Consider the following 207875-nt stretch of genomic DNA (forward strand, 5'->3'; position numbering starts at 1 on the left):
CTGGGAATTTTAATTTCAAGGTATCTGGTTACGTAATCTTACATCTGGTACTCTAGTTCCCAGAGCCCTTATTTCTATGAACGCTCGGTGTGTAATCCAATCCAGAGGCAGCGGATGTTGAATTGTTTTGGGATACAGTGCGCAAGAAACGAGTAATCCAAGAACCCCTCAGTGGATCATTAGAATCATAATTTTTTTCAATCAAGTCAATCATAAAAGCTAAACAAAATTTTGGCCTTTAACATTCAAACTTGCTAAGCATTTTGTCTTATATAAAAATAACTAAAGCGATACCGTATCGACTACAAAAATTACATTTTGCTCTGAAAAAATAGTGGATGTTGCGATGCATCATGGGAAGGGTAAGTCGAAGCCAGGGAACGATGCTAGAGGGGCGAAGGATGCAGGGGCCAAGAAGGGGCGGAGGACGCAGGGGCCTAGAGGGGCGAAGGACGCAGGGGCCTAGAGGGGCGGAGGACGCAGGGGCCTAGAGGGGCGGAGGACGCAGGGGCCTAGAAGGGGCGAAGGATGCAGGGGCCAAGAAGGGGCGGAGGATGCAGGGGCCAAGAAGGGGCGGAGGACGCAGGGGCCTAGAGGGGCGGAGGACGCAGGGGCCTAGAGGGGCGAAGGACGCAGGGGCCTAGAGGGGCGGAGGACGCAGGGGCCTAGAAGGGGCGAAGGACGCAGGGGCCTAGAGGGGCGAAGGACGCAGGGGCCTAGAGGGGCGAAGGATGCAGGGGCCTAGAAGGGGCGAAGGACGCAGGGGCCTAGAGGGGCGGAGGACGCAGGGGCCTAGAGGGGCGGAGGACGCAGGGGCCTAGAGGGGCGAAGGACGCAGGGGCCTAGAGGGGCGAAGGATGCAGGGGCCAAGAAGGGGCGGAGGACGCAGGGGCCTAGAGGGGCGGAGGACGCAGGGGCCTAGAGGGGCGAAGGACGCAGGGGCCTAGAGGGGCGGAGGACGCAGGGGCCTAGAGGGGCGAAGGACGCAGGGGCCTAGAGGGGCGGAGGACGCAGGGGCCTAGAGGGGCGGAGGACGCAGGGGCCTAGAAGGGGCGAAGGACGCAGGGGCCTAGAGGGGCGAAGGACGCAGGGGCCTAGAGGGGCGGAGGACGCAGGGGCCTAGAGGGGCGGAGGACGCAGGGGCGGAGGACGCAGGGGCGGAGGATGCAGGGGCCTAGAAGGGGCGGAGGACGCAGGGGCCTAGAGGGGCGGAGGACGCAGGGGCGGAGGATGCAGGGGCCAAGAAGGGGCGGAGGATGCAGGGGCCTAGAAGGGGCGGAGGACGCAGGGGCCTAGAGGGGCAGAGGACGCAGGGGCCTAGAGGGGCGGAGGACGCAGGGGCCTAGAGGGGCGGAGGACGCAGGGGCCTAGAGGGGCGAAGGACGCAGGGGCCTAGAGGGGCGAAGGACGCAGGGGCCTAGAAGGGGCGAAGGATGCAGGGGCCTAGAAGGGGCGGAGGATGCAGGAGCCTGGAGGGGTAGAGGGCGCAGGGGCCTAGAAGGGGCCAAGGACGCAGGGGCCTAGAAGGGGCGGAGGACGCAGGGGCCTAGAAGGGGCGAAGGATGCAGGGGCCTAGGAGGGGCGGAGGATGCAGGGGCCTAGAAGGGTAGAGGGCGCAGGGGCCTAGAAGGGGCGGAGGACGCAGGGGCCTAGAGGGGCGAAGGACGCAGGGGCCTAGAGGGCGCAGGGGCCTGGAAGGGCAGAGAAGGGGCGGAGGATGCAGGGGCCTAGAAGGGGCGGAGGATGCAGGAGCCTGGAGGGGTAGAGGGCGCAGGGGCCTAGAAGGGGCGAAGGACGCAGGGGCCTAGAGGGCGCAGGGGCCTGGAAGGGCAGAGAAGGGGCGAAGGATGCAGGGGCCTAGAAGGGGCGAAGGATGCAGGGGCCAAGAAGGGGCGGAGGATGCAGGGGCCAAGAAGGGGCGGAGGACGCAGGGGCCTAGAGGGGCGGAGGACGCAGGGGCCTAGAGGGGCGAAGGACGCAGGGGCCTAGAGGGGCGGAGGACGCAGGGGCCTAGAAGGGGCGAAGGACGCAGGGGCCTAGGGGGCGAAGGACGCAGGGGCCTAGAGGGCGCAGGGGCCTGGAAGGGCAGAGAAGGGGCGGAGGATGCAGGGGCCTAGAAGGGGCGGAGGATGCAGGAGCCTGGAGGGGTAGAGGGCGCAGGGGCCTAGAAGGGGCGAAGGACGCAGGGGCCTAGAGGGCGCAGGGGCCTGGAAGGGCAGAGAAGGGGCGAAGGATGCAGGGGCCTAGAAGGGGCGAAGGATGCAGGGGCCAAGAAGGGGCGGAGGATGCAGGGGCCAAGAAGGGGCGGAGGACGCAGGGGCCTAGAGGGGCGGAGGACGCAGGGGCCTAGAGGGGCGAAGGACGCAGGGGCCTAGAGGGGCGGAGGACGCAGGGGCCTAGAAGGGGCGAAGGACGAAGGGGCCTAGAGGGGCGAAGGACGCAGGGGCCTAGAGGGGCGAAGGATGCAGGGGCCTAGAAGGGGCGAAGGACGCAGGGGCCTAGAGGGGCGGAGGACGCAGGGGCCTAGAGGGGCGGAGGACGCAGGGGCCTAGAGGGGCGAAGGACGCAGGGGCCTAGAGGGGCGAAGGATGCAGGGGCCAAGAAGGGGCGGAGGACGCAGGGGCCTAGAGGGGCGGAGGACGCAGGGGCCTAGAGGGGCGAAGGACGCAGGGGCCTAGAGGGGCGGAGGACGCAGGGGCCTAGAGGGGCGAAGGACGCAGGGGCCTAGAGGGGCGGAGGACGCAGGGGCCTAGAGGGGCGGAGGACGCAGGGGCCTAGAAGGGGCGAAGGACGCAGGGGCCTAGAGGGGCGAAGGACGCAGGGGCCTAGAGGGGCGGAGGACGCAGGGGCCTAGAGGGGCGGAGGACGCAGGGGCGGAGGACGCAGGGGCGGAGGATGCAGGGGCCTAGAAGGGGCGGAGGACGCAGGGGCCTAGAGGGGCGGAGGACGCAGGGGCGGAGGATGCAGGGGCCAAGAAGGGGCGGAGGATGCAGGGGCCTAGAAGGGGCGGAGGATGCAGGGGCCTAGAGGGGCAGAGGACGCAGGGGCCTAGAGGGGCGGAGGACGCAGGGGCCTAGAGGGGCGGAGGACGCAGGGGCCTAGAGGGGCGAAGGACGCAGGGGCCTAGAGGGGCGAAGGACGCAGGGGCCTAGAAGGGGCGAAGGATGCAGGGGCCTAGAAGGGGCGGAGGATGCAGGAGCCTGGAGGGGTAGAGGGCGCAGGGGCCTAGAAGGGGCCAAGGACGCAGGGGCCTAGAAGGGGCGGAGGACGCAGGGGCCTAGAAGGGGCGAAGGATGCAGGGGCCTAGGAGGGGCGGAGGATGCAGGGGCCTAGAAGGGTAGAGGGCGCAGGGGCCTAGAAGGGGCGGAGGACGCAGGGGCCTAGAGGGGCGAAGGACGCAGGGGCCTAGAGGGCGCAGGGGCCTGGAAGGGCAGAGAAGGGGCGGAGGATGCAGGGGCCTAGAAGGGGCGGAGGATGCAGGAGCCTGGAGGGGTAGAGGGCGCAGGGGCCTAGAAGGGGCGAAGGACGCAGGGGCCTAGAGGGCGCAGGGGCCTAGAGGGCGCAGGGGCCTGGAAGGGCAGAGAAGGGGCGAAGGATGCAGGGGCCTAGAAGGGGCGGAGGATGCAGGAGCCTGGAGGGGTAGAGGGCGCAGGGGCCTAGAGGGGCGAAGGATGCAGGGGCCTAGAAGGGGCGGAGGATGCAGGGGCCTAGAAGGGGCGAAGGATGCAGGGGCCTAGAAGGGGCGGAGGATGCAGGGGCCTAGAAGGGTAGAGGGCGCAGGGGCCTAGAGGGACGGAGGACGCAGGGGCCTAGAGGGGCGAAGGATGCAGGGGCCTAGAAGGGTAGAGGGCACAGGGGCCTAGAAGGGGCGGAGGACGCAGGGGCCAAGAAGGGGCGGAGGACGCAGGGGCCTAGAGGGGCGAAGGACGCAGGGGCCTAGAGGGCGCAGGGGCCTGGAAGGGCAGAGAAGGGGCGGAGGATGCAGGGGCCTAGAAGGGTAGAGGGTGCAGGAGCCTGGAGGGGTAGAGGGCGCAGGGGCCTAGAAGGGGCGGAGGACGCAGGGGCCTAGAAGGGACGCAGGGGGACTAGGAGGACGCTGGGGCCTAAGAGGGGCGGAGGATGCAGGGGCCTAGAAGGGGCAGAGGACGCCGGGACCAAGAAGGGGAGGAGATCACAGGGGCTGGGGACGCCGGGGCCAAGAAGGGGCGAAGCATGCAAGGGCCTAGAAGGGGCAGAGGATTCCAGTGCCTGGAGGGGTGGAGGACTCAGGGGCCCAGAAGGGGCGGAGGTCGCCGGGGCCAAGAAGGGGCGGAGGTCGCCGGGGCCTGGAGTCGATGAGGACACAGGGGCCTAGAAGGGCGGAGGACGCCAGGACCAAGAAGGGGCGGGAGGTCGCAGTGGCCTGGAGGGGCAGAGGACGCGGGGGCCTATAAGGGGCGGAGGATGCAGGGGCCAAGAGGGGGCGGAGGACGCAGGGGCCTAGAAGGGCAGGGAAGGTGGTGGTTATAAGAAAGAATCAGGTAATGGTGTAAAGTACCCTGGGTACTTCACTAAAATCGTTGTCGCCGCGAAGCTCGGAGCCTCTGGTACCCAGGTTAGGTGTGAAGAAGTAAGGCTTTTATCACAGACGTTATTGCCGGCAATGCTGGAGAAGTTGGTGCACCATTTTGTCAGGTGTAAAATATTTTGCCAACAATTTTCTTTGTCTTGTGGTTAACTGAGCGTAGAGTGTAGCTGTTTCAGCAATGCTGGCTGGTGTGTGGGGGCGGGGGAGGATGTTTCACGGGGCTTTAAGTTTTATCGAGAAGCAAACAAAAGGCAACTATTTGTTTTTAATTAAACGTCAAATGACCGCTTGACAAAAGACAACTGATATTTCTAGCATTCTAGTCCAATTTTCGACTGGTGCAGATGTCCTTTGTCATTGAAGTTCTACGCAGCAGTGCATTATGTCATCATTGAATTCAATTAGCCGAACCCTGGGGCACGGATCTAATATTTTTCTCCATTGTCTGTCGGTAAAACGTCGAGTGGCACCCGCGGGTGCAATGTCATTCGCATTTTTTTCGCTCACGCATGCGCACATCAAGTGGGTTGCAGGGTAGCCAAGCCATGCGTTTCGGCGGGCTACTCTTGGGCCGAGTACCTCACCCACACAGCGTTCCCACAAGCTCACTCGCTCGCTCTCTCATCTCGCTCTCTCAACAGTCAAGTCTGAAAAGAGAAAAGAGGCCTATTGAGTACAAACAAGATAAATACGATATGGAATCGTGAAAGGAAAGTTTCTTCAAAGCGAAGACCCATTTAACACATTTAATACAAATCAAATCAGGTAGCGAGGGTGTATGTGTGTAGATAGCGAGGGTGTATGTGTGTAGATAGCGAGGGCGTATGTGTGTAGATAGAGAGGGTGTATGTGTGTAGATAGAGAGGGTGTATGTGTGTACATAGCGAGGGTGTATGTGTGTACATAGCGAGGGTGTATGTGTGTACATAGCGAGGGTGTATGTGTGTACATAGCGAGGGTGTATGTGTGTACATAGCGAGGGTGTATGTGTGTACATAGCGAGGGTGTATACACCTATTTCAAAGGTTGTCAGTGCAAATGGCGATTGGCAGTTCTACAACCGAAAGCAACCATGCGTCTCGAAGAATATGGATTAATCAAAACAACTATCCATTGAAGGTTACCAATGCTTGGCTCTGACAATGCTGGACTTTATTTAACACCTTTAATTTTACGAATAATTTAGTACCCATAAGCCATTTACCATTTGCCATTTACCATTTGCACTGACAACCTTTTGTGAAATAGGCATATGTGTAGATAGCGAAGGAGTATGTGTGTAGATAGCGAGGGCGTATGTGTGTAGATAGCGAGGGCGTATGTGTGTAGATAGTAAGGGTGTAAGTGTGTAGATAGCGAGGGCGTATGTGCGTAGATAGCGAGGTTGTAAGTGTGTAGATAGCGAGGTTGTAAGTGTGTAGATAGCGAGGGTGTAAGTGTGTAGATAGCGAGGGTGTAAGTGTGTAGAAAGCGAGGGTGTAAGTGTGTAGATAGCAAGGGTGTATGTGTGTAGATAGCAAGGGTGTATGTGTGTAGATAGCGAGGGTGTATGTGTTTACATAGCGAGGGCGTATGTGTGTACATAGCGAGGGCGTATGTGTGTACATAGCGAGGATGTATGTGTGTAGATAGAGAGGGTGTATGTGTGTAGATAGCAAGGGTGTATGTGTGTAGATAGCGAGGGTGCATGTATGTAGATAGCGAGGGTGTATGTGTGTAGATTACGAAGGTGTATGTGTAGATAGCGAGGGCGTATGTGTGTAGATAGCGAGGGTGTGTATAAGGGTAGATAGGGAGAGCAACATGTCTTACCGATTAAAGCTGCTTGAGGGTGCGCAATTTCCTGGAGGCCCAGTTTGCGACTTGCTTTGTCTTGTGGTTCTTGGATCGTCTACCCTCTTGTAGCAGGTCTTGTATGCTTGGTTTGTCAAGCATCGGGTGAACCTCTGTCCCAAAAGCCTCGCAAATATCCCTGCAAAAGTGCAAGTAAGCGTCAGAAATACAAGTGAAACACAAAGCATTTTTGACGTTTCACTTCCAGCATTAACAAAGAATAAATCCCAAGTCACTGTATGCACTGTATGAACCAAGGGTATAGCCAGGGAGAAATTCTAAGTTTAGCATTGCCTGGCATTTACCTAACTACGTTAACGCGTATAAGCCCTCTACTATAGGTAATAAGTCAGGGGAGAATGCCATACCAAGTAGTGTACCTACCCTATCAATCCGCTAGCGCAGGTAACATTCCCATCATTGGTGTCCCATGAGGGGAGAAAGGCATAAGTGTACCTACCCTATCAATCCGCTAGCGCAGGTAACATTCCCATCATTGGTGCCCCATGAGTGGAGAAAGGCATAAGTGTACCTACCCTATAAATCCGCTAGCGCAGGTAACATTCCCATCATTGGTGTCCCATGAGGGGAGAAAGGCATAAGTGTACCTACCCTATCAATCCGCTAGCGCAGGTAACATTCCCATCATTGGTGTCCCATGAGGGGAGAAAGGCATAAGTGTACCTACCCTATCAATCCGCTAGCGCAGGTAACATTCCCATCATTGGTGTCCCATGAGGGGAGAAAGGCATAAGTGTACCTACCCTATCAATCCGCTAGCGCAGGTAACATTCCCCTCGGAGTGGTCTTGATCTTCTGCTATCAGTTCTAAGAACCCAATAATGTGTTGGATATGTGGCTTGATCACCTCCACCTCGGCTAAAATCAAATTGAAAAAGCTCATTAATTTCAAAAGGCGAGTAAAAGACCTGTCTTTAGAGAGGTTCCCAGTACCCTGAAGAAAAAAAAAACACATAGGAATAAAAAAATCCTTATTTACTAGCAGTCGGCAAGGCAACACCTTAGCTTCAATGCTGAATAGTTTGTACATGGTGGACAGTAAAGGGATGTTCTACCCAGGTGCCCAACATTGTTGCTCCCAGACTTTTTAGAGCCTTTTTTTATAATCAAATCTCTGATCATTCTGAAAAATAAAACTTTCCCTTTTACACTGCAAATCTATTGTAGATTGTAGGATGCAGTGAATTTCACCATAATTCAAGCAGATTTAGTTTTATAATGAAATAAACATTTTCATATTAATTATTGTTCTAATCTTGTGTTGTTGACATGTACTGCAATTCAGGCTAAGTTTATATAACTGTTGATTGATTGGTTGGTTGGTTGGCTGATTGATTTGAATAGGGTTCCATAGCCTAAGAAACAGTGTTTCATGCATGTCGAATTAATAGACTCTTAAAAAGTTCCAACATTAAACTGCCTCTGTCCACCATCCAATAGACATATGTTTGTTACGTTTTCTCTGGTATGAGGACCTCTGGAACCCTAGATATTTCTCACATACCTGGGTTAGGTTTCTCAGCATCACCCTTTAATCCTTGGATGATTCCAGTGTATGCCTCTAGACAAGATTCTCTCAGCTCATTCAGATAGTCGATCATGTCATAATCAGTCTGCAAGGCAAGAGCACATTTACAAGGTCATGCATAGGAGGGAAGAGATATTAGTTATGAGGGCATACAAGAGCACATTCACGAGGTCATGCATAGGAGGGAAGAGATATTAGTTATGAGAGCATACAAGAGCACATTCACAAGGTTATAAGAGATCAGAGATTTATAAAAGCTGCTTACAAAAAAAAAAAAAAAAACAAGCCCCATTCACTCATTTCTCCAAAAAGGCCCAAACAAATTGTTTATTTTGTTAAGATAGATTGATAGTTTATTTAAAATTATTACATTGCAGCAAAAAGGTTAAATTCTGCAATTTACATAGAACATAGCCATCTTTATGATAAGTTAGTGTCAAACATTCTTAAAAAATTAAAAGCAAAATATCCTCACCTTGACAACCTGGACTTGTGTGGCTTGTGTCAAAGTTGCAATGACCACATCCAAGTACTTTTTAAAGTGAGGACCAGTGGCAAGTGCTATATCTCCAAATACAGACAGGATGTGGGGCTTAACTGAGCGGTGGACAGTTTCATCCTGAAGTGTACAAGAAAGCTTTAGAGTGAAATATCTACAGTGGTACACATCCATGGCAACAGCCCTTAGACCCAGATTTGAATCAAATTTACCCCAAAACACTAGATACACGTGAGAGGAGGCAAAAATTGAACGGATATGTGGGGACAGTGTCTTAGACCATACATGTTATTATTATGTGCAGTCAGTGTCTTAGACCATACATGTTATTGTTATGTGCAGTCGGTGTCTTAGACCATACATGTTATTATTATGTGCAGTCAGTGTCTTAGACCATACATGTTATTGTTATGTGCAGTCGGTGTCTTAGACCATACATGTTATTGTTATGTGCAGTCGGTGTCTTAGACCATACATGTTATTGTTATGTGCAGTCGGTGTCTTAGACCATACATGTTATTGTTATGTGCAGTCAGTGTCTTAGACCATACATGTTATTGTTATGTGCAGTCAGTGTCTTAGACCATACATGTTATTGTTATGTGCAGTCGGTGTCTTAGACCATACATGTTATTGTTATGTGCAGTCAGTGTCTTAGACCATACATGTTATTGTTATGTGCAGTCAGTGTCTTAGACCATACATGTTATTGTTATGTGCAGTCAGTGTCTTAGACCATACATGTTATTGTTATGTGCAGTCAGTGTCTTAGACCATACATGCTATTGTTATGTGCAGTGTACAGACAGGGAGGCTGCCCTAAAGAAGTCTTATCAAAGACGAAAATTTGGCAGAGTCGAATTCCAGTCTTTGGTGTATTGACGTACATACCAATACAGTACATTGTGTTAAATATGACGTAACAAACATACAGAAAAAAGTCACATACATGGCAGTTCTCCATTAAAATTTGCATGATCCGATCAGAGTACTGAGTGATGCTGACTCCTAGTCCACGTGCAATATCACCAACCAATCCAACAGCAGCAGTGCAAACCTTAGGAGACACAAACAAGAGACTGCTTTACTGGTAGAGTAAAAAAATTTGTACACCATAAAAATATCTGCAGAAGTAGTATGTAGCTGGCAGTGGGGGAAACGGAGACACATGGACTTCCCTTCCCTCCCCTCCCCCCCTCTATCCAAAGCAGACATTATCAAGAATGGACAAATCTCCGAGCTTTTGTATGTTATCCTATCTGTGCATGTCACACCCCCTTAGAAAGTCATTACATACCTGGTATTCTGACTTGTTTTTGAGACCCACTTCTAGGAAGGGCATAAATGATTCCATGTACTGCATAAAGTTGATTCCAATAACTGTGGGTTTTCAATAAGAATAGTTTTATCATGAAAAACTCTTGGAGTTTTTAAAACAATGGACGAGACTCCTCAACAAAGCAATGCTCTGTAGGTGCACTACAAATAAGGCTGCACTTGGAGAGTCTATGTGTCATAGCAGCCAGTGCTTCATGGGTATCAAATAAACAAGCAAATAGACATTACATACAATTATTTTGCTAAAACATGTTCTCATTAAAAAGAAACCATAGCCACATCTTTGGTACATAAAAAAAATTTCCTGAGTAATCAAAAACACAACAGTTGAGTAGAAAGTGTTTTAGCATTGTGATGCAAGAAAGTATGTTTTTTTTTCAGAATCCAAGAAAAGCATTGATAACATTTGACATTCCCTACTCATCCATGCAAGAGCTAGGCAAAGTCTTTGTCCTGTGATATAAAGCTTCATAATAACTTTCCCACAATTTATCTACCAAACATACAAATATGGGTAGAGATAGCACTGTCACACTAAGTAGATGGTGTATCAAATGAACACAAGAAGATATGAAACTTTTTAAAGGATCTATATGGTTGACCCACCTTCCACTAAAGTCCCTACGGCCATCAAAGCATCCTCTTGGACACCACTTGTACCACCCTGCGCAGAGGCACCAAACATTTGAAGTAGTGCTGTCATGACACTTTCCGCAATCTGAACAGCATCTGGGGGATTGATTTTCCTCAAGACGCTCTGAAATGAAGACAGGTAATCAGTAAAAGCTAATATAACCCAAAATGAGCTTGGCAAATTTGATTTACATTACCCCCCCCCCCCCCCCTTCCCCACAAGTTCTCAGTTATGCAAGCACAAGATTTTCGTTTAGCAAGTACAAGCTTTCAGTTATGAGAGCACAAACTTTCCATTTGGGGTTTGTGGGGCTTCTGTTGTACAAGTGTGAGCTTTCTGTTTTTATTTTGCAAAATGGCAAACTCATTAGTTTGGTTTTTGGATGAACCATCACATTGTTACATTAATGTTCTAGTGTAATATACTTCTCTAATTGGGTTAAAAATACCTGCAGAGTGGCACATAGGAGGGACTGTAGGTCATTGTACTGTGCTCGTTCATTCGATGGGACTTGTCTCTGAGAATGATGAAAAAAGAAAGTAAGGACAACTGTTGACGAGTTTCTGTGCTCACAGTACAATTCCTCTCTGATGTACTTTAGAGTGACAAGCTTGTATGATGAAGTAGCTACCAGCTTAAAGGTGATGGAAACTTTTTTGAATTTAAGAGCATCATTCACATCTTATAGATAAAAAAGTGCTAAGAGCAAGCTAGAAATGTGTCAAGCAGCCCTTCTAGTGTGGTGCGATGTGTAATCCCATGCGATTTTCATACTAAAATTGATTTTTTTTTGCTGTTTTGGGTCCATTATGGAGTGAGTAATCAGATTCTGGTGGGGGCCAAATTTTCAGACCATGTTTTGAGATATTTTTTGACGTAATTTCGCACAATTTATGTTTATTTATTTCTATTTATGCATTTATTTCTATTTCTTTAATTACCCAGCCATTTTAGTAGTTTAGTTAACCAAACTTCGCTTTGTCGATGTCCTTCATGTTCATTATCAATAACATTAAAGAAGTTACCATTGCAACAATGCTTCCCAATATAATTTGTTGCACGAAAATGAAGTGTCATGAAAATTAGGATGCGTGAAAATTAAGTGAGTACACAAGAAGCCTTTGAGGAAATATTGGCCGTTGAATAAGCTTTATGGACACACCTTGTCTATTTAGTCACCTAACGTACATAGTTTGAGTTAGATTTCTATGAAACTAAATTTAGCCAGGCATCTTTCTGTTACAAATTGTTTCAGTTTTGATGATTACAGCACATTTTAATTCCACTTGTTTTGCTTTATCCAAAAATCGCGAGATCATGAAAAATTAAGTGATCTGGTTCTTATGAAAATAGTAAAATCGTGAAAATAAAGTGTTGCAAAATATCGGCATCTCAAAATCGCAAAAATTTTGAGGAAGCGAAAATTAAGTGTAATAAGGTATCTACTTTTTTTCTCGCTAGTGCATGCCGGCACATAGCAGAATTCCTAATTGGAAATTCATAATAACACCCTGTATATAAGGCAGAACCTGTGAAAATGTTGCCCCTGAAAAGAGGAAACTGAAAGACCTGACTATTTCAAAACAGGCCTGTAGTTTTACACTCAGATGTAGTTCTTGTTCTTTCTCCATCCCCTCCTGGTATACTAAGCTCCATGAGTTGAACACTCGTTGGTGGGAAGGAATAAACCTCCTGCATTTACTATTCTTTTTTTCTAGATTCAAACAGTATTTGCAACCAATACGGGTCAGAATGTGATCTGTTTAGAGAGCTACTTCAAAATAATTGCCATTGCATCACTTTTTGGGTTGAATCTGGTATTCCCACTCCCAGTTGGTGTCATAGTGTTGAAGGGTGATGGTGATTAAGAAATGAAAGTAGGGGGGTGATGTAGTGGCCAAAAATAGTGGGGATGGAAATAAAATGTGATAGAAAGGTTCAGCAAAGTGTGTGGGTGGTTAAGGGTGGTGAAAAGATAAAGCAGGGGTGTGGAGGATGTTTTTTATTTATTTATTTATTTATTTATGATTTATTTATAAGGCTTCTACCACTATTACACATATGAAATAGCGGTAAGGTTTACACAACAGAGCACAGCTCCAACTCAAGTGTAACCTCGGTTAGTAAGCACTGTCACTGGGGGTGGTCACTGCCAGAGGGTTTATTGCGTCCCCAGTGGTTCTTTTACGTCCCTTCGGTTCAGGTTTAGTGTAGTACAGCTTGAAGAGACGGGACCTCCGGTTTAGTGTCCTTATCCGAGAAGACTGGAAACACGGGAGAATAACTTCAACTCACTTGTGACAAATTCGATTCAAGGCAGGAACCCGGAAAAATCCCCAGTTTGAGCCAGGATTCGAACCTGGGCCACAGCGGTGAGAGGCCGACGCGCTAACACACTAGGCCACCCGTGCTTCCATGTTATAGTGTGTTATATTGCTTTTTCACAATTTTTAATAGAAAACTCCCCCCCCCCCCCCTCCCGCCAAAAAATAAGGTGCAGGTTTTCAGATTTTGCAACCAAAAATCCTGGGTACAGGTAGTAATTATAATGAAAACGATGAATGGTGGTGTGGTGAGATATACAGTTGATTGACAATAGGTTGTCTTCAACTGGTTTTGTGACTACATGACAAGCCTGAATGTAAGCATGGGTAAAAACCACTGAAGCGCCTCGCTGCATATATTAGCCATGGTGGCAAAGCTGGTTGACAAGAACGTTTTGTCAATCAACTGTAAATAGGCGGTGAGTGGTGAATAGCAGCAAGTGTTTGTATGGGGACATGTGGAGAAGTGATGAATTGTATGTTGCGCTAAGGGGGGAAAGGAGCTAGAAACAGGTGCAGGATAGAGTTAGCAGGGGAATGTAGTAACTAAAGTGGTGATAGGGAAAGTGATGCGCCACTTGCAAAAAAAAACTGTTAATCTTATTCAAACTCACCTCTAACTGTTAATCTTAATCAAACTCACCTCTAACTGTTAATCTTAATCAAACTCACCTCTAACTGTTAATCTTAATCAAACTCACCTCTAACTGTTAATCAAACTCACCTCTAACTGTTAATCTTAACTCACCTCTAACTGCTAATCTTAACCCACCTCTAACTGTTAATCAAACTCACCTCTAACTGTTAATCTTAACTCACCTCTAACTGTTAATCTTAACCCACCTCTAACTATTAATCTTAATCAAACTCACCTCTAACTGTTAATCTTAACTCACCTCTAACTGTTAATCTTAACCCACCTCTAACTATTAATCTTAATCAAACTCACCTCTAACTGTTAATCTTAACTCACCTCTAACTGTTAATCTTAACTCACCTCTAACTGTTAATCTTAACTCACCTCTAACTGTTAATCTTAACTCACCTCTAACTGTTAATCTTAACTCACCTCTAACTGTTAATCTTAACTCACCTCTAACTGTTAATCTTAACTCACCTCTAACTGTTAATCTTAACTCACCTCTAACTGTTAATCTTAACTCACCTCTAACTGTTAATCTTAATCAAACTCACCTCTACCTGTTAATCTTAATCAAACTCACCTCTAACTGTTAATCAAACTCACCTCTTACTGTTAATCAAACTCACCTCTAACTGTTAATCTAAACTCACCTCTAACTGTTAATCTTAACTCACCTCTAACTGTTAATCTTAACTCACCTCTAACTGTTAATCTAAACTCACCTCTAACTGTTAATCTTAACTCACCTCTAACTGTTAATCTTAACTCACCTCTAACTGTTAATCTTAACTCACCTCTAACTGTTAATCTTAACTCACCTCTAACTGTTAATCTTAACTCACCTCTAACTGTTAATCTTAACTCACCTCTAACTGCTAATCTTAACTCACCTCTAACTGCTAATCTTAACTCACCTCTAACTGTTAATCTTAACTCACCTCTAACTGTTAATCTTAACTCACCTCTAACTGCTAATCTTAACTCACCTCTAACTGCTAATCTTAACTCACCTCTAACTGCTAATCTTAACTCACCTCTAACTGTTAATCTTAACTCACCTCTAACTGGAGCACATGTTGCAGCCTCTGCATAACGTCTAGAGTTGTCTTTTGCACAACACCATAACAATCCTATAAAAGAAATGTGTGAGTCAGTAATTATCTTATTTGTTTATTGGAAACTTTAATGGCTTAAAGCCTGGATGCTGAAACACAACATAGATTTGATGAATCAACAGGCTTATATTAAATGAAAATGATAGAAAAACCTTTGGACTGTTTTTAATCATCTCCATGACTGCTTCATAGGCCGCACTTCTAAGGTTACATTGACCAGCATCAGGTCTGAAAAACAATATTAACTAATATTGGTAGAAGAATCATACAAACTCATATTTTTCACTATGTCTGTGGCAAAAGACACATGGTACACAAATGGCGGTGAAGAACTGACAGTCTTACATTTTAGTGGTTGTTGATAGCACAAAATACTGTATTGCATTAGAGGCACTGAACTACAAAAATGGCTTTTACACCATCTTGGATAGCAAAATTACATAAATCTAGGGTGCCATACCATCACCACTGTTAATACTTGATTCAGGTTTTACATATACTGTATTTTTTACTGATTGGTTATTACGGCATGCTATAATGCTACCTAACCATTACCATTACCTAACAGTGACCTCCAGAAGCTTCTCTATAATGGTATTGAAGAACTGAGAAAGGCAGTAGGTCTGGGGCTCCTCTTCAGAGTTTTGGTCAGTCGCGGCTTCATACGCAGCTTCACTGAGTGAACTGAACGCCTGAAAACACCAACAAGAGACATCCACATCAAACTTGTCCAGCCAAATGTCCTTTGTGTGATTGGAGTTTCCATTAGTCACAGCTGAAGCAACAAAATCATTACAGTACAACAGAGAGTGTTCAAGGTCAATTGACTACAAGGACCAAGCTTTATAGCTTTGAATTCAAAGTCTAGTCATTTCTTGAAGTAAGTACGCAGCTGCTTTGTCTCCTATTATCTTTGTTCTACAAAGGAGTTCTTTTGTCTCTATTCTTCTCGTTCTTTGTGTCGAGGTGCGGATATTGATCATTTGCCCAATCAAATTGCAGCTTGTAAGAGATGCCTACTGTTCAATATGGACCCCTTTGTGTGCAAGCTTACAGTAGGTTACTCACCCAACACACATTAGATGCAACTCTGGGTTCAGCAATCAAACTCTCCAAAAGTGTGGTCACGACCAAGACAAGGTATTTCTCATTGATTGCTATATGTGGCATTATCTCACATACTCGACCTAAAACCCAGGCTGCTGAATCACGGACTACCACGCTTTCATCTTTCATTTGTTGTGCAATGACTGGAAGAGCCTGGGAGCCACAACAGAATAATAATGTTAATCAATCGTGTACTTTAATAACATTAATTTAGATATGACTAAAATGACAATTTTGCCATGAAGTTTGGTGATGTACTTATTTATAGTGAAAGTTTCGTCCATTCATACGCAAATGCGGCCTCACAAATGTAATGTGAAACACTTACATTCTCTACAAATGGCTGAAGAGTCTTGGGATCAGGGCCTTCCAAAATTGCACCTTAAACACAAGGATGGATATGAAACATTCGTCTTGTCTACACGGAATTTAATTTAATTTTATCTGAATGTATTCAAGACTATAAACAACACAATTATATCATCATATTGTCCCTCACATTATCGGAATTAACGCGGAACAACACTAGTCAAACAAAGTAATCCTCAGTTAGAGAGCTAGAGTTTTTCAACTCCCTAAAAACCTAATGGTCCTCTAACTTGAGAACAACCAATCATCAAACTACAAGTTACTGTAGAGACTATTAGGAACTAGAGATGAATACCATAGTAAAACAATATTTATATTTTGATGTTGAAATACAGTACATTATGCTGTGAAGCAAAGAAAAAAAACACATGGTGGTATTATTAGATTTAGGCTTCTAGAAAAGTCTTGAGATCCCCACCAAAGGCCATGATGGCTGCATCTTTATTTTTCCAGCTTGGGCTTGCAAAATTCACATTGACAAACTCTAGGACTGGCTGGACAATGGCATCCTCGCAGCACTGGGCAAGTAGCATCAGGCAAACGCCTGCCGCCTTGCATGGATTCCAATCATCATCATCATCATACTCTTCCTGAAAGGAAAGGATGAGTCAGTCTAATAAAACACTTGGCCAGGTCGTGATTTGCAGGTTGTGATTCGTAGGTAATGATTTACAGGTCATTATTTGCACGGCTTAAACCATTATAAGTCAAGCAAGGCCTTGCCTCAGTTGTGGAAGCATGGTTTACGTAGGGTGTTATTGTGTTGGCCTCTCACCGCTGTGGCCCAGCCTAGAACCCTGGCTCTAACTGTTTTTTTTTTTTTCAATTCCTGCCTTGATTCAATTTTTGTCACAATTGAGTTTAAGTTATTTATTCTGTGTTTCTAGTCTTCTTGGATAAGAACACTAAACTGGAGGTCCCATCACTTCAAGCTGTACTACACTAACCTGACCCAAAGGGACGTAAAAGAACCACGAGGGACACAATAAACCGATGGTGACCACCCTCTGGGACAGTGCTTACTAACAACACACACAAGGGGCTCTTGATTCGGAGCCTAGCTCTTTGTGCCTTCCGCACCAGGTATAACTGGTGGAAGTCAGTACATTACAATAATTTCAGGGCTAAAGCCATCATAAAGCGAATCAAGGCACTTGCCTCATATATAATCTCAGGGCCATAGCTATCTATAATCAGTTAAACCCTTGCACTTGCCTCATAAAGTTATCAGAAAAAAGTATTTGTAAAAGGGCATTATTGTGTTGGGTTTTCCGTCTGGGCCAAAATTACCATTACACCCTCCGGCTAAAATACAATACTATATGTAACCTGCAAAACAACGGGATTTACCTGATTGATAAGGCAGTTTGTGATGGGTGGTATGAGAAATGCGAGTGCTCCCTTGGCATAGAAACGGCTGGTGTTCTCGGGAGGTCGCCCAGCCTCTTGTGCCTGTTGAATCCAGGACATTAGCTCAATGAGGACATTATTCAGCTTTTTATTTACAATGAAATACTTCACCTCAGCCATTTCAATAGCTAAGTCCATCTCCTCATCACAAACTGTTGACCAGAACTCGATTCCTTGTAAGGCAACTTCATCTGTGTCAGACTTTATCGCTTCCACAGTAATCTAGAATAGTGTAGACATCATTGTCACTGCTACATTCTACTGACGTAGTACACAGGGTAACAGGAGAGATAAGTAAGGCAGGGGGGGCCGCTGGGGGTGAGGGAATCAAAGAATAAAAATCACAGACGCATGCCCTGAGGGGGCGTCTACGGGCACCCCGCCCTGTTCATGTGCCAAGATGAGAAATCATGTGGGTTACCACTGAAAAGCTATGGTGATTGAATTTTCTGTGTGTTTTTAAATTTTCTGTGTATAAGATGTAGTGACATTCACTAAGGAATAGCTTATGTGTGAATATTTATGTCCATTTCAAGACTATTTGGATGTCAGTGAATTACTACTTGGCAATGCCCTGCATTTTTGTTTTTACATGCCCCTTCATCAGGGGTGTTCTTTTAAATTTTGATCATCATAAAAATTACCCCGAAGAGAGCAAGTCTCATGTACTCCTCCATATGTTGATAGTAGAGAGACATTATTTTCACAAGACATTGCAAGGCTGCAACTTTGATCTGTAAAAGAAAGAAACAAATACTGTAAGCTTCAACGTACCAATGGATGAATAAGAGTTAAGTAGTGTCAATAAGTAGGAAAATACCCCAGTACACTACCGTGGTTTGGGAGGATTGAGTGGACTCGCAAACAACTTGCATTATAAAATCACGCTCGGCCTGGAACAGAAAATGGATTTATAAAAAATAAGCATTAAAAAATGAATTGTCACAATATTTATCAACTCACCGCTTTTTCAAAATTTTGCTTTGTAAATTCTAGAGAGTTTAAAAGAGCAGTTGTTGCAGCAAGCCGAATGTGATTACTGAAAATAAAATTAAAAAAAAAACAAACATTATGCAACTCAATTTACAGTATTTTCATAAATCTCTATGTCCTGACTACATTTTATTGTTTTTCACTGAGTAAATCTTTGAATTTTTTATTTGCATATCTTTAACAAAGAGAACACAGGATAAAGGCCCTCTTTTTTTCTGTGCCAGACAAACTCTGATGTACAAACCAGGAACACAAATTATTTAAAGGCAAACAGCACTAATGGATTCTCGAAACACCCTCCTACACCATTAAGGTGGCAAGGGTACACTCCCACTGCCCTACCTTGGTTCTTCTTTGCGCATCCCTTGAATAATGACAGTTAGGATTTTGTTAGCATGGGAAACCAGGTGCTCTGGCTCCTACAAAAAAATTATTAAATAAACAGTAATATTTAATAAACTGATCCTGCAAATCACTTGCTCTATGACATTAATAAGAGTTCCATCACTGGTATTATGTTTGATTATGACAACCTTTTGTATCTTATTATTTCAGGAGCCAACCTTCAAGTTTTAAGATTGAAATGAGAAAAATATATGAAAGATTGCTTTTAACTAATAGCTTAGGCTCATTTTTTTTACATAAAATGGGTGAAAGAGAGTCCTATTATTATGTGGAAGAAAATGAGATTTTTCTTCATACTAGGGGTTTCACTTTCTTTTAAAGGTAAAATCATCAAAGCTGAGTTTAGCTTAGTTAACTAAAAAGACCTAGAACCAGACCTAAATAATTGCTTTCATCAAGCTTTTGATAGTGTATGATCTAGTTCAATCTCGATCGGATTGAGCCAAACCTCTTTGAACATCCTGAATTTGATCTCAAAATGTCAGATCAGATGCACCATGCCTTTGAACTCAAAAAGGCAAGTGTACTGAGGGCATTTTGGTGTCAGTTTCAATGACTTTACTCTCCAACGTAAGTACCTGTTCTTGGCAGAGAAATCAATAAGGACAAATACTTGTTGGCTTACAATGTCCTGGCAAATATAACCAATGGCTTCAAGGGTTTGTTCACGTAGAAGTTCAGGGCTACCAGTGTCTTCATTGGCTACCAACTTGTCAATGATCTCAAGGTCTTGAGTTGTAGGAATCTCAGCACAGGCAATAGCAGCGATGCACTACAATCAAACACAAGTAGGGTGTGTTAGGTTTAAAGGACACTACAATCAAACACAAATAGGGTGTGTTAGGTTTAAAGGACACTACAATCAAACACAAGTAGGGTGTGTTAGGTTTAAAGGACACTACAATCAAGCACAAATAGGGTGCATTAGGTTTAAAGGACACTACAATCAAGCACAAATAGGGTGCGTTAGGTTTAAAGGACACTACAATCAAACACAAATAGGGTGTGTTAGGTTTAAAGGACACTACAATCAAGCACAAATAGGGTGCATTAGGTTTAAAGGACACTACAATCAAGCACAAATAGGGTGCGTTAGGTTTAAAGGACAATACAATCAAACACAAGTAGGGTGCATTAGGTTTAAAGGACACTACAATCAAGCACAAATAGTGTGTGTTAAGTTTAAAAGACACTACAATCAAACACAAATAGGGTGTGTTAGATTTAAAGGACAATACAATCAAACACAAGTAGGGTGCATTAGGTTTAAAGGACACTACAATCAAGCACAAATAGTGTGTGTTAGGTTTAAAGGACACTACAATCAAACACAAGTAGGGTGTGTTAGGTTTAAAGGACACTACAATCTAGCACAAGTAGGGTGCATTAAGTTTAAAAGACACTACAATCAAGCACAAATAGGGTGTGTTAGGTTTAAAGGACAATACAATCAAACACAAATAGGGTGTGTTAGATTTAAAGGACAATACAATCAAACACAAATAGGGTGCATTAGGTTTAAAGGACACTACAATCAAGCACAAATAGGGTGCGTTAGGTTTAAAGGACAATACAATCAAACACAAATAGGGTGTGTTAGGTTTAAAGGACACTACAATCAAACACAAGTAGGGTGTGTTAGGTTTAAAGGACACTACAATCAAGCACAAATAGGGTGCGTTAGGTTTAAAGGACACTACAATCAAGCACAAATAGGGTGCGTTAGGTTTAAAGGACACTACAATCAAACACAAATAGGGTGCATTAGGTTTAAAGGACAATACAATCAAACACAAATAGGGTGTGTTAGGTTTAAAGGACAATACAATCAAGCACAAATAGGGTGTGTTAAGTTTAAAAGACACTACAATCAAACACAAATAGGGTGTGTTAGATTTAAAGGACAATACAATCAAACACAAGTAGGGTGCATTAGGTTTAAAGGACACTACAATCAAGCACAAATAGTGTGTGTTAAGTTTAAAAGACACTACAATCAAACACAAATAGGGTGTGTTAGATTTAAAGGACAATACAATCAAACACAAGTAGGGTGCATTAGGTTTAAAGGACACTACAATCAAGCACAAATAGTGTGTGTTAGGTTTAAAGGACACTACAATCAAACACAAGTAGGGTGTGTTAGGTTTAAAGGACACTACAATCTAGCACAAGTAGGGAGCATTAAGTTTAAAAGACACTACAATCAAGCACAAATAGGGTGTGTTAGGTTTAAAGGACAATACAATCAAACACAAATAGGGTGTGTTAGGTTTAAAGGACAATACAATCAAACACAAATAGGGTGCGTTAGGTTTAAAGGACACTACAATCAAACACAAATAGGGTGCATTAAGTTTAAAAGACACTACAATCAAACACAAATAGGGTGCATTAGGTTTAAAGGACACTACAATCAAGCACAAATAGGGTGCATTAGGTTTAAAGGACACTACAATCAAGCACAAATAGGGTGCGTTAGGTTTAAAAGACACTACAATCAAACACAAATAGGGTGCATTAAGTTTAAAAGACACTACAATCAAACACAAATAGGGTGCATTAGGTTTAAAGGACACTACAATCAAGCACAAATAGGGTGTGTTAGGTTTAAGAGACACTACAATCAAGCACAAATAGGGTGTGTTAGGTTTAAAAGACACTACAATCTAGCACAAATAGGGTGTGTTAGGTTTAAAGGACACTACAATCAAACACAAATAGGGTGCGTTAGGTTTAAAAGACACTACAATCTAGCACAAATAGGGTGTGTTAGGTTTAAAGGACAATACAATCAAACACAAGTAGGGTGTGTTAGGTTTACAGGAAACTACAATCAAGCACAAATAGGGTGCGTTAGGTTTAAAGGAAACTACAATCAAGCACAAATAGGGTGCGTTAGGTTTAAAAGACACTACAATCAAACACAAATAGGGTGCGTTAGGTTTAAAAGACAATACAATCAAACACAAATAGGGTGCGTTAGGTTTAAAGGACACTACAATCAAGCACAAATAGGGTGCGTTAGGTTTAAAGGACACTACAATCAAGCACAAATAGGGTGCGTTAGATTTAAAGGACAATACAATCAAACACAAATAGGGTGTGTTAGATTTAAAGGACAATACAATCAAACACAAATAGGGTGCATTAGGTTTAAAGGACACTACAATCAAGCACAAATAGGGTGCGTTAGGTTTAAAGGACACTACAATCAAGCACAAATAGGGTGCGTTAGGTTTAAAGGACACTACAATCTAGCACAAGTAGGGTGCGTTAGGTTTAAAGGACACTACAATCAAGCACAAATAGGGTGTGTTAGGTTTAAAGGACACTACAATCAAGCACAAATAGTGTGCGTTAGATTTAAAGGACAATACAATCAAACACAAATAGGGTGTGTTAGATTTAAAGGACAATACAATCAAACACAAATAGGGTGCATTAGGTTTAAAGGAAACTACAATCAAGCACAAATAGTGTGCGTTAGATTTAAAGGACAATACAATCAAACACAAATAGGGTGTGTTAGATTTAAAGGACAATACAATCAAACACAAATAGGGTGCATTAGGTTTAAAGGAAACTACAATCAAGCACAAATAGTGTGCGTTAGATTTAAAGGACAATACAATCAAACACAAATAGGGTGTGTTAGATTTAAAGGACAATACAATCAAACACAAATAGGGTGCATTAGGTTTAAAGGAAACTACAATCAAGCACAAATAGGGTGCGTTAGGTTTAAAGGACACTACAATCAAGCACTAATAGGGTGTGTTAGGTTTAAAGGACACTACAATCTAGCACAAGTAGGGTGCATTAGGGTTAAAGGACACTACAATCAAGCACAAATAGTGTGCGTTAGATTTAAAGGACAATACAATCAAACACAAATAGGGTGTGTTAGATTTAAAGGACAATACAATCAAACACAAATAGGGTGTGTTAGATTTAAAGGACAATACAATCAACTAGTTCATCTTTTCAAGGTGCATGTGTCCAACTTGTTCATCTTTTCAAGGTGCATGTGTCCAACTAGTTCATCTTTTCAAGGTGCATGTGTCCAACTAGTTCATCTTTTCAAGGTGCATGTGTCCAACGTGTTCATTTTTTCAAGGTGCATGTGTCCAACTAGTTCGTCTTTGCCCCTAGATAAACAAGCTTGGCTATAGCTACAGAATAATGATACTTATATTGTAAAGTCCAAATGGAAGAAGGTTCTATTCATTTGCGTACACACTTCAGTTTAGTCGGCCCTCATAGTGTCCAAAGATTTCCACTATTATAATAGTGGAAATTTAAATAATACAAATCAGGCCTTCTTCCTATAATTGAGTAGCAATTGAAAAAGGAAAGGGATAGATTCCTTAACTGCACTTGACCTTATTGATTCTATATACAAGAGTATTACGAGTAATTACTGTAGTTACAAGTAGTACCAGAAAACTACCTAACCACAATAAACTACACAAAGAGTGGATAAGTGTTTTTGAGAGAGAAAAACATTTCTAACAGCAACAAGGGTTGACAATAGGAAGTTACCTCCGTGTTATACGCAAGCTAGGGAAAAATAACGTATATTTAGATCAGCTTACCTGAGGGGCAATCGCCGGCCGGGCCGTCTCGTTACCGAGTGTGGCCAGAGACTGCAAGAGAAAAGACCTACTTAAAGTATTATAAGGTACAAGTAAAAGTACAAAAATGTGAGTACAAAAATGTGTACATTCATACGTCCAAGATCTGAACAAATGAATTCTGTACATCATACATAAAGTAAAATCTAAATATACCATCTTTTTAACGTGGTCTCGCACTTCCTTGTCCAAACCCAGCCATCTCTGCTGGTATTGAGCGCGAACGATGTCATCTTTTGAGGTCAGTTGATTTTTCAACTGCAGGCCGGCAGCCATGCGAGCGACTTGCGATTTACTTCCATCGGCAAGCTCATTTACCAGAACTAATAGGAACTGTGGCTGTTGGAATAGCAAATCAAAGTTGGAGTTACTGCTGCAGTGAATAAGAAAGGGGGACGAAGAAAATCATGCTTTAGAAAATTACGAGTCTACATTCCTTCGGCGATCCAGACATCAACAAGAAAGCGAAATATCCATCTTTTACTTACCAAGTTCACCTGAGCAGCCTCTTCTAGATACTTCTGGGCGGCTTGAAGCTCAGCTAAATCTAAGGATCACAATAATTGAAGAACAACGTTCAGTTGAGCTTCATACACTAAAACGTAATAATCTTGAACGGCCATGTGCTTTCCCGCTCAAACTAATCACCGGTGCAATTGGTCAGTATCAAAACTACCAAGATATATAGTTCCCTACCTGGAGAGACAGTAGCTTCGAGAACCTTAGTCAGATCCATGTTTCTGGGTGTAAAGGCCCAGATAAAGTCGACCACAAACTTGCTCGTCAGCCGGTAGCACACGGAGGTCTAGTTGAAATTTTGAAATGGAAGAGACCCGAGGTGTTTCGCGCCGTCGTCATTTGGGTGTCATTGACTTTGACCAATCAGGAAGCAACATCAGAAACGAAAGTTCTCGGGACGATTTCGGCTTCGATCGTTAGCTTCTCGTAACATAAAATTTGGATAGTGTAGAAGAAAAATAATCGGAACAAGAAATGAGATTTATAAGAGAAATACATAAAAAAGAACCAGCCTTACATTTAACTTATAAAGAACCTTCTTATCAAATAGCCTTCAATGGATAAAAACTAGTGGAAAAATCCGAACATGTTTCGACTAGACACGTCGATTCGCCGAAAAATCCCTCGCACTTTCAGAATGTTAGTTGATATTCATCTACAGCCAAAATTAATGATTAACTAAAATATGACGAGATTTACTGGAAAAGAAGAAAACAGTATTAACGCTGCATCAGTCAAGGAGGAACATGTATATGACACGAGCTTAGCTGAGGATCTTGGTTTCAAGAAAGCATTCGCGCCCGGTATATTAGCGGCACTGTTTTATGGCCTCACATCTGGCTCGATGTCATTTCTCAACAAGGTTTGTTCTGCAATGATTGGATTTCTCTTGACTTGAGTGAACTTTTAATAGACTGTTATCCGTCTGAGTCAGGGATTTTATAATATATTTTTTCGGTTATGTTGTTTTTGTCTTTGTGTTTTAACAATATCCAGAAAGAGCTTTTTTACGAAACATTAATAAAGTAAGATCGACGTTTTTTCAAGTCTTAATTTTCTTTTCCGATATTAATAATTTTGGTGATATTAACATTTTTACTGATTTGGAAACGTGTAATGCCTTTTGGGAAGAAAAGTAGTAGATTATCAAAATTATTCTGTTTTAAATGAACTTTGCATTACAGTTGTCATGACAACTGTCATTTCATCATGAACTCTGCCAACTCTCTCTCCTGGAGTACGGGAATTGCTTGAATAAGCGCACTCCTTGAATGAGTGCCATGTCTAAGCATTTTACACTTCATAGACTCAAATGACTAAGGGACTGTCATATCGAGTGGAGTTTACTGTACATGTATGATAACTGTACCTGACACAACATTTTTTTATTGAAAGTTAGTCTTGTTTAGGTCCTAGGGTAGGGGGAATTCTTGCACATTGTAAAAAGGAAAAACCTTTTTCATCTTAAAGCAAAAGAGCACTTCCCCTGAATAAGCATGTCTCTTTGGACATCAAAAATGTAACACCCTGGTGCATATAAGAGTAATTATGCAGGCGCATAGTCAGGATTTTTCCTTGTAGGGGGGAACCCAATGTGATTTCCAAAGAACATTCGTTTCCAACTGAGATGTAATGACTAAGACCTAATTTAGCATTATTGGACCAGAAGGGGGAGGGGGGAGTAATACTGAACTGCTTTAATACAACCAGTGAATCCAGTAGCAATCAATGGTAAAAATGAAAACGTTTTATCAATCCATAGCCAGAAATTGATAACTTTATACATAGTGACCATTAGTTCCATACTTCTCCTTTCAGATACACAGGGACCCCAATTCTAAAAGTGGCTGAATAAAACAGGAAATAGTGATGTATTAGTCATTTCCAGGGACCATTCATCCATCAATTTTGGGCTTTTGTTACTGTGTCAGTTAACAACTCTTAATGAATTTACCATGAATAATCTAAAATATGTTTTATTTCCATTGCGTTACAGATTCTTCTCACATCATATTCCTTTCATTTTCCAAACATTCTCATGTTAATGCAAGTAACTGTCACAGCAGCTGGCCTTGAGATATTAAGGGCTAAAGAAATCACAGATATTCCTAAATACACATTGGAAAGGTATATGTATTATCTTTTGTTTTATAATTTAAGACTTTAATGACATTTGGGAGTGTTTCAGATTCATACTCTTCAAAACCATCCATAATTGGATTTTTTATGTCTATTTATATGTAATATTAAAAAAAGAAGAAATTAAACAAAGAGAAAATTGTTTCTAAGGTACCACAGTATAAGAGTTTAATTAAGCTTCTAAAAGATCCTCTGCCATAGCCACCATTTTATAATTCTAGCAAGTACAGTACCAAGTGTGAGAAAGCATCTGTTTCCATCAGCTATTGCAATATTTTTTAATGAATTTGGTAAATAAGGTATTAGGTATTTTCAGGTGGTTATTTTGAGATTTCTTATTATCTTGACATAATGTATTGGTTTAAAACAATAACAAATGTGTGTCTGACAGGGCCCTTAGTCAAGATAAGAAATGTTTAAACTCCAAAGTGATTATCTATTTCAACTAATACTCTCTGCTTACATCACAGGGCCATGACATTTCTTATCCCGTCAGTGTGTTTTGCTCTCCAGACAAGTTTAGCATTGAGAGCGCTTTCCATATTATCAATTCCCATGTGAGTACAATCTCAACCCATGATACACAATTAGCAATGACTTATTCTCTCATGTAATGTGATATATTTCTATATATTTATTAATCACAGTTTGTCTGGATCTATATCAATTTGTTTTTTTCCTGATAAAGAAACACACATGTGAGACTCAGCCTTGTGTTGACTTATGGATGTCAGGGCTGCTCTGATTGGTTCCTTTCGATATGCCACTGAGTCAAGCTTAAAAATACAAATGAACTGCAAACTGTAAATAAATAACACACTAAAAACAACTTGTTTCAAAGCTCAGTCTTTGATAAGGATAGTTTCTCAACTAAATTTTTGATTAGATTTTGCATCCACTATGCAATAGTTCAAGTAAGTTCATAAATTGTATACATAATTGTTTTTGGCACTGAAGCATTTGAGTCCAGGTTATTAGTTTACTAGTTCAGCAAAACAATGCAACAATGAATTGTCCATGCTATATAATAATGAAGCTTTGTTAAAATTTGTATAGATTATAATCTAGAAATAGTTACCTTGGTGATCTTGAACAGGAATAAGCTTACAAACACCAAACACCCTTAACCTATCAAGCCAAGTGCTTGGTGCTTTCATAATCATAATCTGTTTTTGAGCAATTCATGGTTTCAAATTGTAGGTATAATACGCTACGACGTCTTCTTCCTCTTGTTACACTGTTATTCACAAGACTGGTTTTAAAAGCGTCTCCCTCCAAAGTCATCATAGCATCAGTGATATTAGTAGTGATGGGCTGCATAATAGCTGGTGAGCAAAAGATTCCTTGCAGTATTTTACAGCCTTACTGTTGATGTCACAATAAACTGGTTTAAATTAAAGTGTTGAAATATTTGGGTGTTTAAAGAAAGACCCCCTGTATTAGGCGCGGACCTGGTCCATGTCGTCATTCCCACTAGGCCACGTCAAGAGCAGAGCTCTGTAAATATGAAAAAGCAGAGCCGTAGATTAACTTTGATCTTTTCAAAATTGAAAATAATGTTCTGTATACACAAGGCAATAATGGCCAGCTTCTTGGAACTGGTTCTCTAATGCAACAGCAACAAAAATGAAGATTGAAAATAAAATTCAAAAACAGTGGGCACTCGTTTGAAAGGCACTATTCTTTAGCACATGCGCGAAAATAACAAAACCTGAAAACTGTTTTGCTTAAAAATCTTTCTTGTCTCTTTTTCTTATCCATCCAGTCACCAGAGAAGATTAGTAAATTTAGTTTATTTTGCACAATTGATGTTTTAAGACATTATTTCGAATTTCTTGATCCTATCTTTTTTCTTCTTTTTATGGAGCTCCTCAAATTATCAACTCTTGTCGCCAGTGTTAAATGATAATATCATGCTCTTTTGCACCAAGGAGTAAGGGGTGTGCTTTTTGGAAGGGTTGTTGGGTAAAAGGGGGGGGGGGGGGGGGGTAAATAGTTATGTGTTTTAACTATGGGTAGTTCTTGTGGATTCAATGCAATCTTTTTTCTTAATTTCAATACTAAATGGATAATTACATATTAAATGTTCAAAATTTCTCTTTCCCTTTGTAGGATTAGGTGATTTGCATTTCTCATCTGATGCCTATATCTGTGCCTTGGGCAGTGTCCTTAGCCAGTCATTCTACCTTACATATATCCAGAAAACAGGAGCTGAGAAAGGACTATCTGCTTTAGCTGTTCTTCATTTGAATAGTATTAACTGCATTCCTATATTGATGGCTTACGTTGTTCTTAGCCATGAGATCATGGATGTTTATCATTACACCCAATACAAAAATAATGGATTTGAGGTATGAAGGTTTTTTTCCGTTGAGATTTTATTTTCACATTTTTGTTTTGTATGATCCTTTTCCCTTTTTTCACCCAGGTGATGATTGTGATAGATGTTCTCATGGGCTGTGTGCTGAATTACTCCTTGTTTCTCTGTGCAACTGCGAACTCTGCACTCACTACTAGGTATGTAGGGACAAATAGGTTCTTATTGAAAATGGCTATCAAACAAAGTTAAAAGATCAAAAGCAAACACTACATTGTATAAAATAACACATTTGTCGTAAAAAAAATCGACTTGCTTTGTTTAAATCAAATCAATATTTGTTTGATTGCATTGCATTTGACCATGTCTTGGCTGCAGCTCAACCTTCTGTTTCCATCGCCCCCTTGTGGGGGGTAGTGGAAGGTGTCATCTGTTTCCATCCCCCCCTTGTGGGGGGTAGTAAAAACTTTCATCTCTTTCCATTGCAGCCTCGTGGGGGTAGTGAAAGGTGTCATCTGTTTCCATCCCCCCCTTGTGGGGGGTAGTGAAAGGTGTCATCTGTTTCCATCGCCCCCTTGTGGGGGGTAGTGAAAGGTGTCATCTGTTTCCATCCCCCCCTTGTGGGGGGTAGTGAAAGGTGTCATCTGTTTCCATCGCCCCCTTGTGGGGGGTAGTGAAAGGTGTCATCTGTTTCCATCGCCCCCTTGTGGGGGGTAGTGAAAGGTGTCATCTGTTTCTATTGCCCCCTTGTGGGGGGTAGTAAAGGGTCTCATCTGTTTCAATCGCCCCCTTGTGGGGGGTAGTGAAAGGTGTCATCTGTTTCAATCGCCCCCTTGTGGGGGGTAGTGAAAAGTTTCATTCTGTTTCTATTGCCCCCTTGTGGGGGGTAGTAAAAAGTTTCATCTGTTTCTATTGCTCCCTTGTGGGGGGTAGTGAAAAGTTTCATCTGTTTCTGTCGCCCCCTTGTGGGGGTAGTGAAAGGTTTCATCTGTTTCAATCGCCCCCTTGTGGGGGGTAGTGAAAGGTGTCATCTCTTTCCATTGCCCCCTTGTGGGGGGTAGTAAAAACTTTCATCTCTTTCCATTGCAGCCTCGTGGGGGTAGTGAAAGGCGTCTTGACCACGTTCATTGGCTTCTTTACATTCGGCGGTGTGCCGGCCACGTTTCTGACCGTATCAGGTGTTGTCCTTAACACTTTAGGCGGGGTTCTGTACAGCTATGGGAAGTACATGGAAAAAGTGAAAAAAGAAGTCGAAAAGCACTTCCACGAACATACGGAAATAATTGAGGTCGTAAGCTCAGAAACAGGCGATCAATTGCCAGACAAAAAGACTTTAAAAGCCGTTGACACAGAAAAATAGTATAACAAATCAGGGCAGCTGTGGGGATATTGGTAGTTAGTTGGTTGATATTATTTGTTACAAAAAATTAACCCTTCTTGACACCCTCGAGGGCTAGCATTTTAAGGCCGAAAATCTTCTTAATGCAAAAAAATAACACCCAATGAGTTATTAGGAAGAGAATTACACAAATGATCAATAGCAATAATAAACAGGCATTTGCAATTAGAAATTAGTTTGAAATTATTAAATTGGAATTCAAATGAAGTTACAGTAGGGAGGTATTTCCAGTAGAATTGTCGGCAGTTTTCTCCGCCCACAAGGGTGCTCCAAACCTTGACGGAAGCAAGAAGGCGATTCATTAGTTCGTCGGCGAGAGTTCGCAGAATATTAAAAACTACTGTAAGCATAGAATAGTATATGGACCCTGTTGGTTGCGAGCCTTTTTATGGTGAGCAATTATACGTAGTCTTCGAAGTCCCCAAGGGCTTATTTCAAGGTTTATAATTTGCCCAACTTTCATTGACCATAAGGTCAATTTATTATTATTATTATTTATTAATTTATATTTGTATAAATACTTCAATAGTGCCGTCGTATATTTATTTAAGTTCAATAACGAAGCCATGGCTTATTTTTCATACATATTTAATTATGACATTCAGATGAAGACATTTTATTCGTTAACAATTTCGGTATACACCTATTTCAACAAAGGTTGCGACCGAGAATCAAAGTATTGTAACCCGCAGTGGTACATGGACAACGTATAAACGGCTGAATCCTAGTCTCTGACCGCCGTGTGAACGTTTAGGTAAACAAAAATGCTTAAGCCTTCTAAACCTGTGTTTTTTATGCTTATTTTTTAGTTATTTGATACCAATGAAGCACTGGTGGTGTGGGTCGATTCTCCGGGTGCAACCTTATTTCAAATAGGTGTACATATATTTTCTCCAATCTCTTATTTCATTCAGTCATCTTCGCAATTCCTATACTACTTTGTAAACGCATAACAGTTAATAGTCGTTTCTTATTTTAGGCTCCTAAAACATACTTTCTATATTCAGTGCTTTCCATTCGTGTGTTATTATTTAATTTTTAATCTCTATATTTTAAAGAAATGGCATATGAATAAACAAATGCAATGATATAATTGTAGTGTTCTGTTACTATTGATGCTCCACGCCCGCCTTGGGGAGGAGGCTAACATGCATATCAATGGTCTTTGTGTCAATCATCGTTCACATGATGTTTGGTTGCTTGGATACGGTATACCTGTGGGAGGTGAGCATTGTACGTAAACCATGCCCAGGATCCATTTCATCCAAACTTTGGCCGATACCAAAGCGCCAAGATACAAGCAATACCATTCGGTGCACTTTACAATAGATGGAATTGGAGAGTTTTGTAAAGCTTCCGGCAACTGGAGGGAGAGTTGAGTTGACAAGAGTCGATGACCATGCGCTCTCTTCGTCACTTCCATGTGATCGAGGCTAAAATCATGGCTCTCAATAATTTATTGCCCCAAAATGATTGAGCGCAGATAAGAGCAAGTCAGTGGTTTGAATTATTCCAATGTTATCCTGTTTTTATTGTATCTTAAGGAACTGTCTTTAGCTGTTGTTATCTCTGGTATTTTTAGTCCAACCTGTGCACTACCCGCCGCCACCTGTCACGTGACGTTTCCAAAAGCAGCCATTTTAAAACGACCCTTTCTGATTGGCTCGGTTTGACCTCGAGCAAAAGCAGCCATTTTAGAACGACCTTTCTGATTGGCTCGGTTTGATCTCGAGCAATATAACCCATCTTTTTTGGCCATGTGAATTGATAATCTTATAAGGAATTGCCTACCCGCCTTTTTTTTATCCGTTGAACAAACGAATGATATGGTAATTCAAGTTATGGATTTTTAGCACGCTGAATTGACGAGAAAAATTGTTAGTAATTACCGGTGTTCTTTTTGTCACTAAACTGGTAAAGATGTTGAGCAAGAACAAGATTGAAATTATCGCTATGGTAAGAATTTGAACATCTTTTCATGTCAGAATCCTTGTACTTTATCTCAAATAAAAAGATTCGCGATTTATCGCACGCAGGTATTTACCCACGTAGCAGCTTTCAAATAAAGCGTCAGTTTTATTTGAAAGGATACCCTAACTCTTTTTTACTATTGAACCACTCGTAAAGATACATCAATTTATTGGCTTAATTAAAGTATTAATATACATATATTGGTTTTATATGTTTATATGTATATGTATATGGCGTTGTAACGGTTAGAATCTTTTTTTCTTACAGGTTCTTGTTGTCTCCTGTCTGCGGATTTGTGCAGGTAGTTGTTATTTTCGACACCATGTTTTCAACTGTGACTTGCTCGCGCCCTGTGACGCTTATTGATGTTTTTTTACGGAAACATTATGTTAACGTCTCATTGGCCTGTTGATTAGAAAGCAGTTAAGCCAGTAGCGGACCGCATTTAGGTACTCTGCAGGATTTCAAAGGCGAAGCAAAGTATCAAACAAGGTGTCGCAAGGTGTCATTAAATGTGATTTTAGAATTACATTCTCGTGTAGAAGCAGCCTTTAATTACATAACTTATCATCAGGGGGGAGTCGGCATCACGCCGCCCAATTACACTCTCGTGAAGAAGCAGCCTTTAATTACATAACTCATCATCAGGGGGGAGTCGGCATCACGCCGCCCTAAAGGTCGGTTGATTACTACGGTACCACTTGTTTTTCCTAGGGAAGGATAATTGTATCAGGGGCCGTGATGGGGGAAAGAACCCACCGACTTAGGGCAGGTTGGCGCTGTAATTCGGCAAAGATTTATAGTTTTCAAATAACCCTCTCCACACCCTCTTTCAGGGTTCTCCGCGGTTTGGAGGTACGATAATCTAAGACACCACGTGTTTGTATGTTGCCAGGTGGACCCCGTTCTCAATTGGATATTTACGAGGATATCGATGGCGATGATGATCCTTACAGAGAAGATATTCCTAGAGAGACCATACCAAATGTTGGGATGTCAGAAGACCATGGCTATCTAACGCGGATCAAAGTAATTCCAACAGGTATACGCCTATCTTGCTATTTTGTACCGAAGGAAATAGATTCGTTATAAGATAATCCTGATACATACAACAGGAGTCTTCGAAAAGGGATTGCAATTTTTCCGTGGCCGACTGCCAGGCTCTCCCGCACCCTGGAATGCTACCACATGATAGTCCTCCTAGGTTGCAATGCGTCAACACTCTAAGCTGTTTTTGTTAATCGCTGCGAGGGTTGCCGCATCATTTAAAAATCTGGCTTAGTGCCTCTACTTAGGAGTGTACAAACCCACACCTAGAGCAGCTAAAGTTAATTTGATGTCTGGATGAACTGTAATAATAACCCCATTAATCTCTCTGAACTGGCCTTTTTGTTGATCTATTTGTTTGTGTAAGCAGCGCAGCCCATAGCTACTGCAACTGACATCGCCATGTCATCAGGATCTGGTGAAGAAGACGGACAGGGCAAATCTGAGAAGGTTGCTTTGGAAGAGAGTAGTTCTGATGGACCGGAAGTGCTAGGGGAGTCTAGGAATGAGCCTACGAGCCCGTGGTCTCCTGTCTCTACGCCGAACACGGCAGGGGGTATAACTGGTCAAGATAGAGCGCCAATACCACCATCATCATCACCATCAGCACAACCACCGACAACAACATCAACAACAACAACAACAACAACAACAACAACAACAACAACAACAACAGCTGCCATAGAAGGAGCAGCAACAACACCAACAGGAACAGAAGCAGTTAATGTATTTGAAGAAAGTGGATCTCCTGCTGATCCACTCTTGTTGCCAAGTAATAAAACAAGATCAGAGAAGGCTATTAAAGTAGAAGGGAAAAGCGACAATAAAACCCAACCAACTACCAACGGTATTGATCTGTTGCAAAACCAGCAAACAAATGATGTGAAGCCCAAAGAAGGCAGCGCAAAGGCAGAAGAGATCGGTAGTGTTATTCCCAATGCCGGGATGACTAGCGGAAGTGAGCCACAGTCTGCGGTGTCTATTGTCACTGCGAACAAAGATGTCGAGAATCTCAGGGTAGGGTCAGGAGAGACAGAAGAGCAGCTGAACAGCGAGGAGGAGCACGAGGGAGCGGATGAGGAGGAAGAGGAAGAAGAGAAGGATCTAGATGCTTCTGGAGCAAGTGGTCATACAGTACCAACCTTTAGCCCCAGTATCTCTCCCCAGGGAACACCGCTACAAGCCAATACTGGCAACAGCGATGAAGAGGTCGAAGATGATGATGACGACAATACTGATGGTAATTTTCACGATGTTCATGATGGTAGTGATGAAAATGGGATCGTATTCAATACCAAAAAAGGTATGTCTACTGAGCGTATTACGTGAACTCCTTTTGATTCTGTAAATTCTGTTTTAATGGGTTCATACTCTCTCCTTTGTGGACGCCTTGTAGGATTGCAGTGTGATCAGAAGAGATTCAAGTGTCTTCCAATCATTGATCGATGAAAGTGCCATCTCAAAAAAATTCTTGAGAAATCAGTAATGGCATTGTAAGATAGAATTAATCGTATTTTATATCTTAATTGTTCAGAGGACAAGATCGAAGGACAAGACATCATTGATGAAGACAAGACTATTCCCGAATCCCACACCATACACCTTCACAAGCCCCCTAGAGATGACAAACAAGACCTTCACGGAAATATAAAAGAGAACGGCGAGCAAGGGAAGGACCATGAAAGGGCCCATGATGCGACGGAGCTAAGTCATTACCCGGCATCCTCCGCTCGCCCACCACCCTCTGCCCAGGCCTTAAATAAGACGAGTGAACAAGAGAAGGAACATGAAAAGGCCCATGTTGCAACTGGGTCGGATCATTACCCGGCATCCCCCGCTCCCCTACCAGCTTCTCCCACGGCCTTCAATAATAAGACACGTACGGAGATGCAGGAAGAAGGCCACGAGTTGACTGATACATCGACGGCTCCTCGTGGGAAAGCTCAGCACAAGACAATACCAATAAAACGCAAACCAAAGCGCGCCGGGAAGCATAGGGCGAAACACCGCTCTACAGTACACGAAAATGCAGCTTTCAAACAGTACCATCAGACCCCAAAGAAACCAAAGCATTTACTGAAATACATTCACAGATTTGCAAAGGTCTCGTCTAAAACCCCACATAACGGTGAGTCTTGAGGTCTTTTATGCCACCATATTAATTATGCAGTGAAACATTTATATTGTGGTCACTGCTAAATCCCGTATTTCAGCGGACGATATATTTTATCGAAGTGTGACCATGTGTGACAACTATTACTTTAAATGCAGTTGACAGAAAGCCTCCATCTTGTGATCACAATGACGAGGATGTGAAAACAGGCTATTCCCTGAAGGGAGGCACACGAGCAGGTCACGTTATCCAACTAGGCGAGTCTGCAGGCATGCAAGAGTGCGTCAAGCGGTGTTGCCACCAGCACGCATGCGATGTGGCACTTCTTCTTGACGGCCGCTGTTTCGGAGTGGCGTGTTTCAGTAAACATCTGTGCGAGCCTGTACCCGTGCCACACCCGCAGTTTGTGTCTTCACAGATCGCGTTTCTTGATAAGACAAGCAGGAGGGACGATATCATACCGCAGCAAGGTAATGAATATTTATGTATTTATATGGTGCATTTTCAAAATACCAATTAAGCCCCTGATACGGGACTCTGATTGAAGGCGGAACGACAGAGAAAAAAATGGCAGGGTTTCCCAAAATAAGGTCTGGTTAAGTTTGGTAAGCTTGAATTTTTGCATAGAGGTTCCTTATGTTATGTAAACCAACATATCAAAACAGAATTTTCTAATGGGTTCGTCTTCGAGATTTGAGGCTTGAAGTGCAATTTTCAAATGTTCAAATTATGAATTCTCCTCGTTTTTAGGAAGAAGTTGGGCTCTGATCAGAAATTCAGCCAACTTTGCTCGCAAATATCTAAATTTCATAATTTCTTTGAAATTTGGAATTAAGCTTTTGGTCAGAGGAACTCCTTGTATGCGGAATCTTAAGCTTATATATTGAGAATTGGGAAATTCATGCCATTTTTTCCCTCTGTCAGGCGGCACTTATTGTATAAATTCTATTTGAATTAGTACCCCCTAGGACAAAAGCAAAAGTTAAATATCCGCATTAACGTTCTTGAAAACACACCTGTTGTTTACTGCTCTGCCTCCGAGACAAAGTTCCAATGTTCAGACTGTAAATACGGTCTTTCTCGGCTAAAATAATATAATAAAGTTATCAAGGTCCAATATTTTTCTGTAAATCTAAGACCCAAACATGTCCATCCGGCTGACTTTTCTCCAAGGGATCGCCAGGAGTGCCCATGTAATAACGCAAAAGTGATGAAGGAAGCAAAAAAAAAGATCACGCACAGTGTCAATGAAGTGTTTTGCTCCACAGATTTCGGATGTCAGTACGGGCAGTTGAGCCTACGTCACGAAGAGACTTGGAGTGGCGAGCTTTGTGGGGGTGTGGTGGTGTGTAGGAACAGCATAGCGTCTATCAAAAAGTGCCCTGGTCTCCCTGATAAACCCAAGAACTGCGCAAACCCAAAGCTTATTGTGAATCACCACAAGGGCCAATGCTGTACTATGAGGTGGAAATGCAAAGGTTTGTATGTAGCAAAGAGGATTCTTATATCGTAATTGCCGTTGTGATCTTGGGGGCCACTCTGATTGGTCAAAGGGTCCATGTGTTATTAGAGGACGCACGCATGGGGGCAACTGTGGCGACGACGACAGTGATCATAATAGCGGTGGTGGTGATGATCATAATGGTGATAACGATATGACAATATACAACGACACTCGTAAATCGCGCGCTCTGATTGGTCAGAGGGTCCTGTGTTATTAAAGGACGCACGCACGCTTGGCGTCAGCATGCGCGCGCGCTTATTTTGACTTTGTTGCTTATTTTGACAAAGATGATAAAAACGGTATCTCAGCCACGTCTGAATTGGTTTGCTTCATGTCCCATTCAGAAAAGTCCTGTAGATTTGGTGGCCGCATCTTGCGCCACGGCTTCAGTCTCAGCGATCAGCTATGCACAGGCGTCGTTAAGTGCGTGAATGGCAACCTGAAGATGTCCTACTGTCCAGGAATCCCGGCCAAGCCAACCAACTGCGCACACCCCGAGCTCAAGATAATCACGAGACCTGGGAAATGCTGCAAGAAGAAATGGGTCTGCGCAGGTCAGGGCTTTGTAACTATGATGTTACATTTTGCCCCATTTAACTTTTAAGGGGAGGGGGAGTTGGCTTTTGAGGAAAAATCCTGCATATCCTTCGAAAAAAAATAGGATTTTATTAATCAAGTGTAACCTCATTTACAATTGACGAACTTACAATATAACAATATTACAATGTTAAAAAAAATACAATATAAAACCCTCTTCCACAAATTCAAACTCGGTAGAAAAAGGCAACAGAAGAGCAGTGCAGGGAAATGCTGCCATATAGACAAAAAAGCTTTTATTATTTAAAAGTCGCCAACTTAACAAAATGTTAAACATTAATGCAAGTACGGCGCCACCTAAGTCAACAAATCTTTGTCACACCTCCAACCATTTGTCTAAATTTTCCGCAGATAAAAGCTGTTCTTATGAGAATCTAAAGATTGGTCACGGCGAGCGCTTAACAGACGCCTCTTGTGCGAACATCATGGAATGCAACAACGGGTTCCTCAAGACGCACCAGTGCCCAGACCCCCCTCCCATACCTGCCGGGTGCTTGAACCCGAGTCTCAAGGTCAAGCGGGTCCTCGGCAAATGCTGTCGTATGAGCTGGGCATGCGCGATGGACATGAGGTGACCGAACCATCGACGCCCCAAAAGACTCGCTACCCGATTTCCGAGTTTTAGCTGATATGTTAAAAAAATGGTTCCTCCTTAGCGTGAACGAATACTCGACATCCGAGTTTATCAACGGTATGACATTGATCCCTTCGCAAGCAAATGCTCGACATCTTTATCTATATCCAAGTTGGACGAACGTTCGTGCATTTTTGTATTTCATTGAACCAAGCCTGTTCCCTAGAGCTGTGACGGGCTTCCTGTGTCGAACCTGTGAGCTCATTCTAGACCCTAAAGGCAGCCTCCTTCGGAGGCAACTCCGCATTGTAAAGAAAAGAGGAGAAAGAACGGGTTACCTGTCGGGAAACTGTTGAGGAGGGAGACTAAGGAAAAATAGAGATATGGATAAAGAAGGAACTGTATTTTTGCCCCAGGAAACCTAAATCTGGCGGTTTCTTACTTCCGGAGCTTTGCCACAGGTGGTAACTCAAATCAAATTTTATCTCTCTCTTTTGTTTTCTCTTTCTTCTCTTGAGCTGCCAGCGGAGGAGGCTAGGAAAAAGTCAGCTTTTAGCCCGGGATAACTTTGTGTACTCTCGAACTCTTGCAAACATGCTCGTAGGCATGCTTGTACTAAATACCTGCTTTGAATACAAACGTTGTCCTCATTTATAAGAATTGTGTTTGTATAAAATTGTATAAAAATGCCTTTTTGATCACCTTTCAATCCCATATCACGCCCTTGTCTTGAAGTAGAAGATTCGGAAGGTATCGATCCGACTCTTTTACTTGATGATCATATGCCGTACAAAACTCTCCAAAGCCAAACCTTTATTCACTCTCACACATGCATAATAACATATCAAAAATAGGTATTTACATTTCTGATTAAGCGCTCAAAATAAGCCAACTATCTTTTACAAGATGTGGCCATCAATTATAAAAACGTTGCGGGTGTGCAGGAGCCAATGGGAATTTCGGGGTTGTTTCCCTTCTGGAGCATTCTATATCATTTCCAAAATTACCTTGTTACGCGAGTAGGAAAAAAGTCTCGCGCAGCGCTTCTTAGTGTAGCGTTCTAAGTGTTAGACTGACAGTAATGTAGCGTCCTATTGTAGTGTCCTAAGGACTGTTGGACTGACAGTAATGTAGTGTATTTGTACAGCTGCGCGGGAGCCTAGTGGAAAATGGGCAAGAAAATGATCACTTAAAGAATTAAAACAGTTCCACGCCCCTTCCAATTAAGCTCTTAGAATATAGCTTACATAACCTTAACAATCAGAGAATAAAAAGCGGCAATAAAAGCCCTAATATATGTATTTCCATTCAATCGCGCAACAATAGGTAATTTTTATGTTTTGTATATTACGGTGCGACGCCAGTTGCGGTACTCACCAAGAAAAATCTGATGAAAGTTTGGTCGGAGAGGTGTTTGCAAATTTCCTTGCCATGCTATATTTTGTCGCCAAAATGCTCGTTCATTTGCATGTACCACTATCTAGAACATATCTGGTGCCCACGGTAGGGCGTATTGCATGATAATGATATACTCCCGTTGACGGGATGGCGGGTATGTAACGGGTATGTCCTTCTTTGCGTCCGTGCAAAAGCGTTGTTAATATACTGCTGATAATAAAATATCTACCTACGGCGGGGTGTTTATAAGCAATCCTTACGTACGTAAGTCTAAAACTATGGGAGGCGAAAACTATGGATCCTGAACGAAACTCAGGCTGCCGATATCCTATCAGGAAAACGAAAACTGATAAATGAGCCATGTCCCTCCTAAAATCTAATGTAGATTGTTAACTAAATGCTATACAACTAACGCATTAAAAACACTATAGCTAGTAAATCATATGCTACACGAATTCTAAGATTCAAAACCAGAGAAGCCCCGGTGTCTCTTTCGTCTCTTTACGTCTGTTCTTCTGTTACCGGTAGATGATTCCGTAAACGCCACATCTCACAAAAAGTAATGAAATTCGTACAGATCTCACAGAAGTCACAGAGCAACCTTTTCTTATCCCTTCGATGTCGTTACATCCCAATATATTGACTTCCTGAACTTGTTTGATTTCACGGCTATTGATTTTCTGCGTATACCACCAGTCGCTATCGCACAACTAACTAGGCGACATCCGTGACTGGTGCGCGAGCATAACCTGACAACCTTCGCTTACATGGTCCATGACTCTCTGCTTAAGATCACACACTTGTTGCTTTAGTGCGTTTGCAACTGCATTCAGCTCAATGTTCCTCTCTTTCAGGTCTTTCACTCTATTCTCTAACCTCGCCTCGCGTTCAAGCTTTCTTTTGCGGCACTTGGATGACGCGATTCTATTGCGCTGCTTTTTGCGCTCTCGTTTAACCACTTCTTGAATTTCCAAATCGATGGGTTGCAAAACACCTGACTCGGTAGTTTGCGACTCGAGCTTAAAATTACCTGGTATCTCTTGCTTTACTACATTCCCGTAAGGCGAAAACCCGCGCAAAGCACTAGCCGTATCGGTGACATAGTCTTGAAAACCTGTAAGCTGATTGCTCTCCGGTGGGTACGAGAATACAGTCGGGTAGGTCGAAGACCCCGTCGTGGTCGAGAAAGGGTTGTATAAAACGCTTCTGTTGGAGTTCGAGTAAATATTACTAGTATTGGAGAAGTATTCACTTGTTTCATTACGCGTAAGATTAGTTGAATAGACCACTGACTCCACACTAGTTCTTACGGTCGCTGGGTTTGTGCTCAGAAAGACTCCGTTGCCTGCTGGTTCACCCAGGAAGGGATCGGTTGTATCGGAGTTGTCCGCAAGGTCAATGAGCGATTCTCCTGAGGCTTGTCTGTCGTGGAGGTCCTGCAGAGCTTCAGTGAATCCGCGCGAGTATTGCTCCGTTGTCGTCGGGTTCACTGGTCCATGCGCGGTGCTGTTGAATAGCGACCCTGGCGTCGGACTTGCTGATATCCCACTTTGCAGAGACATAAGCATCTTCTCGATGTCCGGGGAGGCGAGCTTGAGAAGGCTAAAGTCAGGTGAGCGCAGTTCTGAAGGTGTCGCATTTCTCTTGAGGTCCAAAAGCTTTGGGTCTTCCGCCACAGGATGCAAGTTGAGGTGAAGCTCGTGTTTATCATAAAGATAATGTGGCATGAGATGGGACGTGATCCCTTCATCCTGATAAAAAGTGGCTTCCTGCGATTCCTCCATTGGGTTCTAAACTACTGAGGTGTGGGATGGTTCTACGTCAGGGCTACATAGTCTGAGTTTAATCCTCGCTCACTCAACCATGAAATTGAACAAATTCGTGTCACCTCAAAACTTGGCTCGATCGCGCACACCCCCTCGGTTCGGCGAGCTGTTTCTGGGGTCAAGTCATTCCCCTCGTCTTATGTCACTGGGCCAAGAGCACAAGTGGTCAATAGCCTGTTGTCAGGGAAACTAGAGTCGCTGCTTCTTATTGGCTGGCCTTAGCAGCAGTGTTTAGTAATTCATTAGCGATACCTGGTGTCTCAAGCTAACGCAAGATGATCTAACTACGCAGCATGGCAACGGCAACGGGTGGTTGAAGTCTTGGCGCCAAAACCCAGGGAAAACAATACCCTCGGGATTACCAACAAACATTCTCAAGATGACTTCTCTGCACGCAAACCGCTTATTTATCTCGCGTGTTAAGTGATGTTATGAGAAATAGACTCATTGGTTTGTTATTGTTTTTAAAGAAAAATTATAATACAAAATTCGCTTGTTTTTGTCAGCTGTATATGTTATGAAGAAAAAGGATTGCTTTCTTTAAAAATTTCAAACACTAACGAAATCAACTTTTTAACCAGAGATACCTAAACAAGCACAGCTTAGAAGATTTAAACTAACACGGACTTTTTTGTAAGGCAAGTTACGTTTATAGCAATAAAGGTCTCAATCTTTAGACGGGCTCAGTCAGGACGAGTATGCTTTCCACAGTAAACGGCAACTGGTATTTGGCTTCCGTTTTCTTCCGTTTTCTTTTGTTCATGTTAATGTGAAAATCTGTCAACTAGGTGAGCTCAAAATTGGTGAAACAATGTATGATCATGAGACAACACTGAACTAATAAAACCTACCTAGCCATGATGGTAACTTCTCCTCCCACGGCAAAGAAGAGAGGAACGGGGGAGTACTTATCGTAAATTCAGGCTTTTAACTAGGTCAATACATACATGGCCCTTAATTGACAAAATTGATAATTGACACTTTGCATTCGAAGTCCAACATCTCATTCAAGAAAAATATGTCGAGCAAAGTATCCACGAAGCTCTAGTTTTAGTAACGGGCTTCTTTAATTCAGACTCAGGCAGTAATTTGTTTTATATTCAAAGTTTTTAAGTAAAGTTCGCTTAAAAATGCTGTGCATCGAATGCATAACTGTCCGAAAATTGTAGCCAACCGTGAAATGGGCCACATGTAGGTCCATCCACTCTATAACCAGGGCTAAGGGCTAGTTCACACCATAAGCAAAGAAACATAAACAAAAGCAGAAATGACGAATAAAAACCATTTCTTTTCCGTTAATGCTTATGTTTAAAAATTTCGTGTGAATGAAATGACTCAGGAAAACATAGACTAGCCTTTGTCGGCTCTCATTCGCGGTCATTCGGAAATGTTTTTGAATATTGGGAATCCTTTGGAGCACGCGAAGGCCGAGTTGTGCTCAGTGGCCAAAAACATTTCCCCCAGGCTGCTAGACATTCACACGAGAACCTGTAACGCCAATCACCCCAGTAGAATTACATCTGTACAGATTCTGGTGATGTCAAACCTGTTACACATAGAATTGATTCTTAAGTTTCTTCTTTTAGTGAATTGGCACTAAGCAAAGACGACGACGACGCCAAATATCAATGATCGAATAGCCTGCAGACATGCTGTGTGGTTCGATTTTTGGTAATGGGAATTTTGGGATATCTGTGGTGGTATAATCAACAGGAGGTTGGGTCGGGTCAAACGGAAAACGGGATTTTTGGCTCCCAGGTGCAGGGATTTGTGGGTAACGGATATGAAGGTCGGAAACGGGAAGTCGCTATATCCAGACCCCTCCCCCAAGGACCATGGTATAGCTTAAAGCGCCAAAATTTAAAGTATTTGCTTGACGGTGAAACTTTCAGGCACCAACGAACAGACAAAGTATATTTTTCTGTCTGTGTGTTTGAATTTCCCGCTTTTCCGCCGTTGCCCTCATGAATGTTCCACTTCGGAGACGGTATTCGTGAAATTCAGGGGTACACCTATTTCACAAAAGGTTAAAACCTCAAATATGTGGAGGCAAACGTCGTAAGGTTTCGTCTAAGGGGTTGGTTTAAAAATAATTTTCCGCGTATAGTGTGTATTTGCAAAAATCTTAAAGCACATTCGGTCCATTGTTTCGTCGCTATGGTAACTCAAATGACAACAGCTCACATATTTTCCAAAAAATCAATCCTTTCTTGATAAATGGACTTAATCTGAAATTCCAAGCTTTGCGCAAACGTAAACTGTAGCCCTTTAAACATGAGCGGTATATCTAATTCCTGGACGGTGGAGAAAGTCCCACTTCGCCTTTTGTAAGTAACCGAATGTAACCGTTGTGCGCCAATATCGGTTATTTTAATAGAAGAGATGTGGACCTCACTGTGGGGGTGAAATAATGACGTGTCGCTGGTTACACTGAAAGAGTAACCCATTTTGATTTTGCCGCGTCTTGTTTATTATGTTTTCTTGCCTTTTAGTACTTGTGCTTCGGCCTTTTGATACTAAGCTTCGTTGTGATTATACTGAGGAACGGAGTGGCAATGATTGTCGTAAATCTAGTTTGACCTTATTGTTCAGTGCAAAACAAATCAACAAACATAGAGGCTCCGAGATTTTCGCGAGCGAAGCGAGAGTTTTTCCCCGCGAGTTTTTCGAGCGAAGCGAAAAAGCGGATATTCCGCCTCTGGGACCCAGAGTACAGACAGATGATACACGCTCGCAATATTCTTTGCAACTTTAAATGCGCCTGCATTGGAATAACTTTTCACTGTATACATTCGCACTCGCTAAACTAAGGTATAGAGGGGGGATAAGCTGGATTACGTTTAGAGATCTAGGAAACGCCTACCAGGCCGGTCTTCTTCCTCCTCCCCGGCCACCCATTGAACCTTACCTTGACCGTTGTCGGATCGCCAAATTTGTCCCCAATCTTAAATGCGATGCGACAATGGATGCGGTGTGGAATAGAATACTAAAATAAATGTAACTTCAACGACGGACGTGTTGCAACAAGTCAAGCTCTTCGTCCAAGTCACACACATGTATGAATGAAACGCGAGACCTTATTATAACTCCTCCAGCCAGTAAAACATTTGCTTCGACAAACGATATGGCGCAAAATTTAATGACCTGATCACGTGATCGCAAAATCTTGTCACGTGATAGCAGAACTGAACACCCTCCCCTACACAAATGTGGAAGGCAATAATTGCAACAACATTAATTTTAATGTTTGCCACAAAAAGTATCACCACACGCTATTAAAAATTACATATCTACAATACAGAGCTGTAACCATCCTGAGATGTTGTTAGTAGGCGGGCTTGGAACAGAAACCATACATGTATTTACTGACGAAAATACTTTATTAACACAAAGCATATATTTCTTGTTTGTTTAAAGCACTTTCTACTGTCACTACAGCGAAGCCTTCATCTGTGCTCCTCTGAAAACCTTCTGGGTGCATGAAACAGTCAACTATTTCATCTTTGTCCTTTAAGATTGATAGACATCTACTGATCATTTTTTTCTAACAGCATCATATACGGAAGATGCCTGAAAACGGAGTCAAATACAGCAGATCAGTTATGTTATAAACAATAAAAGATAAGTCGAGGTCTTATATATACATGTAGACCAAATTTTGCAATTATTGTAAAACAATATACTGAAGCTGCAAAAAAAAGATTTATTGACTCAAATACAAATGGCTGATTGCAACTTTTATCCGCACCGGGGGAGGGGGGGGGGGGTTTGAGGACCTCAAAAATCCTAGGGAGGACGGGGTCTCCAGAGGCCTAAGTTTCCAGGAGGGGGGGAGGGGAGGGGGAGCCAAAACTTTTAAAAATCAAGGGGGAGGGGGAGAAAAAGCCCATGAATTGCAGGGGGGGGGGGGTCTAGCTATGATTTCTTAAAATTTCTTTTGTTATCGTTCTGATTTTACACCAGACCGGGGGGGAGGGGGTGGGGGTGAGGGTGGAGGGGCTTACACAAATCTCTTTGGGGGGGGGGGGGGGGTTGCTCTGTAATTTTTTCAGAGGGGAGGGGGGTATAAATGCTAATATCTTCAACACCCCCGGTGCAGATAAAAGATGCAATCAGCCAATATAAGCCAACCTACTGCTTACCTGGCCACTGCTCATTGACTGAAATACAAATATAAGCCAACCTACCACTTACCTGGCCACTGCTCATTGACTCAAATACAAATATAAGCCAACCTACCGCTTACCTGGCCACTGCTCATTGACTTAAATACAAATATAAGCCAACCTACCGCTTACCTGGCCACTGCTCATTGACTTAAATATAAATATAAGCCAACCTACCGCTTACCTGGCCACTGCTCATTGACTCAAATACCAATATAAGCCAACCTACCGCTTACCTGGCCACTGCTCATTGACTTAAATACAAATATAAGCCAACCTACCGCTTACCTGGCCACTGCTCATTGACTCAAATACAAATATAAGCCAACCTACCACTTACCTGGCCACTGCTCATTGACTTAAATACAAATATAAGCCAACCTACCGCTTACCTGGCCACTGCTCATTGACTTAAATACAAATATAAGCCAACCTACCGCTTACCTGGCCACTGCTCATTGACTCAAATACAAATATGAGGCAAACTACCGCTTACCTGGCCACTGCTCATTGACTTAAATACAAATATAAGCCAACCTACCGCTTATCTGGCCACTGCTCATTGACTCAAATACAAATATAAGGCAAACTACCGCTTACCTGGCCACTGCTCATTGACTTAAATACAAATATAAGCCAACCTACCGCTTACCTGGCCACTGCTTATTGACTTAAATACAAATATAAGCCAACCTACCGCTTACCTGGCCACTGCTCATTGACTTAAATACAAATATAAGCCAACCTACTGCTTACCTGGCCACTGCTCATTGACTCAAATACAAATATAAGCCAACCTACCGTTTACCTGGCCACTGCTCATTGACTCAAATACAAATATAAGCCAACCTACCGTTTATCTGGCCACTGCTCATTGACTTAAATACAAATATAAGCCAACCTACCATTTACCTGGCCACTGCTCATTGACTTAAATACAAATAATGCCAACTTATTACTTACCTGGCCACTGCTCACTGACTTAAATACAAATATAAGCCAACCTACCGCTTACCTGGCCACTGCTCATTGACTTAGATACAAATATAAGCCAACCTACCACTTACCTGGCCACTGCTCATTTTTACTACACAGGGGGACATAAATAACACCCATTAAGTTCTTCTTGACAATCTTGCCATCTGGCATCTTGTCATACTGTTCCAGGGTTTGGTTACGTGCTTCAGGCCCAACAGGGATGATCATACGACCGCCAGGCTTCAGCTGTTCCAGCAACTATTCAACAAAAGCTGAATTTTTAATTTACATAAACTGTAGAGTGTGATGTATGATATAGTCGAGCTGAAAATTTGTGGTGGTATTGCTATTGATAATACATCTTCCAATAGTTCATTGGGTATTATATTGTTATAGCCTTAAAATACTCTAAAATTAAGAATGGCCCAGCCTCAACTGAAAAATAGACATTCTTACAAAAAAGAGTGTAGTCAATATGAGGAAATAGTAATTCTTACTTCTTCTGGAAGTGTTGGAGCGGCAGCCCCAACATGAATCGCATCAAATGGACCCCCTGCAGCATGACCTTTGCGTCCATCACCAACTGCCAAAAAAAAAACATGTGTTCAAGACAGTCTTATATGTATTATACTCTTATTTCACTATTTTGGTGAATAAAGCAAACACAGTCACCGTCTTTGGAAAAAGGCTTTCAGGACAGGTATCCAGATTTTTCTGTTGTTTTAAATGAAGGAGGGGGGGAGTTTGTACCCTCTACACCACAGTACCATCAAATATCGCTGTTGATTTAAGTGGCCTATTGGACGTAAGGCATGAGTAGGTGTGAGGCTGATTTGTTAACAAATTTACAAAACTTTAGATCAAAGGACACTTCAGCTAACAATCACTCACCAATAAGCTCTACTTTTTTTTGTGAGAGCAATTCTGGGTTGCCTTTCTTGATGTTATTTTTTGCTTCAGTAACAAGTTGATCAATATGGTCAATACCATAGACCTTGCCTTTTTCACCAACCTGTAATGATAATGCCCAAATGTGCAAATAAAAGCCCCAAATACTGAAAAGAATTCAAATTACAGTAGCTTTTTCTGTATGCAAATGCTTGCTGGTCAATAATAGAATAAAACAATAATATACTACTGTAGTTCACCCTGTACTTTATAGAGTTTATAGATTACATTAATTCTGGAATAACATGAGGTTTTCAAGCCAGATTCCATTCAAAATGTAATGCTTAGAGACAGTGAGAAATCAGACATTCCGGGAAAAAATTGCATATGACAGTTGTTGGTTGTGATTTTTTTTCATAATAAACAGCAAAAACTGTTAATAACATTACCATATATGCCATGCAGGCGGTAAGATAGCCACTCCCTGATCCTACATCTAGTGCTATGGCGCCCTCCTTCAACTGGTCTTCTAATATTTGAAGGGCATACACATGCTGAAAGAAACCAATTTAAAACTTCCTTCTTATCCAAGTGTTGTTGAGCAGGTTGGTGTTGAGCAGACAGCCCCACAATCCAAGGTAGGGGCAATATTTTTTTAGAGGGGGAGATGGGGGGAGGAAGCGCAAATTTGAATAGAGGCACTAAAATAAATTCCCCAATACTATAGATCAACTGTAGGAAGAATCTGTATTATAACGTTAATAATAAAAAATAATCAATAGAAACACCATTTTTTTTCCTAATAAAGTTGTGTTTCTTAGCCAAGACAAGTATAAAATTTAAGAAAAATTTGTCCAAAAGAATCACTAGTTACCAAACCCCCAAACAAACCTGTGTCGCTAGAAACAGCTGGCTTAAAGAGCTATAAAACCATCACTAGGGTTTTGAGACAAGAGAATAGAAATAAAAATTGACTATCTACAGAAGGGATGACCCTAATTTTTATCAGGAAAAGGAATCTACTGACTTATAATCACTCATGTAGGACAATTACAGTTTTTATATCCTAATAGATTGACTTAACTGCTGGGAAAAGCTTAACACAGGTGTTCAGGGCCGTAGCAAAGGGCTGGAGCACGTGCACTCAAAATATTTTTACGAATTATAAGGAAATGACCAGTAGGAGCGTGGCCGGGCCCCCAAATATTTTCTTAATGTTTCTGTGTTGTGCCCCCAAAATATTTCAAGGTCCGCAAAAGCACTGGTGCTTTTTGAGAACAGGACCTGATACACACATGAGGTTGACCAAGACCATAGAAATCACCATGGGTTAGCATGGAAAAAACCTTTTTGTAATTGGGCAGTTTTGTTTTAGACCTGCTGAAAGCAATAGGCTTACAGCCACAAGAAACATTGTGTAAAACACTGATAAAAAAGGTAGTGAAATAATTTTAACATACCCACTTTCATGGTAAGCAGTTATTTATATCAATGTTATTACAGGGCCATAGCCAGGCCTGTAGCCAGGATTTTGAGCGGGGTGGTTCGTTTTTCCATTTGAGCGGACCAAATTTCCGGTATACCCCTCTACTCGCCTTACTACATTAGGCAATCGATACTTCAAATAAATTCAATCTTGTATTTAAAATGTTATTAATAGGATGCCTTTTAACATATAGCGATAATAATAAAGATAATTATTTTTAAAATATTTTTATAATCATTTTAAAGACATATTAATGTGCACGGTATATCCAGCCAATGTTTTTTTTGTTTGTTTACTCTGACCGGACCTTCAAGCCGGGTTGGGGGGGGGGGGGGGGGGGGGGGTTCGGCCGAACCCCCTGAAATCCCTGGCTACAGGCCTGATAGCAGGGGGTGGGGCACCAATATTTTAACAAAAAATTAAGGAAATGCCCAGTAGGGGTATGCCTGTGTCCTCAAATATCTTAATTTGTCTGTATCTACAATCCTCCCCCCCCCCAAATGTTTGTAGGGCCTGTGCTACAGCTCTGTGTAAGTAACCACCATGAATTACAAATGTTATAAAGGGGCAGTCAGATATTTTGAAGGATCTATAATATCCCATTCTTTCTCTAGACAACTCACCATGTGGGGGGCACTAATTGTGGCTTGAAAGCCTGTAGATAGGAATACAAAATAACTTTCATCAAGTGATATCATCAATACTCCCTATCACTCTTACACACCTACAAAATAAAACATGGCTTAGTCTGATGCAATTCTTAAAAATGAATCAAATAAAGCGAAAAGACACTACATGTAAAATACATTTGTTTCATGTAGTTTTGCTTGTTGCTGTGTACTTTTGTCGGTTGCAATCAAGTTTTTTGTCATATTGTAAGTTGCATCTATTTTGTTGTATAATGTATTTTGTTGTTGTCTTCAGTCACTGGCCTTGTCCCCGGTTAAAATGCCTTTTATATTTTCCATACAAGACAGCCATAGACCACAGCCAAAATCACTTAAATGGTATCTGAAATGTGCATGATGACATGAATTGAACTCAGTAGTCCACCAGAAATATGTTTTTCATTCAGGGGACATGGTAACAGAGGCCTCTCTACACCTCATTTCCTCAACTCCTAATCATGTGGGATATTCCTTTTTATTGCCCTCCCATACTTAGACTGGGGTTTGGGTTATTGTCTGAACTGAAATATGACTATTGCCTTTAATGACAAAATCAAAATAATAAGAATAAAAATACAGCAATATAAAACTTGTTTGAGTTGATTTTCTTGTGACAAGAACAGACTCCAGTGCAAAATTAAACACAGAAATTACTCTTTTGTCTCAATGCAGTCTTTTTTAAGAATTATTTTAAGGGTTTTATTCGTATATAAGTGGGTACTAACTTTAGGGTGAAAGGAAACGTGATTACACAAAGCAAATCGATTTGTACATGCAGTGGGGCATTTTTCCGTTGGGGTCACCGCATAATCAGAAGACAACGCACAAATCGTGCTGACCTGCGATACCTCATACGCACCTATGGGTTGAGGGGCGTCCATGAACGGGTTCAATTTGCTGTAGTGTTTTCTGTCTACTTTGCGCAATGCCGCTTCAACACGGTCGCTCTTCAATACCCCGTTCGCTGTAAGGAGTTGGGAAATGGGAGAACAATAAAATTCAAATCCGTCAAGGCGTAAACTGGGGCAAAATAGTAAACCATATACAGCAAAATTGCACTGTCATTACATCTGAGCTGATCTATGAGATCTGCATTGCTCTGTCCATGGGATCGCCAGGCCATATTTCGTGAGATCGCCAGAAATCCGTTCAGAAGTCTTCTACGCAAATTGTTCATGTAGCAAATAGTACCAGGCTCCCAAGGGTTTCCGCCGCTATAAGCAGTTGGAGTCTGGTACTAGACAATCCGCATGACCTTTTTGCCAAAACCGCTGAGTACCGTGGGCTCAGTGCCGCCAAATCCAAACGATAACCGATGAGTTAGCACCCGATGCGCGATGCCTGGCTTAGGAATGATACCACGATGTTTTCCGCGAAACATAACAAGTAAGTAACGTTAGAACTTCATAAAGCTCTTGCAACTCTATTCTGTGGCGCCATTTTGCCAGTTCAAAAGGCAGATTGAGTAAAAACGGGCATATGGCAAATGTAGTCCAGTCAATCTGTGGTTTCAGGTGGAACTAATTGCAATAGAATTTCTCTCAACGGATTTTGAACGAGTGATACAACCTAGTTAACATACTAAAAGACCCCAAAAATCCCTTTGGTGGAACCTCCTGAAATTTGTGATTTTTCCATTTCGGAGCAAAACCACAGGGTACCCGCGTCGGTAAAGCGGAAAATAATAAAATGCACGTCTAAATCTGTACATTTGAAAGACCATTGGTCAAAGTTGATTAAATACCCAGTTTGGATATCGAAACAAAGCAAATTGCCCCTGTTTTATCTATTTTTCCAATATTTCTGTAATCCAAATACCACTGGGTACCTGAGTCGAAAACACTAAACAAATTTGAAAATTCAAACCTGAATCAGAAAATTCCAAAGGTCATTGGACAAAAATTACTAAAGACAAAAATTCTAGTTTCGAAATAAAGCAACTTGTCCATGTTTCATTTCTATTTTAAATATTTTCTCCACAAATGTATTTCTGCGTCCTCGCGTCAGTTACTGAAATTTGTATAGAAAACAAACTTACATGTGACAGCAACTCAGTAGCTAGGGTTGTTATAGAAGGCATGGCCTCTCGTCACCTCCCAAAAAGGGACACCGCTATATACTCAGACGACACAAAGCTATACCGAAGAATCTCTTCGATAAAGGACTGTGAAGCTCTTCAGGATGACCTGACAAGTCTAACAAGTGGAGCGACGAAACAAATATAAGGTTTATTACTACCAAGTGTTGACAGTCTCACGGAAGAAAACCAGCTTGGCGCCACAAGTCTTCAGCGAATCAACATTGAAAAATATCTCGGGGGCACAATATCGAGCAATCTCACATACACCCACATTCTATTTGTGTTGTCCAAGGCCAACAGAATGCTTGGTCTGCTCAAGAGGACATGTGTCCTTATTACAGATACAGGGTCAGGCGTACTCTATACCTGTCCCTTGTCAAGTCGCAGCTATGTTTCGCCACTGAAGTCTGTTCCCCCGGCAGCGTAAGACTTAAAATGTCCTCCTAGAAAGGGTTTAAAGGTGAGCCACCCATTGAATTCTACTATCCAAGATCAGAGACTTGAGCTAAAAAGAGCAACTTCTAAAACTCGATCTACTACCCTTGGTCTTTGACTGAGAGGTAAAAGACCTAATCTTTTTTTTAACTAGTGTAACTTTGAAATAACTGACCTGAATGTTCAACTTTTTGTCACTTTTGTAAATCATAATCATACTCGTAACCTGAACCCAACCTTAACTTTATCTCCAGCTCTTTGCAGAACAACTACATTTCAAGCATCTTATTTCAATCGTATTGTAAAACCATAGAATCTAATGTAACTTAACTCAGTTCAATACGTTCTCTACCCTACTCTCGCTTATAAATATTTCCTGCAAAATCATTATCAGACCCTACTTGCCAATGTTTTCAACGTAGACTTACCCTGTACATGTTCTGTCGCACGGATCTGTGACTGCCACCACAATTATTTTTTATATTCATTTTATTTCCAATTTGTTTGTTTGGGGTACTTTACGTCCTGCATGGACCCTGTGCCCATTTACGTATGACCCCCCATTGGTCATCTTTGTTGTCTAATAAAGCTATTGAAGACTATTCTTGTAATCAGTAACACTTTTGTTTTTTTTGAGGTTTTACACCCAGCCTAAAGAAAGCAAATGCAATCCAATTTGTGCATTAGCACTGCACCATTTCTAGAAGCAATTCGTGTGTTGGAGGCAATTCTGTTCGCACTGGACTATCCCCAAGGATCGCTGATAAATATAATGCGATACAAATGCTAATCGGATTGCAGCACCAGAAGATGAACCTGCAAGAAGAATGGTCTAGACTGTAGTGCGACATTTGGAAAGTGTAAGGGTCAGACTTGTCACAATTCTGGACTAATCGAGTTAGATCTAGACGTTCAGTTTCATTAGAAGTGTAAGTAGCTTTCTCTAGGCTGGTGTAAAACCTCAAGAAATTACAAAAGATTCAAAAGATTACAAAAGTTCCAGATTACCGCTGTATTACATGTATTGAATAGGCTACCTACTGAGCTGATGTTATACATAAGTTTGTTTTCTAGACAAATTTCAGTCACTGACGCAAGTGTGAAGAATGCAGAAATACATTTGTGGAGAAATAGAAATAAAACATGGACAAGTTGCTTTATTTTGATACTTAAATTGTGTCTTTAATCATTTTTGGCCAATGACCTTTGAAATTTTCTGATTGAGACTTGTATTTTCAAATTTTTCAGGGTTTTCGGCGTGGGTACCCTGTGGTTTTTGGAATACAGAAATATTGGAAAAAATAGATTAAACAGGGGCAATTTGCTTTGTTTTGATATTCAAACATTGTCTTTAATCAACTTTGACCAATTGCCTTTTCAATGTACTGATTGAGACGTGTATTTTAATTTTTTCTGTTTTAACAATGCAGGCACCCTGTGGTTTTGCTCCGAAATGGAAAAATCACATATTTCAAGCTGTCCCACCAAAGGGATTTTTGGGGACTTTTAGTATGTTAACTAGGTTGTATCACTTGTTCAAAATCCGCTGCGAGAAATTCAATTGCAATAAGTTTTACCTGGGCCATAAAAATTTCATAGATTGACTGGACTAAATAGGCTTTTTTCCCCGGTATAATAACCATTCCCAGAAGACACCTGTGTATTCAGCTCTGTTTTCACATAGATCATGATTCATTCTACCAAACAAAAGAAGCTTTTGTGAAGCAGTCTGCAGTTTCTTACACTGGGATAGAGCCGACAAATGTTAGTTCGTTCGTTTTTATACCAGGAAAATTTAATGCTATATCAAGGCTTGAAATATAATATAATATAATATAATATAATATAATATAATATAATATAATATAATATAATATAATATAATATAATATAATATAATATAATATAATATAATATAATATAATATAATATAATATAATATAATATAATATAATATAATATAATATAATATAATATAATATAATTTTTTTTTTTGGGGGGGGGGGGGGGAGATGTGAGGCATATCCTCAAATGTGGCTTGCAAGCTTAAGCAGCTAAATGGCTTTCAAGCTATTATTGAGCCAATCAGCAGACGTTTGCCGTTCAGGAAGAGCACAATAGAGATCTTGCATGCATGTTCAATCTTGTGTTAGCGAGCTTTTAAAATTGGTGTGGGTTTTTAAGTTGCTCTGTTTTTGTGGATATTTTTTTCCTGTCAATTTAAACCAGGCATTCATGTATAATTTCTCCACTTTTAAAAATGTTTTTAATGGTGATGGAAACATGATTTGATTCCAATGGAAAGCAATACCTTATAAAACATTGATATAAATTTGGTACATAGTTTTGGGCCTTCAGTTGCCCATAGTTTGGATAAAATATCTCTGAGTTTTGAAGTAAATATTATATAATAGACTTTAATTGGTGGAACTATTTTATTTTGTTGTAGAACTTCAAAGCGTCATGACCATGCTATGGAGAAGGCATCTTGGAATATCAACACCTGCTTGTATGAAGAACACAAATTTATCTGACATGTCATTCTGGGAAAAATTCTACAAATCCAGGGGACCAAATAACACCTTTGAATGGTTTTTGGATTTCCAAGATGTCCATAATTCACTTGATAAATACATCCATAAAGACTCACATATCAACATACTAGACCTCGGTTGTGGTACATCAGAATTTTGTATCCAATTGTTTTACTATTTGAGAGGAAACTGTAAGGTTGCTGGTATAGATTTCTCAGAGGAAGCAATTCAGGTAATGCGAAACCTTCTTAGACAACATGGACTTGATGATTCTGTTTTCTCCTTGCATGTAGGCAATGTCTTAGATTTGCCATTTTCTAGGGAGTGTTTTGACATTATCATAGATAAAGGGACTGCAGATGCTGTTCTCAGGTCCCCTGCTGCTGAAACAGCTTTCTGTGCAGTGTTGGTTGAGGCTTGCAGAGTTTTAAAGTCAGAAGGTACCATCTTGCAGTTTTCAGATGAGCCCCCTGAAGTCAGAATGGACCTACTAACAAAGGCTTCCCAATTATGTCATCAACAAAATATGGGACATATGTCATTTTATTTCCAAGAAATTGGATGTCGATCTGGAATTGAACGCTTTATGTATGTTTTACAAAAGACAGGGCCAACTGGAACATCCTGATCAACATCAATAAAAGGATTACAGAGAAGCTGATAATTACCTGATTTATTGATTTCTTAAACGTGGTTGTAATGGTTGCCATAGAAACTCTTACAGGGAATCAGAAACCCTGCATAATTATGGTACATATTTACTGTTTACACGGGCCAGCAAAAACAGTCACAAAGCGACAGTAAACTATAAGATACCATACATACATTGCTCCCAAAAGAACAAGTTTAGAAAAACGTGAGACATGATAGCAAATACACTTCACATGGATCTGACGTTACTCATCAGTTCATAGAGAGACTGCTCCACATAGTTTACATTCATGAGTGTGGGTTTGTGTGTGAGCACTGTCACTGAAGAAGTTACTATGGTCCAGAGTCCACAGCTGCTCTTGTACATCTCCCAATAGCATTTCATGAAGTGCAATGAAAGAAGGGACCTCTGGCTTAACATCCTCGTCTGAGAATACGGAATCTAAATGGGTAAACAAAATCTGCCATTAACAATTGCTCAATCCATTGCTGTTTTTGACTTTTGAAGCCAGTGTTGTTTCCTGTGGAGGCAGTGTATGTCATTTCTCCCGCAGACTTCTATCCAGGTTTGTCTTGGGTACTGCTCAGGCAGTAAGCATCCTGTCTTGAAGTTGTATTTTGTCTGCAGCGGAAGATATTCAGCTTTTTGTACTTCTTGCCTGCAAGCATTATAGGTAAAGTTGTACCTCAGATTTTTAAAGTTATATATTTTTCCTTTGTTTTAAACCGCTCACCAAAAAGTTTAATCAATTTCATAAAGAATGGTAAAAAAGCAAATTAATTTATTAATTAATTTTAATGAATTAATTAATTAAAAGAGAGAGAAACAAAAAAGGACAGAAAGGAAGACTAGAAAGAGAAAAAATGAAAGAGGGAATAAATAAAAGAAAGTGAGTGAAGGAGTAGCAACCGTACACCCACGCACTTGTTTATTGTGATGCGAAGAATTCGCGAGAATAATGACGGGTCTCTTCCTCTCATGGTATGTTGAATGAGTTTTTTTATTAAAAACTTGGATGGTTTTCTGTCATAATAAAATCCCTGCGTAGACAACAATAAATCTTTATTAGTACAGTACAGACTGAAAGTATGTTAACATTTTTATGCGTGGATCCTGCGTGCGGAATTTAATGTGTCTTTCAAGTATTTATACCAGTCAATAAAACCGTGTGAATTTTAATATTCTCAACCTGAACCTCGAAAACACTTTGTCAGATGAACGTTTTACTGTGTGTTGTTTTGAATTCATCATCATCCGGCAAAAAAGGTACAGTATATTCAATTTTTAATGAGCAAATTTACTGCGCGGACTTTGGTGCGTGGGACCCACAGAGGTGCGTGGGCTCAAAATCCACGCAGCGAATGTTAAAAAACTTTCAGTCTGTAAACTTATTAAACTAGAAAACTAAACCTGTTCTTTCTGTTACTTTTTGTCGAAATAAACCACGGTCCAAAGGCTAAGGCTAAATGCCCTTAAGTCTCCTGTTATTTGATCTGTTACTTACTTTCAAAGGGAATCCTGTGCACGGCCCAAATAGGAAGTTTCCTAGGCTAAATGCCGTTAAAGTGTTTCCTGTCATCTGATGAGGCTGGAGAACGTGAGGGTGGGAACCAATCACAAGCTGGACGCCAAGGGACAATAAGTAACTGTTGATTTTGGTCTGATTGCTATTAGGCTTTAAGCTCCCTTCAGCTCCCCAATGCATTGCCACGATTATAACATCGACTTTATCCTGAAATCATAAAAAAAAAAAAAGCGGAAGAGCGGTTAAAGCCGCATTGTCACCAGTTTACTTCCGGAGGGCCGTTAAGAGACAAAAAAATTCATTAGAATCCGCGCTATTTAACAGGCCATCAGCTCTAAATTATCGGTAGTTTCTTGGTGTTACGGAGCACCAGCACCAAAAACACAATGGAACAAAAGCCAAAAACAAAGACCTTAGAACGAGACAATGAAATAGAGTACAAACGCCTTGAGCACCAAAAACAAAGCTCCCGTAACACCAAGGAATACGCAAATTATCGATCATATCCTCCAAAAAACTTCCAATTGACACACTGCTTTCACAAAGATATTTTTCGCGTTTCCGTTAAAAATCATCGGAGATTGTTATCCACTGGAAGTATAAACTGGTGATAAATGCGGCTTTAACAACAAGAAAAAACGCATTTAAAAAGAAGCAGATATATTTTCCAACAAGTGAAAATTAGCTTCAATAAAATAACTATGATGGAGGAAAATGACCAGATTCCCAAATTAAGCAGAAACTGGAATGTGACTTTTGCTTTTTCCGTAAAAAAGATCAAGGGCCTTGAAAGAAAAAACTTGAAAATATTGTCAATGTCAGGAAATATGAAATGGGTTTACTCGAATAAATCATGTTGGAGTATATATAACATTACCCTGGGTACCAGAGCCTCCAGACTTCTCTCGAGCGACATTGTTGTCGCGGTATTTTGGCTGAGCGTCACCGGACAAGAGAAGCTGGAGGCTCTGGTACCCAGGGTAATATAACTTGAAAAATGACAATTAGGCAATTTTTGCCATAAAGCATTGGTGAGCTGTGGATCAACGTTTCCTATTGGACCACACTAAAGACATTATCACTGTGCTGTGGATCAACGCTTCCTATTGGACCACACTAAAGACATTATCACTGTGCTGTGGATCAACGCTTCCTATTGGACCACACTAAAGACATTATCACTGTGCTGTAAATCAACGCCTCCTATTGGACCACACTAAAGACATTATCACTGTTTTAGATCCCCTTGATCAACGTTTCACTCCTCAAAACACAATGGCATTTCATTTGGACTGCTAATCAGAGACTACATAAAGGACGTCGCTGTTTTAGATCAATGTTGCCGGTAAGTCCATTTTGTCACTTACTTTGAGCCGGTTGATATCTCGTGAGGCAGACTGGGGCGAGTAAATGGCAGGCCCGGCCAGCAATGAGCCACGCCTTCTTCTGCAAGTGTCAAAGTGACTATTTGCCGACCTATCATTGTGGATAACGTTGCAGTATCCGAGAAAGCCGACCTTTATCCCTTTTACTTTGACGATCAGCGGTCTCTAACAAAAAGTTAAACAAAAGATACGAGCATGTTTGCATGATGACACGCCATGCAGGATGCTGGAACCAAAAGACGTACCCTTTTGTCAGGCCCTGAAAACACTGAAGTTTTGAGAGAGGATATCTTAACCATTTGACTTTGACAGTCCCTGACAACCCTGAAGTTTTGAAATAGAATATTTCAACTATTTGACTTTGTCAGTGCCTGACAAAACGGATATGGCCCGGGTGTGCCGATAGCAAATCAGTTTCAGAGTGAAAAGGTGTGTATGTATTATATGATTCCGCAAGATATTGTGTTCAATAAAATTAGTGACTTCCCTCTTACTTGTGGATCATCAGCTTTTCCATAATTGACTCCGAACCACTTTAAACCAGTTCTTCTTAGAGTGGAGATAGTGTAGTTAAGCGACTCCTCCCCGTAGTCATTCTGATGGTTGTTGGCCAAACCAAGAATATCAAAACCTGCAAACCTTAAGAATAATGGCCAATAAGTCTGAGGCTATAATTTATTTTTCTCTTATCAAAATGGTGTTTGTTTGTGATTGTTGCTAAAAGAACCAAGGCGGGGATCAAGGGAAGATTCTGACCTGTTAACGAAAAAAAAGTACACTGGCGCCTTAATTATCGGAATGAAGACATACTTAACGTTATAACTTTAGAAAGTTTCAACAGTTTGCATGAACATCTGTAAATAGGTATGTCTCCGCTACTAGATTATCTTTGGATACAACAGCGAGATCGAAGTGATGATGATAACGACGAGAATGCCAGTGAAGACAACGATGATATGTATGCCGGACCAGCATTCTCGATGAGTATCTACCTTCTCGTGCTGCGGATGCTAGTGGCGATGATGATGATGATGACGATGGCGATGGTTGATGGTGGTGATCATGATGACAAAGACCGGGGTAATTTGTGAGTATTTAACTTGCTGAAATGATTTTAGTGATAAACACGATGCTTGTTAGTGTGATGGTGATGTCAGATGGTGGTGGTTGTGGTAATCGTGATGATTTTAAAGCGAGATGGTAGTGGTGGTGATTACGTCGGTTGTGGTGTTGGTGTTGGCTACTATTGTAGTTGTGGACGACGTTAGTGATGCTGCTAATGGCGATGGTCATGATGATGGTTGTGGAGGTCCTATGATATGTATTTGTGCCGGTCAGGGTTATAAGGTCGTGGTGATGGTGATGATGGCTAGAATATCAGGAAATGAGTAGATTTGAGAATAATTCATGTTGGCAGTAAAGATAATAAACAATTATTGGATGAGGTTTTAGTGATATCGAATATCACTGGAGTCGAATTCAATAATTGTTTTATTATACATTGATTCAGTAAAAACAATTTTTTCGAAAACAGAATTTCTTCCCGATTCACACAAAAACCGCCACTTCTCACAATCGAACCTTTGCTTCCTAGGCCCAAGATGAATAGCGCGCGCAGAATCACTTATAATCTGCTGGATACAATCAAAAAGCCCAAACTGTCGCGATCTCGTACCAGAACAATGAATACAATACACCAAAAACTGGAAATCGACTCTGCCAAATTTTCGTCTTTAATAAGACTTCTTCAGAGCAGACTGAAGAAGGTGAATCATTACAAGCATATTTACATCAGAATAGTGGCGCGAGACGCAAAAACATTACAACAAAAAACGCGCATTTTCTAGAATAGCGCGCGCTATGGATAAAAAGAATTTACACATCTCTACGTGGGTTCCTACTACAAAAAAAGTCATCACTATTAAGACCCCGCGGGTAGATAGACTTAAGCCGATAAGCCCACTGGCCTTCCCTTTCCCTAAGCTGAGCCTCAGAGTTACATATATAAGTTGTACCATAACATTATTAAGACCTAAATGATTGTCGCAATGAAAATGTTGATAGATAAGGTCATCCTTAACTCTTTCACAAACCGGTAAACTAGGGTGCTTATTTAACCTACTTTTATGATTATTAAAACGCTTCCTATAACTATTGATAGATCCATAGCGCGCGCTATACTAGAAAATGCGCGCTTTTGTCAGTTGTAATGTTTTTGCGTCTCGCGCCACTATTCTGATGTAAATAATCTTGTAACGGTTTACCTTCTTCAGTCTGCCCTCAAGAAGTCTTATTAAAGACGAAAATTTGGCAGAGTCGATTTCCAGTTTTTGGTGTATTATAATCTGCTGGCAGATAATTCACTTATCAGACCCACAGATTGCGTGATTCCCGAAATACAACGCGCGCTCTTACCCAATCAGAATCGACATAGTGAACACAATATATTGTTGTTTATCATCCTGCTTTTGATATTAGTGATGATTGTGATAATAATTATGGTAGACAAGAGTAACCTTAATGCTGTAACACTTTCAGCGTCTCCCATTAACCGTGGTTTCCCCCAAAAGTGATTCTTCCTCATGTTTTTCGTGCCGTAAGGAGACTCGAGGTTGCCGACTGCCAGGTCTGATTGTCTCAAGATGGGTGCTACCGACCGGAGGCTGTCATTGTACGAACACATCCCCATGTTGTTGAAAATTTTTTGTATGCCATCAAAACTGATGTCTCCAACAAAGTCAATGGTTGCCGAGGACACGTCTATCATCAAAGAGAAAATGGTAAAGTAGACGTTAAAAACATTTGATATACCGTACGTTTGGAGATAACTAAATGAAAATAAAAGTTTATAAAGTTGATACAATATTGAAACATGAAACACACACAAAACAAATAGTATATGGATTTGAAGAATGTCAATCAATTTCTACTTTATCATTTCTACTTTGTTTATCCTTGAAAATACAGCGGCTTATGCGCAAGATAAATAAAAATAATAATCTACGAATGAAGTCTGGAATGTTATAAACGATATTGAAAATTCTGGCTTCATTAACCCGATAGAAATTGATGCTTTGTGTGACTCACCGTTGAGCGGGAGTAAAAAATGGAGGCGTGATTGGCCAATTTTAATTGTATCGCAAAAAAGGGAAAGCTCCTCCCGCACCCGGACTCGAATTTGCGAATTATAATCAGAAAGTTGCAACTCTAGCAGTCACGTTAAATTATAAGCCTTCTGTAAAATTGCTCATCTCTGAGCCTCTGTCGGCTGGAGTAAAACTATTTTTGCACAGGTAACAAGACAGTTGTGTTAAGAGATTGTTAAATTAGTCATTTGCTGTCCACTCACGTTTTCGGTGCAAAATTTTAAATTTTGCGCTATCCATAATCTAGCGCACCTGCATAAATTATTCTCGCGCTGTGATGAAAATGCTCGTATTTAAGAGCGCACACAGCTTGGTAAAGCATTATTTTACGATAGATAGAAACTCTAGGGATGATATTTATTTTGGTTTAGAATATGAAATTTGAATTTAGCGCTCATAGCAATTGTCCGACATGTTAACTCATTGACGGCTGATTGATAACTGATTGTTCTTAAACCCCGGGTGTGGGAGGAGCTTTTTCTTTTATAGCGGAACCTCGTGCTAGGCATAGATTGTAGCGTGACGGGCTGCCGTTGTACGCTTTAGCGCGCTGGATTATCTGTGAAGTATTTAAGGAGGCAAGTTAGTAGTTCTTTATACCCTTTTTTTTCAATTTACTCGTTACAAAATTGACGTCTAGTAGTCTCAAATCTCATCCGATTTCATTCATGTTTTCGGAGGATGATATTTAATCATCCGTTTTTGATGAGCTACTGTTTTATTTTATTTATCGGTAACCGATTTAAAGTTATTTAACATATAAACAGACCAGTATTTTATGAACTTTCCAGTATATTTCCAAAATAACCGATGCTTTTTCTTTAAATTTGCGGAGAAGCATAACTTATGGTTAGGCATGATGGGGATCATGGTGGCAAGTCTAAACTGACCAGGCAAAATTTTTGGTGCGCATAGTCCATTTCCTACCTTTGGTTCGGGCAACATTGCGTTATCCTTCAAATTGTTTTAGATAAAGCAGATAAACCTTTGTTGTATTCAGCCCATGAAAGCTTAGTGGTTGTCATCATTTGTACGTAAAGGACAGAGGTATAGATTATTTCGATAAGACATGACCAAAGGGCGAATTCGTACAATTATTATTTAGATTTCGAATCCTCTTAAAATTCAATGTCTTCTCTTAAAAATCGGCAAATAAGCAATTCCGTGCTTCCTCGTTTTAGTGGAGCTTAGGGGACCCTACAATACAGTTACTCACCACGTTATGTCCCTAGCCCGAAATACAACATCGAGAATGAGGTATTTCAACCCATTATCTATCCCGAGGCAAAAAACCTTGCATGCTCAATGGAAACCCTCTAATTATTCATGTTGTGGACTTTGGAGACATTTGCACGTGCAGAGACGTATTTCGCAAGGGAATAACAGTGCGCTATTGTTATGCAGCAAACTTGTTTCATGATTGCGTTACTACATAACAATAGAGAAAAGTCTCTATGCACGTGCAAATGTCCCCCGACTAAAGACTCAATTGTTTGAAAAAGGTTTCCATTTATAAATGATATTGTATTGCTTGGATTTTTTAGGTTTTTAAGGATAGAGGAAACCTTCGCCGACATCTTAGAATGCGTTGTGACGGGCAAATGTTTAGCTAAATAATAATGGGCGAACAATATAACCCTCCGATAAACGCCAGATTTGAAATAACATATTGAAATAACATTTGCAAAGCTTTGCGATAGAAGAGCCTTCCTTCTACTTTTCGTTTTCAGAATGTCATTTATCCTAGCGCTTATTAACTTGGCTAGCCACCAAAAACCAACAAAGTTTTTAACACCCCAAAGTACTGGTTTCTCCCCTACCTTCTGCAGTCGTCAGCACTTGTGAAGTCGTGAAGACAAGAGTAAGTAATAAAAGGCAAGGTGTCTGCGCTGTCTTCATGTGCTCTCCCTTGCTGTGCGCTTAGTAAGGGTTTGACTTGAGAATAAGATATTCAAACTAAAATCCTTCTTAAATCAAATGAACTTCAAAAAAGTCCAATTCAGTCCAATTCACGCTTTTCCAAGGCCTTTAAGGGCAAAGAAGTCGATGGGCATGTTTACCAGCTACTCGTGTTTTTTATAAGATTGCTTCAGAGTCTTCTCATATTTACCATCTAAGTAGTAGGTGCTAGACACTTTGATCTTCACACGGGAGGTTCACGTCTTCTTTTGACCAAATGCGATGTTCTCGTCCGTATTTTGGAAGCAGTATCACTTTTTGCGGAATTCCAACCAGCTACCACCAGGCAAGATCACGGGACCTTTGCCTGGTACCTGTGATGGCATATGTGCTCAAGTGCTCGTTGACATAAGGTGTTTTTAGATAGTACACCTTTCGCTGTTCAATAACGGGAATAACATTCATTTGTGCCAAACGTTGTATCGTTAACGTGCATTGTACGTTCATCAACATCGCACGAAACATTCTTAGCGTGACTCGACTTTCAATAACAATGATTGAATATGCGCGAACATTCAATAGCATCAACGGACAATCAATAACGCAATTGGGCATTCATTCGGGATGGAATGAACATTCTTTTGCCTGAAATCGAAAATTCAATTACACTTTTGGACAATCAGTAGCGTTTATTGACAATCAGTTATAAAAAAATAGAAAATTCATTAATGCTATTAAAGACAATCATGTTCATCAATGTGGTTTGACAACCATGTATCCGATTTAAACAAACAACAAGGAAAAATAAAATTTCATTAACCCATTGACTCCTGGCTATTTTTGAGCTGAATTTACAAAAAACAGACTGAAAACAGATACCTCCCCCCCTATTCTGAGTTTTATACAGCTCGTCAAAGTCAAACACAGCTGAACCTAGTCAGCGGTATCCAAGCTTTCCAACAGTGCTTTGCGGTCCCCACTTTTAATCCCTCGTCGTTGTGCTGAAGCCAGCACAAGTTGATGGCTGCTCATAAAATTTCAAAAATACAGCTATGAGCATATTAGGAGAGTGTCTCAGGACATCATGAAGTCTTTTGGGGCATAATTGAGTTCTTTGCTTATGGATATTTGCAAGCAAAGGTGGATTCATGATGATTTTTTTCTTGTTTGGCTTTGCCTGGATGAGAAAATAATTTTCTAATGAATCACCACAGCTCTCCTAAATGCTGTCTTTTCTGAAACCAAATTGATTCCAAAATTGTTTACATTGCTATTCTGGGTCTGTATGACCTGGAATTGATTTGTTTGGCTTCGGGGTGAAAAGACTTATAAAAAAACATCTGACTTTGGGGAGAGGAGTGTTGACTGGCCCTCCCCTCGTGAATTTTCCCCTGGATCTCCCAGAATGCTTTTCAATCCGTAAAGGCATCTTCGTGGTTTTACAAGCCTTCAAGGAGTGGACATTGTGTTTTGAGGCCATGGAAATGAACCTAGAGGATCAGAATAAAGGTATCTATTTGTGTCTTGAGCTGTGTTTGCTGATCTCTCTCCCTTGTGTTGTATTTTGGGCGTTTTATTGAGAGGGGTGATTCTGCTTTTCTTTCCTTGTTCGATTTGAAATTTGTCAAAGAACCTGTGCTATTATTTGGCTTAAGAGTAGTTGCCAACACCTTGGTTGGATGCATATCTTCAAGACCATTTATCCCTTAGACTGATGCCTGAGTATCTTCATCTTGTTGTGTTTAGTTTGCATTTATGAATTTTTTGGGTTGTGGGTACTTCCCAAAGCCGGACAGGCCGGTTGAGGGGTCAATGTGTTAAGAGTTACTATTTTTCTCTTTTCTTAAAACAAAGGGCCCCTAAAATTAAGAGAATTTATAGAACTATAAATTCTTTTTAATAAAAAAAAACAAGACAAACAAACAACACTTTGTGTGGAGTGTTTATAAAAGCCAAAAAATATATACTTACTCACTCGCAAGAAAAAAGAAAACGTTTGTTTGAGACATGCCACTAAGAAACCGTATCCCCCTTGAACACAGGGAAGGGCTAGAAGAGGAGAGCGGTCAAAGAGGAAGAAATATCACAGTCACTTTGGCTATTATGCCCACTAACATCGGGGGAATGAATGCACAAAAATTCAACGACTTCACAAACACAACTGAATCTTGACCCCAACGAAAACGTCATTTTCATTTACGACGCTGCACCAGCGCACCATAACCTACTAGATACCGGCTTAAACACACTAAAAAAAGTTACCGCCCTACAGTCCATTTCTCAAGAGGCATTACAACGTAACATAGGAACAGTCACGGGAATGAAATGTGGGCAATGGTTTCGTTTTATGCAAACCTACATACATTGCTGTGTTAATAGAGATCAAATTCAGGTATAAATGTCACTTCAAAAATCGAAAATAACACTAAAACTAATGATATTTTCTTTTCTTTAAATGTTTGTTTGAATCGAACAAATGATTGTCAAATCAGATATATGAATGGCGCCTTGATGAACATGATTGTCTGCTGAAAAGGCTTGTTGATGGTCGCTGCTTATGTTAATAGCACCAATGAATTTTCTATTTCGTATAACTGATTGTAATTAAACGCTACTGATTGTCACAGACGTGGAATCGAATTTTCATTGCGCGCAATAGAATGTTCGTTCAAATCGAATTGAATGTCCAAGTGCTCTATTGTTTCTCCGTTGATGCTAATGAATGTTCACGAATATTCAATCATTGTTATTGAAAGTCGAGTCACGCTAAATGATGTTTCGTGCGATGTTGATTAACTTTTGGCACAAATGAATGTCCCTTTCCCGTTAATGAACAGCAAATGGGGGTAATATAGACACACAATTTGCGCTGACTGTCAGTCAGGGAACTACAGAAAAGCAAAAGTTAAATTGAAGATAAATTGTGCTTCTAGTTTCCGAGTCGCAACTGTTTTTTGGGTGACGAGAAACGGGTAAAAATCTCAAAACGGAACGTGCTAGTTGCTACGGTAGCTGGATTTTGGCCACTAAGATCTTCAAAATTTATACTTCAGCTAATCAACATTGACGAGCAACATTGCTGTTTTACTCTTAACTCGTAATCTAAAGTGCTCTTTCAATCCTTTTCAACTCGTGAATGCTTGCAAAGCATTTACGAGTGAGGGACTTCTGTGTCACTCGATCGTCGGATAGTTGGATCGGTCATCCGTAAACTTTTTGTGGTCTTTCTGTGGCAACACAGCAATCCTTAGATCATACAGGGCTTCTGGAATTACGCCCTTGTGCGGAAGCGCGTAATTTGGCTTTTCCCGCGTAATCCACAAATTTCCGCGTAATTTGGCTAAATTTTGAAAGACAAAACATTTAATTGCACAGCTGATGTGTTCTTTTAGGGTTGTTTCCTCTATTTCTCGTGAAAAAAGAGAGATATTCTTCGTAAGAGTGCGATATTTCGGACTGAATTTCCGAAAACAAATAAAATGACAGGGCGTTCTTTGCTAAATCGCGAAGGCCTAGGACTAATAATAAAATACTTTTTTTAATTGGCTGGTGGCTAGGAGCCAATGAAAACTCGCCTAAGATATTTTCACGCAAAAAATTAACCTTTTCAAGTTATTTCGTGCTTTCCTTCGGTACAAAATGTTGTTTGGGCGTAACAGTTGATATTCCGTGTAATGTAGCGCGTAATTCAGTAAAGAATCCCGCAAAAGTTTGGTTTTTAAAGAAAAATGTATTGCAAAATCCCGCGTAATTTAGCGCGTAATGATTTTCCGCGTAATTTTTTTGTAATTTTCTGTGATAATAGATTTTTTTGTCGGAAGTCTTATAAAATTAATTTAGAATTAAGACCCGATTGAGAGGGAATTAATACACGATGACCCTTTGTATTGGCCGTAGGGCGAAAACACTAGATTGTTCATGCGGCAGGAGCACTAAACGTGCTGCAGTCAGAAGGTCTCTCAAGATCTGTTAAGGGTTCACCCTGTCGTTGACCACCATCTAGACTCAGACTTCAGACCGCCTTTCTATCGCCTTTCCATTGGTTGGCTTGATAGAATACTGGAACTTGGAACTGTGGATCATGGCTGCTGCTGAAGTTGCAGGGAATAGATTTTGTTGCTCTCTTTATAGCTCTGTGCTGTTAACAGCTGCCTGTGCGCAGATGTAGGGTGAGAAGACAAGCTTCTTAAACAGTGCCCCCTTTCCTACCCGTATTCATGGAAGGTGGTATTACAACCAAGAAGCGCATGGATAAAAAGCAAAAATGAGAAATAGAAATAACATCAAAACTTTTCCCTAGCAGCTCATTTATGGCCGTTATTCCCCACTTCTTCGTGTAGATTTGGATTTAGGCTCAGGTAGATGTCATGGGCTTCCATGCGGAATTGTCGTCAACAACAGGAACGGTGATGCTAATCGTGTGGACGATTTTACCGCAGCTTTCCACATAAGCAAGCATATATTCGATTCTCCATCAGCTTCCGTGTCCATTGTGCCACAACCGCTTTCCCTCGGGTGCTTGCTCAACATTTAAATAAAATTCTGCCACACTCATCATTAAGTCTAACAATGCTGGAGGAAAGCTTTCAGAGCTCAAAGGAGAAATGTTGTTCAAGGTCTTCTGGGGATGAGCTAGAGTTGAGCGCTGAAACGACACCTGTAGCATGTACGACATTCCCAGAAATAAGAGACAACATGGCCGCCACGCATGCGTAATAGTGCACATACAATGTCAAAATGGCTGCCATTTATTATAAGGAAATGTGGGGAGACATCACAATTTATCAAATTTTCTCGTTTCAGAGATTTTGGGCTCACGATGCAGGACTCGAAAAAAAAACCTTGCCATTCGAGTGATACACTTTCCGTTCAAACGATGCCAGAGAAAGCCCTATAATTGTTCCTTGGACATTGCACTTTTGTTCGCTTGAGGGTATACAATCCTCCATACATTCTCTGTAATTTCATTGAAATCGGGCATAAAAGTAGTCGTTTAAAAGGTAGAATTGTTCGCTGCATCACAGGTGCAGGACTCGAAATTGGTAAATCGACTATCCTTCCATCAAATTGGCCAATAAAATAGCAGTAGCGCCTCCCAATCTTGTTCCCGAAGAAATAACATTTGATGTAGTTATGCCTAGTTCAGGAACCATTATTGTTGTCTTTAAGATACAGACTGAAGCAAGGAAAACGGTGCGCTCCGCAAGAACAACTACTCTCCGTTCGTCCGTTCTCCATTTTGTTTTTAAACGGCCCCACGGCTTTCTGGGATAGACACAGGGAAACCATATAGCCTTTTTAAATTACTTTTATTTTTTATTTGCGCATATAATGTTTTCCAACCTCAGCAAGACTGACGCACTTCCATTATCATTGGACGTATCAAATCAGAGATGCCCCTTGCACGCTTAAATACCGCTTATACTACTTTTATTAGGAATTTTAGTCAACCTGATTAAAAACTTCTAGTGTAACAACAAAAGGGAAGCCCCTGTGCTGGCCGGAATCTCGTTTTTTTTTGTGATACCGCTGTTATTCCTCGCGGGCCTAGCAAAATGTGAGCCCAGAGAAACCGCTGGCTAATGTCCCTTATTTCTGGGAATGACGTCAACTCATTGTCAATGGGCACTGCACTGCTAACAAGACCTCTTCTCCGGTCACTTTATTAGCGGTATCAAGATTAACTGTGCTGTCGGCTTGAACACCCGTGCAGTGTTTAGTGTTCAGTGTATGGTTTTGCAAAAAAGACAGGATAAGCCCCTTCAGTGTCTAACACTGGGGTCCTGCATTAAAAATCTGAAAGCAGGATTGCGGAAATATAACAATAAACTTGAGATAACGCCATTAAAACCAAACAAACTCAAACTAATGATAATGATTACATGATGTGCATGATTCTCCTTCTAAAGACCCGTAAAGATAGAAACCTGTGGGTTTTGCCCAAAATAGATGAGCTAAATCAGATAGCGTTGATTTTTATCCAGATCGTGTAGAAATATATATTTCTTATCATTTATAGTGGTATAAATTTGATTTTTTTAAGTACAGGGTGTTCCAAAAGTTCGTGGACACTTTTCAAATTGTAATAACTTTAGCTCTGAGGGTCCAGCTTCAACAAAATTTTAGGAAAATAAAATACATTAATGTAGCAAGCTACCATATTAATGTATAGTTTGCGTGTCCTCCTTTTGCTTTGATGACGTTCTTAAGACGCTGTGGCATGGAGTGAGAAAGTTTACTCAAAGTAGACATTGACACATGGCTTTCTTAAATCGGGATTTTAGTGATGTCATTGTCCTGGGCTGAGGATCACGGTAGGTTTCTTCATCGATAATGCTCCACAAGTTCTCAATTGGGTTTGAGGTCAGGTGAGTTAGCCGGCCATTCTGGTTTTTCTTAGCGGTATGAGCTGGTGCTCCATCTTGCACGAATAGCATTGACCGTTTATTTGAAAACAGCTTTCTCTTCGTAAGGTTTTCAGAATTAGATTTCCTTGAAAAAAGAGGTTTAACTTTTTTTTCCAGTATTCTCTTGATGTAGTATTCTGAATTTACTGTGCGACCCTGGGGTACAAAGTGTAGTGAAGTAAAGCCACGACCGGTCATGCCACTCCAGACCATCCACTTAGCACTTCCTTTGACTTGATAAGACTGGGGAACTTCGGTCTCTTAAGACCCTCAAACAACATCGTTTTTTGAGTTGGGGAGATGAAACAAGTACTTAGGGCACTCGTCGGTAAATAGAAAATCGTCCCATTCAGTTCCGGACAGAGAATTGTACTTGCGTGCGAACTTCAAACGGGATTTTCGTTGCTGGGCTCAATAATGGCTTTTTCTGCCGCTTGAAAGGTTTCCACCCCTTTCTGGTCATACATCTCCAAACAGTCGGCGACGACCCTAAGAGGGCTTTTCTCTTGAGATTTTTGCTTATTTTTCTGGATGAATATCCTCTCTTGTACTTGGCCTTTTCGATGACGCTTTTTGGCTTGTCGGCAAAATTTCGTCGAACTCGAGTCCACTTTGAAACCCAACTCTTGCTTCTTCCTAGAATTTTTGCTATTTTTCTAACCGTTAGTCCGTTGGCATACAAAATTGCTGATTGTGCTCTTATTTGAACATTGTTCAGGCGTTTCTCTGTCATGTTTGAATCCATTTTCCTAGCCCATTTTTTCGTCCAGCAAGTTTTAAGCAAACCCACCAAACCGACAGCCTACCCAAAAATGGCGGGAAAACGTAATGACGCGCGACACACTTTTTTTCGCCTTTTGGCGGGAATTTGAATTCGCTGTTTTTTTTCCGAAATTCACTATGCCAAAACTTTATTAGTATGCCTTGCATATTAAATTTACTATCTATCAGATTTTTTTTGTAATCTCGGCGATTAAGAGCATCTTGAAAGTGTCCACGAACTTTTGAATCACCCTGTATGTGAATTTTTTCTTGATTTTCATGATTTGGGATTCCTGTGGTTTTTTATACAAGCCTTTTAGCATGTTATAAAGGGAGACTAAATTAATACAAAAACGTTGAAAACCTTGTGATGCTAAAACCGTAGGTTGATTGGACTAGTAGTATAAAAGTGCTTAGTTATCAACCTCTGACCGCTATGATCAGCATAGTCGTAAAGTATATATAAGGTAGTTTCTTCAGAAAAGTCTTCCATGTGGGTTAAGCATGCGCATGCGCCTTCGTCACTGACGTCAATCGATCTTCTATGGTTCAGTCCAATTCAAGCTTTTAGTTTGCAAACAAAACAAGTAAAATTTAATTCTCTTTGTTTTAGTACTTGCCGATTCGCGTCTCTTGGTTTTTGCGTTGTTTGTTTGAGTTTGTGCTGAAAGTGCGACTAGCCAAAACTGCGACTTTTATTTCCGAGAAACACACAGGGAAAAGCCTCTGTTAGCAGGGTCTCTGTTTGCAGGGTAATAAAAAAAGTCTCTGTTTAGAAGGACAAAATAGAAGAGGATAGATTTCCATAAATTAATTTTTCACAATTCTTCCCAATCAGCTAAACTAAATTATATTATATTTAATATCAAACAAAACTCGTACAAACACATGACCCTCGCTTATTTATCGAATAAAGATTTTGAGCCTTTCTAGAATGTTAACATGCATAAAACACATTGTATGACAGCGTGATCGTGATAAATTATTGCGGGTATTTTATTTTGTTTCCGGACAGAATATGCTGAAATTTGACATGCTAGCAAAAAACTTTTCGAACTGTACCATTCCAACGATACCAATTGTATTAAAAGTAATTCGGTAGGTTCGAATCCCACTGAGTAGGTTCGAATCCCACTGATAGCGCTGTGCTTTTTTTTAAACAATAACAATAACAATAACAATAACAATAGCAATAACAATAAATAATGACTGTGACAGTGATAATGATAGTGATAATAATGATAATAAATTATACTGTTCTTGTTGAGTCATGAAATCGACATTTTTACGTACTCTCAGCATCTTGGATGTGTTTATGCTTTGTTCAGTATCCTGTATATCTTTTATGAACACAACAAAATAAATAGAAAAATAAATTTGCACTGCGTTCTGCAGGGGTTAAGGATAAAGGAAACCTTTTTTGACCTTCCTCTCTTAGAGTACGTCAGACCGGCTAATATTTAATGTGATATTGTGATTACTTAAAAGGCAAAGGAGCACTGAAATACAACCCTTTATTTATATACTTTCAAGGATTTTTGAACGGCACTCGTGCCCCCAAAATACAAAACAAGTGGTGTTTAACATTGCGAGATGAGTAGTCAACGGCAAAACATTAATCAGCACATGACGTGCACCAAAATCATGTCTTAGAACTTTGGTTGGTTCTCTTGTTCAAAAGAAAATAGATCCTAAGCCCGTACGATATTTTAATACCCGATCTTCTTCACTCTTGATAACTTCGCAAAAAGAAAAAATATTGCACACACGATTTCCATCTCAAGCTATCGAAAAGACAAAATGAACTCTTTACTGCAAATTGCGTTGGTACTGGAACTTCCCATAGCATGCAGATTAGAGCGAACTCAAGTCAGAGTTATAGGCCGCTAAATCTATATAAATGAAAATAGAAATGTATAAAGTAGACTTTCAAAGCGGTTTTCGCAGATGTCGTTACCAGTTTCTTTCCTGCATTTTAGAACTCTATCAAAACGACGCCAAAATTGGTACAGCATGCGATAAATAGCACAGTAGACGTAATTACATTCCTAAAAGATACTCAGCCTGTACCTTGTGACCTGGCATCTGACTCGCTGGCTTTACTGTCGAATCCGTTGTATTGCGACCCGCGTTTTTAAAACACGATTTGTTTTGGTTCTCTATTCTGTCAGTAAAACCATTCTGAGCCAATCAGAGTCTCGCTTTGTGCACTTCCCTGGCTATCCTCTGGACGAAAACCAGACAGTGTCGCGACAGAAAGCCAGGCAACTGCATTAGGCGAGAGATGGCAAGAATCTGATTGGCTAACAATAATTTGACTGGCGGAACAGAAAATCCCAAAAGACAAAAACAGATCGATGTTTTGAAAATGCGGCGTCGCGATACAACGGATCTGACAGTAACACAGCCTATTATATTCGAGTTCCGTCAAAAGCCCCCGGGCCATTTTGGGAGCCAAATAACAATAACTAAGGCACTCTTCTAAAGCAACAACAACGACGACCACAGATCATTTGCAAACAATTGATTAAACTATAGACAACAACAAAAGGAAACTATGAATAACATATAACAGGTCTTATTTAAAGTTTCATGTATTATGTAACGTACCTTCAACAGCAGACAGTATATCTATTAACTTTTTCTGTGAAACTGTTGAGAATTGTTTTTTTTTATATGCAAGCTTATAATGTTTCATTAGAATAAAACTTTCTTATTTTTGTCTTTTTAACTTTCAGGAATAAAAAAAAAACAATTCCGTTTGATGTGCTGTGGCGTTTTGTGCGGCGGTAAACTACAAATTTCGGGCAAGCGTTAAAAAGTTTAAAAGTGACTTCTTGATCGCCTATGACATAACTTGTAAAATTATTCAAATAGAGGAGCAATTTGTCAGTCAACCGAGAAAAAGTCAGAAACCAACACGTGCACACAGCGTGATTCATGCGTGATTCCTAGTGCGGGGGTGCGGGCAAATAACGGCCAGCATGTTCAGAGTTTTCCCGAAGTCTCACCACAAATGGGCTTCACTTCACACGGATAACAGCTATAGGTGTTGGACGCGAAATTAGTCTTCCTCGATCTTTTACAATAAATATGAATAAGCTATAACGAGACTGCTTTTATTACAAAAAACGGGGAAGCAAGATAAAAAATGATAAAACTTAAACATTTTAAGACTTTTTAAACTAACTTTTCCCAGAAAAATAACGAGGGTAAATATAGAAAATGATAGTATTATACTTGGGTGGATAATACGATAGAAAGTGTTAAGAAGGTGGTTGAAACGTATTCCTCGATATATCAACGCTGTAAGATAGAGCTTGAGATAGTATTTTATGGCGAATACGACCGACAAATTCACGTACCATGGCCTTTAGACCAGTGGATTACTCTTTCACCACAACTTTCAACTGTTTTTTGATATAGGTTAAAGCACGCGATGTGATAATTATTACTTTAGCTTTTATTTTTAAGGCGTTTTTTTTAGAAATCCAAAATTTATAGAAGCAGTTTTGAATTGTTTTATTTATAGTTTACTCATTGAGGGTTTAATTCGAATATTATTTCAGGAAAGAACGTTCTCGAAAACGATCACTGGCAACTCACACACAGTCCGTAATCGAATGTTGAATTCTTACTTTAGTTAAATTTGAATTAAACTTTAGTAAAGTTTTTTTTCTCTTGTCCTATGTCCTAAGGCTTCATGTGGTAGTAATAATTCATCCCATTTCGAATATTATGCAGTTGATGAGTTACGATTTTGCTCAAGTGGAATTTGCTTCTGGAATGATAAATTTCCTGTAAACACCGACAGATTGAGAAGTTCAGCACGACGTTTGTCCTTCTCACCGATTGGCTGAGTCAAACAATTTAATGATTTTCTGGATTCTTACCCGCTCAGTTTTAGCGTTATCCTGACAACGGATAATTATTCTGTCAGGAAAGGGGTGCTGATTGTATTTAGCTGTTATTTCGCTCACTCTGATTACGTTTGGTTCTCCCATGGTGACGCCATAGGCAACGGCCATCTTTTGACTAAAAATCCCATTGTTTTATCTCGATCCTGATTGGTTTATTTCGATACTTTACCGAGAAGTGCTAGAAAAGCGGCCTTCACATCTCGAAGCGGCACTGGAGGCCGTAGCACAAGGCCTCAATTTTCATTTATTTATCACAAGAGTCAGTGAAAAAATTCAAATACTGAAGGGAGATTTTTTAAAGATTTATATTTTTTCCGTAAGATGAGCTGTAAGCTCGGTGCTGTTCCGGCTCTGCTGTTATCATGGATTTTAATTAACTTAGCCCCATATCAGGACGCCCCTATCGCAGATGCCGTAAGGTTTGTACTCTTAGATTCTCTAGATAAGATAAAAACTAATCGTCACCCAGAATAAAGCATTTGTGTGTTTAGCTTTTCGACATAAGAAACGAGACAGTTTTAGACAGTGTTCGACTGATTTGTTAAAAAAAATGAAACGATTCTAACCAGAAAACTTATAATCACTCATAGTTAAACAGAGAAGACAAACAACTAACAACAGAAAAAATATATATAGAGAGAGTGTGTTGCGGGGATTTGTATTATGTCAAGCCTAAGATCATGATAGAGAAAAGAACTCTCTAAAAAAGTCCTTACTAACACTATTTTCTCCTTCCTCAAATTAGAATCGATGTACCCAACACTTTTGAGAGGGAAATCGATGGGCTCGCAGCGCTAGCCAGAAAGCAAAGGAGTGGTAAGCTTGACCAAGAACTAAAATAGTCAAAATCATGCTCCGTACACTTGTAGGCTTATTTCTCTGGCAGAAAGTTTACAAGATGAGTTGTCATATGATCAGTCGTGGTTGCAAAGCATTTTCTCAATTTTTTTTCTAGTTTCATAATATTCTGAACAAGCCTTTGTCTGTATTTCATGCGTAAGAAAAGTTACAGGTGGTTATATAACTCCTCAAATCACGGACTCATTTTAGGCTTTTTTCTCACCTTAATTCCGCTTGGATTTATATTGAATTAAAAAAAGAAAACTAAAGAACCTGTGAGAATCGTTTTTTTATTAAAGATATAATTTTGGAAACAATGTTTTAACCTGCTATGGATATATATTTTTTTTCTAAAGAAAAAAAAAATGATACAGAAAAAATAGCCTTAAGTTGCAATTGTGACAAGAAAATCTGGTAAGCAAGATTTGTCACCCTCTATGGTTTTCTTGTTGAGCATCCGCCCAGGAATGAATCATGAAAGTCTTGTTTCCTTTCTTCAAGTCAACTGAAGAGGGTGATTTTGCTCAATTTGTCAAAACCATATGGACAAGTAACAATAAACCAGGAATTGTCACTATCCACAAAAAGATACGTAAAAAAAATAGAACTTTATCAGTTATAAGACGCGCTTTTACACGCTATTACTTATTCTCAGTCGCGAAAAAAATATATCCGAGCATGCGCTATTTGACCCCCTGTGGGTCTGTGGCGTAAATTAATGGTAAAAAGGAAGAAAAATCAAAACTCTCCCGTTGGTTTTTTGAGGTATTGGAAAAGAAGGTGTAAATTTTTTACATTTGCGTAAATTACTGTTGCGAAATACGGGTATTTTATTAGAGGCATGCTTTCTTCGATTGAACGGTTTCCTTGGATTTGCCCGCCCTCATAATTATGCGAACTATAGAAAAGATTTGTAACCACTTACTAAATATTAGAGATTTTTACATTTATGAATTTGTGAGGGATGCTTTTAATTCTCGCTTAAGTAATGTTGTTATCGAAAAGTGGAACCTGAATTCTCGTTAGAACTGTTTCTGATTTAAGTGAATAATGACATTCTAAAAAGGGATGTGCCTCAGTTAAAATCGTGCTTTGGCCTTTTTCTATGCCAAAAGCTCTGACCGCAACAGAATATTTAGATTTCGAACGAAAATTTGTCTCCTCTTTTTTTTCCCTTTTTTCTCGTTTATTTTTCGTTCTAAACGCTTTTAGTAAACAAACTGTATAATTAGATTTATTAAGTCTTATTTACATACTCTCTCGCAAAGATCAAGACGCATGGAAACATAAAAAATAAAAAAAGTTTTCTTTCCTTAAGCCGCTCCCATTTTTCCTATTAAGATGAACTGACTAAATAGGTTAACCTTACTCATAAGCTTTTATTGTAATATCTTACTGTTCTTTGATAAAACCCCGTCATTTTTGCTCGCAGCCAATGACAATCTTTTCCAGTTCGATGAACAGAAACAAGCGTCAGGTAGGTTTCATCAAACCCGAAACACTCTCAACTTTATCTAGCGGGCACTCAAGGGTAGTGAAAAAAGAGCCCATTTCTAATCTGCTCAATGAAAATAATATCTGACAAATCTCCGGGAGATTATGCTTTGTAGTTACTACTCAAAGTAAGGGTGTTAACGTACGTTTTGAGAAACTTGCTTACAGGTTTTAAGGACTCTTCTTTTTTTAACAAAAACTTCTGTTGACCCTCATCTTCTCCCTCTTTTCGGAGCCTTTAACTGTTCGCCCTCCTTGCGTTTTAAAATTCAAACCATCCCTTTTAGCCAAAGAAAACTTGTCACGTGCCCATTTTTCTAACCTGGTCTCATTCCTTTTTTTAATAATGAACGTTCCCTTAAGGGCAATGGCCGATTTTGCGATTAGTAAGGAAGAGAGAGAAAAGAGAAAAGGTTTTAATTAAAACAGCGTGCATGTTTAGGAGATGTGAAAGCAAAGAGTTTACTGAACGAGATATCTCGGTTTTGAAAAGGTCTTCTGTTATGTAGAGGTATCCGTTTGCCGAAGTTCACCTTTCCAGTGAGTCAACTGATTTCAATTGTTCGAGGCCTATACTTCATTCTCCCCCTTAAACATTGAAGAGATGGTATGTATTCCATTCCAGGCCCTAAATGCTTCCAAAAGGAAAAGCCCGCCGTCGCTGTTTTCCGTCGCTTTAACGCGCTGCTAGATCTTGCGGAGCGCACAGACGGTGACTGCCAGGAATTCTACGAGGAATTGATCGCCGACAAGACCGAAGGGAAGGACATCTCCACGAGGACAACCCACCAGGCCTGTCTCAAACGGTGCAGTGGTAAGTGAGGGCCGTACTACAACAGTACATCCGCCACAGTGGCAGACTGAGAAGGCGGATTTGGGAGCGATAAACAGGGCGGGGCAGGGGGAGTGCATTGGGTTATCGCAACATTGAGATTCCACTTAGCCATTCAATAAGGAGTTGAACGTTCTGTCCCAGTCATGACTTGCTTTGTCCATCAAGGAAGAGATTAGCAAGTTCGCATAATGCTTTTTTTAGACACCTCGGAAAACAAGAAGTCTTGTGAGACGTTCCTGCCCAAAAAAGACAAGTACTACCACAAGCTCGTGGTTGAGAACAAGAGAACTGCTAAAAGGTTTGGCGTCTGCGTACGAGTCCGCAGCTTCGACGGAGACGAGAGCCATTTGGGTCTATTCGAGACGAAAAGGGAGTGCAAAAGGAGTTGCAGTCTTCTTACGCAAGGTAAGCCACTCCAGATAGTTAGGCTCAAATCTGCGCAGAGTTATTTTCGTACACTAGCTAGATTTGATTCTCTAATTATTTATTTATTTATAAATTGATTCTGTTCTGTTCATTCTATTCCCATAGATTCCTCCCCAGCCCAACAGTCACGTAGCCTTCCTTCTCTCAGCAAGCGTGCAAGTAAGTCGTCCAAATGCGTTATGCGCGTGCGATTAAGTCGTCAAAATACGTTAATGCGCGTGCAAGTAAGTCATCCAAATACGTTATGCGTCAGAGTTTTTTTTCCAAGCTCCCAATGGAAAAGACATGAATATTCATGAGAATACGTTCAGAGGAGTCTCCTACGTCCGGCAAACACACCGGCCCTTATCCCCTATCCTGAACCCTTCAGGTTTTCATTCGAATAGCGGCTCAATTACGGACTGTAAACCGGTACTCGAATTATTGGTAGGTAACGTTCTTGCTCTTGTGCGTATTGCAGGCTGTCTGTACCCGTGTATGAATGGAGGGTCCTGCATAAACGGAAAATGCGTCTGCGCTGTAGGATTTACTGGAAACACATGCGAAGAACGTAAGTTATAAAACCTAGATAACATGACCATACATTAGCTGGGAACGCACTTGTAATACTATTGCAGTAAAAAACACTTATATACTGGCTAAGCCTTATTATGTCACTTTGACTCTGTACCCTGTTCCATCCCTAGGTCTATGCGACCCTCCGTGTCAGAACTCTGGGACATGCAACAACGGGACATGTATTTGCACTAAGCAGTACACAGGAAAATCATGCGAACATGGTATTAATCTCGTTCTCTGTAAGATGATGATGATGATGATGTTTGTAACTTCTTTCAATGCTGTTTTTTTATCCCAGATATAATTTAAAATTGTTGTAATGATGTTAATGATAGTTATGATAATGGTGATAATCTATACGCTCACTTCTATTCTATAACAGCAATTTGTGACATACCATGTGCGAATGGAGGCACATGCAACGATCCAGATCGCAACATTTGTACCTGCCCACCTGGATATTATGGATCTCGTTGTCAATTTGGTTAGTCTTTTTGGTTAGCTTCTTGCCTTGACAGTACTTGAGATATAATTATTTTTTCTTGTGTTTAGCTTCTTGTGTTCCCTTCTGTCAAAACGGTGGAACCTGTTCCTCCCCGAACACGTGCAAGTGTCCGTTCGCATATACTGGCAACCTCTGTCAAACACGTAAGTTCATTAAGTAAATTATGTAAGTAAGTAAATTATGCTTATAAATTATTTTTTGTAAGCAATGACAAATCAGTGGCTGAACGATACCCTTTCTCTCTCAGCGAAAGGTGCTTTCAACCCCGAGTACCGAGGTGTTGCTATGTTTAATAGCACTTCAATGGAGTTCTACGAGCAGTGCTTCCCGGGATACTCTGGGACTAACTGCTCCATAGGTACGTACCACTCTTTTGAGCGTTGGAAAAAAAATCAAAGGAAAACATTATATGCTTGACATCTTTTTCAACTTGAATTTTGAGGTCTCTTTTTTAAGATTTTATTTCAATCTTTAACGTAAAAGCGTAGAACCTTTGCCGGCCGTACATTTGGCCCCATAAACATCTAATCATATTAAGTGAACAGTCGCCCGCTTTACATTGTTCTGCTTGATAAGCCCGTCAGCGGTTCTTAATATGATAATGTAAGCTTGCGCTATTACCCTTAACAGGTTATATGTTGACAATAGTGGTCCCTTAACGTATTATGTATTTTACGCTTCCGCACATTACCAAGTCACAAAAAGCACTCATTTCCATCGGCTATTTCAAGGGAGTAGCTGATCTCCTTTAAATTAAATATCGTCAATAAAGTATTATACTTTGATCGTGGTTGTTTTAAAGTTTTCTTACGAGGAGAACGTTAGTTTCAAATGAAAATAACGACAAAGGATTGGTTAATTAGCATGTTTTTAAGAAGTTTTTTTGTTCAAAATGGACACAGGTAACGCATCTCTATATTTCAGCTAAGGTGTGCGAGATGACCTCCCAGAAGGGAATCAGCAAGCAGATCGCCAAGCTGATCCTGGACACCGCCAAGGTGAATATCCACGCTCTAGACTGGAGTGGTAACAACGCCTCTGACCACACCTGCCTGGCCTACCTCAACTCTGTGGTCAATGAGTGCACCACGCGTACAACCCTACTCTCGCAGCACCAATGCGAGGAATACTGCTGTAAGTATTCTTAATATGTTACAACACTGGCGACCGTCATGACCCAAACATAAAAAACATATTTTGCCCATCCTTTTCTTGATTTTTAAAATTTCATTGATATTCCTGTACGACTAGAACCCTTCTATAACAGAAGATCGTCTGCTTTTGTTTTTAAAACTAGTGTTCTCCCTTTTTGTAAGCGTGTCTGATGATCGTTTTATTGTGCGCTAGTACCCACCCGTACTGTAAGCCCGTCTGATGACTTTATCGTGTCACTAGTACCCTTTCGTAGTGTAAGCTCATCTGATGACTTTTCCGTGTCACTATTACCCGCCCATAGTGTAGGCTCATCTGATGACTTTTTTTCGTGTCACTATTACCCGCCCATAGTATAAACTCATCTGATGGCTTTATCGTGCCACTAGGAGCCGCCCATAGTGTTAACTCATCTGATGACTTTATCGTGTCACTATTACCCGCCCATAGTGTAAGCTCATCTGATGACTTTTTCGTGTCACTAGTACCCGCCCATAGTGTAAGCTCATCTGATGACTTTATCGTGTCACTATTACCCGCCCATAGTGTAAACTCATCTGATGACTTTATCGTGTCACTATTACCCGCCCATAGTGTAAACTCATCTGATGACTTTTTCGTGCCACTATTACCTGCCCGTACTGTAAGCTCATCTGATGACTTTTTCGTGTCACTAGTACCCGCCCATAGTGTAAACTCATCTGATGACATTATCGTGTCACTATTACCCGCCCATAGTATAAGCTCGTCTGATGACTTTATCGTGTCACTATTACCCGCCCATAGTGTAAGCTCATCTGATGACTTTTTCGTGTCACTAGTACCCGCCCATAGTGTAAGCTCATCTGATGACTTTATCGTGTCACTATTACCCGCCCATAGTGTAAACTCATCTGATGACTTTTTCGTGTCACTATAACCCGCCCGTAGTATAAACGCATCTGATGACTTTTTCGTGTCACTATAACCCGCCCGTACTGTAAGCTCGTCTGATGGCTTTATCGTGTCACTAGTACCCGCCCGTACTGTAAGCTCGTCTGATGGCTTTATCGTGTCACTAGTACCCGCCCATAGTATAAACTCATCTGATGACTTTAAGCTCGTCTGATGGCTTTATCGTGTCACTAGTACCCGCCCGTACTGTAAGCTCATCTGATGGCTTTATCGTGTCACTAGTACCCGCCCATAGTATAAACTCATCTGATGACTTTAAGCTCGTCTGATGGCTTTTCCGTGTCACTAGTACCCGCCCGTACTGTAAGCACGTCTGATGACGTTTTCGTGTCACTAGTACCCGCCCATAGTGTAAGCTCATCTGATGACGTTTTCGTGTCACTAGTGCCCTCCCATACCGGAAGCGTCTGTCGCAGGATCTTCGATCCTGTCGCTATGGGATACAACAGCAGCATATACACATCACCGCGCTGGTACCACGACAACAGCGACATGACATGCAAGCCTTTCAGCTACTTGGGTTGTGCTGGCAACGGCAACAACTTCTTCTCACAAGCCGATTGTATTTCTCATTGTATAAGTAAGTCAATCCCGTGCACATTTCATTTAACGGAAACACGGATAGTGCTGAATTTATGTATAGTCTTTCATTAATATATGTTGATTGTGTTTTTAACACATTTATGTATAGTCTTTCATTAATATATGTTGATTGTGTTTTTAACACATTTATGTATAGTCTTTCATTAATATATGTTGATTGTGTTTTTAGCTCCGCCCACAACTCCAGCGCCTCAATTGCCAGTCATTCACCCTGCTTCTCCTGAAGGTGAGTCTCGGTTATCTCATTGTCAGTAATATATTTGTCATCCTATAGCTCGTAGATCATTTTCCAATGCATTATGAGTCAGCAGCAACTTATTTTAGGCCAACATTAATTTGGAGAAGGCTGGATCATGTTGTCTTCTAGAGAGAGAAAAAATAGAAATCGATACAACGGACTGTTTCTACCAAAAACAAAAGCCTACTGGAAAGCTGTGCTTCTCTTCATTGCTATTTTAACACAACCTCATTTGTGTGAATGTTTCATTCATGCAGGTTTTATTCTACTGCGAATCATCAAACAACAAAGACATGTTTTTGTGTAATTGCAGTACCCGGACTCTGCTATATCAGTGGTCGTGGCCACTTCACGACGTTCGACCATCAGGAATACAGCTTTTACGGCACTTGTTCCTACAAGGCTTTGATTGACAACTCGAACGTTAAGCAGATATTCCAGGTGGTGCTGAACAATGACAAAAACTGTGACATCAACGCACCATGCACCAAGTCTGTCGACGTCAATGTTGACGGCAAGAAAGTGCATCTTGGACAAGAAGTTGCGTCGCGTCACGGGTTTGTTAAAGTAGACGGAGTCACAGAGAACTTGCCATACACCAAGAGCTGGCCCAATATCCGGCAGGTGAGCGTAACTGTCAACAGTAACCGATAACGTAACTGTCAATAGTAGCTGATAGCGTTTTGTGCCGGCTTTCTTGTTCAACAACAAAAGGGTACCTATTAACCCGTGAGCATATCTTAAGTATCAGAGCAACTAATACAGCACAAAGACATCTCTATATATGAAACATATGCTATGCGATATATCCTATGAGACCACAGTTTCGTAAAAACTATTTGTGGACGGAACGACTTTACTTGTAGACGAACTTGGCGATCTGTGCCTTGGCTTGTACTATCTAACTATAATGCCTACCAGTAAAAAAAAGGCTCCAAACAGCGTTCTGTATCTTGGTCTGTTCTATCGGAAGAAAGTTGTTCTTTTATCATCTTGTTTACTAATCGTCTTCTCGGGTCAACAGGCTGGAAAGTACGTTATCGTTCGAACGTCTGACGAAGTTCTCATCTACTTTGACGGTTCTGAAGAGCTGATGATCAAAGTACCAGATTCCTACAAGACCGTCAACAGCTCTGACACCCGCCTAAAGGGTCTCTGCGGTAATTACGACGGTAACAACACCAACGACTTCATCGGGCTTGACGGGACGACTTACACCAAGGACAACATCAACGACTTCGGTGTGTCCATGCTGGATGACCCCTTGTGTACAAATCCGCCTAAACCTCCATCGGGATGCTATTCCGAGGTTGCGGGCGACGTGTTTTCAGCAATGCAAAACGCCGAGAAAATGTGCAGTGTCATCCAGTCAGACGCGTTTTCGGCCTGCCGCTCAAAGGTCGGTCTCTCAGGGGGCGTAAAATTTGAAAACATGCTTTTGAAGGGGGTTAATCTCCCTGTCCATAATACAGCTTGGGCAGGTTAAAGCTGGCCATGCATCATGGGAGGGTTAAGCCGGCATTGCATCATGGGTAGGGTAAAGCTGGCCATGCAAGATGGGCAGGGTTAAGCCGGCAATGCATGATGGGTAGGGAAACGCTGCCCTTGCATCATGGGTAGGGTAAAACTGGCCATGCAAGATGGGCAGGTTTAAGCCGGCAATGCATCATGGGTAGGGTAAAGCTGGCCATGCATCATGGGCAGAGTTAAGCCGGTATTGCATCATGGGTAGGATAAAGCTAGATTGCAACATGGTCAGGGATAAGCCGGCATTGCATCATGGGTAGGTTAAAGCTGTCATGCATCATGGGCAGGGTTAAGTCTGCATTGCATCATGGGTAGGGTAAAGCGGGTACGCAATATTGGCAGGGTTAAGCTGGCAGTGCATCATGGGCAGGGTAAAGCTGACAATATTTTATCGATATGGTTAAATGGATCATTGAGTGCGTTTTTTTTAATCTAACGGTTTGTTTCATTGTTCCAAGGTTGACTTTAGGGACTTCAAGGCTCAGTGTATCGCTGATGTGTGCGCGTGCAACTCGACCTCCAGGTCTGACTGCATGTGCAACGTCCTGTCCACCTACTCCAAAGCCTGCGCATGGAACCACAACATCACTCTGTCATGGAGAAGCCCAAGCTTATGCCGTAAGTACTCAATATTGACGCCGCATGCACTCAGTATTGACGCCGAATGTACTCAGTATTGACGTCGCATGTACTCAACATCGACGCCGAATGTACTCAGTATTGACGCCGCATGCACTCAGTATTGACGCCTTAAGTACTTAGTAATTAACCCTTATGTACTCAGTATTGATGCCATGGGTACACTAGAAAAGCGATTAGAGGCCGGGCGATTTCGCTGCCAACATTTTGCGAATTTTTAAGTGTCAAACTAAACAATGTGATTCCCTTACTGTTTGCTTATGTCTGTATTTTTTATTTGTTTAGCTGTGACTTGCCCTAGCGGCATGGAACACAGTGAGTGCAATTCTGCTTGCCCACGTGATTGCAGCAACATGAACTCGGACCCTAACGCGTGTAATTCCAAATGCGTGGATGGATGTTTCTGTCCGGAGGGCAAGATACAGGATCGCGGCAAATGCGTGGACCCAGGGCAATGTTCCTGCTACCATTCAGGGATCCCATACGCTCACGGAGCTATCCGCAAGACGGAATGCAGCTCTTGGTAAGAGCTGAAGCGACTGGCTCACGAGTTTGTAATGACTGCTACACGAGTTTCTAACGACTGCCATTCCAGTTCCTGACGACTGTTATACGAGTTTTTAATGACTGCTACACGAGTATCTATTGACCGCTACACGGGTTTCTAACGACTGCCATACCAGTTACTGACTACTTCTATACGAGTTTTTACGACTGCTACACGAATTTCTATTGACTGCTTCACGAGTTTGTAACAACTGCAAGCCCAAGAAAAAAAGGTTACAACATCAAGGGTCAAGGGTTTTACCCTGCCTAACTCATTGCAACGTTGTTTTGTACATCATGAACATTTATAATACAATCCCTTTTGAATGATGTTTTCTAAAAGGATTTGAAGTAACAGTTAGTTTCTCACTGTGTAGCGTCTTGGAAAGTGTCTTGCATCAAGGTAATCGTATTCCAAAGCAACACCTCTGGCCATTATTCTTAGACCACAAACGGTCAATTGTAAGGACAATAACAATTACATTTCTGATTACTTTTACGGTTTAGCTGCTGGTTACTTTCTACTTTAACATTTTTTTTACTGTTTTACAGCCTGTGTAACGGGGGTATGTGGAATTGTACCGACACACCCTGTTCTGGTGAGTAGACACTTTTTCCCTTTTGTTATTCATCTCCGTACTTGTTTTTCTTTTCGTTGTGTAAATATCTTGCGACTTCCTCTTTTCCAGGCACTTGTACAATGGTCGGCAACTCCCACTTCACCACCTTCGACAGCAGGTCTTACAGTATGCACGGCCAGTGTGACTATGTCCTTTCTGAGCACTGTCACTTCTCCAACGACACCACCAAGCAGTTCACTATCCATATCAAGATCTCAAGCGATGGCAGTCGTCAACTGATTGTCAGCCTTGCTGGGGCCACGCCTGTTACCCTGGGTGGGGTAGAAGGTTCTCCCACTGTACTGAACTCCAATGGCAAAGCCACGTCTCACATCCTGAGTGTCGAGCATATCGGTGTCCAGAACGTCCTTGTGCACGCTTACGCCGGCCTGACAATCCTTTGGACGGGTTATAATGCTTACATCACGGTCGGCCCTGACTTTAAAAGCCAGACTTGTGGTCTTTGTGGCACGTTCAACCAGAACGATGCGGACGACTTTCACACAAGAGATGGGGACAACGAAGCGGATGCGTACGCATTCGCCCAAGAGTGGCAAGTGGTCAGCAGTGTGGCAGCGTCCAACTGCCATCGCAGTAACTGGAACCAGCTAGACCAGCCATGCAGCACGTACTCCAGCAACGAGGGCTACGCAAAGTCGGGTTGCAATGCCATTATTGACCTTAACGGTCCGTTTAAGGCATGCCATCGCTATGTGCCCCCGCAAGATATGTACCAGAAGTGCGTCAAAGACGGATGCATGTGCAAGGACTGCCTTTGCTCGGTTGCTGCAGCCTACGCTAAAGCTTGTGCCGACAAAGGCATTGTGATTGATGGCTGGCGAGACACCATTTCTGTTTGCAAACCCAGTGAGTAGAAAATAAATCCTTTTTTCAGGCAACGACTTTATCTTTACTCCCCAACATGCAAGATTCTTTAAATTAAAATTAAAATAGCTTGCAAATTTATATTTTAGGGTTCAGTTTTATCTACTCATTAATCGCGTTCCTACTATTTGACAGAATTTGTGTGCCCTGCTGGAACTGTACTAAAGCAATGTAACAGAGACCCATTAACAAGGAAACTTCGTTGCCCGTCCACGTGTGATGACCTCGCTAATGTGACCGACACATGTCCCAGGTAAACCACAAAACTTAATGGCTTTATCTGAACTCCCTATTTAAAAAAAGCTTACCTTACACACATCAAATAGCTTTTGATCCTAAACAATAATATGCTTCTAAGAAAAATATTGACCAGTCTTAGCAATAGACATTAGACGTTTTCACACTATATGATTCGCATACTTACTATGAACAATCTCCAAGCCTCAAAATATTTCTGGGTATTAGCTATATTGACACATTGGCGTCACCAGGCTAAGCTTCGCAAATAAGAGGTTTAAAATGGGCCTTGATAAGATCTAATACGGAGTTCCCGTTTTTCACCGCACTTTAATATTGGGTGTCTTAAAAGAACCGCTGGCCCACGGTATCATCTTTATTGACCGTACTTACACACTCGTGATTGTAAACTGTTCAGTTAAAGTCAGACACGGAAAAAGACTAAAAACATATTTCACTTTACTTCACGTTACTTATGCATTGTTTGGTGTCTTTTAGTCGAAGGTGCGTCGAGGGGTGCTACTGTGAGAAGGAAGGAGAACTGATGAACAACGAACACAAGTGTGTCGACAAGACGCAGTGTCCATGTTACTTTGGCGACACCATGTACAAATACGGCGAGATTCGCAAAGATCGATGCAACAACTGCACTTGCAAAGGCGGAGTCTTTGATTGTACCAATGTTGACTGCGAGGGTGAGTGGCCAGAATATGGACGTTATGTTTGCGTACGTCATTCTACTTGGACCAGATATAAGTAATATTACAGAGGCAGAGACAAGATTTAAGCTTTTCTTGCCGTATCTTTTATATTCCACTTAGAGTAGAAAGACCGCCCTGTGCTCTTTATCATTTTTAGGGGGGGATATTTCGTGAGTAGTCTGACGATAAATAGCAAATTTTTAAAAGTTCCCATGTCCCAAAAGCCCATCCTTACATGGTATCACGAAAACAAACATCCCCTATATTCTGTGTCTTTGGCCTTGATCACATTCTACCTGCTCTCGCGTAATTTCAATTAAAGCAATTCCAGCTGCAAGAATCAGATCAGATTCCCAAATGTATTTTTTTAACTTGTTGCCTCCAGCGATGTGCTTAACAAGGGGTCTTGTCTATTCGGACTGCGGTATTACATGTGAAAACCTTCACCCCATCAATGGCGGGGAGAGGCCGTGCGTTTCGGGATGCTACTGTCCGGATGGACTTATAATGCACGACAATGGAACGTGTGTCCAAAGCATGCAATGCCAATGTAAACACAACAACAAATACTACGACGCTGGAGCCATTTCACCTACCGACTGTTCAAGGTAAGGGTTCGTGCACATAGGGTTTTCGTGCCAAAAATTTGGATGAATAATATGTTGGCTAGAGTAAGGTCTGAGACCGAATCATCGCCACTAGAAGATGTCATTTATTTCCTTTTATGAATATTTACAGAATACAGATAGTAGTTGCCGAGGTCAACCGGTTAAATAGTGACGCTTAGATTGCATTGATTGTGTCACATTTACGAAGTTGAAAATGGGAATGTCTAGCATAACGCTATCACAGTTTAAACTTTATTTCTAAGGTCATCATCACCTCTATGACAAACTTCTCTGTAAAGCGAATAGGCATTAACACTCTCTGACTTCTATTTGTCCAGGAAGTGCCGAGGTGATCGTTACTGGGAGCAACTAGCTGGCATCCAAGCCCAGCCAGAGTACGAGTGCTCGGCGTTCGGTAAAGGCCATTACCGCACCTTCGATGGAATGCTTTATAACTTTGAAAGTGAAGGCTGCGGGTAAGTGCGATCCTAAGTCGTGTCGCTTTTATTATTGACTCAATTTGAGATCACTAATATAATTCAATGCCACCAGCATATTTCTCCTCACCCCATTACATTGCTCACTACTTTCCATTAACCATCTTCCCATCTAGCCTTCTTCCACATATTGTTATCGTTATCTCTCGTTCCCTCTCCTTAGCTTTGTCTTGCCTAAACTTTGCTTCAATCACTCCAATTTTATTTTAATCTTTGATTGTTTTGGGATCTCTCTTCCTTGCCTATCCTAACCTTGCCTTACCACCTAAAGGTCCCAAGCAATCAAAACATGTCACGAAGTTCATGTCACTTTTTACCTTCCAACGCCCCCTTGCTCCTTTATTCTATTTGCCGTTGTTTCGCATATTTACGATCTTCTTCATAGGTACACCTTCATGGAACACGAGGATGTCAAGGTTGTTGTCAAGAACATGAAGTGCGTCAACTCGTTCGAGCTTCAAATGTGCAAAGAGGTCACCATAACTCTGGTGAAGGAGAACGTGGAAGTTGTGATGATGCAAAAGTCATTTACGCTCAAACGCAATGGAATTGATACTGCATACAATCCCGGGTCGTACCCACCGCCCTGCAAGCCATTCCTCAACACTTACATGAACACACTTGAGATATTCCAAGTTGGTCTGTTCATGATCGTCCGAATTGTCGACAGGGTCAACCCGAATCACATCAAGTTTGAGGTAAGCATGCAGAGAAGTATTTATGTGTAGTGTAGGTAAACCAGGTATTCAAGATGTCAGCTTTGTCTTAGTTGCTAGTGGCGCCTTTAGATGGGTGACGGCGAAACAAAAAAAAAGCAACATTCCTTGTGTGAAATATCTGTATCAACTTGATAATTTTAATCCTTTTATTTTATTTTTCTCTCTCGAAATTTTAGATTAGATTTGATCAGGGTACTCGAGTGTACGTCATGGCTAATACTGATTACAAGGGTACCGTGCAAGGTCTCTGTGGTAATTTTGATGGCAAGGACTCCAACGACAAACGCACATCTACCGGAAGCATTGCCACGTCCATCCCAGAGTTTGCCGATTCCTGGAGGGTGGGTAGCGCTTGTCTGGATACCAAAACCGTTTCGCCTTGCGTTCTCTACCCCGACAGAAAACCATGGGCCGACAAAGGTAATTCACCCTAACATTATAGTTAAATTCAAATTTTACCAAATGACTGAACGCGCTGTTTGAATTTATTACAGGTTGTGAGGAAATTCGAGCAAACCCGAACTTTACCATCTGTCATGACGCGGTCAACCCTGCCCCCTACATCGAGGCGTGTAAATACGAGACGTGTATGAGTCACATGGGCGGAGACTGTGGGGCCTTTTGCTCCGCCATCGCCGCTTACGTCAGGGCCTGTAACCGTTATGGTATTTCCATCCTGTGGAGACGAGAAGGATTCTGTGGTAAGAAAATAAACATGCCAATGAATAAGTCATTTGATATTAGTTCGCTGTGCCTTTTGTCTGAAACAAGGTTTTTTTCCAGAACTTCCTTGCTGCCGTCCTTGTGCGAATAGCGGAGGATACATAGCAGATAACAAACTTCCGTATTCCTGCTTACAAAAGCCTAAGAACTGTGATGAAGTAGGAAATCGGTGTTGTAGGGGAGCCAGGGTTGAAGGTTGTTCATGTCCCCCGAATGAGTTCTTTAACGGAATTAAGTGCGTCCCTCTCAACGAGACATGTAATGACACCTGTGCATCGAGTATTTACATTCCAAGCTCTACGCCTACAACAAGTATCCCAACAACAACAAGCGTCCCAACCACAAAAATATCTACACCAACAACATCTGTTTCCACACCAACAACCAAGGTCTCTACCCCAACGACAACATCGGTGTCAACACCAACAACCAAGGTGTCAACACCAACAACCAAGGTGTCTACACCGGTAACAACATCTGTGTCAACACCAACAACCAAGGTGTCTACACCAGTAACTACATCTGTGTCAACACCAACAACCAAGGTCTCCACACCAACAACCAAGTTGTCTACACCAGTAACAACATCTGTGTCAACACCAACAACCAAGGTGTCAACACCAACAACCAAGGTTTCGACACCAGTCACGACATCTGTGTCCACACCAACAACCAAAGTCTCTACACCAACAACCAAGGTGTCTACACCAGTGACAACATCTGTATCTACACCAACAACCAAGGTTTCCACACCAACGACCAAGGTGTCCACACCAGTGACAACGTCCGTGTCCACACCAACAACCAAGGTTTCGACACCAGTCACGACAACTATGTCCACACCAACAACCAAGGTGTCCACACCAACAACTAAGGTTTCGACACCAGTCACGACATCTGTGTCCACACCAACAACCAAGGTGTCAACACCAACAACCAAGGTTTCGACACCAGTCACGACATCTGTGTCCACACCAACAACCAAGGTGTCCACACCAACAACAAAGGTGTCCACACCAACAACCAAAGTGTCTACCCCAACAACCAAGGTCTCTACACCAGTCACAACATCTGTATCTACACCAACGACCAAGGTGTCCACACCAACAACCAAAGCTTCGACACCAGTGACAACATCTGTGTCCACACCAACCACCAAGGTCTCTACCCCAGTTACAACATCTGTGTCCACACCAACAACCAAAGTGTCTACCCCAACAACCAAGGTCTCTACACCAGTCACAACATCTGTATCAACACCAACAACTAAGGTGTCTACACCAACAACCAAGGTGTCAACACCAACAACCAAGGTTTCGACACCAGTCACGACATCTGTGTCCACACCAACAACCAAGGTGTCTACACCAGTGACAACATCTGTATCTACACCAACAACCAAGGTGTCCACACCAACGACCAAGGTGTCCACACCAGTGACAACGTCCGTGTCCACACCAACAACCAAGGTTTCGACACCAGTCACGACAACTGTGTCCACACCAACAACCAAGGTGTCCACACCAACAACTAAGGTTTCGACACCAGTCACGACATCTGTGTCCACACCAACAACCAAGGTGTCAACACCAACAACCAAGGTTTCGACACCAGTCACGACATCTGTGTCCACACCAACAACCAAGGTGTCCACACCAACAACAAAGGTGTCCACACCAACAACCAAAGTGTCTACCCCAACAACCAAGGTGTCAACACCAACAACCAAAGCTTCGACACCAGTGACAACATCTGTGTCCACACCAACCACCAAGGTCTCTACCCCAGTTACAACATCTGTGTCCACACCAACAACCAAAGTGTCTACCCCAACAACCAAGGTCTCTACACCAGTCACAACATCTGTATCAACACCAACAACTAAGGTGTCTACACCAACAACAAAGGTTTCCACACCGGTGACAACATCTGTGTCCACACCAACAACCAAAGTGTCCACACCAACAACCAAGGTCTCTACCCCAGTTACAACATCTGTGTCCACACCAACCACCAAGGTGTCTACACCAGTGACAACATCTGTATCTACACCAACAACCAAGGTGTCAACACCAACAACAAGAGTGTCCACACCAGTAACAACATCTGTGTCAACACCAACAACCAAGGTGTCAACACCAACAACCAAGGTTTCAACGCCAACAACCAAAGTGTCCACACCAGTCACAACATCTGTGTCAACACCAACAACCAAGGTGTCTACACCAGTGACAACATCTGTGTCCACACCAACAACTAAGGTTTCAACACCAACAACCAAGATTTCGACACCAGTGACAACATCTGTGTCCACACCAACAACCAAGGTCTCCACACCAACAACCAAGGTGTCCACACCAACAACCAAGGTTTCGACACCAGTAACAACATCTGTGTCCACACCAACTACCAAAGTGTCCACACCAACAACCAAGGTTTCCACATCCTCATCGTGAGTATTTTAACTGGAGCAATTTGATTTAGAAAAAAACAAAAAATTGTTACAAGTGTCATATTTTACAGACACTACATATTAGATTATTTTATCGAATTGTTTGTCTGACTTGAAACAGGTTGGGCGTTTTGTTACATAAACGCAAAATTCTTAAGATACGAATTGTTACATCCGTTTTTTTTACACGTGCTTTCCCTAAGATCATACTCCACTGACAAAGTGACCTATTGGTCACTAAAACTCCATTTGCTATGCAAACGGAAAGCGTTACAATTGGGTCTCCTCTCGACGGAGAATGTGAACCAAAATATATCTCACATCTGTATTTTGTAAAGAGTTCGAGTGATTCGGAAGCTGTAAGTGGTTGTTTATATATAATTGCATTAGAACTCGCATCAATGAACATATAAAGGATACTTAGTATATATAACTTGGTTACTTTTACAATTATCGTTCTTTCAATTGGGTGGCTTATTTTCAAGTAAATTAACCTTCCTTTGAAGAACTTTTGACGGTACCACTCTTAACAAGTGCACTTGGGAAACAAAAACAAACAAAAAATACACTAGGCAATATTTAATAATAAGTAACCTGGTTTCTTACTGTGTTTACGAAGGCAAGGTAAGATTAAGCAAAGATAAGATAAAATAAGATAAGGTGAGGTGAGGTGAGTTGTGATGCGATGGTGTAATGTAATACAACGTAATTTAATGTAATCTAATGTAATACATTTTCAGCGTAACGAAATCTTCATTTGTACACGTCAGTCAACCATCCATTCAAGAATCATTTTCTACATTCATCCCCTCATCTCTAAGAACCAGCATTCTACTCACCACGACTTCAAGGTCGATTGGCTGGCCAAGGTATAAACTCTTTTAGGAGAGATATAACTGTTAAATGTGATTCGAGTGTGAAACTAGAGGGCTAAAACGTTTTGAAATAACACGACAAAAACAAATACATCCATCTTTGTTAAATGACCGTTGATCTGTCAGATAAATGGAAGGTTGTAGTCAGTCTTAAGTTTCTAGGTTTTCTATTGCACTATTAGTACCCATTACTATGTATGAATGTACCACAATTAAAGATTTAAGATTTATTGTTAATTTATAATATCACAACATAGTGAAGTGGTTTTTATTAAAATAGTTTTATCTGCAAGCTTAGAATTACTGGATTACGTTTAGACTAATTGTAGTAGGCTTCTACAGAATATTTTTTTCTGTCCTTCATTTTTAATAAACTAAAGCTAAATCTAGTATTATGCATGGGCCAAGTCTAATGAAACTTGCTGTCGTTGCTTTTATGTAGTACATCCATACGGCTCATGTCCATAAGAAATAGCACTATCACTCGATCCTTATTAATGAATTAAACAATAGTGTGGTTTTCAAAAAGCCGTGAAATACTATTTAGTTTATTTAGTACTAATTCACTGTAATGTCTTTATTCTATTATATTCTGGCTTGACTATTAAACTTTAACAATTACATTTCGTTGCACGGGATTTTGAAAACCACTCTATACATTTCACTCTTTAGTATGATGACAAAGATATCAACGCCAACAACAAAAATATCTACCCCAACCACCAAGGTCTCAACACCAGTGACTACATCTGTGTCCACACCAACAACCAAGGTGTCCACACCAACAACCAAGGTGTCAACACCGGTAACAACATCTGTGTCCACACCAACAACAAAGGTATCCACACTAACAACCAAGGTCTCAACACCAACAACCAAGGCATCCACACCAACAACCAAGGTGTCTACACCAGTGACAACATCTGTGTCCACACCAACAACCAAGGTGTCCACACCAACAACCAAGGTGTCAACACCGGTAACAACATCTGTGTCCACACCAACAACAAAGGTATCCACACCAACAACCAAGGTCTCAACACCAACAACCAAGGTATCCACACCAACAACCAAGGTGTCTACACCAGTGACAACATCTGTGTCTACACCTACAACGAAGGTGTCCACGCCAACAACCAAGGTGTCTACCCCGGTGACAACCTCTGTGTCCACACCAACAACCAAGGTGTCGACACCAACAACCTTTATACCAAGGTGAAAACTGTTTTGAATTTTTTTTAATCTCCCCATGTTTAAAATTTCATGGAACACATATTTTTTAACTCTGTTTTTAAGATAGGCTTGCATGTATGGCGTCACATCTCCGCCAAAATTCATGGTTGCGTATTTTCACTATGATTTACATTTTACATGCAATACTGTCCTTTCAATGTTCTACTTTACAAATTCAACTTTGCTTATTCGTAATTGAACTATGTGTATTTTGTCTTAGAAATTTGACACTCTTGTCGTATAATTTTTCATTGTTTTAAATACGGCATGGTCTTGGATTTGACATGGTTTTAAATTTGGCATGGTTTTGAATTTGGCGTAAGTTTTCATCCGCCATGGTTTTTAATTCGGCGTGTTCTTGGATTCGGCGTAGTATTGAATTGGGCATGGTTTTAGATTCGGCATGGTTTCGAATTTGGCGGCTCAAACAGTACCGCATTCCAGTACTTCTCTGGTCTGCGGGCTCATTTCCTGTCCCCCACCCGAAAGGGATGTTTTGTCACTTTCGTCTTAACGGGGGTGGGAACATCGACCTGACCCACTCCCCCAACAGTAGGATTTGACGCTTAGCAGTCCGCACGTTCTGCCTCGAGAAATAACCAGAGACTTATTTCGTGGAATAGGTACGTACATATAATTCTATATAAGTCTACTTAGAGATCTGACTTGCGATTCACTATAAAATGAGTAAGCATGAAGTATTAACTAAAGAAACTTTAGTTTTAAGCTTAATTTTTTCGCCTGAATTCAAAGACAATTTCAGCCGGACCGAGATAAAAGTTTATAAGACTCACAGAGAGCCCGTGATTTACTTTTTAGAGACTCAGAATGATGTAGAAGTCTTTGTGCTTTAACCAATGATTTGTAGGTAGCTGTTTGTATACGCTTACTCACAGGCTTACCAACCTCTCAGTCAGTCTCTAGTCAATCCCAGTACTAGCTCGAATATTTTCACGATTGATGAGTAACGCGGGAAAAAATCGTCCCAAATTTTTCTGCTGTCAAATTTGTCGAACTAGTTGTGCTGGGATTATTTTTGGGGAGCTGGAGCGGATGCTTGGGGAAAAAAGTCGTCCCGATCGGTTATGCGGGCAATTAATTATTTATTATTTTAATCCTGGCCCGGCTGAAATTGTCGTTGAATTCAGGCAGAAAAGTAAGCTTAAAACTAAAGTTTCTTTCGGTAATACTTTAAAGCTTACTTATTTTATAGTGATTCGTAAGTCAGATCTCTTAGAAGTAGACTTCAGAATAATATGTACGTACCTATTTCACGAAATAAGTCTCTTGTTATTTCTCGAGGTAGAACGTGCGGACTGCTAAGCGTCAAATCCTACTGTTGGGGGAGGGGGTCAGGTCGATGTACCCACCCCCGTTAAGACGAAAGTGACAAAGCATCCCTTTTGGGTGGGGGACAGGAAATAAGCCCGCAGACCAGAGAAGTACTCGACTGCGGTACTGTTTGAGATGCCGAATTCAAAACCATGCCGAATCTAAAACCATGCCCAATTCAAAACCATGCCGAATCCAAGAACACGCCGAATTCAAAACCATACCGAATTTGAAACCATGCTGAATCCAAAACTACGCTGAATTCACAACCATGCCAAATTAAAACTTACGCCAAATTCAAAACAATGCCAAATCCAAGAACATGCCGAATTTAATACCATGACAAATTCCACGACAAGAATGTCACACAGTTTAATTACGAATAAGCAAAGTTGAATTTGTAAAGTAGAACATTGAAAGGACAGCATTGCATTAAAATGTGAATCATAGTAAAAATACGAAAAGTTTCATAAAATACGCAACCATGAATTTTGGCGGAGATGGGACGCCATATGCATGAGCTCATAGTGGAATTGTTAAAATCTCATGCTATGCTATTCACTAATCAGCTGAAGCGTCGTTGTCTTTTGTGCGTAAATTGGATGGTTTGGAATGACAAGGCATGGAAGCAAGCGGGATTTCTTTTCCATTTAAATATTTGTTTACCAGGGGTAGAAAGCTTGTTGACAAGTTCATGTTTGATTATTGTGTATTAAAACATAGTTTTGGTTTATGCCACCTTGAAAAAGTCTTTGATACTGGGAAGCTTGTCGGACAGCATTGTAAAACGACCCTAAAATAGTTGTTATCTCAACGCTTCGCAATTATTCACATTGACGTATCATCCAGCCCCTAAAATGTTTTGAAGAATTTTAATAAAAGAACATCGTAAGAATTAAAATACAACCACTCAAAATGTCACATGCTTCTACATTAACCGATTTTCTCAGTTAGTGATTTTCGTGAAGGATACCAGCCTCGTGTTTTTAGACCGTAAGAGTTTACAAGCGACTTTCTACCCAATACTAGGTTGCTAAATACACTTACAGAAAACAAACAACCCCGTGCCAAAAACTGGGCATTAAGATGATCTGAAAGATAAAAAGCTACCTGATGACACCATAAAATGAAAAACAACAACTTCTTAGTCTCCCTGCGGTATAAACCCTACAATAAACAATATTTTTTAAACCTTATTTCAGCATCAAGACACAGACCCCTGGAGCGTCATCGCATATCAAGGTCTCCACGGCGATAACCAAGTCTAGATTATCACTCCCATCCACATTCATTTCAACTCCTGGTCTACCGACAGCACACCCTCCATCGACCAAGGTGTCAACACCAGTGACGACATCTGTGTCCACACCAACAACTAAGGTGTCCACACCAACAACGAAGGTGTCAACACCAACAACCAAGGTTTCCACACCAGTAACAACATCTGTGTCAACCCCAACAACTAAGGTGTCAACACCAACAACCAAGGTCTCGACACCAGTGACGACATCTGTGTCCACACCAACAACGAAGGTGTCAACACCAACAACCAAGGTTTCCACACCAGTGACAACATCTGTGTCTACCCCAACAACTAAGGTGTCCACACCAACAACGAAGGTGTCAACACCAACAACCAAGGTTTCAACACCGGTGACAACATCTGTGTCCACCCCAACAACTAAGGTGTCTACCCCAACAACCAAGGTTTCAACACCAACAACCAAGGTCTCTACCCCAGTGACCACTTCTGTGTCAACACCAACAACAAAAGTTTCAACACCAACAACCAAGGTCTCAAGACCAACAACCAGGGTTTCGACACCAGTCACGACATCTGTGTCCACACCAACAACCAAGGTTTCAACGCCAACAACCAAGGTCTCTACCCCAGTAACAACATCTGTGTCCACACCAACAACCAAGGTCTCTACCCCAGTTACAACATCTGTGTCCACGCCAACAACCAAGGTGTCTACCCCAACAACTAAAGTGTCGACACCAGTGACCACATCTGTGTCAACACCAACAACCAAAGTTTCAACACCAACAACCAAGGTCTCAACACCAACAACCAAGGTTTCGACACCAGTCACGACATCTGTGTCCACACCGACAACCAAGGTGTCAACACCAACAACCAAGGTGTCAACACCAACAACCAAGGTCTCTACCCCAGTAACAACATCTGTGTCCACACCAACAACCAAGGTGTCCACACCAACAACCAAAGTTTCGACACCAGTCACAACATCTGTGTCTACACCAACAACCAAGGTGTCAACACCAACGACCAAAGTGTCGACACCAGTGACCACTTCTGTGTCAACACCAACAACTAAAGTTTCAACACCAACAACCAAGGTGTCAACACCAACAACCAAGGTCTCTACCCCAGTAACAACATCTGTGTCCACACCAACAACCAAGGTGTCCACACCAACAACCAAAGTTTCGACACCAGTCACAACATCTGTGTCTACACCAACAACCAAGGTGTCAACACCAACGACCAAAGTGTCGACACCAGTGACCACTTCTGTGTCAACACCAACAACTAAAGTTTCAACACCAACAACCAAGGTCTCAAGACCAACAACCAAGGTCTCTACCCCAGTTACAACATCTGTGTCCACACCAACAACCAAGGTGTCTACCCCAACAACTAAAGTGTCGACACCAGTGACCACATCTGTGTCAACACCAACAACCAAAGTTTCAACACCAACAACCAAGGTCTCAACACCAACAACCAAGGTTTCGACACCAGTCACGACATCTGTGTCCACACCGACAACCAAGGTGTCAACACCAACGACCAAAGTGTCGACACCAGTGACCACTTCTGTGTCAACACCAACAACTAAAGTTTCAACACCAACAACCAAGGTCTCAACACCAACAACCAGGGTTTCGACACCAGTCACGACATCTGTGTCCACACCAACAACCAAGGTGTCAACGCCAACAACCAAGGTCTCTACCCCAGTAACAACATCTGTGTCCACACCAACATCCAAGGTGTCCACACCAACAACCAAAGTTTCGACACCAGTCACAACATCTGTGTCTACACCAACAACCAAGGTCTCAACACCAACAACAAAAGTTTCCACCCCAGTTACAACATCTGTGTCAACACCAACAACCAAGGTGTCTACCCCAACAACCAAAGTGTCTACTCCCACAAGTAAAGTGTCGACACCAGTAACCACATCTGTGTCAACACCAACAACCAAAGTTTCAACACCAACAACCAAGGTCTCAACACCAACAACCAGGGTTTCGACACCAGTCACGACATCTGTGTCCACACCAACAACCAAGGTGTCAACGCCAACAACCAAGGTCTCTACCCCAGTAACAACATCTGTGTCCACACCAACATCCAAGGTGTCCACACCAACAACCAAGGTTTCGACACCAGTCACAACATCTGTGTCTACACCAACAACCAAGGTCTCAACACCAACAACAAAAGTGTCCACACCAGTTACAACATCTGTGTCAACACCAACAACCAAGGTATCAACACCAACAACTAAGGTGTCAACGCCAACAACCAAAGTGTCTACTCCCACAACTAAAGTGTCCACACCAGTCACAACATCTGTGTCAACACCAACAACCAAGTTGTCAACGCCAACATCGTAAGTGATGTTTCATGTTACGGTTCACTTCCCCAAGTGTGTCAAGATATTTTAGGTGAAGTTAAAATGTCCTATCACTAACCGTGCGCTTAAATTAACGAAATGCGTCTTATTTCATTTAGCACATATCGATGTCAAGATCTTTTATTTCTCTGTTGTAATATGCAAATTTTGCTTCTACCTATGCTTTGCCGGCTAACATTTGATTGAGAGTCAAATCGCTCAAAAGGAGATATTTTTACGTTTGGTTCTAGTTCAACACCAACTAAGGCCGAATACTCCTTATCGATCATTCAGACAGTTTATGGACATTCTGAGTATTTTGTTTATTAGTAGTGCGCCCCTGTAAGTGAGTTATCCTATTTTCTAGTAATTTAACATTCAATTGGATAATTTTTTACACTTTCACACTAAAACTCCTGAATTAGAATAAAAGAAAATTATTTTCTTTCTGTGTTTATGAATGTAAGGAAAGGTTAAGCAATCTAAGGTAAAACAACATAAGGTGAGTGGTAGTGAGGTGACAAGTTGTAATAAGGTGAGGTGGAACTGTAATACAACTTTAACGTAATCTAATGTAATACTCTTTCAGCGTAACGAAATCTTCATTTGTACACGTCAGTCAACCATCCATTCAAGAATCATTTTCTACATTCATCCCCTCATCTTTAAGAACAAGCATACTACTCACCACGACTTCAAGGTCGATTGGCTGGCCAAGGTATAACAACAGACCATAACAACAACACCTGATAATTTATTTGTATTGGTTTCCAATAACAATATCGACACATTCCTGTTTCAGTATGATGACGAGGAAATCGACACCAACTACTAAGGTTTCTACTCCAGTCACAACATCAGTATCAACACCAACAACCAAGGTATCTACCCCAGTAACAAAGGTGTCGACACCAGTGACCACATCTGTGTCCACACCAACAACAAAGGTTTCAACGCCAACAACCAAGGTTTCGACACCAGTCACGACATCTGTGTCCACACCAACAACCAAGGTGTCCACACCAACAACCAAGGTTTCGACACCAGTCACAACATCTGTGTCCACACCAACAACCAAGGTCTCCACACCAACAACCAAGGTATCGACACCAACAACAAAAGTGTCCACACCAGTTACAACATCTGTGTCAACACCAACAACCAAGGTTTCAACGCCAACAACCAAGGTTTCTACACCAGTCACGACATCTGTGTCCACACCAACAACCAAGGTGTCCACACCAACAACAAAGGTTTCTACACCAGTCACGACATCTGTGTCCACACCAACAACCAAGGTCTCAACACCAACAACCAAGCTTTCTACACCAGTCACGACATCTGTGTCAACACCAACAACCAAAGTGTCCACACCAACAACAAAGGTTTCGACACCAGTCACAACATCTGTGTCCACACCAACAACCAAGGTGTCCACACCAACAACCAAGGTTTCGACACCAACAACCAAAGTGTCTACTCCAACAACGAAAGTGTCTACTCCGACAACTAAAGTTTCAACACCAGTCACGACATCTGTGTCCACACCAACAACCAAGGTTTCGACACCAACAACCAAGGTTTCAACACCAGTGACAACATCTTTGTCAACACCAACAACCAAGGTCTCAACACCAACAACCAAGGTTTCTACACCAGTCACGACATCTGTGTCCACACCAACAACCAAGGTGTCCACACCAACAACCAAGGTTTCTACACCAGTCACGACATCTGTGTCCACACCAACAACCAAGGTCTCCACACCAACAACCAAGGTATCAACACCAACAACAAAAGTGTCCATACCAGTTACAACATCTGTGTCAACACCAACAACCAAGGTTTCAACGCCAACAACCAAGGCTTCTACACCAGTCACGACATCTCTGTCCACACCAACAACCAAGGTGTCCACACCAACAACCAAGGTTTCTACACCAGTCACGACATCTGTGTCCACACCAACAACCAAGGTCTCAACACCAACAACCAAGGTTTCTACGCCAGTCACGACATCTGTGTCCACACCAACAACCAAGGTCTCAACACCAACAACAAAAGTGTCCACCCCAGTTACAACATCTGTGTCAACACCAACAACCAAGGTGTCCACACCAACAACAAAGGTTTCGACACCAGTCACAACATCTGTGTCCACACCAACAACCAAGGTGTCCACACCAACAACCAAGGTTTCGACACCAACAACCAAAGTGTCTACTCCAACAACGAAAGTGTCTACTCCGACAACTAAAGTTTCAACACCAGTCACGACATCTGTGTCCACACCAACAACCAAGGTTTCGACACCAACAACCAAGGTTTCGACACCAGTGACAACATCTTTGTCAACACCAACAACAAAGGTGTCAACACCAACAACAAAGGTCTCTACCCCGGTGACAACATCCGTGTCCACACCAACAACCAAGGTGTCTACCCCGACAACGAAAGTGTCTACTCCGACAACGAAAGTATCGACACCAGTGACAACATCTGTGTCCACACCAACAACCAAGGTTTCAACGCCAACAACCAAGGTGTCGACACCAGTGACAACATCTGTGTCAACACCAACAACCAAGGTGTCAACACCAACAACCAAGGTCTCTACCCCAGTGACAACATCTGTGTCAACACCAACGACCAAGGTGTCTACCCCAACAACCAAAGTGTCTACTCCAACAACCAAAGTGTCGACACCAGTTGGGACAACCAAGGTGTCAACACCAACAACCAAGGTCTCAACACCGGTGACAACATCCGTGTCCACACCAACAACGAAGGTGTCAACACCAACAACCAAGGTCTCTACCCCAGTGACAACATCTGTGTCAACACCAACAACCAAGGTGTCTACCCCAACAACCAAAGTGTCTACTCCAACAACCAAAGTGTCGACACCAGTGACCACATCTGTGTCCACACCAACAACCAAGGTGTCCACACCAACAACAAAGGTGTCAACACCAACAACCAAGGTCTCTACCCCAGTGACAACATCTGTGTCAACACCAACGACCAAGGTGTCTACCCCAACAACCAAAGTGTCTACTCCAACAACCAAAGTGTCGACACCAGTTGGGACAACCAAGGTGTCCACACCAACAACCAAGGTTTCAACGCCAACAACCAAGGTTTCGACACCAGTGACAACATCTGTGTCAACACCAACAACCAAGGTGTCAACACCAACAACCAAGGTCTCTACCCCAGTGACAACATCTGTGTCAACACTAACGACCAAGGTGTCTACCCCAACAACCAAAGTGTCTACTCCAACAACCAAAGTGTCGACACCAGTTGGGACGACCAAGGTGTCAACACCAACAACCAAGGTCTCAACACCAGTGACAACATCCGTGTCAACACCAACAACGAAGGTGTCAACACCAACAACCAAAGTCTCTACCCCAGTGACAACATCTGTGTCAACACCAACGACCAAGGTGTCTACCCCAACAACCAAAGTGTCTACTCCAACAACCAAAGTGTCGACACCAGTGACCACATCTGTGTCCACACCAACAACCAAGGTGTCCACACCAACAACAAAGGTGTCAACACCAACAACCAAGGTCTCTACCCCAGTGACAACATCTGTGTCAACACCAACGACCAAGGTGTCTACCCCAACAACCAAAGTGTCTACTCCAACAACCAAAGTGTCGACACCAGTTGGGACAACCAAGGTGTCAACACCAACAACCAAGGTCTCAACACCAGTGACAACATCCGTGTCCACACCAACAACAAAGGTGTCAACACCAACAACCAAAGTCTCTACCCCAGTGACAACATCTGTGTCAACACCAACGACCAAGGTGTCTACCCCAACAACCAAAGTGTCTACTCCAACAACCAAAGTGTCGACACCAGTGACCACATCTGTGTCCACACCAACAACCAAGGTGTCCACACCAACAACCAAGGTGTCCACGCCAACAAGCAAGGTCTCAACACCAACAACCAAGGTTTCGACACCAGTAACAACATCTGTGTCCACACCAACAACCAAGGTCTCTACACCAACAACCAAGGTGTCAACACCAACAACGAAGGTCTCTACCCCAGTTACAACATCTGTGTCAACACCAACAACCAAGGTCTCTACCCCAACAACAAAGGTGTCCACACCAACAACAAAGGTCTCGACCCCGGTGACAACAATAATACATAGGTAAGATATATTTTGAGCTGGCAAGCTCTTACTGCCCTTTTCAAATTCTAGTACTACTACTGCTACTAATGTTGAAGGGCTACATGTGCGGAGCGAATGAAAATATTGTTTTAATTGTCTAAATGCATTTACGGGAAAGTTAGACATTACTTTTTTTCAGTAAACTGAATGTATACTTTTTGTATTCTAGATTACTTTTATTGTCGCATAACAATCCTAGATCCTCGCAGTCCATGTAAACAGAGAAAAAACACGTTTCAAAGGTGTATGTACGCGTAAACGCAGCAAATCCTCGCTCCCTTTTCTAACACGATTACTGTAATTTTGAGGGAGAGTCTCGACTGGAAGCTATTATTTATACACAGTTTCGGGTATGTAGGTATACAACGGGGGCCTAGAGGGAGCAGTTGGCAGAGCGTCGCTCTGTAGTACCTGTGCCTCTCAACAATGGCATCCGGGCTCGATTCCCGGTTCCGACGTGAGCAGAGTTAGTTGGTTACGCTTTTGCTCCCAGAGACTTTTTCCGGGTTCTCCAGTTTTCCTTCTTCCACAAAATAAACAATTTCGATCATAGTTGCGTTCGGTCAGAAATGAGTTGTATTGTTACTGACTGAGGCGCCGTCCCGTGCCTTCAACTCCACCACGTCTGAACCTGCGCTTTCGTAATTCAGCATCTAGCTTCAATAAGGGTGACTGGCTAATCCAACTCATTTTTTCTATACCAAACCTGGGCATTATCGAAGCTTACTTCCACCATAACTCCGAATTTAATGAAAAAGTTGTTATACAGCTTGAATTTGTCCAAGAAACCTTTTTTCCATATAAATTCTTTGCTCGTGTTTTTTATCTTTCTTCCTCTTCGGGTGCAAACCATTTGTACGGGTACAGTATTCTTATTCATAAGCAAAGAATTTTGCCTGGATTATGGCTGTTTACACAGAAACATTTATATATAATCAGTTTGTTTTGCGATTCTTCTATAGACCGATACCTACACCAAAATGACTAAACCCCGGATTAAGTAATAAATTCCAAATACTCTTACTAGTAATATTGATAAACTACTTCACCGTTATCGTATATACACAACTTTTGTTGCGCCTATTTAAAAATTTCCACAATGAGCATCTAAATATAAACAAAAAAAACATGGGGCACGTCTCTCGAATGACCAGTAAAGTATTAATAGCCGAATTCGTTGTTGCCCGCCCCCGTTTTCAAGACTCGAAAATTTGCTCGTTTTCTAATCCGTCGATCATCACATCTCAGCATAAAAACCACTCGCCAACGCAGTTTTTGGATAAGCTGGAGTCATGTTTTTAACCGAAGCCTGATTTTACACCCCGCCCCTCCATAGATTGACGGATCTGAAAACGCAACCAATTTTTCGAGTTTTGAAAATAGGGAGCGCGAAACAACGAATTTTAGTATAAGTTACGGAAATTTGAATTCAATGAGGTAATGTTGAAGTCAATGAGGTAATCCCACTCTCTCACTCACTCCTACCAGATACTGTACCTCTCCAAGTTACAGTCTCTAATCGAAATAGTGATGGAGCGAAAACGTTTATATTATCGTATTGGCATGAACAATTTATCTTAAAACCTTTTCCAGCATCAAGACACAAACGCCTGGTGGTTCGTCACACATCCAGGTCTCCACGGCGATAACCAAGTCTAAAGTATCACTCCCATCCACATTCATTTCAACTCCTGGTTTACCGACAGCACACCCTCCATCGACCAAGGTGTCAACACCAGTCACAACATCTGTGTCAACACCAACAACCAAGGTTTCAACACCAACAACCAAGGTGTCCACACCAGTCACTACATCTGTGTCTACACCAACAACCAAGGTGTCTACACCAGTCACAACGTCCGTGTCTACACCAACAACCAAGGTGTCAACACCAACAACCAAGGTCTCAACACCAACAACCAAGGTGTCTACCCCAGTGACAACATCTGTGTCCACACCAACGACCAAGGTGTCAACACCAACAACCAAGGTCTCAACACCAACAACAAAGATCTCTACCCCAGTCACAACATCTGTGTCCACACCAACAACTAAGGTGTCCACACCAACAACCAAGGTCTCAACACCAACAACCAAGGTGTCTACCCCAGTCACAACATCTGTGTCCACACCGACAACCAAGGTCTCAACACCAACAACAAAGGTCTCAACACCAACAACCAAGGTCTCAACACCAGTCACAACATCTGTATCTACACCAACAACCAAGGTCTCAACACCAACAACAAAAGTGTCCACACCAGTGACAACATCTGTGTCCACACCAACGACCAAGGTGTCAACACCAACGACCAAGGTGTCAACACCAACAACCAAGGTATCAACACCAACAACCAAGGTCTCAACACCAACAACCAAGGTCTCAACACCAACAACCAAGGTCTCTACCCCAGTAACAACATCTGTGTCCACACCAACAACCAAGGTGTCAACACCAACAACAAAGGTATCAACACCAACAACCAAGGTGTCTACACCAGTGACAACATCTGTGTCCACACCAACAACTAAGGTTTCAACACCAACGACCAAGGTGTCAACACCAACAACCAAGGTATCTACCCCAGTGACAACATATGTGTCCACACCAACAACCAAGGTATCCACACCAACAACCAAGGTTTCAACACCAACAACCAAAGTGTCCACACCAGTCACAACATCTGTATCCACACCAACAACCAAGGTCTCAACACCAACAACAAAAGTGTCCACACCAGTGACAACATCTGTGTCCACACCAACGACCAAGGTGTCAACACCAACGACCAAGGTGTCAACACCAACAACCAAGGTGTCCACACCAGTCACTACATCTGTGTCTACACCAACAACCAAGGTGTCTACACCAGCCACAACGTCCGTGTCTACACCAACAACCAAGGTGTCAACACCAACAACCAAGGTCTCAACACCAACAACCAAGGTGTCTACCCCAGTGACAACATCTGTGTCCACACCAACGACCAAGGTGTCAACACCAACAACCAAGGTCTCAACACCAACAACAAAGATCTCTACCCCAGTCACAACATCTGTGTCCACACCAACAACTAAGGTGTCCACACCAACAACCAAGGTCTCAACACCAACAACCAAGGTGTCTACCCCAGTCACAACATCTGTGTCCACACCGACAACCAAGGTCTCAACACCAACAACAAAGGTCTCAACACCAACAACCAAGGTCTCAACACCAGTCACAACATCTGTATCTACACCAACAACCAAGGTCTCAACACCAACAACAAAAGTGTCCACACCAGTGACAACATCTGTGTCCACACCAACGACCAAGGTGTCAACACCAACGACCAAGGTGTCAACACCAACAACCAAGGTATCAACACCAACAACCAAGGTCTCAACACCAACAACCAAGGTCTCAACACCAACAACCAAGGTCTCTACCCCAGTAACAACATCTGTGTCCACACCAACAACCAAGGTGTCAACACCAACAACAAAGGTATCAACACCAACAACCAAGGTGTCTACACCAGTGACAACATCTGTGTCCACACCAACAACTAAGGTTTCAACACCAACGACCAAGGTGTCAACACCAACAACCAAGGTATCTACCCCAGTGACAACATATGTGTCCACACCAACAACCAAGGTATCCACACCAACAACCAAGGTTTCAACACCAACAACCAAAGTGTCCACACCAGTCACAACATCTGTATCCACACCAACAACCAAGGTCTCAACACCAACAACAAAAGTGTCCACACCAGTGACAACATCTGTGTCCACACCAACGACCAAGGTGTCAACACCAACGACCAAGGTGTCAACACCAACAACCAAGGTATCAACACCAACAACCAAGGTCTCTACCCCAGTAACAACATCTGTGTCCACACCAACAACCAAGGTGTCAACACCAACAACAAAGGTATCAACACCAACAACCAAGGTGTCAACACCAGTGACAACATCTGTGTCAACACCAACAACCAAGGTGTCAACGCCAACAACCAAGATTTCGACACCAGTGACAACATCTGTGTCCACACCAACAACCAAGGTGTCAACGCCAACAACAAAAGTTTCCACACCAGTCACAACATCTGTGTCAACACCAACAACTAAGGTGTCAACACCAACAACTAAGGTGTCAACGCCAACAACAAAAGTGTCCACACCTGTCACAACATCTGTGTCAACACCAACAACCAAGGTGTCCACACCAACAACCAAGGTCTCGACACCAGTCACAACATCTGTGTCAACACCAACGACCAAGGTGTCTACCCCAACAACCAAAGTGTCTACTCCGACAACCAAAGTCTCGACACCAGTAACCACATCTGTGTCAACACCAACAACCAAGTTGTCAACACCAACAACAAAAGTGTCCACACCAGTCACGACATCTCTGTCGACACCAACAACCAAGGTGTCAACACCGACAACAAAGGTGTCAACCCCTACAACCAAGGTCTCTACCCCTATAACAACATCTGTATCAACACCAACGACCAAGATATCAACACCAACATCGTAAGTGATGTTTCATGTTACGGTTCACCTTCCCCAGTGTGTCAAGATAATTTAGTTGAAATGAAAATGTCCTGTCACTAATCGTGCGCTTAAATTAACGCAATGCGTCTTATTTCATTTAGCACATATCGATGTCAAGATCTTTTATTTCTCTGTTGTAATATGCAAAATTTGGCTACTTCCTATGCTTTGCCGGCTAAAACATTTGATTGAGAGTCAACTCGCTCATAAGGAGATATTTTTATGCGTCGTTTTAATTCAACATGTCTAATAAACCGAATGCTTCTTTTCGATCATTCAGACAGTTTATGGACATTCTGAATATTTTTTTTTCTTAGTAGTGCGCTCCCTGTAGGTGGGTTATCCTATTTTCGAGTAATTAAACATTCAATTGGATAATCTTTGACACTTTCACACTAAAAAGGTAAACTCCTGAAATAGAAAAACAGAAAATTCGTTTCTTTCTGTGTCTATGTATGTAAGGAAAGGCTAAGCAAGGTAAGATAAAACAAGACAAGGTACTGAGGGGAGATAAGTTGTAATGAGGTGAGGTGGAATTGTAATACAACTTTAACGTAATCTAATGTAATGCTCTTTCAGCGTAACGAAATCTTCATTTGTATACGTCAGTCAACCATCCATTCAAGAATCATTTTCTACCTTCATCCCCTCATCTCTTAGAACCAGCATTCTACTCACCACGACTTCAAGGTCGATTGGCTGGCCAAGGTATAACAACAAATCATAACAACAACACCTTATAATTTATTTGTATTGGTTTCCAATAACAATATCGATACTTTCCTGTTTTAGTATGATGACGAGGAAATCGACACCAACTACTAAGGTTTCTACTCCTGTCACAACATCAGTATCAACACCAACAACCAAGGTGTCAACACCAACAACAAAGGTCTCGACACCAGTCACAACATCTGTATCCACACCAACAACCAAGGTGTCTACCCCAACAACGAAAGTGTCTACTCCCACAACCAAAGTGTCAACACCAGTCACGACATCTTTGTCCACACCAACAACTAAGGTTTCAACACCAACAACCAAGGTTTCAACACCAGTGACATCATCTGTGTCCACACCAACAACCAAGGTATCAACACCAACGACCAAGGTGTCTACCCCAACAACCAAAGTGTCTACTCCGACAACCAAAGTGTCGACACCAGTGACCACATCTGTGTCCACACCTACAACCAAGGTATCAACACCAACAACCAAGGTCTCGACACCAGTCACAACATCTGTATCCACACCAACAACCAAGGTGTCAACACCAACAACCAAAGTGTCTACTCCCACAACCAAAGTGTCGACACCAGTTGGGACAACCAAGGTGTCAACACCAACAACTAAGGTTTCAACACCAACAACCAAGATCTCAACACCAACAACCAAGGTTTCGACACCAGTCACGACATCTGTGTCCACACCAACAACCAAGGTGTCCACACCAACAACTAAGGTTTCAACACCAACAACCAAGGTTTCGACACCAGTCACGACATCTGTGTCTACACCAACAACCAAGGTGTCCACACCAACAACAAAAGTGTCCACACCAGTGACAACATCTGTGTCAACACCAACTACCAAGGTGTCTACACCAGTGACAACATCTGTATCAACACCAACAACTAAGGTTTCAACACCAGTGACAACATCTGTGTCCACACCAACAACTAAGGTGTCTACTCCAACAACCAAAGTGTCAACACCAACAACCAAGGTGTCAACACCAGTGACAACATCTGTGTCTACACCAACAACGAAGGTGTCAACACCAACGACCAAGCTGTCTACCCCAACAACCAAAGTGTCTACTCCGACAACCAAAGTCTCGACACCAGTAACCACATCTGTGTCCACACCAACAACCAAGGTCTCTACACCAACAAGCAAGGTGTCAACACCAACAACCAAGGTCTCGACACCAGTCACAACATCTGTATCCACACCAACAACCAAGGTGTCTACCCCGACAACCAAAGTGTCTACACCAGTGACCACATCTGTGTCAACACCAACAACTAAGGTTTCAACACCAACAACCAAGGTCTCAACACCAACAACCAAGGTTTCGACACCAGTCACGACATCTGTGTCCACACCAACAACCAAGGTGTCCACACCAACAACTAAGGTTTCAACACCAACAACCAAGGTTTCGACACCAGTCACAACATCTGTGTCCACACCAACAACCAAGGTGTCCACACCAACAACAAAAGTGTCCACACCAGTGACAACATCTGTGTCAACACCAACTACCAAGGTGTCTACACCAGTGACAACATCTGTATCAACACCAACAACTAAGGTTTCAACACCAACAACTAAGGTTTCAACACCAGTGACAACATCTGTGTCCACACCAACAACTAAGGTGTCTACTCCAACAACCAAAGTGTCTACTCCGACAACCAAAGTGTCAACACCAGTGACCACATCTGTGTCCACACCAACAACCAAGGTCTCTACACCAACAACCAAGGTGTCAACACCAACAACCAAGGTCTCAACACCAGTGACAACATCCGTGTCCACACCAACAACCAAGGTCTCTACCCCAACAACCAAGGTGTCCACACCAACAACAAAGGTTTCTACCCCAGTGACAACATCTGTGTCCACACCAACAACCAAGGTGTCAACACCAACAACAAAAGTGTCCACACCAGTGACAACATCTGTGTCAACACCAACAACTAAGGTTTCAACACCAGTGACAACATCTGTGTCCACACCAACAACTAAGGTGTCTACCCCAACAACCAAGGTGTCAACACCAACAACCAAGGTATCAACACCAGTGACAACATCTGTGTCAACACCAACAACCAAGGTGTCAACACCAACAACCAAGGTCTCTACCCCAACAACCAAGGTGTCCACACCAACAACAAAGGTTTCTACCCCAGTGACAACATCTGTGTCCACACCAACAACCAAGGTGTCAACACCAACAACCAAGGTCTCAACACCAGTGACAACATCCGTGTCCACACCAACAACCAAGGTCTCTACCCCAACAACCAAGGTGTCCACACCAACAACAAAGGTTTCTACCCCAGTGACAACATCTGTATCCACACCAACAACCAAGGTCTCAACACCAGTTACAACATCTGTGTCCACACCAACAACCAAGGTCTCTACCCCAACAACAAAGGTGTCCACACCAACAACAATAATACATAGGTAAGACATATTTTGATCTGGCAAGCTCTTGCTGCCCTTTTCGAACTCTAGAACTACTGATACTAATGGTTAAGGGCTACATGTGCAGAGCAAATAAAAATATTGTTTTAATTGTCGAAATGCATTTACGGGGAAATTAGACACTACTTTTTTTTCAGTAAACTAAATTTATACTCATGTTTTTGAACCGAACCCTCAGTATACACCCCGCCCCTTCCACAGATTGACGGATCAGAAATTGCAATAAATTTTTCGAATTTTGAAAAAGGGAGCGGGCACAACGAATTTGGGTACCAATGTGGGAAGTTTGATGTTGAAGTCAATGAGTTAAACCAACTATCTTAACTCCTACCAGATGCTGTACCTCCAAGTTAGTTTTCTAATCAAAATAGTGATGGAGCGAAAACATTGATATTATCGTATTGGCATGAACAATTTATCTTTAAACTTTTTTCAGCATCAAGACACAAACGCCTGGTGGTTCGTCACACATCCAGGTCTCCACGGCGATAACCAAGTCTAAAGTATCACTCCCATCCACATTCATTTCAACTCCTGGTTTACCGACAGCACACCCTCCATCGACCAAGGTGTCAACACCAGTGACGACATCTGTGTCAACACCAACAACCAAGGTTTCAACACCAACAACCAAGGTGTCCACACCAGTCACAACATCTGTGTCCACACCAACAACCAAGGTGTCCACACCAACAACCAAGGTGTCTACACCAGTCACAACGTCCGTGTCTACACCAACAACCAAGGTCTCCACACCAACAACTAAGGTGTCTACCCCAGTGACAACATCTGTGTCCACACCAACAACCAAGGTTTCCACACCAACAACAAAGGTCTCAACACCAACAACAAAGGTGTCTACCCCAGTGACAACATCTGTGTCCACACCAACAACCAAGGTGTCAACACCAACAACTAAGGTGTCTACACCAACAACCAAGGTTTCTACACCAGTAACGACATCTGTGACCACACCAACAACCAAGGTGTCCACACCAACAACTAAGGTTTCAACACCAACAACCAAGGTTTCGACACCAGTGACAACATCTGTGTCCACACCAACAACCAAGGTCTCCACACCAACAACCAAGGTCTCAACACCAACAACTAAGGTGTCTACCCCAGTGACAACATCTGTGTCCACACCAACAACCAAGGTTTCCACACCAACAACCAAGGTCTCAACACCAACAACTAAGGTGTCTACCCCAGTGACAACATCTGTGTCCACACCAACAACCAAGGTTTCCACACCAACAACAAAGGTCTCAACACCAACAACAAAGGTGTCTACCCCAGTGACAACATCTGTGTCCACACCAACAACCAAGGTGTCAACACCAACAACTAAGGTGTCTACACCAACAACCAAGGTTTCTACACCAGTAACGACATCTGTGACCACACCAACAACCAAGGTGTCCACACCAACAACTAAGGTTTCAACACCAACAACCAAGGTTTCGACACCAGTGACAACATCTGTGTCCACACCAACAACCAAGGTCTCCACACCAACAACCAAGGTCTCAACACCAACAACTAAGGTGTCTACCCCAGTGACAACATCTGTGTCCACACCAACAACCAAGGTTTCCACACCAACAACCAAGGTCTCAACACCAACAACTAAGGTGTCTACCCCAGTGACAACATCTGTGTCCACACCAACAACCAAGGTTTCCACACCAACAACAAAGGTCTCAACACCAACAACAAAGGTGTCTACCCCAGTGACAACATCTTTGTCCACACCAACAACGAAGGTGTCAACACCAACAACTAAGGTGTCAACACCAACGACCAAGGTGTCAACACCAGTCACAACATCTGTATCTACACCAACAACCAAGGTATCTACACCAACAACCAAGGTGTCTACACCAACAACCAAGGTGTCTACACCAGTGACAACATCAGTTTCCACACCAACAACCAAGATTTCAATAGCAACAACGTAAGTCTTGGGTGGGATTTGGCTTTTTTTCTCCGACAAAGTACATAGTTTTCCTTATAATTTTTGCGTTGCTTTGACTTATTCTAACGTAGTGTCTTTCAAAGTATATTGAGCTTAGTTGCCGTTGGTTTTACGCACCATTACGATCATCAGACTTACCTCACATTCCACCTAGCGCTATTTAGCGTCTTTGTTTACATGCATTTTGCTCCGATTATTTGCTCAACTTTTCACTGTGTTTTCGCTTTACGTAAAACCTTATATAAAGCACTGTTTAGGCCAAAAGACAAATCCGCCATTTTTCTGAATTTAAAGTTTTTCTCGTTATAAAATTGACGTCTAGTAGTCTAAAACTATTTTATTCATGTTTTCGGAAGATAATATTTAATCATCCGTTTTTGATATGCTACTGTTTTGTTTTATTCATCGGTAACCGATTTAAATTTATTTAATATATGGACAGACCAGTATTTTAAAACTTTTCAATATAATTCCCAAAATAACCGATGCTTTTTCTTTAAACTTGCGGAGAAACATGACTTATACTAAGGCATGATGGGGATTACAGTTGCATGTCTAAACTGACCAGGCAAATGTTTTTTGGCCGCGTACTCCATTTTGTGCAGATACACCTTTGTTGTCTTCAGCCCATGAAAGCTTTAGTGGTTGTATTCATGTGTACGCAAAGGACAGGGGTATATATTATTTTGATTTGACATGACCAAGGAGTGCATTCGTACAATTATTATTTAGATTTACAATCCTTTTGAAATTCAATGTCTTCGCTTAAAAATCGAGAAAAAAGCAATTCTGTGCTTCCTCGATTTAGAGGAGCTTAGGGGACCCTACAATAAATTTACTCACCAAGTTCTGTCCCTATCCTTTAATACAATATCGATAATAAAGTGGTTTTAGCGCGTTTTCTATCCCGAGAAAAAAAAAAACTTGCATGCTCAATAATGAAAACCCTCTAATTATTCATGTTGTGGACCTGGGAGACATTTGCACGTGCAGAGACGTATTTCGCTATTGTTATGCAGTAAACTGGTAAAGACATCTTGAAATTAGTTTGCTGCATAACAATTATTAAATATTATCCTCCGAAAACATGAATGAAATCGGACGAGGCTTTAGACTACTAGATGTTAATTATATAACGAGTAAACTAATAAAAATAATATGAAGAATTACTAACCAGCCACCTTAAATGGTAGTACATAGGAGTTGTAATGCCAAATATAGATGTTTTGAGTGCCGTTTTTCCTAATAACCAACTATGCACTTGTACCTAATTCTATACCTGTAAAAGTCTAGTTTCTAATCCCAATGTGCGCGCTGGATATAGTGCGAGACCCGGTTTCAGGCGAACCGTTCGCGATTGCCAACGAGGTAATGAAGAATTCGCAGGTTTTTGCATTTTTCATTTAAAACTCTAATGGATTCTCGCTGGTATGCGTGTGGAATTTCTCCAAACCGAGGCTCACGCCGTTTGTATACTTGTGGTGCTCCTTTTAGCGCCAGGCCTCCCCTCCCCCCTCCAGGGGAAAATAAGACATAAGCACCCCCATTATGCCGCTCCCTTGGTGTGACCAAACGCAAGGCTTTTAGAACCCGCAAATTGTTTATTTTTATTTTTTGAACAATGACGCGTATGGGACTATTTGTTGGAAGTGTTCGTGTAAATGTTTTTTTTTTTCGATGTTTAACCTGATTTTTTTTAATTTCAATACTTGTAATACAAACATGACAGTTGTTTATATAGAGCGGAAGTCTGCATTTCGAAATAAGCGCCCTCTTTACAACCTTTTTCGGTGATAACTATTATTAATTGTGGTTACATTTTTGGTGAGAAACACTTTTTGAGAAACATTTGCTTTGGGTGAGATATAATTATTATTACTGAGACACTTAGCCGGCCAATTACGTTTGCATCTTCAGTCAGAAGCCTGAATTGAACTTTTTTAACTGCTACCTGGAATGTACCCCTGTATTTTCAGCGTAAAGAAAGGATAAGGAAAACGTTTCTTTTTTCGTAATGGTATTTTAAGTAACGATTTATCAACCCGGTGCGCTCTTATTTTCAAGTAGTTAAACCCTCCAGTGAACTACGTTTTACGCTACCACACTATAGAAGTACACTTTGCAAATAACATGGAATTAATTAGTTTCTAACTCGTTTACGGTATAAGCATAAGCAAGGCAAGATAAGGTGAGCAGGAGTAAAGTGAAATGAGTTAGGATAAGGTGAAGTTTTCATTAACATTAAGGTGTGGTTTTCATTAACCTGTTAAATAAAGTGTGATAGTCAAAGTGTGGTAGTAAAGAAAACACAAAGGAAAGCAATTGTATTAGATAGCATAAAGTGTAAATACGCTAAGTGTAGTTCACGGGTTAATGATAATCGCTTAAGAAAATGCAACATAATGTAAGGTAATGTAATCTAATGTAATGCTCTTTCAGCGTAACGAAATCTTCATTTGTATACGTGAGTCAACCATCCATTCAAGAATCATTTTCTACATTCATCCCCTCATCTCTAAGAACCAGCATTCTACTCACCACGACTTCAAGGTCGATTGGCTGGCCAAGGTATAACATCAAAACTTATAAGATATATTTGTATTCGTTTCAAGTATCATGATTAATACTTTTCTGTTTCAGTATGATGACCAGGAGATCAACACCAACGACCAAGGTCTCTACTCCAGTCACAACATCTGTGTCCACACCAACAACCAAGGTCTCAACACCAACAACAAAGATCTCTACCCCAGTCACAACATCTCTGTCCACACCAACAACTAAGGTGTCCACACCAACAACCAAGGTCTCAACACCAACAACCAAGGTGTCTACCCCAGTCACAACATCTGTGTCCACACCGACAACCAAGGTCTCAACACCAACAACAAAGGTCTCAACACCAACAACCAAGGTCTCAACACCAGTCACAACATCTGTATCTACACCAACAACCAAGGTCTCAACACCAACAACAAAAGTGTCTACACCAGTGACAACATCTGTGTCCACACCAACGACCAAGGTGTCAACACCAACGACCAAGGTGTCAACACCAACAACCAAGGTATCAACACCAACAACCAAGGTCTCAACACCAACAACCAAGGTCTCAACACCAGTCACAACATCTGTGTCCACACCAACAACCAAGGTCTCAACACCAACAACCAAGGTTTCGACACCAGTGACAACATCTGTGTCCGCACCAACGACCAAGGTGTCAACACCAACAACCAAGGTATCAACACCAACAACAAAAGTGTCCACACCGGTCACAACATCTGTATCCACACCAACGACTAAGGTGTCCACACCAACAACCAAGGTCTCAACACCAACAACCAAGGTGTCTACCCCAGTCACAACATCTGTGTCCACACCAACGACCAAGGTGTCAACACCAACAACCAAGGTCTCAACACCAACAACAAAGATCTCTACCCCAGTCACAACATCTGTGTCCACACCAACAACCAAGGTCTCAACACCAACAACCAAGGTTTCGACACCAGTGACAACATCTGTGTCCACACCAACGACCAAGGTGTCAACACCAACAACCAAGGTCTCAACACCAACAACAAAGATCTCTACCCCAGTCACAACATCTGTGTCCACACCAACAACTAAGGTGTCCACACCAACAACCAAGGTCTCAACACCAACAACCAAGGTGTCTACCCCAGTCACAACATCTGTGTCCACACCGACAACCAAGGTCTCAACACCAACAACAAAGGTCTCAACACCAACAACCAAGGTCTCAACACCAGTCACAACATCTGTATCTACACCAACAACCAAGGTCTCAACACCAACAACAAAAGTGTCCACACCAGTGACAACATCTGTGTCCACACCAACGACCAAGGTGTCAACACCAACAACCAAGGTCTCAACACCAACAACCAAGGTCTCTACCCCAGTAACAACATCTGTGTCCACACCAACAACCAAGGTGTCAACACCAACAACAAAGGTATCAACACCAACAACCAAGGTGTCAACACCAGTCACAACATCTGTGTCAACACCAACAACCAAGGTGTCAACGCCAACAACCAAGGTCTCCACACCAACAACCAAGGTCTCAAGACCAACAACAAAGATCTCTACCCCAGTGACAACATCTGTGTCCACACCAACAACAAAGGTGTCCACCCCAACAACAAAGGTCTCAACACCAACAACCAAGGTTTCGACACCAGTGACAACATCTGTGTCAACACCAACAACCAAGGTTTCCACACCAACAACTAAGGTTTCAACACCAGTGACAACATCTGTGTCCACACCAACAACTAAGGTTTCAACACCAACAACTAAGGTGTCAACACCAACAACAAAAGTGTCCACACCAGTCACAACATCTGTATCCACACCAACAACCAAGGTTTCTACACCAACAACCAAGGTCTCAACACCAACAACCAAGGTCTCTACCCCAGTGACAACATCTGTGTCCACACCAACAACCAAAGTGTCAACACCAACAACCAAGGTGTCCACACCAACAACAAAGGTTTCTACCCCAGTCACAACATCTGTATCTACACCAACAACTAAGGTGTCCACACCAACAACCAAGGTCTCTACCCCAGTGACAACATCTGTGTCCACACCAACAACCAAAGTGTCAACACCAACAACCAAGGTGTCCACACCAACAACAAAGGTTTCTACCCCAGTCACAACATCTGTATCTACACCAACAACCAAGGTTTCAACACCAACAACAAAAGTGTCCACACCAGTCACAACATCTGTGTCCACACCAACGACCAAGGTGTCCACACCAACAACCAAGCTGTCTACCCCGGTGACAACATCAGTTTCAACACCAACAACCACTTTAACAAGCATTCCCACAACATCTGTCGTCACCACTTCTTTCACAACAACAAGCATCACACCTTCATCGGCGTACACAAGTATACCAACTCCGTCACAATGTAAGTATCATCACTTAATAACTTATTCATGATTATAAGTATGATTGAAATGAATAGAGACAAGCATTGAGAGCAATTAGCAATTACCTTAATATAGGATTGGCAAAATTAATGTGTTATATTTTGAATAATGAACTTTATTTTGGCCATTTTGAATAATGAAGATTAGCTTGTGCTTTTGCAATAGTGTTGGGGTGCTTTTACTGTATGATGGATTGGATTTCACAGTGATTCATATGGATTTTTCCAGCAGTAAAGGATAACTCACATTTAAGGGATCCAGAGTATTTATAAAGGATAACTCACATTTAAGGGATCCAGAGTATTTATAAAGGAGGGAAAGGGGACAAGATCTCTGTTCTTTGCTGTTCAGATAGTTTAGAATCACTGACTTGCTGCTTCTAACCTTACACTTTCGCTTTCTTCTTGATTTTAGCTATTTGTCCGGTTTGCGTATATGTGAATAGCAACAATGTCACCGAGTATTACAAGGTAAAACATGAAATGAGGTTTGAACTTGTCACATCGATCGATTGAAAATACATTTATAAAAGTTATTTTAGTTTTTGTTACAGACTGTACGATTACTCAAACTTGAAATCACATAAAGTAAACCAGCTAGATCCTTCGCATATAACCCATTTTACAGAAGGCTTTGTCTTTTTTTACACTTGACGCATGAAGAAGAATTATCGACACGTTGTCTTGTTACACCCTCGTGTTAGTTCAAGCGTGTAATTACCCCTCTAAACTTGTCCTATTTCCCCACTTTTAGATTGGAGATAAATGGACTGATGGACCATGTAAGAACATGAGTTGCGAGGCGGTGTCTAACCCTTGCTATCCAACAAACACGACCGCTCAGATCAAGTCAAACAGCATCATCTGCCCAGCCTGTCCAGAGGTAAGCTACACTAGGCCACTAAGGACTCGTTACGACACGATACAGGCAACGTCAGGGGAGGTACTCCGGCTCCCGGGGCGTAGGAAGTCATCACACGATAGGGGTCAAACAAGTAAAAGGTTTTAGAAACAATCGGCCTTAGGGGCGCCGAAGCTACAATTGGCATAACACAAAAGAGGTAAAAACAGCAAGGGTTTCTAGTGGCAATATGTACAACCAGCGATATGTTAGACTAGTTAGAGATTTGCGAAGGCTCAGTTTGGAGCAGGTCAGAAGTTCGTCAGAGGCAGGGTAAGAATTGGTCCACTGTTATCATTATAAACTAATGTTTTTCGTTTCTTGCAGGGTTACGATCGCTTGAATGCGACAAGCGATGTGTGCTGCGGTGAATGTGGTACGTACAAATTCCCACTTTTAACCTTGCTTGTAAAGCCGCCGCGCGAATACGGGTCTTGATTATTGATTATTGACGTTGTGTACTGTCTCTTTTCCTTGCCCTAAACATGTCAGCTGTTAACAGTTACGACAGGTACTCCCCTGCAGTAACGGCCAGACTCTATTGTCTCGTTGGATCTCACGTTTCACTCGAGGGAGGGCGGGCATCACTGTAGTGTAATAGCCTTCACCAGTTGTACCAGTTCTCCCAATCACTCAGTGTGTGATGGCTTTTGATTTGCTCAGTTCCAGTGATTGGCCCAACAACCATACCACCCAAATGTGAACGCCAGGAGTTCGGAGCCAAGCAAATCAAAATTGGCGCGTGCTACTCCAACCAGACGTACCTGCACACAGGTTGTGGCGGTTATTGCGACTCCTCTGCCACTGCGACGCATGGTGTATCGCTCACACTTGACCACAAGTGTACATGCTGCAGTGCGGCCAAGGTGACGCGCTTCAACGTCTACATGGTGTGTCCAGACAAGTCCAAGAACTTCGAGACCATGTTCCCCGTGATCGACAGTTGCACATGTCATTCTATCTCGTGCTCCAAAGACATCACAGATAATGGATTGGTCGAAGTGAGCGAGAGCTCAGGCGAAGCAGTCCTCAAGCGACGACGACGACGACGATGAACATGAGGGTCCTTTAGATTAAATGGGAATCGTTTAGGGAGGGGAATCCAAATAAACAAGGCTATATCGTAAATTATTGAAATTCCGGTCCATTCAGTGGCCGAGATCAATCTAGAGCCAGTATTTTGAGAATTTTATTGTGGGATGAATAAATAAAGTCTCAGAACAGAACGGTTTATTGAATTTCTATGCAAATCCTCCATCTATGCTTTAACCTACAACTGGACTGTTTACCTCAAAATCAAACGTCACGTGACATATTATAAATCCACGTGTTGCTTCGCAAGTGGTCTACTGTGCCATACCTGATATTCTACAATCGCGGGGAAAATTACCGTCAACGCCCTTTTTTTCAAGGCCACCTCCCATCATGAGCTCAAATGAGCCCCTCCCTCCTCCCTCTCAAGAGTACAAGGGATTCTTGCTAGCACCACCTCTCGTACTCACCCAGTCACGTGACTAGCAGCCATCACCTTCATCGGTTGTTCGTTTCCTTAATGGAGGAACTCCACAGGGTACGAAATCAGGATGTGTTCTCTTTTCCATCATGGTGAACACATATGTAGATGATTTGACAATCCTGGAGATAATCCGAAGGAACTCGCCATCTTACATGAAAAATATGGTGAACGACATTCACAGGATTTACTTTCAGTAACAACATGGATTTAAAGCCGGTCAAGTGTAAGTCGATGTCGATTGACTCTCTTGATTACAATAGTTATACATATCCCCCCACTGCACCAGTGGTGTCCCCATTGAACGTCTCAAGTCCTTTTAGCTACTTAGTGTTTACATTTCTGAGGACCTGTCATGGGGGTCCACTGCGACCATGTTATCAAGAAAGCCAACCGTCGTTTATATGCATTAAGAACGCTAAAGAAATGTGGTGTACCCGTAGAAGATATGGTAACTGTTTACTGCTCATTAATTCGATCCGTCATTGAATATGCTTCAGCTTATTTTCAAATATTCCTTGTTACTTCAATGAAGCTCTAGAAAAGATCCAGAGGAGAGCTCTCAAGATCATTCTGCCCGGTAGCCAATATCAAGATGCTCTACGGCTGTTTGGCCTCCCGAGCTTAGAGCCCCGTAGGCATCTTGCATGCGAAGCTTTCATGGAATTCTTGAATTTCAAAAATCCGCTATATCATGTAGCAGATAGCAGAAGATTTGAAACAGCGAACTAACACATGGCTTTAAGAAATGCAATACTCAACGTTTTCTCTGAATTTGTCATTGTAAAATATTTGTCTTGTTTAACTAAGTAAGTACTCATTGCGCTTAGCCTGTAATTCAGCTCTCACGCTGCTAAAGGTTAAATAAACAAATCTATCCAACACACCAAATCTCGTGACTAGCCCCTATACAAACCCAGTAACGTGACTACGACCGAAGTATCAACACTATCAAAATAAGGTTTATTTACAAACAGAGAAACCTATTATAAAAAGAAAGTCCCGATGTCCTTGATAAAAATGGTACCTCTACCTGAAGACGTCAGAATAAATGCGTTTTCACACGGGGATCAGTTGCCACCTTCTACTTCTGTACTTGTTAGTATAAATCAGTGTTCACACAGGAAGGTTCACACCAACTACATGGCTAAGGCGTATGAAGAAATGAATTTTTCAAACGAGTTGATAACGCTCACGATCTCCATACTAAAAAATTGGGCTGATTTCCTGATCCTGGCCTCGCAGTTTTTGCAGATGGTTCCGTCGATGAGAGGACGTCAGTGGGGCCTGGAAAATAAGATCCACGCAGTTTGTTTCGGTCGACAACAAGGCAAAGGAAACGTTAGTGAACTACTTCGCAAAATCATCCAGCATAGGATAAAACACCACAGCATTACCGAGCCAAATAGTAAAGATGTGTTTTCCTAAAACGACTTGCACCGTTTGGACGAGACTGCAGTCAAATTAAGAAGAGGGTCCCGGGTGTTATTTTACCTTGCAACACTGAGTCTCCATGAGCATCCGCGATGTCTCTCTTGACGACGTATGCTGAGCCAGGTCTTGAATATGCCGCCTAGAGGGCGACACAGTGTGACGCAAATTAGTAAAACTATAGTTTTTCAAAGCCCCAACCATCACGTTACTTGTGAACGGGGGGTGTACTTGAACCCCAAGCAACTAAATACTCTATGCCACAGAGATCCTTATTTGCGACTAGTTAACTCAAAAAGGCACAACTCGAAAGAAGGATTTATTAGAAGAGCTCTATTTTTGTGTTTGGTACATGACCAATTTACAGACACTTGAGAAACAGCGAGTAAAAAAATGTTTTCAAGCTTTTGATAATGGCATGACGATTTTGATAATGGAATTGTTTGAAAGCACTCACCAGTTTAGTGTGTGAACCAGGCCTGTTGCTTACTCCTTTGTTATACTTACTAGTATCGAGCCTGAACCAGGCCTGTTACTTACTCCTTTGTTATACTTACTAGTTTAGAGTATGAACCAGGCCTGTTGCTTACTCCTTTGTTATACTTAGTAGTTTAGAGTATGAACCAGGTCTGTTGCTTACTCCTTTGTTATACTTACTAGTTTAGAGTATGAACCAGGCCTGTTGCTTACTCCTTTGTTATACTTACTAGTTTAGAGTATGAACCAGGCCTGTTGATTACTTCTTTGTTATACTTACTAGTTTAGAGTATGAACCAGGCCTGTTGATTACTTCTTTGTTATACTTACTAGTTTAGAGTATGAACCAGGCCTGTTGATTACTTCTTTGTTATACTTACTAGTTTAGAGTCTGAATCAGACCTGTTGATTACTCCTTTGTTATACTTACTAGTTTAGAGTATGAACCAGGCCTGTTGCTAACACTTTTGTTATACTTACTAGTTTAGAGTATGAACCAGGCCTGTTGCTAACACTTTTGTTATACTTACTAGTTTAGAGTATGAACCAGGCCTGTTGCTTACTCCTTTGTTATACTTACTAGTTTAGAGTATGAACCAGGCCTGTTGCTTACTCCTTTGTTATACTTACTAGTTTAGAGTATGAACCAGGCCTGTTGCTTACTCCTTTGTTATACTTACTAGTTTAGAGTATGAACCAGGCCTGTTGCTCACTCCTTTGTTATATTACTAGTTAAGAGTCTGAACCAGGCCTGTTGCTTACTCCTTTGTTATACTTACTAGTTTAGAGCCTGAACCAGGCCTGTTGCTTACTCCTGCAGAGGGACATTTTTCTTCTGGAGTCAGCTGAAACAAAAGATCATTAGATTTATTTTCCATGTGATTAGCCATAAAGAGCCATCCCTTAATTCATCTGAAATAGAGCATATTATCAGGTATGCTCACTGTAATAATCACCACTTTACTTATTAAATTTGTTCAGTCCTAGGTGCTTGTTTGCAAGCAGCACATACTGAATTATGTATTCATTTTAGAGGAGGTCTTGGGCATTCTCTTTAGGTACATAGGGGAGGCAGCCAGTATCCACCACAGCCCCTGGTATTACTCCAAAGCCCTGGATCACATGACCCCTAAGACCACCCCAATGCCCTGGGATTATATTCAACCCTAGTATTACTCCAAAGCCCTGGGATCACATGGCCCCTAAGACCACCCCAAAGCCCTGGGATCACATGACCCCTAAGACCACCCCAAAGCCCTGGGATCACATGGCCCCTACGACCACCCCAAAGCCCTGGGATCACATGGCCCCTAAGACCACCCTAAAGCCCTGGGATCACATGGCCCCTAAGACCACCCCAAAGCCCTGGGATCACATGACCCCTAAGACCACCCTAAAGCCCTGGGATCACATGGCCCCTAAGACCACCCCAAAGCCCTGAGATCACATGGCCCCTAAGACCACCCCAAAGCCCTGGGATCACATGACCCCTAAGGCCACCCCAATGACTGCACGGATGTGGTAATTACATTTTACCTTTCTAATAATACCCTTGTCAATAAGATCTTGCTTTGTTGTTCTTCTACAGCCACGAGCTATAAAAATGCAAGTAGAGAGGAAAGTGAGAGGAAATGCAAGTAGAGAGGAAAGTGAGAGGAAATGCAAGTAGAGAGGAAAGTGAGAGGAAATGCAGGTAGAGAGGAAAGTGAGAGGAAATGCAAGTAGAGAGGAAAGTGAGAGGAAATGCAAGTAGAGAGGAAAGTGAGAGGAAATGCAGGTAGAGAGGAAAGTGAGAGGAAATGCAAGTAGAGAGGAAAGTGAGAGGAAATGCAGGTAGAGAGGAAAGTGAGAGGAAATGCAGGTAGAGAGGAAAGTGAGAGGAAATGCAAGTAGAGAGGAAAGTAAGAGGAAATGCAAGTAGAGAGGAAAGTGAGAGGAAATGCAAGTAGAGAGGAAAGTGAGAGGAAATGCAAGTAGAGAGGAAAGTGAGAGGAAATGCAAGTAGAGAGGAAAGTGAGAGGAAATGCAGGTAGAGAGGAAAGTGAGTAGAAATGCAGGTAGAGAGGAAAGTGAGAGGAAATGCAAGTAGAGAGGAAAGTGAGAGGAAATGCAAGTAGAGAGGAAAGTGAGAGGAAATGCAAGTAGAGAGGAAAGTGAGAGGAAATGCAAGTAGAGAGGAAAGTGAGAGGAAATGCAAGTAGAGAGGAAAGTGAGAGGAAATGCAAGTAGAGAGGAAAGTGAGAGGAAATGCAAGTAGAGAGGAAAGTGAGAGCAAATGCAGGTAGAGAAAAAAGGGGTGTGGAGATTTTGGATTTGGGTCTAACAGGCACATATCAAGAACTAGACTAAAGGGGTAGATCTGCCGAAATTAATAGAAACAATTGAGATATTTTGCATACAATACATACATCCTTTATCTCAAGTGGTTGGGATGGAGACCCTTGAACAGGCCAAATAAAGCAAAACAAACATTTTAAGGGGTTATTTGTATCCCCTACAATAAGTGTTTTGATTTTGTAAACACTCTGTTGACTGCAAAGCAAGTGTGTAAATCAGTCCTTGTTACCTGCAAAGTGAGACCATGTCTTATCAGATGCTGAAGCAAAGTCCTTAGGAGTCCTGAATGAAAATAGAAAGAAACGTTCACAAGATAGAGGGATGAAGTAAAGCTTGAAATAAGATCAGATACAGTACCTGTTTCTTTTTTAATTACGCTTCTGGTGCTATTTCTGGAATATGGGTATAACTGTATGTACTATTTATATATATCACTTGGTCAGTTTAGTCATGTCTTTATTTGAAATGCATAGCTTTATACTTTGTAATGATAATAATCCCATGATGGATGCATTTTTATAGAAGAATGGATTCAGACTAATTGAATTTCCCCCTGAATGATCAAAACTGATTGAATTTCCCATTCTAACCCCTTAGGATGTAAAATTTTGTCTTAGTAATATGCCTTAGAAGGTAAAATTTGTGTTAAGTGATACCCCTTAGGATGTAAAATTTTGTCTTAGTGATATCCCTTAGGATGTAAAATTTGTCTTAGTGATATCCCTTAGGATGTAAAAATTTTCTTAGTGATACCCCTTAGGATGTAAAATTTGTCTTAGTGCCCCTTAGGATGTAAAATTTTGTGTTAGTGATACCCCTTAGGATGTAAAATTTGTCTTAGTGATATCCCTTAGGGTGTAAAATTTGTCTTAGTGATATCCCTTAGGATGTAAAAATTTTCTTAGTGATACCCCTTAGGATGTAAAATTTGTCTTAGTGCCCCTTAGGATGTAAAATTTTGTCTTAGTGATATCCCTTAGGATGTAAAATTTTGTCTTAGTGATATCCCTTAGGATGTAAAATTTTTCCTAGTGATACCCCTTAGTGCCTTGCTTTAGGTACAGTACTGACAGAAAGTAATGCAACCGAAGACTGACAAATTACACCGAAAATTTGTCTATTGTTCTATCTAATCCGAAATTTCGGGTATCTTCGCCCAAAATTCGGCTTTAGTTTTTTCGGCAGTTTGCGCCATCCAAAATTTCAGCATCCGAAATTTCGGCAAAGTTAAGTTTTATTGTTTTCGACTTTCGTTTTAAATGAGCTCTTTTTCTGTACACTGTATTTTCTCAGGACTGACAGAGTTATCGAAGCTCTATGTTATTACGGCACAGACGACGCACGATCAGGGAACAATACATACGACGTCTATGTTCAATCGGTTCATGTCACGGCGCGTCATGTCGTGTCGTTCTAAACATCGACATGTTTCCTTTTCCCAAGAAGCATGATAAATTTTCAAGGGGGCTTATCACCTGGGTTCGGATTGCTTCTGATATGCATTTGATAAAAAAAAAATACAGTATGTGTCATTTTGCAATATGGTAAAATCTGCATTTCACCATACAGTAAACTCAATTTTCCAGTTTCCAGATAACCTTTTAACCTTAAAAGATTACACATATTAGTCTGTGGCTATAACCTGCTGATACTGACCTCCCTTCAGCATCAGAAACCTCTGGGTTCGCACCCTTCTCTAAAAGCAACATAATTATCTAAAGAAAAGAAAAATAAAGAAAAAAATAAACAAATCCATGACTTATTTAACAAGGATATTCAGCTTTTAACTTTAGTATATGACCACAAGTGAATAGGTGCAACAGGGGCATGCTCAATCAATGTGTCCTATGTTTGTCACTTAGGATGTTCACTGGCCTTAGAATGTCTTTTAAGACAGTAACAGAAAAGGAGCCAGGATTTCATTAAGGGGGTTGATAAGAGTAGTTGGTATCAGCTGATATAAAAAAATGTACAAATATTTCCAACTTGTAATAGCAATGAGTCTAGATTGGAAGTTTCATCAAGGATGGGACTGCTAAGAATTTAGAGTGGATGGCCTGTTAGGTAGTACAGATTCTAAACCAAAAGCATGCGGTCATTAGCATTGACAAGCATCAAACTTGAAGGTGTGCATTTCCTTTATCTGTGAAGTAGTTACCTTCCCATGTTCTTGGAAAGAGGCGGCATGTAAGGGAGTCCAGCCTGAGTTTTTATTTTGTGCATTGACATCTTAAAGACAATTAAACGTTACTGTAATGTCAAAAACATTCCATTAATGAAACTCTGATATATCAAGCTGTTCTCTTATTTTTCTGCACTAACTAATAAAAAAATTAAAGTTCAACAATGTAGAGGTTATAGTACCTGCACCCCCATCCAGGAGACTTTTCACAACATCAACAAAACCCCAAAAGCATGCTAAAATAAATATTGAAAAAATACTCTAGTTAGTAGTAGCTGGTAGTTGCTTTATAGGATGATAATACATACTTCAAAACAACACCTTGGGTAAAAATCAAATTATTTGCAATAATTCTAAAAAACAATATAACAAAAAAGACGTAGTGAATCTGTCTTACTCAAGATTCCTGTTAGTACTACAATATGAATCTTTAGAGTGACAAATCATGGGCTGCACTCCCTGCCTACATACAGTAAGGTACTGTGAGGGAGTTTGATTAGTTGATGTGCCAAGTAATCAAAATTTTGCAACACTAAGAGGAGAATGTTTTTGTTATCATTTTAATATGCTCTTGGCTGTACTGCATATTTATGGTAGTTGATGAAACTCACCAATGTATAATTGACTTTGCAACTTCTCATTAGCCCCTCCCTCAATTTGAACATTCTCTGTTAAAAACTGCTTCACCAGCTGTTCAGAAATCATAAAAATGTAGAAGTTTAGTATTTGTTTAGCACAAACAAACCATCACAAGCCATAATCAAAATGCATTTAGCATGCAACTGCACCATTTAATCTATTAGTACAGGACAGACTTCTCCATGGAGTTTTCATTCGTATGTAAGCAGGTGCATATCAATGTGCAGAGTGTGCATTTAACCCCTCTCCCCTCCACCCCTTTGCTTCCCAAAAATGGGTTATATCTTATTGAAGGATTGCCATGTAAGAGCCTATGGTACTATCTTGTTGCTACGAAACACTGTTGCTAAGAAAGGGAAAAGCGCTCAATTCATTAAATAGACTAAAATCGATGAGCGTCCTCCAACTTGATCCCGTGGCCCATTGGTTAGCACCTTTGACACACAAGCAAGCGCTCCAAGTTCAATCCCTGGTTGAGTCTTTTTTTTAAACTCCAGTTTCAATATTTTGTAGAAGAAAATTCAATTTTTATATGTTTTTAGAGAATAAAAATAGATGGCGAAAAAACAAGATGCTGGCCATTTCTGCGCAAGAAAAACATGTTAATTTTTAAAATTTAACAACAATTATGAATTTTGTTCACTCAAACCATTGACATTACCATTCCTAACAATTTAGTGCATGGTATTTTTTATTTTTGAAGAACAAAAAAGTTATTACCAAATATGTGGTTTTCGAAGAACATAAAAATTGTCAATTTCTCACGGTATCAAAATTTCGCAAATCGGATGCCTGGAGTTTTAGAAAATAGTATTGCTATAAAATTTCTGCAAAAAGATATGATGTTAGATTTGAACAGTAGCTTCCCCAACACATTTTTCTGTTCTAGGTCATGTGACCATGGGAGGGGTCAGATGACATCATCAGTTGTGTCATTTATGTCTAAAACACTTCTGTTGAAAGTTTCAAGAGATTTGACAAAAAACAGAAGCTTTCATCTAGTAAGGCCATGTAAGGCGTTTAGCTTAGTTTAACTCTCATCTCCGTTTGATCCAGGCTTTAGCTTATAATATAAGTCTAGTCACTGATGGTACCACGAGAGGAGACAAGACTTTCAAAATCACTGGCTGTCAAAAAGTTAGTTGTTTGTTTTGATAAAAACAAAACACAAATTCAAAACGGGCTACGTTCACAAAAAATCTGGATAAAAGGAATAATACTAACATTATCGTCTCCTTTCTGTGAGAGGGTTGAGAGAACAGGCCGGTCGGTGCTTAGCTCTCGCAAGTTGCCTTGTAACCTTCGACTCGTTTGTTCGTTGTCAAAACTTGCCGCCATTTTGAAATCTTGGAAACTCCGCCAGGGCCTGGAGCGAATACATTAAATCAAGAAATAGAAATTAAGCACTTAAACTTTACGATAGCAAAATTGTGATTATTTAAAAAGAAGAAAAATCGAAGAAATCAGATTAATCTGTATATTTATTGTTACTGAGTAATTGTTTTATAAATATCACAAGAGGTGGTGGGCTATCTGTGGGTTTGTACAACCGCTGATACAAGATCTTCTCGGCTCACAAGTTTTCTATCATGGCGTAAATGATGTAACTAAATTTCGACTCTTCCTTGTTTTTCTTCTAATATTCTGAAATCTGATTAAGAAAATGAACCTCCGTATGCTACTAAGGTAAGTGAAACTCTATATCCCCTACAGAATACGTGTATTTAAGGTTAGTTAATTACTGATTCAATTGATTCACTGTTTTAACTTTACAGATTTTTGAATGATCAGCATTTAGTGGAAAGGGTAAGCCAGTCCCGTAGACCTATAGCTTGGATAAGCGCCTCCCCTGATTAAGCGTCTCACCTAAACGTGTTGCACTGAATAGACTTCTATGGTTAGCAGGACTATATGTTAGAAGGGAACTAATGACTTTCTCATTTGAAACCCCCTAATCTTTGATCCCCCGGAAGTGTGGGGTTAACGAGGGGTTTGGAGCACTTTTAAACCAGAATCTGTCTGAAATAAGGGAACCATTCCACTCTTCCCTGGGACCACGGGGGTTTGAGGTTCCAGATGACTAGTGTATAACGATAACTAACAGTACTACTGTACCTTCCTTAGCATGTTTTCATTGAAGGCTTGTTATGGTTCTGGGAGGATTTTACTTTTTGTGTACATTGTTAAAAGGCACATTTTTATCCAGAGATAAAACCACAATCTTACCAGAACGAAGTGAAAGACAGGCAAGTGTTTTTGGTAATCATATTCTGGCAACAAAAAGACAAATATTCTGCCAGATTCCTCAGCAATGGAAAATTGTGTGGCGCTGAGGTTTGGACTGGTTGGACTCCAACTTTTTGTGAGGCTGTTGTCATGATTTGAGCACGATAAAGCGGGAGGAAGTGTGTTTTTTAAGGACAGAATGTGAGGTATGTACAAAATTACTTGCCTACCTTTCACTTCATTCTGGTAAGAGTTCAAATCATGAATTTTGAATCTTGAAAAAGGTGCTTTAATACGGCCAGAGAACATGCAAAAAGTAAACATAAACACGACACTAGACTACACACGTCTTTTCAACAAGTTGTTTTTTTATTTTTCACTAATTTTGTTTTTGCCCTATGTTAACCGTAAATATCAATAGGGACAAATAAAGAGCTTTGGGCTACCTGTAATAGAACTGATTCTCCCCTGAATAAGCACCTCGCCTGGGACGTGGGAAATCAAATAAGCTCAACTGCACTTATTTGAGCAAGAACTTTATCCTTATATAATCTGCAGCATTATTGAAAAGCATGTATAGGCTATGGATTTTCTGTTTAGATGAAATTAGAAGCATGAAATGTCTTAGCTTATTAATCAAAATCCTCATTGTTTAAATATCTTTTTTATTTAGCTGGCAAACACCTCTGTGATCCGGCGTTTTGCACAGCTAACACACTACTCTTATTTAAGAGCAACATCCTGGGGTAAGATAATTGCAGGAAAAGCACTGCTCAATCCAGACTCTAAAAAGGGGCTGGAAAAGGTGTGGATAACCCACAAATCCACAACCCTGGACCTGACATTTAAAGGTCTGATTTGCAGGAGTTTTGTGCATTTAATTGCATCAGGTCCTGCAAAGTCTTCACCTTGTCATAGACCATTATCACACTGACTTGAGAGTGTTTGGGAATACTTCATACATATTTGCTATGGCTAAGACCTGGCTTTGCAAAAGGATTTATAGGAAAATGCACTGAATTTTATTCTAGACTTTATTCTTTTTTAATATATATTTTTTTTGGTAAAGGCGTGATTTTTCGAATTAGTTATATTGTTGTAATGTAATATTCTTGAAATAAACTGCATTTTTGGGGTCCCTTATCATTATCATGTTGAATTATAATAACTACAAAGTTTGTGAAGTAGTCTGTAAGCACCGGCTGGGAAATATGAAATGTGCTATTTAAACACTCATGAAAACTCAGTATAAGAGGTGCTGAACTGATCTGATTCGACCTTTCAGCCAACTTGCAGACAAATTTTGTCCTAGGGACATTCTAGAGATAGCTCATTGCAGCATGCACTCCAGTAATATCAATTATGTTTTTGTTTAGGAAATAAGTCTCTTGAAAAGCTCTCAGAAGCTAGCAAGACACAAGAAGAGGGCAGGGCCAGTACCACAGGGAGGCTTGTGTCTTTTTCAAAGAGATTTATGGAGAACATTCAGAGAGAAATTGAAGGAAAAGCCAGTGGTGGAAGGGGACCTTATAACTAGTCAATCACCTTTTCTCGAGCAAGGTCAAGAAACTGCTGTTACCAATAGGGCATGGTGATGGACAGTGGAGGTCAAATGAACATTTACCTGGGTAATAATGTAGGTGATTATGGAGATTTGCTGTGTAATACTTAATAGGGGCCTTGCCCTAAGAGATCATGTGCCTTTTTGGGTGGCAAACTAGCACACACTCAGGTTTTTAGAGGCAAAATAGCAGCAAGAAAAAGCAACTTATTCTTATTTAGGGCTGCCGTATAAAACAAGAAAGTTTTTCTTTCAGAAAAGGGTTGTTCTGGCTTTAAAAAAATAAAAGTGTTTACTTGACTTGAGATTTTTGTGATCTCTTTGTGCAAGTCCCCTATTGCTAGCATATCCACAATTTAGTGAGTGATAGTATAAAATTGGTTGTATACCAGAAGAAAAAGCAATTAGAAAAATAAAGAAACAACTTAACAAGCAATAACAAAAAACTTTTTAGTTTTCTTTTTAGGTTTTCTGTTAAAGAGGATGTTAAAGCATTTCTAGCAGTCCATAGATTTTTAAAGATTTTCTTCTCTCTATTTATGTCTTCTGTTCCCACATATCTGATGTTTTCGTGTAAACAAATATCTAAAAAATAGGCTTTATTTCCATCCATCCATCCTAGACCTCATTGGTCCCACTAGCCTTGATGCAGAAAAGAGCTGGAAATTGTTCTCAAAACCCTCAGAATATGCGTGATCGGTTAGGTTAAGTGCATAAGAAGAAATACATTACAAAGGGATAGTTACTTTATTATACTTTATTTATTAGATTTTCTTTTGTCCATTCTATTTTATATTAGATTCTTCAAATTCTTTACAGCTTGTACCGCTCTAATTGGTGACGTTTGCCAGCTATCTGAAACAAACAAATATTAAAGTGAGCTTCTTTGTATAATATGTGCGATTTTGTTTCTTGATTTATTTTGTTTGATGGTAGATAACCTTTTTACTGATTATTTTTAACATTTGGGATTGACAAAGAAAAGAAAAGAAACATCTATATGCTATACTTAACCGCCGACATTTTTCGGTGAAGGAGATTTCTCCATCGTTTTATGGTCCAATAATTTATTTATTATACATCTACAATACTACTTGCGTGCTACTCGCGCTCTCATTGGTTGGTTAGCGTACTACTCGCGCTCTGATTGGTTGATTGGCATACTACTCGCGCTCTCATTGGTTGGTTAGAGCATACGTTCGCTTTCATTGGCTAGTTAGCGTACTACTCGCGCTCTCATTGGTTGGTTAGAGCATACATTCGCTTTCATTGGCTAGTCAGCGTACTACTCGCGCTCTCATTGGTTGGCTAGCAGGCCGGCACGGCGTTGAAAACTCTCCTCGAATTGCTATAAAATAACGAATACATTGTTGTCCTTTGTTTGGGCGTACGGGAGTTTGGCCCAAGAGCCTGGCTTTTCCCGTACTCCCGCGCACTCGTTTGATAAGAACCATATGTTAAAGTAATGAAGTGTAAATCCATTCTGATATTTGTTCAAATACTTGGGTTCATTTAAAGCGATTTTTTCCACAATTCCATCGGTTCACATTGCACAAAAACGGGCATTTTTGCGGTTTTTGGAACCAAGATTTTTCAGTCTGTCCAATGCCAGGTAAGTTTTAAAATTACCGTCTAGACAATACCACATTATTTTCTTATTCAAAATAAGACGATGCAAATGGGTACATTGTTACTCGCAGGCTTTCCATTAACGAGGCGGTGGCGTTCCGCGACTCGGGCGGGAGCTTTTCGTTTCCTAGGTGCAAGCGAGTTTCCCCAAATTATGGAAAACTCTAAGGTCCGTTTTCCTGAGAGTCGCACCATATTATCTTAAAAATAAGACAATGAAAATGGGTGCATTTTGTTACTCGGTGTAATCTCCTGTTCGACGTTTTGGGTACCCTACTTACAAGCCTTCAGCATTCAACGTTCTCAATATCCTGCACAGATAACTCCATGTCTTCTGCAATGATATCGTTCGACAGTCCTCTCCTTTTCATTTTGCAGATTACCTTCCTGTCCCTAGGGGACAGTTCAGGTTTCGGACAATTCTTGATCAGCCCTTCAACCTCTTCCTATATACCAATGAAGGAATAACAATCATATAAGAACCGCTTAAAGAGTGATCTAAATTAACAAGAAAGTGTTTCAAAGCGTATCCGTGGAAGGAATAAAAAAACTCTTATCTGTGTGAATGAACCTGAGGCGACAACTATGAACACTTTGGAAGCTCTAAAACCCACAAGAAAGTAAAGGTACGAGCTGCAGCAGGACTTAAAACACGGGGGCACGATACACATAGATGATGAAAAAATTATGGGCAGAGCACCCCCTCCCCTTCTTGGTCATTTCCAACTTATACTCTTTAAAGATATCAAGGTTGGCACACGTCACCAGTGCCCCACCCCTTGCTACGGCCCTGCGGTGTTCAACAAAATGTCTACAGCCAAAAATATTTTTTTTTGCCTAAGAAAAACGGGTAGTTCATGAATAAACTTCAACATATATTATAAAGACCTTCATGAGTTGTCCTGGTTTACCTTTGTAAGACCCAGTTCGTTCATGATAAATTCTGTATCATATGCCTCATTCTTTAAAGCGCAGGCACTGGCTTTTTTGGAGGGATCATTCAAAACACAGTTTTGTTGGAACCCGTCCTTTTCCGCCATTTCCTGCCAAGCTTTTCTTAGATCCTCTTTGTCGATGTAGCGGAAGCCAATTTTGGTTTCGCAGTTCAGTGGGTTGTGTGCGTTGCTTGGATCATCGCTATCAAAGTGCGACACCGCCTCATCATACAGAACGTCGTACGAAGCGCGGCCCTTCTTGCACAAATCCACAATGTAGTTGATCGTCTTGACCTGAAAACAGGACACGTGACCGAATCTCGAGCACTCATTGGAGAAATAGATAACACGTGACCTGAGACCTTTTGAACAAAAGTTTAAAGTTTAAGTACTTGTTAGATCCCCGTGGTCCGTATTTTGTGCGTAAATTCATCGCTATTCTAACAGATGAAGCTAGCTTGAGTTCTCATTGGCTGAAAACGTGATCAAATCCTCTTGTTGCTTGAATATGTGATTTGATGACATGCTCTTCTTGTGCTCTTACTTGTTAAAAAAACATGACGTGTTAAACCTCGAGGAGTCATTGATTGAATATATTGCTCGTGATCAAATCTTTTATCTGTCATCACTTGTCATTACGACAAGTGATTATACCTAAAGATGGGTTTTACTGGTTAAGCGCCGTATTTCATGTTTGTTCATTGGTGTTTTTTTGTATATTTTGTGTGCCTTACCTTATTTGTGTAACAGCTCAGAGAGAAGGGGATTTTGGACAAAGCCTTCAGCAGCATCTCCTCAAGGTTATACGTTTGCTCGTAGGTCTTCTCTTCCTTGATTCTGTCAAGGAATGACTGGATATCCCGCGCGACTTCACTCTGATAGAAAGACAGTGACGTAATCCTCAGACTCCTGCCCAGTCTCCTGACTATGATAAGTTGTGCTATGTATCATGGGAAGGATTGACGATTCGTAAAGGAGCATGGGCAGGGTGTCTTCATTGTGTTGTGTCTGCTCATCGTTTATACACAGGTACCCCAAGCTCACTGTGTGTATGAATAAATTATAGTGGTTCACGTTTACAGTAAACATATGGGATTGAAATAAGCCGTTCACTTTACTACGAAATAAAATCGTAAAACTCTCAATAATATTCTGACCTGACAGTGGAATCTTAGATGTTGTCTGGGCGAAGTTTTAAGCCATTTGGGCTTGCATTTCGAGAGTTACGTTGTTCTGTTTCCCGAAAGCAAGCCCAAACGTGAACCACTATAATGTATTCATACACACAGTGAGCTTGGGGTACCTGTGGCTTATACGACGTGGATAAGAGGCTCTTTCAGTTTAGATGAGGGCATCTAAGTACCTGTACCGAGATCTGACACAAAGGGTAAAATATGTCAAAACAAGAGAGACTAGATTGTTAGAAGTTTTTTGTCAATTATTGAAAACACATAATGATGATTATGTCAAGTATAATATACATAACATATAAAAAATTATGTTTATAACAATTAAATGTGTGGTTACCATTTCTTCGCTTCGGCTTGATACTTCCTCGACCATCTTTTTGATATTCTCAAGTACTGCAGTAACAGGCTCGTCGGTTATATTACCTCGAAGATACGTGAAAGACTAGAAGAAAACAGCTATCGCTGTTCAGTGAGTGCAATGCTTTTGGGCTTTACTATCAAGTAATGTGCAATGCTCTTCAGTGTCTATCAACTAATATATTTATTTCAGTTGATGTGCAATGACTATTTGAGCTATCACTGCCCAATAAATGCAATGCCTTGTGTTGCGGTGAAATGTTGTTTTTCTCTTGAATAGTTTTCATTCAGTTGTCATTTATTTGCTCTGAGTGTTGTTTTACTGGCCTTTGTTCTTTACGTTCCTTTATACTCCACTTGTTAGTCCGTTCTATTGTTTTACTTAGTTTTAGCTTGCGTCTCATGTAAATTAAGTTAGTTTTGGCCAGCGCTCGGCACAGTTCTCTACTGTTGAGGTAATATTAGTTTATTTTTTTCTTGTGATTTTCCTTTTATCGATTTCTACATGTCTTAGTCATATTGTATGTATGTGTTTGTTTCAGTACCGTTAGTTGTTAGTTGTAATAAAAACGCGTTACTTGCGGTAACACCTTGGGCTTTACTTTCAGTATTGTGTGGTAGTGGTGGCGGGGGGGGGGGGGGGGGGGGGGGAGGGGGAGCGTATTTCGTTATCGAAATCGTTTTGTTATCACTCACTGTTTCCATGATGTCTTTAGCATCCGTGATGTTGGCTATAGCCTCGTCAAAAGTAGTAACCGCCAACCTAAGGTCATCCCTCGCCTGCTTCGTCTTTTCACACGTGACTCGGCAGTTCTCGCGACTTGTGATTATCATCCAGATGTTCAAAGCTATCAATCCAGAAAAGTATTTTAATTATATCAAAACACAACAGTCATTTTTTTTATAAATATTAATGTTTAGGATGAAAGACGACCGCAACGAAACCTTTCATTACATGTCTTTTATCTCAATTTATTTAAACTTCCTCTTATACTCCTCGAATAAAAAAAAACAGGGGATGACTTAATAAGTGTCGGTCCCCCGTACCCAGGGGACTGGACTATCGAGGCAAGGGGAGTAGTGAGTTTGGTGGAGAATTGGGAAAGGGGGGAATTCTGAAGGCAGGAAGACTGTTTTTTGAGGGGGATAGGGGGGGAGGCGGGGGGTGATGCTGTGCTGACGTTATTGGTTCTCCAGACGGCATAGCGTGACCTAAATCCCTTGTGCTGATATGGTGTCTATACCTCGTTTGCGCTGATAGGAGAGACTCACATATCTGCATTAATGGAAAAGGTTACGCCCAAGTAACAGTAAAACCCTTTGTTGAGACTTATATACCTGCGTTTAGGTAGTTGCCCGCCGCTATAGCACCCTCCTTGATTTTTCCCGCGATATAATACGCTCGACTGTATCTTGTTTTGAGGAAGGTTTTGATCTTTGTGATTCTGTTCTGGATTCTCCTCTTATTTGTTGCGAGGAACATCCCCAGTTTGGACGTTTTGTAGCCTGCGGAGGATTTTTTTGGTATCTTGAGCACTGTCCCAGTGTTGTCTTCTATCTAAAACGCAAAAGAAATGACATAAATTATCCAGAGAAAACAAGAGAAATCGAAAGAAAGATTGAAAGCGCTTTTTGCGTCTTCGAACTGGCACCGCTGTCAGATAGATATTGCGATGACGGAAAATCGAAAATACCTTTTTTTTTCTACTTTTGTTGTTGTTGTTGTTGTTGTTATTATTTCAAAATCTTGTTAAGTTATCATTAACGCACTCCTAGCATAAATACAAAGGCCCCGCAGCTGAAACATTAGAGACGCTGTGAAGGCCACGGTGTCTCAACGATTAAGTTACGAAAAACTCGCAAACTAATCTCATCTCGCCCAAAGCAAAAAAACGTTTGGCTAAAAGACATTCTTTTTCAGCACATCAGTCACTAATTTCTTCAAGGCCGCTTGTATTTCATCTTTAACATTAAGTGTATGCCTCGATAAAATTGTAGAAATTATTATTACTATCATCGTATATGTCTTTTTATTTTTCTTGGTTTTAAGGTGTTTGGAAAATAACATTTTTTATAGGTAAGGAAATAAGCAAATAGCATTGAAAGTGCATACGGCAAGGCAAAACATAGATTCTGATTCTATGTTCGATTTTGATCTATGTACGATTTTGATTCTATGTACGATTTTGATCAATGTACGATTTTGATTCTATGTACGATTTAGATCTTTATACCATTCTGATTCTTTGTAAGATTTTGATATACGATTCTAATTCATATTACAAATTTTGATTCTATGTACGTTGCAAGTTGTGTACACATTTTGATTCTATGTACGTTGCAAGTTGCAAACAACTCTGTCCTTAAGCGGACAGCCCGTAAAATCCGTTAGCAAAGACTTGACAATATGGGTTACCATTGCAGTTCTCCTAGCCGCCATCTTCTGTCTCCCATACTTCCATAACTTAGCGCCAGCAGGTATCATGAGCGTGACCAACGGCATGCCCACATTCATCACCGAGTCAATGGTGTCTTCATACAGACCGGAAACGGTCGTGAAGTCCACACTTTCCTTGCTGGCGTTTTTGGCTTTGATAAAATCCTGGGAATATAACACCAAAAACACCAAATAAACTGATATACCCTGAGAGCAATATTTATGTTTGTGCATCATTCTTTTATGTTCTCGGTCTGCTAAACAGGGTAAACAGTTTCATTATGTTACACATCTGTCTTACCGTTATGCTCTTGGTCTGGTTGTGCAGTGTTATTATGTTTACACAACTGTCTTACCGTTATTTTCTTTGTCTGGTTATACAGTGTTATTATTATGTTTACACAACTGTCTTACCGTTATTTTCTTGGTCTGGTTATACAGTGTTATTATGTTTACACAACTGTCTTACTGTTATTTTTTTGGTCCGGTTATACAGTGTCATTATGTTTACACATCCGTCTTACCATTATTTTCTTGGTCTGGTTGTGCATGGCTATCATTAGCTCGGGTGACACACTTTGTAGAAACTCTTCTTGATCGTCTGCTATCTGGTTGAGTTCATGAAGAATGCTTTCATACTTGTTGATACTGTAGTTAGTCCATACTTGCAGATTTTGAGCTGGAAATTCCAGGGGCTTGATTTAGTGGGTGTAGTAGCAAGGACGAATTCAGGGGGAATGATCAGGACTTCCTCGATTGCCAAACCTCAGTCTTACTTTGGGGCGGGGGGGGGGGGGGGGGGGTAGGAGACAATAGTCAGGTCGAGTTAGCGGGGGCTCGAGCTAATGAGACAAGTTCAATTATTTGTAAGCTATTAGCTACTATTAGATACATAGCCATACCCATACAGAACCGACTCATCAGATGCGAGAACCATGCCGACTAAGGAGTGAAAAGGAGGACAACAGAAAATACAAATAGTAAGCGTAACACATGTTCGAGTTAATGAGGAATTCGAGTTATCCATGTTCGAGTTTACGAGGAATTCGTACCATCCATGTTCTTGTTTACGAGGAATTCGGTTATCCATGTTCGAGTTAACTAAGGTTTCGAGTTTTCCATGTTCGTGTTTACGAGGAAGTCGAGTTATCCGAGCTCGAGTTAACGAGGTTCTGTAAGATGCAAATGTTTCTCAAATATTGGCTGTAACGTTAGTTCCCACCAGGGCGAGGGCGCTACACTAGTAATTATTCAATTGTCACAAGAACGCAAAAGACAAGCGCGAGAGAACCTGCGGTGACTTTCTTGTGAATTTAAAGCCTGGCGCACACGATGGGGAAAATTTCACTCGTGACCTCTGCTCAACCGCCTCGCGAAGCCAAAAACTCTCAGTTCAAGCAGCGAAAGACAATTTTGCCTGAATTGCTTTTGAGACGTTCGCTCGACCTCCACACGCTGTGAATTTTTGGCCTCGCAAGGCAGTGAGCAAATTCCCTCACCGTGTAAGCAGGTGATAAGAAAACAATTTAGGCGCGCAATGACGTACCTTCTAATTGTAGGCGATCTGCCTTGTCACTCTTCTCTTGGATGACCACTTTGAGCTTGTCAAACTCTTCTTTGTTTCGACAGGCTTCAGGGAAATCACCACAGCAGCCCTCAATAGCGCGGTATATAGCGTTACCCAGGCTAGCTAAGGACGTGGTGAAGGATAACACTTTACCGCCGGTCTTGAATACAGTGAAGGCCTTGCTGATCCAGCCTGGGGTGAAAAAAACACGTTAGCAAATAAGTCGCGTTGAAGAAACGCCGTTTGCACAGGAGTCGCTGTGAAAAAACGCCGTTAGCAAAGAACTCGCGGTAAAAAAACGCCGTAAACTAAGGAGTCGCGGTAAAAAAAACGCCGTTAGCAAAGGAGTCGCGGTGAAAAAAACGCCGTCAGCAAACTATTTGCGGGGAAGAACTGCGACAGCAAAAGCATCGTTAGCAAAGGATTTACGGGACCTACAAACCTGAAATGTAACCTGTGGTATCTATTTGCGCTGTTGTACATTATCTTTTTGTTCCTTGTCCACTATCATCGTGAACGCGTTGATTATTTTGTTATTGTTGACAGACTGTTAGGTCTCAACTCTTCTGGTTGGAAGAGTTGGTATGATTTATTGCCACAGTATCTTTGAAGGCCACATTTTTTTTTCTACAAGACAAACTTTATGTAATGGATATCCCGAGCACCCGAAGGTGCGCCGAACAAATGCCGAGTGATGGTAGGCAAATGTGTGGATTGAGGCACGACTCACCCACCCCACCCACAACCACCAGATATACCTCTCTTGGATGTTTCTTGCGCAGTGCTTTCTGTTTGCGGAGAAAGTTCCATCACGTCTTCAAGCTCTTCGCCCTCGTCACTGAAGTCTTCGTCTTCGAGGGCATCTGAAAAATATGAATATAGAATTGTTTAATGGTATGTTCTTGACCGGCATTACGTAAGTGGTTAGCTCTCAAAACAACATCTTGAAAAATGTCACTAGGGGTGTCGTGTCGCTGGACATGTTGTCATGAGGGTTTGATGACAACTTACACGTTTGATACAATTTTTGTTTTATTGTAGCCTTAGCCTCACGCTAACTCGCACAGCTCGAGGTTCCTGTGTCTCTATTACATCCTGTAGGTTCTTCTTTTAACCTCCGTCTCTATACAATATCTGGCTCTTTCTCTCTCTTGGGCCGATGTCTTCTTCCTTAGATATCTTATCTCATAACTTGTCTCTTGAATCCTGTCTCTTATATATTGTCACTTATATCCTGCCTTAAATTTTGCTGTTGCTTCCTTTGGAAAATACTGTCGCGACTTTTCGAAATTTATAAAAAGGCAACACTACTTAGCTAGAAAAGGGAAAAGATTTGTATGAAAAAAAGCACCTGACTTTCTAAGACATACAGTATAAGAAGATGCACTTGTGTTGATGATAGTACAAAGGCAACGTGAAAGGGCAATTGTTTTGAAGCTAGAGAAACATTTAATAGTGATGAAAATGCTTGACTGTAGACAGGCGGTGTTACACGGACAGCACCTATTGGCACAGGCATGTTATCTATTGGCACAGCCATGTTATCTATTGGCATGTTATCTATTGGCACAGGCATGTTATCTATTGGCATGTTATCTATTGGCACAGGCATGTTATCTATTGGCACAGCCATGTTATCTATTGGCACAGGCATGTTATCTATTGGCACAGCCATGTTATCTATTGGCACAGCCATGTTATCTATTGGCACAGGCATGTTATCTATTGGCACAGGCATGTTATCTATTGGCACAGCCATGTTATCTATTGGCATGTTATCTATTGGCACAGGCATGTTATCTATTGGCATGTTATCTATTGGCACAGGCATGTTATCTATTGGCACAGGCATGTTATCTATTGGCGCAGCCATGTTATCTATTGGCACAGGCATGTTATCTATTGGCACAGGCATGTTATCTATTGGCACAGGCATGTTATCTATTGGCACAGGCATGTTATCTATTGGCACAGCCATGTTATCTATTGGCACAGCCATGTTATCTATTGGCACAGCCATGTTATCTATTGGCACAGGCGTGTTATCGATTGGCACAGCCATGTTATCTATTGGCACAGCCATGTTTTCTATTGGCACAGGCATGTTATCTATTGGCACAGCCATGTTATCTATTGGCATGTTATCTATTGGCACATGCATGTTATCTATTGGCACAGGCGTGTTATCTATTGGCACAGCCATGTTATCTATTGGCACAGGCGTGTTATCTATTGGCACAGCCATGTTATCTATTGGCACAGGCATGTTATCTATTGGCACAGCCATGTTATCTATTGGCACAGCCATGTTATCTATTGGCACAGCCATGTTATCTATTGGCACAGGCATATTATCTATTGGCATGTTATCTATTGGCACAGGCATGTTATCTATTGGCACAGGCATGTTATCTATTGGCATGTTATCTATTGGCACAGGCATGTTATCCATTGGCACAGGCATGTTATCTATTGGCACAGGCATGTTATCTATTGGCACAGGCATGTTATCTATTGGCACAGGCATGTTATCTATTGGCATGTTATCTATTGGCACAGCCATGTTATCTATTGGCTCAGGCATGTTATCTATTGGCACCGCCATGTTATCTATTGGCACAGCCATGTTATCTATTGGGATGTTATCTATTGGCACAGGTATCGCGCGGTGGCACTTTTGTTAACACAGTTTGCGCTCGAGCAGTGGACTCTTTGTTGACCTGCAAACTTTGTTTAATGCTATTACTAGTTGAGATCTCTGATGATGATGAAGACGAGAGATCTTGGCAACGTAACATAGTTGTGTGGAAAAGGAAATGGAGAAAAGGCGTTGCGCTAAAACTTGATGGCGTTCATGTTACACGGGACAGCTTTCTGAATATGTGCGTTGCGTTATGCGTAGCTAGTTTTTTAATCGCCGATCGAAAAACTGCGCGACGTGTAATGTGACATGCCACCAACTTTTGGCAATACGGCGTTGCGTTAAAAGTTGTCGTTGCAAGCTGTCTCGTGTAGCACCGCCTTTAGTCGCATGATAATGTAATGCGCAGTAATGACTGTATATAGGCTGTGTTGTACTGTATATGAGCTGTACTATATATGAGCTGTACTGTATATGGGCTGTGCTGTACTGTATATGGGCTGTGCTGTACTGTATATGGGCTGTGCTGTACAGTATATGGGCTGTGCTGTACTGTATATGGGCTGTGCTGTACTGTATATGGGCTGTGCTGTACTGTACATGGGCTGTGCTGTACTGTATATGTGCTGTGCTGTACTGTATATGGGCTGTGCTGTACTGTATATGAACTGTGCTGTACCGTATATGAACTGTGCTGTACTGTATATGGGCTGGGCTGTACTGTATATGTGCTGTGCTGTACTGTATATGGGCTGTGCTGTACTGTATATGAACTGTGCTGTACCGTATATGAACTGTGCTGTACTGTATATGGGCTGTGCTGTACTGTATATGGGCTGTGCTGTACTGTATATGGGCTGTGCTGTACTGTATATGGGCTGTGCTGTACTGTATATGGGCTGTGCTGTACTGTACATGGGCTGTGCTGTACTGTATATGGGCTGTGCTGTACTGTATATGGGCTGTGCTGTACCGTTAATGGGCTGTGCTGTACTGTATATGGGCTGTGCTGTACTGTATATGGGCTGTGCTGTACTGTATATGGGCTGTGCTGTACTGTATATGGGCTGTGCTGTACTGTACATGGGCTGTGCTGTACTGTATATGGGCTGTGCTGTACTGTATATGGGCTGTGCTGTACCGTTAATGGGCTGTGCTGTACTGTATATGGGCTGTGCTGTACTGTATATGGGCTGTGCTGTACTGTATATGGGCTGTGATGTACTGTGTATGGGCTGTGCTGTACCGTATATGAACTGTGCTGTACTGTATATGAACTGTGCTGTACTGTATATGAGCTGTGCTGTACTGTATATGGGCTGTGCTGTACTGTATATCGGCTGTGCTGTACTGTATATGGGCTGTGCTGTACTGTGTATGGGCTGTGCTGTTCCGTATATGAACTGTGCTGTACTGTATATGAGCTGTGCTGTACTGTATATGGGCTGTGCTGTACTGTATATGGGCTGTGCTGTACTGTATATGGGCTGTGCTGTACTGTATATGGGCTGTGCTGTACTGTATATGGGCTGTGCTGTACTGTATATGGGCTGTACTGTATATGGGCTGTGCTGTACTGTATATGGGCTGTACTGTATATGGGCTGGGCTGTACCGTATATGAACTGTGCTGTACTGTATATGGGCTGTGCTGTACTGTATATGGGCTGTGCTGTACTGTATATGGGCTGTGCTGTACTGTATATGAGCTGTGCTGTACTGTACATGGGCTGTGCTGTACTGTGTATGGGCTGTACTGTGTATGGGCTGTACTGTACATGGACTGTGCTGTACTGTATATGTGCTGGGCTGTACTGTATATGGGCTGTACTGTACTGTACATGGGCTGTGCTGTACTGTGTATGGGCTGTACTGTACATGGACTGTGCTGTACTGTACATGGGCTGTGCTGTACTGTATATGGGCTGTGCTGTACTGTATATGGGCTGTGCTGTACTGCATATGGGCTGTGCTGTATATGGGCTGTGTTGTACTGTATATGGGCTGTGCTGTACTGTATATGGGCTGTGCTGTACTGTATATGGGCTGTGCTGTATATGGGCTGTGCTGTACTGTATATGGGCTGTACTGTATATGGGCTGTGCTGTATATGGGCTGTGCTGTTCTGTATATGGGCTGTACTGTGTATGGGCTGTACTGTGTATGGACTGTGCTGTACTGTATATGGACTGTGCTGTACTGTACATGGGCTGTGCTGTACTGTATATGGGCTGTGCTGTACTGTATATGGGCTGTGCTGTACTGCATATGGGCTGTGCTGTACTGTATATGGGCTGTACTGTATGTAGTAGAAGGTATGCCTCTAAACTGAGGCTTTAATCAACATAAATCTACAGCTTGTAAAACTAAACCGAAAACTAAGCAAGATGGCTGCCCCTAGAGATTCTATGGGGTAAAACCGCTGTACAACAATAAACATAACACAGGCAGCCCAACACGTAATGTTCAAGGTTCTTAACATACATAAATACTACATTCACCCCTCTGTTAGAGGTTAAGTCTGAGCACGGGGGCATTCAATGTTCAAGGTTCTTAACGTAACATAAATACTACATTCACCCCTCGGTTAGAGGTTAAGTCTGTCCACTGGACGTCGGGTCCTCTCCGAACGTCGCAAGGGAGGCTGCCCATCAAGACCTGTACTGACCTGTGGCACTTCTTCGCCCACACCTATCTCCACTTCTATCTCCGAGGAAGGTGGGGAACTACCAGTAGCAGGGTGATGCTCACCTGGAACAGTAGGCTTAACTTGAGGGAGTGGGTACATTGTTGGTACTTCACCTTTGGGGGCAAGATGCTTGGTAGAGACTGTTGTTTCTCGGCCGTCTGGATAGCGCACATGGGCGTAGTGAGGATTCGCCTGAAGCAATTCCACCTCATCAACTAACGGATCTGTCTTGCTTGCACGGACGTGACGCTTGAGTAGGACCGGTCCAGGCTCACTCATCCATGTTGGGATGGAAGATCCGGAAGAGGATCGCCTGGGAAAACCGAAGAATCGCTCATGGGGTGTCTCATTGGTAGCCGTGCACAACAGAGAACGAATGGAGTGTAGAACATCAGGGAGGACTTCTTGCCAGCGCTTTACTGGCAGATTCTTAGACTTCAGGGATGCTGAAATTGCCTTCCATACCACTCCATTATACCTCTCCACTTGCCCATTGCCTTCGCGATTGTAAGCAGTTGTCCTGCTTGTGGCTACCCCTTTTTCATTCAGGAAGTCTCGCAGTTCCTGGCTGATCAAGGAGGAGCCCCTGTCCGAATGTACATAGGCTGGCATACCGAACATCGTAAACAAGGAGGTAAGACACTTGATCACTGTTGGTGTAGACACATCAGGACAAGGGAAGACAAAAGGGAATCTTGAATATTCATCAACCACATTGAGGAAGAACTTGTTGCCATTGTTACTTGGCAAGGGGCCCTTGAAATCAATGTTTATCCTCTCGAAAGGTTGAGTAGCCTTAATGAGAGGAACTTTGGGAGGTTGATGAAACTGTGGTTTGCATTCACAACAAACTGGACACTTACTTGTCATGCTCTTGATCTCCTCAAGGGAATAAGGGAGGTTCTTGGTTCGTACGAAGTGGTTGAGTCGGGTGACCCCTGGATGACAGAGTGACTCGTGGAGCTGGTAGAGGGGATCTTCACTCAACGTGGCGCAAGTAGCTCTGGACAGAGTGTCGGGTGGAATGTTCTCTTTACCAGGACGGTAAATGATATCGAAACTATAGCAGGAGAGTTCGATCTTCCACCGCATGATCTTATCATTCTTGATCTTCCCTTTGTGGCACTGGTCAAACATGTAAGATACTGATTTCTGGTCTGTTTTAAGAGTGAAGTGCCTCCCTGTTAGGAAGTGCCTCCAGTGTCGGACAGCTTCTACAATCGCTTGTGCCTCTTTCTCAACTGAGGCGTGCTTGAGCTCGCTGCCCTGTAAGGCTCTTGAGAAGAATGCAACTGGCCTCCCATTTTGGCTGAGAGTGGCAGCTAATGCCACCTCTGAAGCATCCGTCTCAACTTCAAATGGAATGCTTTCATCGATTGCACTAACAAAAGCTTCCTCCACCGTCTTCTTGATACTCTCAAAGGCCGCGACAGCGGGCTCGGGTAATGGAAAAACCTTGCAGGAGGTTATTGGCTTGATTCGATCCGAGTATGCGGGTATCCATTGTGAGTAGTAGGAAAACAATCCGAGGCATCTGTTCAGAGACTTTGAGTCACTTGGAACGGGTAGCTCTCGCAAAGGGCGTAGACGTTCTGGGTCTGGACTGATATTCCCTTCCTCAACCACATATCCAAGGATAGGAAGACGCCTGGTGGAGAAGATGCTCTTGTCGTTGTTATAGCAGATGTTCTTGCGCTTAGCAGCTTAAAGGAAACTCTGAAGGTTGGAATCATGCTCTTCTTGGTCTTTCCCACAGATTGTGATGTTGTCGAGATAAGGGAAGACCGCCTTGAGATTGTTCTCTTCCACAAACTTAGTCATCTCTCTCTGGAAGCAGGCCACCCCGTTGGTGACGCCGAATGGGAGTCGGCTAAACTGATACAGGTTACCTCTAGCTTCGAATGCTGTGTACGGTTTATCCTCATCTTTGAGAGGGATCTGATGATAAGCACTGCGTAGATCAATAGTGCTGAAGACTTTGTACTGGGCGATCTGGTTAACCAAGTCGGTTATTCGTGGTAATGGGAATGCGTCGAGGAGGGTAAACCTGTTGATGGTCTGTGAGTAATATATTACTAGCCTCTTCTTGTGATTCTCATCCTTGGTTACTACAACTTGTGCTCGCCATGGAGAGCGACTGGGCTCAATGATTCCTTCATTAAGCAGCCTCTTAACTTCTTCATCAATGAACGTGGAATCTTCTTGGCTGTAGCGGCGTGACTTTGTGGCAATAGGATGACAGTCTGCTGTCAGGTTTGCAAATGGCTCAGGCGGGTCTACATTCAGAGTGCTGAAGCTACAGACGGAGAGGGGCGGTTCGGAGCCCTTGTACTGGAAGATGACACTTTCGTGCTTTGACTGAAAGTCTACTCCTAATATGAGGTCTGCACATAGCCCAGGGAGTACAGAAAACTTGAGGCCTTCATATCTCCGTCCTTGGTAGGTAAGATCAACTGTGCAAGTACCACTAACCTTGATGGCGCCTGTCGAGGAGGTTGCCATAGATACGGTACTAGATGAGGGCTGGACTGTCAGACTTGCTTGCTCTACTAGACTGGGATGGATATAGCTTTCACTACTCCCACTGTCAAACATGGCCTTAACTTGCAATCCTTGGATATTGACGACACCACATGATTTAGAGAGGGATTTTGGTGGGTTAGCTGTCAGTGTGGCGAGTATCGGGGACCAAGTTGCTGCCGAAACTCTTTCTTTTGGAACCGCCTTTCCTTTACAAACTTTAGCAAAATGGCCTTTCTTTTGACACTTGTTGCAAATAGCCTCCAGGGCAGGACACTTCGGTCGAGGGTGTTTCTTGTTTCCACAGAAAAAGCAAGTAGCTTTATCGGGTTTCATTGTAGCTACAGTAGACTCGTCAGGCTGTTCTGCTGACAATGAGGTGCTGTTACAAGGTAGTGCTGCATTTATAGGTATCTGTGGTGCTCCATATGATTCTAAACTCCTCATAGCTGACTCCAGAGCTCGAGCCTGGTCAAACATGGTCTTTAGATCAAGTGTTTTGTTCTCCAACAATCGTTGCCTGATTGTGTTGGATTGCAGACCTGTAATAAACGCATCCCGTATGCTCTCTTCGCTGTACTGCGCTGCGGTTACACTCTTAAAATCACAGTCCTTACTCAGTGATTTCAGAGCTTGCAAGTACTCATCTAAGCTTTCCGATGGTTGCTGGCGTCTCGTTGCAAGTAGATGGCGAGCGAAGATCTCATTCCGTGGTCTAACATAAAGGGCTTGTAGCGCCTCAATTGCTGCATCGTATTCCGTACAATCTTCGATGTGTTGGAAGAGTGTTGGAGAAACAAATTTAGTTAAAACGGTCAACTTGTCCAGGCCCGTCTGAGGTAGAACTTGTACGAAATTCTCGAAGGTCCTTTTCCAATGGAGCCATTCCTTCTGGGCCGTGCTGCTATTTGGATCGGTTTCTAGGCGTTCAGGACGCAGTACTTTATCCATGGGACTTCAGAAAATATGTTGATTAAATTGTAGTAGAAGGTATGCCTCTAAACTGAGGCTTTAATCAACATAAATCTACAGCTTGTAAAACTAAACCGAAAACTAAGCAAGATGGCTGCCCCTAGAGATTCTATGGGGTAAAACCGCTGTACAACAATAAACATAACACAGGCAGCCCAACACGTAATGTTCAAGGTTCTTAACATACATAAATACTACATTCACCCCTCTGTTAGAGGTTAAGTCTGAGCACGGGGGCATTCAATGTTCAAGGTTCTTAACGTAACATAAATACTACACTGTATATGGGCTGTGTTGTACTGTATATGGGCTGTACTGTATATGGGCTGTGCTGTACTGTATATGGGCTGTGCTGTACTGTATATGGGCTGTGCTGTACTGTATATGGGCTGTACTGTATATGGGCTGTGCTGTATATGGGCTGTGCTGTTCTGTATATGGGCTGTACTGTGTATGGACTGTGCTGTACTGTATATGGACTGTGCTGTACTGTACATGGGCTGTGCTGTACTGTATATGGGCTGTGCTGTACTGTATATGGGCTGTGCTGTACTGCATATGGGCTGTGCTGTACTGTATATGGGCTGTACTGTATATGGGCTGTGTTGTACTGTATATGGGCTGTACTGTATATGGGCTGTGCTGTACTGTATATGGGCTGTGCTGTACTGTATATGGGCTGTGCTGTATATGGGCTGTACTGTATATGGGCTGTGCTGTACTGTATATGGGCTGTGCTGTATATGGGCTGTACTGTATATGGGCTGTACTGTATATGGGCTGTACTGTATATGGGCTGTGCTGTATATGGGCTGTGCTGTACTGTATATGGGCTGTACTGTATATTGGCTGTGCTGTTCTGTATATGGGCTGTGCTGTACTGTATATGGGCTGTGCTGTACTGTATATGGGCTGTGCTGTATATGGGCTGTGCTGTACTGTACATGGGCTGTGCTGTACTGTATATGGGCTGTGCTGTACTGTATATGGGCTGTGCTGTACTGCATATGGGCTGTGCTGTACTGTATATGGGCTGTACTGTATATGGGCTGTGTTGTACTGTATATGGGCTGTACTGTATATGGGCTGTGCTGTACTGTATATGGGCTGTGCTGTACTGTGTATGGGCTGTACTGTACATGGACTGTGCTGTACTGTATATGGGCTGTGCTGTACTGTATATGGGCTGTGCTGTACTGTACATGGGCTGTGCTGTACTGTATATGGGCTGTGCTGTACTGTATATGGGCTGTGCTGTTCGGTATATGGGCTGTGCTGTACTGTATATGGGCTGTGCTGTACTGTATATGGGCTGTGCTGTATATGGGCTGTGCTGTACTGTACATGGGCTGTGCTGTACTGTATATGGGCTGTGCTGTACTGTATATGGGCTGTGCTGTACTGCATATGGGCTGTGCTGTACTGTATATGGGCTGTACTGTATATGGGCTGTGTTGTACTGTATATGGGCTGTACTGTATATGGGCTGTGCTGTACTGTATATGGGCTGTGCTGTACTGTATATGGGCTGTGCTGTACTGTGTATGGGCTGTTCTGTGTATGGGCTGTACTGTACTGTATATGGGCTGTGCTGTATATGGGCTGTACTGTATATAGGCTGTGCTGTACTGTATATGGGCTGTGCTGTATATGGGCTGTACTGTATATGGGCTGTACTATATATGGGCTGTACTGTATATGGGCTGTGCTGTACTGTATATGGGCTGTGCTGTATATGGGCTGTACTGTATATGGGCTGTGCTGTACTGTATATGGGCTGTACTGTATATGGGCTGTACTGTATATGGGCTGTACTGTACTGTATATGAACTGTGCTGTACTGTATATGGGCTGTGCTGTATATGGGCTGTGCTGTACTGTATATGGGCTGTGCTGTACTGTATATGGGCTGTGCTGTACTGCATATGGGCTGTGCTGTACTGTATATGGGCTGTGCTGTACTGCATATGGGCTGTGCTGTACTGCATATGGGCTGTGCTGTACTGTATATGGGCTGTGCTGTACTGTACATGGGCTGTGCTGTACTGTATATGGGCTGTGCTGTACTGTATATGGGCTGTGCTGTACTGTATATGGGCTGTGCTGTACTGCATATGGGCTGTGCTGTACTGCATATGGGCTGTACTGTACTGTATATGGGCTGTGCTGTACTGTATATGGGCTGTGCTGTACTGTATATGGGCTGTGCTGTACTGTATATGGGCTGTGCTGTATATGGGCTGTGCTGTACTGTATATGGGCTGTGCTGTACTGTGTATGGGCTGTGCTGTACTGTATATGGGCTGTGTTGTACTGTATATGGGCTGTGCTGTACTGTATATGGGCTGTGCTGTACTGTATATGGGCTGTACTGTGTATGGGCTGTGCTGTACTGTATATGGGCTGTGCTGTACTGTGTATGGGCTGTGCTGTACTGTATATGGGCTGTGTTGTACTGTATATGGGCTGTGCTGTACTGTATATGGGCTGTGCTGTACTGTATATGGGCTGTGCTGTATATGGGCTGTGCTGTACTGTATATGGGCTGTGCTGTACTGTGTATGGGCTGTGCTGTACTGTATATGGGCTGTGTTGTACTGTATATGGGCTGTGCTGTACTGTATATGGGCTGTGCTGTACTGTATATGGGCTGTGCTGTACTGTGTATGGGCTGTGCTGTACTGTATATGGGCTGTGCTGTACTGTGTATGGGCTGTGCTGTACTGTATATGGGCTGTGTTGTACTGTATATGGGCTGTGCTGTATATGGGCTGTGCTGTACTGTATATGGGCTGTGCTGTACTGTATATGGGCTGTGCTGTACTGTATATGGGCTGTGTTTTACTGTGTATGGGCTGTACTGTATATGGGCTGTGCTGTACTGTATATGGACTGTGCTGTACTGTATATGGGCTGTGTTGTACTGTATATGGGCTGTGCTGTATATGGGCTGTGCTGTGCTGTATATGGGCTGTGCTGTACTGTATATGGGCTGTGCTGTACTGTATATGGGCTGTGCTGTACTGTGTATGGGCTGTACTGTATATGGGCTGTGCTGTACTGTATATGGACTGTGCTGTACTGTATATGGACTGTGCTGTACTGTATATAGGCTGTGCTGTACTGTGTATGGGCTGTACTGTACATGGGCTGTGCTGTACTGTGTATGGGCTGTGCTGTACTGTATATGGGCTGTGCTGTTCTGTATATGGGCTGTGCTGTACTGCATATGGGCTGTGCTGTACTTTGTATGGGCTGTGCTGTATATGGGGTTCGCGCAGTGTGACTGATTTCGTTGGGAACCCTGCCTATCCAGGCCATTTATTATTTTCTTTTTGGTGCGATTCTTTATGAATCTGCGGGTCACGTGATGCCTGAAAACCAAGCTAGGTCTCTACAGCACAAACGCGCCGTTCTTCTCTACTAGGCTAGGTCTCTATGACTGCTGTTTACACGAGCGCACCGTCATTCTTTACAAGCTAGGCATCTGCTGGCTCTGTCGTTCACACGCGCGCACTTTTATCCTCTACCAGGCTATGGTCTCTACTGGCTATGCCGTTCACACAGCGCACCGTTATCCTTTACCAAGCAAGGTTTCTGCGGCACAAATGCACCGTTCTTCTGTACCAGGCTATTTCTCTATTGATTCTGCCGTTCCCACTAGCGCAACGTTACCCTCTACCAGACTAGGTATTTACTGGCTCTAGCCTTTACGCGAGCGCACCGGTACTCTTACCTTTGCTCTTTGTGTCCCGAGCGCAGATCACAGGATGAAACTCTTGCAGCCCCAGTAACACAATAAGGATGACAGCAAAGCGAGGAGACATCACCACTTGATATGGAATCACAAGAGGGGGATGTCACGGTATTCTAAAAAGTCGGTTACACTTTTTTTAATGTTATAACAAAATCTAAAATCAAAAGCTAAATCATTGGCTTTTAATCTAAGTGGGCATAAAGTCTGGGCAGTCTACACACAGGTTCGAATATAATTCTAGTGAGAAGCAAAATATTCATGTTGGCGTTCTTCTCTAAATGAGTTGAATAAACCGTGGCCCACGTGAAATTCATGACGCAGCCACTTTAAAACAGGCTGATTATGTGTCGCAGTTACCAGGCAAAGACATTTTCGTGATATTTGGTAAGAGAATGCGCCATGTGTTTACCTGTTTCCCGTGCGCCGCTCTATGCTTTCTATCGTGTTTGGCGGCAGGGGAGTAGTTTTAGCCTTTTGAGTTTTTGTTAGACGGGTGGCGCCGCGCGATGTTAAACAAACTGCCTGGTCTAAATAAACAAAGGTGATAGGTCATTTTCAGGCATAACGTATTCACGAAAAAAAACAAAAAAACAAGCAAACCAAGGCCTTTAATCAACCGTGTTCAACAATTGAAACAAAAAATAATTGATAACATTTTTTAGTGGTCATTGTGTTATTGTCTTGTACTAACACAAGTCTTATAAGAATATTCAAACACTTTGATGTTGTGGAAAAAATCGGAAGTATTGGAAATACTTGTCTTTTAGTCGATAAAACGGTTACCGGTTACTGAGTCAACATGCATGTGATTGTCTATTAATTATTGTTAAAAGAATGTGTAAAAAGAAACCTGCTACAACGACAAGAGTGTATCCGTGGCGCTTTGTTGCTGGGAGGTTCTCGTGTACGCACAAATTAAAGAGAAATAAATTTTGAGGGACCAAGAGAGATCGCGGGAATTTGTGATTAGTGCCTGTATTACAAACCTGCTTCCATTTCTACAAATACTGAATTCCTCGTGTGTACAGGACTCGATTGGAGCACCGGCGCTAAAAGTGCAGAGCGGGTTCAGAAAACACTGGAAGATCTGTAGTCTCCTTTACGCCCTCACGTGGAGAGAGACTTATCTAACTCCACAAAGGGACTTACACTTATATACAAGGACGATACAAATAAGTACGCTCTTTTTATATGAACGCCTAATTTTCAGTTTTATTTTTTAAACATTTTAAGGCTGAAAATGTTCTTAAATTTTGGTGTACATAAGAATACAATACCCAACCAATTATTAGAAAAGAATTACACAATGTATGTAACTTTATTCTGCATTTAAAAACGTATCGGACTAACAAAGCAATATATTTTGCTGCTATTTCAGCCTCGGCATGTTCTTAAAATTTGGTGAATCCCAGGCTGGACGTTCTTATATAATAAAAGAGTGTAGTCGAGGTCAAAGGCGCGAAAACGAGGCGGAATAAGACCGGCGGCGGGGGAGGAATACTGGGCGGGAGAGAAGAGAAAAGAGCGAGAAGACGTATTCCCTGAATTTTTTCTTCCAGTATGAAATTTTATTATATGATCAGCCCGCCGCAAATCTTGCGCAACGCCATATCCTCTATAAAATAATAATAAAAAAAATCACAAACTAAAAAAACAAGATCAAGTTGCGCGTAGATTCACTGGATAACTACCCTGGTTCCAGAGCCTCGAACGTCTCTCTATTTAGTGGCCAGAGTCTCAACCTCGCTGGCCACTAAATAGAGAGATCGCTGGCCACTAAATAGAGAGACGTTCGAGGCTCTGGAACCAGGGTACTGGATAACTCCCGTCGTATTCAAACCGTTTATTGACAGAAGAAAAGGCTTTCTGATTTGATTTTGCAATGAATGTGATGGGGCAGTGGTGGTTCCAAATCTAGAAATAAGTATAGTGTCAGTATCTAAATACGGAAAAGAAATCTGTTTTCACAAATAATAATCTTACCATGAGTCACTCCAATGATATTATTTTAAAAGTGACGTTAATTATAGACATTTGAATGCATAGAAATGATGCAATGCGGAAATTCCCGTCACTTTTAGGGATATAAAATATCCCCTTTTATGTAACATAACCATGACGCACTGGCGCGGGATACAGGGTAATCTGTATTAGCAAGCGTAAAATCCCCTTCACTTGTGAAAACAAGTTCAAGATTGCGGAATTCTCCTTGCGTTTTTACGTATGCAAAGTCTGCTGGGTCTCCGTCGTGGGAAAAGACGTGACGTTTGATGTTATAATTAAAAAAATGAGAACCTTAGCAAAAATGGGGTGAGATCTTACCATCTCGATAAATTATGCCGAGGATAGAAGTAATGTCGCGATATTTGCGTGAATGGTACACAAAAGAAAAGGTAATTGAGTTGATGCGCCCTGGATAAAATTTCCCCGACCTACCGCTGCGAGTATCCGCATGACCCTTGCCGCGTGCTGGTGACGTGATCGTAATAGGATACCTTACAGACCACAGTGTTTACAGAACCAAATTCAAATGTAACCGTTAAAAAGGCATCAGTTTGTAGAGAGGTCCGGAGATACCGAAGACAAGAGAAGTTGTTATAACCGAGGTAAGAGCCAAAGCATGCATGCTTCATTTACGGTATTAGAATTTACCAAACTTTTTTATCGCTGTTCATTGCGGAGCTGATGTCGCTAGAATAGCTACCAAATTCGTTTATTCCTTGCTGCATTAAATTAGACACGAGCGCGCCAGGGAAACCTGACTCAGATTGTTTCTAATGATACGTTTCTAATTTATATAGTCATTTTTACTCGGTGTAGTACTCACAAAACTAAAATTTTCACACTAAACCTATACTACATGGACGAATTGTTTATTTCGGGTATAAGTAAAAATCATGAGCTTCAAATTCCATAAAGGTTTTATATGTATCATTCATGACTATAGTGGTTAAATTGAAATTGAGCCGACCGCCGCGACTCTTGCTATATTTTTAGTGTTCAAGGAGTTTTTTTTTCTCGAATTTTTTTAGACACCACAGGTAGCCCAAGCTACTGTCTACTATTTACCAACAATTTACCATTAGTATTGTATCCTTATGTCAACACTTGCCGACACAGGTATCCTTAAGTCGCGATTAGAGCCTTCCGTTAGAAATTAATTTTTGTCATGAAATTTTAAGAGAGTATTTACGTTACCAGGCCGACCATGAGCGTAAATCACGTGTTGCTCCTGACTATTTTGCTTATCGTCGCCACGACAACCAGCCGAGGGAACCCATTCAAGATCGCCTACGCGAACCAGCAATGCAAGCTCAGCGGCTATACCATGGAAGTGACCGTTCACTCGTGCCAGCCCCGTAAAATCTCCGTGAACACGTGTGTAGGGACATGTGTGTCGTCAGCTCTCCCTGCCGCTGGTCTCAGGATCGAGCCCGCATGCACCTGTTGCCAGGAAATTGAAAGTCACGAAGTCGAGGTCGGACTGTGGTGCCAAGCCTCCCCTAATTCTGCTTGGACACAGGAATACCACGTGATAAAGACAGCCACTAAATGCGCGTGCAGGCCTTGCTGAAATGTCATGGATCAATGCGAACAAAAACAACAAAGTACGGATAAAGAAACCTGCAGACTTAACTGATTGCGTTGGCATTGACAGAAAGGATGAACTGGCTTTCACTTGTCTCACAGAAGAGATAGGCTAACTAGTGCAGTTACGTAAAATCAACACTTGTATAAACATGAGGACTACGGAGTTAAAAAGTTTTTGGAGAGAGTAAGGCCAAATATCACAAAAGTGTATAACACGTGTATTGCTGCACAAAGTGCCGCGCTAACAAGTGCGTGACAAGGCCGATAGGCTGTGCGGGCGCTCGTATGGATATTAGAACAGGTCTAGCATTAGGCAATTTGGCGACCTAGATGGAAGGGAAGGGGAGGGGAGGGGTGGGATGCGCCAAACCCCCCGTCGCGCCATATGAGCACGGCCGTTTCCTAATCGTTTCTTTGTTTGCTGAGGTTTACGGTGGGCAGGTTGATGCTTTTCAAGGGTAAGGATTAACCCATGCTTCACTTACAATGATGATTTGAGTGGCACAATGGTCGAAAGTATATTACCAAGACAACGTTGAAATACCATGGTTACACACGGATAGTTTTATTAAATATATACGACTTATATGCTGTATTCTTAGTTGATATATACGAAAGAAATATCTTCAAATAAACAAAATTAAATTCCTTTTCAATCACATTCTTCTACTTATTCTCCCCTTTCTTCTTGAAAGATTATTAAGACTATTGCACCTTCTCACTTAAAGTCATCTTACGCACTGGTTAACCTATAGGGAGACTGACTACTAGCATAGGTTCTCTTCTAAAATTTATATTTTTTATAAATTTATTTATTATCAATATTTATAATGTATACAGCTATTTAAATTTATAAATATCAATTTGATTTTTTTTTCCCATTTAGTTGGTGGTGAAATAATTATTTGGTATAAGTGTATATTTTTAATGTGACTTCATCTTGATGTACCCCTTGTACATTATTTGGTTATTTTTGCCTTGCTTTTTGTTCCACCCCGCTTTGTCTTTCTCCGGCATCTAAAACAAGACACGCCTTGCTTGGACGGTGCAGTCTCGATGAGTCGAAGAAATATGCTCCTCCCTAAGGGGGGATGTCCAAGACATCTCAAATTCTAATGTTGCGAAAAAGTAGGCTTTTCTTTTTCCTCAAAATGTAAAAAATATATCAAACAAAGAAGATCCTTCAGACCCCCTCCCCTTCATATCGACCCCTCCCCTTCATATCGACCCCTGCCCTTCAACATGGTAGACAATCGCAGCCATTATCTCCCGCTGTTTGGATCCAAGCGTACGGATTGACACCAGACGCGCAGTTTCCGAGTTTGATCCATTTCCATTTGGGATTGGCCGGCTTACAACAGGAACAAGTCTGCCAAGACAAGATGTGCTATGGCTTAGAACCGCTACAAGCACGCAATTGTGTTGAGAACTACGCTACAGAGGGGGTTTATATTTCTAATGCATGCTTAGAGGGATTAAGTAGGAAGAGCACACTATATACGAGGGCGCATCAAGGAACTCCTAAGGGGCCGACAACTTTTGAAGGGGAAGGGGGGGGGGGGCTTTTTGAAAAAAAAATCAAATGACCAAAAGAAATACCTTGTACGCCAGATACCTTTCCTAACAAAAAAGGTAGCCTCCCCCTTTAAATGTTCGATCAGTAAAAGGAGGAAGGGCGAGGGATATAACGGGGGGGGGGGGGGGTTAGACACTCGGAGCTGAACAACATGTTTTATCATTATCTCAGTAACGGGCTTACAGCTAGCAGCAGCAAGTTCTACCAACCTTGCTATAATTCGACGAGATCTCAAGCATTACCTTAATTAAAGATTCCCTCTCCGCCTCGCCTCTCGCTAGAAGTTGTCTTAAAAAAGCCTCTACTCACCTTTCTGAAGAAAGGCGCTGACTCATAAGGTATGACGTATGATTGACAGGTGCCAATACAGACGTACGTTCCAGCGTAGGTGGAGTCACATCCTGTTCTGTCAATCTTCTGGTAGTAATATTTGGTGTCACAGTACGGCTGGTATGGCTGGCTGGGCTGGCCCGAGTATAGACCCCATACTAATGCAAGACTGGTTACTACGATGGCGAGGTTTTTGGTTGCCACCATGTCTGTAGATAAAAAACAACAACCAAAAATGGTTGTGAGTAAACGAGTTTTAGTCTCCCGCGCATCGCATTCGTTCTTAGTGTCGCTCACGCGTTATGGGGATGGGAGCGTTGCGTGACCGACCGACACATAGAATGGCTGCGCGGAAGACTAGATATTACCGGACGTTCAAAAAAACTAAAAGACTAAGTATGGAGTTGATTTTCATCGAAAAACAGAATGACAATAGAAAGAAATGATTAGAAGAGCTCCCCTTACAACCCTAAACATTCTAGAGGGTTTCTTTGGAGGGTTTAAACCCACCGATTACAATCCCCCTGTCAGATAATCTAATGGATGCTCCCGTAGAATACTTCCATACTTGTTCATGTACACGAGGCGTTTTAACTGCGCCCTGTTTGTCAGGGTCTATTTCCAACGGACATCGGGCGTTGTGGTCGTTGTGGTCCTCCCATAATGCATTATCGTATAGTTTGCAGTACGCACAAAAGCAACAGCCTCGACTTGTTTATTTTGTAGATATCTTATCTGGGTTATCATTTGTAATGTATTTTTTCATGCTAGACTAGCTTGACCCCTATGTTATCGGACCACACATGTATAGTCTTCATGACTATCGGTTTGTCCAAACAGGTCAGAGTAATTGACACAGCATTCAAACAGAACCAACGGTCTTTGCGGGCTTTCCCCCAGAGTTCCCAGGCGCATAGCGATTTCCTTTTTGAAATATATGCCCTTCCCTCCCCCCCACGTGAACTGACTGAGCCCTTGAATGAGGTGAAATATTTTGAAAAAAACTCCCCATATCCTGATCTCGTAGCCCTGAAGCCTGCCAGATAGAATAACCTGGTGTCAGTTTGTTCGCGAATTCAAAAATCGTACCCTGGGAAATATTGCATTAAACAAAAACTTACTATACAACCAGTCGATTTACTTGACGGTTGAAAATAAGAGAGGATGACAATTTCTTGTCACCAAATAAAGATTAGATAGCGTCTTCTTCGTATTCCTTCGCTCCACGCACATATGCGAGTGTTATGGCTTGTACAGTCCAGTATTATCAATTAATCTATAGAAGCTATACAAGGATTAGATGTCCATCATACGCGCTTAACTCCTAATAAAACAGTTCATCTTATTATATTCGTCGTAGATGAAGAGTTGTGGATAAACTTACCTGGGATGGTAAAAACCGAAGCTAAGGCGCAAAGAAACGACGGTTGGAGTATTTGACCGCTGCAAATAATATCAACGGCCGCAGGGCGTCTCGGCTCATATTTCCGTCATGACTGCAAGATGAGAAAGAAAACACTCGCCACGCAGATAATGCCACCTCGTGACACCGGAGATCCGCATTCCCACACTCTGACTATTTAGACCAATGGATTTAAACTGCAATATACAGAATGCCTGAGGTTTTTGCTCAAAGGTATGCAAATAGAAAATTTTGCTGTGAATTTCAACTGGGTTGAGCCATTATTGCTAGAGCGAGCGCAGCGAGCGGCCATGATTTTTCGCATGTGCCTGTATTCACGATAATGTTTAAAACTCCTTCGATTATTCCGCGAATTCGATGGCGAAAACAAACAAAAAATATTTGGTAAGTATGACGACGTTGCGTAGACGCTACGAAAAAAATATTTTGATGCTACTTTACTAAAACAACATCCGCCATGGACGCGTGAAAGGAGCTGGATTGAAGAATCCACATGAATAATTGGGAAACGGTACGATAATCTAAAAAGGATGAGAAAGTTTAAACCCTCAGCATGTCTAGAGGTAAACATAAAGACTTATGCGCAGCTGATAATACAGCCCCTTTAAGTAACATCTCCACTGATAACGTCACGCTACTGGCTGACCTGTCATGGAACCGAGAAGCACGTGGTGAGCACGCCCTTGCTATGCCCGCTCAGCTCTATCTGGAACATTAGCCTGAGACATTAACATTATTAATCCACTCCACCCAGCCATCAGCGCGGGGTATAACACTAGGCTCGGATTGATCCATTATAGTGCGCATTTTCCTTGCCGCACGCCCGATTGTTTCTGGGTACATGGCTGCTTGCTGGTAGGTGAGCAGAGAATGTTTGCTCAAGATATGGGCCACGGTCTAGACAAACGCAAGAATTTCATCTAACGCTTGCTGTACCTAAATAAAAAGCGGTTATACTTATAACAGTGGTACTCTCACAACAAGTGATCATAAAAAGGCCAAGCGCGCTTATGCCAATCAAGTTTTTGGGCTGTAACTAAAGTCCCGGCTTCTTTATAACCCTAGGGCACGAGGACAACACATACCCTGGTAAAAAAGGGACACTTAGACAACACAGCCCACAGGTAAACTAGGGCAACACAGCCCACTGGTAAACTAGGGCAACACAGCCCCCTGGTAAACTAGGGCAGCACAGCCCACTGATAAACTAGGGCAACACAGCCCACTGGTAAACTAGGGCAACACAGCCCACTGGTAAACTAGGGCAACACATACCCTGGTAAACTAGGGCAACACAGCCCACTGGTAAACTAGGACAACACAGCCCCTGGTAAACTAGGGCAACACAGCCCACTAGTAAACTAGGACAACACAGCCCACTGGTAAACTAGGACAACACAGCCCACTGGTAAACTAGGGCAACACAGCCCCTGGTAAACTAGGGCAACACAGCCTACTGGTAAACTAGGGCAACACAGAACCTGGTAAACTAGGACAACACAGCCCCTGGTAAACTAGGACAACACAGCCCACTGGTAAACCAGGGCAACACAGCCCCTGGTAAACAAGGGCAACACAGCCCCTGGTAAACTAGGGCAACACAGCCCCTGGTAAACTAGGGCAACACAGCCCCTGGTAAACTAGGGCAACACAGCCCCTGGTAAACTAGGACAACACAGCCACTGGTAAACTAGGGCAACACAGAACCTGGTAAACTAGGACAACACAGTCCCTGGTAAACTAGGGCAACACAGAACCTGGTAAACTAGGGCAACATAGAACCTGGTAAACTAGGGCAACACAGCCCACTGGTAAACTAGGGCAACACAGCCCACTGGTAAACTAGGGCAACACAGCCCACTGGTAAACTAGGGCAACACAGCCCACTGGTAAACTAGGGCAACACAGAACCTGGTAAACTAGGGCAACACAGCCCCTGGTAAACAAGGGCAACACAGCCCCTGGTAAACTAGGGCAACACAGAACCTGGTAAACTAGGACAACACAGCCCACTGGTAAACTAGGACAACACAGCCCACTGGTAAACTAGGGCAACACAGCCCACTGGTAAACTAGGGCAACACAGCCCACTGGTAAACTAGGGCAACACAGCCCACTGGTAAACTAGGGCAACACAGCCCACTGGTAAACTAGGGCAACACAGTCCCTGGTAAACTAGGGCGACACAGCCCCTGGTAAACAAGGGCAACACAGCCCACTGGTAAACTAGGGCAACACAGCCCACTGGTAAACTAGGGCAACACAGTCCCTGGTAAACAAGGGCAACACAGCCCCCTTGAAATAATTGGAAAGCTATTACTTGCACGTTACATGTTTTTGTCCTCAACAATGTTTTTTCCAGGTGTCTTAAATTTTTTACAACAACATCTTAACATAGCAGCTTCCACCACCTCTAACCTTTCAATAACATAATTTTTTGTTTTATTATCACTAAAAGGTCATGGCATTGATGAGGCCGGATAAGAAAAATTTGAGTGGGCACGAACGCCTGCGGTATATTTCACTGGTTTCGTCAGTGGACTTCTCCCCGGATGGCCCGCTCCTCGCCAGCACTGGGGCAGATTCATCATATGGTCATCATACGTCATCATATGGGATATCCCAACAGCTGATTATCTAAAAACAAAATAACTTAACTACGAAAATATTTGCGTCGTTTAATTGGCTCGTTGATACAAGTAACTGTAATGATAAGAGCACGGGGATAGGTGAGCGCCGCTTTATACCAAAACCTCATGCTTGAGATACTTAATTCTGAAGACCATTACAAGTATTTTATCTCCTTATAGGGGAGTGCCGCTATACCTTCAACATCCCCAACGACGTTTCATCTGTTCCATTCAAAAGCACACCACAAGGAACCCATCTAGCGGCAGCGCCTGGTCCACACATGACAATCACTCTTATTGACGTGGAGGAGGACCCACAGATTATCGCTCTTCTCGGAGGCCAATATGATTGGGTAATGGATGTGACATGTAGCTCGGATTTGGCGATGCTGACATCAGGATCATGTGACCAAACAGTCCGGCTATTGAGCTGCGCGACACTCAAAAAGGCTCGGTTCCATTCTGGAGTGCTGTAGTGTGACGTACTGTCACGGAGGAAAATTACGAAACAGAGATTAACGTCATCTTTGACAACTAAATATTATATTACTTTATTAAACAACGACCTTCCTGAAGTTAAGAGACCGTTAAAAGTATGTTTTGTTTATTCAACTAAAAGGCGTCTGTTTGTTTGAGCAAGTTATATCAACAAAAACTTTAGCTGTTCCTATGAAATAAGATAGGGAAAAATAAGAAGTTGACCCTTTACCCAGTGGAAAAGTAGGCGTGGCCCGTCCTTTTTCCAGGGGTGTTTGACAATCGGGATTTGGCCGCCAATTCTCGGTTCGTGCTTTTTAACGAAGGAAGAAAAGTTGGGTATGAGTTCACACAGGGCTTACCTTGAGTAGGATTCAGACCTGGCCGTCGGCGGAATTAAGATTTAGTACGGTTTAAGATTTTGAGAGCAAAAATGATTTGAATATTGTTTATCATTATATTCATGTGTATATCTTGCCATGCGCACTGGCACAGCTAGCAGTTAGTGTGTGACAACCGTAGTCAGTAGCAACATGTAAACATTGCGTAAGTCACGGTAGCCCAAGGGTAACAAACCGACACACCCATGGGTGGGGGGTAGTTCGTTCCTGGGACGCTTTGTCTAAACAGAGCTAAAAGCTTTCCATGGCTGTCAGTGTCGGATTACCAGAGGGACTGTTATGTATGTTATTGATTGATGTTACCATGGAGATAGCGTGCTTGCCCGGAGAGAGCGCGCCGAATTTGTAGAGCTCGGTTGTTGAAAGTAAAAGCTTGTGTTGTGTTCAGAGTAGCGCTCATAATTGTGTCTTCCGGACTTGACAGGGACGCCGTCGTAGGACCATATAAAAAGGGGTGCGGTAGAAGCCGCAGTCAGATCTTGTAAACCTTCAAATTGTAACAGCGAAGTAAAGCCTGGTACCTGTACCGCCCCCAATACAGTCTACTGTCGTTGTTACAGTACTCTGATGATGGCATGTGGTTTGCGTCTGCCTCGGATGACTTCAAGGTGAGTTCTGGCATTATATAAAAGTTTATTATTCGTAGCGTGCACACTACAGCAGGGGAAGGATTCGGGTTGGATATCCACCCCAATTAAAAAGGTAAAAAAACGTCTCTTTATTTAGTATAGAATAATGGAAAAGTTCTCAAACTCGTGCCCGGCCTTGTTTATCTAGCCCCACCTATATAAATAATGGATGTGTGGACTCCTAAACGGGACACGCATATACTCGCGTTAACGGAATTCGCGTATAAAATATTCTCGAATCACAATGTTTTATTACTGCAACAGGTGTGCGTGTGGAACATGGCCACACAACAGCACGTTTCACCGAACATGGGTCATGAAAAGAATTACGAGTTCTCGTGTGGGGTGCGCGCTTACATCTTCTCTCACGACGCGAGCCTAGTTAATCCTGGCGGCGCTGGGAGGTCACCGCGTGACTCAGTACACTGTGTTCTCCCCTTCTGGGGAATTCGTCATCTCCAGCTCCATTGACAACACCGCGCAGGTGATATTTTTCATGAGAAATTCATGAAAAATATCACGCACAATTGTTACATTATTTTTGCTAACGATTCGAAATAAATATCATAAGAATAATAAGGACAGGTTGAAAAACATAAACATAATTATTAACTATATATTCCCTCCTTATCCCCTACTTCCTTATAAACCTATGCTTTATCTGTGCACTGACAATATTAAATACAAGAAATCCTTTATTGTAATGTCAGCATCCTTTATGTCCCAAATGACCTCTAACTTCACACAGCGAGCCCCCTTCACTAAACACATTAAAATAGAATATTTCGTCGTTTGAATATGCCGAAAGTATCCATTCTAAAAGAAAATGCTTGGAAAACAATTATCTGTTCCTTTTTACCAAGAAGAACCATTCCTTTTTTCCCAGCCAGCTGTGGTTAGGCATTTTAGCACATGAAAATTTACCGTATAAGCGTGTCGCTTCGACACACACCGCCATGTAACTGGACTACCTGTGCCGTCTTCTCACACGACGAGTGCCATATCGCTACCTAATAATAATAATAATAATAACAACAACAACAACAACAACAACAACAATAACAATAATAATAATTATTATAATAATAATAATGATGATGATGATGATAATAATAATAATAATAGTAATAATAATAATAATAATAATAATGATGATGATGATAATAATAATAGTAATAGTAATAGTAATAGTAATAGTAATAGTAATAGTAATAGTAATAGTAATAGTAATAGTAATAGTAATAGTAATAGTAATAGTAATAGTAATAGTAATAGTAATAATAATAATAATACCTATAATGGTAATTAATAATAATAGTACCTATATCACAGTTGTACGCTCCTAGTGATTGGCTTACTCATAGTACCTATATCACAGTTGTACGCTCCTAGTGATGGGCTCACTCATAGTACCTATATCACAGTTGTACGCTTTTAGTTATTGGCTCACTTATAGTACCTATATCACAGTTGTACGCTCCTATTGATTGGCTCACTCATAGTACCTATATCACAGTTGTACGCTCCTATTGATTGGCTCACTCATAGTACCTATATCACAGTTGTACGCTCCTATTGATTGGCTCACTTATAGTACCTATATCACAGTTGTACGCTCCTATTGATTGGCTCACTTATAGTACCTATATCACAGTTGTACGCTCCTATTGATTGGCTCACTCATAGTACCTATATCACAGTTGTACGCTCCTATTGATTGGCTCACTCATAGTACCTATATCACAGTTGTACGCTCCTATTGATTGGCTCACTCATAGTACCTATATCACAGTTGTACGATCCTAGTGATGGGCTCACTCATAGTACCTATATCACAGTTGTACGCTCCTAGTGATGGGCTCACTCATAGTACCTATATCACAGTTGTACGCTTTTAGTTATTGGCTCACTTATAGTACCTATATCACAGTTGTACGCTCCTAGTGATGGGCTCACTCATAGTACCTATATCACAGTTGTACGCTTTTAGTTATTGGCTCACTTATAGTACCTATATCACAGTTGTACGCTTCTAGTGATGGACTCACTCATAGTACCTATATCACAGTTGTACGCTCCTAGTGATGGGCTCACTCATAGTACCTATATCACAGTTGTAAGCTCCTAGCGATGGGCTCACTCATAGTACCTATGTCACAGTTGTACGCTCCTATTGATTGGCTCTTTCATAGTACCTATATCACAGTTGTACGCTCCTAGTGGTTGGCTCACTCATGGTACCTATATCACAGTTGTACGCTCCTAGTGATTGGCTTACTCATGGTACCTATATCACAGTTGTACGCTCCTAGTGATGGGCTCACTCATTGTACCTATATCACAGTTGTACGCTCCTAGTGATAGACTCATAGTACCTATATCACAGTTGTACGCTCCTAGTGATTGGCTTACTCATGGTACCTATATCACAGTTGTACGCTCCTAGTTATGGACTCACTCATAGTACCTATATCACAGTTGTACGCTTTTAGTTATTGGCTCACTCATAGTACCTATATCACAGTTGTACGCTCCTAGTTATGGACTCACTCATAGTACCTATATCACAGTTGTACGCTTTTAGTTATTGGCTCACTCATAGTACCTATATCACAGTTGTACTCTCCTAGTGATTGGCTCACTCATAGTACCTATGTCACAGTTGTACGCTCCTAGTTATGGGCTAACTCATAGTACCTATATCACAGTTGTACACTCCTAGTGATGGGCTCACTCGTGGTACCTATATCACAGTTGTATGCTCCTAGTGATGGGCTCACTCATAGTACCTATATCACAGTTGTATGCTCCTAGTGATGGGCTCACTCGTAGTACCTATATCACAGTTGTATGCTCCTAGTGATGGGCTCACTCATAGTACCTATATCACAGTTGTACGCTCCTAGTGATGGGCTCACTCATAGTACCTATATCACAGTTGTACGCTCCTAGTGATGGGCTCACTCGTGGTACCTATATCACAGTTGTACGCTCCTAGTGATGGGCTCACTCGTGGTACCTATATCACAGTTGTATGCTCCTAGTGATGGGCTCACTCATAGTACCTATATCACAGTTGTACGCTCCTAGTGATGGGCTCACTCGTAGTACCTATATCACAGTTGTACGCTCCTAGTGATGGGCTCACTCATAGTACCTATATCACAGTTGTACGCTCCTAGTGATGGGCTCACTCATAGTACCTATATCACAGTTGTACCTTCCTAGTGATGGGCTCACTCGTAGTACCTATATCACAGTTGTATGCTCCTAGTGATGGGCTCACTCATAGTACCTATATCACAGTTGTACGCTCCTAGTGATGGGCTCACTCGTAGTACCTATATCACAGTTGTACGCTCCTAGTGATGGGCTCACTCATAGTACCTATATCACAGTTGTACGCTCCTAGTGATGGGCTCACTCATAGTACCTATATCACAGTTGTACCTTCCTAGTGATGGGCTCACTCGTAGTACCTATATCACAGTTGTACGCTCCTAGTGATGGGCTCACTCATAGTACCTATATCACAGTTGTACGCTCCTAGTGATGGGCTCACTCATAGTACCTATATCACAGTTGTACCTTCCTAGTGATGGGCTCACTCGTAGTACCTATATCACAGTTGCACGATCCTAGTAATTGGCTCACTCATGGTACCTATATCACAGTTGTACTCTCCTAGTGATGGGCTCACTCATGGTACCTATATCACAGTTGTACGCTCCTAGTGATTGGCTCACTCATGGTACCTATATCACAGTTGTACGCTTCTAGTGATTGGCTCACTCATAGTACCTATGTCACAGTTGTACTCTCCTAGTGATGGGCTCACTCATAGTACCTATGTCACAGTTGTACACTCCTAGTGATGGGCTCACTCATGGTACCTATATCACAGTTGTACGCTCCTAGTGATGGGCTCACTCATAGTACCTATATCACAGTTGTACGCTTCTAGTAATGGCCTCACTCATAGTACCTATATCACAGTTGTACGCTCCTAGTGATTGGCTCACTCATAGTACCTATGTCACAGTTGTACGCTCCTAGTGATGGGCTCACTCATAGTACCTATATCACAGTTGTACGCTCCTAGTGATGGACTCACTCATAGTACCTATGTCACAGTTGTACACTCCTAGTGATGGGCTCTTTCATAGTACCTATATCACAGTTGTACGCTCCTAGTGATGGGCTCACTCATAGTACCTATATCACAGTTGTACGCCCCTAGTGATGGGCTTACTCATAGTACCTATATCACAGTTGTACGCTCCTAGTGATGGGCTCACTCATAGTACCTATATCACAGTTGTACACTCCTAGTGATTGGCTCACTCATTTACCTATATCACAGTTGTACGCTTCTAGTGATTGGCTCACTCATTTACCTATATCACAGTTGTACGCTCCTAGTGATGGGCTCACTCGTGGTACCTATATCACAGTTGTATGCTCCTAGTGATGGGCTCACTCATAGTACCTATATCACAGTTGTACGCTTCTAGTGATTGGCTCACTCATTTACCTATATCACAGTTGTACGCTCCTAGTGATTGGCTCACCCATAGTACCTATATCACAGTTGTACGCTCCTAGTGATGGGCTCACTCATAGTACCTATATCACAGTTGTACACTCCTAGTGATGGGCTCACTCGTAGTACCTATATCACAGCTGTACGCTCCTAGTGATGGGCTCACTCATAGTACCTATATCACAGCTGCACGCTCCTAGTGATGGGCTCACTCATAGTACCTATATCACAGTTGTACGCTTCTAGTAATGGCCTCACTCATAGTACCTATATCACAGTTGTACGCTCCTAGTGATTGGCTCACTCATAGTACCTATGTCACAGTTGTACGCTCCTAGTGATGGGCTCACTCATAGTACCTATATCACAGTTGTACGCTCCTAGTGATGGACTCACTCATAGTACCTATATCACAGTTGTACGCTCCTAGTGATGGGCTTACTCATAGTACCTATATCACAGTTGTACACTCCTAGTGATGGGCTCACTCATGGTACCTATATCACAGTTGCACGATCCTAGTGATTGGCTCACTCATAGTACTTATATCACAGTTGTACGCTCCTACTGATGGACTCACTCATGGTACCTATATCACAGTTGTACACTCCTAGTGATGGCCTCACTCATAGTACCTATATCACAGTTGTACGCTCCTACTGATGGACTCACTCATGGTAACTATATCACAGGTGTACGCTCCTACTGATGGACTCACTCATGGTACCTATATCATAGTTGTACGCTCCTATTGATTGGCTCACTCATAGTACCTATATCACAGTTGTACACTCCTAGTGATAGGCTCACTCATGGTACCTGTATCACAGTTGTACACTCCTAGCGATGGGCTAACTCATAGTACCTATATCACAGTTGTACACTTCTAGTGATGGGCTCACTCATAGTACCTATATCACAGTTGCACGCTCCTACTGATGGACTCACTCATGGTACCTATATCACAGTTGTACGCTCCTAGTGATGGGTTCACTCATAGTACCTATATCACAGTTGTACGCTCCTAGTGATTGGCTCACTCATAGTACTTATATCACAGTTGTACGCTCCTACTGATGGACTCACTCATGGTACCTATATCATAGTTGTACGCTCCTATTGATTGGCTCACTCATAGTACCTATATCACAGTTGTACGCTCCTAGTGATGGGCTAACTCGTGGTACCTATATCACAGTTGTACACTCCTAGTGATGGCCTCACTCGTAGTACCTATATCACAAAGGTACGCTCCTACTGATGGACTCACTCATAGTACCTATATCACAGTTGTACGATCCTAGTGATGGGCTCACTCATAGTACCTATATCACAGTTGTACACTCCTAGTGATGGCCTCACTCGTAGTACCTATATCACAGTTGTACACTCCTAGTGATGGCCTCACTCGTAGTACCTATATCACAAAGGTACGCTCCTAGTGATGGGCTCACTCATAGTACCTATATCACAGTTGTACGATCCTAGTGATGGGCTCACTCATAGTACCTATATCACAGTTGTACACTCCTATTGATTGGCTCACTCATAGTACCTATATCACAGTTGTACACTCCTAGTGATTGGCTCACTCATTTACCTATATCACAGTTGTACACTCCTAGTGATGGGCTCACTCGTAGTACCTATATCACAGCTGTACGCTCCTAGTGATGGGCTCACTCATAGTACCTATATCACAGCTGCACGCTCCTAGTGATGGGCTCACTCATAGTACCTATATCACAGTTGCACGATCCTAGTGATTGGCTCACTCATAGTACCTATATCACAGTTGTACACTCCTAGTGATTGGCTCACTCATTTACCTATATCACAGTTGTACACTCCTAGTGATGGGCTCACTCGTAGTACCTATATCACAGTTGTACGCTCCTACTGATGGACTCACTCATGGTACCTATATCACAGTTGTACACTCCTAGTGATGGCCTCACTCATAGTACCTATACCACAGTTGTACGCTCCTACTGATGGACTCACTCATGGTAACTATATCACAGTTGTACGCTCCTACTGATGGGCTAACTCATGGTACGTATATCATAGTTGTACCCTCCTATTGATAGGCTCACTCATAGTACCTATATCACAGTTGTACGCTCCTAGTGATGGGCTAACTCATGGTACCTATATCACAGTTGTACACTCCTAGTGATGGGCTAACTCATGGTACCTATATCACAGTTGTACACTCCTAGTGATTGGCTCACTCATAGTACCTATATCACAGTTGTACGCTTCTAGTTATGGGCTCACTCATAGTACCTATATCACAGTTGTACGCTCCTAGTGATGGGCTAACTCGTGGTACCTATATCACAGTTTTATGAATGGGTCCTTACGAGCATTGACATTGTCACTAACGATATTGTCATCGATTTGTAACAAGGAAAACCCCTCCACCGAATTAAGACTAACAACATTGTTACGACGTTTCATGTTATCGCATATTAAGTTACGACGTTTCAGGTTATCGCATATTAAGTTTTGAGCCCCGGGCGCTTGTTGAAATTATTACGGTGGTTTACTAGATGCACGACAAATAATGATTCTGATAGAAACTTAAATTTCCAAATACAGAATTAAGTAGAAAATAATGATTCTGATAGAAACTTAAATTTCCAAATACCGAATTAAGTCTAACAACATTGTTACGACGTTTCAGGTTATCGCATATTAAGTTTTGAGCCCCGGGTGCTTTAGAATAATTACGGTAGTTTACTAGATACACATCAAAGAGCGCTTGACTGAGTAGCAGAGACTGGTTCTATGTGAAGAAATGCAGCTATTTCTATCTTACAAAGAGTATATCGCTAGCTGGCTTACTTCGAACAGCGGTCCAAAGCAAAGTGATTGGATCACTCGTGGTTTGCTTTATGAGAGTCCCATTCTATAGCAGAACAGTTTGTTTGTAGATGGCCCCTAAGGGACGCAAAGTCAGCGTTCTTAAAATCATAAACAGATCTGGATGGTGAATTTATTATCTTGGCGGAACGGCGAAAATCAAAATAGATGCATTTGTGATCGGACGGTAAACAATTGTTTCCCTCCACAAAAACCGAGTCCACTAGATTTATTGTAGTTGTACGCTCCTAGTTATGGGCTCACTCATAATACCTATATCACATGTACGCTCCTAGTTATGGGCTCAAGAAATTGTATACTATGCTGGGAGTAATTAAAATATGCAAAAGCATGGCCATGTCTGTGTTTTGACTATCTGACACTAAAAACGTAAAGTGGGCGTACGAGAGAATAGATAAGCATTCCTTTGCGCTATTGTAGATTCTGGTGTGGCTAGACAGCAGCGCATGAAAAATGAATAATCGAAAACCGTTATAGCTCTCGTAACAAACACAGGAGAGTCTTCGTAATTCTATTTCATCATCGGACTGGAATATGGCTCAAGTCAGCACCGCATGTCCCCTGCTAGCAGAGGCCTCTTTTCTCTGTATTTCGCTGGGAAATACAGAGAAAAGAGGCCTCTGCTAGCAGGGAACACCGCATGGAGGGCGATATTCAACTGCGTAAATTACCTCGAGGGTGCTGGCATCCTTGCCGTCCCCTACACAATGCAGCTTGGCGGCCTTCCTGCTGTCATTGCTTACATCTTGTTTCCAATACTTGCGGGATACACGGCGCGAATTCTTGTGGATTGTTTGTACGATGACGACGCTTTGCTCCGTGAAAAAAGAGTTCGCTCAACTTACCAGGAGATCTTGTTAGAGTGCTGGCCTCCAGCTGCCGATATCCTACGATGGTTTCTTTGTATTCATTGGTTCGTTTGGGCAGCCTCATATTTTACTGCTGCTAAGTCTCTGTTGGGTGATTTGTGGCCTATCCCCTCAGTCGCCCTAATAGCTATCATTGGTGGGTTAACCCTTCCAACTCTATTCATCCCGGATTTAAAGAAACTGGCTTGGCTGAGCCTGGCTTGCTTCGTTGCAACAATGACGACTTTTGTAGGAACATTGGGTGCAGAATTAATGGAACGGCGCAAAATACATTTTAGCTCCCTCATGTTTTGGGACACTGAAGTTTTTTTCTATCTTGCAACGTAGCTTTATTTACTTACAGCATTGCGGAAGTTGCTCCGGCTATCGAGGGAAGCATGAGCGATCGTTCACAATTTACTGTGGTTATAGTTATAACTTACATTATCGAAGCGACAATTAAATGCTCTTTCGGTCTTGTCGCTGTACTCGTGTATTCAACAGACACGCAAGATGTGGTCATTAATAACCTACCCGATGGAGCTATACGGAAAGTTGTTTGCGTCTCATCTGCATTGTTTATCATCTCAACAGTAACTATGATGCTGAAGATGTGTCTTACGGAGATTGAGAAGATTTCTATCTTCACGCGTTTTAAAAATGCTCTACCCTCGGAGAGGTTAAGCTTCGTCATGTGGCGTGTTTTGTTGCTGGTCGCCGCACTAACAACTGGAGAAGTCATTCCAAGCTTCGCATTACTCTTGTCGCTTTCTGGCCTCTGTAATTACATCAAAGTTTTGTTTCTCCCTGCTGCGCTACACTTGAGCCTAAAACATGAAGTGCTATCAACATGGCGACGCCTGCTGGATTGGCTTATAATTGGTATTGCGTTTCTTGGCTGTTGTTTTGGATCAGATTTTGCTGTATCTAGAAGCATTATAAACCTATGGAGAAATGATATTTAATACAATTGAGACAACCCCCTACTGGTCATTTCGTTATTATTGAGGGGAAAAATTGCGGGTGAGAAGGGGAGCGGATCCGCCTGGCGCTTGACATGGCGAAAAGAGCATGGACATGGCGGGAAGAGCATGGACATGGCGGGAAGAGCATGGACATGGCGGAAAGCCGGTTCTGGCTAGAAGATCATTTACTACACGCAGAAAAGCTACTAGGATGTCAAAAAAGAAACAAAAATATTACGTTTGGTTTACTAATGCCGAGGGTGGGATCGAGCGAGAATACACACGACAAGGCGTCCACTCAAGGCGAAGACGTAGTTGATGAACATGTTGCTTTACACGATGTCCCAGCAGTCGAGGTCGAAGGGTCGAGTGACTTCGCACTTTTAAACGAAGCATTCAACGACTTTAAAAACACAACTAGATCCAATAGCAAAGCCAACAAGGCTGTCTATAGACATTTCGATCGAAATCAGCGAGCTGTCGATAAGATAATAATATGTACAATAAACAATTATCAATTTACATATTTGACTGTTACAAAATCGATGATTCGGATGATTGCGGCGAACACTGATGAGCATCTTGATGGAGACTACTTGGATGATAGAGGATCAGCGCATAAGGATCGCAGTACGAACAATATAATCACAACACTGTCTGGGTCTATTATACTAATACGGTTACTAGTACAGCCTACTATGGATCTTAATGTAGTCGTTAATTTATCTAGCCGTGGGGAGGTTGCTCTTCTTTCTTAAGGTCTTAAGTTTTGTCCTACTAATTAGTTGGATCTTTTTGCTTTACGTAAAGATATTAATTATTTCGTTAGGCGTAAAAGGTTGAGGGAATTTGTACGATCCGGATGCCGTTAGATACAGATTTTTCGGAAAGCCCAGCCTTCAGAAAAAAACTTCTTGGTGTCCGGAAAAGAGTCGCGAAATTGCTATAGAGGCGTACGCTAAAGCCTTGGAGGAAGAGATCTTATCTTCAACCAAACAAGGTAAGATTTATAGTAATTTGACACAAGATGAACGCCGAGCTCTTAAGGATTTAAGGTATGCTAAGGATATAGTTATAAAAGAGGCGGATAAGGGGTCTGGTGTAGTGGTCATGGATAAGGATAAGTATATTCAAGAGGCATTAAGACAGCTCGGTGAACAGGAGGTATATAAGGAAACCAAGGATCTCACGCAGTATAGGGTACGTAAGTTATCTGCTGATAGATTTATAGATGATAAGACTCTAGATTATCTTATCATCAATGGTAAGCATAGGGCAGGACATTTTTTTTTATCTCCTTCCTAAAAAACATAAGAAGGGTAACCCAGTCATGTCGGGGTGTAATACTTGCACTGAGGAGATATCTAAGTTTGTAGATTATCATGATAAGGATTTGGTGCCCTCTGTATCCATATTAAGGATACTAAACATTTTCTAAATAAAGTAAGGAATATGAGGACTTTACCTCAGCCTTTCCCCCACATACCCTATGGTGAGGGGTTGGAGGCTCTTAGAGCAGCTTTGGACAAACGTGGTGAGTTAACAGGTAATAATATTTCTACTGAGGACCTTGTGGATTTAGCTCGCATAGTCCTGAAGTATAATAACTTAGTATTTAATAGGAAGCATTATTTACTGGTATTAGGTACGGCTATAGGCACTAGTGTGGCAAAGGAAATCATACACTCTTCTCCGGTAAGCCCTATTTATGGCGTAGACATATCGATGACATTTTCATGATCTTGACTGAAGGTGAGGACGCGCTCTGAAGGAGTTTGTGGCTCGAATAAACTCACACATAGAACTATAAAATTTACTTTTGAGTTTTTTACTAGTCAGGTAATTTTTTTGGATGTTTCACTCACTCTAAGGGATGGAGTTATTTCTACAAATCTTTTTAGTCTTTATAAGCCTTCTGATAAGCATCAATATCTTTCTCATACGTTCTGCCATTCGTCTGCATGTAAGAAGGGCATTCCTTTTGGGCAGGTACTACATATTCGTAAGATATGTTCGGAAGACTCTACTTTCGAAAAGAGGGTATTAGAGTTACAAGGTTATTTAAATGATAGGGTTATGACAGTAGATTTGTGGGGAGGGAGGATGACCGGGTAAGACGTATTCCTAGGGACGACCCATTGAAGGACAGGCGTAAAGGTAAGAATGATCGTGTACCTTTTGTAGTCACTTTTCATCAACCTAATTTACCTGGTATTCTTCGTAATTTAAAGCCAGTTCTAGAATTTTCTAGAAGTTGTAGGGGTGCTATTAGTAAGGTACCTATGGTGGCTTATAGGAAACCTAGGAGTTTAAAGGATATGTTGGTGCACTCCTCTCTTTAAGGAGATCATACTCAGGTTATACTCAGGTTATAAGTTGTCGTAAGCGTGGTGTGTGTGCCAAAGACAGGGCGGGAGTTTTGCAGTACGGATACCAGTAAAAAATGTCGTTAATTTTGACTTAGATTGTAATAGGTTTGATTGTAGGTTCTCCTATCAATAGCTTTAGGAAGTGTTTTAATAATCACAAAAGTAGGTTGAAAAGGCACCCTTGATTACGACCGGTTAGCAGGCGCATGCCCAGGAATGGCCGAGGGAGGAGGGGGGGGGGGGGGTGGAGCAGTCATAGGTATCATATGAAAAAAGCATAGTATTTGAAGATTCCATTATAGGAAATGACCAACTTTTTGGCCCCTAAGGGGGGGGGGGGGGGGGGTGCGCGCACCCTGCGTACTCCCCCGCCTGCGCTCCTGCCTAGTGAGAGAGTTAAGACTGACCTTTTCTATCTAAATTTCCATTGCGACAATCATTTAAGTCTTAGTTATATAACAGTTCAATTTATAGATAAGTGGAACTCTGAGGCTCAGCTTAGGGAATGTCTGTGGCCTTTAATATAACATCCTTTTTTGGAATATAATGAAAGTAAAGTCTGCTTTTCCTTTTATACCATATATACATTATATATCATACATAGAGAATACTACATGGAAAGTGCGCGCGTACGTTTTTTATTCACAAGTTGTGCAGTATCAAAAAAACGAACGAGTGATTTTTTTAAATACAAAACAACGAATTAATAAAAGCTGTACAAAGCACTTTCCATGCTGTATTTTGTTTATTATATACCTACTGAGAAAATTTATCATAAGCTTTTACATAACAATTTATTAGACTTGGCTGCAGAGGCTCCGAGGTTTGTGCTGTTCGACGGTTCAGTCGAAGACAGACAGAAACTTACATGTCACGCACGAGACTGTAGTTCATGTTACACAAGTAGTGCACTTTTTAATCTCTAAAATCTCGACATCTATGAAATAAAAAAAATAATAAATGGAAAATGCTTGTGCTATATTTATGCACTCGTTGATGCGCTGGGATTGAAGCTATTTAAGTGCAGTGAAAAAATATCGTACCTTCAATCATAACCGCTAACGATTGAGCTGCCCCGTGAGCGGAGCCCCATACCTAAGAAAAAGTGGTATAATACAAAATTGGTAACAAATATTTGGTAACCCTTCGACTCGAGCTTTCGTGACGCGATGTCCGTCCGTTCGTCCGTCCCTTGAAAGCATCGTATGACAACCAAGCTTGGCAGGTGTCATGTTTGTGTCAAGGGAAGTGCAAAACTGTGGTCACGTGATTGGTGACGTCATCGATGACGTCACTAGGAGCACAAATATGCTGACGTCATCAAAATAAAAAATATTTATATTTCACGAAGGAAACATCATTTGGCAACCAAACTCGATACGTGTCATGTAGGTGTCATAGGGGATGTAACGGCTTGTAAGGATTGTAAAGGTACGAGGAAGAGGCTTGTGAAGATACGAGGGAGAGGCTTGTAGGGATACGAGGGAGAAGCGTGTAGGGATACGAGGGAGAGGCGTGTAGGGATACGAGGGAGAGGCTTGTAGGGATACGAGGGAGAGGCGTGTAGGGATACGAGGGGGAGGCGTGAAGGGATACGAGGGAGAGCCGTGTGGGGATACGAGGGAGAGGCGTGTAGGGATACGAGGGAGAGGCGTGTAGGGATACGAGGGAGAGGCTTGTGAGGATACGAGGGAGAGGCTTGTGGGGATACGAGGGAGAGGCGTGTAGTAATACGAGGGAGAGGCGTGTAGGGATACGAGGGCGAGGCTTGTGGGGATACGAGGGAGAGGCGTGTAGGGATACGAGGGAGAGGCTTGTGAGGATACGAGGGAGAGGCGTGTAGGGATACGAGGGAGAGGCGTGTGGGGATACGAGGGAGAGGCGTGTGGGGATACGAGGGAGAGGCTTGTGGGGATACAAGGGAGAGGCGTGTAGGGATAGGAGGGAGAGGCGTGTAGGGATACGAGGGAGAGGCGTGTAGGGATACGAGGGAGAGGCGTGTAGTGATACGAGGGAGAGGCGTGTAGGGATACGAGGGAGAGGCTTATAGGGATACGAGGGAGAGGCGTGTAGGGATACGAGGGAGAGGCGTGTAGGGATACGAGGGGGAGGCGTGTGGGGATACGAGGGAGAGGCGTGTGGGGATACGAGGGAGAGGCTTGTGGGGATACAAGGGAGAGGCGTGTAGGGATAGGAGGGAGAGGCGTGTAGGGATACGAGGGAGAGGCGTGTAGGGATACGAGGGAGAGGCTTGTAGGGATGCGGGGGAGAGGCTTGTAGGGATACGAGGGAGAGGCTTGTGGGGATACGAGGGAGGGGCTTTTAGGGATACGACAGGTGCGTTCCCAGGATTGTCCGAGGGGAGGGGGGGGTTGCACAGTCATAGGTATCATATGGAAAAGGTTGTTATGCGTGCTTTGAAATACGCTCGAATTTGAAAAAACAAATATTTTTTTAGATTAAACAACAACATAAATATACATACAGTAAGTATACATATACATGTATGTATAATAAATTGAATGTATGCTGGCTCCTCTTTTAGGCAGTGCCTAAATCTATATTGGCTTTGTATTTTTAAAAGGATATAAGTGACAAGATATAAGAGACAGGATGTAAGAGACAAGGTATATGAGACAAGATATCTAAGGAAGAAGACATCGGTATAAGAAAAGGAAAGAGTCAGAGATTGTATAGAGACGGCCTAAGCCGTGTGAACTAGCGTGAGGTAAGGCTATTATAAAACAAGAATTACATCCAAACACCACCAGTGACTTTTTTCGAGATGTTGTTTTAAGAGCTTTCTTATGTAATGTTTATCCTATCATGACAATACCATTACACTTTTCTTATCAATTTTTTTTCAGACTTCAGTGACGAGGGCGAAGTGCTTGAAGACGTGATGAAACTTTCTCCGCAGCCGAAACAAACTGCGCAAGAAACATCTAAGGGTGGGGTGGGTGAGTCATGGCTCAAACCTATGCCTACCATCACTCGGCATTTGTTCGGCGCACCTTCGGGTGTTCGGTCAAAAGACTCCCCAACAAGGACCTAGAATTGTCAGCTCAGGATATTTTACATATATTTTTTTTAAATCGCGAAAATAAAGTAACGCGAAAAGTAAGTGTCGTGAAAATTGGGATGCGCGAAAATTAAGTGACTACACAAAATGCCTTTATATATTTAAATGTTAACCGTTCAATAAGCTTTGTCCATTAAGTCCTCTAGTTCGTCTTTTGCCTTTAATTCTTTAAGAACTGCACTTGTACAATCATGAAACATCCCATTCCACAGGTTCTTTGTAGTTCTGTTCGACGAAGGCCTTCCTCTCTATTTATGCAACGAGCATAGAATACTGTTCCTATCCATCGGTATGGAGTGCCGTAAGACCTGGTGAAATACCGTTCTGAACTTACGGAGAAAGCGTGGGATCACTTATATCTTCGGGGAAGTGCCACCTCTAGACCCCTACCCTACTCCTTTTAAGTAATGTAAATGTAGTGCCGTAAGGAGATGAGTTAGACAATTCTGAACTGTATTTAAAGATTTTTATGGAACTAAATTTAGGCCATGCATGCATGTTTTTGCTGCAGTTTTGATGATTAAAGCACATTTTAATTCTACTTGTTCTGCTTTATTTTACAGTACAAAAAATATAAATTGACCTGGTTTTTACTAAAATAGCAAGCTTGTGAAAATTAGTGTCGCGAAGTATCGCCTTCTCAAAATCGCGAAATTTGGACCTCGCGAATATAAAGAGTAACCATGTAATCAAACAGATTCACGATCCAATTGGACAATGAACAAAAACATTAGTGGGACGCGTAACATTTCTTATATCAAGCAACTGAGCGCCTGACACACAGGGACGTTAGCAAAGCGATTTCGTGGAAGACCACACTGAACATCTATTCTTTGTGACAGGGGGTAGGGTGGGTGCCTAACGTACACGTGACCTATACGGATGCTCGTAACGATTTTTAGCGCCAGCCAAACGAAAGTCATTAAAGTGCAAGCAGAAGGCATATCACATTTATCTTCTTATTTTGTATTTGGCCTGGGGTTTTCCCAAGAAAAGTTTTAAATTCCACACTTATATCCCCCCCCCCCCCCCACGACCACCATCACCTCACACAATAATGATTGCTCCCTTTCATGCAGCGTTTACAAGATTGCCTCGTTCTCGCGCCTTGTTTCGCTGACCTTGACACTCTGGGTTCCCGAGAATGGATTACTATGTAATGCTGCTTTTTTTTTTAGCGAACTCGAACAATCATCGCGCGCGGGGAGCTAATGTTGTGTGCCCGGGCAAATTTTCTGGCATAATGCAAAAAGGGTGCTTCTTATGTTGATATGATCACCGCGGAATAGACAACAGTCTCAAAAACAGTCGGGTATGTCTGCAATGCCATCAAGGCATGCTTGAATTTTATGCATTTGCTTGCATCTCGTAGGGGCAACTCCCTGGTTTAAGCTGTTGCTTGGATGGTTATCGCCAGACTATTTTGCTGCTCGCCGCTTGCAACGGTACGATGCTTTGAGTTACTGGTGGAATAACAGTTGGTCACAACGCGAAGGGTTTCCTGAAGGTAAGTATCATGACAAAACTTTTGTTAGCATAACAATTTTGCCAAATTATTAATTATAACGAAACAACAATATCAACTTTACGCCATAGCCTTTCGCAGGGGAAAGTATTTGATAATCTAAATGGCGCGCGGGCAATGAAGTTTTTTATTAATAAACCAAAAACCTCTTTCCATTTAAAACAAGTTCTCGATTTTCAAAGTTAAAATTATGTGTTGTTAAGAAGGGCGGGCCCACTGTCTATATAGCATAGACTAGCAAACGGATTCTACATGCCCACATACCATATTCAAACAGTATACTGTTGCAGTTTAATATTGATGAAGATTTCCAAAAATATTCGGCCGTATAAAGTCCTTGTCTAACATATGAACATAGTTTGGCCTTACACTTTCTTTATTCTATAACAAAGTTCGATTTCCTCAACTAGATAACTACGTTTTGCTCCAGAAATAACGATACGATGCTAATAGCCGGCGAATTATAATAATTCTGTGAGTTTCTCGGTGAGTTTCGAGAATCTGGATTGCTTTATCTTTGTATGTCGAATTTTCGTTCTCCAGCCTCAAACTTCGCTCTCCAACAACCACTCAACCAACAGGCGACGTCTTGGGAAGCTTCAAGGGCACTTTTTTTTTTTTTGCTGGCTAGGAAGATGTTAGACCCCTCGGTTGCTGGGGAAAATATCGTCCCGAATGGTTCTGCTGGCAAATTTGTGGAGTCTAATTCGTTGTGCTTGGGATATTTTTGGAGGTACTGGGGCGGTTGCTTGAAAAAAAAATCGTCCCACCGGTTATACGGGCAATTATTCATGTGCTGAGATGCCTAACCACTGCTGGATGGGAAAAAAAGGAATGGTCTCTCCTGGGAAAAAGGAACCAGAACATTTTTTTCCCAGCAACATTTAAAATGGATATTTTCGGCATCAGAACATTTTCAAACAACGAAATATGCCACTTTTAACGTGTATTGACTCAATGTCGTGCGCAATAAAAGCCGTGCTAGCATCGCATTATCCGTCGCCGTTAAATCTAGGCGTCTAATGCGTCTGCTTGCATAGGAATCAGGGTCGAGCGTTGAAGCATCCAGCTAGAAATCTAACGTCTTTTTCTTTGTAAAATTGCATGTTTTGACACTTCGAACTCCCCGGGAATCTTAACACGATAACGATGATATTCACCACAAGAAAGTGTCATATTCTATATTTATTATTTTTTCTGACTTACAAGTATCCCACAAGCATCTTAAGCGTATATAGTTTATAAAAACACTCCTCTGCCAAGAAATACTATAATAACATATATAACCATACTCGCCTCTCTGTATCAGTTCGTAAAACAGTCATAAACCTTCGATAGGCAACTAATACTGACTTCAAGCATTCTTTAGGCAATCTTGAGATTGCAAGTACTATGTTCTACGCTTTTTAAATAGTACATACTTGGCTTCGGTTGGATTAAAATTGCGTATTTAATAGTACAAATTATCAACATTTTTTTGTCACGCCTTGCAGATTCCGCAGAGTAATAAGCTTATCAAAGCACATGCGATTAGTGGCTGCGTTATCCGCGCCTGGCGCCGAGACACATTTGGGCTTTGCACGGAGACCAGAACGGTAATCTACACCGTTCTATCGCGAAATATCAAAACAATACAGAAATCACCCTCTAAGGACATCTCCTTATAAAGGATAGAAGTTCCATATCCTTTCTCAAATTAGACTGTGTCCTTATAGTAATGGTATCATAATGTATTACTAATTTGCGTAGATTAATTATTTAAAGTTCATAGAACCTTTCGTAAAATCATCCTGTCTAAAAAGGGAAAGAAACGGGTTGTTTTTTTAACATATCCGAATTTGAGGATTTTTTTTCTCGTTTTTACAGCATCAGAACGCGCCAAAAAATACCTGAGGGTATTGTTTCATTTTCTCGCGTTAAATACGTCATGATCTAAATAACTCCCTCCCTGACGCTTGCTAGAGATGGGCAACAACTTTCTGGAACAAATAGTGTAAGTGTAATTGTTTACTAATAAGAACCATTCCCTCGATCTACGTCCAACATCAGTATACGCTATGCTTATCCACAGAACAAAGTGCATATACCAATTTCTCAGAGGGGCATGAAGCAACAACCCTTACAAGGTCACGTGTCCCAAACTTCGTGTGTTTGAAATCGAGATTCCGAGAAGGTTATCAATTTCAAATAATCTAGAGATACGATGGAACCCATTACTCGAAGATTGAGAACTCGAGGACTTGCTGCCCGCATAAACTAGTTAGGAGTAATATATTTACTCGCATTTCGCGCAAGAATTGATTCTTAGTTCATTTGAATGGAATTCTGTTTATCAACCCAGCGTTAAGCATTATTCACCTATTTTTTGTCCTTTCCACAGATTAAGCTTTCAAGACTCTGGCATTCGAGTATCTGTCGAGTATTCGTGAATTGTTTCATCTGTAGCACCAATTCCCCGCCTATACGGAGCTTGCGATACCTTTTGAACAGGAGTCGCGTCAAAGTTCAAACTGACAACAGCCGCGTGCTCAACCTGAGCCCCAGGCCCCACGAACGACACTGCGTACGACACAGGTGGCCCAGGTGGAGCGGAAGATTGTACCACTGTGTCTTCTGTGACCTGCGCGTAGGTGACGTTTGCGGGAGGACTTTGCAGGATTGCTTTGGTTGGACTCGCGTCAGCGGCAACGCACATCAGCGGTTTTACCTTATCCTCAGTGAATGAAAACTGGCCAACAGGCATGCCAGTAAACCCACCTCCTCTTTCCGGCGATTCCAGTTTGGTTTTCGCCTCCAGTTCGGCCCGTAAGGAGTTATTCACGCGCGTCTTCCCTGTCGCCATGCGTTTTAACATCTGTTTTCGGTTGCAGAACCAGACTCGTACAGTGACCGGCTCCAGGCCTAGTTTGGACGCGATCTGCGCGATCTCGGATGATGACGGCTTCGGGTTTTGCTCAAAGTGGCTGATAAGTAACCTCAGCGCTTCATTTGAGAAGGACGTGCGCCGCTTGCGTTTCTTGCAAACGCGAAGCCCTTTAGAGCACTCGAGTTCTTTCTGTTCAATCCAAGATTGCATAACAGGTTTCATTTTCTCCGCAGCTTTCAGCCCGAGGTTCTTGGACTCGAAACGCGAGATAAACGACTGGCTGTACGAGGGACCGTTTGTCCGCGACAGCTCAAAACCCACATCCTCCTGCGTGTAGCCAAGCGCAATACGGCGCGTCCGAAACGACTCGATAAAGGACTTCATCTCCTGATTCAGCACCTGGTCTGACAGGATACCGAAGCGCGACTGGGACTTACTCGAGGTTGGCGTGGTCGGGGTGAGGGGTACTCCGCTACCTTCGGAAATGGCGGAAGGGGACATGTTCGGGGAAGGAGATTCGTCTCCTCGCCGGATGCGGATGTGGGTGACTGACGGGGAGGCGGCGCCGGTGAAGGTGCTAAACACGGGGGAGTCACCGCCGTCCTGTGGGGTCAGCGGTGTCTGAGAGGAGTACGCGAATGCAGACACCTGTCAATCAAATCATGCTTATTCAAATGCACGACTTCACACAATGACATGACCTCTGTTCGCAGGAAATCTATTGCATGTAAGTCAATCGTGTTGCATCGTTTTGCCTGCACATGAGTTAGCTAGTCAAGTGTGATATCGCTCCCTACCAAGTCCGCATTCCTTCACGATAACAAGCTTAAAAAGTTAGCGCAAGCCCATTTTAAGCCGATACGTTAAGTTTAAGTGAGCCCCATGCTGTATCCCCGCATTGCCACTTTCCAGGCGGCGATTTCCTTCATTTCTTATTACATCTGCCATTTAGATAGGTAAGGAAGGGAAGGGAAGGGGAGGGAAGGAGATTAGGGCCAGTACACCTCACACCGGGTTTAATCAAGAAGAGAGAAAAAAAAAGATAACACGCAAACAAGATCCTGTCATTTTTGCTTTACTGTCGAATCCGTTGTATCGCGACCCGCGTTTTAAAAACACGATTCGTTTTGGTTTTCTGTTCCGTCAGTTAAACCATTCTGAGCCAATCGGAGTCTCGCTTTGTGCACTTCCCTGGCTATCCTCTGGACGAAAACCAAACAGTGTTGCGACAGTAAGTCAGGCAACTGCACTAGGCTAGAAAAGGCAAGATCTGATTGGCTTAGAATAATTTGACTGGCGGAACAGAAAATCCCAAAAGACAAAAACAAATCGCTGTTTTGAAAATGCGGCGTCGCGATACAACGGATTCGACAGTAAACTAAAATACATATTTGAAAGAAATGGTACATCTAACATGATTCATAGGGAAGGTCTAAGGAAGATGGCAGGGCCGGTAAACCCCCTCCCCCTAAAAGCTGAAGACAAGGAAGGGTATTTCATACCTGGTTTATTGGCGAGCTGGCCACTCGTGTCTGCATGTGCGAGGACTGTTGGGGCTGCGTGCCTGGAATTAAAAGAACGCTGGTATAAGAACAAAGGAAATTACCAGAGGAGTGGATAATGCAAGTTAATGTCAAGCTCAATTTTTGGGTTGTTAGGTTCACGTGACCATGGAATTGACCGAAGTGTACAGCTGGTGCAAACTGCGCAAGCGCAAGGCAACATTGCTGGCGCCGCCTCGCTCGGTTGGACACAAGACAAAGACAATATTGGCGAAGCACCTCAGAGCAGTTTGCGACGTGGTGTGCAACAGCACATTGTTGGGCCGATGGGCGGTTTTTCTAACCAAGATGGCACAGTACTAACCAAGATGGCACAGTACTAGCCAAGATGGTACAGTACTAACCAAGATGGTACAGTACTAACCAAGATGGCACAGTACTAACCAAGATGGTACAGTACTAACCAAGACGGTACAGTACTAACCAAGATGGTACAGTACTAACCAAGATGGCACAGTACTAACCAAGATGGTACAGTACTAACCAAGATGGTACAGTACTAACCAAGATGGTACAGTACTAACCAAGATGGTACAGTACTAACCAAGATGGCACAGTACTAACCAAGATGGCACAGTACTAACCAAGACGGCACAGTACTAACCAAGATGGTACAGTACTAACCAAGACGGCACAGTACTAACCAAGATGGCACAGTACTAACCAAGATGGCACAGTACTAACCAAGATGGCACAGTACTAACCAAGATGGCACAGTACTAACCAAGACGCCACAGTACTAACCAAGATGGTACAGTACTAACCAAGATGGTACAGTACTAACCAAGATGGCACAGTACTAACAAAGACGGCACAGTACTAACCAAGATGGCACAGTACTAACCAAGATGGTACAGTACCAAGGGTGTTGAGCGTATCACGTCAGGCTCATTTGGGCTATAACTACTCCTAGTTCTAACCCTGGGAGCACTTATTCGACTAGCGTCAATCAAACATGGCACTTTTGCTACAAACAGGGCCAAAGACCAGAAAAATCTGGTGCTAGTTCTAAAAGAATCAGTGTTCTGAATAGGAGGACAATTTTTATCTATTACATCTATTAGTAGAATATAGTAATGTCCCAAATACTTTTGATCGTGAAACTGCTACCCTCCCCTATTAAAAAAATTGTCGTTTACCGTCGGCATACTTCGATGGTCCAACGTCTATTTTACTATTGGGCAATGTCACTTGTCAGACATGTTTTTCATTGAGAGCACAGGGTCAGTTTATAGGTGAATCAGTCTTTCTTTGGAGAGGTTTTATGATCGCGCGACTCAAGGGGCCAAGACCTCGCGGTTTGCGAATACATTATAATGATCCACACACTGGATCTCTCATTTATAACAACTCGTCATAGAAATGAAAGGAATGGGTAAGGGAATGGTAAGTTATCTCCCGGCCAAACGATGGTAGAGTAAAAAATATCTAGTAAAGAATCTTAGATTAAAGCCATGAAACTAGCTGACAGCACTATATTCGCACTACTATATTGGTCAAACAAAAACAAAAGGGAATTTAGAGTATATGAAAACAGAGTAAAATTTAACAAGAAGGAAACTACAAGAAGGAAACTAACATGGAAGCCATTAAACTAACTGAAAACACTAAAACATTCTGGTCACATTAAGAAAGTAAAAATTAACTAGAGGTTTAAATACATGAATTTAGCTGACAACTACAATATTCCGTCCGGACGTATAAACGAAAAGGTAGTTTGGTTACACTTTTTCTAAGAATTCACTAATCTCAATGAAAGATAGCCAGATCTAAAAGGGGAAAAGGGCGGCGAGGTTGGATTTCTTTAATCCGGCGACCAATCAGCTACGGAAAATAACATTAGGAATTTCACTTACACCGACACGCGAAATAAATTCTCATAAGTGGTTAACAAACATCGGCGTACCTGCCTTTAAGCCAGTTAAGCCCGGGCCTTACCACCCCCTCCCCCTGGCGGCCAAAAAATGGGTCATTTCTTATTAAATAATCTTCAAATCCTATGCTTTCTCCATATGAGACCTATGACTGCGCACCCGCCTCAGCCAATCCTTGGTACGCGCCTGCAAAATTTTTGGACAATATTTTTAAAGGTACTGCAAAGAAAAATAAACTGAAATACAAAACTAATCATTATATAAAATACTCCCGAAACACATTTTCTAGCGTGGTTCCTAGCCGTAAAAAGAACAATTTCCACCGATAAAACAAAACTACTTCTTACATTGGGAACCAGCGACCTTTGCGGGCGCTCCATCGCAGGTCCCAGTGGTCCGTGTGGGCGTTTACCCGCAGGTCCCAGCGATCTTTGCGGGCGTTAACCCGCAGCTTACTACCGTAGTTTTCTTTCGTGGTTGAAAAAAGGAAGCACCCTAATAATATGTACTGTTAATAAACGAGCTATCGGCTTTTATACAGTTATAATAAACGAGCTATTGTTTTTATCGGGTTTTTACCTATTGACCCCTTAACCGGCCTTGAGAAGTACCCACAACCTAAAAAATTCAAAAATGCAAAATAAACACAACAAGATGAAGATACTCAGGCGTCAGTCCAAGGGATTAATGCATCCAACCAAGGTGATAGCAACTACTCTTAAGTAAAAAAATAGCACAGGTTCTTTGACAAATTTCAAATCGAACAAGGAAAAAAGAGCAGATTCACCCCTCTCAACGAGGGGAGGGCCAGTCAACACTCCTCTCCCCAAAGTCAGATGTTTTTTAGTCTTTTTGAAGTATCTCTAGAAGTCTTTTCACCCCAAAGCCAAACAAATCAATTCCAGGTCATACAAACCCAGAATAGCAGTGTAAACAATTTTGGAATTAACTTTGTTTTAGAAAAGACAGCATTAGGAGAGCTGTGGTGATTCATTGGAAAATTATTTTCTCATCCAGGCAAAGGCAAAAAAGAAAAAATCATCATGAATCCACCTTTGCTTGCAAACATCCATAAGCACAGCACTCAATTATGCCCCAATAGACTTCATGGTGTCCTAGGACACTCTCCCAATATGCTTATAGCTGTATTTTCGAAAATACAAGCAACCATCAACTTGTGCTCGCTTCAGCACAACGACGAGGGATTAAAAGTGGGACCTCAAAGCATTGTTGGAAAGCTAGGATAGCGATGACTAGGTGCAGCGGTGTTTGACTTTGACGGGCTTTATCAAACTCAAAATAGGGGGAGGTATCTATTTTCAGTCTGTTTTTTGTGAATTCAGTTCAAAAATAGCCAGAAGTCAATGAGTTAATAAACGAGCTATCGGCCTTTATCAGGTTTTAATAGACTAGCTATTGGCTTTGATCGGGTTTTAATAAACAAGCTATTGGCTTTTACCGGGTTTTCAGATCACTGAGGGACGATAGCCCTGAGGGAGCAAATTTTTGGTTTTCATGCATGCAATAATTTGATAAAGTTTCATTTTTCATTTGTTTGTGATTGACATCATCAATAGGCTAACTTCATTAGTATTCCTTTTATACAAGTACTAATGAAGAATAGTTTCTGTAGTATAAAAAGCCATTCTCCTGACCAGATCTTCTCACCTGATGGCAAAACGGCTAATGAATAATAAATGAGTTTTTAAGTACTTAAAATAGTACTGTCGATAAACTTTACACAACTGTATAAAATTATTCGTAAACATTCTACAAGAACCAAAAGAGTTACCCAATTTAGTAACATTTAACTTTTAAGATACATATATCAGCATTACGGATTTATTATACATTACATAAACAAATACTATACTTGAAAAATATTCATTATACAATTGAGACAGTCCTTACAACAACGTAACAAAGTTAGCTTATGATGATTAATGAAAATTTTTTATCAAAACAGCTGCCCAGAAATCTAAAAAAAACTTGAAATGTTACATAGAAAAATATGGTTTTATTCTCTTCTTCGATAAACAAAAAATTACAAACATAAACTTTAATCTATACTACTAAAAGGTTTTAACAAAAATTATTTTTAATTATACTTTAGCCAATATCAAAAAGAGAACAAAAGCATATATTTATACAGTTCTTGAGCAGTGTCTGATTTAGATTTGATATCAGGCAGTTGTTATCTTCCAGAAGAGGCAAGTTTGGTATTGAATAGTTTTCCTCGATTTTTTACCAACTTTGTAGACTGCTTTCCAGTTAAATTCTCCTTGTTTCTCAGTCAAGGGAAATGATATGGTGTGTTTGAGGCCAAAGTTTCCATAGAGGGGTATCAAAATTCAAATTGTATAAATCCCACAAATCATGTTCTAAATCAGACACTGGACAAAAAGATATATAAAAGGAAATTTGTAATCTATGAACAGGGGCAGGTGCGAGAAATGCCTACATAAAAAGTGATTTCTTGCAATGAAATCATGAATCTGCCGGATTCACACTTAGAAATCGTAATAACTTTAAACTCACTTCATTGAGAAGCCATTTTAATTCAACAAAATAGAATTGATGCATACCACTGGAGGCGAACTATTCAGGCAGGCCGTTTCACAAATCTAACAACCTCGGGCATTTTTTGCACCGACCCCATTAATCTATAGTCTATGCTGTTAAATCATCGTTAGTTTCAGTCTTGCATTCTTTTATTTGTAAGTAATAGTGGAGATGATAGACTGAACTGACTTAGATGACTCAACAAAGCCTTATAAAAAGGACATTCGTAGATGAATAAAATAGTATTGTAAATCTTCTTTGTTTAGAAGGTCATTGATTAAAATCTACACCAGCAGAGAAAAAACTATTGAATGAGAAAAAAGTAGATGTAAACAGACATGGGAGGGAGCAAAGTTCTGTTAAATATTGAGAGAATATTATGAAAAGAAGATATAATGCTGTCTATTACAATATTGTTCACTTTGCAGGAGATATACCTTGCATGATGATGGTGCTGCTACCAATGAATTGCTGATGCATCTTTATGAGCTCCACCACAATCTTTGCTTCTATTTCTTTGCCCAGGTCCAGCTCATTGTCTGGCATCCATATAGCCATTTCCTGGCTTGGTGTCACAATCACCACCGTCTTCTTTCTTGTCTGTAGTATGTTGGACACAACAACCTACCAATGATAACAGGATTTCACTCAGTATAGTCATCAGGTAAATGGGAAATGGATGGGAAATGCAAGGACCAAGGAAAGATTAGATGTATTTACTGGGATACTCAATAAACATTTCAAGTTGAAGATGTCAAACAATTATGTATTATGGGGAATGGTTCCCACAATGTTAAGCATGAATCTTTTGAAAGGAAATAAAATAATGGCTGCTGTTGTTAAATTCTTACAGCTTTATCACCTTTTTTGTTTGCCGTCCATCTGAAAACTGCGGGGTGACACCCGTTTCCTTCACTTATCCTAATACCTTTTGCTTTTACTAAGCCATAAAAAGATTTAATCCAAAATGTAAAGTCCACAACCCACAACATGCTTAACATTCTAAAGCTTAACATGATTGGTACTTTTAACTTGACTGACTTTAATAATGATAAGAGTAATTTCAATTACTCTTTATCTCACCTGGTGGTTGTATTTTGTCAGCGCTTCCCTTGCTTTCTTGGATATAATGTTGACATCCGTCTCCAACTTGAAATTACAAATAACCAATTAATAGCTGAATAAAATGCTCTAATAAGAAGTCAAATAATACAATTATTCCTCAGTGATACCTACCTTGAATGAGACAACAAATGCATTTCTGGCCCACAGCTTGACCAATGGGCTTAGCATTTTTGGGACTTGCTGCATATTGAGCTCTAGAGGGCCCTCTGAACTGATCTTGTGCTCAGCCTGCAGAAAACATCACATGATTGATTACATGATTGAATCCTGGGCACAATTAAACAATTTTTCCATTTTGCTATCTGGGGCAGTAATTAATTTTGTGCTCTTATTGGTTCTAACAGCTTGTGCCCACCTGCACACAGCCTGTGCATGCCAGTCTGGCAAAATTTCAGGTTTTGCGATTCAGAAAAGGAAAATCAGTCATTTGGCAGTTGGCTTGTAAGCCTTGGCCCACAACAACCCCTGTTAGAATTCTTCTGACCTCACAGTTTTTCTCAATGTAATTGTCCCAGTTTATATTGAACTAGAAACCATGGTATGTATTGTTGTATCAGTTTACTTTTTACAATTGGTGCACAATTTTTTATCATTACACCAAATATTGTTATATCAAGATTTTTCAGCCCATAAACATTTCACTAATTTTGTATATACACTAACAGAGGAACACTAATTTTAAAATAATATTTTTGTCATTTACTGTTAAATGCTTATGAGAAGAGCATTTCACAGATATTGTACACCAAAAACTGGAATTTTATTCAAGGGCAGAAGAAGTCTTATTAAAGACGAAAATTTGGCAGAGTTGAATTCCAGTTTTTGGTGTTTTGTATTCATTTTCACAGATATTGTAATATACTTGTTTTTGATGTATTCTTTTCCTGATACGAAGAAAGGTAAAGAGTAGAGTATTCATATCATAAGAAACAATCTAAAAAAATTATCACAAGCCCATGCACAGTCAGAGCAGTGGGTGCTTGCATAAAACTTTGAAATGTGCAAGACAATTTCTAAACAAGTAGTGCAATTGTAGTAAAACTCCCTTTTGAAGAGTACTAGGATGTTAAGCTTAAAATGCTATAACATTTTTTACATATTCTTTGTTGTTGAAGTCAGAAAAATTTCGAAGTCTTGCTACAGTATGAAAAAACTAAAAATGAGAGCTTGATGATACAGACACTTAAAACCGACATTCTCATCCATTATGGAAAGAGAGCTCATTTTCTTTACTGTTCTATATAACTTACCATACTGTCTGAGGGAATATAGAAGTCAGACACAGCTGCCGCTAGGTAAAACATGATCTGAGGCCCCATTGTGCCAAGCACTTCGGCCATTGTGCGAAGAAGAAATAAGTAATCAGACAATGTGTTGAACTCCACAAGCAACAAGGTGCCCATAACCTGAACCTGTCAATCACAAATCCAAAAATAAATAACCCCTTTAGGAGTAGGGGGAGGGGTTACTCCAGAATTAAAACTTCCATTTTGTCTGTAGGCTTTTCCATAAAATTGTGAAAAAGAGTAATGGTTCTGGTAAACGGGCTCTGAGATGATTGTTATTCAAATGTTATGTTTGTCTTGTGTCTTAAGATTAACTGTAGACTTGTTAACTCAGACAGAAAGAGGCAAATAAATTGTCCACATCATGTTTGTTATTCTGTCCCTGATGGACAAATGCAGTGATTTACAATAGTTACAAATTTGAAGGTACTACTATTGCATTATCAATTTCTTAATGGAATATTATGAAATTGGGTCCTCTCCCACTGTATGCCCCAACAATTATACATGCTGTACACCATTTACAATAAAAAATGAGGGGGGAATTTAACATAGGAAACAAGCAATCTTACCTCCTGGTACCTTTTGAGAACTTCTCTGAGGTTGGGTGCCCTATTCTCGTCCACTAGAAAAAAAGTTACCTTCCCTAAGCCTACTGTAAGTTTGTAACTATTCTGACTTCTTTGTGTTTAGTATCAGTCAGTTGAAGCACTCAAAATAAAATTAAGCTTTTAAAACTTTTGAAATATGAAGCAAACATAGAATAAGTGAATCAAATAAATTATAAGTCTACCAGAGAAATTATACATAATTCTATCATAGAGTTGATCAGGGTCATTTTTATGTCAAAAAATTGTTGTCTACAATACTTATAATCCAGGTCAATAGCCATGATTTTATCTAAGTATCTTATCCTAGCTCAAAGTAAGTGTACTTATTTAATTTCATCCCAGTTTTTCTGAGCCCACTAGCCGCCTGTCAACAGGCCTGTACACTCTAAAAACAAAGCACAATTTAAACTATGGACACATTAAGTTAGTGCACTGTTTATGCTACCTTGAATATGGCTTGCCCCCTCTCTGTCTTCCTTAAAGTCCATGATATCTAGGATGGCTTCTGGAGATATTTGACGCATGAAAGGTTGCAGAGAATGCTGTCTGTACAAGAACACTACTGCATAACCCTGCTGCAAAAAGTGTCTGCATAGTATGTCAAGGATCATATGCCTTTTTGGGTGGTCGTTGTTATTTTATAAAGATACAGTAACTCTCTTTTATAACTTGGTACCGATAGTACTGTATAGTACTGCCCAATAAGTTTGAAAAAGTTTGTAGAATTAGGTGTCATTCTGACAGTCCATTTAATCAAGCTATTGTGCAAGAAGGTTGAAATACCTAATTACAATTAATTTTCGCGCCACTTTAATTTCGCGATTTTAAAAGATTCTCGAAAATTAGGATTTGCAAAAATTAAGTGAGTACACAAGAAGTCTTTGGGGGGATATTGACCGTTTAATAAGCTTCATGAAAACACCTTGTCTAGTCATCTAGTGGATAAAGTACTCTAAGGGGTTGAGTTGGACTTGTATTTATAGATTTTTATGAAACTAAATTTAGCCCACGTATCTTTTTGTTACAAATTGTTTCACTTTAGATGATTACAGCACATTTTATTTTTACTTGTTTTGCTTTATTTAATTATCCCAAAATCACAAAATCGCGGAAATAAAGGGATCTGTTTTTTACGAAAATAGGAAAATCGCAAAAATAAAGTGTCGCGTATAATGCCATCTCAAAATTGCTCCATTTTGACTTCGCGAAAATAAAGTGTATTATTATTATTATTATTATTATTATTATTATTATTATTATTATTATTATTGTTATTATTATTGTGGTTTTCAAAAACCTGTGAAATACTATTTAGTTTATTTAGTACTAGTACACTGTAATGTCTTTGTTCTTTTGTTCTGGCTTGACTATTACACTTTAACAATTACATTTTGTTGCACGGGATTTTGAAAACCACTCTATTATTTTTATTATTTATTATTATTGCCTGTCACCAGAGACTATTTTTACCTTTTTGACAATCACTAGCTTCATCTTTCTCATGAGCTTTTGCTAGTACTACCTCAAATAAGACATGCCTTGTTAAGTCCAAAGCTTTTGTCAAGAGGATACTCAGCTGAGGCGGACCCTCTAGTGCCACTGCTAAAGTTGTCAATGAATCGTACAGTGTTGTTCTCCAATGGGACGGCAGTACCTCCAGACTGCAGAAAATAATATAGCAAAATGAACGTGCAAATAAAAAACCCTATAAATAACTAACACTGTATTGGTATGGGATCAGTAGAAAAGCTGTATAAATTAAATATGAGCCTTTATTTAATGGCCTGAAATAACAGATTCTAAGATTTGGTAGAGGGAGTAGCAATGGGTAAATCCAAGACTCTCTCGCGACCCTTGTTTCAAACCTGACCTTCTAATTTGATAAAACATAGCAGAAATGTTCAAGACTCAATACTAAAAAAGGAGGGAATACCCGCAATCATGATTTCAAAATAAAATATTTATCATGTTTAACAAAAATTTGGGACGAAAGGCGTTAAAAAACTCGAGACTCGGAGGCCATGGTAGAAAAATTTTTTTTTTTTAAAAACAAGACTTAAAGGCTTGCTTTAAAAACACCAAGATTCCAAGACTTTGCAAAATTTTAGCAAGACTTTTAGGGTTTCTTGGTACCCATCGATTCCCCTGGTATGTAGACTTGGTAAAACGGCACCTGACATTTTCTGAAGTCTAGCAATCTTTACCAAACTCTTGAATTCTCATTTTTTAAATAAGTACCTTGGGTTATGTATAAAATATATATAGATAGTTATATAATTGCATCTACAAATCTCATGTGGGCTATTTGCCGTCAATAATCTCTTCAATAATCAGCTAAATGAATAAGGGAAAGTAACTGTTATTTATCTTATAATACTTGTTGAAACATGCCTTCTCCAATTGGCTTTTTGAAAACACAAGATTGGGTTTAAACATCTGGAATTGGAAATCCTACTTTTTTCGTAATAACAAGAAAAATGTAAAGTATTATTTCCACTTTGTGTTCTTCAGTTTCACTGTTTTGGAAAGAAATACAACAACCTGATAGTGATAAGAAAAAAAGGAATTCTTTTTAAGTGATATGTAAGAATATCTATAGATGATTCCCTTCATCATCACTTTATGGTACATCTGATGGAAAAATGCTAAATTATCCCAATCTTGCTACATCATCAGAACATTGTGGTGGAATAAATGCTAGGTAAACATATTTAATAATAGTTAACTATGGGTAAATCTACTATTGTTGGTTTTGATACACAGTGAGCAGACTTAGTAATTTGTCATGGTCTATAAGGAAAGAATACAATGTCTTCTGTATATCAGTGACGTGCAGTAGTTATATCGCATTCTAATCTTTTTTACTTTTAATAGTGACTAGTTTCGCATCCTTAGAGAAGTAAAAAATATATTTCTTTTTTATTGCTATAAAACAAAAGTATAGGCTAAAAATCAAATATTAAAATTACTTAAAATTATAATCAAAACCGTAAATTGATTGCAATGAGAAAAATAACGTTCGAATGGTCTTCGAAATAGATGGCCTAATGTTATCAGGAAAAAACACGATTAAGGAAGGTAAAAATCACATTGCAATACATCGGGAATCTGGTATTTAAAGATCCCTGTGCATTATAATCTTTATAATGTATACAGTACCCAAAATTTTAAGCTAATCGCAAATTATCCCGGCCGTTTATGCAAAGAATTACTGAAGTAGTGATCCGATGACTGCAAAAAATGGTTGCGCCCACTAAAATTACCAACTCACCGTGATTAGAACGATATTTCTTCCCGCATTTCTGTGGCTTGCTGCAAATTCGGAGACTGCGTTTCTCGTCTCTTCTAGATTTGCTGGTGGTGTCTGCTTTGAGAAATATTCCTCCCAGTCGGCCATGTTGATTCTCATGAATTATATCTCATTACATATGCGAATCGGAGAGATAGCCCTAGAACACGGGCAAAAATCAAGAAAAAACGATTTCCTCGAAACTAGGATATATGCAAAAGATATACGGGGGATTTATGGTGATTTTCTGGGCAAAGATTCAAACTTTCCGATCCAGATGTGAGACAACTAGGCAAATAAGACAGCGACAATTTATAGCTCAGCACATAATTATCATAAATTATGACGCACCCAAATACTTACCCAATCAGATGGCGGTATATGATAGAGAGATTTGCCCCGGTTTGTGTTGCATACAAAATAGGCGCGCCTTATATCTCAACATTAAATTTAGCGGCTCTTCGCGGGCTATTCGCGCTACGGAGATAGTTGGAAAATAAATGTAGACTTGTAATCGACCAGGAAAAACAACCGAAATAAAATGGTCGGTCACTGCGTAAAAAAGCCTGAAATTTGCCAAAGTTCTTCCATCCCATTAAGGTGTCTCGAAGTGGTTGTGAACAAGAAATACATTGATTCACTTACAAAAAAAATAACATTTGTGTGTTCAATGTATTTCAAGACAGGAACATATAAGACCTAAAAAAAGATACATTATCTTATTTAGCTCATATGGTTATAAGTTTTCGCCTTTTTGGGTTAAATTTGGTGTTCACAACATCCTCCTATTTCTACTGTATTCCTTTAGGGTTAAATATTTTCTAGACTAGCATGTGTCTTTTTTGGGGGAGTACCCCTCGGGTTTTCATTCTTGTATTCAACCGGTCTTCCTGTGTCTGGTCAGCGGTAGCTTGTTTAGCGCGAGCGTGCTTTTGGATGTTACGTTACGTAATCAACGATCAAAGGTGTGCTCTCTCTAGAAGCAAAGCATCCATTAAACATCAAGAATCATCATACGTTCGGAAAGTGTGTTGAAATCAAGAGAAATGGCCAGTGATGAACCGGCTGCCAAGCGAAGGAAGCAGGAAGTGACGGGTCCAAACAAAAGCGAGCTAGACGATATCGTGAAAACTTACAAAGACAAACGCATGTCTGTTTGTAATTCTGTTACCGATTTTAAATTTAACAAAAAGAGGGTCCGTATGCTGTCAAAGGAAGGTAGTATTTCTGGGGATCAGTGTGGCGGAGTGGTCTATTGGATGTGGAGAGACCAACGTGTTCAAGGTACATGAAATGTTTTCAGTCGGGGGGGGGGGGGGGGGGGGGGCTAACCTCTAATGCCTAGTGCACACTAGCAACATAACGACATGGGCGCGCACTATGTTTAGCCCGACATAACAACATGGGCATAATGACATAAAAGAAAAAACACGTTTTTTCGTCATTATGTCCATGTCGTTATGTCAAAGATACGAGTGCGCGCACCGATGTCGTTATGTTGTTATTTTGCTAGTGTGCACTAGGCATAAGACCACCGGATATCTACCAATAGCATAGCCTTTACAAGGGCCATGGCCTTTCCTTCCCCCTCCAAGTTTTTTTTCAGAATTTATAAGGAAATGGCCGTTCAAATATTTGAGTTGCTTGGAAAGATGTAGCCCAAGAATTCAGAAATCTGTGATATTTGCTTTAATTTCATGAGAAATAATTCATTATCTCAAACAGCATATCCTATGTAAGCAAGTTTCCAGGCCATGGGCCATTCAGATGTGCATGCACAAGGGGTGCATGCACCCCTCCTTTGTAGGCCAAAAAGTTTCTTATTAAGGAATCTTCAAATACTATGCTTTTCCCATATGATACCTATGACTGCGCACCTTCCTTCTCCGTTGCATCTCATTTGTACTGATTTTCACACAAATAGCCAAGGGATTTTTTTTGTTTTTTCACAGACAACTGGGCTTTGCTATATGCCCAGCGTCTTGCTCTAAAGCAGCAGGCTTCATTGCATGTGTGTTTCTGCCTACCTTCAAATTTCTTAGACGCCACTCTACGGCAGTACAACTTCATGATAAAGGGGCTACAAGAAGTTGAAAAGGTGAAAAAACGTTTTCGTGTAGTAGAAAGTACAGTATAATGTACTGTAGCAAATACATATTTTACTAGTACAGCGGTACAATATTTTCTTACTTGTGAGGATTATGGTTATAACACTGACATAAGGTATAAAAAAGACGATGGGGTGGGGGGGGGGGGGCAAAAGTTCCAAGAAAACCCATCAATTCATATACCTTTTATTAGTACTGTATTTGTAGTATGAGATAGACACCCTGGCTATAAGTTTCACAGTACCTCTGATGAATAAAGATGAAAGATGTTGATCCCGTAATTCTGTCATTTAATTGCAGGAGTTGAAGGAACTTGAAATCAGTTTTCATCTTCTTCTTGGGGATCCAGGCAAAGTACTGCCTGAGTTTGTAAAAAGTGCTGGTATTGGTGGAATTGTTGTTGACTTTTGTCCCCTCCGCCTGCCGACACAATGGGTGAATGATGTTGTAAAAGCTGTGCCTAAGGATGTTCCAGTCTGCCAGGTATTTCATTTTTTTGTTATTTGACATGATTTTTGCTTTTGCAATTGGGATTGCATTTTAAAGTGGATAACTTAGTTATTATCATACTGCAGGTTGACGCACATAATATTGTTCCTTGTTGGCATGCTTCACCTAAACTAGAATATGGAGCGAGAACTATAAGACCCAAGATACACAAGGTGTTGACAGAATTTTTGACAGAATTTCCCCCAGTCATTAAGCACTCTCATGTCTCTGGTGAAAAGACTAAGGTGAGTAACAACAAAGTTCCACACACCTGACCAACATGACGGAAAACCTGAAAATTTGCAATTTGCAAAACACAAATAACGTGAGGCCGAAATGCACATACAGTACCCAGATTTTGGCTTTTTAAGATATTTTTTCCTTGATCATCCTTGCCCTATGTACAGTATGGGGCTCAGAGACGAAAAGCCCAGCTGACTTAAAAAGGTTGTCCACCTTAAAAAGACACTTCAGATGTTCCAAATGTCATGTGACTTGCTATACATTCTCTTTCCCTGTGTGTGAAATATTAGGTGTGTGACAGACTGTTATTACAATGAACTGTTTGCGATGTGGTGTGAAATCAAATATGAAGCAATTTCTTCCTGAAACGTTTATATCTAATGAGTTATGTGACATTTGGAACATTGGAAATGCCTTTTTTTGTATATTATCTGTATATACTGTATGGTATATTTTTATAAAGCAATTGCTCCGTGGGTGGAGCCACACTGTACAGCTGTACCTGTATATGTAAACACTGTGCCTCAATTACAGTAACAATAAATTCATTTAAGAAACATAAAGGTTGATTTGAATATGGCTCCCGATCCCTGCAAGGTGTCCCTGCTGTATCTAACCTCATTTAGTACAGTAGGCTACAGTAGGCTATTTACTGGACATCATCCCTGGTGTGACATAAGGACAGTATAGTTCGCCTCCATTCTTGACGCAATGGCCAGGTGGTCTTTGGCCTGCCGGGTTTCCCTCTTCCTGCTGGTGTCTAATGCAGGGCAATCTTTGGTATCCGCTGTTGGTCCATGATGAGGACATGATCAAGCCCCTGTATCTGATCAGATTGACTACACTTCTGCTACTGGTCTTCTTGTAAAGCTAGAAGAGCCTGGTTTATTTGTAGTTAACGTAACCTAGCCCAATGTTTTCATAAACAGTTATCATGCTTACACACTATGTACTGTAACTCACAAATATAAATTTTAACTGCATGTTGAGGTATCTATGTACTGATTGTTGGTTAGTTGCAATGCCTTTTGACATGTTATACTGGTATTTAACATTAACATTATACTTTTACAAATGGCATATTTCTATTTACATTTTACTTTAACAAATGGCACATTTCTATTTACATTTTACTTTAACAAATGGCACATTTCTATAACATTTTACTTTTACAAATGGCACATTTCTATTTACATTTACATAACACTTTTACAAATGGAATATTTCTATTTACTTTTCATTTTTACAAATGGCATTATTCCTATATTTTAGACAACAGATTGGGATGCAGTGGATACCTTCATTGAGGTTGATCGATCAGTGGGCGAGGTAGATTGGGCAAAACCAGGCACAGCAGAGGGTCTCTTTATGTTGGAGTCTTTCTGCAAAGACCGATTAAAATACTTCCACTCCTCACGGAATGACCCAACTAAACGTGCTTTAAGCAATCTCTCGCCATGGTTCCACACAGGTTAGTTTACAGAAGAAAATATATAGATTTAGGCAATGCATATAGCCGATCTCCAAACGACCAAATCTTTGCTTTTTTTCGCATAATAATTTAAGAAATATTAAATATTATTATTATATTTCTGTTTTTGACGACGTCAACGATTTCACAGATCACGCGACCAACTTGTTATACTCCTATATTGGTGCACCCCCCTCGACACATGCATGACACATATCAAGTTTGGTTCTCATATTATGTTTCGTTTAGGAGATATAAATATATAGATATAACATCGGGAAAGTGACGTCATCGATGACGTTACGCATCACGTGACCATATCTTGGCACCGCACTTGAAATACATAACACCTCCCAAGTTTGGTTGTTATACAATGTTTCTTTCACGAGATATGAATGTTTTTATTTAGATTACGTCAGCATATTCTGCTTCTAGTGACGTCATTGATGACGTCACAATCACCTGACCATATTGGAGCACCCCCCTTGACACCAACATGACATCTACCGAGTTTGGTTGTGAAACAATGTTTCTTTCAAAATTGGCTGATTTTTGTTAGGTAATTGGCATTTTGATTTAACTTTCCAATTGTTATCTATTTGTATTTAAGGTCAGATAAGTCCTCAGCGAGCTATTCTTAGAGTTCGTGACTTCAGAAGCAAGTTTCGAGAGTCTGTTGAAAGTTTCATTGAAGAATGTATCATCCGACGTGAACTCTCTGACAATTTTTGCTACTATAACAACGAAAAATATGACAGTATTGAAGGAACAAATGAATGGGCGCGGAAAACTCTTAATGATCACGCAAAGGACAAACGTGAATATCTGTACGCGCGAGGAAAGCTGGAAAAAGCCCAAACGCACGATGACCTTTGGAATGCTGCACAGGTATGTAAGTAATGGACGTGTGGGTGGTCAGGTATACTCTATCATTACTTGATCAGTGTTTGCATCTGTGACTGTGATATTTTATCGACGTTCTTCTCACTTTTATAGAAAGCTGTGTTATCATTTAAAATATCGGATGGGACGGTGAGAAGGGGTATTCCACAACTCCGTCGATTCCTTTTTTTAATTGGTAACCGACACATTTTGTATTCCTGATTGGTCAACATATTGTGGTAAGAACGTGATTGGAAGCCATTCGTGTAGACCAATATAAATAGGTCATGGCTTTTTTATTTTGTAACATACCAGATGGACGTGAGCTCGTAGAATACCCTTGCGTCCTTTTCGGGTTTCCTGTGGTGTTTCGGGTTTCCTGTGGTTGATAATGTGACGTTTCCTAAAATATTCTCTGAGTTCGTCTTATCAGCCCTTCTAGCCTCACGGCAGACCACAGCAATCCCAAACAGAACGACAGAGACTTGGCTGACAGCTTTTTGTATTCTTTCAGCGACAGCTTGTACGTGAAGGCAAGCTTCACGGTTTTCTACGTATGTACTGGGCAAAGAAGATTCTCGAATGGACCGACTCGCCCGAAACGGCTCTAAGTGACGCGATCTACTTTAACGATAAATATGCACTCGATGGAATCGACCCCAATGGTTACGTAGGTAAATTGATGCAATCACTATTTTATTATCTCTATGTATTCACTACACCCATCTATAAAATCTTAGTCTCCTACACCACTGTCACGCCAAGCACTTGAGCTTTGTTGCGTGACCACCAACGACTACGCAGGAGATTACTGAATTGTCGTGATTAGTAATGCTCTGTGCTTTGTTTTTCATCGTCCTCTTGTACTTCGTATTCGTAAAAATGGCAACCGCTACAACACCAGGGGACGAAATAGACCCAAATTCAACCGGAATTCTGCGGAATGGTGGGTTACCTTTGGAAAAGACAAGTAAAATGGTGGTTTGGGTTGCCTTTGGTCCCGTCCAGGCATCAAACACCGTAAACGTTTTACCCAACATGCGTGATGATGATGTGTTGGGACAGTTAGCACCCACCAATGCTGGCGGGTGCTGGCGCAGTGCGTCATTGATGTTTTGACGGATTTTCCAGTCAACTTGAAAATCTTTAAAAAAAAACGTGTTTTTTTTTATTTTGGGGGAAATTTCATTTGAAAAGGTGCTTTGTAAGTCATGGAATTTAAAGTGCCCAAAAATATCGAAAATCGAAAATTTTCACCCTAAAAACATTTATTATTAAACCAAACTGCTAATTATCATATCTTTAAAAAAGTTTTCAGTAAAAGCGTTTGGAATTTTCAACGTTATTTTCGACTCAGGGGCAGCTGAAGGGGGGGGGGGGGGGCAGGGGGCACTTTTCTAAGCGGATGTTTCTTTAGATATATGTTAACGTTTTTTTAAACCAACGGGTTTCAATCGGTATATATTCAACCGACAACAAATTTGTTAAACAGTTTAAATTCCCCGCGTTCTTATAAATAGGATTTGGAACCACCACCCACCCCTCCCGGCCCCCCTGAAACCACCAACCACCCGTCCCCCTGAGACCACTACCAACACATTCCCCCAACTTTCCCCCCCCCCCCCCCCCAACCCCCACTTATGGGACCACCCCGTCTCATTCTGCTTTCATTTTTTTTTTTCAGGTTGTATGTGGTCGGTTTGTGGTATTCATGACCAAGGATGGGCCGAGAGACCAGTTTTCGGAAAAATCAGATACATGAACTACAAGGGCTGCCAGAGGAAATTTGCTGTGGCGGAATTTGTCAAGCGGTACAAGCCATGAACTACAAGCTATGCCAGGGGAAAATTGCTGTGGCGGTTGTGTCCAGCGTGATACCAGCCGTGAGTTAGGACTTATTTGTGGGTTCATGCTTGCAGACGTACGAAGCCCCCATTGGGTCGCTACGACTACGCCTTCAAGATCAAACGGTCCCATCTAAAGAGGACTCTGTCGGTTAAATATGAGTTGTTGCACATGTATACACAACACATACCCATTTGCATTTGCAAATGCTTTTTTGTCGTTCTTTGAAATGCATTTACACTTTGTGAACAGTTCAGACTTTGAATTATCACAACAGTATTTTCCCAACGTAGAAAACACTGATGATGAATTGGAGTATAGATAGTCATCTTAGAAAGCCCTATTTTGTTGTTCGTTTAGCGGATCCAGTTTCCTCCTGGGTTAATTTTTGTCCTGATCTTTGATTTCTTTTTTCTGATCTATCAGTTTTGCACGTTAGCAATTTGCTCGTTAACCTAAGATTTCATGAATAAATTTTATCCGTAAAAATGGTAGAAACCTACATTAAGCTGTCACTTGTCAAGGCCCCGAAGTTGGTCCCTTTTTTACCGTACTACTTTATGTAATAGGTACCGTACTATTATATGTAATAGGTACCGTACTACGATATGTAATAGGTACCGTACTACTATATTCTGTGATAGTCGGGTTCAAGATCAAAATCATTTTTTAACCCAAGAACTCAAACAAACAATGTTATACATTTTATATGCTATATACAGCACAATTGTCTCACTTCAATAAAATATGATACAAATGATACCTTAAGCCCCACTTATACTGGACCAGTCTTATTGCAAAACCCACTTATACTGGACCAGTCTTATTGCCAAACCCACTTATACTGGACCAGTCTTATTGCAAAACCCACTTATACTGGACCAGTCTTATTGCAAAACCCACTTATACTGGACCAGTCTTATTGCAAAACCCACTAATACTGGACAAGTCTTATTGCAAAACCCACTTATACTGGACCAGTCTTATTGCAAAACCCACTTATACTGGACCAGTCTTATTGCAAAACCCACTTATACTGGACCAGTCTTATTGCAAAACCCACTTATATTGGACCAGTCTTATTGCAAAACCCACTTATACTGGACCAGTCTTATTGCCAAACCCACTTATACTGGACCAGTCTTATTGCAAAACCCACTTATACTGGACCAGTCTTATTGCAAAACCCACTTATAATTGACCAGTCTTATTGCCAAACCCACTTATACTGGACCAGTCTTATTGCAAAACCCACTTATACTGGACCAGTCTTATTGCCAAACCCACTTATACTGGACCAGTCTTATTGCAAAACCCACTTATACTGGACCAGTCTTATTGCAAAACCCACTTATACTGGACCAGTCTTATTGCCAAACCCACTTATACTGGACCAGTCTTATTGCAAAACCCACTTATACTGGACCAGTCGTATTGCAAAACCCACTTATAATTGACCAGTCTTATTGCCAAACCCACTTATACTGGATCAGTCTTATTGCCAAACCCACTTATACTGGATCAGTCTTATTGCAAAACCCACTTATATTGGACCAGTCTTATTGCAAAACCCACTTATACTGGACAAGTCTTATTGCAAAACCCACTTATACTGGACCAGTCTTATTGCAAAACCCACTTATACTGGACCAGTCTTATTGCAAAACCCACTTATACTGGACAAGTCTTATTGCAAAACCCACTTATACTGGACCAGTCTTATTGCAAAACCCACTTATACTGGACCAGTCTTATTGCAAAACCCACTTATACTGGACCAGTCTTATTGCAAAACCCACTTATACTGGACAAGTCTTATTGCAAAACCCACTTATACTGGACCAGTCTTATTGCAAAACCCACTTATACTGAACCAGTCTTATTGCAAAACCCACTTATACTGGACCAGTCTTATTGCAAAACCCACTTATATTGGACCAGTCTTATTGCAAAACCCACTTATACTGGACCAGTCTAATTGCAAAACCCACTTATACTGGACCAGTCTTATTGCAAAACCCACTTATACTGGACCAGTCTTATTGCAAAACACACTTATACTGGACCAGTCTTATTGCAAAACCCACTTATACTGGACCAGTCTTATTGCAAAACCCACTTATACTGGACCAGTCTTATTGCAAAACCCACTTGTACTGGACCAGTCTTATTGCAAAACCCACTTATACTGGACCAGTCTTATTGCCAAACCCAATTATACTGGACCAGTCTTATTGCAAAGTTTCCGGGCATATGGGATGATAAGCTCAGCCAGTATATTCCTGTTTAGACCCGTTGAATCCCCATGAAGCTTAAACGGGTGTATAAACGGAAGATTGCTGCGAAAATTTTCCCATACCGAGATTGCGCTATCCCTTTTATCTCCATAACCATATTTTGTGCTCAAGAAAAGCCCTCCTCGAATCTGCACATTGGACAGATGGTCCAGAAAACACATGATGGTTGGTACAGCAGCTTCTAAAAAGACTTTATGCTTGAAGAAGACCGAGGATAGGTAGCTTAGTTTCTTTGCCAGGCGTCTAGGAATGTACCAAACATCAGCTCTGGATGTTGGTATCGAATCTCTTCCCCCACTATTGTTATAAAAGTTAGAAAAGCTTTGGTTGACCCATGAGAACGGAGAATTCCGTAGTTCATTAAAAGCATCGGCAGTTCTTGTAAGGATATTCGCCGTTCTCCACCAATGCCAATCTGTAGGTGTTGGACCTCAAAGTATCCCATTTTCGAATTTAACGTCGTCTCCAAACAACCACATCTTGTTTTTGTCTGTGCCTTTGACATTCCACCAAAGGAATAGGGCGTCGTCATGAATTTGCAAATACCCCTCGTAGTTCGAGTATAATCGGGCTGCCTTCGCAAGGCACTCGTAGCCCCAGTAGCCTTTCTCGTGACTGACTTGCATCACTTTGAACTTATCGTTCGCTTCCGGACCGCACACGATGATTCTGTCGAAGCCATTCTCGTAAAATGATCGAAGAAGCGGGAAACTTTCGTAATAAGGGTAGTGGTAAACAATTATAAGCGCGACAGTGTCAAAGTAAGGTCGAGAACAGTGATGATTCGATGACGTCCTTTCTTTGGGTATTTCGGAGACTCCTGAAAGAACAAAATAGAAACTTTGACAATAATATATGTTATGTGTTTGTCTGTCGGTCCAGTCCATCACGAGTCTAAGAAAAAATTACAAATATATGTATGAAATGTATGACAAAACAAAGTGTTTTTTTAAACAAACACCACATTTAAATTAAATAAAAGAATTTGTACGCATATATAACTTTTTTCCTAAATGCCATATTATAACACTGATTTGGGCAAGAAAGGTAAAGATAACACTCTCAAATTATTTTTTACACCCAAGGATTGTATAAATTAATAATTTTGGTTTCTTAAAAAATATTTGAGATACTAACATTAATTAAAAAGGGTGGTAGAGGTAAGGGGTGGGTCTAGCAATGTTCTGAGTTCGAAAAATATTGGTCATCCATTTCAATATTGAATTCCTTTTTCATTACATACGGGTAAAGATACATCATTTCTATGGGTGGAAACTCGGATCTCATTCGTGTGTTGAGAATCAGAGATACTTTTCTCCAAAATGCATCTTTCTTTTTCAAATCTTCTAAAATGATACATGTTGTATTTTTCTTCTCCAGTTAATCGAGTTCTCTCATACGTTCTTGGTTTCCGTACAATTCATTGATAAAGTAGAAGGTGTAACAAAATAAAGTCTTCAATTCGTCTAAGGTGTTCACCGATTTTGAGAGTGAATTTGGTTGCTCGGTCAGACTACCGGTTTCATGGATTTACCGTTTGGTAGCATCATGTGATAAGTTAAAGGTCTCTTACTGAAAAGGTTGAAATGCATCATCTGGGTAGTTTTTCGCAACGGAAGATCTATCATGGAACGTTTGACTATTGTTAAGAAGAGTTGCACAGGTTTTTTCTAGGTTTATCAATTACTTAAAACAGGAGAGAAGTTTAATAGTTTTTACCAAGATATTTCCACTGCATTTGATAATCGCTCTTCCTCGCCGGGAGTTCGAAAACTTGTCTGGGGGCGTTTCTCTAAATTACCGGTAATTACAGGGTCTGGTTACCGGGAGAGTTTTCGGGATAATTTTTCGGGCAAAGGAGCGTGTCTGAAAAATGAGTTCAACTACCATTTTAGCATTTTCAATGGGACAAAAAACGACGATTAAAAATGGTTTGTTCATTGGCGCGCGCAAATGAGAATATTTCTTTCATGAAAAGCACAATTACCTCATTAGGATCACTGATTCCATATGAAACTTTCGCGCTGTGTAGCCATTTAAGAAACAAGGTAGACTAAATAATAACAGCAATTTTTGGTGGGTCGTAGCTTTTGGGGTCACATGTTTTAGGTATTAGGTTTTTGGTCTTTGTTTTGTAGACACCACACTTTCCCACTTTCCTCCTCGACTGCAGCCGTAACATCATCCAAATCGATTAAATCGATTAAATTCTTCATCAGAAAAGTCCGAAAGATCGGATAAATCAAGCTCAAGATGGAAAGAGTTTTCGAAATCGCTAGCGTCTGCCATTTTTGCTTCTGCTTGTACCGTGTCTATTTTTTGCGTTGGCATGGCAATAAAGCTTCAACATCCGAATTTGCATAAAGGCCAAAATCAATTTAGAAAACTCAATTAACCGAAGCGAAACGAACATAGAATATGTGAAATCGCTTAATTTTTGCAGTTGCGATTCCATCTTACACTTACACTTCCCTGGTACCACAAAATAAGAACAAAATGGATAATCCTAACCATGACACACATAAGTAGTGTTGTGTATGAAAACTGTTTAGTAGTCTACAACGTACTTTTTGTTCTCAATAGACGTGCTATTATTTCTAGACAAAATTATTAGGCATCAGCTAGATCACTCTCGTACGTAGCCACATCCGACAATAAACGTCCGACATTACAGTTCTTGAAAATAGATATTTGGCGTAAAAAATAAGTCGCTCTTCTTCGCTGTCAGTGAGCTCCATTCTCGCAACGTGCTCACACTGTCGAAAGTCAGTATTGGTGTATAATTATTTCAGTTGTGAGCTAAATGATAATCTTGATCCGTTATTTAGATAGACAACTCTAAAAATACTGTGGTCCAGTTGCTGATATCATGGCATTTTCAAAAGAAATTATACGCGACGACTTTTACTAGCGAAAAGATTATGGTTTTTCCTTGCTCTTAAAAAATGCTAAAATTCGATTATAATTAACATATCAGACCAATCGTAACAGTCACGAATCACTCGTTATTGAAAGTCTCCGAAGCCAAAATAGATTTGCATACTGAGACGTAGTACCAGGCAAGTTATATGACCAACGTTTTCTCTACTACGCTCCCACTTGTCGAGGAATTCATATATTAGCTAACTTAGCAAATTAACTTACTAGTACTAGTAAATGAAATTGGGGGCGAGAAAGTTTAGTGGTATTATTTTGAAATTTTATAGAATTTTTAATTTTTTTTTAGAAAAAACATACTAGTAAACAAAATTTCGGGGCGAGAAAGCAATCTGACAAATCGCCCCGAGATTTGGTTTACTAGTATAATAATAACTATACTATTAAATAAAATTACGGGGCGTAAAGCAAAAACGACAACTCGCCCCGAGATTTGGTTTACTAGTAGTAAGTAATTATGATACCGATAAATTAGGGGCGTAAAGCAAAAACGACAACTCGCCCCGAGATTTGGTTTACTAAGAGTAAATAATTATGATACCGATAAATTACGGGGCGTAAAGCAAAAACGACAACTCGCACCGAGATTTGGTTTACTAGTAATGAGTAATTATGATACCGATAAATTACGGGGCGTAAAGCAAAAACGACAACCCGCACCGAGATTTGGTTTACTAGTAGTAAGTAATTATGATACCGATAAATTACGGGGCGTAAAGCAAAAACGACAACTCGCACCGAGATTTGGTTTACTAGTAGTAAGTAATTATGATACCGATAAATTACGGGGCGTAAAGCAAAAACGACAACTCGCACCGAGATTTGGTTTATTATTACCAAGAAATTACGGGGCGCAAAGCAAAAATGACAACTCGCCCAGAGATTTGGTTTACTAGTAGTAAGTAATTATGATACCGATAAATAACGGGGCGTAAAGCAAAAACGACAACACGCACGGAGATTTGGTTTACTAGTAGTAAGTAATTATGATACCGATAAATTACGGGGCGTAAAGCAAAAACGACAACTCGTCCCGAGATTTGGTTTATTAGTAGTATGTAATTATGATACCGATAAATTACGGGGCGTAAAGCAAAAACGACAACTCGCCCCGAGATTTGGTTTACTAGTAGTAAGTAATTATGATACCGATAAATTACGGGGCGTAAAGCAAAAACGACAACTCGCCCCGAGATTTGGTTTACTAGTAGTAAGTAATTATGATACCGATAAATTACGGGGCGTAAAGCAAAAACGACAACTCGCCCCGAGATTTGGTTTACTAGTAGTAAGTAATTATGATACCGATTAATTACGGGGCGTAAAGCAAAAACGACAACTCGCCCCGAGATTTAGTTTACTAGTAGTAAGTAATTATGATACCGATAAATTACGGGGCGTAAAGCAAAAACGACAACTCGCCCCGAGATTTGGTTTACTAGTAGTAAGTAATTATGATACCGATAAATTACGGGGCGTAAAGCAAAAACGACAACTCGCCCCGAGATTTGGTTTACTAAGAGTAAGTAATTATGATACCGATAAATTACGGGGCGTAAAGCAAAAACGACAACTCGCACCGAGATTTGGTTTACTAGTAATGAGTAATTATGATACCGATAAATTACGGGGCGTAAAGCAAAAAC

At 41.6% G+C, this 207875-nt stretch overlaps 14 protein-coding genes and 7 long non-coding RNA genes across 78 annotated transcripts; 10 read left to right on the forward strand and 11 right to left on the reverse strand.

Annotated features, from left to right (window-relative positions):
* Positions 1 to 4817: 4817 nt before the first annotated feature.
* On the reverse strand, positions 4818 to 24280 carry LOC5516134 (importin subunit beta-1). The gene is made up of 26 exons (XM_048723441.1): positions 24120 to 24280; positions 23912 to 23970; positions 23580 to 23762; positions 23385 to 23435; positions 19412 to 19558; positions 18724 to 18800; positions 18352 to 18427; positions 18222 to 18281; positions 18033 to 18122; positions 17500 to 17610; positions 17329 to 17430; positions 16397 to 16568; positions 15938 to 15990; positions 15571 to 15762; positions 15064 to 15194; positions 14655 to 14730; positions 14446 to 14517; positions 10869 to 10937; positions 10393 to 10543; positions 9746 to 9828; positions 9398 to 9505; positions 8425 to 8568; positions 7926 to 8034; positions 7165 to 7279; positions 6380 to 6539; positions 4818 to 5214 (listed from the first exon to the last, which is right to left on the reverse strand). Exons 1-25 carry the CDS (start codon positions 24157 to 24159, stop codon positions 6383 to 6385), a joined length of 2628 nt encoding a protein of 875 aa, XP_048579398.1. The 5' UTR covers positions 24160 to 24280; the 3' UTR covers positions 4818 to 5214; positions 6380 to 6382.
* A 131-nt stretch (positions 24281 to 24411) lies between these two features.
* LOC5516133 (UDP-galactose/UDP-glucose transporter 7) lies at positions 24412 to 30890 on the forward strand. 2 transcript variants are annotated; one of them, XM_048723442.1, is made up of 7 exons: positions 24412 to 24804; positions 25939 to 26069; positions 26552 to 26638; positions 27282 to 27409; positions 28194 to 28432; positions 28510 to 28598; positions 29488 to 30890. In XM_048723442.1, exons 1-7 carry the CDS (start codon positions 24628 to 24630, stop codon positions 29756 to 29758), a joined length of 1122 nt encoding a protein of 373 aa, XP_048579399.1. In that variant the 5' UTR covers positions 24412 to 24627; the 3' UTR covers positions 29759 to 30890. The 2 variants fall into 2 exon arrangements, with proteins under 2 accessions (XP_048579399.1, XP_048579400.1); XM_048723443.1 differs by lacking the exon at positions 29488 to 30890 and adding an exon at positions 28887 to 29001.
* A 614-nt stretch (positions 30891 to 31504) lies between these two features.
* Positions 31505 to 38293, forward strand: LOC5516167. Its single transcript, XM_032385893.2, has 9 exons — positions 31505 to 31753; positions 32036 to 32069; positions 32664 to 32810; positions 33186 to 34118; positions 34350 to 34943; positions 35087 to 35398; positions 36197 to 36406; positions 36777 to 36986; positions 37381 to 38293. Exons 1-9 carry the CDS (start codon positions 31718 to 31720, stop codon positions 37602 to 37604), a joined length of 2700 nt encoding a protein of 899 aa, XP_032241784.2. The 5' UTR covers positions 31505 to 31717; the 3' UTR covers positions 37605 to 38293.
* Positions 38294 to 38401: 108 nt separating this feature from the next.
* Positions 38402 to 40964, reverse strand: LOC5516132 (transcription factor Jun). The gene has a single exon (XM_032385896.2). The coding sequence runs from the start codon at positions 40783 to 40785 to the stop codon at positions 39712 to 39714; it is 1074 nt and encodes a 357-aa protein (XP_032241787.2). The 5' UTR covers positions 40786 to 40964; the 3' UTR covers positions 38402 to 39711.
* Positions 40965 to 44050: 3086 nt separating this feature from the next.
* On the reverse strand, positions 44051 to 50228 carry LOC5516131 (protein-L-isoaspartate(D-aspartate) O-methyltransferase). Its single transcript, XM_048724071.1, has 8 exons — positions 50082 to 50228; positions 49873 to 49977; positions 48969 to 49000; positions 47309 to 47413; positions 46863 to 46983; positions 46469 to 46554; positions 46061 to 46229; positions 44051 to 44397 (listed from the first exon to the last, which is right to left on the reverse strand). The coding sequence occupies exons 1-8, from the start codon at positions 50188 to 50190 to the stop codon at positions 44381 to 44383; spliced, it is 744 nt and encodes a 247-aa protein (XP_048580028.1). The 5' UTR covers positions 50191 to 50228; the 3' UTR covers positions 44051 to 44380.
* Positions 50229 to 50297: 69 nt separating this feature from the next.
* LOC5516166 (citrate synthase-lysine N-methyltransferase CSKMT, mitochondrial) lies at positions 50298 to 54726 on the forward strand. 3 transcript variants are annotated; one of them, XM_032385932.2, is made up of 3 exons: positions 50321 to 50399; positions 52166 to 52457; positions 53978 to 54726. In XM_032385932.2, the coding sequence occupies exon 3, from the start codon at positions 53992 to 53994 to the stop codon at positions 54688 to 54690; it is 699 nt and encodes a 232-aa protein (XP_032241823.2). In that variant the 5' UTR covers positions 50321 to 50399; positions 52166 to 52457; positions 53978 to 53991; the 3' UTR covers positions 54691 to 54726. The 3 variants fall into 3 exon arrangements, with proteins under 3 accessions (XP_001636263.3, XP_032241823.2, XP_032241824.2); XM_032385933.2 differs by having other exon boundaries at positions 52166 to 52388; XM_001636213.3 differs by lacking the exon at positions 52166 to 52457 and having other exon boundaries at positions 50298 to 50399.
* On the reverse strand, positions 54719 to 63069 carry LOC5516130 (PGA biosynthesis protein CapA). The gene is made up of 7 exons (XM_032385931.2): positions 62591 to 63069; positions 60141 to 60384; positions 58119 to 58263; positions 57607 to 57789; positions 56219 to 56446; positions 55639 to 55754; positions 54719 to 55372 (listed from the first exon to the last, which is right to left on the reverse strand). Exons 1-7 carry the CDS (start codon positions 62667 to 62669, stop codon positions 55192 to 55194), a joined length of 1176 nt encoding a protein of 391 aa, XP_032241822.2. The 5' UTR covers positions 62670 to 63069; the 3' UTR covers positions 54719 to 55191.
* LOC116620233 lies at positions 56225 to 60580 on the forward strand. The gene is made up of 4 exons (XR_004297082.2): positions 56225 to 56356; positions 57480 to 58053; positions 58507 to 58711; positions 60226 to 60580. It is a non-coding gene; the product is annotated as an uncharacterized LOC116620233 (long non-coding RNA).
* Positions 63070 to 73940: 10871 nt separating the features above from the next.
* LOC5516164 (mucin-2) lies at positions 73941 to 119671 on the forward strand. 50 transcript variants are annotated; one of them, XM_048723490.1, is made up of 46 exons: positions 73942 to 74177; positions 74504 to 74574; positions 76031 to 76075; positions 76718 to 76906; positions 77129 to 77332; positions 77459 to 77512; positions 77814 to 77903; positions 78040 to 78132; positions 78294 to 78395; positions 78464 to 78559; positions 78664 to 78774; positions 79341 to 79550; positions 80908 to 81102; positions 81295 to 81351; positions 81677 to 81987; positions 82388 to 82762; positions 83349 to 83508; positions 83815 to 84052; positions 84628 to 84674; positions 84765 to 85562; positions 85716 to 85833; positions 86316 to 86512; positions 86904 to 87126; positions 87465 to 87602; positions 88009 to 88321; positions 88519 to 88762; positions 88837 to 89043; positions 89126 to 89721; positions 96338 to 96796; positions 99843 to 100190; positions 100389 to 101243; positions 101709 to 101816; positions 102150 to 102464; positions 107052 to 107090; positions 107331 to 107347; positions 107948 to 108076; positions 108161 to 110231; positions 110385 to 110566; positions 111024 to 112547; positions 115008 to 115136; positions 115209 to 115395; positions 117358 to 117523; positions 117960 to 118015; positions 118299 to 118427; positions 118773 to 118821; positions 119109 to 119671. In XM_048723490.1, exons 1-46 carry the CDS (start codon positions 74080 to 74082, stop codon positions 119498 to 119500), a joined length of 12735 nt encoding a protein of 4244 aa, XP_048579447.1. In that variant the 5' UTR covers positions 73942 to 74079; the 3' UTR covers positions 119501 to 119671. The 50 variants fall into 50 exon arrangements, with proteins under 50 accessions (XP_048579463.1, XP_048579447.1, XP_048579434.1 ...); XM_048723477.1 differs by having other exon boundaries at positions 100389 to 102464; positions 111024 to 111399; positions 111682 to 112547; XM_048723485.1 differs by having other exon boundaries at positions 100389 to 102464; positions 108161 to 109007; positions 109401 to 110231.
* Positions 119672 to 120902: 1231 nt separating this feature from the next.
* Positions 120903 to 128410, reverse strand: LOC5516162 (protein phosphatase 1 regulatory subunit 16A). The gene is made up of 10 exons (XM_001636166.3): positions 128249 to 128410; positions 126997 to 127075; positions 126568 to 126621; positions 126362 to 126432; positions 125860 to 125918; positions 124433 to 124485; positions 123403 to 123461; positions 122646 to 122711; positions 121453 to 121531; positions 120903 to 121245 (listed from the first exon to the last, which is right to left on the reverse strand). The coding sequence occupies exons 1-10, from the start codon at positions 128360 to 128362 to the stop codon at positions 121151 to 121153; spliced, it is 729 nt and encodes a 242-aa protein (XP_001636216.2). The 5' UTR covers positions 128363 to 128410; the 3' UTR covers positions 120903 to 121150.
* Positions 128411 to 128557: 147 nt separating this feature from the next.
* LOC5516128 lies at positions 128558 to 131111 on the forward strand. Its single transcript, XM_032385930.2, has 4 exons — positions 128558 to 128710; positions 128800 to 128830; positions 129924 to 129996; positions 130627 to 131111. Exons 1-4 carry the CDS (start codon positions 128688 to 128690, stop codon positions 130785 to 130787), a joined length of 288 nt encoding a protein of 95 aa, XP_032241821.2. The 5' UTR covers positions 128558 to 128687; the 3' UTR covers positions 130788 to 131111.
* A 453-nt stretch (positions 131112 to 131564) lies between these two features.
* LOC5516161 lies at positions 131565 to 152000 on the reverse strand. 4 transcript variants are annotated; one of them, XM_048723512.1, is made up of 13 exons: positions 151914 to 152000; positions 151484 to 151617; positions 139685 to 139789; positions 138906 to 139118; positions 137884 to 138038; positions 137339 to 137524; positions 136261 to 136480; positions 135619 to 135770; positions 134903 to 135007; positions 134110 to 134250; positions 133352 to 133669; positions 132722 to 132886; positions 131565 to 131666 (listed from the first exon to the last, which is right to left on the reverse strand). In XM_048723512.1, exons 2-12 carry the CDS (start codon positions 151572 to 151574, stop codon positions 132728 to 132730), a joined length of 1845 nt encoding a protein of 614 aa, XP_048579469.1. In that variant the 5' UTR covers positions 151575 to 151617; positions 151914 to 152000; the 3' UTR covers positions 131565 to 131666; positions 132722 to 132727. The 4 variants fall into 4 exon arrangements, with proteins under 4 accessions (XP_048579469.1, XP_048579470.1, XP_032241816.2 ...); XM_048723513.1 differs by having other exon boundaries at positions 131565 to 131662; positions 151484 to 151579; positions 151914 to 151989; XM_032385925.2 differs by having other exon boundaries at positions 151484 to 151579; positions 151914 to 151989.
* LOC116620231 lies at positions 139687 to 152454 on the forward strand. The gene is made up of 2 exons (XR_004297079.2): positions 139687 to 139820; positions 151510 to 152454. It is a non-coding gene; the product is annotated as an uncharacterized LOC116620231 (long non-coding RNA).
* An 816-nt stretch (positions 152455 to 153270) lies between these two features.
* Positions 153271 to 155751, forward strand: LOC5516126. The gene is made up of 2 exons (XR_004297080.2): positions 153271 to 154110; positions 154706 to 155751. It is a non-coding gene; the product is annotated as an uncharacterized LOC5516126 (long non-coding RNA).
* On the reverse strand, positions 155637 to 158516 carry LOC116620228. Its single transcript, XR_004297076.2, has 3 exons — positions 158386 to 158516; positions 156981 to 157210; positions 155637 to 156464 (listed from the first exon to the last, which is right to left on the reverse strand). It is a non-coding gene; the product is annotated as an uncharacterized LOC116620228 (long non-coding RNA).
* Positions 158517 to 160758: 2242 nt separating this feature from the next.
* On the reverse strand, positions 160759 to 170328 carry LOC125560955. The gene is made up of 4 exons (XR_007306968.1): positions 169955 to 170328; positions 163486 to 163571; positions 161251 to 162547; positions 160759 to 161061 (listed from the first exon to the last, which is right to left on the reverse strand). It is a non-coding gene; the product is annotated as an uncharacterized LOC125560955 (long non-coding RNA).
* Positions 170329 to 178570: 8242 nt separating this feature from the next.
* On the reverse strand, positions 178571 to 194285 carry LOC5516124. 2 transcript variants are annotated; one of them, XM_048724013.1, is made up of 11 exons: positions 193940 to 194285; positions 192241 to 192329; positions 191114 to 191256; positions 190630 to 190682; positions 190022 to 190183; positions 188883 to 188999; positions 188730 to 188795; positions 188084 to 188270; positions 183151 to 183212; positions 181141 to 182296; positions 178571 to 178758 (listed from the first exon to the last, which is right to left on the reverse strand). In XM_048724013.1, the coding sequence occupies exons 1-10, from the start codon at positions 194075 to 194077 to the stop codon at positions 181172 to 181174; spliced, it is 2142 nt and encodes a 713-aa protein (XP_048579970.1). In that variant the 5' UTR covers positions 194078 to 194285; the 3' UTR covers positions 178571 to 178758; positions 181141 to 181171. The 2 variants fall into 2 exon arrangements, with proteins under 2 accessions (XP_048579970.1, XP_001636213.3); XM_001636163.3 differs by lacking the exon at positions 178571 to 178758 and having other exon boundaries at positions 179953 to 182296.
* Positions 182224 to 184368, forward strand: LOC125561045. The gene is made up of 2 exons (XR_007307055.1): positions 182224 to 182375; positions 183307 to 184368. It is a non-coding gene; the product is annotated as an uncharacterized LOC125561045 (long non-coding RNA).
* Positions 184465 to 185704, reverse strand: LOC125561046. Its single transcript, XR_007307056.1, has 2 exons — positions 185664 to 185704; positions 184465 to 185579 (listed from the first exon to the last, which is right to left on the reverse strand). It is a non-coding gene; the product is annotated as an uncharacterized LOC125561046 (long non-coding RNA).
* A 591-nt stretch (positions 194286 to 194876) lies between the features above and the next one.
* LOC5516123 (deoxyribodipyrimidine photo-lyase) lies at positions 194877 to 201757 on the forward strand. Of its 2 annotated transcripts, XR_007307069.1 has the most exons (9): positions 194877 to 195241; positions 195910 to 196055; positions 196366 to 196548; positions 196641 to 196799; positions 198070 to 198268; positions 198879 to 199156; positions 199665 to 199824; positions 200835 to 201527; positions 201565 to 201757. XR_007307069.1 is itself a non-coding variant. In XM_048724081.1 (8 exons), the coding sequence occupies exons 1-8, from the start codon at positions 195004 to 195006 to the stop codon at positions 200972 to 200974; spliced, it is 1503 nt and encodes a 500-aa protein (XP_048580038.1). In that variant the 5' UTR covers positions 194877 to 195003; the 3' UTR covers positions 200975 to 201757. The 2 variants fall into 2 exon arrangements, 1 of the variants encoding a protein (XP_048580038.1); XM_048724081.1 differs by having other exon boundaries at positions 200835 to 201757.
* Positions 201687 to 205621, reverse strand: LOC5516122. Its single transcript, XM_048724082.1, is given in 2 exon segments — positions 201687 to 204112; positions 205280 to 205621. A coding segment is annotated over 1 exon segment (708 nt). The 5' UTR covers positions 203919 to 204112; positions 205280 to 205621; the 3' UTR covers positions 201687 to 203210.
* Positions 205622 to 207875: the final 2254 nt, after the last annotated feature.

This window comes from Nematostella vectensis, chromosome 2, assembly GCF_932526225.1.
Source record: "Nematostella vectensis chromosome 2, jaNemVect1.1, whole genome shotgun sequence".
Classification (NCBI taxonomy): domain Eukaryota; kingdom Metazoa; phylum Cnidaria; class Anthozoa; order Actiniaria; family Edwardsiidae; genus Nematostella; species Nematostella vectensis.

Bases quoted from the DNA above. Each gene is read 5' to 3' on its own strand.
- LOC5516167 (XM_032385893.2), top strand. From the start codon at position 31,718: ATGTTGAGCAAGAACAAGATTGAAATTATCGCTATG. The intron at 34,119-34,349 runs GTATGTCTACTG...TTAATTGTTCAG, and splicing joins CGTATTCAATACCAAAAAAG to AGGACAAGATCGAAGGACAA. The intron at 34,944-35,086 runs GTGAGTCTTGAG...CTTTAAATGCAG, and splicing joins GTCTAAAACCCCACATAACG to TTGACAGAAAGCCTCCATCT.
- LOC5516134 (XM_048723441.1), bottom strand. From the start codon at position 24,159: ATGGATCTGACTAAGGTTCTCGAAGCTACTGTCTCTCCAG. The intron at 23,971-24,119 runs GTAGGGAACTAT...TGTGATCCTTAG, and splicing joins CGAAGCTACTGTCTCTCCAG to ATTTAGCTGAGCTTCAAGCC. The intron at 9,829-10,392 runs GTGGGTCAACCA...GAAAACCCACAG, and splicing joins CGTAGGGACTTTAGTGGAAG to TTATTGGAATCAACTTTATG.
- LOC5516131 (XM_048724071.1), bottom strand. From the start codon at position 50,190: ATGAACAATTTGCGTAGAAGACTTCTGAACGGATTTCTGGCGATCTCA. The intron at 49,001-49,872 runs GTGCGTATGAGG...TCCTATCTACAG, and splicing joins GGACGCCCCTCAACCCATAG to GCTTTCAAGCCACAATTAGT. The intron at 46,984-47,308 runs GTAATGTTATTA...TTATCATTACAG, and splicing joins CCGCCTGCATGGCATATATG to GTTGGTGAAAAAGGCAAGGT.
- LOC5516132 (XM_032385896.2), bottom strand. From the start codon at position 40,785: ATGGAGGAATCGCAGGAAGCCACTTTTTATCAGGATGAAGGGATCACG.
- LOC5516161 (XM_048723512.1), bottom strand. From the start codon at position 151,574: ATGTCTCCTCGCTTTGCTGTCATCCTTATTGTGTTACTGGGGCTGCAA. The intron at 135,771-136,260 runs GTATATAAGTCT...CTGGATTGATAG, and splicing joins GGGCAACTACCTAAACGCAG to CTTTGAACATCTGGATGATA. The intron at 134,251-134,902 runs GTAACCACACAT...TCTTTCTATCAG, and splicing joins CAAGCCGAAGCGAAGAAATG to AGTGAAGTCGCGCGGGATAT.
- LOC5516133 (XM_048723442.1), top strand. From the start codon at position 24,628: ATGACGAGATTTACTGGAAAAGAAGAAAACAGTATTAACGCTGCATCA. The intron at 28,433-28,509 runs GTATGAAGGTTT...TTTTTCACCCAG, and splicing joins ACAAAAATAATGGATTTGAG to GTGATGATTGTGATAGATGT. The intron at 28,599-29,487 runs GTATGTAGGGAC...TTTCCATTGCAG, and splicing joins AACTCTGCACTCACTACTAG to CCTCGTGGGGGTAGTGAAAG.
- LOC5516162 (XM_001636166.3), bottom strand. From the start codon at position 128,362: ATGGCGGCAAGTTTTGACAACGAACAAACGAGTCGAAGGTTACAAGGC. The intron at 127,076-128,248 runs GTTAGTATTATT...ATTTCTGAACAG, and splicing joins CACAGAAAGGAGACGATAAT to CTGGTGAAGCAGTTTTTAAC. The intron at 122,712-123,402 runs GTAAAATGTAAT...CTTTTGTTTCAG, and splicing joins ACAAGGGTATTATTAGAAAG to CTGACTCCAGAAGAAAAATG.
- LOC5516128 (XM_032385930.2), top strand. From the start codon at position 128,688: ATGAACCTCCGTATGCTACTAAG. The intron at 128,831-129,923 runs GTAAGCCAGTCC...TTTTTTATTTAG, and splicing joins ATCAGCATTTAGTGGAAAGG to CTGGCAAACACCTCTGTGAT. The intron at 129,997-130,626 runs GTAAGATAATTG...GTTTTTGTTTAG, and splicing joins TTTAAGAGCAACATCCTGGG to GAAATAAGTCTCTTGAAAAG.
- LOC5516124 (XM_048724013.1), bottom strand. From the start codon at position 194,077: ATGAGAATCAACATGGCCGACTGGGAGGAATATTTCTCAAAGCAGACA. The intron at 190,683-191,113 runs GTAGCATAAACA...CTTTTTTTCTAG, and splicing joins GGGGGCAAGCCATATTCAAG to TGGACGAGAATAGGGCACCC. The intron at 183,213-188,083 runs GTATATCTCCTG...TTTTAATTCCAG, and splicing joins CAGCACCATCATCATGCAAG to GCACGCAGCCCCAACAGTCC.
- LOC5516123 (XM_048724081.1), top strand. From the start codon at position 195,004: ATGGCCAGTGATGAACCGGCTGCCAAGCGAAGGAAGCAGGAAGTGACG. The intron at 196,549-196,640 runs GTATTTCATTTT...ATCATACTGCAG, and splicing joins AGGATGTTCCAGTCTGCCAG to GTTGACGCACATAATATTGT. The intron at 199,157-199,664 runs GTATGTAAGTAA...GTATTCTTTCAG, and splicing joins ACCTTTGGAATGCTGCACAG to CGACAGCTTGTACGTGAAGG.
- LOC5516166 (XM_001636213.3), top strand. From the start codon at position 50,351: ATGCCTGGCTTAGGAATGATACCACGATGTTTTCCGCGAAACATAACA. The intron at 50,400-53,977 runs GTAAGTAACGTT...ATTTTGTTGTAG, and splicing joins TTTTCCGCGAAACATAACAA to AACTTCAAAGCGTCATGACC.
- LOC5516164 (XM_048723457.1), top strand. From the start codon at position 74,080: ATGAGCTGTAAGCTCGGTGCTGTTCCGGCTCTGCTGTTATCATGGATT. The intron at 81,352-81,676 runs GTGAGTCTCGGT...GTGTAATTGCAG, and splicing joins TCACCCTGCTTCTCCTGAAG to TACCCGGACTCTGCTATATC. The intron at 85,834-86,315 runs GTAAACCACAAA...GGTGTCTTTTAG, and splicing joins GTGACCGACACATGTCCCAG to TCGAAGGTGCGTCGAGGGGT.
- LOC5516130 (XM_032385931.2), bottom strand. From the start codon at position 62,669: ATGAAGACAGCGCAGACACCTTGCCTTTTATTACTTACTCTTGTCTTC. The intron at 58,264-60,140 runs GTTACTCTTGTC...ATTATTCTTAAG, and splicing joins GAAAGTGTTACAGCATTAAG to GTTTGCAGGTTTTGATATTC. The intron at 57,790-58,118 runs GTAAGAGGGAAG...ACTTTTTGTTAG, and splicing joins GAAAAGCTGATGATCCACAA to AGACCGCTGATCGTCAAAGT.